This window comes from Tasmannia lanceolata, unplaced genomic scaffold (assembly GCF_043159265.1).
Source record: "Tasmannia lanceolata isolate RefF3 unplaced genomic scaffold, GAP_Taslan_0.1 ptg000007l, whole genome shotgun sequence".
Classification (NCBI taxonomy): Eukaryota; Viridiplantae; Streptophyta; class Magnoliopsida; order Canellales; family Winteraceae; genus Tasmannia; species Tasmannia lanceolata.
Window position 1 is genome coordinate 10,934,040 of NW_027518684.1, and position 252,920 is coordinate 11,186,959.

Here is a 252,920-nt window from a genome sequence, read left to right on the forward strand (position 1 = left end):
ACCAGATAATCGCAAATTTTATTCTAAGAATAAATCAAGTGCTAAGCAAAGAAGAATATACAATCTAATAGCAATCATAAAATGATAAATAACATTAATTAGTCCAGACCAGCCGCTGGATAGCCTAATAAAGTAAAAACAATATCAAAACACTTCAAAACCAACCACAAACCCCAATACGGGGACTCCAATGAAATCAGATGATGCCAAAGTAATCATCCGATATCATATACACATGATAATATTTATAATCCCGCCTTGAGATCAGACAGTACTCATGTCGATGATATCGAATAGAGTAGTCATCTGATCTCCTCCTTCCTATTAACAATTCATTTAAATAATAAGGAATGAATATAATAAGCTTTGAGATAATCTCACCTGAACAACCCATTTATTACCGTCTTCGAACCCTAACTCAAAGTTTAGTATGAAAGAGAAGTAATAAATTTCCAACAGATTATAGAAACACATTAAATGATATTTTCAATTTGTACAAATTTTAATACATAACAGGGCATCAACTTGTGCAGATTCAAATGTAAAAACTGTGAGAGTGAAATTTAAGCAGATTTGTGCAAATAGTGGGGCCGATGAGACAAAGCCTATCTCCAAAAGGGGTTTGATTTTTCTGAGACACAGCTTGTCTCCTAAGAGAAGGCTCTAGATGACTCTTTCATTGCCCTTGCAATGAAAGGACAAATTCTAAAGGTTTCTAAAGACTATGTAAGTCTATAGAGAGTGAAGAAGAAAGAAGGGGGGACTACCATGACCAGGTAAATCCATCTAAAGATGGGCTTAGGCTAGCGCCTTCATCGCCCTTTCAAATGACGAAGGGATTTTATGATTCAAGGTTTATGTATAAAATACTAGAGAAGACTTCTAACGAAAGAGGGGAGTGCTACTAGACTCCAACTAGTGCCATCATAATAGCAATTCAGCTACAGTTCAATCATCTGGTTATCTATTCATGGCATTATAGCATTAAAAAGATATGAAACAATGCATGCATTCTTGTGTTCTCATTAATGTTCTCTATTTTTCCATTCCAGACAATTAGAATATGTATTTCCATAATACTTGTTAAAACATAGACTTTTCTAGCTTCAATACTTTGCACAAATTTCATTCAAGTTTTCTCAAAAATAAACTCAGAGTAACCTCAACTGACATGTATAACAATCAAATTTTTAGCAATAATGCAATTGCTTTCCTCAAATCATTATTTGATCTTTATTTTTAAATCACAAACAATAAAGCACAACCATCACACTACACTATTAACATAAAATTCAGGTTGAAATATAGAACAGGGGGTAAAAGGCTTACATAAATTGGAGGAGATAGCTGCCAATACAAGGCCATAGGGGTTACCATTACAAGGCCATAAGGGCTGAACTAGAGTTGGCGGAAATTCCAGCAAAAATGGCTGAATTCGTGTTGAATCTGTGCTTGTTTGCAAGGTCACCGGATTATCACATTCCAAAGAGATGTCCAGAAGGTAAATGGTTATATAATTCGAGCTCAAGTAATGGCTCCCAAATTGACAGAAATCACGCCAGCTGAGCTCTTTGTCTTGGTGAATCTGAGAATTTTCAACAGAATCGACGATGGAGGTTGCTCTGATTTGGTGGAATATCTGGATTCCGGCGGAATTTCTGCCGGAGAAGACAACTGCTAGGAGAAATTCCCTTCAGCAAAATTGTTGAAGGAAGAAACCGAAACTCTCTTTCTCTCTCTCGTTATTCTCTCTGCAACTCCCTTTAACAGGAAAATGAAGGCTGAGCCTCCCTTTGCTCATCTCAAAAACAGATCTGAGGGTTTACAGTGAGTAGGAATGGTAGTAATGGACTGAATCTTGTAAGGAATAGTCAAACCTTGACAAAACTCGCCGGATTTCATGGAAGGTGGTCGGATTCTGGCAAACATTCCGAGAAAAATGAAGAGTTAGGGTTTGGTTTAGGGTTCTAGTTTATGGATCTATGGTTTTGAGGAATGTAAAGGTCGGCAAAGGAGAAGGAAAACAAGATGAAACAAAGCTTTGCCGGAAAACTGGAGCTGGCCGGCCGGAGATCTACCGGAAAAACATGATCGGAGAAGAACAGCAAGAAGCTTAGGGTTTGAATAGTATCAAAATGCAGAAATTAGCAAAGGTGAATAGAGGATCGCTAGAAGAAGATGAACCGACTGTAATTTGACCGGATTCCATGGGGTTTTGCCGGATTCCGACGAGCATCACAGAGAAGATAAAAATAAAAATAAAAAAAGTTTCTAGAGTTTTAGATCTAGGGAAACAAGTTCTAATGGAGATTGAATATAAAGCAAGAGAGTAGGAAGACCTCGATCAGATTATGATCGGAATCTTGTGGAATTTAAGCCGGAGAAGAAGATGAGAGAGGAAGATTATGGTTAGGGTTCGGATGAGATTTGCTCTCCCTCTCTCTCTCTCTCTCTAATTTTCTCGATCCCCTTTTCTGGAAAATGAAATCCCCTCTCTTCGGAATGAGGCTTGTATTTGGTTTTTATAGGTAAAATTCGATGGGATTTCGATACTACTAAAATGATGGGCGCATGGTTAGATGATAAGGCGCGCGCGCAATTCGTGCCTTAATCTTATTTAAATTCGCCCCCCTACCAGATAAAATCACCCCCCTCTTCTGAACTTGACCTACGACCTTGCTCGACTCGTTCGCTAGGCAAACGAACTCGGATTTTGACGAGATTTTGCAGGGACCTTGCTGGGACCCTAACCTAGCTAAGGGTGAAGTTTGGGATCCTATCTGATTGATTTGGTGGGGTTATTCATTTTCACATAGAGGTTTAGGGTACGGTCAAAATGGGGTGTCTACAGCACCGCACAAGGACGCATGCTTTCTTTGATGTAATATTTCTTCAACAACTCCATGACTTGTTTATTCAACTCTTCATGCTCTGTAGGACTCATACGGTAGTGAGCCTTATTGGGAAGATTAGAACCAGGAATCAAATCAATTTGATGTTGAATGTCTCTTAAAGGAGAGAGTCCATTGGGCAACTCATCGGGTATGACATCCTTAAATTCCTCCAAGAGGGGTTCTAACTCACTAGGCACATTAAAGGACATTCCCAAATCTTTCGGCACTAGCATGTAAATGACACCACTACTCTCACTTTCTCTTGCAAACATTGATGAAGTGAGAAAATTACTACCCTCCTCTTGTAAAGATTTGGGTGTCTTTTTCTCCTTACTAGGCAAAAGAACAATCTCCACTTTTCCCATTCGAAAGGTATATGTATTTTTACGACCATCATGGGTAACATTTCTATCATATTGCCATGGCCTTCCTAAGAGTATGTGACACACATCCATATGGACAACATCACACCAAACTTGATCATGATAATTCCTACCCATAGAAAATGAAACTAAACATCGTTTAGTAACTTTTACCTCATTACCCTTCTTAAACCATGCAATCCGATAGGGCTTTGGATGTGGTTCGGTTTTGAGCTTGAGCTTGTTCACCATGTCATGAGATACGATGTTCTCACAACTCCCACCATCGATCACAATGGTGCAAACCTTGTCATGAGATTTGCATCGAGTCTTGAAAATATTGGAATTGAGCCAATCATCATCGGATTCAACCTTTGGTGTAGCAAGTACTCTTTTGATCACCAAGCTTTCTCCTTCTTCGGGTTCGATTTCTTCATGTTGTATGTCATCTTCCTCATCATATATGGGCTGATTTGAATCATCAACAAAATTATCATCATTTTCTTCATCACCGAAGGCCACTACTTGCCTCTTTGGACAATCTTTGAAACGATGGCCAACTTGACCACACTTGAAACATGCATTTGAATTGTTGGGGCGATTGGGCTGATTTCCAACTTGATGTGTAGGGGCTGATTTTGTAGAATTTTTGTTGAAATATTCGGACCTTGACTTTGTACCTCCACCATGTGAAGATTCACCTTTAGAAGAAGGATAGAGACTACGAACATCCACATACTTTTTAGCACCACGACGAGAAAGCTTACTAGTTGATAAGCATCATTGACGCTCAATGATCGGTGCATTTCCACCTCATCACGAATGGAAAACTTCAAACCATCAACATACCTTGCCACAAGTTGATCTTCACCCTCTTGAATATCATTACGAGCCATGAGTTTGTAGAATTCTTCGGTGTAGTCCAACACACTCTTGGATTCTTGGCGTAGGTTGTTAAATTGAGAAAAGATAATTTGGGAAAAATCCAACGAAAGAAATTTCTCCTTAAGCCTTGACTTCATTTTCTCCCAAGAAGAGATCTTACGCTTTCCTTAGCGGATTCTCATCTCTTGAACCTTATCCCACCATGTTGAAGCATAGCCACGAAGCCATGTAGCCACAAGCTTCACACGTTGGCTTTCGGGTGCCTCCTTGTAATCAAAGAACTTCTCAATGGCACTAAGCCATTCAAGAAACTCTTCGGGTTGTAGACGACCATGGAACTCCGGCAAGTCAATTTTTACGGTGTTGAAATCACGATAGAACCTTCCAAACCTAGCCTCTTCACGAGTATTGGCGAAGGGATTCACATCGGATTCATCACTAGAACCTCCACGGCTTTATCTACCACGCTCACTATGGGCCTCTTGGCGTTCAAGTCGCATGGTAAGTTGCTCAACTTGTCTTCGAAGTGCTTGAAGTTCATCATCTCTTTCATCTCTCAAATCTTCCATCATTTGGTTACCATGCCTTCCTCTACCTCTTCGTGCCGCCATGAAAATCAAATCGAAGCTAGCCCAAGAGAGTAACGTTGGATCTGATACCAGATAATGCGGGTGCTTAAGAGGGAAGAAGAAGAAAAATAGAAATCAAGAACATAACAAGAGAAGAAGAAGAAAATGGGAGCAAAGCTCAATCCAATTAATATTCTATCAATTACATAAGTTTATCAACATCCAAAATCCTCTCTCAAGATAGTTTCTAACTCTTTAAATAAAAGAAAACTAAAGCAAATTCGTTCAAGCTCCTCCACTAGCTAGCTTAGGGACTAACATAACATTAATTGCATCGGAACTCATTAACTTTGACTGTTTTGGGAACCCACAGACATAGTCCACAAAAACTGCCATAACTTTCTACCCTCCTGTCCAATTTTCAAGCACAAATACTTGTTGGAAAGATCTCAAAGAGACCTACAACTTTGTAGTCTACCACTTTCCATAATTCTAGCATTTAGAGGTCCAAAAAAGATATTCAAAAACGGGCCAGCAAAATTACTGCAGGATTACACCTTGGAACTCCACCAAAAACACCTAGGCTTGACATGGCTGCCATGTTGGCACTACATCACCAACCCAACCCGAGGAGCTCAACCTCCAACCCTAACCTAGCCCAACCCGACCTGACTTTCAACTCGGGATGGCTAACCCAACCCAACCCATATTGGCTTTTCCCTAATCCAAACCCAACCCAACCCAACCCGAATTCCCAAGTTGGGTCGGGTTTAGACATTTCAGATGAGATATTTAGTAAGGGAAATGGCACCCAAGTTCAAAACCAAATGAAAAAACAGTAAAACACTACTAGAACACATGCACATATTAAATAACTGCAAATGATGCGAGGAAAACATGACAATCACATGCACAAGGATATGCGAGTGTTTAGTCTAGAAAAAAGAAGGTTGAGATCATCCAATCAATCGATTTTTGCATGCTTCAATCTTGCGGTTGAGATCTCTTCTAGGTTACGGTTTTTACTTTAGTGACTTTAGCCCTCTACTTTTTATTTTTGATAAGTATCTATATGGGTTGAAATGGGTTCAGGTTCAACCCAACTTGGGTCGGGTTGAACCCGAACCCGACGGGTTGAACCTGATTTTTGGGCGGGTTGGGTTGACCAAATTCGGGTCCGGGTTGGGATTTAGCAACCCGACCAAAATTCGGGTTGGGTTGGGTTGGGTTGGGTATCAGGCAACCCGACCCGACCCGACCTGTAACCCGACAAAGAGTAATACACGTTTTTTACTTTTTGTACTTTGTAGTTTCTGACGTTTTGTTGTTTCTTTCTATCATTTGCAAACGGCCAATTATAAGTTTTGAATCAAGGCTGTGGAAATATCAGTTATATATTAGCCTTTTTTCTTTTTGGATTGGTACGTTATATATTAGCCTTCGTGGTTCATACCATGCAAGGGTGTAAAAAAAAGGACTCCCACCCCATCAGAACATGTGTAAAATGGTGGGTCCGGCCCCCATCATATGGATGGGCTCGGGTGGAGATCGTGGGAGCAACCCATCATGAAAAGAGGCAAAATGGTGCGCCCCACATGCATGGGTTGGTGTGTTACCCACCATATCAAAACAGAAAACTGAGCATCATGGGTATTTTGGTCTTTTTATATAAAAAAACAATCAAGCGTGGGTGTTTTGAACTCTATCTGCCAATAGTCAAACTAGTGTGCTCGCTCTGCAAATGAACTCTATCTGCCAATAGTCAAACTAGTGTGCTCGCTCTGCAAAAGACAAAGGAAAGAGAAGACTTCTTTAGGAAGTAACTAAACCAAACCACACCACACTACACCACATTAAAATTCCCCTGTTTCTGAGCGTCTGAAAAATATAAGAAACCCGTAGTCCCATCTCTCTTTCATCTCCCAATTTTCCAATCCTCATGCATTTTTCGGAAAGGGTTGTTGTATCTAGAAGAAAGAGGGGGTGGGTGAGACGGGAAAGTATGAGTTTTTTTATTCATCTACTTTTGGATATCGGTAGAAGGCTTCGAGTCATTAGGACAACTGGATCTTCTGAATGCTCTGTTGCCCGAAATTTCGCCGAGGATCAAGGTGGATCAAAGATATATGAAGCAAGTGAGTTATTTTTGTTTTGTTTTTTCTTGCAACTCGGGTCGGGTTCGGGCTATTTTCGGGTTAGGGTTAGGGTTGGGCAAATGATGTCTAAGGGCTGACAAATCCAAGCAGGATGCATGTGTTTTTTTTTTTGGTGGGAGGGGGGAGTGATACCTACATAACCATGTTTTAATAATTGAACAAACTCAGATTGTCTTTTCTTTTTGGGTTTTGCTATTAGGGCACTCGTTAGGGTGCACTGGAAAAGAAAAAAATACACATTTTTTATAATAAAATCTGAAAACATGTGTAAAATGATTGTATTTTTTATTTTCGAATGCACCTCAGGGCACTCGTTAGCAAAGCAAACCCCTTTCTGTTTTTAGTTGGCATGTGAGAGCTCTTTGAGGTAGTGCAATTATTAAAACGTGTCTGTGCTGATATCATTTCCTTTTTTTTAATGGCATTCTTTTATATGCATGATATGAAACTGAATGACCGGCGATTTCATTAAATATTCAAAGCAGTTATCTTATTAGCATTGTTTTTTTAAAATAATCCTTAGTGCTTAATATCTTCCATTTTTTTCCCTTTATTTATATTTTTCTTGTTGATTTTCCATGAAAATTGGTATGACTGCTTTGGGTCAGCCCTACACGAACCCCACCCAGTTTGCGTTTTGGCTGAGAAAATGGTTCCTTTGGTTGGGTTGGAACTCCGGTCCGGTATGGGTTGAATGGTTCCTCGGGTTGGGTTGAACCGGACCCGAGTTGCACCTCTAAATAGATAGATTGTGTTAAAAAAAAAAAATCTATTTCTTAGGGTAAGTTTGAATTCAACCCTAAACTGCAATTTCTGTACAGTTTGGATTTGTTACATTCCATATAAGAGAGATCTAATTAAGCTGTTCCAAACTGTCAAAAACAATACACAATACCCAACAATATGTTTCTGGACTTTTTTTATTAGTATATATATATAGTAGACAGATGTGTGGTAGATTCACCCTCTTCAATCCAATTCCCTTATTCCTCTCTTATTTTTTTACAGAAACAGAAACAGAACCAAGTAAGAAAATGGAACTTATTGGCAAACCTCATGAGGTGGACTGCATTACCGAGGAAATGGCTCCAAGAACTTCCCTTTTGGACCTTCCACCGGATGTTCTGGCTTTGATTGGGTCACATCTTTCTCGACTTGATCTTCTCCACCTATCTCCTCTCTGTAATATATGGCAAAATATGGCCCATTCCCCAGTACTCATCTTCCACTCAAGAAAAACCATATGCGGCTTCTTCGATCCCATCCTCAAGATATCTCACCCTATACAAAAGATACCAGACATGGAAGATGTTACTGTGCATTGTTCCAAAGATGGTTGGTTGTTGATGTCTCAAAACAAAACCCGCATATTCTCCAAATTCTTCTTCTTTAATCCCTTCACAAAGGCAATAATCCAATTCCCAGTTTTGTGTAATCATTTCCCCCTTCACGGAGTAGCCTTGTCATCTTCTCCCTCTTCTTCAGACTGCAAAGTTTTTGCCATTGCCAATGTGACGCCTTTCGGTCTTGCTCTATACACATGTTCTCATGGGGATAACACTTGGACTCGTGATGGCTTTAAAAACCATCGACGGTTTTCTCTGTCTCAATGTAACCCGGTTTTCTATGACGGGGTTTTCTATATTTTAGGAATGAATGGAAGTTTGGGTTGTTTTGATCCCATGAAGAATGCTTGGTCTGTTCTTACAATGGCCGATTCAAAGAAAGATGTTGCAGAAAACACATGGAAAAGCTTGATTGTTCAAGATTTCTTGGTGGAGTCTGGCGGAAAGCTGGTGCGTGTGTCTGTTTACAAGGGAGGGACAATTCGTATTTTCTGCTTGAATCATCCTAAGAAGAGCTGGGGAAATATTTTCTGTTTCAATCATCCTAAGATGGAATGGGAAGAAATCTACATTTTGGATGATCAAACATTGTTTCTTAGTCGTCACACATCTATTTCGACAACCATGCCGGTGATAGGAATGCAAAATAAAATTATTTTCCGTCAAATTTGCTGCAAAAATCAGTGTGTAGTCTTCTCTCTTAAGGAAAGTAGCTTCTATCTGGATGAGGATTTCTCCAATTATACAGGGTGTGATTATAACACTTGGCTTGAACCCAGATGGTACCCAAGATGAAGAGCTCTACTTGTGGTTGGTTTGATAAATACTCTATTAGTTCATGTTTATATTGACTCTGGTTTTTTTATTTTTTATTTTAATTCGTTGTCATTATTTGAATTGAATCAGATTTTGTTAGAGAAGGGTGCATTTGTGATGACTCTGATTCCGTTTCTTGATTTGATATCGATTTTTTTTTTGTTTTTTATTCGAGTCTAATTCTAAAAATCAGAATCACGTTTGTTAATTGACAAAAATTTTTTTTTTTTTTTGCTTTTAGAACAGAATCGCTCTTGGCTGATGAAATTGATTATTTTCTACATACAATAGAGAATCAGTAATATTACTTGCATGATAAGAAGGATGTAATAAATGAAGTCAGACTAACAATTTATTAATAATAATAAAGAGTAATGCACGCATCAATAGCATCAATTAATCAGTTATTATTAATAAAAATTTAAGTAAACATCAATTCAATATTATGCATAAAAATATCATAAATATCTAAACCCTCGGTATCCCTTCGGATCTAGCCTATCATAGAGAGGTCCACAACCTCCGGACTGCAATTTTTTTAATAGAATGCAGCTCCATTGGACCACAACACTGATTCTTAAGAAATCGGTTCAAACCCTTTTATGGTAATCCACAACACAGCGAGCTCTTAAGCTAAGACTTTGAAACAGATAACTCAAATGGAGGCATTCAAGTTGAGGCAGCATCAACAACTAGATAGGCCATGACATTTTACAACCACTCTCGAACGTGGTAAAATAGTGTGAAGTCAGTTTTCTTACCAAATTTTTACTCTGTTATCCCAATTGCTGGACTGTCTAAATCAATTTCATTCATTCCTGCATCTTCTTCCTCTTCCGATCCTTCATCATCACTGACCTCTGCCGGTCTAGGCTCGATTAGCTTATCATCCCGTTCTCTCACAGCTATAGGTGCCTCCTTCATTGTTAAAGTACAAATGATTAAATAACGCCATCTTCAACAGCTTAAGCTTTTGGATTAAGTGGCTGTTTTGACATGGTATCCAAGCAAAGGTCCTCTGCCGGTGTAGGCTCAATTAGTTTATCATCCCGTTCACTCACAGCTATAGGTGCCTCCTTCGCTGTTAAAGTATAAAAGATTAAATAACGCCGAGTAAGTGGCTGTTTTGACTTTTGACACTCAGTTCAAAACTCCTTGGTATTAAAAATCTACATGTAAATGGCCAACCCAAAGACGGGCCACATGTACCACGTGTAAACCAACCCTAAAAAGAGGGAACACACTTGAGGGGGAGTGTTAAAAGTATAAATGATTAAATAACGCAAACGATAAATGAATTCAACTCTGTCCAAATTGGTAGCACTTACGCCAATGTTGATGTGCCAAGCATAACAAAGTTCAGGCAGACCAAGAACCTCAGCAGCAACACTATGAACTATTCTAGTTCTGTCACAAGATAGAGGTCTCCAACGAATTTGGCGACTAACATCGGTTGAAACACAGCATAGATCTCCAAAAGAAAATAATTTTCAATACTACAGTTTCTTGACTTGTCTTTAATCAAATTCCTGAAGAGAAAATGGCCACACAGCCCAGATTCTATACAAACCGGGAGGTGAAACTCTACATTTAATTCTCGCACGGGTGTGGAAATGATTAGAAGCAAATTGAGTGTTACATTACCTAAGCACTTGGGATTTGGATTCAAAATTTAGGTATAAATGTTCCATTGCTCGGCTAAGGTTAAAATCCTACATGTGTAGTGGAGCTCTACTATAAAAGAGAGAAGAGTAGACCTCAGTTCCTTCATGGCCATTACACATTTTTTGTAGAATGTTTCAGACAAGGAAAGCACTCAAAGAATTATCAGAAGTTAGTATGGAACTTAAATCCTCTCATTCAACTGAGGGTGATGAACAGCAACTTGAACTAATTCAGCTTGTTGTTGTACTTTTTGGAACTTTGCTGTGGGATTTTCAAAGCTTGTAGAAACCTAGGCCTAAGAGGAGTAAATTCTGAAATTTATTTGTCATCAAATCTGTGCATTGTCAGCTACTGAAGTTAGAGACAAGTTACTTCCGGGGAGCTTGCTTCGTACATCAGCACTTTAAGTTTGGCGTCTCCTACCCATTTCCAGGGCCTTTTCGGGTTCTTCTGATCGAGAAATTCTTCGATTCTGACTCGGGTTTTGAGAATCGAGGAACCCTAGAGTTCTGGGTTTTTATTTTGTGTGTGTGTGTGTGTGTGGGTGTGAGTTAAAAGCTTTGGAAGCCTAGACAGTCCCTCCCTCCCTCCCTCGTACAACATGAGCATGAAAGATGATTGATGTATTTTGTATCCAAAACTCTAATCCAAATCCAAATACAAAAAAAAAGAGGTATTCAAACGTGGCCTAAAGTTCTATTTAATATTTACTAACCGTTCTTCATAACTCTTCTTTTGCCTTTTTTATCAAGGTAGGCCCCACCCATCATTATTCTCACAACAGTATTCTCTCTCCGTCTTTTCTCTTTGAACAAGGCCCAGTAATGAATGGTTTAAATCTTTGACGAACGCAAACACCATAAAAATTTATTTAAAAAAAAATCACCCGGGCTTACTTTGTTCGAAGATCCAAACCGTTCTTTGTTGGAACCAACATAAATAGGCCTTGCCCCAAAAACATCTTCCTAGCATGATCCTAAATCTTTGATCCGTGGAGATTCATATATGCTCTGTTGGGTTGCTGGTAGATGTTGGAAGGATTTGGAGAAGAAGAAGTCAAAGGAAGATTAAAAGCAAATAAAAAGGAAATCAGTCAACGGAGAGATTGAGAGCAAATCTAAAAGATGTTATTTGGTTTGGCCAAGATTTGCTGAAGATCTGCCACTTCCTAATAAAACTCAAAAGATAAGATTTGCCTGAGAATTTCTCCCCTTTTTTCTTCGATTTGGAGAAATTCATCGAGCGAATTTTGAGGGTTCCACGTCAGCCGACAAGCGCCCGACATCCCCGGTGGTCAAACTCCCAAATTTCACTAAATTCCCTACCAAACACCCTTCAGTGAATCAGTATAATTACATTCCCCGCTATTTTTCTCAAAAAAAAGGCAACCAAACAGAGCAATATGGTGTTATCATATTAGACAGGAGGGTTACGATCATGTTTGGATCTTCTAACTAGACGGCCTTGTGAATTTTCTGAAAAAAAATATATGTGTTATATGATGTATGCACGCATGTATTTCGAAAAATATTGTGAAGCCAACCTTGTTCGAAGATCCAAACCATTCGGTTGCTGGGTTTTAATGTTATTAGACTATGCCCAAAAATTAGCTCCATTGGATGATCCTGACTCTCTATTCTATAGATAAACTACCCCATATAGAAATCTCTATTGATTGAAGAGGTAGGATCATCCAATGAAGATGATTTTCATTAGGGCTGCAACTCGGGTCAGGCTGGTTGGGTTTTGAAGAACCCAACCCTACCCGAGAAATATCATGGGTCGGGTCGGGTTGGGTTTTTTTTTTTTTTCTGGAAAATCCACGATTCCCAAACCCGCCCCTACCCATGATAAATCTCAGGTCGGGTCGGGTCATGTTTTTTTACGTTGACACAATTTTTTGAGGAAAACTCTTGTTTGGCAAGGCAACTCAACTCATAGAAGTAGAAAAACTCAAGCATGGCAAACTCTTTAGTGCATTAACTAATAACTAGTCCAAAGAGAATAAATTGATGCATTACCAAATGAAAATGATTATACTCATATGAGATAAATCATTAACTATTTAGTTGAAACTTGAAACCCTAGAGCTAAAGGGGGGAAACGAACAGAAGATTGAAAGAGTCCATGTGATTGCTTGCGTGCTTGAGTTTTGCTTTTAAGTTTTCACTTTTAAAGTAACAGAGTTTTAGAAGAAAAAATACATACGATAACTTAAGTAACTCGGGTCGCGGGCCCCTTCAAACCCGGCTCGACCCAAAACCCGAGAAACATGAACCCAACCCAAGCTATTTTCAGGTTGGGTCAATGCGGGTCGGGTTTTCCCGACCCAAGTTGCAGCCCTAATTTTCATGGTATCGATGTATTTACATTGGGTCTACCAACTGAATGGCTTAGATCTTCAAACAAGGTGGGCCCCACTCTATTTTAAAAAAAAAATACACACGCCTCCGAATATACAACATGTTGCATATTTATTAGAAAATTCATTGCAACCTTTATTCCAATATCCAAGCTGTTGATTTGATGGGCCCGATGTAGATAGGCCTTTCCCCAAAAATCATCTCCATTTGATGATAGTAACGCTCTACAGAGCAGAGGCTGATGAAAGGGTTTGGATCATCCAATCTCTCCAGTATCTTGTGGGACGTTAGGAAAGTTGAGCATGGGGCCCAACACATTCATAGGGGTTCTCATGGGCCCCATCCAAATGCCAACCAAACATGTGGGTGACGGGTCCAATGATCCAAACCGTCCATCTTAGCAACCTAGTTACCAAACATATGATGGATCAACCTGGCACTAAAATACCAAGAGAAAACATGGGTCTTGTATTAGCTCGTTTTTCAGGTTGAAAACCCCGACTCAATCGGTGTGACATCATTCATGTCACACATTCTCAAGGTAAAACGAGTGCATGTGGGAAAATCCGACCCAACCTAAGAGACTAATTTGGGTTGATTTGTGTTTATGAATCGGAGATTACCCATAAAAACTCAATCTGATCGGAGGATTGGCCATGACCTCAACAACTTATTTGTTGGGCCCCCATCGTGATTTTAGCCATGCCAAAATGTACTTTACTATTGGTTAGAAGATCTTTGAACCACCACATCTTGAATATGGACCCTTGATCCGCTTTGTTTTATCACTTCCGTCGATCTGATGGTCAGGATCATCCCTTATAAAGGACCTTGTGCAAGATACTTTATAACTGTAATTATGAAGCACCGATTGGGCCTTTTCAATCAAAGTTTCCTTAAAACCCACTGATTTCACTAAAAAGACTTGTCAAAAGAGAGAGAGAGGAGACGTGAAGGCGAAGCAAAGAGATTAAGATTCCAGGTTTATGTCTTTCGTATTCTTACTCTAATTCTTCAATTTGATGATCATTTTTAGGGTTTCTACGTAATCGGAAAATCATTTGCTCTCTCTAGATAACGTTGAATTTTTCCTTGTTGAGTTACCCTTTTTAAGATCTGAGGATTGATGGCATTAGATCAAATGCATCTGCTAGGGTTTCGGAATGTTCTTTCTTTTGCAGGATCTCGATTTCTAAAATCTCTGAAAGTGGATGCGTATGAGATGTTCGTGTTGTTCTTTAATTTCTCACTCGTCTGGTATTTTGCTAGTTAGGGTTTTGTTTCTTCAATTCAAGATTTCTAGCTTAAGAACTTGTTTGTTCATGTAGCCTGTGATTACTAGGTTAGGCGATTGCTTGAATTTTAGACTGTTGTGAATTTGGGGATGAAAATGGTTTAATATTTAGCTTGTAGACTTGCTCGTAACTTGCATGATTTGATTAATTTGGTTTATATTGGGGTGGGGGGGGATGGAAAATTAGGTCTGATGTTGCACTAGCCTGCGCCAATTTGGCCATTTTGGCTTGATTTTGTGTGCAGTGACAGATTATCTCAATTTGAGATATGAAATTGCTTATCATTTATGTCATTCTGCATCAAATTACTCATTGGGGTTTAGGTTATCAGATTGATGTGCTGATATCTTTATTGTTTCTTACAATATAATGGTTTCTTGAGTACTGGATCACTTGAATTCGATACCTTTGGTTGGAAGCTGCTTATTCTGAAGTCTTTTTTTTTTTTTTTGGAATGGTAAAGAATGAAATTAATAATAATCAAGAAAGGAACAAGAACCGGGGCTGCCCCCGACAATCAAGATGACCAACAACACTACAAGATCAAGAAGAAAAAAGAACTCCCTTAGATGAACACTTCAGGGGGGAGAAAGTCGAAGACTTCCAACTTCGCCATCGCACAGTCGTCCCTAGCTAGCCTATCGACCTTCGAATTGGCCGATCGCCTTACATGATGGTACAAGATAGATGTCTCCTCTACCCGATCAGAAATTTCATCAATCCATTGAGCAAACCACCAAGGAGGAGCGGCCTTACATGCTAGCCACTTGTTCACATTCAAGAAATCTCCCTCCACGATGACCTCGTCAAGAATATCTTTCACCATTAACTTTATTCCTTGGTGCACCGCCCTAACCTCCGTCTCATTGGAATCGGGAATCCCTATTGTCAGGTGGGTCCCAAGCCTGAGCGATCGTTGTTTGTGCTTCTCTACTAATGCAAACCTCTAACCAAGGAAGCAGGATTCGTTTCCTGGACTGGGGAATCGCGATTCCCCAGTACGCGGATCTGATTCGGAATTGGTTCGAATCCCCGAAAATTGAGAATCGGGGTTCGGATTCGTTGGAACCCCGTTTCCCAATTTTGGAAACCCCGATTCCCACGTTTTAGAACCGTGATTCCCAGGCGATTCCCCTGCTAATCCCCAACGAATCCCCGGCGAATCCCAACTCCTCAGCGACTCTCGGCGAATCCCCGGTGACTCTCCGGCAAACCCACGATTCCCGCTCCCAACCATCCCCAAAGCCTTTGATTCCCGCTTTTGATTCCCGCCCTGGCAACCTTGCCTCTAACCCACACCCCCAAATCATCTGCTGACACAAATCGAAAGCTTGACAAGGCACTAACCCATGCTATTATTAATGCAATTGTCTTAATGTAGAGGAAATGAGGGGTCTTTACTAAACCTCTGAACTCTCTCGCATTTTTCTCTCTCCATAAGACCCAGATTACCGCAACTACTGACAGATTCCACGTGATCTTTCCTTTCATCTGCCATGGAACTGAGGACAATCCACCCAAGAGTTCTGTAAATGTAGATGGAAACACCCACTATATTCTTAACCTGCTTAGAATCTTGGTCCATACATACCTAGCGGTCTTTAGTTAATAGTGGCAATTTTCTCTGTATATCTTTTTCTCGGATAAATTTCTTTTTTGTGTAATTTTCTCAATTGAGGCTCATATCCTTTTGAAACCGTTTCACATGCGTCGCAACGCACGAAAATGGGTTCGTCGCTCAATGTACAGCGTACGATCACGTTGACGGTCTGGATTTAAAGGTGTTTAAATCGGGTTGTATAGGTAAAGCGGTAAACCATTTCCCTTGTTTGTTTCCTATTCTTTCGGGCAGAGATAATGACAAAAAAATACAATCTCTTCTTCCCGAAAAAAGGCCAGTAGTTTGTATCTTTCATTTTCTGGTCATCTTATTTGTTTTTTCAACGGCTGATCAAAACGGCAAAAGTTTCCTCCCTTATGCATCCAAGAGATTGTAATTTCAGCAATCATCTGTTAAGTCCAATACTCAGTTTTGGACTCACAATCGGTTCTCAAAATTAAAAACAAACAGTGCCTTAACACATTATTAATCCAGTCTCCTTCCTTGACTCATATTTACACATAAAAAGAAAACTGTAATTCAACTCTCAACCCTAACCCTAAGTAACCCTGATTCTTGACCCAAATAGAAAAAACCGGTAAACCCAAATTCACTAGTATTTTGACAAGAAATGGCTTCCATAATCTCATTAGGTTGAAGCACAAAGCATTGTCCAATTCAGCTATTGACTCAACTATACAGTGAATTTCACCGAAATATTTGTGGCACATCTGAATGGTTGGTTTTTATGGAATGGGAAGCATTGCTTCCCAAAATGCTACAGAGGAGAGTTTCTCCTAATGTTAAAAAGAGGAGATGGGGATGAGCAGAAATTGAGATGAAGAGGATTGTAGGTGAAATGGATTCTAGCTCTTGTTTTTTATCAAAAGGGAGAAAGAGGGATAAGCAGGATCGTCAAATGGCAATGTTTTTCGTTGGGACGAAGAGGGTGAGTAGGGCGTGATTTTCTCGTCAAATGGGAATGTTTTTCGTCAGGACGAAGAGGGTGAGCAGGGCATGATTTTCTCCCCACAAAATCGGAAAAGAGAAGAAAAATGGTTACCTGCTACCTTTTCTATCGGTTTTTCAGAACTTTTAATCTGCACCATTAGGGGTGTAAACGAGCCGAGCCGAGCTTGGCCAGGCTCGGCTCGGCTCGTTAAGCTCAAAAGCTCGGCTCGGGCTCGAACCAGGCTCGGCTCGGCTCGGCTCGGCCAGGGTCGTGAGCCTTACCGAGCTTGGGTTATATTAAGTTCACACCCCCCTTCTTCCCTGGACAGCCCTATCTAGTGTAATTTGACTACTTTTTTTACACTATGGGGGGTGGTCCAAGTAACAAATGGGGTTCCAAAAATGAAGTGACATATTGCATCCCCTTTTCACTCCCTGGACAACCCTTTTAGTGTATATATTAATATATAATATATCTATTTAAATATATTAAATTCTTAACGAGCCTTGACGAGCCGAGCTGAGCCTGGCCTAAATCGGGCTCGGCTCGTTAAGCTTAACGAGCCTGGCGAGCCGGCTCGGCTTGGCTCGTTAAGGATTCGAGCCGAGCTCAAGCGAGCTTCCGAGCCCGAGCCAAAATTGACACCCTTATGCACCATTCATTTGATCGGACGGCTTAGACCTAAGCGACGAAGCGTTTTCTGCTGCGTCGCGCTTTGTCGCGACGCAGGTGAAAAGGCCTCTATCTTTTTACCATTCAAAATAAAGCTCCTATCTTTATGGACGAATGCTTCAGTTGGGCCAACCATAGTTCCAAAACTCCCCCTTGTCATTGTGGACTCCCCCAAGTCCGACTACCTTTTACCTTGGCCGGGTTCTTGCCCGAGTCCACATTTAGGCATTTAAAATCAATCAAAACTCCTTTGACTCTAACAAATTATGACCGCGTCAACTGAGTTTTCAACCGCATCATGCCGAATTGACTATGATTTGCTTTGGCCACGTTTTGAAACACTGGGACCAACCTCATTGTAATACAATGTTGCATGCCACAACGAGCACAATGGGTCCTGATGAGGGAAAAAATAGCAGCCCAATAGGTAGCTACCACTTGGTATAAGGATACCCAGGTAATTTTCTTGAAAGGAAGAAGGACCTAAAGATGACCACATCCAATCAGATGTTGCCACAAGGAGTAATACGGTAATGTCACTACATATAAAATTACCATTAGCCCCCTGCCTAACCTTCCACTATAAATAGCAGGTAATGGCTCAAAGGTACAGGACACAATTCCCAAAATTTACTATTCTCAGTGAGATTTCCTTATCCGTTGCTGTCACTGACTTAAGCATCAGAGGACCTTCCTGGAGAACCATCTCCAGGTCGGTCTTCTAACCTTTTGTCTGTGTACGCAGGCCGAAAACAAGCTCGGTAGCTCTCTCTTTGCCTCCAGCTCTGTACCAGCCAAAGTTTGACCGCAACAGGTCCTACCCTTGGTTAATCTGAACTGTCCACATGATTTGGATCTCTATGGTCTGAAAATTCCGGCAATCATATAATCGTAGCATATAATAACATGTATTTTGGGGTTGGGCCTGTAGCTCAATGGTTGAGGCTTTGTTTATCAACCTTGAGGTCGCAGGTTCGATCCCAGCTTACCAACCAAAAAAAAATGTATTTTTTCTGTTGAACATGGATGTCCAGAAACTACATACAAGCACCAAACAGTTCACATTCATTGACATAAAGTACATATTAGTAGATGTTAGGATTGCATGATTAATGTGGTTTTGGGGCCATCGTAGACAAAAGTGAGGCCTGTTAAATGGGTGGTTCAGATCAATCAAAGTTGGAACCCACTATGCCTTAGCAGTCATGCCACATTGTACATTTTCTTACAATGAAATTGTGCTTTACTGAACCATCCCTCTATCTTTATGATTTTGTTGAATTTAAAAATTATAGATATATGATTAATCTTACTTGTATGTACATATTGGGTGTCTGTGGATTCATGCACTTGCTATTAGTTTGAATTTGAACTTGTTTAATGTGAAATGTTTACAGTTCTGTGTAGGTATATTCCATAGTTCTTGGGTCTTGGATTGCTCCTGATACATTTAAGGTTCATACAAAAGCCATGAGTCAGCAGGGATTGATATATAGTTTTGTCGCGAGGGGCACAGTTGTGCTTGCAGAGCATACATCATTTTCTGGGAACTTCAGTACTATTGCCATTCAATGCTTACAGAAGCTGCCTTCAAATAGCATCAAGTCCACCTATTCGTGTGATGGTCATACATTTAACTTTCTTGTGGACAATGGATTTGGTATGGGTTTTTGTTTTGAAAATCTGCGCATGCTTTTAGTTTGTTTTGTAGCTACTTTCTTGTTTGATTAGCTATTCCTTGCTTGTGTAGTTTTCCTTGTTGTTGCTGTTGAAGCAGCTGGGAGGAGTTTGCCTTTTCTTTTTCTAGAACGAGTGAAGGATGATTTCATGAAGCGTTATGGAGCAAGCATTGCTACTGGGGGTCCTCACCCCCTTGCGGATGAAGAAGACGATGATTTATTTGAAGATAGATTTAGTATTGCATACAATCTTGATAGGGAATTCGGGTATGTATAATACTTGCCATATAGGGGCAAAATTGTTTACTCTAATTCATTGCCTTTATTGATATATTGAGACTTTGATACGTGGGCTTGGTTGAAACTTGAGACAGGCCTAAGCTTAAGGAGCACATGCAATACTGTATGAACCACCCAGAAGAGATGAGTAAGCTATCCAAATTGAGGGCTCAGATAACAGAGGTCAAAGGAATAATGATGGACAACATTGAGAAGGTACATGAATTCTTTTCTTCATGTACAAGAATATTTGTATTGTTCATCTAGTTAATATTGACAACATATGTGCATTATTTATTCAGATAAATATTCTTTAAAACTTTTTCTGATTTTAGATATGGATAGCTATTTTCCATCTTGATGTGTGTCCGATTAGGGTGTTGGTCACTTCCTACATGTTAGAAAAGTACCATCTGAGTCCGTTGGTTTTTGGTATGAAGCCCTTTGTACTTATATATATTCAAAACAAGTATCTATTATCTCAAAATATCTCTTTGGGAAATTCTCAATTAGTATCTATTATCTCAAAATATCTCTTTGGGATCTTATCTCTTCTTTTGTCAGGATGTACCCTTTTATGGGGATCTCAGTTTACATTCTTGAATCTTGACTAAAAACTCATTTAGACTTATGGACGATTTCAGAAATTATATGAAATAGAGATGCTTTGAGTTCAATTGGTGGCTATGGTTTGCAGTCTAATTGCTCATGAAAGGGATACTTTGGTATCCAACACCAAGATAGTAGTGCGATATATTATTAAGAATTCTTTATTGAAAAACATGTGAATCTTTGGATAATAGCGGGGCCTCTTGCTGGGCCTCACTTCCATTTTTGTTCATGGATTCCATATTATTGTTGCCTTTGCTTGAGCATATACATTATTTATTCAGGGATCCTATTTATACATGCATGCATGCATGCATGGATAGATGTATCATTGATGCTTGCATGCATGGGCCTCACTTCCATTTTTGTTCATGGATTCCATATTATTGTTGCCTTTGCTTGAGCATATACATTATTTATTCAGGGATCCTATTTATACATGCATGCATGCATGCATGGATAGATGTATCATTGATGCTTGCATGCATGGGCCTCACTTCCATTTTTGTTCATGGATTCCATATTATTGTTGCCTTTGCTTGAGCATATACATTATTTATTCAGGGATCCTATTTATACATGCATGCAGCATGCATGTATGCATGGATAGATGTATCATTGATGTTCTACCTTTAGAATGCTTGGAAGACTAATAGTCGATAGGAAAAATTTTTAACTTCATTCCAACTTCCAAGAGTAGCTAGAAAGTGAACAAGCATTTCAGAATAATATGGTGAAAACTTTTCTGGGTTTTATATGCATGCTATTCTTTTTCTTTGATGATTGTGACCTCAATGTCAAGGTACTCCCTCAGATATGGATAGACATTTATTGTTCCACAAGCCATCTTTTGATGTCATATGGTTACATTTATTTGTAGTTAGTGAGGCTCTGATTTCCATTTTTTGGCTTGAAAAGGGTTAATTGATATTCAACTTCCTAACTTTGGCAATGTTTTTTGACTCCCATATAGTGTTGATGTGTGTGTGTGTGTGTGTGTTGATATTTTTGCATCTACACGCACATAAAACATGGAGTTGATATTGGCACAACTATTTTGTGATGGATTGGCCCCTTTTACATTTTTCATGAAATGCTATTGTTGTATTAAAAACAATGAAAGTACCCTTGCTATGGTCAATAACGGAACGCACACCGCTGGAGCCTTTAGGGCCTCTTTGGCTCTTTGGATACTACTAGAATTGGTCCTTAATTGCAGATAAGATTATTTTAATTTTATTTGCAAATAGAAGCCATAAATTTATCTTTTCTAAAGCTACTTTGACCATTATTTGCAAATTATCATATTCAACTTAAAACCCAGTGCATATGATATAATATTATATGAAACTAATTTTAACGTGTCCAAAGTGGCCCTTGATCTTTGGGTCTGTACCAGTGTATCAAAAACCAGAAAACAGCTTAGGGGATAAGCTGATTTCTAAGGTTGAAAGATCTTCAGAAATAGCCTATCATTTCGTTTTTTCTCTTCATAGCCAACCAGAAAACAGCTGCCAACTCTGGAGCCATTTAATCCATCTTCTCTGTTTCCAACAAAGGCCATCTCCAAAAGCGTTGCAAAACCAGCTTTTGTGATAGCCCAAAGTCCCAACATTGAAAGACATACATGATCAGTATTCTGATTACAGCTTGATTTTTCTTAGGTTCTGGACCGAGGTGAGAGGATTGAACTTCTAGTGGATAAAACAGAAAACTTACAGTTCCAGGTAAATTCCAGCAAATTCTTGTTCTTTTTTTCAAATTGGGTTTGAGAAATTCTGGAAGTGATCTGCATTGTGTAACTGTTTGTTTCAGGCAGATAGCTTCCAAAGGCAGGGAAGGCAACTACGGCGAAAGATGTGGCTCCAGAACCTCAGGTTTAAGATGATGGTAGCAGGGACTGCACTTGCCCTTCTAATCATACTATGGCTGGTCGTTTGCAGGGGGTTCAAGTGTCGATAGAAGGAAGTAGTATCTTGTTCTTTGTATAAAAGGAAGTAGTACATTGTTCTTTGTATAATTCCTTGTGTATATGGAGATTAATAGGTTATAGTAATCCCATCACCATGCATCAGAACTACTGAAATGTCTGCTTATGCGTCTTATAGCAAAGGAGATAAAAGACATCCTGGCAATTTCTGTTAAATGATCATTTGAGTATTATGTAAAATAGTAGGTAAGCTGGCTTCGACTCTGTCCTCCTGGTTGCAACATGAAGTTCGGGTTCCTTCCAACTGAGATATGGGTTCAAGCCCAAGCAGTTAGGACAGTGCCTTGTGTATATTAATTAGGATTATATTACCCAACTTCTTATGTGGTGTCTGCACATAGATCGGCCCACATGGTTCGATGATCAAAACCATTCATCTTGGCCCCATTATTTCTTTAAAAAAATACTTGCACCAACCTGCCAATGCCAATACCACGTGCAAGTATTAAAAAAATTACTTGGTGCCCATATCATTTGGTGATTCAAAGCATTCATTTATTAGGCCCCACTTTAATAGGTTGTTTTCCAAAAACCACCTCGATAGTATGATCCTAACGCTCCCATCTGTACAGTGTTCCAGACTATCATCCCTCTACAGTTTGGAATTTCAATTTGGCATAGCGGTTTGAGGCACAATTTTAAAGCAGTGCTATCAAATCAACTTGAGTCCTCTTAAAAAACCCCAACGAGGGCTTTTCCGATTGTAGAGTCTGGATCATGATCCATTTTGAATCTGGGTCCTACTTACATTATGCCATGCCCAGTTCGGGGGGAGGAAGATGGAAGAAACTCAAGCGAGAAGGGAATCAGCATTGAACCAGATAGCAGAAAAATGAAATGCTGTTCCCCATTTCAAGTAATTTTTTAAATATTATGAAATACCTTTCAAAAATAGATATAGAGACCAAATGTATGAAGAGTATTTCGATACGTTGGACCTTGTGAAATTTGAGATTTTATGTGGTGCCTGACCGTCAAGTCCCGAGCTGTTGGTACCGGCCTTGATTTTTGATCCAACAGCAGTTCACTTTTTAAGAGGCTGCTGTTGGATCAAACATCAAGGGTGGTACTTCTATCGTACCACCCACATCTACACCCACATGGGACTTTGACGGCGGTGTACCATATAATTTTGAGTAATGCCGGGGGAACCGAGAGCATGGTTTTAAATTTCGATTGCCGAAATTTCGGGTTTCAGTCGGGACTGACACCGAAACGTACCATACCCGAAACGGTATTTTATTTCAATCCGAAATTTCACCCAAAAACCTGTTTTTTTTTTAATTAATTAGATATTTTACCGAAATTTGGTATTGAATAAAATAATGTTTTCATCGTTTCGCCGGATTTCAGCCGAAAGACTGAAATTTTGATTTCGGTGGGGTCCGAAACCGGTACCGAAACCGAAATTTAAAACCAATACTGAGAGTAGGATCTAAAAGAGTATCAGTCAAATTGATTCTGGCCACACCATGCCAAGTGACGTGAGCAAGCCCTTAGATTTAGGAAAATAAGAAAAAGTACTCTTTTTTTTTTGGGTGGCATTTTCTCATTGCAGGTCCCATGGTCAGTACTACTCTCGGTCTCCGTATCAGTTTCCGATAATTTCTCATGAAATTTTATGGCCATTTCTACGTCACGATCCGATATAATTTGGAACTTTAGAATTTGGATCCTGTAGACCCGGTTCGCACCCAACTGCTATGCCTAATTCCTGTCCATTAACATTCTGACCCGTCGGATCCATCAGAGAATCTAGGTCCATTGATACCCTTAATTAGACCTAGCAAACGGGTGGGTTTGGCCGGGTTTCACCCAACCTGTATAGGTCTGGGTGGTATGGGCCGGGTCACAAATGACCCGGAATTTTACGGGTCACAATTTTGTGAACCCAGACCCACCCATAAGGCTGGGTGGACCCACTAGTGATCCAGTTCTTTTTTAATAAACTTTTGCTCCTAAATGGGGAGATGGTGAGTGAGGATGATGTTATTAATATTAATTTTTACAGGCACTATTGATTTTTTTTTGTGCCTGAATGAAGAGATGGTGTTATTATTATTAATTTGTTTTGGCTCTACTAATTATTAAGAACTTTTTTGACTTTTAATTCATTTGGGTTTTTATGGGCAACCGAGGGTTTATCCAGCCAGGCCCAGTTTTGAAGGGTCGGGCTGGGAATGAGTTTAGTCTTTATGACTTCTTCCGTCTCCCAAAACAAGGTCCCGTCATTTCCGGCGCATTTTAGTCGCTTCACATTATCGTTGGGTATATATAAGGTAGTGAAGGCAACGGTGTTGTGCGGTTAGCGAGAAGAGGTTTTGGTTGAAAGGAAATGGAGGGAAAGAGGGTTGTCACCATATCCGCCTTACAGTTCGCATGCTCCGATGAAATCTCCACTAATGTCGACACAGCAGAAAGGTCTCTCTCTCTCTCTCTCTCTCTCTCTCTCTCTCTCTCTCTCTCTCTCTCATAGGGTTTTGTTAAGATCTTCTCCGTCTTTTTGTCAAGGTTGGAATTGATTTAGGGTTTAGCGTTTACGTACTACATGTGTAATAGGGTCTTTACCTTTTTCATGTTTTTGCCAATGTTTGAGTGTATTTACTATTTACAGAACTCAACTCATCTCAACTAAACCTTTGTCCCAAACTAGTTGGGGCCGGCTAATTAATCCTTTATAAAAATTTCATGAAGAAGGTCAAAGGATCTACCTAGCTCAAATTGACTAAGTCTAATCCTGACACTAGTTGGGTTCGTCTACACGGATCAATTTCTTCCATTCTATCTTATCCGGTCATGTTTTCTGCTATATTCCTAGCCATCAGGTCTTTCCTCACAGTTCCCAAGTTGTTTTCGGTCTGCCCCTACCTCTTTTTACTCCATCTACTTCGCACGAGTCACTTTTCACCGGAGCATCCAAAGCCTACGTTGGATATGCCCAAACCATCTTAAGTGGTGCTCTCTCATCTTCTCCTCAATTGATGCCACCCCCACCTTTTTACGGATGCCTTTATTTTTAATTCAATCTAGCCTTATGTGGCCGCTCATCCATCTAAGCATTCGGATCTCCACTACACTCATTTATGCACATGCTGCTTCGTGGTGGCCCAACATTCTGAGCCGTACAGCATGGCTGGCCTCACAGCTGTCTTATAAAACTTTCCTTTTAACTTGGTAGGTATTTTACGATCGCACAGAACTCCTGAATAATGCTTCCACTTCAACTAACCTGCTCTTATTCTGTGGTTAACATCCTCTTCAATCTCTCCTTCCTTATATAGGATTGAACCAACATAGCGAAGGATATCCCTCTTAGGTACCTCCTGTCCAGTCATATTTACTACATCCTCGTCCTGCCTTCTTAGATTAATAAAGTTGCACTCCATATACTCTTTCTTAGTCCTGCACAGTCTAAAACCTTTGGATTCCAAAGTAGTTCTCCATAACTCTAACTTAGCATTAACTCCTGCTTTGGTTTTGTCAATTAATACTATGTCATCTGCAAATAACATACACCACGGCTCCTCGTCCTGGATACCCTCCGTAAGTTCATCCATAACTAGAGTAAAAAGATAAGGGCTTAGAGCTGATCCTTGGTGAAGTTCTATTGTAATTGGAAACTCACTAGACGTGACATCCGTAGTTCACACTAGGAACTGCTCACCTTAATCATATCAACATATTTAGTAGGTACTTTTTTTCCTTTCAAGGACTCACGACATAACACTCCTAGGAACCCTATCATACACTTTCTTCAAGTCAATGAAAACCATATGAAGATCCTTTTTATTTTCTCTAAATCTCTCCATTAACCGCCTAATCAAGAAGATAGCTTCCATAATCGATCGTCGGGGCATAAAGCCAAACTGATTTTCTGACACCTTAGTCTATTTTCTTAGTCTATGTTCAATTACCATCTTCCAAAGCTTCATGGTATAACTCATTAGCTTAATTTCTCGGTAATTGGTGCAACTCTGGATATCCCCTTTATTCTTATAAATAGATACTAATATACTCTTCCTCCACTCATCAGGCATCTTCTTAGTCTTCAAAATATTGTTAAATAATCTAGTTAACCAAATCAAACCCACATTTTAATCTTTGGGAGAAAAAATCAGTCAGAAAGGATATTGTCAAAATAGTTTAGCAGTCAGAGAGGAGAAAAAATCATTTTAATCTTTTAGCTTCTAAATGTTGATTTTCCCTTCATTTATGCATTCGCAATCTCTATTGATGAATTTGAAGATTTGTGTTACTGAGGCCTTTAGGGTGTTTTCATGCGATCAGTATCCTATTTTCACAAATTTTGTGGTACATGGTATAGATTTTAGGGTTTATATTCTATATGGGTAAGAGGGTTTATATTCTATATGGGTACCTCCTTGGTCACAGGGCAATTCCTCTTTTTCGTTATTAGTATAATTCTTTACCATTCAAAAAAAAAATCTAAAATGAGAAGTCTGTTGAAAACAAGAGATTTAGGATAAGGTGGGAATAAAGCTAAATTGCTTTAACCCATTTTAAAATTTTCTAATCTGTCAATTGCTAATGTTGAAGTTGGAAAATTAAGTTCTATTTCTACCCATGATATAAGGCATTATTTTTCCAAGTTTCTTCATGAACTGACAGATCCATTCTACTCGAATATTTAAAGATTGGATTTGCTTGTTTGTAAAGAATATAATGATTGAGAATCATGAGACTTTCTTCTGCACCTTACTCATGATTTCTTTAAAACTTGACGCATTTCCATGAAACTATATGTTGTGATTCCTGTGAACCTTAGAAAACTTCCTCCCTTTAACATGTTAAGAATATCAGTGCTAGTTCTTTAATGGTCTAACCTTTTAGTTATCTCATGCTCTAAATTTTCTAGTTAAACATCTATTGTATTGCTTCATGTTAGCCATACATAAACATTCTCCAAAAAGTCGCTAATCAATTAAAACTCAGTTGAGCCTCAACTTGGTCTGGGGCTCTGGGCAAACTCTAAGTACGTAGTCCAAACTCCAATTTTATAAGAAAGCAGCTGAGTGGATCATGCACCATCCAATTTTGAATGGAATAAGTGTGTTTTTTGTTCACCCGACCAAATCAAACACGGTAAGTAATTTCCTAGTCAAGTACAAAGTGTTGATAATTTTTCACAACTTTCTATGCATTTAGCTTGTATCCTTCTGATTTGTTGAAGTTCATGTTCTGTTAAGTTGGTTGTAATGACTCCATTCTGTGCAGATTGGTTAGAAATGCTCAAAAGAAGGGTGCGAACATTGTTCTCATTCAGGTATAACCCGAGGAAACTTAAAATATCCCTTTCAATCAGTTTTGATATCATTTTTGTAATAAATGCTGCTATGAATATTTAAACGTCTGTAACTTTGCTTTGGCTTTTGAAAGTATCACTTTTTTTTTCTTTTATCCTTTTTTGGGTAATTAACGATGTACAGTCGATTTTTTCGGATGTTTTCCAGTTTTGTGTGCCTCTGGTTATTCTTGAATTATATAGAATCCCTCGCTATTCATGCTAAAAACATGTTCTTACAGTATTTTCTTTGTACGCTGAAGATTATGTGTCAACAGTTTGACCCACAAAAGGGCAGGATTATGAATAATTTTGTTTGGCTAAACATGAACTGTCTAAGTCATCACGTTAAATTATTAAATTATTACATGAATTTCCTGTTGGTAGTCTTACCTATTGTTCAATTTCTCATTCTAATATCACATGATTTTGTGTGGTTATGTATATCCTAGGTAATGTTGCTAACTTATCGATAGTAAAAATGTAGAGTTTAAAGAGGGTTTCCTGCACAAAAGTATTTAAAAAATTGTACTTGAATAAGAACTGGTCCAAGGTAAAACCAAGTTGACTCGAGTGAGTTGATGATTAATGTGGAGTGGTATATTGACGAACAAGTCAAATAATTTGTTGATTGACTTGGAGAGTTTTAAGCAGTGCTTCATACTTTTCTGTTTATCATATTCTTAGCACCGAATTCTTTTTCTAACATAATCACAAGAAAGCATTTTTGCTGAGGCTGATGACCTCATTAACAGGAAGTTTGAAGCTCCAATGAAATCAGATAATTTTTCCTTGCACAAATGGTTATGTTGGTAAAATAAAACTTAAACATAGAGGTTACCTTTTGGTGTATATCCGCAACAGTCATAACTGCCATATAAACTTGATAACCTTCCAGGGAAACAAAGATGTAAGAGTGTAATACTTTGAACCATCTTCTTGTCAGAGCTCAGACTATCAAAAAGAAGAGGTTAAGTAGAACAGGCAAGTACACCTAGATGAATTCTTCCTGTGCATAGGTTGCAGAAGGTCCTATAACCGATACTAAATATGTCCTTGGGCAATTAATGATCCAGTCGGTCTATTCTTTGTCAAACGTTTATGCACTCATTGTCACTTTGTGAAATGGGCAGTGTGATATTCTCTTGAGGATATCTTTCATGCAGTGGCAAGTACATCAAGATTGCATGTATCCTTCAAAGAGCCCGTTTGAACTAAAAATGGAAAAGGTTGTGACTCTTATACTTCATTTCTGATATCATGCCAATTCAATTTCTTGCTTTTTGTTGGATGTATTTAGGAACTATTCGAGGGATATTATTTCTGCCAAGCTCAAAGGGAGGATTTCTTTCAACGAGCAAAGCCATATAAAGGACACCCTACAATTCTAAGGTAGAAACAGCTTTCTTAAAACAGCTCCTCAGCCTTTGTGCATTGCAAGTTGCCGTGTTACCAAAACAACTGAACTTTTCACAAGTGAACTTTTTAACCAAAAAAAAAAGTTTTTACTAGTTAAAACTCTCAAACTTTACAATTGTTCATGCAGGATGCAGAAACTTGCAAAAGAGTTGGGTGTTGTGATACCTGTCAGTTTCTTTGAAGAAGCAAATAATGCTCATTACAATTCAATAGCCATAATTGATGCTGATGGGACCGATCTTGGACTGTACAGGAAGTCGCATATTCCAGATGGACCAGGCAAGTATGTAAGGCGTGATTTCTTATTGCTTGGATCTCTTTTTTATTCTATTTGATTAAAATTGTATTTTGCTATTCAGGTTACGAGGAAAAGTTCTATTTCAATCCAGGTGACACCGGCTTCAAGGTGGAGTATGGTGTTTTATGCCATAATGATCCAATTTTACACCTCTATAAAAAGCATTGATTTAGCCTTTTTTGGATTTAGTAATGGAACTAATGGTCAACCTTGATATTCTGGTCAAACAGGTCTTTGATACTAAGTTTGCCAAAATTGGAGTTGGTAAGAACTGGACCTGAAAAATACTAATATGTCTACTATTTGTTTCCCTTGTGATTTGAATATATTAGGTTGAGATAAAATGCTAGAAGCATCTGCCGCAGATTGCCCGTGATTTAGGAACTGTGCTTTTACCTTCTCTTTTTCTATGGCAGCCATATGTTGGGACCAATGGTTTCCAGAGGTGGCAAGAGCAATGGTTCTTCAAGGCGCAGAAATATTGTTCTACCCTACTGCCATAGGATCAGAACCACAAGATCAAGGACTTGATTCCCGAGATCATTGGAAGCGAGTTATGCAAGGGCATGCTGGGGCTAATTTGGTAAGTTTCTATCTTCATGATCATAATATTTTCCTCTTTTGAATTTGTAAAGGGCTTTCAATGGGTCATTTCTGAGTGGCACTTGTTGGCCCTAGGTCTAGATTCTAGTTAGTAGCATATTTTTTTATCAGTGTTATTATATTTAGTGAAGTGATTTCAATGGGCTTGGTAGCCCAGTAGGTTTGCTTTCGGGTGGCACTTGAAGTCCCTAAGTCATCCTTGGGACATCAAAAGGAAGGCCTAGATTGCCATTTGTAGCATAGTTTTTAACTTTTTATTAGTGAGCTTCTAACATGTAACAAGTGCAGCTCATGTTAGTAACATGACAATGTGTGTTATGTGAATATTACTGACTATTTCGGCAAAAAATGTGCTTTTAAGTTGTTGTTTTTTTCATTATAACTCAGCTCTCTTTAAATTACAAATATGCTATTCATATTGATACCCAAATTGCCCTTCTTTTAAAAGCCCAAAATCTACAATCAAACTCTCTTCCCTTTCCCATCATTTCTCTTTTTGTCCCTATTCATCCACTCCCTGCAAATCACTAGATGGTTGACGAATTTTTGTTCGCATGCATTCCCACTGTCTGCACGAATGCCACATCGTAATGGCCCAGCCTATACCCGACCGACATGTCCAAGTCTATTGAGGATCTTGGAAACTAAATAAAGACATTGTTGGGAGTTTGGTTTCTGGTTTTGGATTTCAAAACCCAAAATGGAACCTCATTGGTTTGAAGATCTTGGAAAGAAGATAAAAGGGAGCTGAGATCTGGTTTCTCTGTTCCTTTTTGTGGTTTTGGATCTTAAAACCCTAGAAGGGTTCAAATTTATGAAATACATATGGTTTGGATGTTAACTATGCCCACCTGTTTACCTCCATTGCTAGAGCCAGTGAGAGACCCATTGCATGGGCTGGAAACAGCAAAGAATGGAAAGGTGGCGGTGGAGAAGCGTAAACTGGCTGAGACGGCAAATGGTATTCATACTAACTAGACATCCTTAACTCTGGCATCCTGGTGATCAAGTAAAATGCACGCCAAGGAGAAGAAGAAAAAATATAATCCATGGCATTCCTTGAGCAACTCCCATTGTGGCAAAAAACCAGAAGGCATCCCCTGGAAAAAAAAAAATTAGTATTTGCTAGCACCTAAACGAGAAAATCTTCCTTTGCTGCAATCTTACGAATAGCCGTCTTCATTTCCATGTGAAATGAAATCTCTCTTCGTCTTCGCTATATATCTATTAGGAGAGCAATAACAAGACTGCAGACAGGAAAGAAGTGTAGACAGACAGGTAATCTCACAATCATTTAGGTTTCGCCTCAATCTAAGATACCAGACCACAGTCCCATTGCCCCCCTATCCATGTAATCACAAAACAGTCTCTCGTAACCAATATCTACCCAACACTTTGTCCCTTCTTCCTTTCCCACTCTAAACCTCTGTAATGGCCCTTTTCTTCAAAAGGAATGGTGAGCCATCACCCACCTAAAAAGGAACATTACAAATGCCGTTGCTCAAACCTGCATGCCAATTGTTTGTGTTGTACACTGTGAGACATCAAAGGAGTTTGCACAACTATTGCTTGTTAGCATTTTGTGGCGCATCAAGCATTGGCCGTTGAAGTGGTGATTGTGTGGCCTGGATACTTCAAACATGGGTGTTGTATAGGAGCTGCTACAAGGAGGTATCAAGGTCTTTCGCTATGCACACCAAATGTTTGTCGTGTGGTCCATGAGGGGACTACATAGTTGATTTGGGACTGCACACCAACCATGTGTCCGGTGGCCTGTAATGCAGCTTGAGAAATTAAAAGGACCGCATTCTTCATAGGTGGACAGATTTGCAGAGTCCCCATGGAGTCCACACAGAGAAGGCCTATGAAAAATGATGCAGAGGAGAGGTTGGTAGCACGCTTTGCTTATGCTATTGACACCCGCTTTGCCCGCCTTGAGCGCACCTTAGTCGAGGCTATAGAGTGCTTGACAACTCGCTCAAACAAGGGTAACAATTTTAGGGTGGTGACTATGCCCCCTGATTTGGAGAGCGCCTCTACATCCCTTACCATAGACATGCCAACCCTTCATCCATGCCGACCAATAGTTTATGAGGATATTATGACATCATTTGAGAGCGAAGTTAGTGCCCTAGTGACTTGCACTCCTACCCCAACACCACCCCTGCTGACTTGCACGCCTACACCACCACTACCTCCGCCCACACCGCAGATGCCAGCACATATTGATACCATTGGTGCTAAATCAGAGGCCGAGTGTGAAGAGGTTGTTGATGATCACAGTGATAGTAGGGATGGCACTTTCGGTGGGGGACCAAGCCTTCAGATGCAGATCATCAATGTGGCTCCATATGAGGTGGAGACAATCAAGGTGCTTTGTTTACCACTCCAGTCCATGTCCCATGATGAGGATATGGATTTGGATGCCCCTATCTTGATGACCCTCTTGCTGGGAGGGGCACCTATGGACATGATGCATGGAGGAGCTCTGCTAGTAATTATTCCCAATTTCGAGGAACCAACGCAGTACCCTTGGAACTCCAACATTGATCGACAATGTTGTTGTCAGTATTTGCTCGATGCTCATGGACTTCATCAAGCGCATCATCCCGATGTACCACGCAGATTCCCATTTGACCGCGGACGACACAATGACAGTGTAGTATCATTTCTCTTCCAATTGCTTGGGGGCAAGCAATTCGGGAAGGGGAGATTTGTAATGTTCCTTTTTAGGAACATTGATCGAGGACTGTGCTCCATCATGTTCAAGGGCCACCCTTTTGATCATTCTCAAGAAGGCACCCCTTATAGTGCTAATGTGGGCATAAGCCAAGGGCCATCTTCGTGTGGGACCACTCAGTGGGCCGAAGATCAGATGAAGTTGCAAGGTTTGAGCGGTGTGGGGCCCCTTTTTATGTGTTTGGGCATCATCCGTGGGGCCGGACCGAGTGATGGTGGCCCAATTGTGGGACCATTGGAGTGGAAGTCCCTCTTTAGTGCATTGGCCAAGGAGCCATCTGGTGTCCAAATGGCCCATAAGATGTCCTTATTTTGTACTAATCCTCTTTGGCAAAAATGATACAAGCACCACTCTTTTTGAATATAAGTGCTTGACTTGGAATGAGGGTGGTATGCAATCAAGACATTCAAAAAACTTATCTCCTATGCTAGTGAAGCAACTAACTTAGAAGGCAGTGCAGTGAGCACCCCATCCATCCTCCATCCTCCATCCTCCTTGCAGCAGTGTGCCCTTGGAGATCACCCATATTCCACAACCATTGAAGAGAGCATCCCCTCCATCCAGCCAAGCTTCCCCATCTTGGACGTCCATCCCAAGCTTCCACGAATGTTATGTTTTTATTCTCTACTTGGTCATTGTTGATTTGGTAGCTTCCCAATCATCTCTTTATGAGAGCTATAGCTCTATTCTCTTATGTAAAGCCATTTTTGGTGGGTGGAATGACATAGAAGTGCAAAACAATCCCTATAAATTGATGCAATTGAACTGTGGATGAAGGGTTGGTATGTCTATGGTAAGGGATGTAGAGGCGCTCTCCAAATCAGGGGGCATAGTCACCACCCTAAAATTGTTACCCTTGTTTGAGCGAGTTGTCAAGCACTCTATAGCCTCGACTAAGGTGCGCTCAAGGCGGGCAAAGCGGGTGTCAATAGCATAAGCAAAGCGTGCTACCAACCTCTCATCTGCATCATTTTTCATAGGCCTTCTCTGTGTAGACTCCATGGGGACTCTGCAAATCTGTCCACCTATGGAGAATGCGGTCATTTTAATTTCTCAAGCTGTATTACAGGCCACCGGACACATGGTTGGTGTGCAGTCCCAAATCAACTATGTAGTCCCCTCATGGACCACACGACAAACCTTTGGTGTGCATAGCGAAAGACCTTGATACCTCCTTGTAGCAGCTCCTATACAACACCCATGTTTGAAGTATCCAGGCCACACAATCACCACTTCAACGGCCAATGCTTGATGCGCCACAAAATGCTAACAAGCAATAGTTGTGCAAACTCCTTTGATGTCTCACAGTGTACAACACAAACAATTGGCATGCAGGTTTGAGCAACGGCAAATTTGAGCCACCCCCCTTTGAAATATGGGTTCTTGTAGTCCTTCCTCAAAAACCTAGGGGGCGCCACAGCTTGATCATCAACAGTTAGCAAGTCTCATTGCAGCATTGGAGCATTTCATCGAATATCTAGGGGTGTCCGTGCCTTGGCATTTCAGCAGCCCAAAACTGGCCAGAGCTATGCACTTCTCTTCAGCTTTTCTACAAACAGTTGGTGTGCAGTCCCATTTTGGATGTGCAGTCCCTCATAGACAACTCGACGAATTGTTGGTGTGCCTACCAAAATACCTTGATACCTTGTTGTAGTAGCTCTTATACAACACTTGTGTTTGTAATTTCTGTCCACGCAATCACCGCTTCAAGGAGCGATGCTTGAAGTCTCACAAACTTCCCAACAATAATGGTTGTGCAAACTCCTTTGATGTCTCACAGAGCACCCAACAAACAATTAGCATGCAAGCTTTATAGATTGGGGTGTGCTGTTTTGAGTTATGCCCCTTCCTATACGGTTTGCATAGCCCTTTCTTCAAGCAGTCGGGGTACACCACGGGTGATAGTTGTCCCTTTGTAGAATGGTTCTTGTAGGACTTTCTTCAAACACCTAGGGGGCGCCAATGGAGGAATGTCACAACAACTCAAAATTTGCTAGTCTCACTTGAGCAATTCGTCGAACACCTAGGAGGTGTCAGTAGCTAGGCTTTTTTTTTCAGCCCAAACACCGACCAGAAAACGTTTTTGCTCTTGGGCCTTTTCTCAAACAGTTGGTGGGCGTTGTTGCAAGTGTATTTCTGCAGTTCTAAACTGCCCAGAACTGTTACCTTCACTTGGGAATTTCCTCAAACACCTAGGGGGCGTAGTGGATGGAGCAATCAAGCCACTAAAAGCTGTCCAAACGTGGACCAATTTTCTCGCAGCGCATTTCTGAGTTCCCTTGGGCACCAAGGCTGGCAGGATGATGCTTTGATACCACTTGTAATGGCCCTTTTCTTCAAAAGGAATGGTGAGCCATCACCCACCTTTTTAACTACAAAAAGAATGGCCGTTCACATAGACATTTCATCAAACAGTTCAATTGCATCAATTTATAGGGATTGTTTTGTGTCATTCCACCCACCAAAAATGGCTTCACATAAGAGAATAGAGCTATAGCTCTCATAAAGAGATGATTGGGAAGCTACCAAATCAACAATGACCAAGTAGAGAATAAAAACATAACATTCGTGGAAGCTTGGGATGGACGTCCAAGATGGGGAAGCTTGGCTGGATGGAGGGGATGCTCTCTTCAATGGTTGTGGAATATGGGTGATCTCCAAGGGCACACTGCTGCAAGGAGGATGGAGGATGGAGGATGGATGGGGTGCTCACTGCACCGTCCAATTAGAAAACCCACTGCCTTCTAAGTTGGTTGCTTCACTAGCATAGGAGATAAGTTTTTTGAATGTCTTGATTGCATACCACCCTCATTCCAAGTCAAGCACTTAGAGTGGTGCTCGTATCATTTTTGCCAAGGAGGATTAGTACAAAATAAGGTCATCTTATGGGCCATTTGGACACCAGATGGCTCCTTGGCCAATGCACTAAAGAGGGACTTCCACTCCAATGGTCCCACAATTGGGCCACCATCACTCGGTCTGGCCCCACGGATGATGCCCAAACACTTAAAAAGGGGCCCCACACCGCTCAAACCTTGCAACTTCATCTGATCTTCGGCCCACTGAGTGGTCCCACACGAAGATGGCCCTTGGCTTATGCCCACATTAGCACTATAAGGGGTGCCTTCTTGAGAATGATCAAAAGGGTGGCCCTTGAACATGATGGAGCACAGTCCTCGATCAATGTTCCTAAAAAGGAACATTACAACCTCGCCCCGAGCCTTTTTCCTAATTTAGGGTCTCTACCCTCCCAATCTCCCCACCCCTTCCCATATTTGTCCCCAATTACTTGATGCCACAAGGAGTTTTTCTCTTCCCCAAATCTCCAAAACCACTTCCCCAAAAAAACAGTCTTATTCCTCAACTTCAGGTTTCCAATACTAGGCCACCATCCATACAATGCGAAATCTATCAACAAAAGTCTAGAAAACTTCCTTTCAGCAAAAATTCTTACTTTTACCTCCCGAGTCTTTGTAGCTTCCATGGAACCATTCAAAACCTTCTACACAACTTCACCAATTCATGAACTTTCATTTCGTATGGTCTGTAATCTGTATACCAACATTCATTATCACGTTAAACCCTATTGCGGCCTCCAATCTCTTTTTCCATAGAGAAAATGGACAATAGAAACTCTCCAGCGACCTGGATCTTACCAAGGTGGCTAAAGCAGCAGAGAAGGCTGAACTGATCATCTGCAAATCCAGTTTAATAGAAGAAATGAGGTTGGATTCTTATATAGGTTTTGGTTGGAATTATTGATCGTGTATCTCCTGTAATCCTTCTTGGGTCGCCTTGTCCCATTCAAGGTTATGATGCAATCATGTTGTATGTACTGTTCTTAGCAACAAAATCTCTTGTCTTTCAAAAAAAAGGTGGGCCCAGTATTAGGCTGGTATATAATCCTGGTCTTCCTGTTCAGAACAATTTGTGACATTGCAGGTTCCCCTAGTAGCTTCGAACCGGATTGGAAAGGAGATAATCAAGACAGAACATGGAAACAGTGAAATCACATTTTATGGCAATTCGTTTATAGCAGGTATGCCTTTTTCTTGGTGTGTATTTTCAGAATCACGTTTAATTTCTTGTTAATGTGTGGGTGCACGTGTGGATGGTTGGTTGGGTTGATTTGTTACATAGTACTGACCATGAGAAGAACAGGGCCAACTGGAGAAATAGTAGCGGCTGCCAATAACAAAGATGAAGACATTCTGATCTCGGAATTCGACCTGGTTGCAATCAAGTCCAAGAGGCACAGTTGGGGGGTGTTTCGGGATCGACGTCCAGACCTATACAAAGTGCTTCTAACACTAGATGGCAGCAAACCTTCTCAATAATTTCAATCCAGCACCAGTTATTTCCATGTTGTTCAGGTAATTAGCCAACATGCATAATCTTAAGAATACAAAAATGTACAATCAACTTATCTTCCCTGTCCAATATCATTATGAGTTTTAAGATATCATGTTACTGATGGTCTAATCCCCATATATATAACTGCCAAGAACCTTTTTTCTTTTAACTGTGAATGAGTTTGCAGTCCTCCTTTGAATTTTGATTCCAAATTTTCAATGGAAGGGCTTCTTTACAGTATCAATCTATAGGAGACTAGAAAAGTGATGTTGGGTACTTGGGTTGGAGGCCCAAGCTCAAGTTGGATGGGACTGTATGTTACAACCATGAATTGATGGGTTCAATTCCAGTACACTTCTCAATCCCAATTAGTGCTCTGTCGTCCAGTCAGAAGAATACTGTTCTGAGGCAGCAGGGTCTTGGAGTCAGGTTTCTCAAAGAGCAGCAGCCAAGGTTCTGTTGCCATTAACTCGGGTTATAGTTAGCAAAACTTTGTTTTAAACGCCCTTTTTTAAAGGGTTTTGTTAACTAGTGCCCCCGGTGCATTGGGAACATGTTTTCACTTTTATTTCCAGCCAAAGAGTCTTAAAACTGTTATGAAAATCTCAAAAACATTCTCGTAACGTGAGTAAAAACATGTTCCCAATGCACCTTAACGAGTGCCGGGGGCACTCATTAACAAACCCTTTTTTTAAAAGAATGCATTTTGTAGGTTCTCCATTTGATACTTCATTAAAAACACATTTTAAACGTGTTTTAATTCATTTTTTACCAACTTTCCAAATTTTACGCTCGTTGTATTTTGTGGATAACAAATTTCTCTGGTCCTTTGGTTTTTTTTTTTTTTTTGGCCGTATCGCATTTTGCTAGCTATGGCCTGGGGAAAAGATAGCCCTCGATTACCGGAGTTGGCAATCCTCCCTAATTTTTTGGGCAAGGGGAACCGGTCATCTGTTGGGCCTGATTGTGGATGAGCCAGTGCGCATATATTGCAATAATTGGATAATCCTAACCATCCAATAAATGGATGTTTCACATTGAATGTTAATTTTTTGTATTTCTCTTTTTGGGAAATGATAGGAAATTATTTGGAAAAAAAAAACATAAAGTATGTTGGAAACAATCTCAAAAGAATTCGTCTCACGCCCTTTTTTTTTTTTTTTTTTTTTTAAATGGTGGACATGGTTCCGTTCGGTTCCGGGGAATACCCAGAACCGAACCGTATGCAATCGGTTGCCAAAATTTGGAACTAGAACCGAACCATATATCTTTGGAACCGAACCGAACCATATAACTTGATTGGTTCGGTTCTGGGTTTATTCGACCTTTATTTTATAATTTTTTTTCCGCATAACGATTGGGATTTTATTAGTTTTTAATAACTTACTGTTAAAACTTTAAAAGGCAAAGCAAAACGTTAAAGCGGGGGTGAATTTATTGTCAAGCAGAACCGGAACCGTGTTGGTGGTGAGGGGACCCAGAACGAACCACATTCTCACGGTTCCAGGAACCCAGAACCGGAACCGAACAAAGAACCACCAAATCCTAGAACCGAACTGAACCAAATAGGCAGGTTCGGTTTGGTTCTTCAGGTTGAACCTGAACCATGTCCACTCCTAATGGTTAGGCCCTGTTTGGATTGTAGGAATTTATGGGAAAAGTTTGGAAAAGTACCTTTTTCCTAAAGGGCAATGATAAATTCACACCTCCTGTAGGATAATTCGCACAGCTTTAAAGGAGGATAAGTGGCCTACTTTAACTTTTTTTTTAACGTCAAAGCGGTGCGAATTTATCATCGCCTTTCCTAAATTTCATGCTTTTTTTTTTTTTTTTTTTTTTGACCGAGTCAAAGATACCAGTTTTATTAAATAAGAAAGGATTACGAGTGCATTTTACTGGTAAACATCGCCCCAAGTAAAATGAGGCACTAGAAGCTCGTGATTTGGAAAACAACTATCAATGCAATCGTATTTAACTCTACTTTGATACCAGTTGTATCATAAGCCACACTTATAGCTCGTAACTTCTTCCAAAACTTCTATATTGCTTGACTACATATGAAAAAAGTGGCTTGACGACCGCAATTCAAGTTTTATTTTTAGGGACCTTTAATTTATAATGATTATCACTTCCCTCCAAATGGTAGAAACAAAAAGGTTCTCTTTTGGGAAAAAAATTCTCCAAGAAATGTTTTCCTGCAATCCAAACAGGACCTTAACATAGGGTATGTTTGGCAACCATGAAAACAAATTCATGGAATCTTATTTCTATGGGGGCATGAGAGAGATGGGGAAAAAATTCTCCAAGAAATGTTTTCCTGCAATCCAAACAGGACCTTAATATATGGTATGTTTGGCAGCCACGAAAACAAATTCATGGAATCTTATTTCTATGGGGGCATGAGAGAGAGAGAGAGAGCTGATTCACCTAGGAGGTCTGAGGAAACTTCCTATAGAATCTATTTTGACTAAAAGATAATTCTTCCTAAGCTTTGGTCTATTAAAATTTCTACTATTGAGGCTTAGATTAGACTTGATGAAGAATCTGATGTGCTTTTTCACTTTGTGTGGTTGGCTGGTAGGTTGTTGCTTTGTAATGATGCAAGCGGGAGGCATGTGATATTAGACTGAAGACTTAGAAAGTTGTTTGCTCTTGCTCTTGCTCTTGAGGAGGACTGCCTCTTGAACATGAATTGCTAATATACAGTTCACAAAACAGTGTCTATCTTTTTAGGATAACAGGTGGGTATCCAAGTGGGTCCCAAATCTATCTTTCATAAAGACGTAAATCTGTCTAGCTAGCTCAAAATTAGATGCTGATTTTGAGATTTGATTTCATCCCAACACTTGGGCCATGTTTGGCAACCTTGAAAAAAATATTCCGTGGAATATTTGTGGGGTCGATTGTGAGAGATGGGCAGAAGAGGAAGAAACTTGAGCTGGTGCCAAAACTCAAGTCTCTCTCCCTTTCCCCCGCCCCTCTAAAAAATTGGGCCCACGAATATTCCATAGATCAATTTTTCATTGATGCCTAGGCCATACATGGCGTTGCTTGCTTTTGTTTTTAATGAAATTGCTCCTCTTTCTTATCTTGGGTTGTATGCTTTTGTTTCTTTATGCTTTTGTTTTCTTAAATGAAATTGTTCATCTTTCTTATGTTGGGACGTATGCTTTTGTTTTCTTAATTGAAATTGCTCATCTTTCATTGGGACCTCTTTTCACAAGGTGATTTGAACGTCATTCCTTTGAAATCTTTGTGAGTGTGGCCTTCTTTTGGGTTGGATCCACACTGTTGAGATGGAGACATGGTGTAGATGTGCTCAAAGACGAGGACCCTCAAATGATTGCCATAACCTAAAGGCCCTGGTTTGGATTTTGGGAACCGATTGTCAGTCCAAAACTGATCATTGGACTCAAATTTACACTTAATTTTGAGTCCAATAATGGACTCATAATCGGTTCTCAAAGTCCAAAATTCCAATAATCAGTCTTAGACTCACAATGGGCTCTCAAAATCCAAAACAAACGGTGCCTAAATGTTGCTTTCATTAGCTCATCGTTTAACTTTGACGTAGACTGATTTTTTAATAGTCTATGGCATCTTTACAGTTGCAACTACACTTGTTAAATGCTATATACAATGAAGAATAGTGAGGTTTTTCCTACTCTAGACTTTGCTTTGGTCTTTCATTACTTGGGAACCTACGCTGAGGTTTAGCTCTCTTCACCGTCCGATCTTCATAGCACATGATGTCAAATGGGCAACAATCAATCAGTGATAAAATTCAATTCCGCTACGGCTGTTCCACACCAATTCATATTTTCCTTCTTCAGAAATCATCTCATATGAAAAAGAGAATCACATGAAAAGATCGTTTGGTTGGATTCAATCTTCATCAGAGAGTGATGGGAAATGAGGTCCAACAGAGTCACAAAAGTCGGCAATTTTTTAAGAACTTACAAATAGGATCAGATAAATAAAATAAAATAAAAAACACGATGTTTTGATAAATTCAGTTTTTCAAGAATTTGTTAATTTTGTGAATGAAATGCAAGTTTCTTACAAATTTGCAAATAATTCTTTTAATTTCTTTTGATTTGTAAATATTACAAGAATTCAAAACCTACAATATATATATATATATATATATATATATATATATATATATATATATATATATATATATATATATATATATATATATATATGAGAAAACGGTTCCTACACATATGTGTAGAGAGTTCTCTACACACTAGCTTAAAATACAGTGGGGTCCACATTGTTTGGGTGATCCAAGCCATCCATTTTAAAGACCTTCACATAGATAAGGTGTCTACAAAAAATCAGATCCAATGATCATCCCAACCCTACGATTTGTGGAGGTAAAATGGATGTCTTTAAAACCTTCACAAATTAGTCCATTTTTTGCCTCCACAGTTCGAATGGTTAGGATGATCCTATGGATCTGACTTTTTGTGGACACCCTATCTATGTGAGGGCCTTAAAAATGAATGGTTTGGATCACCCAAATAATGTGGCCCCCACTGTATTTTAAGCTAGTGTGTAGATAACTTATCTACACATGTGTAGGAACCGTTTTCTCTCTCTCTCTCTCTCTCTCTCTCTCTCTCTCTCTCTCTCTCTCTCTCTCTCTCTCTCTCTCTATATATATATATATATATATATATATATATATATATATATATATATATATATATAGAGAGAGAGAGAGAGAGGAAAGTGTTGGTGAGCTTAAGCGCCTAATCACATGGGTTCCACATTTTCTGTGGTGATCCAAACCATTCATTTGCAAGGCCCTATCATAGATACGGTGTGTACCAAAAATCAGCTCCATAGGATCATCCTAACCCATCCATTTGTGGAGGTCAAAATAGACAGACATTATTTGTCCACAAATCTGCCCATTTTTGTCCTCCACAAATGGAGGGGTTAGGATGATCCTATGGAGCTGATTTTTTGTACACACCCTATCTATGATAGGGCCTTGCAAATGAATGGTTTGGATCACCACAGAAAATGTGGGACCCATGTGATTGGGGCGCTTAGCTTAAGCTCACCAACACTTTCCTCATATATATATATATATATATATATATATATATATATATATATATATATATATATATATATATATATATATAGAGAGAGAGAGAGAGAGAGAGAGGAAATGGTTCCTGCGCTCGAGCGCAGATAGCTTATCTGCGTTCGAGTGCTGGAAACAGGGGTAGAGCCACATTGGGGGGGTGTTCCTAAGCATTCATTTGACAGGCCCCATCATGGATGGAGGGTGCACCAAAAATCAGCTCCATTGGACCCTCTTAGGGTGTCCGTTTGTGGGGGAGAAAATGGACAGATACTATTTGTCAAAAAATTTGTCCATTTTTCACCCCACAAATGGACACCCTATGGTGATCCAATGGAGCTGATTTTTAGTGGACACCCTATCCATGAAAGGACCCGGCAAATGAATGCTATAGTCTCCCCCATCTCCACCCCCACCCCAATGTGGCTCACCCCTGTTTCTGTGCTCGAACGCAAGAACCTGTTATAACGCCTCCCATTTGTTTTAACGTCTCTCTCTCTCTCTCTCTCTCTCTCTCTCTCTCTATATATATATATATATATATATATATATATATAGATTGTGCGGTCGACCACACCTAAGCTTAGGTGCGGTCGAGGGCCCAAACACATGGGTCCCACATTTTTTGTGCGGATCAAAACTATTCATTTGCAAGGCCGCATCATAGATAGGGTGTGTACAAAAAAGCAGGTCCATTGGATCATCCTAACCCCTCCAAAAATGGAGGGCAAGAATGGGCAGATTTGTGGCAAACGGTGTCTGTCCATTTTGACCTCCACAAATGGATGGTTAGGATGATCCTAAGGAGCTGATTTTTTGTACATACCCCATCTATGTAAGGGCCTTTCAAATGAATACTTTGGGTCATCCTAACAAAGTGGGCCCGCATGAGTTTGGGGCCCTCGACCGCACCTAAGCTTGGTGCGGTCGACCGCACAATACAGTGGGGGCCCACATTGTTTGGGTGATCCAAGCCATCCATTTTAAAGGCCCTCACATAGATAAGGTGTCTACAAAAAATCAGATCCATAGGATCATCCCAACCCTACGATTTGTGCAGGTAAAATGGATGTCTTTAAACCTTCACAAATTAGTCCATTTTTTGCCTCCACAGTTCGAATGGTTAGGATGATCCTATGGATCTGATTTTTTGTGGACGCCCTATCTAAGTAAGGGCCTTAAAAATGAATGGTTTGGATCACCCAAATAATGTGGCCCCCACTGTATTTTAAGCTAGTGTGTAGATAACTTATCTACACATATGTGTAAGAACCGTTCTCTCTCTCTATATATATATATATATATATATATATTTTGAATGTGCATGTTTTAAATAGAAAAACACATCTATCTTTCTCAAAAAAATTCAATTTTTTTGGGATTTTTTTGTCTCACCAAATTATTCCCCAATCAGAACTGTGTAACCATGATGTAATTCATTAACAAACTATCTTTACGGTCATTGTTCACTTCCCAATGAACTCTCAATTAAACAGAAAGCTAATCCTTTATTACTTGTTTTCTAAAAATATTTATGCAATCTGCTCTCAAATCGTGCTGCCCATATTTAGATCGGTGAGGCCCACATATGATATAGAGGTAGATGTAGAGCCTGGTCATTGGATCATTCCTCTATTGATACTGAGAAAATCAGAAAATCATTATTTTAAATATTAACGTCTAGTAAATAGGTGTGCAAAATGGGCTGGGCTCAAACAGATCCGATTTTGGCTAAGGTTGGATTGGCTTAATGTTGGGAAAAGCCAACCCGATTTAATTTAGGGTTGGGTTAAGGTTGAATCCTTGGCAACCTGACCTAACCTGAACCTGGCTCGTATCCCGAACCCAGCCAGACGTTAGACGGGTCGGGTTAGGGTTGAGAGACATAGGCTGGTCGGGTTAGGGTTGACCCTCAACCTGAGGCTTGGGTTGGGTCGGATTAGGGGGGTTGGGCTAGGGTTGACCTCAACCAGACCCAACCCACCTAACTCCCAACTAATAAACTAGTCTAGCCTTAAGAAATTCATGACTCTCTAATCCTTGATCCATGAATATGGCAACTTTTTCCTTCCTTTATAGAACTGCTATATTCACTTTTACTTCTAATCTTCCATCTGCATCAAAACAACAAAACCAGGTTAAAAAGAGAGAAGCAAGGAGAGGATTTTCCTCTTCTACACATGGAATTCATTATGGTTTCATAAAGTAGTTTTTTAGTATCTCCAAATAAGTTGGTACTCTTTACATAATCTCCAGTTTGGTACAGGCTTCCATGTGTTTTGTGCATGTTTATCCCGTAATCGAAGTCCTCCCAATTTGTTGGAATTGCAATTCAACCACATGATTTGACTGGAATCAGATCGAAGTTTGCCTAAGTTTGCAACAAATTGCTAATGATAAATTGATCTAAATCGGATCAAGGATTTCCCATAATTAAAACAAATGGTCAATTATCAATTCCCTGTTGAAATTCAGAAATGGCATGACAGAGGTAGAATTAAATTGAATTTTGCAGGATCGGAGGACGGAGTTCATGGAAGAACAAGAAATTATGACATTATGATTTGTTAAGGGCTTGTCTTAACAGATCAAAAAGGTAACTAAATGCAAGGATTCCATTGCATTACACATTAATGTTGCCTTGTGTTTATGGATTTTTCTCAGATAAGTTTTATCTCCTAATAATATAAGCCTTTTGAGTTCCATCAACAAAATTTCACATTGAAGAGCTGAATCACCATCATCTCTCACTCTCCTCTAGAAGGAAGAAGACCAAAAACTCTAATTATCTCTTAGAATTGCTTCAAAACAGCAAGAACAAAAACCAACCATGACTTGCAAGGTCTTTAATCTCTGATTACTGCTTTATCTCCATAGATAGAAGAAAAACAGAACATGAAATTGCATGTAATTGGCATTTAGGACCAGTAAAACTAGGAAATTTCATTACCCATTAGCGAATGTTATTACCCATTAGCGAATGTTATTATTCCCTCTCTTCTCCATCTTTTTCTTTTTCTTCTTCTTCTTCATCATCTTCATCGCATTGTTCTTCAGCGTCATCTTCATCTTCTTTCTCTTGGGTGATTTCTTTGTCAGGCTGAACAAAGTGAAGCTTCAGACGTCCATCTTCTCTGGAAGCGTGTAAAAGTTCCTGAGTGGGGATTCTGATCTCTCTAAGAACAAACCTCCCATCATGTCTATAAGATCTAAAGTAAACCCATGGTTTTCCAGTCCTCCCTATGCAAGAAATCGGTGGTGGGAAACTGCCATTTGTCTTTGATCTCGTAAAACTTCCACCACCCGCGGAGTTTAAAAGATTTCTTGAATTCAAATGTTGATTCTCCGACGAAGGCTTCGAATCACTATCCTTCTCTTTCTCATGATTGCCCCAGTCGTCCCCGCTCTTGGTCTTCAAGTCCTCGACCTCCCCTGAGCTCTCGAATCCAAGTCCTTCTGTACAAAGCTGCAGACTTTCCAAATTCTTCGATGAGAAGCAATTACTGTTCTTGGAGCTATATTGATTTTTGCGCGAAGAATCCAAAGATGGGTTCTTCTCTGTGATGTTGTTTCTATCTAGATTTTCGATTTTGGGTGGTGGGTTTTGATCCATTAAGGATGGTGATGAAGAAGAAGGCGATGCGAGCGATTCGGGTTTCTCCTTGAAATGAAGTTCGCCGAAGATCTCCGTAAAAGAGGAGAGCTCAATTGGTTTCATGGATTTCATTTGTTTCCATGAGGCCAAGGATTCAAGGAGTGTTGGGTTTTCAGGCATTGGATTCTCAAAGAAGTGCTGAAGGCTACCACAGGTAGCCATGGTTGTGAATTTAAAACAGAGAGAGACAAAGATAGAGAGAAATATGAGAAGGTAAATGGTCTGTGAAGAGGTGAAGAGAGGAGAAAGATATATATGGAGAAGAGAAAAAGAAGGGATGGATATGGTAGAGCCACGGGCTAGGAAATGAGGTGGTGGGGAGATGCTATAATTGGTGATGCTGTTTGGATTCCAGTTAGAGGGAAATAAGGATTGGTGATGACGTGTGGATTTTACACCACACCTTTTGACTTGTATGTAATATCTGTCATTTCTTTTCTATACTTGGTTAAAAATGCTAAACAAGGAGTGCTTCAAATATACCTCAGATATCTACAATTTCCTTGCGTCTTTTGTTGGCTCCTCAGGGATTTATAGGGTTCTGTTTAGTGATTTTGTTGTAGCCTTTTTCTGGCGTGTCATTCCCATGTTCAGATTTAGCTAAGATGATGCATCTGTGGCCTGTATGTACATGCGGACAGCAACCCGCCAACCCATATCTTAGGCCCTGTTTGGATTGGAAGAATTTTGTGGAAAAATTTGGAAAGGAATTTTTTTTTCCAGAATTTCTTGATTACACATGAAAAAACATAAAATTTTATTTGGGTTTTAAATTATTATGGAAAATCTGGTTAAATTTTATCTAATAGTAAAAAAATATAATCCCCATCATGTGAATATGCTTTTCAGGAATCTGGATATGAAGCAAGCGATTGGTTGTATGATGATGGCCAATGAGGCAATGCCAGTTGATATAGAGGAGATAAGATTCATCACATTTATATTGAAAGTCCACCACTAAACCCATTTTAAGATAAAGGAATGCAGATCAACAAAATGCCAACCCAACAGATCAACTGCAGGAGAAGATAATCTCTACATTCAATGAATGATATTGAAAAAATCACCCTCGATCATTAACAGAAGAATTTGTCTCAAAGATTAAGGGCACTTCAGTTGAAGGCAAATCCCTCAAAGGCACATATGCCTGAGAGTCTGTTGGTCACTCCATGGTATACTGATAAGAAAAGCAAAAAGAGATGCAAGCCGCACTTATACACCATTCAATTCATCTGGTTGTGCTTGGGAAGTAGCACTTTTTTTTGGTGGGCAAGCTTGGGAAGTAGCACCTGATTTCAGTGAAATGTGAAATAATGGAGGCTATGAGAAAATAAAAACTACAAAGCAAAACAATGTTTCAGTACTCACAATTCACAAGTACAAAGGGGTTATTGGAAGGCAAAAACAGGTAGCATGGAATAACATGGCAATGTCTTACATGAAGGTTAAGAACTTTAACTAGAAACACAATCAAACAAACATTTACAATCTCTCAGCTTCCCAAAATAGTGCCAAGGACAGATCAGACAGAATTACAATGCCAAAACTAGTCAAGCTCCCACAAAAACCACCCATTTTAACCCAAGCTTCTACTTGCTCAACCCTTGCCATTGAATTACAGTTGTTTTCAACCACCAGATTCATAAACTGGTCAAACCCATGAAGGCTGCTAACCACAACCCGGTTCACATTCAGCTTAACTGCAGCATGGAGTTTCAATTTTGACTACTATGTTAATAATGACTAGCAATTGCAACTTTGGGTTTTAGTTTGAGTACACCAAGTTACGTATAATAATGACCAGCAGCCAAGATATATGATGAAAAATGAAATTTTTTACTACAAACCAAATAAGAGGCAAACCAAGACCCCCATGTAAGACCAAAATGTCTCTATTGGGCTTTAATTTGGTTCTAAAATTACATCTGCTCAACAAAACTTTGAAACTCAACGGAGTTGGAACTTTGAACAAAAAGATGAAACTGAAATTAGATCTAACGACAAAAATAGGTTGCTGTAATTAACTAAGCAACAAAGAGAGCCTCCAGGGCAGATTGGAGCAATCAAATTAATTTGGTTTCCTCTTGTAAAAATTGGAAAATTCCTTGATTTTCTCAAATAATACTTCAGCAGTAGCAATGCTAATCGTCAATGTATCATTCCAAACTCATCACATGTAAAATTTCCTTAATTTTTGAAATAAAGGGTATGAAAATCATACTGAATCCAGAAGACAAAGAATAACCACCTAGATGAATCTTCAGAACAGAGATGATTACTTCCAATTGACAAAAGGTCAAGCTAATAAGTACAAAGCAAGACACGGTGCCTGGAGGGTCCACACCACAGGTTTCTGGATGGGGAGAACCCATATCATTGAGTTCCCTAAATAAAGCACTTTGGAATCAATTATTTTCTGTGAGATCTATAGCCCGTTGGAAATCCCAAAGAGCTGCAACAAATACAGCCTACTGTGAAGCCCGTCTTGAGGCCTTTGAATCCATCTAATAAGCTCTTAGATCCTTGATACCAAGCTCGTTTGTTTTGAAATTGCGTGAGAGGCATCCAGCAGGAAAGAGCTCTGATATCAACTTGGTAGAACACTGAAGAAGAAGATTGATAGAACGAAAGAACAAGGAAGAAGACAATTCGAGGAAAGTCGCCAATGTGCTAATCGCACTAAATGTGATTATTCCTTGCTGAATAGCCATACGGCATCTAGGGGTGGACATGGTTCGGTTCGGTTCGGTTTTGGGGTATACCCAGAACCGAACCATATATAATCGGTTCCCTGAAATTGGAACCGAACCAGAACCATATAAGTTTGGAACCGAACCGAACCAGAACCATATATAATCGGTTCGGTTCGGTTCGGTTCTGGGTTTACCCGATCTTCATCAAATCAACGGAATTTCTTCACAATAGTTGTTTGAATGTTTGGTTTTCTTTTCTTGAGATAGAATAATTTTTTGTTTCCAGCTTGTCATCATCATTATGGGAAAAGCAGAGCACAAAAGTCTCTAATGAAATGATGAATATGACTTTGTGGGGGCGTTATACAAACTACTCTCATAATATTTTACTATTTTTAAAAGCCTTTCACTTTCTTCTTACACTTACAAAAACTTTCAAGTTAATATTAAAAACAAAAAGGATTCCCACATCTTCTTTCCTGCCATTAAAATATTAAGGCTTGTTTGGTGAGATTAAAAATATTTGGGCAAGTGCTGAGATTAAAAAACTTGTTTTCCAGTCTGACTAAGGGTTTTAAGGTGGGTCGGTTCTTGGTTCGGTTCTCGGTTCCGGGATCCAAACCCAGAACCGAACCGAATTTCCATCGGTTCCAGGTTATTAGAACCGGAACCGAACCATATAACTATGGAACCGAACCGAACCGAACCATATGTGCCGGTTCGGTTCGGTTCCTCGGTTCGAACCGGAACCATGTCCACCCCTAACGGCATCTACACAATATAGATATTGGAGAAAGTAAAATAGGAAACATAAATCAGCAAAAAGGAAATTAAGGAGACATGCTAGAATACGTAAATAACATAAATAAGGAAAAGCAAACTATATAAGGAAAACTGGTTCTAAGACAAACCCCACTTACCACTATTCTCCGAGTTAATTCCGGGAAAATCCAATGTTTGTCTCTTCATTGTTGACTACTTATTCCACTACTCTATGAGTCTATTCCGCGCATCCAAACAAACCCTAAACTATATGTATAGAAAACAACACATGGGGATGAGAAAGAATAAATGAAAGACAAAAAGGGAAATATACGCATATGACAGTGAAATGTAGGTACTTTGGCATCAAAAATTTTCTTTGGAGTTGGAACCCTCCCCAAGCGGCAATTCGGGCTTAAGGATGTGTGTGTGTGTGGGGGGGGGGGGGTGGGGGGGGGGGTTGGTGGGGGGGTGTGTGTGTGTGGGTGTCGGGGAGGGAGGATCTTGAAGGTAATTTATGAACCAATAAGGAAGATATTTCTTGATCTGGTTCATTAGTCAGTCGTAGTCTGGAAAGTGTCGGAAAATTGATCTTGGTAATAGTGTTTGTGGAATAACTTTGGTGAGATAACCATGCTTAATTAGGTCCCATTGGATCAACGATTCTAATAAAACAGAGATTTCAGCACTCTTCAAGGGTCTTCGAAGTTTTAATGACAATCTTGAAGGTAATTTATGAACCAGTAAGGAAGATATTTCTTGATCTTGTTCATTAGTCAGTCGTAGTCTGGAGAGCGTCGGAAAATTGATCTTGGTAATGGTGTTTGTGGATGTGAGGAAAAATCCGTCGGACCAAAAATACGATCAAATAACACAATCAAAGTCAAACTGAAAGTAACTATAATAATCACAAGAGAGTGACACACATAGAACACACGAATTTGCATGGTTCAGCACAATGGCCTACATCCATGCGTGAGATCACTTCTTCCACTATTAGAGAAAAGATAACAAGATTTTTTTTTGAAATGGTGAAAAGATAACAAGATTACAACCATTAACCTGTATCCCTTCCTATTCTCTTCTGTGGATACACTTCTCTCTCTCTCTCAAACCCTTTCTTTATGCAAGAAAGACAACCCCCCTTTTTACATTACAAAAGGAAACCACAAGAGAGAAAACTAAGAATACCTCAACGTCTTCTTCTTCCCCACACTAGATGAAAAAATACCAAGAGAAAAAACTCTCACCCTCTCTCTAATCTCCTTAAAAAGAAAAACTCAACATTAAAGTTCTCTTTTCCCTTTGTCCAACCCTGTGAATAACCATTCTCTATTTTTTATTTGAAATCTAATCTTCAAGCCTCATTTCCACGCAATACAGTTTTAAAACTGTCTAACTGCTTTGGAAACAATCCACACATAGCAACAATGGACATCGTAATTGAGGAAGACTGTGATTTATTTTTGAATGGCAGAGGAAAACCATGATTAATCACACATATAGGATTTATGGAAATGAATGTAAATGTTTTTCCTTATATAGCCTATTGATTCCTAGCCAAATATACTTTTTCTGTAGATGATATATGAACCCCTTGTTTCGACATTGGCACTCATTTTAAACTTCCTGTGACTATCTTGTTGGGAACTGTATCAACCAATAAGATTAGTGTAAAATAAAGGAAGCAGTTCCAACATCAATACAAGGGACTGTGGATATCCGCTCCTTTTTTCAGTCTTAATTTAGTCAATCAGATATTGCCAGGAATTTCTTTTTGAATCTGCATATGCTGCTATTTCATTCTAAGAAATCATCCAGATTAAAATTTTGAATAACCACCATCCGTTGCTCCAGCATTACCCTCTTCTTCTTAAACAATGGAATCTTCATATCCTATCCATAGTTCTATTCCATTTTGTGGGATGTGAGTATTATTTCGATTCATTATACCAACTTTGTTATGGGCTCTTAAAATATCAAGAATATTTTTGGATCTGGATATGAAACTTTTCAATAGATTCTCAAATGTTATCAACTGTAAGGTGGAAGCCATGCGACATGAACAAATGAAAGTAACGTTATAAATTTGAACACATGTAGGATATGGTTTCTTGGTGTGGCTTCTTAATTGCAGTTTTCTTATTGTAGGTCATCTATATTGGCTTCAGTTTACATAAAATGGTTGTCATCCTGCAGTAAACTTTTTAGGGAAATCACAAGAGGAGCAGTAATTCATTGTCCGGCAAACTCTAAAGCACAGACTCGCATGCTCATTCACTTGTAGCAGCAGATGAACTAATGCCATCACCACTGGGGAAAAACTAAATACAAAAGATGGAATTAAATTTACTTCAATTAAGTTCATGAACCGAATTTTTAATTGTACATTTGTACTTGATTTTGTTTGCTTTTTGTTTCATTTTTAATAGATTCAAAGACTCTAAAAGAAGAAAAGAGGGAGGAATTATTTGAGAATTTAAAGGCTGACGAGTCTATTGGATGGGCTGTTGATATTATTGATCCAAAGGAGCTCTCAGCTAAGATGCTGAAAAAGTTAGTATATGATGACCAATGTCCACATTTAACCTCCCATGTACTTTACTTGCTTGATCCATATTAACATGAGATTCCTTTTTATTCTTGTTTTGACAAGACAAAAATAAACCTGAATGATATATCACATGATTCAGCTATTGGCCTTGTCACTAGGGTTCTGGACATGGGAGTTCTACTAACTGAGGTAAACTACTCTTTCAGCTAATATTGAATTATTCTCTCTTCATTTCCCTTCTAAATGCTGAGATATTAACATTCAATTTTTACCTGCAATTCCTGGAGGTCTATGCGGATACTGTTGGAGATGCAGAGAAGTACAGAATAAAACTGTCTGAACGATTTCCTGGTGTCAAATTTGTGGTTGCAAAAAAGGCTGATAGTCTCTACCCAGTTGTTAGTGGAGCAAGCATAGTCGCTAAGGTATTTGGTCCCCTTCTTTGGAAGCTCGTCATTGAAGCTCTCATGGGAAATTGTCTTCCTTCCATCTTGACAATATCTTGGTTATATAGGTGACCAGGGACAGAGCCTTGCGTGACTGGGTGCTTGATGAAACAGCAGAGAATATGCATAGGAACTTCGGATCTGGATATCCTAGAGGTAACCAGTAAGGGGGGAACTTGGACCGGGTTGGGTTGAGCTTTTGCTAAAAATGAAATGGAATCAAATCAAACCGAACCCGACCTTAATTTATTGTAAAAGCTCAACCAAATTTCCCAAAATCGACCCGAGTTGCTCCCTAGGAACCAGTAACTAAAACTGTGCATTCGTTTTATCTCTGCCTCTTCAAATCAGTGTATTTCTGATTACTTTGTTTGGTAAGTTGTTCTCAGATACTGAAACTAAAGCCTGGTTGAAGAATCACACCCATCCAGTGTTTGGAACTTTGGATTCCCCACATTGGTTCGCTTCAGTTGGGGTACCTGCACTCCCTACTTTGAGAACATTATTGAGGTTGTAAAGTGAGTCTAAACCATATCAGATTGTTTAATACTTTTTAAGTCCATCTTTAACTTGTTGCTAGCTTATTTTTGTTGGGGAATTGTCTATCTTTATATCCAATTAATGCTTTCCTTTAGCTTCTGTACTATTCCTGATGTTTGATACGATGAGGTTGTTTAGGGAGTCTGATAAGCTGGATGAAGATGGTTCTGATGAAAGGAGTGGCAAGCGTCAACGGAAATTGGGTAGTGTCGGTTTCACTGGATATAAGAGGAAGACTGAGGAAATTGAGTCAAGCGGTGAAGGTCGCTGTAAGTTTTTCAAATGACCCGCAAACTTGAGCAAATCACTCATTTCAAATGACGTGATCTTTTCCTGCTCCATGGCCACTGGATCTTCTCCCTCCCCGTGTTAATCTGGATTCCATTTACTAGATCTAGATGTGATCAGAATTTGTCGAAGAGAAGTCTTGTTAATGTAGAGTAAATTATTAGCTCCTGGCAAAACTTTTTTATTTTTCTTGAGCATGGATAGTATAAGTGGATTGATAAGTTTCCAGTGCAAGTAATTGCCTTCATCTCACCAATAATCTTTTCTAGAACAGAACCCATTTATAAAATGATGAAAAACATGATGCAATCTCTAACGATCAATTCTCTGTCAAAAACCTTGAATACAAACTTTGTCACAGTTTGGCAGTCACTGCACACCCTTATGCTGTTCACTACTTGGATTACAGTATCTCTTTGGTGGGAAGAGTTCATTTAGTTACTACGTGAAATGTGTTTTCACCATGAGGATCATATAACCAATTTGTCCTCCAGAAATGCCTGATATAGTATAGAGGAATAAAGAGTCAAATTTTTCTGCTATATCCCTATCTATATATTTGTTGTTCCCACATGTTCTGATCTTTCGAACCATCCCGGTTGATCTTTGAATTGGGTTTTGGGAACATAGATTATAATTCCTGAAATGTATTTGTGTACCATTAACAGCTCGACCAAATTGTTGTGCTGATTTTACAGATGAAATATAGATACAAAGCAATTGTGAACATTTTTTTCCGGAGGTCCCATTCCTTTCGTATTAAAATGGGTGCAAAACAAATTTTACCCACATTTTTAACTTAAAACTAGGTGTAAAATTATTATTTTTACGTCCATTTTATGTAGATAGAAACAGAGCAATATAGAATCAAAGTCGCGTGGAATTTTACTGATAGATCAGATTCATGTAGATAGGATTTGGGTTATCTACATCTTTTTATATGAGGTCTATTTTGTAACGTTCTGTTTTCTGTCCTTGAGGAATTGTCGATGGCGTACGATGGAGAAGGCTTATGTGGTAAGAGTTCCGATTGTAAATACCAAATAAAAGTTTAGGTAAACCATTTTGGAGGAATCTAATTCCCTGTTTGAGGGTAAATACCAGACGGTAACCTGTTTGAGGGTAAACCATTTTGGAGGAATCTAATTCCCTTGCATTGGTTTACCCTTAAACCAATTTATGTTGTTCTACTAGCATAGTAAATTAAGAGGGGTTTTTTTATTTCCAATGTTCCAATAATCACATGTTGTAAGGTTAATTGTATAACATTTTCTAAGCCATCCATTTTACAAAAGACAGATTGGTGAGCTAGGATCCTTGTCTCGAGAATATTTTTTAGTTACGGTCAATCTACAGCCTGGACCACTGATGAACGGTTTCGATAAAACAAGCAGGCCTCACTACATAATACATTCCTAACCACAAGACTCTGAAGAGAAAGGATGTGGGGAATTTAACCGGTTAGAACTCACCCCTAAAAGCTAGCCGTTAAAGGGAGGGTGCACATTCCTTTATAACCCATTCACATCCCATTTACTTATCCGATGTGGGCAAGGTTTCAAATTTCGGTTTCGGAATGCATTTCGGTCCTCACCGAAACTGAAATTTTGGCAGAAATTCCAAATTTTAGTATTTTTTCTCCTATTTTATTTTGAAAATTTTGGTAATTTCTGCTGAAATTTCGGGATAATATTAAATAATTATCAAAAATCCATATTTTTTGGTGAAATCCCTAAACTTTCAGACGAAATTTCGGCTGAAAAAAACTATTCTTTCGTGTATGACCGATTTCGGTTTCGCTATCGACCGAAACCTGAAATTTTGGATTTCGGTCGAAATTTGAAACCTTAAATGTGGGACTATTTGCTTTTGTGTGGAACCCCAATAATCTCCCCCTCCACGCGGAAGCAACGTAGACATTCTCGTCCCTCCACGCGGCGGCAACATAGGAACCACGAGATACTACACCGGGGTTTCTGAGATCTTCCCCGAGGGACATTCCCACCCTCGGAGGCAAACCGAGGTTACCACGCCTGAGCTCTGATACCAATTGTAGGGAATTTAACAGGGTAGAATTCACCCCTAAAAGCTAGCCGTTAGAGAGAGGGTGCCCATTTCCTTATAACTCATCCACACCCCCATTTACTTATCCGATGCAGGGCTATTTGCTTTTGTGTGGAACCCCAACAAAGGACTTGAAGAGAGAGAGAGAGAGAGAGAGAGAGAGAGAGAGAGAGAGATTTTCAAAATAAAAGTGTTTTTTGAAAATGACTTTTAAAATAAAATGGTTTCATTTTGGCAAAATGGGTGTTTTGAAAAAGAAGAAAGAGGCTTTTTGGGAGCCTTCTGACGCACTTGTGATCCGAGCCGCTGATTTGTGATTGGTCACAATCTAATGGTTATGGGGTTTTTAAATAAGCCAAGAGTCACTCCGTAAGTGATCTAGACCATTGAAACGCGATATGGTATGATTTAAAGGTGAAATAAGCCCCCCATAGTGATAAGGTGCTATGAAAGGCTGTGTTTCTATGTGAAAAGTCACCAGAAGGTCAATAAATAGACCATAATTCACCATTCGTGTGGATAACCGAGATTCCATTGTGGGAAAATGATCTGTTTGGTTGCTGGGTTTATTTTTTTCCTAGGATTTATGTGGGAGAATATTTAGTGGTCACATCAACTTTTTCTTGCTGACATCAGCAAAATCTTGTCTTGAAAATGGTGGTCTCTCTTTCTCTCTCTACCCTCTCTCTCTACTCATCATAATATCTTTCTCTAATTAATGCTTGTCCCCTCTTTTGTCTCCTACCTTTACCCACATAAATCCCAAGAAAAGAAAAAAACCCGGCAACCAAACCGATTCTTGTCATTTTCTTCTCCTTCTTATAGTTTTTTAAATACTCTTTGTTTTCCCTTTTAGTTGATTTATATCTAGTTATATGTTTTTTCGTGAAAACATAAACTAGTTTCTCAAAGACTTGCAAAATCCAAGGGTATTTTGAGTTTGTTTCCGCTTAGTGCCAAGCGCCAACAAACAATTGGTGTAGAAAACATCGGGCTTCATTGTGTCTTGGAGGCAAATTCGTGTTCCCCTTTGCACGCTATAGTGGGGGCGAATATCGTCTTAATGAAAGCAAAATCTCAGTGCGCCTTGAAGCATCATTTTCTTCCACATCTCCACCGTCGAAAATCTCCAACAGTGTGTGTGCGTGTGTGAGAATATGCGGCTTACTCAGTTTCAATGACTGTCTCCAAGGGGGTGTGAGAGTTACCCTATTTTGGGGCAAATGGCTTGTGAGGGCGTAAGTCACATACCCCTCACGATAAGTGAGCCATACAACTTATTGCCATTGGGCTTACCACCGCTTTTTTCTCTTGGAGTAACTAATATTTTACCTCCTATTTACCCCCAACGAGAACAACCCATTTGGGATAAAAGGGGTGAATATCATACAATTTCTTTAGAATAAATATTGTTACAAACCCTCTAGAGAAATTCTTGAAGTACTGGGGTTTCTAGCCCTCAACAGTTTTAGAAACGGTTGACGGTTGCTTGACTAAATATTGCAGTTTGCTTCTGTCTATACTCGTTGGGGATAAAATAGGGAATCCCCCCAAGACCTTGGCAAAAGTGTGCCTTTGTATCCCCATGTCTCCCGCTCCCTTGACATGCGCCAACTTTCCATACGGCGTAATGCCATAATCACCCCTCCACCAGCGAGACCACGACACGTGGTACTCACACCAAATTACAGTGTAGGAGCTCCTCTACCTATAAGAACCCCCACGCTCAAAGGTACCAATGAAATACCCCAAAACGTGAAAACATTTTTGGAGGGTATTTCGGTCTTTTATTTAATTTAACTAAAATAAGGATTTTCATCCATAATTAATTGAGATTAATACGCCTCCTAGTTGGAATAAATTAGGGTTTCCAAAATGTACTAATTTGGAATTCTTAATAAGAGTTTGTAGATATACACTTAAGCCACAAAATTCACAAATTAACCCTAAAAAGAGAAAACCGTTGGGAGGCTTGAAGGAGAAAGCGTGTGGGAGGCTTGTAGAAGAAATTCGCCTTCCAAAAAATATGTGATCGAATTAAAATCTAAATTCTACGAGTTTAGTTATTGATTTCTCCATATCTTGTGTTAGTCATTCATAAGAGATTGGGTTTTGATGGATTTGATCTAGGGTTTGTGATTGGGTTAGATAAATTCCCATCCAAAGGACCTTGTCAAAGATTGGATGGAAGATTTATGGTTAAGATCACAAACAAGAGATCAAACCTTAGGTTTTCCATAAGAAGACTAGGGTCGTGCGAAGAAAACTTCAATTGATAAAGATTAGGGTTAAAGAGTAGGAGAATTTCCTCGTTTCCTAATTTTGAAAAAGTTTCGGTGAGATTTCGGCGAGGTTGTTGACCTCTTGGGAAGCTCCTCGTTCCAAGCTCTCCAACAGCGCCCAAATCCGATATAAAACGTGTAAGTTAGAGCCAATCTAGTGTGAAAACGGGCTTAAATCGGACGTTCGACGACGCAGTTTTTCCCACAAGCAGAAAAACTTTAGAAATTCATAACTTATTCGTTTTTTATCTGTTTTCGACGCTCTTGTACTCCACAGAGATGCTGGAAATACATTCGTTGCGTTAAAAATAGTTTCAAAGGTGTTTGGGGACTATTTAAATATGCTAATTTCAAAATATTAAGAAATACCCTAGAGTGACTTATCATTTTCTTTCCGATTAGGTAGGTAGAGTCTTTTAACCACTTAATAGTGATTGGTTGAACCCTAATATTGAATGATATGAATGCTAGGTGACTTCTATTGAAGGTTGGAACATTCCAGTTACAGGGTTTGGTGTGTCGGATAATCTACAGTGAGTAGACATGTTTCATTATACGTTATTTCATCTTCTTGATGATTCTACTATGCAAGGATGTGCACGTATCTAGTTATTGAAACAGTTGTTGATGTGTCAGTGTACACACAGATTGACCCATATTTTTGTGCGATTCCAAGTACGGATCTACAATTGCATGTTATATGGAAGTTAGACTTGCATTGGGACATAGTGTTGTCCGAGTGAGGATGCTACAATTATAGTCCTTTGAGGCGAAGTTAAATTATTTCGTTGCTAGTGTGTAAGACTTTTCTAGACCATCGAAGGAGGTCACAGTTCTAGTCACAGTTTTTGCTCTACGCAGTACCTTCGAGAGCATGATCCTTTGCAGTACTTTCGAATGTGAAATCTTCCACGAGAATGATGGGGATTCAACTTCCCACAAATTAGTGGGTAGGTTCTGTTGACTACATAGTTTAGCAATACTAGTCTCACCACACTAGACACTGGTTTTCAATTGCAGTTGCATATGTTTTGCATGCTAATGCTAGTTATCTTATTATGCCAGATTTTGCTACCTAGATTGTTATGCCAGTTTACAGTGCTTATACATAGAATGCAGGTTAAACCGTTTACTTGAATTCTTATGATATTCTTGCTATTATTATTAGCGTAGGACTTGTCTATTTCACCGAGTTTTGGCTTATTCCACTTATTCTATGTTACAGGTGAAGAAAAGTAGGATGCGTTGATGCGCAGGCTTTTGACAGTGAGCAAGGGCGCAAGTTTAGGAGATTTTCTATTATTCAGTTCATTTGAGACAGTAGCTTTAGCAGAAATAAACTTCAGATGATTTAGTTAATTAATTTGATGTAGCCCATTGGGCAAGAGATTTAGTTTCCGCATTATCACTCTGATAGTTGATTATCATCTATGGTTCAATTATTTTAGTTGCTCTGTTTTATCGCATGGTTCTTTGCATGCCTTACATATTCATGGTTTATGAGAATGTGGCGCCGTTATAAGACTAAACCGAGTGACAAATGTTAGGTATCATACTAATAAGCCAAAAGCTCCATGGAACGTATTAGGCGAGGCCCTTTAAACCTATCCCATACCAGGATGGGTCCCACTCAGGACCACAGCAAATCACCTCTTGTGATACGAGCAATCCAACAAGTGGAATATTTATGAGGGGAACCTACACATGCCGAGAAAAGAATATAGTGGGCCCAATAAATTGGATGATCTAAGCCATTAATTTGTTGGGCCACCTAGATAGCACGTGATCCAAAAATCCGATCTAATTTTTGGGACACGGCTTATTTAAGTTGGTGCCAACAAATGAATGGTCTAGATCACCCAAATACAATGGCCCCACTGTAATTTTTTCCCCAACATCCTCATGTGACATGTCCGCGAATTCGCCAAATGGTCACTGTGTCATCTGTCACGCTTGTATTGTAAATTTGTAATACGAAAAGCGCGATAGGGGTATTCTCGTCCAAATGGGAGCGAATTTATCCATCTCCGCAATCTGACCGTCAGATCTTCTTTCTCTCACGTGGACCGTTTAGAAATCTTTTCGTCAAAGCGGGTATTGAAAAATTTCAAATATCAGATCCATCCCGCTCCCACTATCTTCAAACGAAGAGGAGAAAAAAACAAAAGAGAAAAACACATTTCTCGATTCAGAAAAACAGATTTCTCGATTCGACCCTTTCCAAATCACCGACGCCATTAAACGAGCTCGGAGGTCTCTGCAACTCTTCCTCTCGAAATGTCCGGTCGCCACGAGAAAGAAAAAGGCGTCAATGTTCAAGTCCTCCTACGTTGCAGGTATGCAGAAAAAAAGGAAAAAAACATCTCCTTCTAGGGTTAGGGTTTTGCATTTCCTAGGAAAAAGTATTTCCTTCTAGGGTTAGGCTTTTGCATTTCTTTTATCTGTAATTTTTTTATTAAAGGTCTAGGGTTAGGGATTTTCTGTAAAATTCCGATCTAGGTGTTAGGGTTTCGTTTCCGATCTTCGTATCGGACGATAATTTTATGATGAAAAAGGAAAAGTATCTCCTTTTAGGGTTAGGGTTATGCATTTCTTTTATCTGTAATTTTTTTTATTAAAGGTCTCTAGGGTTAGGAATTTTCTGTAAAATTCCGATCTAGGTGTTAGGGTTTCGTTTCCTATGCATGTATTGGAAGATAATTTTCTGTAAAATTCCGATCTAGGTGTTAGGGTTTAGGTTCTAATCATGTATCGGAAGATTGATTTTTATTTTTATTTACGATTTTGATTTTTTATATATATTTCTAAACTAGTTTGGGACAAAGGCTTAGTTGAGTTGAGTATTTTTTTTCCAGACCATTTAGCGAGGACGAGTTGCGGAACAATGCGCCACAAGTCGTGACCTGCAATGACTATCAGAGAGAGGTTAGTGTCTCCCAGAGCATTGCAGGGAAGCAGATCGACCGGGTTTTCACATTTGATAAGGTATTTTCTTTCATTCTTTCCTTCCTTCATACTATTAGATTTTTAGGGCAACTTGTTTGCACTTTTTTGTATAAAGTCTCTTTTTGATCCTGGAACAATATTGTCTGTTCTTTTTAATTGTAGCAGTTTTTATTGTAAGTTTTATGTAGGTACAATAAATTGCCTATCATTTTGAAAAAAAAAAGTTTTATGTAGGTAGTTTGATTCATGTGGATCTTTAATTGATCAAAGTCTTGTTTGAGCAAGTCCTAATTCGTTATTTTGAAACATTTTTATTGAAAAAAACTGCAAATTTTTCTATGGTCTACCTTCTTCGGGGACATCTTGTCCCCTGTTTCTGTCTTTTTTCTTTTGGGAATAAAACTTTCGTTATCTTAAAAAAAAAAACTGCAAATTTCGTTATGTTGAAACATCATTCAGCAATAAATTTTTTTTGTAAGGGTGATGTCAATTTGATCTGGAGTTCCATTGTGACAGACATTTATTGTTTTATGTCTGACACTTTTCAGTCCATATCGAAATGTTTTCAGTTTGATCCTTACAATTTGATTCCTATATATGATTTTCGATTGATATTACAAACTGGATGGCGGTCTGTCATGTTAGGAGATTGGCAAATAGGGAGGTAGATAGGCTAGCAAGGAAGGGAGCGTCCAGAGTGGCATTGGAGGTGTTCAGTTTTATCCCTCCTTGATATGGTTTGTCTTGTACTTTTTCTTTTGTCTTGCCCTCTCAGATTGCAGTCTGATCATCTCGATCCCCGGGCTGATCCCGCAGTTCTTATTCTTTCTAATGCAATTCTTTAACGTTCCAAAAAAAAATAAAAAAAATAAAAAATTACATACTGGATGATGGTCTGATACTCTAACCATACATATCCTCTTTGCTAGTTTAGTGAATTCAAAACAACCCAATTGTGTTTCCTCCAACATTTGGGGATTCAAAAATGTGTAATCAACCTAATGCAAACCATGGGTAAATATGCACCTTAAGTGATTAAAGTGTATGGGTTGTTAGTATACAGCAGGGAATGCATTTTGACTTTTCTTTTTGTGGAATTTGTATCCTACCCGTCTGTTCTTTAGTGCATTGTGAGCTTCTATAAAAGAAACGTGATTTACTCATTTGATGGAGGATCCATAAGATTTTAATATCTGATAAGATTTATTCCTTGCACTGGCATTCTTTTTCATCATTTCACTTGTGCTAGTTTGGCATTTTTTTATAATAAGTTTTAGATCATGGTGCACTGTACATGGTGGTTTAGAGATTGGGTGTTTGACTCTTGTCTGCAGTCCCTTTGATTTGTTCACGCTTCACAATGTATTTGACCCACTTCACTTATTACTTTTAGCTTCCATCAGTTTATATCATCGTTTCCAGTTGATGGTGGAACCATGTTTAAAATTTTGTGGATTCATATGTAAACTTTACCCTATCAATGACAAGCTCAATAGCAGAGCATACGTCACTTGTGACATTATGTTGGTAAATAAGGACAGTTCTGTGACATACTTTATTGTGTCCTTGGATGGGCTAAGATGCATGTTTCTGGGGCTAGTCTTGAACCAGTTTACTTGATCATTGGAATTTAGAATGGGTTATATCCATTTGGGTAAAAGTGAGATATTGAAGTTGTCAGGGTAAAAGCAAAATGTGAAACAACCCGATGTCCATTATCTGTTAGTAACCCCAGTCGCATTAACTGGTTCCTCAATTTCTTAATTTGCTCTTTGTTTCTTACAAGAAATATGAATTATTTATAGTTGGCAGCTCTTACTCGAAAAATGTTGAGACTTTGCTTCAGAGATCGACATCTTACGTACTCTGTATGGATGGTCTGTGCAGGTGTTTGGCCCATCAGCTCAGCAAAAAGATTTATATCAACAAGCTGTAGTTCCCATTGTAAATGAAGTGTTGGAAGGATTCAATTGTACCATTTTTGCATATGGTCAAACTGGTACAGGGAAAACTTACACAATGGAAGGTGAATGCAAAAAGGCAAAGGTGAATGTTCATTATGTCTAATTGTCTCCATTCTTTGGGAACACTGGAATCCTTTTATCTTATACCGTAATTGTATATATTCCTACAGTATTATATACATTATTAGATGCCATTGAACTTGATTGCAGACTGGACCTAAGGGTCAGTTGCCTCCAGATGCTGGCGTGATACCCAGAGCTGTTAAACAAATATTTGACACATTGGAAAGTCAAAACGCAGAGTATAGTGTTAAAGTTACTTTCTTAGAATTATATAATGAGGAAATTACTGATTTGCTGGCTCCTGAAGAAATATCAAAGATTGTGTTGGAGGAGAAGCTAAAAAAACCATTGCTTCTCATGGAGGACGGGAAAGGTGGAGTGCTCGTAAGAGGTCTAGAGGAAGAAATTGTAACAAGCGCAAGCGAAATTTTTACTCTACTAGAAAGGGGGTCTGCAAAACGACGTACTGCAGAGACCCTATTGAACAAACAATCAAGGTCATACTCTGTTTTCTTACTCTTCCTCTTTTATCAAGATTGAGTTTACTTGCTTCTGCTTTTAAACGCTCTCTGTTTTCTTACTCAAGAGTTTTTTTTTTTTTTTAATTTTAAATCAAGATTGACTTGCTTGTGCTCTAAAACTCTTGTTTTGTATTTACAGTCGTTCACATTCTCTATTTACTATTACTATTCACATCAAAGAATCCACCCCGGAGGGTGAGGAACTTATCAAATGTGGGAAGCTAAATTTGGTCGACCTTGCTGGATCTGAAAATATTTCCCGCTCGGGTGCTAGAGAGGTATGATGCATTAGAATTATCTTCTCACTGGGCCAACGATCATGAGTTACAATCCTACTCTCTGTTAGCTGTTGTTAACTTTGTATGATTGAATGCAAAAGCCAGTTAATAAAGGTCTATGATGTCATCCATTATGATACTTTTCGTTGTAATTTGGTCAGTCTTGATAGAGGATAATACGATATAATACTTGAATAAAGATGAGGGCTAAACTTTTTTTTTTTGAATGGTAAGATTAGGGCTAAGCTTGATTTTAATGGTTTTGATTGAGTTGGGGATCTGGCTCATTCCTTTGGGAAATGTTGCTAGGTTCATGACATGCTTTGGCTGATCTGATTCTAGGTTTTGAACTATTCTACACTGCGATCCTTTCGATATTACTCTATTTTCTGCAAATTACAGTTATTTTGGACCAGGCTGAATTTCCCTCTAAAACAGTTGTTTTAAACCTTGAATTAAACTGCTTTGTTTATTGCTTGTTGATGCTTTTGGACCACGCTGAATTTCCCTCTAAAACAGCTATTTTAAACATTGAATTAAAATGTATTGTTTATTGCTGGTTGCTGCTCTATCATGACACTTGCTATTTGTGTGAATTGTTATAAAGGTTAGTTGATGGTATTTTTCATTCTAGTAACACCTGAAATTCATCAGGGCCGTGCAAGAGAAGCTGGGGAAATTAACAAAAGCTTACTTACATTGGGCCGTGTTATAACTGCTCTCGTGGAACATCTGGGACACATTCCTTACAGGTTTGAATTTTGTGCCTTGCAATTTGTCTCATGCTTGTATTTTGTTGTTTGTACCAAGAAATTTCTATCTACCTATTCGTCTATTTATTTATCTTGTTGAATTTGGTTCATTAAAATGCAGGGACAGCAAGCTCACGCGGTTACTCCGTGATTCTCTGGGTGGAAGGACTAAGACATGCATAATCGCCACTGTTTCTCCATCTGTTCACTGTCTTGAGGAGACCCTCAGTACACTGGATTATGCGCACAGGGCAAAGAACATAAAAAATAGGCCCGAGGTTTGCTATCTTGTTTTATACTATGGACTTATTGACTTAATAGCCAAAATTCATTGTTTAAGTCGAAAATTTATTCTGGATTTTTTTTGCTTTTAGTTCACTAAGCAAATTTCTGGTTCAAATGCTTTATGGGTGAATGCCTTTGTTACTTCCATAGTGCTTGCCTTTTTTGTCAAGGAAAACCTCAAGTTATTTTTTTTGGTCATTGGTCCTAAGTTTTTGATAGCATCCTTATCAATTGTCATCCAATCGGATCCAATTTTCCTTCATTTGTGAGGTTTGATCGAGTTATAATTTATCTAAGCCGAGTTAATCCTTGTTGTCTTAGTTTTGGCTTTCTTTACCTCTTCTGTGACCTTGAATGCAGTCTGTCATGCCCTGTGCATGAGAATTATTGATCTGAACGAATATTTATGGGGGTTTAAAAAATTGAAACTCAACTTTGGAGTCCATGGTGGCTCTCGTTCAAATTGAGTGAAATTTTGTTGAGCTTTTAGAGCTCTATTGATTATGTTTGTTGTCTCGTTTTGGAGTTCTCTAAGTATTCTGACTAGCTCATCAGAGTACTCGCTTGGAATTTCTGTCACCTGTCGAGTTTCTGAAGTTATAGATTTCTGAGTCTTTGATTACTTGCTCTATTTTCTTGTGTTTTACCAAATTGTACCTTCCACCCAACTTGTGTCTGAATTGAGTATGAACATTTCTAGCTTTAGATTTAGCTTTTACTTTTAGATGTTGCTAGTAACTTGTAGTCCTAAGCTGCAACTTTTTTTTTACAAGTTACTGCCATTAATAATGTGGATTTCTTTGTAACGGCCATAGTATGATTTGCTTATGAAAATTAAACAGAAAAGAACTATTTTAGTTGTTCACCGGGGACTCTGCCGCAGAAGAATTAAATTTAACTTTTGTGCCAAATCTTTTACTAATTTTGATCATAATAAGTGGACCAATACCATGGTTTCGATTTATGGTCTGGGCAATTAGAGACATGGAATAACAATGGCAAAAAATATGAACACGTAGGGTACTTTACTTAGCTACCCCCAGTTTTGTGGGAAAAATATGATGTGTCATCATCCTCTTATTTTTACAATCATATGTTCTTAATAGGTTGCTCGCTAAGATATTAATGTTTTAAGCTCAAATGCTTAGAGTACATGCCTTGTAAATTTGAAAAGGAGCCAGATTGTTGGTTGGCCTTAACAGATAATTGATTCATGATTGGGCTGGCTCGGGTTTAGCCACTATTTATTGTCTATGTGTCATCCTCCTCCTATTTTTGAAATCATATGTTCTTAATAGGTCGTTTGCCAAGATATTAGTGTTCTAAGCTCAAATGCTTAGTTTGCATGCCTTGGAAATTTGAAAGGGAGCCAGATTGTTGGTTGGCCTTAACAGATAATTGATTCATGATTGGGCTGGCTGGGGTTTAGCCACTACTTATTGTCTAGTTTGGTCACTTGTCTGGTTTTCATACCATTTAATGGAATTGCGTTGATTACAATTTGTTACTACAATCATACCTCATATTATTCTTTGGTGCCTTTTCTATTCTTTTAATCATTGCAAAATTATTATGGTCTTTTCTAGGTTAACCAAAAGATGATGAAAACAACTCTGATCAAAGATCTCTATGGAGAAATTGATAGGCTTAAAGCAGGTATTGTGTGCTTGTTCAATGATTCATTTCTAGTGCGGAGGCTTATCTTTTGGAAGAATTTGTTTTGTTTGGCACCCTTTTTCTTTGCCTTCATCCACAGAACTTTAAGCAACTTCAATTTGTCCAGAGGTTTATGCTGCTCGTGAGAAAAATGGAGTTTACATACCAAAGGAGCGATACTATCAAGAAGAGAGTGAAAGGAAGGTATTGGTCTTAAACTGATTATATCATTCTATGAATTGTTTGTTGTTTTACAAGTTGGCACATATTAGCCCTGGTTAACTAATAACAACCACTCCATAATCATTTGGTGCATTTATCCTAATTTACTCAACTCAACTCAACTCAACTAAGCCTTCGTCCCAAACTAGTTGGGGTCGGCTAATGAATCCTCTAGAAAATTTTCATGAAGAAGGTGAAATAATCTACCCGGCTCAAATTGACTAAGTCTAATCATGACACTAGTTGGGTTTGTACGTGGATCATTTTCTTCCATTCTCTCTTATGCAGGGTCATGTTCCTAGCCATCAAGTCTTTCCTCACTGTTTCTACCCAAGTTGTTTTCGGTCTGCCCCTACCTTGTTTAATACCCAACTTGGCACGAGTCACTTCTTCTCACTGGAGCATACAAAGGCCTACGTTGGATATGCCCAAACCATCTTAAGCGGTGCTCTCTCATCTTCTCCTCAATTGGTGCCACCCGCAATTGAAGAGAAGATTTTCTTCACTTATTTTGATAGTTATTTTCTTCACTTATTGTACTGATTCATGTAAGTAAAAGCATAGTTTTAAAAATCCCCTAATCATTGTGGAATCCCCAAGTCGACTCCCTTTTCCCTTGGCCGCGCTCCGCATTTTGCCCTACAGAGGTCATAAAAATTCTGTTGACTCTCTCGAGTTATGACCATGTAAACCGAGTACTCAACCACGTCAACCGAGTACTCAGCCACGTCGTGGCGAGTTGACTACGATTTTCTTCGACCGCATTTTGAAACAGTGGTAAAAGGCACAAGAATCTCAGTCTCAAAGGCCATTTTGTGTTTTCATTTATTTTTTAATTTTTAAAAAATGGAAGTTATAATTGTATTTTCTCATGGTAAGATGCACTTAATTCAGGAAAGGATAATTATTGGTATTGGCTTACATATTTTCCATCCCCAAAACTGATACATCTTGTCGTATTCAGTACGATGCGAAACCTTTTTATAAAAAAAAAAAAGTTAATATAAACTTGAAAAGGTGTACCAGATAGAAATAAAGTAATAGACACTCTGTTTATAACATTATGATAGAACATATAATATCCCGTAAATTAACATATGGTACAATATTTTCATATGTTATTATAGACAATTGGTTGAGGAAGATTTTCTTTATTGTGTCCGTCTGTTTTCTAAATTATATTTTTAAGTTTATCTGTTTCATCTTTTAGCATATGATTTTACTTAAATTATTATGTTTGGTTTCGTTAAGGCAATGTCGGAACAGATCGAGCAGATGGGAGTTATATTGGAAACCAATCAGAAGGTGTGCTATATTTTGGGCTGACCTGTTACATATTTTATGTATTTGAAGTTTTTTTTTTTAAAATTCTCGGTTCGGTGTTTAATAACCAGCAACTTGAGGATTTGCAAGAGAAATATGATGCTCAGGTTCTGCAATCCTCAGATTTAAGCAATAAACTTGACTCCACACAGGTGAGCTCATTTGGTGTGTTATCAAATACTGTTTTGGAGTTCATAGTATATAATTGCGTTGAGTCTTGCATGCTATGCAGCAAAGTTTGGAATACACCAGTAAGTTACTGGCTGCAACTGAGGAGACCCTTAGAAAATCTCAGTATGCTCTGAAGGAGAGGGATTTTATCATATCTGAACAGAGGAAAGCAGGTTTGTATAAATTAATTCTTGCTAGGATTTTTTATGGTATCTTGTTGTTCTGATCTTTTAAATTTGTGAAACAGAAAATGCTTTGGCTCACCAGGCCTGTGTTTTGCAATCTGACTTGGAGAAGTCTATCCAGGACAATGCCTCATTATTTTTGAAAATAGGTAGCCTACTATATTTACCCTGTGGGACTGGATCCACTGTTTCCCTACGGTTTTTTTGCTAATTTAGTTTTTTGTGATACACTGCAGCCAGGGAAGATAATTTGAATGCTACAAACAGGTCAGTGGTGGACAATTTCCAGTCAGAGCTTGCAAAGCATATTGGTGTTCTTTGCGGTACTGTCGCGACATCAGTGGCTCGACAAAATGAGCACCTTCAGTGTGTTGAGAAACTCTGCGGCTCTTGTCTTGATTTCCATGATAAGGTATTGCGGTTCTTGTTGCTGTCTGGGAGATTTGTCACCTTTTCTTTTATAATATTTGAGTTTGATGACATGTCTACTAATGTTTACAAGTTATTTTTTTAGCGTTGTCAACGATTTTAAAATTGAGATTGGGGTGCATATTGGCTGGAGGCCAACTGGCCAATGCAGTTCCAATATTGGCTGATACACGTGAAGACCCCTTATTGATTTAAAAATTCCTTCAGTTCACCATTAATGCACGGTGCACTATTAATGCAGACGATAAACCAACAATTTGATATAACATTCTTTATCAACTGAATATAAGAATTCCCAAATCCAAATTTTACGACAATCCCATTTCATACGATCATAAGCTTTTGCCATGCCAAGCTTGAATATCACATTTCCACCATGTACCGTCCTATCAATATCCTGGGCCATTTCTTGCTTGATAGAAATGTTATTTATGATGTTTCGACCTTTGGATGAAGGCATTTTGGTCTGGAGAGATAAGTTTTTGAAGAATAGTAGCTAGACGGTTAGTGATTACCTTAGACATAATTTTTTGTTGGTTGGTCCCTTAGATTTAATTTTATGGCTAAAATTGTAAGGACTTATAGGGAGGTAATCAGACATACCTCCAAGGTTGCTCCTTCTTGGGAATGATAGTGATAAAAGTTGATGTGTATGATTTAAGAAGGTAGTGTCCAGAAAAAAACTCCTTAACAGCTTCCACCACATTATTTTTAATAATCTCCCAGCAGGAGGTGAAGAAGGTGTGAAAGTTTGATTTATTCCTTAGTAGGCTTCATCATAAGCATTTCATGCTAAGTGTTTCAATACCTATTTGAATCCCGGAAAGGCACTTCACTTTAGCATTCTTTTGTGTCCTTGATTTTTTGCAAGATTGGTTTAGGAGCCGATAGGAGGTTCGACTTATGCTCCTTGGTCCGCTTGGGGCTTGTGTGTCCTGACCGTTCCTTGGTCGATATGGCAAGAGTGAAAACAGAAGGTGTTTGATTGAAAGAGAAAACAATGATATATGCAATGGATGTTTTGGGTTTGTCATTTAGTGGACTGTGAGGGATAAGCTTTTGCAAGTGTCTCTAGTCCACTTATCATTGGCGGCATCGTTAAGGATCATATCAGACCACTTCCACTGATTCTTGGGTCCCATTGACCATAAGGACTTGAACGAGGATGAGGTGATTGCGCTTAGAGGGTGCATCAAGATTTGGTCTGAGGTTAAGATCACCCCCTGATCGTGGAGGTTGAATAGAGGAATGTCATCAAATGGATGCAATCCAAGGAGGAGGTTCCTTGGAAGTTTGCTCATGCAATTTAAGAATCCCTGATTCACATCAAAGGCAACAAGGTTTTTTTTTCAGCATGATAGGAGGCCAGCCAATGAAACTGCAGACAATCTTTCTCGGGAGGGGTGTTGCTATTCAATTCCTTTGCCCAGGATGCTCACTTTGTTTGTTTGTATGTTTTTTTTTTTTCTGAATAAAGTTCATCATTCAGAAAACTAAAATAAAATATAAGATTATTTCATTAATTTCAAGGTTTGTTTACTAGTAATGCATTCATTTTATAACCCTTAAACTTCAAAGATCATGTATTTGATCATATTGGCCTCTATGTTATTGACCTTCGTCCGCATTATGAATGTTTGCCTGCAGTCAGTGGTGGAACTGAAAAACAAAGTGTCAGCTTCAAGGGGTTTGTATGTTTCTCACATAGAAGCCTTGCAAAATGTGGTGCGCTTGCATAAAGCTAACACTAATGCCAGCTTAGAAGAAATGTCATCTCTGGCTTCTTCCAGTTCTTGGTCCCTTGAGCAAGTGAGTATCCGTGTTAAGCTGAAATTGAGTACTGGGCTATCTGGATCTAGAAAAAAAGTTTCCATGGGAAAAGAAATTCCAGGGTCAAGCAAGACTGAAATTGTCAAAGAGATCAGGGAAATTTTTTGAATTCTGGATTTTTGAAACATTAGTCAAATGTTTGAAAAGTCAATTTCCATGCTAAAATTTACCAATAATTCTTTTTCTTAGATTCAAACGGCCCCTAAAGGCTTTGTATTTCAGGCTTCCAGTTCCCTTTCATGTATCTGATTGCTACAAATCTGTCTTGCATTGTGCATCAGTTACTAGCTGATGAAGCTACAGAAGCAAATAATATCTTTGATAATCTTCAATGTACACTATCGAGTCACCAAGGAGAGATTGCCCTCTTTGCTCAGGAATTGCGTGAGGTTTGTTCCTTTACTTTGTTAAAATCACTTCTTTTATACTCCTCGCCTCCTTATGGAATTGTTCTCTTATTTCAAAAGACTTATCATTGCTGATTTCTTCAGAGATTCCATGTGAATCAAGAGCATTACAGGCAGATCTCTGAGTTCATTGTCGGACTTCTTGATACGCTTGGGGAAGAATCTCAGAAGCTTGAATGCCATGCTAGTAGGGTGCATGAAGTTCAGACTAAAAGCATTGATGATTTTCAGAAGGCATATGAGGTATCATTTCAGAACGTTTTACACACATAGTGATTCTTATTTGAGCAGTTCTAAACTGAAGGGAGCCCTTGCAAAAAAGGGATGAAAGGGCGCCCCCATTTGTTATAAATCACCAAAGTGCATTTAGTGTTCTTTGACTTTTCATATCATTTAATGCACTTCGGTGATTTACAACCATTCGGGATGCCCTTTCATCCCTTTTTGCAAGGGCACCCTTCATTTTAGAACTCCTCTTCTTATTTACATTTATCTGAACGTTGAGCATAATAAGCAGGAGCGGTCTAGGGATGAAACTGAGAAGCTATTAGCTGATATGACGAGTTTGGTTTCCAACCACATGCTTCGACAGAAAGAAATGGTCTGTTTGAGCCTATTACTATTGAGTTCTGCTTTGGGTTTCTGGAAAGATGGGTTTACAGTTCCATATGCAGGTGGATCGGAGGCTTGTTGGTTTGAGAGATACTGTTGTCGAGAATAAAACATTTCTCGATAATCATGCATCAGCAATGGAGGGTGTTACTTGTGATTCTAAAAGAAAGTGGCACACATTGTCCATGGAAGGAGAAAACAATGCCAAGGAGGGTGCTGATTTGTCTGCAACCAAGCATTGTCGCATGGAACAGCTCCTTCAACAATGGTTAGTCTTCTCCTATAGATTTTAAAGAAAAATGATGCATCTTTCTTTAACTGAGAATTAAGCTTGTTACAATTTAAATAATGCACATAATTTTAATTCTTCTCTATTTCTTATCATTTCCAGTATCAACACCGTCGACTCTGCTTCTAAGCACTGGAAGAAGACTCATGAATCTGTTAATGAAATGGGTGCTAAACATGCTATGGAGGTGAAATCACTTGTCAGGTAAGTTGTCCTTTTTTTTTATTATCAAACTGTCATACACTTTCCAAAAGACAAAGTGAACTCTTAATAAAGTTAGCCCATTTTCTATTTCTCAATAAGCCACCTCCTTAACCATGAATAGAAATGTTTGGGATTTGTAGCAGAGGCAAGTACTTGTTCTTTTTGAATTATGTCTTAATTATGATAATGATTTTTGCACCGTGAACTCCTTAAAAGGGTTTTGTTTCATTACCTTCTATTATTGATTAATTATGATAATAATTGATGCACCTAAATGAAATGCCCACTTGACTTCATGTTGGGAAAGATTTTTCTTACTTTTGATGGCAATACCACTTGACTGAAGGTTACCTTCAATTTACAATAACGGTGCTAAAAACTAAAAAAGCATGACGCCTCACTCCCACTCTTAAGTCTCTTCCTCACTGCCCATCTCTCATGACTGGCTCCTAGTATTTTTTTTTGATAAAGGTAATAATTTATTAAAAAAATAAGAATGGATTACAAGTGCATTTCAGGGGTAAAGTTTGCCCCATATACAAGTGGCTCCACTAATATTCTATGTAATATTTTTTAATGGTTGCCAAACATGTCCTTAGTCTTCTAGAAGTTCATAGACAATTCTAGAGTAGCTTATACGCTGTATAAGAATCTGAACCTAAATTCAATAAAACTTGGTGATTATTTGCACAAACAGAGGTTGCTTATCTAGTGCTTTGTTAATAATGGGGAGGGATCCAGAAAGAGATTGGATCTGGGAATTAGTTATATTCTATTCTCATCTTTCTTTTCAATCATTGTATCCTATCAACTAGTTTTGCGCTATGATTTGGCCGATACTTTGAATTTATTGCCGACGCATCCGACATGAAACCTGTGTCGACACAACTTTAGATACTTTTAAATGTACTGTTAGAAGTGTCAGTAACTTGATATGTATGTATGTGTATGAGTGTGATAGTATTTCGAGATTATTAGGGGTTCACATGTCAGATATTCCGTATCCTTGTCGTAACTCGGCAAACGGATCCGTGTCCACAAATCATGATTATGTTTACTGTGGACCTTGATATGAGAATGCTGGGATGAATCCCCTCATCCTCGATCATTCACACGATAGAGAGCTCCTGCCCAGGCTCTCTCGAAATAAAGCGCCGTCACAACATGAGTCATGGTAATATATGAGATACCTCTTGATTCAAAGACAAAGCCCAGAGTCAAAATGTACCTGAAACAAAGAAGAGTCGCCATCCAGATAAGTCGGCCCTTGAACCCATAAGATATTATGTCGCAACGGATAACCAGAGATACAAAGGTCCGTACCTAATTACGAGTTGGGAAGGTGTTAAGCATCCAACTCGCTCGAGCGCACTCAGTCTCTTATGCCATCTTTATTAACTTTGAAAAATTTTAGGTGAGAATCATGTGAAATGGGAACAGGCATCTCCGAGAAAACGTCTACCTAATCATGCATGACCTGATGATGGAAATAATAAGCACACACAAAATAAATGAAAGAAGTGTCACCTAAGCGTAGCTAGGCCATAAGTGTCATGCCTAATTGGTGTTTAAGTTCTGGTGGGCAAACACATGCATGTTACAATTAAATGTATAAGGCCTGTACATGAAAGTAAGAAAACACAATAAAACACACAACACGACTCGACACCACACACGATACGACACGACAAACCCTAGATTCTAATGTAAAGTTTGACTAGGACCAGGATGGCTATCCCGGCTGCTCTACGTATCCCGGCCTTGGAAAGAATCAGAGTCAACGTAGTTCGGTGGCCTATCCTAAGCTACGATGCCTAAATGTGCCTAGATCACACTAGACTCGACACGACATGACTCGACTCAAGCTTAAGTTGTTTAAGTATTTTAGACACACCTATATGGTCCTAAACTAATGCAAGTCAACCTAGTCTAATGCAGATGGACCCTCTCTACATTCTATGTGCAACTAGGCTAAGACTCTAGAAAGTGGGCTAACTAAGTGCATCATAATTTAACCATCGGCTCGACTAAGTGTCTAACTGACCACGACTCGGGGTTTCCTAACTCTAGGGACACTCACGACAAGACACCGCAAACAAGACCAAACAAGACTCTAGACAATCTAAACCCCCTCTCACACTATCCTAGAATCTAAAGGGAAGAGTTTTTCGAAAACATTTGATTTTTTAAGAGTTTTTCACTTTTCTTAGGGTTTTGAATTTATTAAGGCCTTTTGGTTTATTTATTTACAAAATGGTGAGAAATATTTACAAAATTGTGACTCGATCTGAGGTGACGACCTCAAGCTGCCTACGTACCCTGTGGAAGGGGATCAAGTCAACGTAGTTCGGTTCGAACTATCCATGTCTGCTCAAACCGAAATCTAGGGCTACCCTAAGAGATCCCTCTGAATGGGGAGAAACACATCAAGTTTATTTGGCATCTTTTATTTTCAGTCTTTTAACTTCCTAAAGCGGAAGAGGACATGCCAAAGAAGACTCGACATGACATAATCGGACTCACATCTAAGAGATCTCGACAAATGGATATCCCTTAAGGAAGAGATCTCGACACCCGACCATGCAAGGCATGGTGGTTCCCTCATAGAGGGACGGAAGACTCAACATGACATAATCGGACTCACATCTAAGAGAAGAGTCAAAGCAAACATGTGAATACATGCATATCCCAAGAAGTGGGAAGGAATCACCAAACATGTACGAACAGGTAGGCTCCCTCACGGAGGGGAAACACTCTAGACAAAGAATCCTAATGGGAATGATCAAACCAGCTCTAAGAAGATAAAATCATGACCAACCAAATGAAAAAAAGAATCAAAGTGATCGATAAAGAAAATCCGACAAGCCAAGTCAACATGTGTGAAGAAATTCTCCTTAAAGATATCAACTTTGGTAGCTAAAGAAGAATGGATATACTCTTATAGAGTAGAATGAAATCAAAGAAGAGAGAAATGATGTCTCAAAGGAAGAAGAGACATGGTTTGTCTCGGGGCCGGAAACTCATCTAGATGTGATTTGGTTTTATTAAGCTTAAGACCCTATGTGATCATGAGATCTAAGTTATCTAAGCTCATTTTCAAGTCTCTATTGTAACCTTCTAACATCTTTTAGTTAATCAATTCCATATTTTTAATTTCAGTTTTGATTTCCACTTGCTTGCATTTAACATTTTTGCATTACAAGCATTACACTAAGCATGGAATTCAAGACACGAAAACGGAGCAAGACTCAAAACAATTAACTTAAGCATGAGTGAAAGTATATAACATGTATAATATCAGAAACTAAACTCAAAACCATGGTTTTAAATTTTGGCCGAAATGTTTCGTTTCGGCCGAAATATTTCGGTTTCGGTGGAAACCGAAACGAAATTCACTGTGAGTCGGAAAAGTATCAAACTTCGCCGAAACGTTTCGGAAATTTCGGCGGAAACGTTTCATTTCGGTAAAATTTCGGTGAAACGTTTCGAAAATTTCCGAAATTTCGAAATTTCGGTGAAATTTTTACAAGATTTCGTCCGAAATTTCGTACCGAAACCGAAACGTTTCGGTTTCGGTGATGACCGAAACCGAAACCGAGATTTAAAACCTTGCTCAAAACATTCAAAGCATGTCATTTCATCCATCATAAACTAGGCTAAGCATGAATCAAGCATCAAAAGCATGCATTTGCATTCTACATAGAAGCTGAAAATTTGTATCGAAAATTACACTATCCAAATGGCAAAACTAGGAAAACTGATACACATCAAAGTTGTAGGGGAAAAATCGGGAACATTTGCTTAATTATGCACTTCGGCCGGTTCTCACTGGAAGTGTCCGGAAAACGGCCATTTTTGGGCTGATTACAGATTTCATTTGTGTAGTTTTGTTTTGAAAAGTTCCAATTTTGTTTTGCAAAATAGAGAAACCAACACATTTTTAGGAAAAATGTTCAACACCAAAGTTTCATGAAATTTATTGAGGAAAACTTTCCGAGTTGATAACTCCGGCTGAATTTAGCCGGAAGTGGCCGAATAACAGCCATCTCTGGTCAAACCGCAAGTTGGAAATATGGTATTTTTGGCTGAAATCTTAAAAATGTCATAACTTTTTCATTCCTTGGCCATATTAGGGCCATAATATGTCAAATTAAAGTCTTGGAGTGCTCTACAACCCTATGTGGTCTATTCCTTTCAGACCTGACCAAAAATTGCGAAAAATGGTGAAAAACAAATCTGGCAAAATGTAATTTTGAGGTTTTTCAAGACATCTCAAAGCCAAAATTCACATATAAGAAGTCTCGCTCTAAACCTTTGCATTACATATGTTTCCAGACTTGAATTAGTGAATATTAGGCTCAAATTTCAAGCTTAAGATGATAGAAATGAGAAAAATCAAGGAGATTTTCCATTTGAGCTTTTGAAAATGGCTGAAATAGTAAAATCCCTGCTACATTTTCATTTCTAACCTGATTTTAGCTTAAAATATGTTAAATCGAAAGTCATGAAAAGCTCTACAACTTACATGTATCACTTTTGCAAATTCTAACAAGAATTTAGCGAAAAAGCAAAAATACAATTCTAGACAACATGTATTTTAACATTTTCAACATCTTACAAGAGCATTTCACGTCAAAACCCTAGATCTATCATGGATTTCACTAGATATTCACATCACACTCATATTAACACATATTTTTGAATTTCAAAGCCTAATACATCAGATCTAAAGATTTTCACAATAATCATCCAAGAATTCACCATTTTAACTCAAATTTTCAGCTGAAATCTTAAAACTGGCATAACCTTTTCGTTTCTTTACCAATTTTGGGTCATAATATGTTAAATCGAAGATCTCAGAATTCTCTACGACCCAAGCGTGAGATTTCACACAGATCTGGCCGAAAATTAATGAAAATGGGCAAAAAGTATACCGGACAACATGTAATTTCGTCATTTTTGTATAAAAACTCAACCAAAACTCAAAATCCGTGGAGAATTCTCTCATATCTTGTTATTAGACATGATTTTAGACATATTTTAATGAATTTTAGCCTTAGATTGTTAGATCTAACTATTTTCATGCATATTTAGCATAGATTTGTCATTTTTTGTCCAATTTTCAAGAGAAAACTTAAAAAACTCAAAATCTACCAACCTTGTGTGAGAAATTTCAAATTCCAGCAGCTTTTGAGTAGCTTTAAACATCTTCTCTTAGACTCTTCTCTTGGATCTCTCTATGAAAGCTTCTTCTCATCCTTCTTTCTCTCTGTAGATCTCCTTCTTTCTCTTTCTAAAACTCTCATTCTAGTATTCTCTCTCTCTCCCTCTTAGAATGTTTAGAAAATCCCTCAGTAGCTAAAAATGAGAGATTAGCTCTCTATTTATAGGAAAAACCTCTAATTTTTGGACCCCTTAGTTGTAATGTGACATTCCCTTTTAGTAATATCTTAGTGTTAAATAAGGTGGTCTAAGAGGAAAAACTAACAAATAATTTTTGGAGATAAATCAACCCTCTTTTAGAGGTAGCTTAAGATCTAAGCTAAGGTGCATTTCATTTCTGGCTGAACTCACCCCTCCTTTCCCCTAGTGTAAAAGTTAAGTAGGTTATTTGGCTAATACACCCCATATTTACACTATGATTCTTATTACACTTGTCTTATTAGGCAAACATTGACGGATTTGGACGAAATTTTACGGGGACCTAACTGGGACCCTAACCTACCCTAGGGCAAAAGTTGAGACTCTAGATCACTTATTTGAAGGAAATTTATTCATATGTACTTGTTTTAGGGTTCGGTCAAAATGAGATGTCTAAAAATGCCCTTTTAGGCAGAGCGTGCTTGTCGCGTGAATGCCAAAGCTGAACAGACCACATTTTGACCGACTTGAAATTCCGGGTGAAACGAAAATTTATAGTGACAATAGTTCAAAGAAAAGGGTTACGGATGGCTCTATTCCAGCATTTAATTGAAAAACTTTGGAGGGACATTGCTCTGGCATCCCTTGCAATAAATCAAAGGGTTGATTTGGCTGCGAGCGGGTCAAGGTTGAAAGGTTAGTTTGGCTGCAAGTGAGTCGAAGAGTCATGAATGAGTCGGTTGCGAATTAACTATAAGACCAGAAAAATACCTTGGTTGCGAATGAATCAGAAAGTCAGGAATTTGATTTTCACTGTGAATGAGCTAAGAATCAAAGGATTGACTTCACTGCGAATAAGCGAATGTCGAAGATTGAATTTGTTGCGAAGGAACTAGATCTTATAATGGAGTTGACTGTGAATGAGTCGGAAAGTCAAAAATTTGCTTTTTTGCGAATGAACCGAAAAGCAAAGGATTGACTTAACTGCGAAGGAGCTAGAGTCAGGGATATTAGCCTAGTTGCGAATGAACTATGAGACCAGAATAATGACTTGGTTGCGAATGAACCGGAAAGTAAGTGCGAATGAGCTAAGAATCTAATGATTGACTTGACTGTGAATGAGTCGAAGTCAGAGAGATTAACTTGATTGCGAATGGACTTGATTGTCAAAGGATTGACTTGATTATCAAGCCCAGTATCCGATCTTCTAGGTCATTCGTAACAAATCCAATTTCTGACATTTGTACAGACACGAGCGCGCACTCGTGTCCGTGTCGACATGCGACACTCGTGTCCTTGTCCACAAATCATAGGTTTCGCGTGTACACCATGCAACTCTCGGCATTCATTTCCAACATTTGTACACACATGAGCGCGCACACACACAAACATACAGGGCTACATTTCCTGACCTTTTCTAGTTTCTGTGGCTTGTTATTGCTTTTATAATCATCATCATCACCTTTTTTAATATCGGGTTGTGGGTAGGGGTGGCAATGGTTTGGTTTCGGTTCGGTTCGAGTCCCAAACCAAACCGAAATTTGAATCGGTTTGGTTTTACCAAATCGAAACCGAACCGTAACCGAATTTTTAGTTCGGTTCTGCCAATTTTGCCACCCCTTACTCATAATCTTTGGAAATATTCGGTTTCGGTTCGGTTTGACCCGCAAACCGAACCGAACCGAAATTTGAATCGGTTTGGATTAACCAAACTGAAACTGAATTTTCGGTTCGGTTTTGGCTCGGTTCCGGTTCGGCCAATTTTGCCACCCCTAGTTGTGTGCTAGATGTTGGTGGAAGCATGATCTCTAATACTAGTGAATTATGACAACTGACCTGGATGCACATGCTCAATTAATCACTATTTTATTTTTTGGGTGCAGCAATGCGACCGAGAATAATGAACTACATGATCAAGAGATAAGTTCAGCACGGGATGCAGCAGAGATGGACTTGGCCAAGAATAGTGAAGACTTAATTTGCCACTTTGAGAGTAAGTTGCCCTCCCTACTATATTTAAATTTTTTTATGCTTTTTGTATGAGCTTTGGAAAAAGAGGCATACAATAGAAGAGCAATTGTGTAAACTTCTTTACGGTTGGTCAACTCAATGTAACCTGGGACGCGGGAAGCCCTTCCTGCTCATGTTATCAGAGTGGGAAAGCGGTCTGCTATTTCCTTAGTAGGTGCTCTGACAGAGGAAATGAACCTCACCTTCCTGTTATTTTCAGAAGAGAAACCAAAACAAATAGGCACTAGGACGGGAACTTACACTGTGTCAAGTGTATCATTTATTCAAAGGAGTTGTGTATTTCGTTTTAAAGATCTTGGACATTTCAATTATGCATTATCTTTTTTTCTAGTGCATTTGCTTTAACCTTTTGTTCCTCTAGTTTATGAAGAATAAGTTTACTTTGAAATGATACACTGACACTCACAGAAAGTTACCCAAAGTCCTGCCTGACTACCAGAAAGAGTATTGGTGAGATCGTCATTGTGATTTTATTCTAAGGTCAACCAATTAGAAAGAGTAAATGTTATCTACAGTCTCTAGACATTATCCTTCCTCATTTAAGTATAGCATGGATACTGTGCTCCTTTTAGAGAGCATGCCTGTTGTTTCTAGTTGGATTTGGTTACATAAATTTTAAAATTTGTGACAGGGATATTGGAACACGAGAAAGAATCAGCATCTGGAATAATGGAAGCCGTTGGAGCTCACACGGGGACGCTTCAAACGCTGCAGGAAGACCATCAGGCGCGGGTCTCAGAGATCGAACAGCAAACACAAAACACATTCCAACAAAGATACATGGTAAGCAGACTCACCCTCACCTGTTTCACCATCTCCTTCAATTTTCATGGGCTAATTGCCTGTGCAACTTTTTTGAGTTTTCTAGGAAAATGAAACCATCTTTCTGACCATGATGAATATAGGAGGTGAGGAATGACCAAAAAGAAGGTTTTATAGTAGTACTCAGACAACCAAAGTTGGCTCAAAATATTTGCTGGGTCTTGCTTTGGATGGGCCATTGGATTATTGGATTTTAGTCTTTTGCAAGTGAACTAGCAGGCATTTTTTTCATACCCGTTCTTATTGCCTGCAACTAAGAATCATCTGTGATGAATGAGAGATATTTGGAGACTGGGCTTAATCATAGAAGGCCCCAATAGAATGATTGGTCTAGTTAATGCTGCTTTAGGTACTTCCAGCTTTTAGCAAAATTTAGTAGGGTTCTGTTCGGAAAACTGTTAAACAGCTTTACGTACTTCCACCTTTTACCAATCCTAACCTTCTGTTGCTCAGTGCAAATTTCCTGTTGATGATGGATAAGAGTAGGTTTGGATCATCGTGAAGTAGAATATTTCTGGGTTGATTACTAGTATTGAAAATAAACCATGTTTCATCTGTCTTTTATCAGCCCGATATGTTACATTGAGTGTAATGTGCAGGAGTACGAGCCAAGCGGCACAACGCCAACGAGGAACGAGGGAGAGGTGCCGAGCAAGGGTACGATAGAATCGCTACGGGCCATGCCCATGGAAGCCCTCGTCGAAGAATATCGGGAAAACAATCCCTACGTATCGGCCTCAAAGGAGCCCAAACCCACTCTCATTCCGCGCTCGCCCCTCATCCAACTCAACTGATGTCCTTCTCTTTCTCCGTGTTGGCTTTGAAATCTCATGTACCGTTATTATATTGTTGAAGCATATAAAGAAGCATTGTCTGAAGCTGTTTGATTTAGATTAATTAATCCCATCTAAGGATCAACAACACTCTGTTGTTAATGGGCATTTTTCTCACGTTTGCCGCCTGTTGAACACATAGCTGTAAAGTCTTGGTTCCTTTGTCTTAATGTAATAACAAAAAGGGGAAACTCAAGAATAAGAAGAGCCTTTCTGTTCTTGTGTTGAACAATTTTTGCATTACAACTAACCAAAATAAGCAAAGTTCACTTTTACATTCTATAGAGAGAGAGAGAGTCAAGCAAGGAAGAGTTGGATCAAGCAACGAAGAGTTCGAGCTCAGACCTGTTTTCTTGATCGATGACATCGAGGAAGAGTGGATCAACGATGATGTGGCTTTCCACGTGGACTCTGAACCGATGGGCCCACCACAACACTTTGGCCGTGCCTTCAATGTCTACCTCTGCGTCCAGAGCCATCTCCCTCCGTGCCAAGTCAGCAACGAGCCTTGACGCGTGGTGGGCCAGCCCGATCCCGTCAAGCCGAGCCGGTATCCGGATGAGCCGGCAGGACTTAGCCGGCTGGGAGTCGGCTTCGATGGGAGCCGAGCCCAGGAGGCAGCCGTCGTAGAAGATGTACATGGTGGAGGCGGAGTACTGGATGGGGACGATGTTTGGATTCGTGACGTGTATGGTCAGGATTAGCTCGATGTCAAGAACAGGGAAATGGAACTTGAAGGTGGAGAGGGTGATGGAGGTGAGATGGAAGGTTGGATCTCTTGGCTTCCCCAGGATGATCGCAGCCGTTGCTGTTGCTGTCGCGGCACCTATTAGTGCCGGAGTCCAGATCCCCATGAAAAATTGGTGGGGAAAACAGAGGAAAGAAATGGGTCTTACAAGAAAAATTTAAATCTAAGGGAAATGAAGGATGAATTTTAGGAAAGGTAGGGTAGGAAGGGGATGCTGAGAAAAAAAATTGGTTGGGTTTTTTTTTTTTTTTTTGTTGTTGTGGAGAAGAAGATAAAGTATGGGTTCCTGATCGTGAAAAGAGGATACGGCACAAGTGTGTTTTGAGACAAGGAGGCTTGTTTTTCCCGTGTCAACAACCGTTTGACTAGTTTTTCCACCCTCTTTACTAGTGTACGTGAGAGTTGTATAATACAGAGAAATTATTTCATCTGTGGCCGTATAAACTAGGTTTTTTCACCATAGGATGATCCAAGCCGTCCATTTGATGAGCCAAATGTAAATAGGTTATGTCCTAAGATCCTAACCCTCCTATCTATACAAGTTTCCATCAGAAACATAGATGCCCAAAACACCCTCCAATCTATACAGGTTTCGATGTGATAATATTTTCTCTTTGGCTGTCCCCCTTTTCTTGTCCCATGAGCTACATGTAAGGGGATAGTTCGGAGCTTACATAAGGTGACTTCGAAGCTACAGAAGGTGCTAGGGAAGCATGGTTGTCTTAGCTTTCTCTCTTTACTATGAGAAAGGCTCTAACATGGTTGCGGAAACTCGTGCACTCTTAGATGGGCTCCGCTGTTGCAAGGCCTTTAATATGAGCAAGTTAATCGTGGAATCAGATAGCAAAGTTCTGATCGATCTCATCGACGGGAAAGGGCAAATCCCTTGGGCAATCCAATATCTCTGGAAGGAGATTCAACTACTTCTTTGCATTTTGTCTCCCACTTGCAAACACCAATTCAGAGAGGGAAACTCAGTTGCAGATGCCCTTGCAAACTTCGGCTGCTCATCAAGATCCAATTTGTTCTATCCCTCCTGGGCCTCCATGCCTCGCCTGGTAAGAGGGGCAGCAAGATGTGATGCACTTGGCCTTCCCAACATCAGAAGCAAGATCAACTAAGGGCACTCTCCCTTATAAGCATTGATTGTTGTCTTTTTCCTATGGCTTTAGCTTGCTATTTTGTCGAGTTAGAGGCTTCCCCTCCTCCTTACTCTCTTTCTAGGGCTACGGCTTCCTGTATTGATGGCTAGGAGGTTTTCCCTCCTCTTGTATGGTCCCAACTTTTTATATATAAATTTGCCGATCCGCCCCGGGGTCGTTATCTTTCCGAGTTAAAAAAAAAAAAAAAAGGTGCTAGGGAAGCATCTCTTGTGGGCACACTACCACCACCATTCCCACCAAAAATTCCATTGGGTCCTCTAGATCTGTTCCCCAACCTTTTGATAAGATGAGAGAGTGAAGAAAAACTTCTCCAGATTAAACTGATCGTCAGCTCAAAATGTTAGGGTAGCCAACATGCGTCCGAAGGGCTATGCGGGTGTGGTTGCAGGTGCTACCAAACTTCTTCACCCAAGAAAAGAATCTGTTCATATACCAACTAATGCAGTCCAAAAAATCCGGACGATCCTCGTTGGGCCGCAGCGGAGACAATAATATAGCACGCTGACGTCTCGCCATGATAGCTCTATGTGATCTTTCGTAGTTGTCAAAGTGTGGTTGTTCATCTAGAATACCGTTCCGGCCAAATCGTCAAGTTGGGCAACTAGTTTCGCTTACCAACAATTCGGGCACTCTGTTGCTATGTGGCTGAAACACGAAGCACTTAGGTCTTAGGTGCACCACCACCTTTGGCTTCTTGGAAATGTTAGAGCTTTGACCAAAATTGGTCGTCTTTCTAGTTGATATACTCTCTGGCTCAAAAATTAATGAAGGAGGAGTTCGATTTGATCTTTCCCAAAGCATCTTGAAATCTTACAAATAAGAAAAAATGGTTATCATCGCATACTAAACTCGAGCCAGTGGGTAACTATTAATTGTGAGGGTGAAGAGGGATCATGAGCATAGTTGCGGTGGGCATCACACGCTAAAGGTTCCTACTTCCTAGCCATCCAGTTTATTGGCAAAATTTTGACTAAGCAAACGATGAAAAAGGTTAGGTTGGCTGTTTGGTACTACAATTTTAAAGGAAACCAGACAAAAAAAGAAAGTAAAACAGATCTGAGTATGGTACGACTCTAATTTGTGGTAAGATGATAACTCTTTCCTAATACAGGAAATCATTTACTAGAAATATCTCCATATGAGCTACATGTTGATCTTTTCCCATCAATTCGTCTCTATCCTTTTGCCATCATTTAGTCTCTATTTAAACCCGGGCAGGCCGGCCTTGTAACAATTTCTTTCTAACCCGTTTCTCTTTTTTTCCTAAACATTTTTATGTTTTCTCCATGATGGCAATGTCAAAGCTTGTATTCCCTGTAATATGGGTATTGTTTCTCTGCTATTGGTTTTCTCTGCTTGGTTGTGAGAATGGTGTGGAAGCTTCACACGTGCTGTACCCACACCTCAAATCTGTTGAAGCTTCGATTGTGGACAAGCGTTACAGAACTGGTTATCACTTCCAACCCCCTAAGAATTGGATTAACGGTATACTCTCTCTCTCTCTCTCTCTCTCTCTCTCTCATGTTCTCCTGAGCTTGATTTTTCCTGTTTTTTGGCCTTTTCCGTGGAATATCTGAGAAGCCTATCCATTAACCCGAAATAGCATAGTAGGCAGGCCGCTAACATGCGCAGACATGTTTGATTTTTACAACTTTTCAAAAAGTATTGTACGGATCACATCATAAGGTGATCCAAACCGTCCATGTGATGGAACACGATGTAAATAGGTTGTTACCCAAAAATCATTGCCATAGGATGATTCTATCCCTCCGATCTATAGCGGTTTCCATAATATGCAGTTCTTCCTATAGATTGGAGGGTTATGATCATCCTCTAGAAATGATTTTTTCGACACAACCTATTTACGTTTTGGTCCATCACATGGACGGTTTGGATCATTCCTATTTGTGGTCCGTACAGTACTTTTTGAAAAATACGGGACTAAATGGGCTTACAACTAGAGATTCTCGGCGCATGGTGCATGTTAGCAATCAGCTTATGGTTCTGCTAAAGTGTTGTTAGGGGAAGCTTTTTACACCCTTGCTCGGCCAGAAGGCGCATTCTAGAAGGGATCCGTGACATGGGATAGATGAATATACTAAGCTAAAGTAATGAAGTATATTCCATTAGGCATGCCACACGTGTACATGATCTATACCGTTTGTTTTGTAGGAGGCATCGCCATTGATGGATGACCTGTCTTATAGCTTGTGAATGTGCTTGGGAGACCCATCCATCTGCATTTCAGAAACCCTTTCAATTTGATGGTTAGGATGATCCGACATGGCAATGTTTACCCTGAATCGTTGTGATGGGTCCCACAAGGCGAACGGTTTGGATTATATCGTAATATAAAAATCGGGGAAGAAAAGGGAAAATACCGTAATCGTAATCGTAAACATAATTTAATTTATAAGGTATATAACAGCTACCAAGAAATTTACATTTATAAGATATTCAGTAGCTAAATGGAAAATAACATTTATCAGCTTTTAATTAAAGTAGGTTTCCCATTATATTTCATAGATTTTTTTCTTTTTTGGGGTTTATCACGGGTTTTAATTTCTCTTTTGTTTCCATGAATGCGAATTCATTCAAATGCAATGCTGGGGCGCAATTGAACCGGTAGATCCAAATGGTAAGTTCCCTGTATCATGTGTAAAATGACCCGTGTATAAGTGCATACATCAATTATTCTGTATATGTGCTCTACTTCGTTGGGTGCATAGTTAGCAAAACTCCATTTTAAAACGTGTTTTATTTGTTTGCTGTTTAAAACTCCGTTTAAAACTTTTACAATGAAATTTTAGCAGAATATGTTTTGAACGTATTAAACATGTTTTTTTGGCCAACTTTCCGACTTTATCCTCACTATATTTTGTAAATGACAAAATTTTAAATGCATTTTGTGATGTTTCGGTTGTGTTTTTTACTAGGGTTTTTTTTTTTTTTTTTGAACCAATACCATATTAAACTCGAATTTTTTCTTCTAATCACTTTGTTATGAGCACATACACTGAAAGGATTGGTGTGTCACTAAAAAAGATCATTGTCCCTTTCTAGTTTCAAATTTCTTTCTAATTTTCATGTCATGTGTCTTATTCAATTTCTTGCAACTATTCCAAAAATTGAATCTTACAACCAGGCCCAATGTACTACAATGGAGTCTACCACTTGTTCTACCAATACAACCCCAAAGGTGCAAGATGGGGCAACATTGTGTGGGCCCACTCCGTATCGATGGACATGATCAATTGGATGCCACTCAAGCCTGCAATCTACCCGTCAAAGCTGTTCGATATCAAGGGCTGTTGGTCTGGGTCCGCCACAATCCTACCTGGCAACCTGCCTGCGATCCTCTATACCGGAATCGACCCAGAGGATCGGCAAGTCCAAAACATTGCATTCCCAAAAAATCTATCGGACCCTTACCTTATTGAATGGGATAAACCTGATTACAATCCGATAATTGAGCCAATTGATGGTATCAATTCTAGTTCATTCAGAGACCCAACAACAGCATGGAGAGGGTCCGATGGGTGGTGGCGGGTTTTGGTAGGGAGCAAGACAAGAAAAAGAGGAGAAGCTATCTTGTATAGAAGTAGAGACTTTAAAAATTGGGTGAAAGCTCCTCATCCATTGCATTCTTCTCAAGGGACTGGTATGTGGGAATGTCCTGATTTCTATCCAGTTTCAACGAAAGGGGAACATGGTTTGAACACTACTTATAATGGGGATGATGTTAAGCATGTTCTGAAGGTCAGCTTGGATGATAAGAAATTTGAGTATTACACAATTGGTCAGTATATGCACGAGATGGACCTATATGTGCCGGACAGGACCTTGGCCGATAATTCGAGTGGGCTTAGATATGACTATGGCAAGTACTATGCTTCTAAGACATTCTTTGATGATGGGAAGAATCGGAGGATCTTGTGGGGGTGGGTGAATGAATCGGACAGTGTGACGGACAGTGAAACCAAAGGATGGGCTGGTGTTCAGGTAAGCAATCAAGACTCAATTATGTTATTTTGCAAGAATTGCGACAACCAATTACTCCAAAAGCTTAAGCTGTTAGAGTTTGTGTTATTTAACCATTTATAATTCAACACTCCCCTTCACGTGTGGCTTGCCACTCTTCTCTTGGTTGGCCAAGGGGTTGTTGAGTTTTGAACCCAAGACCTTCCGTGAAGCAATAGCTCTCATACCATGTGAAACAACCAATTGCTCCAAAAGCTTAAGCTGTTAGACTTGGTGTTCTTTTATCATTTATACTTCAATATGAATATGGGTTTGATTGTCGTCTTACGCAGGCATGGAGTGTTCGATTCGGCTCATCTTAGGAAAAAGGATTTGTAGATTAACTAATATATTTTTAATCAATTCCAATTTTATTTCTTTTATATAATAACATGGTTATAATATGTAATGTATCGAGAATTTTTGTATGTTAAGTAAATATAATGTTTTATTTTCATAAAAAGTGTACTATTTAAAGAGATAAATTAGATACAAAATATAGGATATATAATTGTAAATTTGTTGTAATAGGATTTAGAAAAAAAATTGATACAAGATATCTACAAGTGTCGCAATGAATATTTAAGTTGTGAAATCAGATCCGTGTTGGTTCTTTAGTTATCTTTTATTTTTGGTTCTTAAGTTATCTTTTTTTTTTTTTTTGGGGGGGGGGGGGGGGGTTCTTAAGTTAACTATTTTAAATATTATTAGAAAATCAATTAATCCATTTACATATCACTAGTAGATAGTCCTTTATTGTGATTTTGTACCTTTTTTTCAGACAATTCCAAGGGTAGTGAGGCTCGACAAGAATGGAAAACAACTCGTGCAATGGCCAATAGCTGAAGTCAAAACTCTAAGACGAAAGCCAGTACATTTGCATCACAAAAAGCTTATGAAGGGAGAACTTTTTCATGTTAAAGGAATAATTGCGCCACAGGTCAGTTTATAATGTTTTCAACACACAGATAATCAGTGTATAACCTAGAATTCTATGTGGTTTTTGGTTTTATAGATCTTGGATGTCAAGCTTGTAAATCACTCGTATGGGTGTTGTGCTTCTTTTCTATAGGCTGATGTAGAAGTGGAATTCCGCTTGCCAAGCTTCGATAAAGCTGAGATCTTTGATCCTTCATGGGTTGATCCCCAAATCCTCTGCAGTCAAAAGGGAGTTCAAGTTGAAGGTTCTATTGGACCATTTGGACTGTTTGTTTTGGCTTCGGAGAGCTTAGATGAGTACACAGCTGTCTTCTTTAGGATCTTCAAAGCTAAAGACAAACATGTGGTTCTCATGTGTTCTGATCAAAGCAGGTTTGCCTTCCTCTAAATTTGTCCTCTTGTGTTAGCAAGAGACAGAATAATATAGTGTGTTAGGCTAAGGACTTTTTCTCCATCTAAAGCGACCCAAGAAGTGGAAGATAAGGATATGAAATATTAGCGTCAAACTTGGGTCGGTCCCAACCCGAACCCGATTTAGGCAAGGGTTGAGTTGGCCTTACCTGATTTAATAGGGGGCTGGGTTAGGGTTGAGGGCTTGGACAATCTGACCCGACCTGGACCTGAACCCGATCATGATTTTATTGTGACCCTGACCTGACCCGACCTTGAACCCAATATCCATTTTATCTGTTTTTGCCCAGGGCTACCCAAACCCAAACCTTCCCGATTTGGAGAATCAAGTAACACGGGTTAGGTTAGGGTTGACCCTCCTCAACCCGAGGTTTGAATTGGTTTTGGTTAGGGTTATGTTAGGGTTGGCCTCAAGTGGACCCATCCCGGCTCGAGGTGCACCCCTATGAAATGTACCCTATAGGGTGGATTTTCCATGGGTTTGTGAGTTTATCTCTATGCACCAATATTCAGTGTATATATATGTGTGTGTTGTGTGCACCCAAATACTACTAATGCTTCTGTCTTTGGTACGAAAACAGATCCACATTAAGAACAGAAGTAGATAAAACAACATATGGAGCATTTGTAGATGTCGATCTGAAGCATGGGAAGCTTTCTCTCAGAAGTTTGGTAAGTATGTTAATGTTGTTTTTTCTTATATCAGGCTCCATTTCCTTCCACGTAAATTGGGCGTAAAACAAAATTTACACCCATTTTTCCACTGGGTGTAAAATTTGTTTAACACCCATTTTAGGCCTAAAGAAACAAAGCCAAAATTATGTTTGAAGGATTAGAATTAAGTGATTTTTTTTTTCTTTTTCTACATGGCAGATTGACCGTTCAATCGTGGAGAGTTTCGGCGGTGAAGGAAGAGCATGCATAACAGCCAGGGTGTATCCAACTAAAGCAGTAGGAAGCCAGGCTCGCTTATACGCATTCAACTACGGATCTGAGCCAGTAAGGATTTTGAAGCTGAAAGCTTGGACCATGCTATACGCTCGGACGCTAAATGATCTACGCTCTACGCATACAGAAATTCAATTGGAACAGGGGGAATGAAAACAAGGGCTAGGATTTGTTCTGCTTTTTGTATTTACTTGGGCGTAATAAGTTGTAAGGCATCATTTGAGATGGGTGACTACTGTTACTTTCTTTCATCTATACTTACGGTGTGTTTGGCGTACCGTTTGAATTAGCTTTTAAAACGCCGTTTTGGTTCAAAACGGCATTTTCATGTTTGGTTGGCCAGATCGAAACGACGTTTTAAACGGCAAACAGATGTATTATGTGTTTGGTTGCAAATGCCCCAAAACGGAGTTTTAGTGGTAAAATGACCAAAAAGGGCATTGTTTGGTTGGCCTCAATGTAACTCAACTACTCTCTCATTAGGCCCAATATTAAAAGGTCATTAGGATCTCATTCAAACACTATTAAAATTAATGGCCGGATTGGGGGTTCTTCACCTTCTTAATGGCCGGATTTGACGGACGAGTAGAGGCGTTGAGGTAGTGAGGCGTGAGAAGGTTTGCAACTTTGCAAAGTAGATGAAGAAAGTAAGAAACTAGGATTTCTTTTAATTCTTTTGTCTTTAAAAAATCAAAATTAAGAGATTATATAATGATATCAGCAGCCTCTTGTTTTGAATTAAATATTAACAATTTAACAAATTTGTGTCCTCAAGAATGATATTAACACCCCCACTTTTTTGGTATTTGATGTAATGCATAAAATCGCACGCATATACGTAAAAATGGGTTTTGGTGATGGCAAACACGTAAAAACCCACAGCCCAAAAACTCCGTTCAAAATGGCGTTTTGCAAACGGACCTCCCCCCCCTCCGTTTGCAAAACGTCGTTTTGAGGGTTCAAAACAGTGTTTCAAACGGTGGCTACACACCCAAACACTCCCAAACGGCCGTTTGGCCCCAAAACGGTGTTTCAAACACCAAACGGTGTTTTAAACGGTATGCCAAACAGGCACTTAGTGATGTAAACGTTATTGTTTCTGCATGGGTGGATCCCACTTCATTCGGGAGTACTTTAATATATAAGCACACTACTTTTTTCTCGACAAATTTATCTATTGTAGTTCCTTTCATAATGGGTTTGGAAATCGAAAATTTTGAGCACTCGGATTAGCACTTTTTATAATCACTGAAGACACTTCTCATCCATCGAGGAAGGCACTTTTTTAAGTCATCTAATTGATATTAGGATGTCTCCTTCAATCCACATTATGGGGACCTGAACTTTCAGAATAAGGCTTAAACCAATTGCATCCTGAAGCAACCAAGTAGTACGAAAAACTCTCTCTCTCTCTCTCTCGATCGAGAGAGAGAGAGAGAGAGGTTGCTTGGATCTGAGAGTTGTAATTTTGTTTTTGTTTTTCTTTAAATGGTTGAATTTTATGAAGAGCAGAAAAGGACCCACGACTGAGAAGGTCGAGCAAGCAAAGAGAATACAAAGAAATTCAAAATTGAAACTTAAAGAACAACCACAATCAAAGAGATTAAAAAGTCAGATCTCAAGCGATTGGCGAGACCCTTAAACGAGCAAAGACGATCTGTCTCTCTATTAGGCAACCTCCGAATATGTGGGAAACTGAACCAAGCGGCCTGCCACACTATCAAAGATCTCACATATCATCTATTAGAATCTCCAAGGGTGAGTGTGCCTTCCCATTAACCATATGGCTACGTTGAGGGAGTCCCCGTCCACAATAATGTTACCCAAATCTCTTCTATCCATCAATCTACTAATAATGCTCTGAAGAACAACCCTCACTTCTACCTTGTTAGAGTCTTTGATTCCAATAGGACCTGGGAACACCCATTGTTAAATTTTAAAGTGTATTTTTTGGGTAACTTTATTTTATTTTTATTTTGAGTGTTGTAGTGAGGGCAAATATGTACTTTTGTGTCCATGGGCATGTTGGTCTTTTTGCCTAGCTTGCACATGTGTGAGCCACACATGTTTGCTCCATCTTTTCCCACTACCTACCTATTTCAAATTCAAACCTTTACTTGGAACTCCAAACCCACTACTTCCCTAAGCATTTAAGACACCACTTTCCCATACCTACTACCACTTACCTAAGCTATCTTCTCTTTACTTTTCTTGACTAAGCCAAATTCTCATTTACTTCACTTTTGTAGAGATTCTCCACTACCTAGACCTCCATTGAAGCTCTCTTGTGTGCAAGCTTTCCTCCTGAAGCTTTCTTCTTTTTGTGTTCTTTATCTTGTATGTTTTGTTGTTCTCTCATATATTGAAGCACATCTTTTTTTTTTGGCATTGTTATTCTTCTACTTTGGTTGTTGTTCTTCGGCTAGTGTAAACTTTGGTTTCACTATTTGAGAAGAGGATTTTCCGCTGTTGTGAAATCCGTCTTTCTCTATACCCATACGGCTAGAGCAGAGTTATCACTAAGAAGACCTCCAATGCTAGCCGGACCAGGATTGCCAAAGCTAAAACTATCGAAGCTTAGCTTCAAGCAACAAGGGTCAGGGAGTCCATCTAAAGGCTAGGACCACCTCTCAATCCTCACTTGCACAAATCTCCCTTCAACAACGTGTGATATTTGTAGTTGAATACATTTTGAAGAAAGGGAGAAGGCTCCTAGCCCAAGAAATTGCTAGGTGAGTAGAAGAGTTTACTACCACTTCTTTGGGCCTCCCTCTTAGAGTTAGTCGCCCTAAGAAAAGAGTGGAGGGAAGATTGTCTATGTGGAAGAGAAATCTAAGTATCTCTTGGGGGTAGAATCACTTTAATCAAGGGGGTGTTGGCCAACATCCTAATCAATCACATCTCTCTGTTTAGATGCTCAATTAGTGTGATTAAGAGAATTGAACAAATTCAAAGGAACTTGTGCAGTTAACTTGATTCATTATTTATCATCTTTGGACCGGTGACGTGTATGGTCAGGATTAGCTCGATGTCGAGTACAGGGAAGTGGAGCTCGAAGGATGAGAGGGTGATGGACGTGAGATGGAAGATCGGATCTCTCGGTTTGCCCAGGATGATCACAGCAGTTGCTGTTGCACATATTAGTGCCGGAGCCAAGATACCCATGAAAAATCAGAAAATAGAGGAGAGAGAAAAAGCTCGGAAAACAGAGACTAAGTTTAGTTTCCGGTAGAGAAAAGAAGATGGTGGGACAACATGGGCTTTTAGTTGGAACGAAACTTTCCTCAGACCCCTTGCTAATAGTGTAATAGCAAGGGGTGTGGAAATATCAATTACTTCTGAAAGTAAAAAGTAAGCATGCAATTGATATTTCCACACCCCCAAACCTTTTGCTATTTTTGGGAAACTTTCCTCAGACCCCTACCTGAGCCAAGTTTTGTTCGGTTAGTTGATACTTGATAGTAGGTTGGGGTGGATTTTTTTACTGAAATGGCCAGTAAGAAAATCAATACAATAATAAGCTTCTTTTTACGTGCTATCTCCACCCCACCACAGGTTTTTGTTTCGAGACTGACTGCATGTTGCCTGTGTCAACCACCGTTTGACTGGTTTTTCCACCGTCTTTCTAATGTACGCAAGAATAGGGCTCTGTTCACTTATTTTCTCGCTGCAGGAAAAGAAAAGAAAGGAAAGGAATCTAACCTGGCAGAATGTAAAAGAAAGGAAAAGAAACTCTGACGGAAAACCTGTTTTCTCGTTGTTCACTTGCCCAGATTAAATGTAAAAGAAAGGAAAAGGTAGGAAAATCATTTTCTTATCAAATCGTTAGAAAAATAGTTGAGGAAAAGAAAAAGAAAGCAAAATTTCCACATAATATTTTTGGTTTTCCACATCAGTACATTTACTTTCCGAGAAAGGAAGAGAACAACGGAATTTGTGCTTTCTCGGGAAAAAATTAGCGATTTTCCTTTCATTTCTAGCGTCGAGAAGACAAGTGAACAAAGAATACATAGAAATAATTTGATGTGTGGCCGTATATACTCGTATTTTAAAAATAGTATGTATGGCCCACACCATAGGATGATCCAAACCGTCGGTTTGATGGGCCAAGTGTAAATTAGGTCAGTAATCCAAACCGTTACAACAATTATAACACTCAACGCCTATTTGCAATCTAAGGAATAGTGGTTTAAATGCATAAAGGACACTAAAAACAAAAAGAGATAACACTCGACGCCTATTTTCACATCATAAAACGTTACAACAATGATAACAAGGGCTCTCGTTAAAGAGTAAATGCTCTAGGAAACATAAATTCACACATGGTTTGAGGACTTTAATGAAAAATTTGAGATTCTTTTACAAAAAAAAGTGTAACATGATGCATCCAGTAGCATTTAAATGCACCTTGACGAGAGCCAAGAACCCCAAAATGTATCCATTTCATATCACTCTCTTTGCCATCACCACTTGATAAGATGAGAGAGTGAAGAAAATTTCACCCAATTAAACTGATCTTCACCTCAAAATGTTAGGGACATTGAGGCCAGCATGGTAGCCACAAGTAACGCAAAGGGAACACGGCAATTGGTGGCAGCTGCTTTGTGGTTGTGGTTGTGGTTGTTGGCGGCAGCAGCCCCAGCAGCAGCCCCAACACCAGCTGCTCCGATCAAGGGGATATTTCCAGAGCCTCGATAAGGTGACCTCGAACCTCCAACTGTTCCACCACGTCCTCCACCACCACCACCAAAAGATCCACCACGGGCTCCCCCGCCACCAAATGATCCACCACGTGCTAACTTCATGCTTGTCTCCTGCCTAACTCTTTCCTGCACATATGCTGAAACAGTATGGGATTAGTATTACTATATAACTACTACTACATCAAGGGAAGTCATATATCTGCCCCCTTTTTTAAGTTGGGACAGCCAGCTCCAGTGTATCTATGTGGAGATGGGGGCTGATGTACTTCGCGTGGGAAGGATTCAATGGGCCTGATTGCCATGGGCCTGATTGCCGTGTACACGGCAGCTGGCTGTCCCATGTAAAGAAAAGAGGTGAAATTATCATTTCCCCTTCAAAAAATGCTAAAATGACTGTGGCTATTGTGCCATGTCAGTGCGTAGGATCTGTTGATTCGGCAGGGAACCATAAGTCTGGCCAAATGCCATTGAAAAAACATTGATGGGATGATCTAGGCCCTTGATTCATCAGTAGAAGGAAAGGAAAATCAAACACTATCAAACGGCTTGCTTTTGGAAAATTTGCAGTCAACTAGGACTGCCATGTGAATGGTAAATGACAACCAAACCATGCTTTAAGAGGGCTTTTATCTTTAGTTGGAAGCTTCATTATTTATGGATGAGTTAGTGCTCTTTCTCTACAAGAAAAGAGTGTCTCTCCAAGGTTTTTTTTTTCCCTTGTCTTGCAAGAGATTAGATCAAAGGTTATTTGGGTTTCTTCTATGGTGTTAACCGGGTTGTGAAGACATTGTGAAGAGATAATTGGGTTTTTGGTTAAGTTGCAAGAAGAGTGTTGGTAATTTTTTTTCACTATTGTTAGAGAGGTGTTTTTTCAGTATTGTTAGAGACGTAAGGGTTTTCATCCTTGTTAATGAATTTTTACTTGGCGGATTGCCCATTGATGTAGGCCGAGTGCCGAACCAAGTAAATATTTTGAGTCTCTTGATTTCTTGTTGTCTTTCTATATTTCACAACGAACTTGATTTGTTGCACACACACTCGTTTGAGTCAATTCCGTGACTTATCTGTGGCTATTTGTTATTGTCTGTGTAGAGAAAATCCGCTTTGCAAATCCAATCCTATGGCTCACAAATTAACGGAAAGGTAAAAATAAACAAGCCACAAGATGAGCATCAAGATTTTACGTGGTTCGGCCAAGATGCCAACATCCACAGGCGAAAACACGATCTTCCACTATGAGGAAACAATATACAAGGATTACAATTGATTAATCCAAACCCACAAACCTGCAAAACTTTGCTTGCCCTCTCAACCAAGATTGTACCTGAGAGTAACTCCGGAGAACCCCAAGAAATTCCCAAGAGGAAAACCCGAGAAGAAGCTATCTTCTCTTTGCCCTCCACCTTGACTTGTTTCCTAGCCATTTGAAGATTATTCGTTGATGTATTCATCGTTCTGCTATCACCTTGAAACCACCATTGGCCTTCCAAAGTATCAGCTACACACCATTGAATCATCCTGGTTCTGTTTCCTCTCAATTCGATCAACATGACCAATGCACATGTGTAGCTATCAACTCGTTAACTCACCCAGCCAACCCTGGAGGGGGATCTCGATCCATCCTCCCCAACACATGTACTACCACATTCTCACCATCGTTTGCAACCTAGAAATCCAATTGTGTGCACCAACTGCAAAATAAACACTACGCGTACACGTTCTACCATTCCGTTTCCAACTAGCTATTGAGATCTTAGGAACATTAGCCATCGTGTCCCCTGCTAGGCAATATAATCAGATACACTCGGTATCCATCATCTTCTATGACTTCCCATTTTCCCCTTCAACGCCTTACCAAGATCCGTTTGAACAAGGATGTCCTTTGCCCTTGAACAAGAATTTCTCGGATAATCTTTTCATCACCAATGCTCTAACCATGAGATCCAACCATGACACCCATGATCGCTCCAACTATGATACAACGATGATCGTTACCACTTGTTGAGAAAATCCGCAAGGCAAATCCGATCCTATTGTGCACAAATTAACGAAAAAGAAAAAATAAACACAAGCCAAAAGATAAACACCGAGATTTTACGTGGTTTGGCCTAGATGCCTACATCCATGGGCGAGAATACAATTTTCCACTATGAGAAAACAAAATATAAGGATTACAATGGGATCAAATGCGGAACCCTTTCCTTGCTTTTTTTTTTTTTTTGACTGGTAAAATATCATTAAAGGGATGGAGACCGAGATGGTCCTCCCAAAAGAAGTACGGAAGAGAAGAACAATACAATAGGAACATAAGAGAAAATACAAATAGAAAAGAATCCATTATGGAGGCAAGAAGTCAAACATCTCTAGATCCGATCTTACAACCCCGTCTCGTGTTAGTTTATCGGCTTCGCTATTAGTGGATCTTCTAACATGGTTAAAGATGATGGAAGATCCATCAGTCCGATCCTGAATCTCGTCAAAGAGGCGCGCAAATCTCCTTAGAGGCACAACCGTCCCTCTAAGCCAGCGAATCGCATTCACAGAGTCTCCCTCTAGAATCGTGGAGTTCATTAAGGATCGGTCTAGAATTTTTATGCCTTGATAAATTGTTCTAACTTCTGCTTCACTTGCATCTGAGTGTCGTATAGGACCTGAGAACGCCCAGATGACTCTACCACAAGAGTCCCCCAAAAGACCTCCATTACCTGGAGGGCCAGGGTTGTCTACACTAGAGCCATCAAAATCAAGTTTGACCAAACCTTCCGGAGGACTCTTCCACATTTGGTTAATCTTGCCTACACCCTTTCCTTGCTTCTCACCCAAAACCGTTCCAAAGAGAACCCAGAGAAGAAAACCTCCCTCTCATTTGCCTCCTCTTTGCTGCCTACAGACACTGTGCCAAGAGAAAACCATCTCTTGAATGTTTTATACGTTAGGTTTTACTAAAATCTAAAAACATACTTGTTTCTAATCTTGCTTCCCACTGTAACTGTGGGAAACAAGGCAACCTTCCCAACCATTTGCTCAATGGCGGAGCCAGGATTTATACATAAGGGGGGCAGTCTTAATCATAAAAGGGGGCAAGCTTCAAATTTTAAAGGGAGCTAGGCCCAATTGAGTTGGGCCTATTAAGGAAATTGCCCAACTCACCAGGAGCCCCTTATGCTACATGTGGCTCCGCCCCTGCTTTGAGTAGTTTCTGGTAACCGGATTTCTAGTAGCGGCACCGGATTCCTGCTGCGGTAGCCAAAGGAAATTGCAATATCAAACAATCCTGACCATTGGATTAGTGGCCTTCAGTCAGAATGACTGAAATGACCAAAATCTGAGAAGGGTCTCACATTTCAACTTTGCAACTAGTCCCACCCACCGACCCACGCCTACCCATCTCTCACTTTCTGCTTTCTATTATCCATCCTTTATTTTTTAAAGTCCAACAGAGAAATGAGTGGTTCTTGGCATTATCAAATGAAAAAGATGACAGAAATATCAAGATCGATTTTCATGAAATATGGTATAAATTTCGAAGATGAAAGAAAAAAGCTGATGTGGGTTTTAATGAGGTGGAATAAAAATGGTTGAATGTTAAGCAAAACAGATGAAAATGATATTCTTGAGATGGGGCTTTCTTTTGGTGCATAGAAATAACTGAAAAACAGAGTTATTGTTGATGGGTTTCATGGAAATAACTAAGTAATGATTCTTCTTCTTATTTCTTTTCCCAATGTTCTAAGCTATCAGAAGAAAAAGGGTTTCACAGATTTACAGAGCAGATGCCTATGTTTCTCCATACCCATTTCATGTTAGATCTTTAATCTTTCTTTCCTGTCTATCTATCTATCTTTCTATCCTTGCTTGATAAGTATAAGGAGTTTTGCGGGATAAAAAAGAGGAGAAAAGAAAAAGAAATACCTGAAACCATGGCGTTATCTATGAGAGATTCATAGAGATGGAAGTAGAAAAAGAATACAACAAGGAGAGCCGCTAATTTCTTGATCTCCATATCTTTCTCAGACTTAGAACAGAGATGCAACGTAAAAACAACCGAAAGGAGGTATTAATAATTGAAGTCGGTTTCTAATCTGAGCCCTTCGCTTCACAAAAAGGTAAAGGTTTAGGGCCTTCACAAAAAGGTTAAGGTTTAGGGGAGTGATATCCCCCACCCCCGCTCGACCCCCTAACAGAAATCGTTAACTTTTACGCTTTTCGAGTTAACGGTTGCTTCTTCACCCCTCCAATAAAGTTAACGATTACCCGATGCGCATGGTTTCCGGGGGTAATTGCGCGCATCCGCAGGGAAATAATCCTACGCCCGAAGGGAGTGGGGACACCCTTCGTTGAAAAAAAAATAAAAAAATAAAAAAAGAAGGCAAAATCTCAAACGTGGCAGGAGTCCAAGAGAAAGAGAAAAGCCACACCAAAAACTTTGTGCGGAGAATGTGTCGATCACTTTGGTTAATATACGGGCAGATTATTATTTTGCCAAGTGTTAAGTTGTATAAAAGAACTATTAATACATGCGTAATTACGAACTACTAAAACCTCCTAAAATAAAAACTTATCTACAAAAATCACGCCAAAATTTCTTAATTACCAATCAGGCCATAAATAGCTTTTGATTTTGCCCTTTTACCCATTTTATCCTCATATCACCCTTGCAAATCCCCAAAATCTCGCCATCCATTAATCATTTGAACTCTCTCCATCCGTCAATCGGTCTGCCTCTTAACCCATTGGTCTCTCTCACACTCGCACCACACCTCGTATAGATGTCCTCGTTTTTTTGGTAACTCTCTCTCTCTCTCTCTGCTAGATGGCTGTGCACAGACCCCCATTAATTTGGTGATCCAAACCATTCATTTGTTGCTCTGTGACATGGATAGGATGTGCCCAGAAAATCCCCTCCATGAGATGATCATAACCCTCCATTCCCCATTTTAAACCTAAACAAATCCGAGGGTTAGGATCATCCTGCGGAGGAGATTTTTTGGGCACTTCCTCTCCACTTCAGGGACCGACAAATGAATAACTTGAATCACCATAATAATGTGGGCCCACTGTATTTTTGGGTTGCACGTGCATGCACAACCTTCCACCTTGAAATTTCTCAAGTGAGAGAGAGAGAGAGAGAGAGAGAGAGTTAAAATGATACTTATTGATGGAGGGACAGATGACAGAGACACAGAGAGAGATGAAACGATCAATGGATGGAGAGATTTTAGGGATTTGTAAGGGTGAAATAAGAGGGTAAAATGGGTAAAAGGCAAAATTAAAAGAATGGGGCGATTGGTAATTAAATTTTTTTTCTTCGGGGGAATCGTGTAGATACCTTTTTAACCTGGGGGTTTCTAGCAGTTTTCCTTTAATTAAGTCTCCAGTTTAGTTTCAACACTTAGCATCGGGTACATATAGTTCAAAAGTTTACTTATCCCCTCACCTTCTCATGCTCTAAAATTTTCTATTTTAGAAGAAGGTAAAAAAGAAGAATGGGGAAAAAAAATGTATAGTGAAACATGGGGTCGACCTTAAATTTTTCCGACTTGCCATGTCAATGCAAATTTAGCGATTCCGCCTCATCTTTCGTTAAGTCGACCCCATCTTTAACAAGTCAAACCCATCTTTTATGAAGTCAACCCAAATTTATCAATTCCACCCCGTCTTTCATTAGGGGTGCAACTCGGGTTGGGTTGTGGCAAAAAAAGGGAAGAGGAGGAAGAGGAAGAAGAAGAAGGAAAAAAGAATTGACCCCATAATATTGGCAAAATAGAGGAAGAAGAAAGAAAAAAGAAGCAGCGGTGTCTGAAAGAATGAAAAACATTGGAAAGAATGAAATAAAAAAGAGGAAGAAGAAGAAGAAGAAGAAGGGAGATTTGGGGTTGTGTCGGTGAGATTTCATGTTGACTAGGTGAGACGGAAAAAAGAAGAATCGACATTGGAAAAAATAAAAAATACCGGAAAGAATGGAAAAAAGAGAACGAAGAAGAAGGGAGATTTGGGCAGTGTTGGTGAGATTTCATGTCGACTTGGTGCAATTTCTTCCATTTCTTTCGATTCGTTTTCTTCTTCATATTCTTCTTGCCCTTCCTTTTTCTTCTTCTGCCTCCTCTTCCACTTCTTCCTCCAAATTTAGAGTTTCATGTCGCCGGGTAGGGGTGTAAATGGATATTCGGAAATTCGATTACCGTCCGCATCTGAATCCGTTTAAAGTGAATATTATCCGAATCCGTTTCAAGCGGATATTATTCGAATCCGTTTATGAGATATCCGGCTCTTAGCGGATGCGAATCTGGTACATGATATATCCGATCCGTTTAACATCCGAATCCGAGAAGTAAATCCTTTTTATTTATTATTAATAATATCATTAATATTTATTTTTAGTAATGACACACTATCTTTTGTTTCTATAAGAAAAGTGAATATTCTTTTTAGAAAAATAAAAATAAAAGCAAAAATAGCCCAAACCCATTCCATCATATACGAAAAAAAAGGAAAAACCCAAAGACCACTACCAACACTATCATCCATCCACATCGCCTCTCTCTCTCTCTCTGCCTTTGTTTTAAAAGGAAGAAGATGATCTCATATATTTTAGGGTTTGAGAGTTAATTTTGTGAAGAGAATGTAGAGGTCTAGTTTTAGGGTTTGGAAAATTCATTCGAGTAAGTAGGAGAAAAAAGATAAAGTGCTGCAATAAAATCTTCGAATTTACCGGATATACGGATACGGATAATATCCGAATTCGAACAATATCCGACGGATACGAATTCGTTAATAGATATTAAATATCCGTCAAATCCGAATCCGAATTCGGATAGTGTATACTGTAATCGAATTCAGATATAGCCATATCCACTCCGAATTCGATCCGTTTACACCCCTATAGCCGGGAGTGAATGTTGGAGATGAAAAGCCATAAAAAAATTAGTGAAGAAGAAAATAGGTTATTTTATTCTTTTTATTGTATAGCATTGGGCGGACATGAAATCGAAACAAAAGTTAGTCACGTGTCATTTCAGTAACACATCACAACCTTCGAGGAACTTTTCCTGGCTTTTAATTGTTTATTACCAAATTTATCCTTAATTTTAGGTAAAGTTATTTTAGTTAGACGAGCCAAAATAGCAATACACAAAATTTTAAAATCTTTCCCGTCTCTTACATGTTTTTTTTTTTTCTATGAAAAATATGTTTAGTATGTATAACATATACTAAAATGTTTCTTTTCTTTGTCATTCGTTTTCTTTTCACGGAAAATGTTTATTATATAACCTTTTCGTGGAAAATTTGCTAGAATTTTTTCAGTAATGAATCTTTTACACGTATATATATGCATAGCATGGTAGGGACTAGGGTCCATCATTTTAGAACACATGCTTTGATAAGGTGAGGCCCATCATTTTACAGATATGCATAGCATGGGTGGGGCCTATCATTTTAAACCATGTTTGATGGGGTGTGTCCATCAACTTTGCTCAAACTCATGCATCATGTGAGGTCCACCATTTTACTTCATGCCTTGATGTAGTGGGTCCGATAATCGCCGCTCAAGTTCATACATAGGATGAGGCCCACCATTTTAGTACACCTCATGTTTTGACGTAGGGTCCCATGATCTCCACCCAAGTCCATTCATAGGGTGGGGCCCACCATTTTCCACCTCATGTTTTGATGGGGTGGGGCCAGCGATCTGCACCAAACTTATGAATAGGGAGTCCGCCTAGTATGAAAACCCTCAAGGACAGACACTAGGGATTAGTCTATTTTTTTCTTGAATCTTTTAATCCAAAGTAAAATTCATCTATAAGTAATGGTAAAATTGGCAAAGAAATTTTTTAAAGTTATTTTAGGCATTCGACGATAGCATAAGTCGGATGGGGATTGCTAGCGTCCATCACAAAAGGCATTTCGCGGCCGGTCTGTCGCATGTCAGACCAGCCACCTCGTGAAGGAAAAGACCTAGCAAATCCCTTATTGGATACCTTCAGTAGTTCTCCCTAATAAGAACACTTATTTTTTCGCTTGAGTAATGTGGTTTCTTTGTAAGCAAATATAGAACTTTTAAAAGGTATACAAAGATGCCCAAAAACCAATAATTCGTTGATAAATCCAATAAAGACATGGATATTTTTTAAATGGAGAAGAATTTTATTAAAGGGAAAAAAGAAACACGGGAAATCCCCGACGATCGATGCAATACTAAGAACAAATCACAAGATCCCTCCAAGAAAATGCATCAAGGGGGAAGACAATATACTATAAAAACCAAGAGAATTGGGTGCTATTATTCATTGAAATGAATTAAAAAACTACTTCAAAAGAACTTATTGATGACTTAGTATAACATAAAAGGATTCAAGTCTAGGCCTATGGTGCAAGACCAGCCTTGATCTTCTGAATAGTGGCAATATCAGTTTTGAAAGACTTGGCCAGAATTCCATTGTCGATGCTGGTATTAAAGACGGCGAGGGGGACGGAGACAGTTCCAGCACTAGCACTACCAAAGGCAGAGACAGCCACAGAGCTCTCTTTAGCATCACTACTATATTGATAGTGTACAAGTCCCTTGGGGAACACAAACATGTCTCCAGCTTGAAGGGTCTGAGTGTAGAGCTTGTTAGTAGTGTCCACAAATCCCACTTCGAGAGTACCGCGGAGAAGGAACAGAAGCTCGGCTGAGCGTGGGTGGGTATGTGGGGGATTTACAGTGCCTATAGGGAATAGAAGTATGGCGTAAGAGACGCTTTGGCCGTTTAGGGCGGGGAATTGTGCCATGGTTGCTTTGATGACTTGGAAGGTGTCTGGTTCATAGGCATTGAGTGACTTGGCAAATGGGGTGTAGGTGAAGAAGCTACCGTCCACACTGATAACACCCTCCGGCAGGATGAAGTCTGAAATAATGTCTGGGTCACCGGCATTGGCTATGTGGGAAGTGGATAGGACAATTAGTAGAAAGAAGAAGGCATGTTTGAGAGAGTTGAAGGCCATGGTTGATAACTTTTGATGTATCCTAAGAGGAGTTCTTTATTTGTGTTGGGAAACAGTTCTGGCTGCCAAATATTTATAGGGTTGAGAAATTGGGAGGGTTGAGCTTTGTTTCTTATGGGCCAAATTGATGATATGGTGAGTAGATGGATTTTGACATTTACAAGGCAATTTTTGTGTTTCTTCCATTTGGGTCCATGTGAATGTATAATTAAACAAGATATCTGTTGTCCATGTACTATTTCATAACTATCTTTTCTGTCTCTACTCTTGTTCTACCAACTTTCAAAAGGTAAGAAACTAGTATATTCCAAGAGCCTGCTTTGTCCTCCTAAGCTCTAACGAAACCAGAAACAAGATAAGGAACTTCGTAATTCCCATCTGCCTCTTGAGCTCTCTTTCGCCGGCATGCCTTTGTAAATACTTCTTGGGATTTACTAGGGACCATCAGAGAAGGCATTTCGCGGGCCGGCTGTCGCATGAGAGAGCAGCCACCTCAGATGAATTACATGAATAAGACAAAATCTGTTGAAAACTCATTCCCCTTGCTTTTCTCTCACCTGTTAGCATCCTCCCTAGGAATTCTCAATCCGCACCTTTCCTTGTTTCTAATATCCTCCTATTAAAACATGAAAACAAATACTTCGTGGTTTCCAACACCGGCCTCTCATACCCCTCGATCGTATATAAAATATCATTGCTCACTACCATATCACACAATCAACCCAACCCAATATCATTTTCTTCAAATCACATCCTAAAACATCAAATTCAAGTTATCAACCATGACTTTCGACATTATTACCAAACATGCCTTCTTCTTCCTACTATCCACCTTAGCCATCATCTCTCCCATCGTCCAAGCCGGCGATCCAGACATTATCTCCGACTTCGTCCTCCCACCAAACGCCACCGAGGTCAACGGAACCTTCTTCACCTACACCACCCTCCGTTCAATAGTTAGCAATCCTCAACCCGCCACATCTCTCACTGTCATCAAAACCACCATGGCCGAATTCCCAGCCCTAAATGGCCAAAGTGTCTCTTACGCCGTCCTCCTCTACCCTCCGGGTGACGTTAACCCCCCTCACACTCACCCCCGCTCCGCCGAGCTCCTCTTCCTCCTCGGTGGGGGTCTTGAGGTTGGGTTTGTTGACACAACTAACAAACTCTACACTCAAACACTCAAAGCTGGTGACATGTTTGTTTTCCCTAAGGGCCTTTCACACTACCAATACAACCCAGATTCTAATAACTCTGCAGTTGCTGTCTCTGCTTTTGGTAGTGCAAGTGCTGGGACTGTATCGATTCCTATGGCTGTATTTGCTACTGGCATTGATGACGGAATTCTAGCAGAATCTTTCAAGACTGATGTTGCTACTGTTCAAAAGATCAAGGCTGGGCTAACACCACCACCCCCCAAGCCTTAGAATTGTTTCACTAATCAATAATGGAGCGGAAGAGGAATGATTGGATCGATAGTATTATGTTATCAATTGTAGAATAAAGAAGAACCGGATTTATATGTCTTATGTTAGTGTTGTCTTCGATCCTTACAAAAGATCAAGCATTTATAATATGGTGCTCTTTTTAATATGGAATTATGGATAAAGTGGTTATACGCTCTCAAACAAACAGTAAAGGTTGGGGTTCACCATTTTAGAACTCATGTTTTGATGGAGTGGGGCTCACCATCTCCACCCAAATGCAATTAGGATGGGGCCCACTATTTTACACCTCATGTTTTGATGGGATTGCGCCCACCAGGGGCGCAGCCAGGAATTTACACTTGCCATGGGGGGACACTAAACTACCTAAGCATGTATGTACTTCCATGCACCTTTAAAAGGATTTTGCAGGTCAATTGGGGGGGGGGGGGGGGGGGGGGGAATATGTTTTGATGGGTAGGGCTACCGTTTTGCTTATCATGTTTGGATGGGGTAGTGAGGCCCACCATTTTACACCTCATGTTTTGATGGGGAGGGTACATTATTTTGCAAAGAGGCATTATATGTGTGTAAAATGGTGGCCTCAACCCATCAAAATGGGTGTAAAATGTTGGATTAATTCCATCCACCAACATTTGTGTAAAATGGAGGGTCGGATAGTCCCGATCCGATTCCACCATGTGAGGAGATCAGCAAATGGAGAGGCGTATATGTTAGCTTGGTCGGGTGTGTCTGATCTGCTTTAGAGATTTTTTTTTATTTCTTCCCCCAAGTCCAGTTCTTAATTATGTCCGTGCTCTTCCTGCCTTTTTCTCTCTTCCCATCTTTTTCTCTCATACTCTTGGTCGCCTCGACTTGCACAAGGCTCCCGCCATTGCGGGATCTGGGGAGGGGAGGGCTAGATGTATGCAGCCTTATCCCTGCTTTGCAGAGAGGCTGTTCCGTGACTCGAACCTGTGACCACCAGGTCACAACGGAGCAGCTTTACCATTGCACCAAGGCTCTCACCAGTTGCATGTTTTAATAATATCCCACCATTAAAAGAAGGGAAACGATATTTACGCCCCTTTTGATCACTAGGGACAACTAGCGCCAATGTACAAGGCAATCAAACCCGCTGGATTTTTCTGACATCAAGTACATTAGCCCCCACATTGGCTCTGGGTGTCCCTAGTGATAAAAGAGGCATAAATATCACTGCCCTAAAACAAACATGATTATAAAATTGTGAGTTCCAACATATGCATGAGTTTGAGTGGAGATGATGATGGTGTATGAAGATATCCACCAAAACGCGAGGCATAAAATGGTGGGCCCCATCTCATCAAAATATGGGGTGTAAAATATGCATAGGTTTGGGTCCAGATTTATGATGGTGCGGCAAAGTAGCCTTTTACGCTATGCTATTCATGCGTTCGGGACTCAAAAGTAGCCTTTTACCATAAATCGTGAAAGTGGCTTCCCAACTAATCCAAAGGGGCGGATATATCACTTCTCTTTATCCTGTAGATTGCGCTGCACCAAAACATGCCAAAAAAAAAAGCCTAGTAGGGCCCACAATAGAATATATGGCATGGACCCAACTCATCCCTTGCATGTGCTTCGCTCATTATGATCGGATTTTATTTTTGGCTTCTAGTGGATGGTGAAATTTAGTGGGGCCCATCTGTGCTGCTGGGTCAACACTACAGTGGTACTTTGGTAATTATAATCACCATTTTTGGCATTTAACTGTTATTATTCCTGGTTATGACATAATAATAATAAAGGAAGCATTGATTAAGAAGGAGATCGATTTAATCTTTCCCGGGATATCCGCGTGTCTTTAATACAGATAAGAAAAAACTGTTATTATCACATACTAAACTCGACCCACAAGGTTTACTAACTTACTATGAATAGTGAGAGTGTAGACTGATCAGGACCATCATTTCGGACGGGGCATCACACGCTAAACGATCCTAGCCATCCAATTAAATGCCGGTAAAATTCTGACCAATGAAAAAATAAAACGTTGAACAAAAATTAGGTTGTTTAGTACTAAAGGTCTAAAAAACAAAAGGTCAGTAAAACAGATCTTGAAAATGCACTATCGAAACGGTCATTTATTTCGGCTGAAATTTCGGAATTTCGGTCGAAATTTTGATTTTACCGAAATTTAACCCAAAAAATCTGTTATTTTTAATATTAATTTAATATTTCACCGAAATTTTGACCGAGATTACCGAAATTTTATATTGATTAAAATATTGGTTTCGGGTTTTGTACCAGATTTCGATCGATATTTCAAATTTTCAGGGTCCGAAACCGGTAAGGAAACCGAAATTTTAAACCTTGGTACTTACTATGAGTTTGTGAGAAGATAACAAAGCACTTAATTTACCAGAAGTCTCGCCACATTAATGACAAGTTTTATCTTTTCATATAAACTCGTCGAACTCTATTTAAACCTGTGCACGCCTTTCTTGTAACAAAATACTTCTAACTCGTTTCTCTATTTTCCTCATCTCCTTTGTTCTCTTTTTTATTTTTTTTCCCTCTCTCTATGATGGTAATCTCAAAGCTTCTTTTCCCTGTTATATGGGTTTTGTTTCTCTTCTATTCTTCTTCACTGCTTGGTGAGAATAGTGTAGAAGCTTCACACGTGCACTACCCCAACCTCAAATCTGTTGAACCTTCGATCGTGGATAAGCGTTACAGAACTGGTTATCACTTCCAACCTCCTAAGAATTGGATTAACGGTATGCTCTCTCTCTCTCTCTCTCTCTCTCTCACACACACACACACACACACACACACATATATATATATATTATCGTGTGCCATGGATGCTCACCTTCTTAATTACCTGTACCCTCTTGGCCTTTCCGTGGGATTTCTTCTCCATTAACCAGAGATAGAGCGTTGTGGAGGGGAGGGGAGGGGAGGGGAGGGGAGGCGCATTTTAGCCAGCGAGCTAACATGCGCGTTTGGCAGACGTGTTTGATTTTTATGACCTTTCGGTCTCCGATTAAGATTCTATTGCAATGTCCGCCATGCTATGGTGCATGTTAGCAATCCGCTTATGGTTGGTCTAAAGTGTGCATATTGAAGGGAGCAGTGACATGCAGAGACAGATAAATGAATAAAGTAAGAGATAGAGTATAGTAAAAGCCGTGCCGTTTCAGTCATCGGTTAGGCATGCCACACGTGTAGATGATCTAGACCGTTTAGTTTGCAGGCACCGTCATTGATGGATGACCTACGTCGTTTACCTTTTGAATGGGCTGCGGCGAACCATCGATTATTAGCATTTTAGAATTCCGATTAAAAAAAGGGGATTGGGTCGTGTAGTTCATTATTGGCAGAGGCTTTGTTTCTCAACCTTGAGGTCGCATATTCGATCCCATCTTACCTACCAAAAAATAAAATATGATGGTTGGTTGGGATTTGCAATTTTATTGCGATGGGTCCCACAAGGTGAACAGTCTGGATCATATCTTAATATAAAAATCGGATAAGAAAAAATAGTTGATTATCCACCGACTTTTCTTCCCTTGGCCACCTCCTTTAGTGTATTTATAACTACTTTTTTACACTAGAAGGGGATGGCCCAGGCAAGAAAAAGGGGCGCATATAAAATAACTTGGGAACTACCAAATCCAAACAGCTATAATTTGATATTCACACCCCTGATTTTGTTGCCGTGATTCGGGTTCGCTCGGAGAATAATATGCAGATTTGCTTATTAATTGACATCAGCTGCTTTGGTTGGTAGGCAATTTCGCGGAAAGTGGATCACATTTTAGCAGATTTTGTGTTATTGTGGTGCTCTCTCCTGCAAAAGTAAGCCTCAAAGTGGCTTTCCGCAAAATTGACTAGCAAATACCAAGTGGGGGGGGGGGGGGGGGGGCTAATGAGAACTTTTGAAAATTTTGAGAATCTACTTTCCTTGCAACTTGAAGTCATCCACACCCTAGAAAAGTGCTTTTATAATGGAACCAACTCACTTGTTTTCGACGGTTTTCCACATGAATTCCCAACTCTTATTAGGTGTTTTTTATTATGTGATGTATTTATTAAGGGTGATGATAAAATGGTACCCTGTAGGATAATCCGCACCCCTAACACACTATTAAAGGGGTGCGAATTATCCGGGGTTGCTAATATATCATTACCCTTTATTAATCATAAACATAATTTAATGAGGAACAACAGAATGAAGGACGCCCTTGCAAAAATCAGCTACAAGGGCGCTCCTATTGGTTGGGTTTAGCAAAGTGCATTCATAGATGCGCTTTGTTGAAACTGACCAAGAGGAGCGCCCTTGTAGCTGTTTTCTGCAAGGGCGCCCTTCATTCTATCATTCGTCTTAATTTAATTTATAAGGTAAAGTTATATAATAGCTACGGGGAGGTTTACATTTGTAAGATATATAATAACTAAATGGAAATTAACTTGTATAAGGTTTTAAATAAAGTTGGAAACACTTTTCCCATTCATATCATAGATTTGTTTCTTCTGTTTATCAAGGATTCTAACTTCTCTTTTGTTCCATGAATGCCATTTCATTCAAATGCTGGCGCACAATCAAACGGACAGATCCAAATGGTAAGTTCCTGCATCATGTGGAAAATGATACGGTGCAGAAGTGCATACACCAATTATTCTTTATATGTGATCCCCTGTTCATTCTAATCAAGGGTGGGGCTGACATGTTGGACCATCTTGGATGGTCCCCACTGCCCCCACATTCTAATCACCATGTTATGAGCACATACACTGAAAGAATTGATGTGTACACTGCACAATATCATTTTTCTATTCAATTTTTGAATTTCTTTCAGATTTTCATTTCATGAGTCTCATTCAATTTCCTGTAACTGACCCAAAAATTCAATCCTACAACAACCAGGTCCAATGTACTACAATGGAGTCTACCACTTGTTCTACCAATACAACCCCAAAGGCGCAACATGGGGCAACATTTTGTGGGCCCACTCCGTATCAATGGACATGATCAATTGGATGCCACTCGAGCCTGCAATCTACCCGTCAAAGCCATTCGACATCAAGGGGTGTTGGTCCGGGTCTGCCACAATCCTACCCGGCAACAAGCCCGCGATCCTTTACACAGGAATTAACCCACAAGATTGGCAAGTCCAAAACATTGCCTTCCCAAAGAACCTATCGGACCCTTACCTTACCGAATGGGAGAAGCCCGATTACAATCCGATAATGGAGCCAATTGGTGGTATCAATTCTAGTTCATTCAGAGACCCAACAACAGCATGGAGAGGGTCCGATGGGTTGTGGCGGGTTTTGGTAGGGAACAAGTCAAGGAAGAGAGGAAAAGCTATCTTGTATAGAAGTAGAGACTTTAAAAATTGGGTAAAAGCTCCTCATCCTTTGCATTCTTCTCAAGGGACTGGTATGTGGGAGTGTCCTGATTTTTATCCAGTCTCAAAGAAAGGGGAACATGGTTTGGACACTTCTTACAATGGAAATAATGTTAAGCATGTTTTGAAGGTCAGTTTGGATGATAAAAAATTTGAGTATTACACAATTGGTCAGTATATGCATGAGAAGGACCAATATGTGCCGGACAAGACCTCAGCCGATAATTCGACTGGGCTTAGATATGATTATGGCAAGTATTATGCTTCTAAGACATTCTTTGATGCTGGGAAGAATCGGAGGATATTGTGGGGATGGGTGAATGAGTCCGACAGTGTGTCTGACGATATATTGAAAGGATGGTCTGGTGTTCAGGTAAACAACCAAAACTCAATTAGGCTATTTTTTTTTCTTCTGTAAGGTTTCAAATACACTATGTTGTGTTGCATGAATACGGGTCTGAGTGACATATTTTGGCTAACCTTAGAAAAAAGGATTCGTAGATTAACCAATATATTAATGATCTATACAGATCACGATTAGATAGTCCTTAATTTATTGTGAATTTGCATTTTTCAGACGATTCCAAGGGTTGTTAGGCTCGACAAGAATGGAAAACAACTTCTGCAATGGCCAATAGCCGAAGTCGAGTCCCTAAGACGAAAACAAATACATTTGCATCGCAAAAAGCTTGAGAAGGGAGAACTTTATCATTTTAAAAGAATAATAGCTCCACAGGTCAGTTTCTTATGTTTACAATACACTGATAATCATGTGTACAGCCTTGAATTCTAAGTGGGTGTTGGTAATTTCTAGGTTTTGTTTGGATGTCAAGCGTGTAAATCACTCATTTGGGTGCTGTTTTTGTTTTCTACAGTCTGACGTAGAAGTGGTGTTCCACTTGCCAAGCTTAGAAAAAGCTGAGATCTTTGATCCTTCATGGGTTGATCCCCAAATCCTATGCAGTCAAAAGGGAGCTCAAGTTGAAGGTTCTATTGGACCATTTGGACTGTTTGTTTTGGCTTCAGAGAACTTAGATGAATACACAGCTGTCTTTTTCCGGATCTTCAACGCTAAAGACAAAAATGTGGTTCTCATGTGCTCTGATCAAAGCAGGTTTGCCTTCTCTAAATTTGCCCTATCTTGTGTTAGTAGGACGCAGAATAATAAATCTCTAAATTTGTCATCTCTTGTGTTAGCAGGAAACAGAATAATATAGTTAGGGTGGTAGGCTGAGGGCCTTGTCTGCTTCTAGTGCCACCCAAAAAGTGAAAGATAAGGATATGAAATAGTGTGGGTGCAACTTGTGTCGGGCCTAACCTGAACACGGGTTTAACCCGATTTGGGCTAGCCTTGGGTTGGGAAAAGCTAATCTAATTTATTTGTGGGTCTTGTTAGGGTTGGGGCCCTGACCTGACCTGAACCTGACCCGACCTGAACCTGACCCATCATAATTTTATTGTGACCTGGACCTGACTCGACCCTAAACCCAATATCCATTTAATCTGTTTTTGCCCCGGGCCACTCGAACCCAATCCAACCCGAATAGGAAAATTGAGTAAGACATGTTAGGTCAGGGTTGAGAGATTTAAGGGCTGCTTGGGTTAGGGTTGACCCTCTTCAACTCGAGGTTTGCATTGGGTTGGGTTAGGGTTGAGGTAATGCTACCTCGGGTTGGGTTAGGGTTGGCCTCAACTAGACCCAACCCAGCCCGAGTGTCACCCCTAAGAAATATACTATCTTCGCTGGATTTTCCATGGGTTTCTTTTCTCATCTGTATACACCAATACTCAGTGTATATAACTGTGTTATCTCAAACTAAACACTGACTAATTCTTTTGTCTTTGGTACAAAAACAGATCCACACTAAGACCAGAAGTAGATAAAACAACATATGGAGCATTTGTAGATATCGATCTGAAGCATGGGAAGCTTCCTCTCAGGAGTTTGGTATGTTGATTAATGTTTTTTTTCCTTTTATTAGGCTACATTTCTTTCCACATAAATTGGGGTTAAAACAAATTATACACCTATTTTCCACTTAAAAATGGACTTAAAATTTGTTATAGTAAAACAAAGCCGAAATTATGATTGAAGGACTTGAATTAAGTGATTTTTTTTGGCTTTTTTCTACATGGCAGATTGATCGTTCGATCGTGGAGAGTTTTGGTGGAGGAGGAAGAGCATGTATTACAGCTAGGGTGTATCCAGTTAAAGCAGTAGGAAGCCAGGCTAACTTATACGCATTTAACTATGGATCTGAGCCAGTAAGGATTTTGAAGATGAAAGCTTGGACCATGCAATACTCTCAGACCCTAAATGATCTACCCTCTACGGATACAGAAATTCAATTGGAACAGGGGAATGAAATCAAGGGCTAGGATTGTTTTGCCCTTTTGTATTTACTTGCGAGTAATAAGTTTTAGGGCATCCATTTAAAAAAAAAATAAGTTGTAAGGCATCATTTGATACAGTGACGTTAATTTCTTACATCTTGGTAATTGGAAACTCTCCTTTGAAGTGATCCAAGATACTCTGTAGCTATCATAAATCTATGCAAATTTTGCTACCAAACTTCTTCCCCCAAGGAAGGAATCAGATGCACTCCCAAAAACCCAGACCTGGATGGAGCCTCTTTGGACAGCAGTGGAAGCAAAAACATAGCACACCGAATAAGTAACGCCGCCTCGTCATGATCACTCCACGTGATCTCGTTGCCCTCATTATCATTGTAGTCGTCAAATTGTGGTTGTTCTCATCTAGAACACCCGTTTTGGCCAACTCGTTAAGTTCTTTGACTAAGTTCATGTGGCACTGTTGCTATATGGCCGAAACCTAAGCACTTGAAGTACTTGGGCGCACCACCGGTCTATGGCTTGTTGTTAGTGTTAGAGCTTTGACCAAAATTGATTGCCTTTCGAGTTGATACTGGTTTCGACTCGTACTCTCGGGCTCAAAAATTAATGAAGGAGTGATTTGATTTGTCCCCCCAAATCTCATGGATAAGAAAAAAATGGCTCTTAACACATGCTAAACTCGAGCCACAGACACGTATCTTTGCTTTACGGGTGCATGAGTGCATCCATAGGGAAAGTCCCACTCTAAAAATTTGCCTAAAATATTGGAAACGGGCTTTCCGGATCAGAAATACCGAACTAGATTTTTTCGATTCTTAAAAAAGTGCCGGAATCCATTATCAAAATGGTTGTCCAACACGCCCTAAATTGGCTGTTTGGTACTACAATTCTAAAGCAAACCAAACAGAAAAAGAGAGTAAAATAAATCCTATAATTTGTGGTAAGATGATAAGTCTTTCCACATAGGAAATCAGTTACCAGAAATATTCCCACACACATTAACGACATGTTTATCTTTTTCCCATCAATTCGTCTCTATATTTAGCCATCAATTCGTATCTATTTAAACCCCGGCACGCCTTTCTTGTAACAATATCTTTCTTACTCATTTCTCTATTTTCCTAATCTCCTTTCTTCTTCTTCTTTCTCTGTCATGGCAATCTCAAAGCTAGTATTCACTGTTATAATGGTTTTGTTTCTCTTCTATAGTTCTTCTCTGCTTGGTGAGAATGGCGTTGAATCTTCACACGTGCTGTACCCACACCTCAAATCTGTTAAAACTTCGATTGTGGACAAGCGTTACAGAACTGGTTATCACTTTCAACCTCCTAAGCATTGGATTAACGGTATGCTCTCTCTCTCTCTCTCTCTCTCTCTCTCTCTCTCTCTCACACACACACACACATATATATATATATATATATATATATATATATATATATATATCTTATACTGCGCCATGGATGCTCAACCTCTTAACCTGTACCTCATTTGTTTAATTTTTCCTGATCTTTTGGCCTTTTCCGTGGAATTTCTGAGATGCCTATCTATCCATTAACCCGAGATAGAGCGTTGTGGAGGGGGAGGTGCATATTAGGCAGGCCGCTAACATGCGCGGGCGTGTTTTATTTTTACGAGTTTTTTGTTTCCTATTTAAGACGGGAAATGATATTCCCTCATCTGACGGGTAAAATCCATCCCCCCTTTAACATTATTCCTTTGGCACGTTTGGATCACTGATATCGGGAAAAAGAATGGGTATTTGATTCTTTCACCGTTGACACTAGTGTTTGGCTAGGCCGAGGGAATTATGGGTGAAATCTCGGGCGGAGTATGATAACGCCCGAGGTAGTTAGTAAGCACAAAATAGTGAAGGAGAAAATTTCTATCCGTTTTTAAAGGAGAAACTCTCTCTCTCAAGAATGTGGATAAACTAGAGAAAATTTCTTTCCCTTGATTTGAGGAAGAAAAGATCTCTCTCTACCAGCTGTTTTCACCAAAGAAGCCTCTTTCCTGTTTGCTTTTCCCTTTTTTATTTCTAAGCCTATATAATACTTTTATTAATTTGAGGGTCACTATGTATGCTCTTCAGTCTCATCAGAATGATCCTAACCGTTGATTAAATATTCGATTAATGGATCTTTTTAGTACTGACCATCAGAATGATCCTAACCGATCAAAAATTCAATTAAAGGGTTTTTTTTAGTACTAACAATCAATTTGCAATCCATGATTCACCATAAGGGCTCGTTTGGATACCCCTTGGATTTGGATTTGGATTTGGATTTGGATTTGGAGGTGAATTTGGATTTTTAAATCCAACTTCGGCGTTTGGCAAGCCTTTATGACATCTGAATTTGGATTTGAGTGAAATCCACAAGATTTACAAATTCCTCATGTTAGTGTAATTTTTTGGATTTATAAATCCTTTCCGCGAGAGGTTATTTATAAATCTAAATCTGACCCGTAAGGGGTTAAAATGACAAAAATATACCAAAAAAGTGTTAAATGACTTAAGTATCCACATGACATTAAAAAATGATCAAAATACATCGTATAATGTAAAATGACTAGAAAACCCCAAGTCAGGCAAAATGACCGAAATACCCCTATACCAAGTAAAAATGACAAAATACCCCATGTCGTGCAAAATGACTAAAACACCCTTATGACATAAAAATGATCAAAATAACCTCATACAGGGAAAAATGACTAGAATACCCCGATATCATGGAAAATTACTAAAATACCCCTAGATCAAGTAGAAATGACCCATGGCTCATAAAAATTGACTAAAATGACTTAAAATACCATCATGAGATAAAAATACGTCATATTAGGTAAAATGAATAGAAATACCCCTATACCAGGTAAAAATGACAAAATATCCCCGAGTCGTGCAAAATGACTAAAATACCCTTATGACATAAAAATGATCAAAATAATCTCATATAGGGTAAATTGACTATAATACCCTAAGATCAAGAAAAATTATCGAAATACCCCTATATCAAGTAAAATGGATCTATGGCTCATGAAAATTAACTAAAATGACTAAAAATATCCTCATGAGATAAAGATACGCTATATTAGGTAAAATGACTAGAATACCCTAGAGTCATGCAAAATGACCGAAATACACCTATATATACTGGGTGAAAATGACCAAATACCCTGAGTCATGGAAAATGACTAAAACTAGGGCTGCAACTCGAGCCGGGTTTTACCCGACCCGAAAATAGCCTAGGTCGGGTTCAGGTTTCATGGGTTTCGGGTCGAGCCGGGTTTGAAGGGGCCCAACCCGACCCAACCCGACCCGAGTTACATAAGTCATAGTATGTACATTTTTTTCTATTGTTAGTTAAAAGTTAAAGGGATAATTACATTTACACGCCCTCTAATTTCTGACACATCCACTTCCACCCCTATAGTTTAAAACGTGACAAATACACCCTTGTAGTTTCAATTTGTTTAAGGTAGGCCCCCTCAGCTGAAGGTTCGTCCATAGATTGAAGAGTTAGGATGATCCGATGGAGCTGATTTTTTGGGCACACCCTATCTATGTCAGGACCCATCAAATGAACGCTTTGGATCATCCAAACAATGTGAGCCCACATTATTTGGATGATTTTTTGGTAGTGTCTGGATTCGGGTAGGGGCCCACATTATTTGGATGATCCAAAGCGTTCATTTGATGGGTCCTGACATAGATATGGTGTGCCCAAAAAATCAGCTCCATCGGATCATCCTAACCCTTCAATCGATGGACGAACCTTCAGCTGAGGGGGCAAACCTTTAAACAAATTGAAACTATAGGGGTGTATTTGTCACGTTTTAAACTATAGGGGTGGAAGTGGATGTGTCAGAAACTAGAGGGGGTGTAAATGTAATTATCCCAAAGTTAAAAGTGAAAACCCACGCACCCACTGTTACTGTATGTGAGTGTAATTTCTACTTCTATGAGTTGAGTTGATTCAAGTGTTTGATTCAGCATTGTTTGATTGTAATTACAACATTGTTTTGATTACAACATTGTTTGATTCAAGTGTGATGTGAGTGTAATTACATCATTGCTTGATTCAAGTGTAATGTGAGTGTAATTTCTGCTTCTATGAGTTGAGTTGCCTTGCCAAACAAGAATTTTCCTTAAAAATTTGCGTCAACGTGAAAAAACCCGACCCGACCCAAACCGACCCGAGATTTATCATGGGTAGGGCCGAGTTTGGAAATCGTGGGTTTTCCGAAAAAAAAAACCCGACCCGACCCGAGATATTTCTCGGGTAGGGTTGGGTTCTCCAAAACCCGACTCGCCCGACCCGAGTTGCAGCCCTAACTAAAACAACCTTATGACATTAAAAATGATCAAAATACCCCCATATAGGGTAAAATGACTAGAATACCCCTGGATCATGGAAAATGGCTGAAATGCCCTATATCAAGTATTTTAGGGCTTTTTGGTTTTGTTAGATTTCAAATTCAAATCCAAAGATTATCCAAACAAAATAAAAAATTAATTTAGATTTGAAATCCAAATCTATACGTGGTCATCAAAAGAACATTATTTATAAATTTGTGAATTTTAAAATTCTTGATTTCAAATCCATGGATTTTGGAAATCCAAATTCACCTCCAAATCCAAATCCAAAGGGTATCCAAACGGGCCCTAAATATATTTTGGTCAACTAGATCAATGGCTATTATCATCTCTCTCTCTCTACGCCACCTTCCGAGTGCAAAAGAACTCAAATTGGTGCAAAACTCATAAAACCTCTCTTTCTAAACTTTCGGAGGTCAAAGATGTAAATACGGATTCCTAATTCTATTGTGTACCCAAACACTAGTATAGGAATTGACATTCCCTTTACCGAGGGAATTGGAATTGGAATTGGAATTGGAATGGAATTTGATGTCAATACCGATTCCTAATTCCTGATTCCTGATTCTTGTAATCCAAACGTACAAAGAACCGTTGTGAAGTTTTGAAGGCAAAGAAGGCAGAGAAAAATGTTAAAGGGGGTGAATTTATCCTCAAGCGAACCTTTCTCACAGAAATCGTTAAAAGGGGGGATTTTTTCCGTTGGGGGTATCATCTCAACGAGATTCTCGACGCACGGTACATGTTAGCAATCCGCGTAGAGTTCTGCTACTTGTTACGCCCGTGCTTGCCGACCAGGCGCATTCTAGAAGGGACCCGTGACATGCAGAAACAGACAAATGAATAAAGCGAGCTAAAATAATAAAGTATACAACCATAAGCCGGGCTGTTCTAGTCATCCATTAGGCATGCCACACGTGTAAATGATCTATACCGTTGGTTTTGTATGCACCGTCATTGATGGATGACCTGTCTTTTAGCTTGTGTGCTTAGGAGAAGCATCCATTTGCATTTTAGAAACCTTTCAATTTGATGGTTAGGGGGTCGACATTATGATGTTTACCTTGAATCATTGTGATGGGTCCCACAAGGTGAATGGTCTAGATCATATCGTGATATAAAAATGGGGCAAGACATTGTGATGGGTCCCTCTTTTCTTACCTCGGCCATTAATGCAGTAGCTTTCAGCACAAGTGTAAACTTAAAAAATCACAAGAACAAGAAATCATATTCCTTCAATAGCAAAATATAGAGAAAAAAGAAGAAAACTCTAAGAATGGACGTATCTCTTCAATTCATTAATTTGCTGCCATTGTTAAAGGCAATCAAGACCTTAACTAGCTAGGCATGAAATGAACATATTCCTTATTTGGATATGCATGAAAATAGAAATAAATTTGACACGCAGGAAAGTGGAAATAAATCTATCCTAATTTGGTATGCATGAGAATTGAAAGGAAAAACTCAATAGGTAGGTATAGAAATAATGCCATAATTGGCATGCATGGAAATGGAAAGTGATCAAATGAAGGATATGCACGGAGATGGTCAACTAATCAACGGCCATTGTGAAAGAACGTAAACATGCAATCTATGGCTGCCGTGAAAGTTGTGGACGCCCTTGGGCCACATTTACCGTGAAAATGGTAAATAATAGGTTTTATTTTTGGAAAAGCTCTATTATAAGTGCATTTGGGAAAGGAATAGGTGATACTTTAGTAATACCAAAACGAAAGTCGCTTCAACTAAGGGGCAAAAATTCGATTTTGTAAAAGTGGCAAATTAATACCTGCCAGTCAAACCAATTTTGGAAAGGAACATCTTTTCTGAGAAAAACTTTTTCTGAAAAAAGACGAATGACAACGGAAAGAAACATGTCAAGGAAAACGGTTTCATTTTCCTTGGAAAGCCTCTTTCCGATATATTTAATCGGAAACCAAATCTCAAGTAACAGGGAAAAAGTCAATTTTCATGTCATTTTTAACTTTTAAATAAGAAATTCCACATCTGCTAATATTTTTCCCTGAAAAAGAAGTGAATATAGAAATTCTCTCTTGACACAAGGTCTTGTCAGGGAAAAAAAGACTGTTTTCCAGGGAAAACATCACCACCAGGGAAAAGAAGTGAACAGAGCCAAGGTTTTACCCTTTTAAGCTGGAAAAGTCCATGTCTTAGGAAAGCTCTAAAAATAACGGTTGACAATTGAGGCAAACTATATAATATGACCAAAAGCCCGCTCGGAGAATATATAATATGCAGATTTGCATATTTTTGAGGCAAACTACATGACATCAGCTGCTTCGTTTGCTTCTTGCCTTTTTTGTATCCTTCGTCTCTTTATAAAAAGGAGATTTGGCAGGCAATTTTGTAGAAAGCCATTTTGAGCTGACTTTTGCAGAGAGATCAGCCAGAGGCTTACTTTTCAGTAGATTTTGTCTTATTAAATTATTCATCTGAGGTGGCTGTTCAATATCTATCCTGCAAAAGTCAGCCGCGAGATGGATTTCTGTGAAATATCCTAACAAATTTCTAATAAAAGGGGGCGCGTCTAAAAGAGCAACCCTTATATCAAAGGAGGTGGCATTATCAAATCAGGGACTTCGGAAGAAGGTGTCATTATCGAAACAAGGGGGCTTGTTGGAACTTGGAAATTTCACTCAGAAAGGTGTTTTTTCTATCCACATGAGCTTGGGGACCAATAAAAACTTTGAAATTTTTTAGAATCTACTTTCCTGCAGCTTGATGTCATCGCAATATTATTATTATTTTGGTTCATCACGGTTTCTAACTTCTCTTTTGTTTCCATGAATGCCATTTTATTCAAATGCTGGCCCACAATTGAACGGGCAGACCCAAATGGTAAGTTCCTTGTATCATGTGTAAAATGATCCCATCTATAAGTGCATACATCAATTATTCTGTATATGTACTTTACTTGGTTGGGTCGACAAGTAGGACCCTCTTGGATGGGTCCCACTGCCCCTCCTCCATTCTAATCACTGTTTTTTTACTCATAAGCACATACATTTCCCTTTCCAGTTTTCGAATTTCTTTCAGATTTTCATGTCATGTCTCTTATTCCATTTCCTGCAACTAATCCAAAAATTCAATCTTAAAACCAGGCCCAATGTACTACAATGGAGTCTACCACTTGTTCTACCAATACAATCCCAAAGGCGCAAAATGGGGCAACATTGTGTGGGCCCACTCCGTATCGACGGACATGATCAATTGGATGCCACTCAAGCCTGCAATCTACCCGTCAAAGCTGTTCGACATCAATGGTTGTTGGTCGGGGTCTGCCACAATCCTACCTGGCAACCTGCCTGCGATCCTCTATACCGGAATCGACCCAGAGGAACGGCAAGTCCAAAACATTGCATTCCCAAAAAATCTATCGGACCCTCACCTTACCGAATGGGATAAACCCGATTACAATCCGATAGTGGAGCCAATTGATGGTATCAATTCTAGTTCATTCAGAGACCCAACAACAGCATGGAGAGGGTCCGATGGGTGGTGGCGGGTTTTGGTAGGGAGCAAGACAAGAAAAAGAGGACAAGCTATTTTGTATAGAAGTAGAGACTTTAAAAATTGGCTGAAAGCTCCTCGTCCCTTGCATTCTTCTCTAGGGACTGGTATGTGGGAATGTCCTGATTTCTATCCAGTTTCAACGAAAGGGGAACATGGTTTGAACACTTCTTATAATGGGGATGATGTTAAGCATGTTTTGAAGGTCAGCTTGGATGATAAGAAATTTGAGTATTACACAATTGGTAAGTATATGCACGAGATGGACCTATATGTGCCGGACAAGACCTTGGCCGATAATTCGAGTGGGCTTAGATATGACTATGGCAAGTATTATGCTTCTAAGACATTCTTTGATGATGCGAAGAATCGGAGGATCCTGTGGGGGTGGGTGAATGAGTCGGACAGTGTGACGGACGATGTAACCAAAGGATGGGCTGGTGTTCAGGTAAGCAATCAAGACTCAATTAGGTTATGTTGCGAAAACAATTACTCCAAAAATTTAAGATGTTAGCACACGTAGATCCTTAGTATTAAGGAGTTGTTGGGTTTTGAACCTAAGGCCTGCTGTGAGTCAATGCTGTGAGTCAATAGCTTTGATACCATGTGAAAGAACCATTACTTAAGCTGTAGAGTTAGTGTTATTGAATCATTTATACTTCAACATGAATACAGCTATGATTGCTGGAATCTGACACAACTCAGGCATCAAGTGTTAGATTCGGCTAATCTTAGAAAAAAGGATTTGTGGATTAACTAATATATTTTAAATCAATTCTAATTTTATTTCTTTTATATGATCGATAACATGGTTATAATATTTAATATATCAAGACTTTTTTGTATGTTAAGAAAAAAATATTTTATTTTCATTAATAAGCATACCGTTAAAATAGATAAATTACATACAAAATATGTGTAAATTTGATATAATAGTATTAAAAAAAAAAAGATACAAGAGATCTAGAAGTGTCGCAATGAATATTAAAGCGCGGAAATGAGACACGTGTTGGTTTTTAATTTATCTATTTCAAATATTATTAGAAGATCAATAAATCCATTAACCTCGAATCGCGGCTGATAAGCACGCTGCAAAGCCAGTTCTGCACTTCCAATCTAATTAAGATTGGAAGTGCAGTGCAAACAAAAATACAAATCTAAAAACAGAGTTTATTTTTTAATATATTTATATTTACAAATTACTATTCGATAGTCCTTATTGTGAATTTGTACTTTTTTTCAGACAATTCCAAGGGTTGTGAGGCTCGACAAGAATGGAAAACAACTTGTGCAATGGCCAATAGCTGAAGTCGAAACACTAAGACGAAAGCCACTACATTTGCATCACAAAAAGCTTAAGAAGGGAGAACTTTTTCGTATTAAAGGAATAATTGCTCCACAGGTCAGTTTCTTATGTTTTCGATAATCAGTGTACTCGACTCAACTCAACTCAACTAAGCCTTTGTCCCAAACTAGTTGGGGTCGGCTAATGAATCCTTTAGAAAAAATTTATTAAGAACAGATAATCAGTATATAGCCTTGAATTCTATGTGGGTTTTGGTTTTATAGATCTTGGATGTCAAGCTTATAAATCACTCATATGGGTGTTGTGTTTCTTTTCTATAGGCTGATGTAGAAGTGGAGTTCCACTTGCCAAGCTTAGAGAAAGCTGAGATCTTTGATCCTTCATGGGTTGATCCCCAAATCCTCTGCAGTCAAAAGGGAGCTAAAGTTGAAGGTTCTATTGGACCATTTGGACTGTTTGTTCTAGCTTCAGAGAGCTTAGATGAATACACAGCTGTCTTCTTTAGAATCTTCAAAGCTAAAGACAAACATGTGGTTCTCATGTGTTCTGATCAAAGCAGGTTTGATCTCCTCTATATTTGTCTTCTCTCGTGTTAGCATGAGAGAGAAAAATAAAGTTAGTGTGGTAGGCTAAGGACCTTATCTCCATGTAAAGCCACCCAAAAAGTGGAAGGTAAGGATATGAAATATTAGGGGTCAAACTTGGGTCGGGCCCAACCCGAACCCGATTTCAGCTTGGGTTCGGTTGGCCTTACCTTGAGATGGCTTGGGGAAAGTAAGCCAACCCGATTTAATAGCGGGTTGGGTTGTGGTTGAGGCCTTGGACAATCTGACCCGACCTCAACCTGATCATGATTTTATTGTGGCCCGACCTGAACCCAATATCCATTTAATCTATTTTCATAACCAAACGGAACCAAACCAAATAGGCCGGTTCGGATCGGTTCTTTGGGTTGGACCAGAACAATGTCCACCCCGACCCCAGTTTATCCGAACCCAACCCGTAGAATCGAGTAACACAGGTTAGGTCGGGGTTGACCCTCCTCAACCCAAGGTTGGAATTGGGTTTGGTTAGGGTTGTGTTAGGGTTGGCCACAAGCAGACCCATTCCGGCTTTAGGTGACCCCTATGAAATGTACCCTATTGGGTGGATTCTCCATGGGTTTCTGTGTTAATCTGTATACACCAATATTCAGTGTATATATGTGTGTTGTGTGTAACTAAACACTGACTAATGCTTCTATCTTTGGTACAAAAATAGATCCACATTAAGAACAGAAGTAGATAAAACAACATATGGAGCATTTGTAGATGTCGATCTGAGGCATGGGAAGCTTTCTCTCAGGAGTTTGGTAAGTTTATTAATGTTTTTTTTTCCTTATATAAGGCTCCATTTCCTTCCAAGTAAATTGGGCGTAAAACAAATTTTACACCCAATTTCCCACTGGTTGTAAAATTTGTTTCACACCCATTTTACGCCTAAACAAACAAAGCCCAAATTATTTTTGAAGGATTTGAATTAAGTGATTTTTTTTGCTTTTTCTACATGGAAGATTGACCGTTCGATCGTGGAGAGTTTCGGCGAAGGAGGAAAAGCATGCATTACAGCTAGGGTGTATCCAACTAAAGCAGTAGGAAGGCACGCTCACTTATACGCATTCAACTATGGATCTGAGCCACTAAAGATTTTGAAGCTGAAAGCTTGGACCATGATATACGCGCGGACCCTAAATGATCTACCCACTGAGGGTACAGAAATTCAATTGGAACAGGGGAATGAAGTCAAGGGCTAGGATTTTTTTTTGTTTTTCTATTTACATGGGAGTAATAAGCTTCAAGATATAGATTTGGATTTAGTTGATATTTCGAACTGGATCAGATCGTCAGATTTCCAAATCAGCTACGACAGTGCAAAAAAATCCGATTTTCAAATCTGTTCTGCGAGACATTATTTGAAAATCAATATTTGTGGCAAATTCCTTCACCGTCGCTGCTCCTCGACGTTGCTCTGGCAGCAGCGAGACATCCCTCCCTCCCTCCCTCCCTCCCTCTCTCACTCTCATAAAACATGATCATGAAGATGATTGATGTGTTTTGTATCCAAAATTCAAATCCAAATCAAAATACAAATGCATGAGGTATCCAAACGGGCCTCAGTTTATTTCATCTATACTTCATTCAGTAGATGATCCCGGCCATCAAATTAGAGTACTTGAATTTATAAGCATTGCTTTTTACTTGGCAAATTTATCTATTGTAGTTCCTTTCATAAGGGGTATGGAGAGAGAATTTTGAGCACTCGGATTAGCAGTTTTTACCATCAGTGAAGACACTTCTCATCCACCGAGGAAGGCACTTTTTAAAGCCATCTAATTGATATTGAGGTGTCGCCTTTAATCCAAATTATGGAGACCTGAACTTTCCGAATCGCACCGTGAAGCAACCGAGAGGTAGGAAAAGGACCCATGACCGAGGTCAAACAAGCAAAGTGAATGCAAAGAAACTCAAAATTAAAACTGAAAGAACAACCACAATCAAGGAAATTAAAAGGTCAGATCTCAAGTGAATGGCGATCGACCCTGAAACAAGCAAGACGATCCGTCTCTACATTGACCGAATTCTAATATGCTGGAACCGAACCAGGTGACTCCACACGATCCAAGATTTTGTGTATCATCTCTGAGAATCTCCAAGGGTGAGCATGCCTTCCGTCTAACAATCTCACTACAGTAAGGGAGACACCCTACACAATAATGATTTCCAAATCTCCTCTATCCATCAATCTAATAATTCTCTGAAGAACAACCCTCACTTCTGCCTCATTAGAGTTCTTTGATTCCAATAGGGCCAGAGAAAGCTTATATGGCTAGACTAAGTCATCTCTGAAAAGACCTCCAATGTCAGTTGGACCGGGGTTGCCGAAGCAGAACCATCGAAGTTTAGCTCCAGCCAACTAGGGTCAGTCCATCTAAGCGCCATGACTACCTCTGGATCCCCACTCGAGTAAATCTCCCTTCAAGGGCATGTGATATCTGTAGTTGAATACATTTTGAAGAGAGAGAGTCCTAGCCCAAGAAATTGGTAGAGTTAAACGCCTGGAAAAAGTAGAATTATAACTTTTGACTACATTCTTAAAAGGGCGAGTGTTCCTCTCTTACCATAAAGCCCAGATAGTGGCCAACAAGAGTAACTTCGAAGAAGTCCCACATAAACACAAGTTTTCAAGAGACGCTTTCTAAATCTCTTATGAAACAATCCTAGACAGAATATGAGAACACTGAAAAAATATGAGAACCTGTCCATCATAGGCATATCTGAGCACTATTTGTCAACCTAGATAGAACTCTATTGCCTGAACTCTATTCCACGAGTAACCTCTGAATTTGATGCTTCTATGAATTTGCGCTTCTATCTCAATATATCCCTCCAAATCGTCAAGGCTCCAAATCTATATTTATCATCAGATATTCAATTACCCAAACAAGTATAGTACTTACATTCAATTATTTTGACAAAGGGCTTATGCGGAAGGAAAGGAACGATCATTTTATTTTTCAAAGGCAAAATAAATTGCTTTGGCACTGTAATGAATAAGATAATTGTTGAAGTGTCCAAACTTGCGCTTAAGTTAGACATTTAACTGATATTCTTCTCTCAAAAATAATAAAAGTTTGGATTTCCATATGAGAATTTCTCCCCTTCTTTTACACCCCCTCCACATGATAATTTGTTAAAATGGTTGGTCGCGGAGATTTTACGAGGAATATGAGAAATTTGTACAGTTCGAACGCTTAAGTTTAAGGTTCGTCTATCCCAAGTTTTGGGTCTTCCTCTCTCATGAGTTCCGAGTTAGGGATGGTGTCTTGTGGCCATGAATGTAGGATATTTCTCTTTACCTAATCAACCGGTAGGGGTCCCTGCCAAAACCCAGCTTACATATAAAAAAATGATTAAATTCAGGGAGGATATTTCCCCTTTGAAACTAAAATGCAATTAGGTAATTCACAAACATTTCTTTTAGATTAATGATTTGCACTTAAAAAGCTACTGTGCATTTATTTTTGTTGTTAATCAATCATTCAATCTTAACTTACTATATAATGTGTATTCTGTGGCTAAAAGATGATTTTCTAGGTTACACGAACCAAGGCCTGCCTGATGGACGGTTGCGATCCAATAGCAGTGAGATCCACTATCCGCATAACTATTTTTATGAAAATCAGTACTCTTATAACTAGTTTTTATGTGGAAAAATTAGAACTACAGCTATGGATGCGCAGAGATTTCTCTAAGCCCTTGTTTAGATTGCAGGAAACATTACCAGAATTTCAGGCTCAATGGTGTTTGATTAACCGCACTGCAGTTATTTAGAGACATTCAATTTATAATAGCATCCCTGTAAAAAAGCAATGACCAAATTCTTCCTATCTAAATGTTGGAAAAAATCCCTATTAAAATCAAAAGAAGCAGAATGAAGAGACAAGCACTATTTATCAACATTATAAAGGTAACTTATTGCTAACCTTTTTGGCAAAAATAGAGTCAGAGCTTTACTTATGCTGTTAATATATGAACATGAGGTACCTCATTACTATTTTTTTTTTGGTAAAAACAATGCCAAAGCTTATTTGTGGTATGTAATTGCGGTGATGATTTTTTTGGGAGGTAAGTTGGGATTGAACCTCAACCTGAAGGTTGAAGAACATAATCTTTACCAGAAACAGTGATTCAGATTTTGATTCTTGAAGTCCTTTTTTGCAGTGGGGTTTTGAGAACTTTCTCGGATTGCTATCCCAAAACACCAAAACCAATATGCAACTGCATCTACTCTTTGGGTTTTAACTTGATAATGGCACCTGAGTGTAGTAATATCAACTATCGAATTTGAAAGTAATAACCATTTGAAAAAGAGTCACTTCTATGAATTTTCTTCAAAGCTTCTCACTCTCCGGAAGACTCCACTCCGTGATTATGGTGAAATTATCACCATGAAAATAAAAGATTTCATTTACATACCGCGACAGAAATAAAGATATAAAACAGCTAAACTGAAAGAAATTCCAAAAGAAAAACAACCCACGGGTAGACGAAACAACCAAAATTCAACCCAGAATGCAACTACAAAAATTCGATGAAAAAGTAAAAGCAGTACATAGTCTCAACAGTTTAACTTCATCTCAGGTCCAGAGAAATTAAAAACCAAAGAACTAGCTATCATTTTACTAAAACGATTAAAATGAAGAGATATCAACCTGCAAGACTGCGATCATCCATATAAGTAAAGCTCTCTCTGAAATGAAATATACCTGGAGATATCCTCACGCAGTGGTTGCTGTTGCCGCAAGGCGCTTCCTTGCCTCTTCGATGATTGTTAGCTTGATCCCCTTGCCCTTTGGTAGAGACACCCAAGGTTTAGTCCCCTTGCCAATGGTGAACACATTGCCCAGACGAGTTGCAAATTCATGACCAGTAGCATCCTGGACATGAATGGTCTCGAAAGTGCCCTTATGCTTCTCCCTGTTCTTGATAACACCAACACGTCCTCTGTTCCTCCCGCCCGTTACCATGACAACATTTCCAACATCAAACTTGATAAAGTCAATGATCTTGTTGGACTCAAGGTCGATCTTGATGGTATCGTTGGCTTTGATAAGTGGGTCTGGATAGCGTATGGTACGACCATCATTGGTGTTGATGTAAGGAATGCCTTTCTTTCCAAACTGCACAGTTCGCACCTTGCAAAGCTTGGACTGTGGGGTGGAAAAAAGTTTGATAATTTCATATCAGAAACTTGTCAACAATTTAAAAACAGAAAGTCTTCTTCACAGACACGAGTGTGTGGGTTCATTTTGTGTATGAATATCAGAGTGCATTCTTGCGGACTGTCATCCTGGTTTCCAGTTGCTGTAAAATGAGGGAATTCTAATGATGCCAGAGTTACAAGTATAGTGACCGCTTAAAAAATTGAAGTAAAACACATTAGTAATTTAAGAAAAAAACTCAATTAAAAAACTAAATTAAATATGCCATGAGAACAAATACAGACACTATATTCATCAATAAGGATTATTGATTTTTTTTAATGGTAACAAATGTAGAAATTGAATATGACAGAATGTTCATACTTCATATAACCAGCTACCTTGGATGTCCATATTCCCAGCCCATTTTTTTCTCTTGTCTCCTTTTTAAATACTACATAATGTTCATATAGTGAACTACCTTCGGTTCTTCAAAAAATTATTGATGCACTTCAAAATAGAATCTTTAATCAACCAGACATCACCATTTAGAATTTTATATTTTTTGAAGAATCCAAGGGCTCACAATAAACATTCTGTACTATTTAAAAAGGAAGGTATCATTGGCATCCCAGAAAGATTATCCGGATAGTGCATACTAAATCACATTTCAGAGAACATTAATATATTTTCTCATATTAAAGTTGATGATAATGCAATAACTCATGGGCATTCAGCAATCATTAAAAAAAACGCATGGAAAAGTCCCACTCACAGACCTTTGCCTCCTCATCCTTGATCGCGTGGAGGCGGAACCGACCCTTGGTATCATAAAGGAGACGGAAGTTCTCATTTGTTTTAGGAATTGAGACAACATCTGCCAAACCCAGGAAATAAGCCAATAGTTACGTCAAGTGGATGAGAAAAATAAAAGAACGTTTTGATGTTATTGACTCATTTAATGGTATCAACATCATACAAAAAAAAATGAAAACTTGGTGAGAGGAATGAGATGTGCATACCCATGAAACCTGCAGGATATGTCTTGTCAGTTCTGACTTTGCCGTCAACCATAACATGCCGTTGCATCAAGATTGAAATGACTTCACGGTACGTGAGAGCATATTTCAACTTGTTTCGCAGAATAAGAATTAAAGGCAAGCATTCCCTAGCTTTGTGAGGGCCAGATGATGGCTTGGGAGCCTACAGAAGAAAAAAAACATCCACTCATGCAAATGAAACATATCGATGTGGCTAGGTAATAGTCACAATATTATGCACTTTATACTTACGAATGCACCACCAAGTTTGTCGAGCATCCAATGCTTCGGGGCATTGAGTCTCTTCAAATGTTTCTTCAAACCTCTGGCCTGAAGTGTACAGAAAAGATATGAGGAAAAAAAGCTCAGCAACCACGGTAAAGCTAACATTAAAAATGAACCCAATTACTTATCATGGGAACATCCATAATAATCGGTACTATTGTTTTTCTAAAAAAGATCAATGTGCTTAAAACATTCTGACATGGGAAACCAAAAGCAATTAAATAACAAGAAACATTCAATTTCCATAAACCAGTAACAAACAACCCAACATGTAGAAATGGATATTATTTTTAAAGTCCAATGTACACAATTGTGCAAATTGTACCGGTTTTACAAGGTCATTCAGATTTTAAATCACTGGCCGTTGGATAATGGAAATCCCATGTGCCCATTTGTACAGTTTGTTATGAATGGCCACTCTCATAAAGAAAAACTGATTTGGCGATGTTGAAGGGGCCCAAGAAACAATAGAAGATACGCTGCAGGGGCCTAAGTTGCTCCTCACATTACTTAATTCACCTTATTAGTTTTCAAGCCTAATGAGAGATTTTTCATACAGTGGGATGTTCCCCATGGTGATAGCAAACCGGGGTTAATTTTGTCATTTCAAAAGAAAGGGCACCATACTATACAATTATGGTATGTTATGGGGGTGACAGTGGGGTACATTTCTGGACCTGCAGCATGGTACTTAAACTGGGGTAATAGGGTTGATTCCATGCAAATGCGAAGTACAAACATGCAACATATTTTAAGTGAAAAAATGAACAGTTAAACCTTGATTTATTTAGATAAAATCATCTACCAACATCGTCCTAGGAAATAAAAACCAACAAATTCTACAAATATTGGCCAATCAACCATTAATTTTTGATTTTAACATAAAAGAGACCAACATGGTTTTAAATTCAGTAGCAGAGTTGCCAAAGTGGGATTCAACAGGATCCGGGCCATTGCAACCAATACCATTAGTTTCACATGGTTGATTGCTTTCATCATCCTTCGTCGAAATATGGGCACAATACGTTAATTTAGAGTGACCGCCTAGAAGTGGACCTAGGACTCTATAGGCACCAGCTGACATTCCGATGTGGGTTCATAACCTGCTTATGGGACCGAAAGGTGTTAGTGACCGGTCCCACTCGGTTGAAAATCGGTCTCTACACGAGTGTGTGGGTTCATTTTGTGTTGAAGTCATGTCTGGTATGACTATGATCGTGTGAATCCTAAGGGTTGAAGGAGCAATCATTTTTGTTCACCGTTGGGTATTCAGAGTCATAAAAGTCACTCCAGACATGAGTTTAACATAAAATGAACCCAGTGCGCTAGAAAAAAAAAATTCTCCTTCAACCCTGAGGATTCACACAGTCATATAAAGTCAATCCAGACATGAATTCAACATAAAAAGAACCCACACAGTGGAGAACAATTTCTCCTACATCCCTGAGGATTCACATGGTCATAAAGTCACTCCAGACATGACTTCAACATAAAATGAACCCACACAGTGCACTAGAGAACAATTTCTCCTTCACCCCTGAGGATTCACACTGTCAAAAAGTCACTCCAGACATGACTTCAACATAAAATGAACCCACACAGTGCACTAGAGAACAATTTTCAACCGAGTGTGATCAATAACTAGCACCTTCCGGTCCTATAACCATGCCACAAACCCACATGGTAATGTCAATTGGTTGCTACAGAGACATCTAAGGGTCCTAAGTATTGACTGTAATCGATTTTTGAGAAATTGAGGTATTTCGCCTCTATTTCAACAAAAGATGGCAAAAGAATTTAAACATCTGAACCAAGAGCATTAAATGCAATGCGCCCGAATTTTGGCGAGGCCTGCAACAAGTAGTAACTTCTGAACTGAGGGTCCTAATCATATTGAAATAAAATAAAAAGACATAAGGAAAATAAAAAAAATTGATGAGAGCGCATGCAAAACATGAGAGACAATCAAACTCAGACGTCATTGATAGAGCTAGGAATACATATTCTGGGCAGATATACAACTGTATCCATGGTATTAGCAAAAGCAAAGAACATCATATGGCATAATACATGCTTATTGCTAATACGGCAGTTATTAGTAATAATAGCCAAGCAAGGTGGCAATAACAAATGCAAAGTGAATCTTAAGATGAAAACTTTTGAACCATACTTTTTTTTACACCTAAGTTTATCTCGTGTACAATTTTTTTTTCTGAAATGGTTGTTTATCTCATGTTCATAACTTCTAAAGAACCTTCTTATATTCGAGTAAAACAATGCACGTGTAATTGTAATGAAGCATACTGCATTTGTTTTCCAACCACCATCACTCTTATCCATGTAAAGCTCACTAGCAAGCCCACTCAATTTTCCAAAAAAATTATCATAGATAAAGCTTACTAGCAGACCCACTCAAGTTTCCAACTTCAAAATATTATCACAGATAAGAAGCTCAATAGCAAGCCCACTCAAGTTTCCAATCAAAATATTATCATTGATAAAAAGCTCACCAGCAAACCCACTCAAGTTTCCAACTTCATAATATTACGATAGACACCATGATAACACTAATACTCAGATTCTAAAATATATTTTTTAATGGCTCAGACTCTAAAATATTATTTTAATCTAAATCGTTGAAATGATATTGGGAAATATAATCATCGAATTACTTTATTTAAATTTCAATTTATAACAACCATACAATGGTTAAAATTTTCTATTAATAATCAGGATTTGTATCTTCTTTCCCCATCATCACTTTTATCCATGTAAAGCTCATTACCAATAAACTCAATACTATCATAAGCATCAACCGAGTACCCGACCACATCATGCCGAGTTGACTAGGATTTTCTTGGACGGCGTTTTGACCAGCATCCGCATTTTGAAACACTAATTCAGACGTTTCCATTCAGCATGCACATGTGCCATACTTTCACTAGGCAAGAGTAAGACCACTATTAAAGACTCCAAGGACCACTACTAGCATCAACAAAAATCCTGTCTTTCATTTTGACACTTTATTTATAATATTTGATTTTGAAATATTTATGCAGAGGCACAAGCATTTTGAGATAGGCAAAGATAAGAAGGGGAAGGTGGCTATTTTTTCTACTAGTTTTTTTATTCTGTCTTTGTCTGTGTTGTCTAACTTTTGATTCAATAAATTGTATGATTCTTCCTAAGTTTTCTGTGGCCTTTTGTTTCTGAAAAGACGATCTGACTTACTATTTCATGAAATTACTCAAGTAAAACATCCATTTTATCTTCTTATAAGAAGGGGAAGAGAACCCTACTATTAACGCCAACCCTAAGGGGCCGTTTGAATACATGGCTTTTATAATCAAGGATTGTAAAATCCTGAATTTTACAAGCTAAAATCTGGATTTTATAAGCTAAAACCTAGATTTAAAATGCTAAAACCTGGATTTTAAATGCGTAAATAAGGTGTGTTACAACTCAATCTCGTAAAATCTAGTCTTTGGCTCATAAAATCCAGCTTTTAGCTTGTAAAATCCAAAATCTGAGATTTTACAATCCTATATTATAAAATCCATCTATCCAAACCCCAATGATAAAAGCATGCCTCTCATTAAACTAAAGAGTCCGACAGATCTACAGAAATAAATTAAAAATCGAAAGACAAATAACCTAAGAACACAAACTAGTTGCAGCGATGAGAACTACTGAAAATATTTAGAGAGATCAAAGATCCATAGAGAAACAAAGATCAAATATATATAGGGAAAAAAAAAAAGCAGACGAATATAGCAAAAAAAAAACTGTGGAGAACATGAGATCGACAAGAACAGAAACAAATAGAAGTTCTGAAAACTGAAGAATCGTACCATTTTTAGGGATTTGAAGAAGAACGCCTATGAGATCGACTCTTCTGCAAATGCAAATCGCTGGCCCAAAACCCTAAGGCCCTTCTACAAGGCAAAACGGAGTATTTATACACATATGAGCAACCCTAATGCTTATTGAGATTACGATAATGACCCGGCGGAAAATAGTGAAATGCTAAGGACTTTCGTGCTAATAAGATTTGTGTATGTGCGAGTGCAAACTCAATTCCGTTGAGATTACGATAATGCCCCCGATGTAAAATATGGACATACTGATGCTACGGAATAGAATATTTGGATGAGCAAAATGCTCCCATCAAAAAGAGTGAAATGCTAACGTCGTGTGACTAAGATTTATGTAACATTTCACGGGACCCGCCTTAAAACTGGGGTGGGGAACTTGGGCCGGGCTCAACCCGAACCAAACGGGTTCAACCCAGTTTTGGCTTGGGTTGGGTTGCCATTTTCTAGGCGTGGGTTGGGTTGGGTTGGGTTGGGTTAGGTTGGATAAAGCCAACCCGATTTAATTTCAAGTTGGGATAGGGTTGAGGCCTTGGCAACCCAACTTGACTTGAACCCGACTCCGTCACCTATTTTTTTCTATGATTTTCTTATGGTTATGTTTTCTTCTTTTTTTTAATTTTTCTGTTTGGCCCTAGATGAACCTGAACCCAACCGGACCCAATTTGGAGGCGAGTTGGGTTAGGGTTGACCATCCTCAACCCAAGGCTTAGGTTGGTTCGGGTTAGGGTTGCCATCTCGGGTTGGGTTAGGGTTGGCCTCAACCCATCCCGAGTTGCACCCTACTTAAAATGAAACTTATTTAATAACTACAAAGAAAGGCTACTGATATTGGCACTACCATATTGTAATAATTGCACTAACTCATTAAGTCCTTTCTTATTTATTTAAACAGTTATGAAAGAATATTTACAGCTCCAAAAAACTCTCATAGGCCCGTTAAAAAAGAAAATGACAAGTTGAGTTTGTGCAATTATCAAAACATGGTAATGCCAATATCAGCAGCCAATAGAAATTAACATATATAAGTTGTTTGATATGTATAGAGAAATCAACGCATATATATGATATTTAATAGCAATAAAGAAAGAGAAAACGGTTCCTACACATATGTGTAGAGAGTTCTCTACACACTAGCTTAAAATACAGTGGGGGCCCACATTGTTTGGGTGATCTAAGCCATCCATTTTAAAGGCCCTCATATAGATAGGGTGTCTACAAAAAATCAGATCCATAGGATCATCCCAACCCTACGATTTGTGGAGGTAAAATGGATGTCTTTAAACCTTCACAAATTAGTCCATTTTTTGCCTCTACAGTTCGAATGGTTAGGATGATCCTATGGATCTGATTTTTTTGTGGACACCCTATCTATGTGAGAGCCTTAAAAATGAATGGTTTGGATCACCCAAATAATGTGGCCCCCGCTGTATTTTAAGCTAGTGTGTAGATAACTTATCTACACGTGTGTAGGAACCGTTTTCTCATAAAGAAATTTATATATTAAGATATTTGATAGCCATGACGAAGATTACAAGTACAAGATATTTATTGAAGGGATTTGCTAGGGACCATCGCAGAGGCCATTTCATGGGTGAGCTGTTGCATGAGAGCGCAGCCACCTCATATGAATTGAATGCATAAGACAAAATGTGTGCCTATGTGGCTGCTCTCTCATGCAACAGCCCGCCCTCGAAATGCCTTCTGCGATGGTCCCTAGCAAATCCTTTTATTTAATGGATATAGAGAACTTTACATTTATACGGTATTTGATAGTTAACAAACTTTACACATATGGGTCATGTTTGGCCACCATAACTTTTTTTTCCCGTGATAAATTTAGTTTCTCAGGTGATGAGAGGTGTAGGGCGATTGGGAGAAGGAGTGATTTCAGAGGGCACTACTGAGTAGAGGGCGAGAAAAACATGAAAAACGAGGAAACCAAAAAACTCCATTCAAATATATGAAACAAAAAACTCCACTCAAATATACGATTGATTTTTTTAGTTCTCACTCTCTACTCATCTGTGCCCTCTCAAATCCATCCTCCTACCCGCCCTAGGCCACTCACCACTTGAGAAACAAAATTTATCATGAAAAAAAAATATCTTGGTTACACAACACATGGCCTACATAAGGTTTGTGTGCCAACTTGTAGCTATATAGAAGTGCTCTACCCTATAGACTATAGGGGCGGAGGCACATATAGCATGAGGGGGGCATGTCCCCCAATAACTAGAAAAATCTCTTTTATAGTACATGGCATTCACATGCATGCTTGGATTGTTTAATGGCCATGCCCCCACCTCCCGCCCCGACCAATGCAAGCCGGTGTAAATTAGTCCAGCCCCCAAGTGTAAATTCCTGGCACCCCTGCCTATAGTGAACAGTCACAAGTGGAACCTAGTGTATCATACTAGGCCCACTATATTGTGTTACAACAAGGCGGCCCTATGCAGCATTCCAATGTAAATACATAACCATTTGGCTATGTGAGGGAATTATGCATGAAATTTTAGTTTATGTAGTGGTGGGAGAGGGAGAGAATTGAAAGGGCACGAGTGATGAGAAGGTGAGAAGTGGCTAAAAAACAGGAAAAGAAAAGCTTTAATCAAAATAGAATTTTTATTTTCCTTATTTTTCAGCCACTTGGGACCATCTCGTCGCTCATGCTGTCTCACACTATCACTACCTCTCTTTCTATCGCACCACTAGGTAAACTAATATTCCATGAAAAAAAAAATTCATGGTTGCCAAAACATTTGCAGTGGGAACATTGTAAGACCCTGCTCGGTACACAGCAACCAAAGGTGTTGGAGCGGTTTAACTTTCTGCCTTGCTAATGTGGAGCCTCGCTTGTATTTTTATTTTTTTTCTGTTTCTTTGTTTATCTTTAATCTGCTTGTATAGTTGTATCTTTTGGGTTGACATTCTCTATGCCCCTATGGTCATCAATATTTCTTGCTACTATTCAAAAAAAGGGTCACTCTTGTTGATTGAATGGCATCTCATCTGTTATGTCTAACTCAGGGCTCAGCCAAGTGAATCTAAAGCATTGGATTTTATAAGTTTTAATTGTACTGGGGGATGAGACACACCTCATTTTGCCCACTAGTTATAGAATACATATACGCCCCCCAACTTGGGAAGTAAAGGCCTTGATTGTTTTGAGAAGCTATTGACTCCAAAACTGATTATTGTACTCAAATTTACATTTAGTTTTGAGTTAAATAACCAGTTTTGGACTCACAATTGGTACAAGAGAACCGATTACTAAATTCAACATATTAGTTTTAAAGCTTAAAGAGTGACTTTTCTAGGTTGTTCTCCATGAGAATAGCAAGCTAGGGATTATTTTATCCTTGGATAAACATGTTTTCCCCGTTTCAGCAGATAGGGTATCATACTATACAATTATGATGAGGTACATTATACAAGGAACACAGGTTCTGGCAACTTGTAATCCCAACATGGAAAGGGTATATCAAGAAAACATCAAAAAGAGAACAGGCTAATTAAATGAAAGAATTCATGACATGAAAGTTCAAAACCATGCAACAAAAAATTCGGTCCGCAACAAAGAACACATTAAACAAGAATCATCCCAACAAACGAATTCATTGCAGTAAAAAACCCATCAATTTTATCCTCAGTAAAAGGAGAATTCTCTCATTAGTTGACAGAGTTTTGGAGTAAAAAAAAAAGATCAGAACAGCACAATGTCTAGAGTTTTGGAGTAAGGGCAACAGCAGTTTACTTGTGTTCTCTCCATTCATCTGTTTCCTCTTCTCACTAGACATTTTCGTGGGGCGGGGAAGGGGGATAATTGGTACCAATCCCTGTGGGAATTGAACACGAGACCTTAGTCCTGGTTCATGGACCCTTACCACAAAATGCAGAAACAATCAGCATATAATACAATTTATCTAAAATCAGAGTGATGAGATGACTCCGAAACAAAATGCATAAACAAGCAGAAGGAAAACTGCCATCACCAATTTCTATCACCTTACAAATAAAGAAAAAGGACAAAAAAGTAGTAATGATCTGCCACTGAGGATTAAAACTCAACACAACAACAACACAACATCGGTTGTAAGTTGTAACAACAAAAGTGGGAAGTCAGGAATAATGTATGGCTCAAGAATTAAGTTCATGAGGGAAATTATCCTCTCACACATCTAATCGAATCATCATTCTTGCCACCTTTAAGCTTTGGAAAAAGAAAACCACAAGATAAAACAAATCAATGGTTTCACAGATTACAAAATGAAATTAAAGAAAAACAAAATTCGCCAACTCAAAATCACATAACATTTGGAAATATTTTGGATTAAAAAGAAAGTTGGAACACATTTAAGCAAAATATCACCTAGCTTGTTGGGTGAAACAATTCACACCACATTGGTAACAAAATTCGATTGTTAGATCAGAATAACAATTTAGTGATATTTGAAAGGATAAGACAGTTTATAAATCAACAACTAGGGCATTTCACAGACAGGCTGTTGGGTGAGAGGAGCAGCTAAGTCAGATGAATTAAATGAATAAGACAATCTGTTGAAAAGTGAGCCTATGTGGCTGCTCTCTCACGCAACCCAACCGGTCTGTGAAAGGCCTTCTGCGATGGTCCCTAGCAAATCCCGTAGTACAATTATTCGCACTTCAGTTACTCAGTCTTAGCTCGAAGGAGCCCAACAGTCTTTAAATCGTCATTTGCTTTTTTATCTCGCTTCTTGCATGGATTAAAACTTGCTTTGATCTAATTGGTTCTTTGAATCTCTTTCCAATTCAAACAATGCAAAGTGGGAACATTAAACACTTGAAAACATTTTGTCAATCAACCACCTGTGAATATTTGTAAAAGCATAAAACGGTTAGTTTCTGTCGTACAAACTCTACAACTGGTCGTGCAATTTATCCGGGTGTTCAAGTAGCTCATTGAAAACTTTCTTTCTGTAGAACAATACTTTAGATGAAACTAGGGTTATTGGTTAGTACATAAGGGAGAGCCGGACTTCCCCCAAAATAATGTGGTTGTCATTGGAGACATAATCTAGAATTTTCAAAAGCTTAGGTCTGATTCATCTTCTCAAAGAAATCAAACTCACTGGGATAATGCACATCAAGCTGAACATTGTACAGGTGCTTTCTAAGTAGAGTGGATCGTACCCAAGAACAAAGTAAAACAGGCAATTTATCTTCTTCGAAGTTAGAATGACCTGCTTAACCCCACAAAAAAATTAGAAAACAAAACCCCTAATCAAAGAAACTAAAATCTTTCCACTAATCTCTATTTTGACAAAATCCCCTAGTACAGAAGCCCTGAGCTTTGGCTGTGTTGAAGAACTCTGAAAAAAGCCACCTCCTAATGGGATGCTAAAATTGAACTTTGATGGTGCTTGTTTTGGAATCCGGATCCGGCCAGGGTGAGAGGCTTATGTCGGGAAGATAGTGGCAATGTGCTTTGGGCCTTTTACGGTCCGATTAGAGAGTGTGATGCTACGGAGGCGAAAGTTAAAGCGGCTTTTCAAGGACTAAAAAAGATTAGGATGGATAGTTTGAAGAACTTAATTGTTGAAGGGGATTCTCTAAATGTGATCTGATGGTTGAAGGGTGACGTAGTTCCTCCTTGGAGATTCTTGGCTCTTTTTAATGAAATGGAGGAAATAATCGCGGACGCAAATATTGATTGAACCATGTTTGGAGGTCCACAAATGAGAAGGCGGATTTGTTGGCTAGGAGAGGGGTGGGGAGCGATTTTTTGAGATGGTTTGATCATCTTCCTCCTTGAGGTGTCCTCTGAGTTGTGCTCTTTTTTCTGTTTCTTTTTTCTTTTTGTATTCTTAGAATTTCCCTTCTTGGGGCCTCCCTTTTATTCAATATTATTCGCCATTTCAAAAAAAAAAAGAAAAAAAAAAGAAGAAAAGAAACGAGTTAGCATTTAAGAGGATGAGCTGAAACAATACACCCAAAAACAGAACACATGATGGAAATGAGAGAAAGACAAAAAAAAAATTTGAATGATAGCCAATTTTTATTAAAAAGGAGAGCAGGATGATCAAGATACAAAATACAAGAAAACCATAAGATAGAGATACAAAGGAACACAAATAAATAAGTGAGAGAGTCAAAGACGGCCAAAGATTCTTTCGACACCCCCAATTTAGCCCATCTATCTGCAACCTCGTATGCGGAGGGAGATGCTTGAAGCATAGATCAAAAGATCTAATACAATATGAAATATCATCAAAGTATCAAATCTCCAAGAATTCCTTTGGATCCCACTTAATGACGTTCAAGGAGTCCCCATTAACCACCACCTCGTCAACGCCCATTTAATGCCAAGAGTTTGATGCCCTCTTGATGGACTGCACAAACCTCTTCTTTCGAAGCATCCGCTATCCCTGATGGAACTGCAAAGCCAGGATTGTTTGGGCTTACACAGCCCCACTAGGGATAGCAAAGCATCGCAAATTCCACACCGTACTTGAAAAAAAAAACCCTGATATTAGAATTGCATTGGCCAAGGTCGAGGGTGTTTATTTAAGGGCGTTTGGATACACGGATTTTAGATTCAGGATTTCTTCAAAATTGCAGCTAAGAGACGAGAAGAAGTGGACCGGCCGTTATTTTTTACTCATCTTTTACTTTTTGCCCTTCTTTCCAGCAGCAGATCCTCCCATATTTTCAGGTTTTAGAAATTTTAGAATGCACGAGAAATTTTTAAAACCTGAATCACTTAAAATCCAAAAAACACAGTCCGGACAGCATACAACAGCTTGATCGTGAAGACATGAACCCTCTTTTACACTGTTTCCGAACTAAAAACCTGGATTCTAAAATCCGCGTATCCAAACGGGCCCTTAGAGCTTGTTTGGATTGAAGGAATTTTCTGGAAAAGTTTGGAAAGGAAAATCTTTTTAATACTTCTCACTGTTATTTACTTACTTAAAAAGATAACTTGAGCCAACCCGAATCATATTTTACTTAGAGGGACCTTCATTTTATGATAATATATCTCTAAATTAACCATAATCATATCATTTCCCTCTAAATCTTGGGAAGAAAAAAAATTTCCTAAGAAAAGATTTTCCATTAGAAATATTTTTCTTGCAATCCAAACAAGGCCCAGGGTATTTTCGGATTCCAAGTAGTATATAAGAATCTTAAAGTTGTATAGCATAGCACTGTCTGGAAATCTGAAAGCAAAAAGAAGTGCGCTAGATAGAAGGTATAAAAAACTAAATAAAACTGAATTTTCTCAGAAAATGCTTGAATTACCCGGGCAAGCTGATTTTGTTTTAGAAAATTACATACTAATAAAAAGACAAGATTAGAACAAAAAACAGAGAGAAAAAGAGAGAAAGAGGAAGAGAAGGAAAGAAAGAGTAAACGGTTGAGGAACTCAGCCTTGATCTTATAGACAATCATCACGCCTTAAAAATAGAAGCAGAGATAATCAAAGGAAAACTAAGGAAAAGGTGGAAAGAAGATCAAATCTCCATCCTCTATATTTGATGTTTACCCATGAGAATTCGTGAGAGGTATAGGAACCATCTGATATAATTTACCTAAAATCAGAGTGAGGACATGACCCAATTAGAAAAAGGAAAACTGCTATCACAGATTTTTATAACCTTGTAATTTCTCAATTAGAAAAAGGAAAAAAAATAGTAATAATCTCCGATCAATAAGATATAGTGAAAAAAAAAAAAAAAAACTAAGATCAAAATTTCCTAAAAACTGAAAATTTCTTGTAACAACAAAAGTGGCAAGTCAGGAATAATGTATGCCTCAAGAATTTAAGTTCATAAGGGAAATTTGCCTTTCACACATCTAATTGATTCATCACTCTTGCCACGGATTACAAAATGAAATCAGAGAAAAACCCAATTTAGCTATTCAAAATCACATAAAAATACAGGGAAAAAGAAAAAAAAAAGAAAAATTCGTATTGGGAAGAATCTCAAGGCAGAAGAAAACCCAGGAAAAAAAAACTCAAAACTACAAAAAAAAAAAACAGATTAAAATCAAATTTGAGAGGAAACCCATATTAAGAGAGTGGAAAAGATATACATCACACAGAATGTAGATGAACAATAAAAAGAAAATCAGACAACCAATCTACAGAAAACCAGAACTAAACAAAGAAAAACAAAAGAGAGAAGAAAGGGGTGCGAAGAAAACCTAGACCAACGTCTGCTATTTATAGAGGTAGGTGTGTGATAGGAAACCCTAGATTGGGAAATAATGCATAAAAGACCTTTTCATCTCTAAAAATTACATAATTATGAGTTACTCTGTTAGACGCTTGTCAGTGGGACCACCGCCTTGATATAATAAACATAATCTAAACCGTTCATCTGTAGCTTCCTACCATGGAAATTGCATGGCCAATACATCTCCAACGACCGAATTGACATTGACATGATCTGAACAGTTCAACCAGAGGTCCATATTTAATACAAACTTTTGTCTAACGGTGGTCTACTCCATGGATATTGTTAGCCATTACAAATATGAACTATTGCACTTAATTAGCCTCACTCTAATCATATGATCATAGAAATTTGTTTTCGAATGCTATATCTCCTGAATGAATGTCCTCAAAATATAAATGAGGCATTATTCACTTAACAAAAATATGCTTATAGAATAAGCTAGCATAAAGAATAATCAGAGTACTAGTAGGAAGAGCAACAAATTTAGGGCTTAGGTGTTAATCCAGCCTTGATGTTTTAACAGTGGCGACGTCGTCGGTCTTGAAAGACTTGGCGAGGATTCCGTCATCGATACCAGCCGTAAAGACAGTGCTAGGAATCGATACAGTCCCCGCACTTACACTACCGAAAGCCGAGATGGCGATTGCCGATAACCGCTTAGGATCATTGTTATATTGAAAGTGTACAACACCCTTAGGAAAAACAAACATGTCCCCAGATTGGAGTATTTTGTGTGTAGAGCTTGTTGGTAGTGTCTATGAAACCGACCTCTAGATTGAGTGCCACCTAGGACGAACAAGAGCTCGGCTGAGCGAGGGTGAGTATGGAGAGGGTTGAAGGAATTTGGAGGGTAGAGTAGTACGGCGTAAGAGACACTCTGGCCGTCGAGGGCTGGGAATTCGGCCTTGGTCGCTTTTATGGCCTTGAAAGTTAAGGGTGGGCCCGCATTGACCACTGTGCGCATGCCGGTGAAGGTGAAGAAGTTGCCGTCCACGGTGGTGACATTTAGGGGGAGGATGAAGTCTGAGATAATGTCTGGATCGCTTGCGTGGGCCATATGAGATGTAGACAATGCAAGTAGGAGGAGGAGGATGGCATGTTTGTTATAAATGTTGAGGCCATGGATAATGCACCTTCATCGGTCTCTACTTGTATCAAGTATGCTCAAAACAGTGCTAAAATGGGAAAAAGAGAGGTACTGAAATTTTTATTAAGAACGGAAAAAAAATACTTGGAACTTACTACAAGATGCCTTGAATCCTTAGCATTGTTTCAGTTGAGATCATCCTAGCCTCACCATTGAATGAAGCTATAGTCTCTACACCCTTACGTGACTTACACGTAAAATAAGAGTGCATTCTACGCCCTTACGTGACTAGACAAATTAAGATTAAATTTTTCCATGAAAGCTTGTCTATTTGGAATTCACATGCTTGTGAATATCGTCTGATCTTTCACTCAGATTTTTCTCCATTTGACTCTCGAATTTGGAGTAACTTTTACATGATTCACAAGGTTCTACAAGTAATCGATATTTCACCATCAAAGGTTCACTTCTGCTTCGTTCATCAATGCCAGGTGACTAGGCCCCATTGCTCTTTGGGGTCTAGCATGATTCTTCATTGTGTGTGGGCCCTCCAATGATGCCAATTTATCTTAGTATAGTCATAAACATGATTTTAAACTTCGGTTTCGGTACCAGTTTCAGACACCACCAAAATTGAAATTTCGGACCGAAATTGCAGGAAACCGAAATTTCCACCGAATTTCTCGAAATTTCTTTTAAAACATTATCAGCTACTTTATAACACAACATAATCTTTTAACTCCAGAAGAATTGATGAATGTAAAAATCAATATGGCTATCATTACTGACACATTAAAATTTCCCTGTTCGTGTTGAAAAGGAATTGAAGTTCATTTCAAGAAAACAAGAAGACCTTTCAGAGAGGATATTTCTTCTGTTATTCTCTCCTTTTTTGTTCCGATAATGATATCTGTTTCTTACCATTGTGAGGCTTACATGCAAGCTATTATGTTAATGTGGACATGCAAATGGGGTATATACATATTTCCACCGCCCAATTACCAATCATCCTCGAGGCTAACGTTATGAAAACACAGAACTGTGCAGACAAGAATAAAGAAGGAAGTGAACTCAATAAACATGGCGCCAGTCTCAATCAAATGTGCGTGCCTCAGAATTGCAGGAATGGCAATGCTCCCCACAGCAGATGCCCCAGTCAAGAACTTTGCCGCTTCTATCCAGCTGAAATATGAAGAGGGGCTATTAGATTACTTCTATTGGTCAAAACAAGCTATAATTTGAATACTCTGTACTGTATACTTCTTGAATACTTCTGTTGGTCATTGGTTGGAAGAGTTTCAAATGTTTGCTTCCATTAGAACTTTGTTTGTGATAGTAAATGTTCCGTTCCATTAGGACATTGTTTGGCTTTTTTGGTCATCTAGAGGAATATGTAAAATCTGTGTTTCTGGTTAACTAATCTGAGAGGATTAATGAAGTCCAAGTCTAGTCTAAGTCTTCAGACATTCTTAGGGTAGCATTAAGACAAAAAAGATATTGAATTTTTTATAAAGACAAACTCACCTCCCACCATCCCTGCTAGTTAAGAAATGAGTGGAACCACCTCCAAAGAACAAACAGGGCATTGGAACCAGCACATACATGAGAGCTGTGGAAGCATTAGAAATCATGTCAACAAATTATATATTATAGAATTTTCTAACAGTGCAACAAAATAGAAACCCACTAAGAATAGATTTCTGTGATCATAACTCACCTGATAACATTGGCCACCAGTTGCTGTATAAAGCACAGGCCTGCCATAAATAGGATGTGTCAATGAATGTAAAACTAATAAAATTAACTGCATCTAAAGTAAATTTATGATTTTTTAATCCCCCAGAAAATAAATTTATGATCGTTTGTTGCAAGGTCTACACTTATGGAGCAATGCTAGGTACTACTCAGATTAATCAAGGTAACTTCTGCCCGATTTGCACTTCTGTAGTTTTTTGGAAATTGAAACACCGTTTAACAGCTACCCAGAGAACTACAAAATATAGGGAGTTCATATTTCCAGCCCTCTTTTGTAGCCATTCCAACCTCCATCCCTTTGCCTTTTCAGTGATTTTTTCAAAATGCCAAAAGCATCCTTTACTCTTCTTTTCCCTTAAGAGATGTTTTCCTGATTTTGGGACGGCATCCCCTTTCCTGCCTGCTACTCCGTAGGAATTACTCAACTCAAGAAAGCCTTTGTCCCAAAGTAGTTGGGGTCGGCTAAATGAATCCTTCAGAAAAATTACAGCAAGCAAAAGAAACAAAAATTCATACAACTGAATCTGATTCCCCAAACTCAATAGGAGAGAGGAGCTTAAGCACGCCCAATCCCATCCCCCCCAAACACAAAAATCATCTACCTCAAATAGTAGACAGAAACCATGAGATAGGAAAAGAAAAAATAAATTCCAAGGCCAATCCCATCAATGAAATGACACAAAAAAATCATCTACGCCAAATAGTAGACAGACACCAGCCATTCAAAAAATTGAAAAAAAGTAGATAGACACCATGAAATAGCAAGAAGAAAAAAAATTCCAAACCCAAACCCAGGGGTGGAGCCACATATAGCGTTAGGGTGCCCCCCCCCTCCCCCCACACTTGCAAAATCCCTTTTATGAGTACAAAAACAAAAGGGTTTTACCGGTGTTCACGAACGCCGCTAAAAGGAAAGATATATTTACATGCATTCCTGAACGCCGGTAATGGTAAGCCCCCGCCCCCCCCCCCCCAAAAAAAAAAAAAATCCGCAAGGCCTTCAATGAGGCTGCAGCTATTGTGGTCGATTGAGTCCCTTCTCTTGTAGCCTGAGAGTCTGTGGCTAGTGACATTATCCATCTCTTCTTCTCCAAGCTAGCCACCGCATCAATCCATCTTATTTCACAGGACTTTAAGGTACTCAGGCATGTAGATAGATGTCGCAGGGATTTGAGATTCCTCCCACTTTGCAGGAACCCATCTCTTCACTCACTTTTCCTGCTTACCCAAGAATTGCCAGACTCTTTAGACCAACATAGCTGGTGAAGGACCAGGTCACCGAATCGTTCATCTTGCCAAAGACTGGACACTTGATCAAATGAGAGGGAAAGAAGGATGGTGGCACTCTTGGTGAGATCCAAGTCTCCTTTCCAGAGCCAAAACAGTAAGAATGGAGAGAGATGAAGCAGTGATATATGACATAATATGAGAGAGAGAGAGAGAGAGAGAGAGAGATCTTGCATCTTGCAACCATTTGCTCAAAGAATTGCCTCATGGGATTTTCTGCCCTTTTTTTTTTTTAATTTTAGTGAAGAGTATAAAATATGACGGGCATTCCGGTCATTTCATTTCATAATCATGAAAAGGCAAGGAGCCTTTTTATTCCGGGCATTCCGGCCTTTTTATTTTTTGCAACTTGCAAGGAGCCTTTTTTTTCTATAGGTAAGTTGGGATTGAACCCCCCCCCCCCCCCCCCAACCTCTAGGTCAAAGAACAAAGCCTTGACCATTAAGCTAGAGGCTCAATCCCAACTTATCTTGTCTTTTAGTATTTAAACAGTTGTCAAAGGTTATTACAGTTCCCAAACAGCTCTCAAAAGTGAATCAAAAAAAGAAAGATATGGTAGTGCTAATACCAGTACCCTATCCAAAATCATAACAAATTTATAAATCAAAAGATATTAGAATTTTAAAAACAATACCAGAATTTGCAATAGAATGCTAGCAGAAAACATAAAAGCAAGTCCAGCGAGCCTGCATATCAAGACAACTGCATTAGAAAGTTCCAAATGAAGCTGTAATTTGAAGTCCACGACCACGTATTCAAACATTTCAACTTACACTGTAGTGTGTAGACAGAGAATCACCGCAAAGAATCAACCAGAATCCCACGATATTAAAGCATCAAAACAAACATAAACAGTTAAAACAAAGTATCATAGAGTATAAACAGTAAAAATTAAACAGTCCATAGAGATATACACCATAACATAAAATTCAAATAATGAGCAAATTGCATAACAAAACAGGTCTAATCAAAATGCATTTTCAATCTTTGAATCTCTCATTATATAACATTATAACTCTTCTACAAGTCTGGACAAAATATTCAGTACATTTAAAATGGATTTTCGAAAACCTACAAACCCAAACTAGGATAGTGGTGAGTGGTTTATGAGTACTAACAATGTAGCTTCTGATTTAACCACTTAAACTATCCCAAATGATACTGGAAAATATTGCTTTCAACTTGAGAAAGATGAAGTCCCATTCATATCTCATCTCCAAAGTTCGCATCCATCGTCTCAATTAAAGAAAATCACAATATACAAAATCAACATTGAGGATGATCTCGTTCAGAATATTCTGAATGGAGAGATTTCTAAAACTTCATACTATTACAAGTTCTTATCCTTTATCTCTTATTGAGGACGACCTCTTACGGAATATTTTGAAAAGATGTCAAATTAAAATGAATTTTCAATCTTAGAATCTCCCATTATGTAGTAACAGTATAACTCTTCTTCTTCTTTTTTGAATGACAGCATTCTAACTCTTCTGGAAATTAAAATGAATTTTTGACAACCTAGAAAACCCAAAATAGCATACTGGTGACTGGTTTACAAGAACTAACAAAGTATTCTTCTGATTTAACCATTTAAACTATCTCAAATGTTATTGGAAAAAATATTGCTTTCAACTAGAAAAAAATGAAGTTCCACGTCTCATATTTTTGGCAACCTAGAAAACCCAAAATAGGATACTGGTGACTGGTTCACATGTACTAACAAAGTATTCTTCTGATTTAACCATTTAAACTATCTCAAATGGTATTGGGAAAATATTGCTTTCAACTAGAGAAAAATGAAGTTCCCCGTCTCATATTTTTGGCAACTTAGAAAACCCAAAATAGGATACTGATGACTGGTTCACATGCACTAACAAAGTATTCTTCTTCTCTTTTGAAAGATTATTTTTTTTCTTAAATCTCAGACATCCAAAGTATTCTTATTTTTTTGAAATTTTTTTTTTTTTTTTTTTTTGAAAATATTCTTCTGATTTAACCATTTAAACTATCTCAAATGGTATTGGAAAAATATTGCTTTCAACTAGAGAAAAATGAAGTTCCGTGTCTCATCACCAATGCGTACACAACATGATCATCGTCGTGGAAGCCTCTCTGATGTAGAGAGATTGGTGTCCTTTTCTCAATCACTAATGAAGTTTTCAATCATCGTATCCCAATATGCAAAAACAACATTGACAATGAACGATTTCAGAATATTTTGAATAGAGAAATTTCTAATTCTTCTTAGTATAAGTTCTTACCCTTTATTTTCAAAATTCTTCCTTCAGAATGCCTCCAAAACCCTTTGTTTTCACATGATAAAAGCATGTCTGAGAATTAAGAAGCATTACTTAATTATTTCCACTTGAGGTTTTTACATTCAATGTCTCTAAAGCTTCGGAACTGTCGTGTGGAATGAAAAGAACTTATAGGATCAAAGCAAAGTGCCCCGCATTTGTTCCGTAATCAACAAAACAAGCTTCATTCTCCTCATCAAAACACTCTTCATAGATGTGATTGTCAGAATTTTCTAAGAGAGACCCACTTTGTAAGAACAATCACCATACACAGGATCTTTGCCAAATTATGATTCATATGATCCATCTTCTAGCCATCCACCGTGTGCCTGATGATCAAAGCCTTCAGGAAAATCCTTACAACTTTATTCAGGTCCACCATCAAGAGCTCAAAGGGGGGTCTCTTTACTACTATCTCCTAAGAGAAAGTGGTTTCTTCTTCTTCCTCGAAGGTTTCCTCTTCTACTACTCCAAGATGATTCCCAAGCCAACCTTCTGATTGGATACTTGATTCTAACGATTGGATACTTGATTCTAAAGCCCAACCTTCTCATCGGATATTGGGATGCACACCTCTCTCCAAACACACCAAGCGAAGATTAACATCATCTTCCTACCCCTCTCCTACTCATTTGGCTAAACCACGGCCCTTGTTATGCTAATGGTAATCCTTAATTCCTTATGTATCTTTTCAGTAAAAAATGCCAAGTCCTGCCGCACATGCATCCACTATCTCACATTTTGAAGCTTCAGAGAAAATGCCAAGCTCTTATTACACATGTTCAGACCATAGTTGCCAGAGTGGGAAGCGAGTGAAGCGAGTGCAAGGAGCGAAGCAAGAAGCGAGGGGCATAGAAAGAGAATGTGGGAAGCAAAAAGTTCTAAATAAAGTACAAAGGAAACATGTGAGAAAGTTTATTGAAAGTCAACATGAAGCATGAAATAAGCCTTATTGCCAGCAAAGAGTAGGTTATAGTACGTTAGGGAAGAAGGTTTAATGTCGATAAGAATTACAAATAGTAAAGAAGACCAAGTTTTAATGATTTACAATTTCACATTTTTTATCCATATGGATTTATTTATTTATTTTTGAATGGTAAATATTTTATTAAAATAAGAGATGGTCAGTACAATCAAACAACAATCACATAATAGGAAAGTGACAAAATATACAAAAGATTGAAAGAGAAACCCCTCATGGTGGCAGGAAGTCGAAAATATCCAATCTCTCCCTTTGGGCTCCTGTTCTAGCAAGATTATCCGCCTCGCTATTTGCCAATCTTTTGACGTGAAAAGATACATCAAAATCTTCCAGGATTTCCTCTATGAATTGTGCTAATCTCCACGGATGAGGGTGGCTAGCATCCACTCATCTTATGACATTGAGAGTCACCTTCCACAATTAACCTGTTCAAATCTCTAGTATCAATCAACGTGAGACCATGAAGAGGCGCCCTCACCTCGGCCTCATTAGAGTTGGTATTCCTTATTGAGTCCAAGAAAGACCATCTAGTGAACCCCTTCTCCTCCCTCAACAGTCCTCCTACACCTGCCAAACCTAGGTTCCCTAAGCTGGACCCATCAAAGTTGAGTTTTAACTGCCCACGGCTAGGAGGGCTCCATCTAGGTATTTGCATCTCATTCTGTTCCCTAGCGCTACATACCAATTTCCAGCTTCTCCAAAGATCACTGTAGGAGGTAAAACTAAAACATGGAAGTACTTTCACCCATGATATGGTTAATGAGATTACCTTGGTGTACAAGAAAACCAAGCCTTTTGGCATACTTCTGAAGATCCTTTTCTTTTTGGCACATACTTTTGAAAATCATAGCATATCTTTCCTTCCATATCACCCAAATTGTGTCTAGTAGAACTCCTCTCCATAAAATACTTCCTTTTTCCTGTCAAGGGTCGAAATGCCATCACTTTAGAAGGTCCTCGATGTTTGACACGGGAAGACCCATGATATTCCAAATCTCATGAGAATACGACTCCAGATATCTCTCGTCGTCCTACAATGGATAAATAAGTAATCCATTGTCCCCCTGCTTCCGAGTGCGCAAAGATCCACTATTAGTATTTTGCAGCTTCATAAGTGGTTCACTTGAAGATCTTATCAAGAAAGACCGTCCATCCGAACGGGCAGACTCTGGGAGGAGCTTGGATACTCCACACCAAGCTATATTTGAGACAATGAGGCAAGGAACAACTTGGTTATAGACCGAGTTGATGCTGATGACCAAAGTGGAACACCATATCCAACCCTTTTATCGTTTCCGGTCCTCTTGATGAAGCATGCTTCGAAAGTCTCCATTGGACTCACCCTATCAATCTCCATATCGAAGAAGTTACGTTTGAAGATGTTTGTCCAAGAAACTCGCCCTCCTATCCTTTCGAAAAAGTCTTTTATGAAATCCTCTTTGTTTAGCGCAGCAGCATACAAGTCCCGGAATGCCACCCTAAATGGTAGCTCATGACACCACTTATCCTGCAAGAATTTGATCATGTCACCTTTATATGTTCTATATCTTACTCCCTCATTAAATTCGTTTTTGCCTTAGTATGTCCCACCAATACGTCAACTCATTTGATCTATATCTGTCATCAGAAATCCAATCACCAGGAAGTACTCCATACTTGCTGTCAATAACCTTTGCCCATAGGTGATCATTCTCCTCTGCATACCCCCATAGCCACTTGCCAAGTAAAGCCTTATTAACTCCTTCTAATCTCCTTAGACCAAGAACTTCTTTGATAGGCCTGCACACTTCTCCCATCTTACTAACAGGATCTTCTTCTTATCATCCGACCCAGCCCTCCTCTGTCTTTGTTCGATGTGTTCAATTACACTTACGGAAAATTTAAAGATGGAGAGATGGTATATTGGAATATGTGGTGCCAATACTGCTTTTATGGGAGTAATTCTGCCACCCAACAAAACCAAATTTCATTTCCACGTCTAGCCTATTTTCCACTCTCTCAACTATCGGATCCCATAATCTCTTTCGACGTCTTCCCTTACAGAGGAGACCAAGGTATGTCGTTGGAAGGTGGTCTACTGAACATCCAAGTACTAATGCAACCGAGTATTCTCCTCTTCTACTGTGTTTACCCCAATCAATCTTGATTTGCAGAAGTTTGACCTTTGCCCAGTCACTATTTCACAGCATTTAAGGATCGCCTTTAGATTCAAAACTTTATTATCTTCCACCTCACAAATACTAGGGTGTCATCCGCAAACTGAAGGTGAGTAACCGCAACCACATGTATCCTAATCTTGAACCTATCTATTGACCCATGCCTTCTTCCTTTTTCCACCATTCTACTAAGTGTTTCAGCTAATATGAGAAAGAGAAAAGGGGATAACAAGTCCCCCTGTCTCAGCCCTCTAGTTGATTTGAAAAAACCCCTTTGGAGATTCATTAATGAGAATAAAGAACCATGCTGAAGAGAAACATCTCATAATCCACGCTCTCCACCTTCCGCCAAACCCCATTCATCCCATTAAATAGTCCAAACAGTCCTCATTCCACCTGTTGTACGCTTTCTCCACGTCTAGCTTACATAAAATGTCTTTTATCTCATTTTTCAAATAAAAACCAACTGTTTCATTTGCTATTAGTACACCAACAGAGGAGCGGTGCGTCAATTGGACATTTTAGCACCAGCAGGGGCATAATTCACTTGGTTAAATAACTAGGATGACACCATCCACTGTCACTTGAAACAGGTCTCATATAGGACATGATTGGCTCCCTCATTTCTCAGGGCTGTTCTACATCACAAGGAATAGACTAATGATGAATCACTAGCCAATTAATTTAAATAGGAGACAAAGGTCATGTGTTAAACTCTTCCATGTGCAAGCTCATGTGGCTTGAAAAAACGGATTTACCACTCAAAGTGGGTGAATGACGGGCTGAAGTTGAGCCCAGTGAATCGAACAAGCATTGCAAATATTGAAAAAGAGACCCGTTAAATCCAAAATAATAGTGGAAGTACAAAAAATTTGGAGAGATTAAAGCTAAGAAAGTCTAGTTGGTATTGGAGATAGCAGAAATAGACAGAAAGAGCCGAGTGTTTTACTGTATAAAGAAGAAGCCAACTCAAGGAGGAATACAAAAGGCTTAGGAGAAAGTCTGCCGAGTCCTCATCTATATGGAACCTCCTAACCAGGCAATTGCCCAACCTAAAAAAAACATATCCTCTTCTTTGAAACTACCTCGCAAAAACACACCCTTCCAGAAAAAATCCAAATGAAGCTTTTAATTTCCAAACATTCTTATGGGTTTTTATCCAACACATAATCCCACTAATTGGGCTGATCGCACCACTCAGATAAGTTATAACTCCTCACGAAACCTTCTCCCATAAGAGAAGGATTTTCATTCAAGACTCATCAGCAAACCTATGCCTTACATTTCTCATTTTTCACTTCTATAAACATCTCAGAAAGGAAAAAAAAAACGCAACTCTAATATTCACAACCAGAAACCCTAAGACCCAAATTATGAGAAATTACCAGAAAAATTAAGCACAAGAATATGCACTACAAATTCCTATGCTCACACAAGTTTCAAGCATTCAAAAGCAAGGAAACTACAAAGTTGGAATACAAAGAGGGAAACTTTACCCTTTCCGAATATCCGAAATCAAGGCATATGATATAAGCATGAAATTCAGTAGAAAAAATAAGCGCGAAAATAAAATAAAAGATAGAATATAAAACCCTAGTATTCTAGGGTTTCAATATTTACTAAATAAAAGGAAAATACCTTCGATTGTCATCGCCATTTCTGAAGAAGACAGAGAATGAACTCACGCTCTTCGTATCAATCCTTTTAATGGAGCACTGAGTCAATCAATGACAATAATGCCCAGCATTTTTTTATTAAATAACCAAAGAACCATGGCAATTGCATGACGAGGTGGGCCCTACGAATGTATTGCGCTCTGCGTAGGGGTGTCAATGGACCGGGTCCGATGGATAGTCCGAATCCGAACCTTATTAGACAGGATCCATGGACATATTTTGGATCCTCTTCTTAAGATCCGAAAATTTTCGGGTCATGATCAAGACATGGCAAAAAAATCCGATGGGCAGTCATGATCCGAAGTCCTTTTACTAAAATAACCTCAAAATATTTCTTATATTATGTTTTAACAAAGGGGTATTTTCATAAAAATGAAGTAAATATTGGTGTGCTTACGACTTCCCACTTCCCCCATTTTCCAGACATCTTTTTTCTCTTACTTTTCTCAATAGGTTTTTCTTTCTCTAAACTTGCCACTCACCCTTAACAATGACTAGTTACTATAAAGTTTTATCGTCACGCACCCTCAAACATTAGAGTTCTTTTCAACAATAAAATCCTATTCTTCCTCAAAATTATGGGTTGTTAACTTGTTATTAGATATAGTGACTAATTCTTTTATGAATTGGGGAAGTTTTGGAGTTCATTTAAGGTAAAGAAAGCTGAGAATTTTTGTTGTTTTGTAATTAGGACATTCCGATTTGAAACGGATTGTGACCGGGACACAAGAAGTAGGATCCGAAGAACACTCCGAATCCAATCTAAACGATAACGAATTTGAATGGATAGTGACTAAGACTTAGGTGGATCCGATCCGAAGTGGATCCGTCGACACCCCTAGCTCTACATGGTATACAGAACCTAAAAACTAAAAATGTGTAAAATTTGGAAAATAGGGAAATGTTATCAGCACTACTGTATTTTGATGAGGGTACTCCTCACTTTATTAAAACTACGGTACAACCAACAACACCATTGGATGATCCAAACCGTCCATTAGATGGGCCACAGCCTAAATAGGTTGTGCCCCAAAAATCATTTTCATAGGTTGATCCTAACCCTCGGATCTGAATGTTAGAGGGTTGATCATAACCCTCTATAGATCGGAGGGTTAGGATCAACCTATGGAAATGAGTTTTGGGAGGAGGAATTAATGCAAATAAATTTGAAATAAGTACCTAAAATATGCACTTACAACAAGAAAAGCGCATCTGGTGTAGTGGTATCATAGTACCCTCCCACGGTACTGACCAGGGTTCGATTCCCTGGATGCGCACTCTGTTTTTTAATAGAATTGAATTTTTTCCTGTACCTTTTCATAATAATTTTACTTTTTCTTGGTTCAAATTAGATGCGGTATACCGTATAACGGTATAAGGCGCTCGGAACGAGCGTAACAGCCACCGTGTTTTTAGCATTTCCCAAATTCTTTGGCTGTTTGAATGTAGGCAATGTTTGAATTGCAAGAAAAACGTTTCCCATGGAAAACTTTTTCTTGATTTTTTTTTCTCTTAACAAATCAGAGGTAAACGATATGATTTTAATTAAATTAAAGGGATATTATCATAAATTAAGGTCTAAGTGAAAATTGAATAGGTTTGGTTCAAGTGAGCGTTTTTTATGTGTAGACAAAGTAAGAAAATTTAAAATCATTTTTCTCCAAACTTTTTCAAAAAATTCCTGCAATCCAAACAGTACTAATGCAATTCCTTTTTGAAGGAAATTTTAGGTAATTTTTTTTTTCTTTTCTTTAATGGAAAATGAATTTTCCAGTGTTATGTTTACTTACGGCGTGTTCGGTGAGACTTCTCATTCTTGCCTATCTAATCGGGTAGAAGCCGATTTACGAGAATCTTTGGAAGAGAGTCGGAGTAGGATCCCAAGTGCCCGGATCAATCGAGAGTTCGATTCTATCTGAACTACTCATTTTCAAATGATATCCACATTGTTCACAAATATTCAATTTTGACCTAAAAAATTTCCCATCGAGAAATGCCCTGCCCCCCCTGCCAAGTCAAATCAAAAGAAAGAAGTCGCTCCACAGAATCTCCCATATTACGTGTGCAAAAATGAGAATTTTTTGAAATGAACTATTGCAAAAAGAACAAGATTCTTTGATTTTTTTTTAGCCATTCCCGCACCTAGAAAATAGGTATAATCCATTCTTAAGAGGGAATTGCTAGCGTCCATCGCAAGAGGCATTTCACGGCTGGTCTGTTGCACGTTAGACCAGCCACCTCGTGCATGTAGACAAAAGCTATATTGTCTTCATTCACGAGGTGGCTCGTCCGACATGCAACAAACCAACCGCAAAATGCCTTCTGTGATGGACCCTAGCAAATCCCTTCTTAAGTTCTTAAGATGTTTGCCAAACATGCACTTATTTTACATGGATTTCTTTTTTGGGTCAAAATCTAAATTTTTCTTGTTTTCAAGCAAAACTTCAAAACAAGGGAATTTTATTTTCTATAAGATGTTTTCATGAAAAAAATTATTTTCTATAAGGGAGGGGGATGGATTATAAGGGCATGGGCACCCTTGCTCTAATAGCGAGCTTTTAGGAGTGAGTTCTACCCTATTAAATTCCCTACAAATGGTATCATAGCTCAGGGCGTGGTAACCCCAGTTTGCCTCCGAGGGCGGGGATGCCCCTCGGGGAAGATCTCGAAAACCCCGATGTAGTATCTCGTGGTTCCCACGTTGCCACCACGTGGAGGGGCGAGATGGTCCACGTTGCTTCCGAGTGGAGGGGCAGATTGTTGGGGTTCCATGCAAAAGCAAATAGTCCCACCACATCGGTAAGGTGATGGGGATGGGGATGGGTTATAAAGGAATGGGCACCCTCCCTCTAATAGCTAGCTTTTAGGGTGAGTTCTACGCGGTTAAATTCCCAACAGTCCCTTTCAACTTAGAGATATAAGTGGGAAAAAAAAATGGGACGGACAGTTTCTTTTGGTACGAAACCTGGAACCTCGAAGGTGTCCTATTACTTTTATTTGGCAACCAGGCACATTGACATGTGCCCAGAAAACATTGGCATTCCCAAATAAGGCCTCTTTTCAAGTCCTAACTGTATTATTTCTAAGGGGAAATGCTAAACTTTTGGTTAATAAATAGATAAGAATATAACTATTAGGGCAAAGGCATTTTGGCAGTAAATTGTATAAATAAAGTTGCCAATTTGTTGTTGATTGTTGGGAACATTTTGTGATGATATACATTGCCTTGACCTCTTTGAATACCATGCTTTTTCCTTATCATTTGAAGTTCTAGTAAAAAGGAATAGTAATTCAACCCATATAATTAGGAACCTACTTAGTTTCGTGGTACTACAATCATTATTTGTAAGTAGGAATGTATAATCTAAGTTTTAGAGGCATTCAAAGAGGCTCTAGAGTTGTGCTTCTACTGTTGGTCCGAGCCACAGCAGAGCCTACAATCCCCCACTTTACACGAGGCATGGCCGCATGGGTATGGTGATAGGGGACCGTTGATTGGCCGACATGGACACAACTCAACTCAACTAAGCATTTGTCCCAAACTAGTTGGGGTCGGCTAGCTGACCTGACCATGGACAATAGTCCTAAATTCAGCCTGATCAATGGCCCGGATAGGTGTCATTCAAGTGGGACCCAAAATGACCAAATTTGTAGCATTCTGTAATTGGCCATAAAAGTGGGAAACACTAGAGTCACCATTGTCAAATTCTATGATTGGCCCATTCATGTGGGACGCACTACGGCTCATCGAAATCTCCCTTTCAACTGATTTTCGATTTCATGAACAACCTTTTACAATTCAAAACATGGTATTCGACTATTTGTCACTTCGGATCAAATAAATTATAATGCAAAATTGTTGACTAACTCGATCATTGGGCTTCACCCCTTTCATTAATAAAATTTCACCATTCAAAAAATCTATAAGGCGAGGTTATCGCCTTTTCTCACGAAAACTGTTGAGGTCCTGCGGATTGGGTATAAATTACTATAATGACAGTCTGTTATCAAGACTGCCAATCTATAACACTTTGGTCCCATTCACTAAATCTATGGCATTCCCTACAGCTTTAGCTAGTACCTCTGCTGCTCCAATATAGGAATGGGGAGTCAACTTCAAAAGATTTTCCTTGGCTTCCTCGGGCAATTCCAAGCCTTCAATAAACTCTCTAAGTCTCTCCCTGGTGACTGTTCTTCCTCTGGTCAGCTCCTTCAGCTTCTCGTATGGCTCAGGAACATCATACCTTCGCATCACCTGAAAGCAATCAATACAAGTTAGGAAACTCCAAAATTACATGTGGTCACAAGAACTTGTGCTTTAGCCGCTCCGTTGTTCTGGGTTGAATCTAAGTGCGTGCTTGGATTAGGTCCCTTTTTTCTTTTTAAAGTTCTATTTATTCCGAGGTGGAATAAAATCCTAACAGGATAAAGTGAAACTGGATTTTCATTAAGTTACCCATCTCGGTTCATCCATCGTACAAACCTACACATCTTATCAGTGACTTCGAAAAGATGGTTGAAAACTAAATGACAAATGGTCCACATTCATACAGTAAGATGCCATTGAGAATGGCTAGGATCATCCAATATTTTTGTACTTTGGGCCACCCATGGTAGGACAAACTGTACGGAAGGCCTGGATCATTCTATTATAGTGCCACGTGCACCCTGGAAAAATGCAATGAACACATCTAGGCTCATTGGGATGCATCAGAAATGACCCATCTTATGTGCAAAATGTAGAATAATCAGGATAGCAATGTTAATATACTTCACCAAAATTCAGAGGGATGACATCACTAAAGAAAAGTATTAGAAGCTTACAGTCTGTATTGGTTCTGCAAGAACCTCCCATGACTGCTCCAAATCTTCAGTAAGACGAGCTTCATTTACCTGTAACAACCCAAAACAAAAATAAGATCTAAGCTGACTCAATTCACGAGTATCAGAAACCCAGAACTATTCAGCAAATGCATAAAATATGCAGCAAGACTTCAATTAACCATGTAAATCGTTATATCTGTATCAAGTTCTGCACATGAGTGACAATGAAAAGATTTTTTTTTTTTTTTTTTACTATCATAGTAATCAAATGGAGCCTCTAAGAAAATTAGGGATGAGAGTAATCAGTGACAAAAACCACTAAAAACTACATATCCAGTCCAGACAACCACTAAAAAGTAAAAACTAAATGCCCATATGAGACTGTCTTCAAAAATTCCCAAATAAAAAGAAAGAAACTGCTAATAGGCAACAATAATGACTGTAAACACAAGCAACCATTTTAACCTATCCCCCTAACCACGTTCCTTGGTGCACTTCTGCACTCGAAATACATTCGAAGATGAAGTTAATCCACTTTTTTATATAGGTTAATGAGTCTGAACTATCATATATGTTACTGGAAAAGAAGCACTCTGCAGGAGAAAACACCATAACCAGTAATTTACTGCTTACCTGAAGCTTCCCGACACCCTGCAACGCACTTTTATAGGCAAGGAGAGAATATCCTAATCCCACACCCATATTCCTCAAAACTGTGGAATCAGTCAGGTCTCTCTGTCAATAACAGCATGCAGTTAGGCATCAATGCCACTGTTTCTCCTGGTTTTAAACTTTTAGTAAACAAAATTGAGGTGCATTACATTTTTGGAACCTTTAGTTACTGACTAACTGTTGTAGTCCATGTCACAAATATCGTTCTAGGGAATTTCTCGGCAAGGGAAAATCTCGAGATATATTTTCATTTAAAAAAATAAAATTTCGGGTTTATATAGGGAAAAATGATAAAAAAAAATTTATTTTAAAATATATAAAATATTAAATTTAAGAAAAATAAAAAATAAAATTATTGTAAAAATACTGGGATAATATCATGATGGGAGATGACCCCCCCCCCCCCCCCCCCCTTGCCCCCTATAGGATTATGCGCCCCCCTTTTAACGTGATCTGACATAAAAAAGCGTTAAAGTTTGCCACAATTCATGTTGGAAGGGGGGCACATAATCCTCAGGGGAGGGGATCATCTCCCTGTCATTATATATCACGATATTATCTAATAAAAAATGAAAATAACGCTATGTTTTTAAAATCTCGGGATTATTTCAGGATTTTGTCGTTTTATCAAAATGTCGCAATAAAAATGCGATATTTTGAAAATATCGGAGATATTTGTGACATAGGTTATAGTAACTGAAAATCCATTTATAATGCTTGCTCAGAAAAATAAAACTAGGAGGCTTTTGATAATTAAAACCAATAACCAGAACATAGGCAAGGAACTAGAGAAGGAAAAGAGAAACAAAACAAACATTAATTATTACCTGCCACCGTGAAATGGGTAACTTCACGCTTAGATGGTGCAAAGTTTCATTAGCCATACCCAGATTGCCCTCACTGTTTTCAAAATCAATGGGATTGACTTTGTGAGGCATGGTTGAAGACCCAATCTCACCAGCCTTGGTTATCTGTGCAACATATTTTCATCATGGACAATATTCTCATTTTTTGACATAAAAAAAAACCAATGCCAAAACAATAGTTCATTTTTCCTCCCTAGAAAGAACTCACCTGCTTAAAGTAGCCTAAAGATATATATCCCCATACGTCTCTGTTGAAATCCAACAAGACATTGTTGAATCGGATGACTGCATGGAAAAGCTCTGCCATATAGTCATGGGGCTCAATCTGCATAAAAAAAAACTCAGAGGTAACAGTGAAGAATTGAAAGCAATGATTGTGCTCTACAAGATAATGCATGGACCATATGTAAATGTATAATTTTTGAACACGCATGTATACTTCCATTTACTCTAATCAATGTCTAGATTTAAGGGTCCCATAATCATCGTATTCTAATACAAGTAGCTGCACCGGGAACTCTTTATAGTAAAGATGTGGCAGCCTAGTTCAAGAATATATATTTTTTCAAATGTAACGAGTTAAAAAAAAAAATGTACCCAAAAGCCTTAATAGTGACAATCCGTCTTTCATCACAACAAATGATAGCACATGAGGCTGCTTTGTGGATGCAACACTTACTGGAAGTAGAAGCCTAAATGGGGCATATCTACTTGGATGCAGCGCTCAGTTACAAATACGCAATGATGTGTCGAAAACTGATGTACAGATACAAAGAGAAGCTAGTTAAAAATTTAAAATAAAACAGCAGGTTGATCGGGATATATGAATTTGTTCAATAAAGATAGGATAGTGATATGGCCAACATTCATGGAACCACACCCATCCTCTCTGTTCAACCAAAAATAAAGACAAAGTGCTGCAAAATGAGCCGCGAGGCCACGCCTTGAGCTTAAAATTTTGGGAGTCGTCACCTGATTTATCAAGATTTTAGTAATTTTTATTTGAATTTAAAGCTATGCTATGTTTAAGTTTGTTCTTAAGTGGGATCTGTCTTGAAAAGGGGATAGCATCTAACTTATTTTTTTTGACATGGATTGAAATTAGGACATTAGGAGAATATATATGGTCCACGTCCAGAAGTAGGAAGTTGGAGTTTTATAATATATGGAATTTAAGGAGTTTAGAAGAAGTGAGCTGGCTTCTCGAACAAGTATTTCAATGGGTCCATCCGTGAGAGTAGAAGAACCCTATTCGATAACAAATAATGCCTCAGCTTCTGAGTAGCCCAAACCAGTGCTAGACAAGTCTTCTCAAGAAGGGTATATTTCTGCTCGTACTCCAACATTTTCTTGCTGATGTAGTAAATGGCTCTTTCTCGCTTTGACTCTGGGTCTTGCTGCGCTAACATACACCCCATCGCTATGTCAGTAACAGACAAGTACAGCAACATCAGTTGTCCTGGTATGATTGGTGACAAAAGTGGTGGTAAAGCCATACACTGCTTGATTTTCACGAAAGCTTCTTGACACTCTTCGTTCCATTTCTTTGAAGCATTCTTCTTTAAGAGCTTGAAAATCGGTTCACAAGTCATTGTTAACTGTGCAATGAACCTTCTCAAGTACTGGACCTTTCCTAAGAACCCACGGATTTGTTTCTCAATGTTTGGCAGAGCCATTTCTTGGATAGCTTTGATTTTCTGCGGATCTACTTCAATCCCTCTCTGGCTGACCAAGAATCACAGCAGCTTTCCTAATGTAACCCCGAATACACACTTACTCGGGTTGAAATGGAGCTTGAACTTTTGGATTCGCTGGAAGAATTTTCTCAATGCCCCTGCATTCTCTTCCCTGGTCTTCGCTTTAACGATCATGTCATCAACATATACTTCGACCTCTTTGTGTATCATGTCATGCAGTAAAGTGGTAGCAGCTCTCTGATATGTTGCTCCAGCATTTTTGAGTCCAAATGGCATAACTCTGTAACAATATGTCCCCCATTGAGTGATGAAGGCCGCTTGATCATGTCTTCAGGAGCCATCTTGATCTGGTTGTATCCTGAGAATCCATCCATAAATGAAAGGAGAGCTTGGCCCGCTGTGTTGTCCACCAAGATGTCAATGTGTGGCAAAGGAAAATCATCTTTCGGACTTGCTTTGTTCAGATCTCTGAAATCCACACACATCCTGACTTTTCCGTCCTTCTTGGGCACCGGTACTATGTTGGCTAGCCATTCAGGGTATTCAACAACGTGTATGAAGCCAACATCCAATTGTTTCTGAACTTCATCTCTGACTAGCAAGTCCCACTCTGGTTTCATTTTTCGGAGTTTTTGCTTTTTCGGCCTGACACCTGGGATTTGGGAAAGTCTATGTTGAACAATGTCTTCATTTAATCCCGGCATGTCATCATAGGACCAAGCGAAAACGTCTTTGAATTCCTTTAATAGGGCAATTAATTCCGCACGCTCTTCGGGAGTTAATGTTTTGCCAATTCGAATTTCCCAAATTAGGGTTTCATCACTGTAGACACCCCATTTTGACCGAGACCTAATCCCTCCCTTGTTTGAGCAAAACCTGATCAAACCAATGCTTTAGGACCCCAAATTTCGTCCCAAGGTAGGTTAGGGTCCCAGCTAGGTCCCCATAAAATTTCGTTGAAATTTGAGCGCGTTTGTCTAGCGAACGAGCCGGGAGAGTGTGCGCAGTGTAAACATTAAAGGGGAGTGGATTATCCGAAAGGTGGTTTTCCAAATAAGAAAAGAGGTCGAATTTATCATGCTCTTATAAAAGGAATCCGTCGGTCAATGGCAAAGGAGAGAGCTCATTTTCCAGATGTAAGCCCAATGGTTTTTACCTTGGCATTCCCATCTTGTTTTGATGATTCCAATACACAAGTGATCATTTATCACTAATGTGTTTGTTTGTCTAAGTTGTAGATCTTGATAAAGTAAGATCAAGGATGCTTGGATTGAAGGCCAAGAAGCCCACATTGGACCACTAATTGGAAGGCCAAAGTCATCAAGCAAGAAGTCATGAAGACTTGAAGACATGAAGAAATTAATATTGAAGACCATTTTTTAATGTAATTGATCCAAACCTATATTAGGTTTTTAGAGGCATAATTAAAGTAATCTCACACACCCTAAATAAACAAGTGATTGTATTCAATTTCGACCGAAATTTCGGTTTCGCTAGGGTCCAAAATGGGTTCCGAAACCGAAATTTAAAACCTTGGTTGAAGCTACCTTCTAAATACCATTGTGAGAGGGCGAGCCTTGGTGCAACGGTAAGGTTGCTCCATTGTGACCTAGTGACCTGGTGGTCACGGCGGAAACAGCCTCTCTGCAAAGCAGGGGTAAGGCTTCGTACATCTAGCCCTCCCCAGACCCCGCAATGGCGGGAGCCTCGTGCACTAGGCCGCCTTTTTTTCATTTTTTTTACCTTCTAAAAACCATGGTTTTAAATTTCGGCTGAAACATTTTGTTTTGGCCAAAATATTTTAATTTTGGCTACTACCAAAACGAAATCCACTTGGTTTCGGAAAAATACAAGATTTCACCTGAAATTTCGGGGTATCATCGGAAACATGTAATTTTTCAGATAAAAAAAGCAAAGTTTCGGTTGAAATGTCGACAGCTTGATAGACCATGTCAAAAATCAACTCTACCAGCAGAAAAGAGAAGAACAACAGTTTCGGTTGAAATGTCGACAGTTCGATAGACCATGTCAAAAATCAACTCCACTAGAAGAAAAGAGAAGAACAACATGATTCCTTTAAGTTATTTCTAAAAATCGTCAAAAAAAAAAAAAAAAAAAAACAATGTTGAAGAATCTTTACCTAGATTTCGGCTGGGATTTTATATCGAAATGTTCCCATAATTTTAAAAGATTTCGGCTGAAATTTTGTACCAAAACCAAAAATTTTCCGTTTTGCTGATGGCTGGAATCTAAATTTAAAACCTTGCTAAAAACCTGTGTTTTTTTACAAGAAGCTGAGTTAGCTAAAATAGAACTAGAAAGTTATTAACTAACCAAGTGTGTTTAGATCTGAGAATAGAAAGTGTTGTAGCTTTGTTTGGTGTGTTAAACCTTGTAATAGTACGAATCAGGAAACAATTGGGAATTACTTTGGAGTTGATAAGAGATGTAATGGACCTTTTTTTTATATGGAAAGATGTAATGGACCTTTATGATTATAATTTTTGACGAATTTTAGCTTTGAGCTACTGTTTTCCTGTGCATTCACAATGAAAATCAGTACCTTACACTGTTTTTCTCTCCTTTTTGTTTATTTAATATGGGGATTGCTATTATTCTGTGTGGCATGCAGGAATTTTTCTCCACCAGATAATATAGGTATTGCAAAATTGGGAAGCACAAACAAAAGGAACAAAATCATTATGCAGATAAATGCAAGAAGGAAAGCAACTGGAAGAGAACCTAACAAAAGAAGATAAGGTGGTACAAATAAAAACATCGTCCACTACGTGTATTGTAATAACATAGTTCATAAAATGAATGACATTAGTTACGTAGGGTAAAACACACCTGTGTCACATAGGGATTGAAACCTATTCCCAAAGATCTTACAAATTCTTCAGCAACACTTGGCCAGTTAACATCAGGATATGCGACGAGATGAGCATTGTAATTTCCAACTGCACCAGCAAATTTCCCCAGCAACTCAACTTGGGAAATTATCTGCCTTTGTCTGCTAAGTCTGAAAGCAAAAATTGCCATTTCCTTTCCCAAAGTAGTTGGTGAAGCCGTCTACAAGGTGACCAAAGAAAAATATACCAGAATACTTATTACAAACCAGCTTTAACCAGAAAGCAGAAGTTTCCCAAAGCCATGTAAAAAAACAATTGAAAATTACCACTGAGCAATGAGGAGGTATCGTGGGAGTTGACTGAATAAAACCGAAATTATGGAAATACAATGCAGTTGCTTAGGTTAAATAACAGCAGATACATGTTTTATGTCCATGAACCTTAATATAAAAACTTAATACTGCATTGCCATTTCAAAAAATAAAATAAAAAAAATACTGCATTAACACCATCACATAAGGTTGTGGTAGGGGAAAATGGGTGTCATGCAAAACATCGAAAGTTTTGTCAAAAATCTGCACTCCCCATTCGACAAAGGAGATCTGTATACCTAATGAAATAAAAGGTTGGAACATAGAACTGTTGCTCAACTTGTGAACATCTGTTTGGAATCTAAGTTTTGTTTATGTCCATCAATGCTGCACCTATACCATCTATAGAGCTGCCTGGATGCATAGGGATGTCAGGAAAAAACATACAAAGGTTTCTCAAAGATTTATGCAGTTCAAAAACCATAACATAAAATTTTGGTTCAACGCTGAGAACACTTGTTAGAAATGCAATTGTGTTATAGATACTATTCCCCAATTAATCACATGTTAGCAATGCAATTGTGTTTTATGATACTATTCCCCATTTATCCACATAACTATACAAGTGGTTGAAATTCCAACTTTGGTGCACTGACTCTTAATAATTACCAAGGTTAGGATTAAATATTAGGTGCCAAGATAGGGAAGAGGTAGCTTCATTATTTTCATGCTATTAAATAATTGAAAATAATAAACCATGCAACTAATTATGAAATTTACTCATAAGGAAAAACTATTCATTTGCATAGAAATAGCAGAGAGAGAGAGAGAGAGAGAGAGAGAGAGAGAGAGAGAGAGAGAGAGAGAGAGAGAGAGAGAGAGAGAGAGAGAGAGATCTAGTACCTGCCCATGAGTGCGAGAAAGCATGGGAATATGGGCATTCTCCTTTGCCATGTTACATATCACGTCAAGCATTTTATCCATGACGGGCAAAATGACTATGTGGAGCGCTTCTTTTAGCATCAACGCATGGGCCAAATTGTTAATATCCTCGGATGTGCAAGCAAAGTGGAAAAATTCAAGTACCTGGAACAAAAGGGCAACAATTTGGTGATTAGAGATCTGCAAAGAACAGATACTATGAGCGTATATCTAGGCATCAGATAGCGTATCAGGTCAGCAAATAACACAGATCATATCTTTTGATGAATCAGTATAACAAATGATGCAACTAAGTCAATTGGATAGGAGAAGGAAATTATGTCTTAAAAAGCAAATCCTAACCTTTGCAACGTCTGGATGGGATTGGCATTTCTGTTTCAAGAAGTATTCCACTGCCTTGACATCGTGGTTAGTCACTTTCTCAATGTTTTTCACCTCTAAGGCATCGCTCAGACTAAAATCATGAATCAGGCTTTCCAAATAAGACTGAGCATCCTCGCTAAAGTTTGGGACCTCTGTGAGTCCAGGAATTTGTGAAAGCTTTAGTAACCACTTGACCTACAGGAGACAAATCCCATGCCAAGTTGAAAAAAGCAGCTGCCGGTACAATCAAAGAATACAAATATCATAACATGAAAACACACTAGTTTAGCACGATTCATATTCCAGTGCGAACTAATTTACAGCTACAAGAATAATGGGATGTCCTGCGATTTGGTTGCTTTGTTGTTATGTCAGAGCAAGGTTTAAAATTTTAGATTTGATTAAACCTTAATGAGGGTCTGAGCCGGATCAATACTCAATCAAGTCAACCAATTTCCTGCTAAAAAATTACTCATATAAATCTAACCATTTTATCAATAATACGTTCATTATAAATAAAAAATAAGTAGTTGTGTGCTTCAGACGAACTAAAACAGGCAAAAAAAGAACACTTTAACATAGAATATCCTTGAAATGTAAAAGCATACCATAAATTAATCACTTTCAGTTTAACAAGATCTAGGGATTTGTGGGAGAAACACGGCAAAAGATAGGGTCGGCAATGGTGTTAGACTCAAGTCCAGCCCATACCAACCTTTAAAAATTTTAAAAGTTCAACAGAAGTTATATTTTTCGTTTTCAGCTTCTGCAAAAGATTTTAGCAGAAGAATTACAAACATAAGTGGTTGAGTTGATAAAGACTAGAGTTTTCTTGAGCACATGAACAATGCCTCATTTCAGGTTTCTGAAATGAGGACAAGCAGGTGGTCAGTCACTGCTCAGGATCCATGCTAACGATCAATTGTTGTGTCCCACAAGGGAACATATATGTGCAATCGAGACCGTTGGTCTCGTAGAACAACATGCGGTGACCGACGTTCTTGGTCCCATGCCCAAGTTGTAACCAAAACTTTTTTCTTTTAACATGTTGGGTTTAGGTTTGAAAGAGAACTTGTCGATTTAGTAAAGCACTCGCTTGAGTTTCTAAAAAATGAACCATAACCAACCGTAACCTCAACGATAAGACTTTCAGAATATGGAGGATTTGCCCAAGTCAATGATAACCATTGGTCTCAGCTTGTAAACCAATTGCGGAATATGGATAAAAAAAAACTCAAAGCCTTTTGCATATAGCAAAAACTCAAACTTGTTTTCCTTTATTTAGTCACGTAAAATACAAAGTCCAGTTCAAATTATACCTCAACAAGAACACGGAAGCGAATTAGACCAAACTCGCTCAAAAAGAAGCGCAACTCCTTGACTTTCTCCCCATAACGACCATCCAAAGGTGTTAAAGCCGTTAAACCAGACAGGTCAATGTCACTAAGCTGTTCGGTGTAAATCCTCTTCATCTGAAAAATGAAAAATCCAGAATAATCAGATTTTTCTTCTGCAAGTCATTTTGTCAATAATAGATGAAAATATATGAAAACTTAACTAAGCACACCAGTATCCTTCCACAATATGGGAATTTTAAAAATATAAAAGGGAAAAAAAAGAAAGATATTGCATTATGAAAGGAAAGAACCCATTAGTCAATATGAATAACAATTCATGTGGTAAATACAAAAAACTAAAAAATGATTTAATTTGATGAGCAAGAGGCAACAACTCACTGAGTAACCTACCAATCACCGATGTTACTAGAAATTGCAAAAGGCAACAACAACAACTCACTAAGTTTTAGTTAGAATAGAAGGTACTTTGGCCTACTGTTCAAAACAGAAAACCCTAATTGGTGATAATTCGAAAGTCTTTCCACGAAAAGAAGTAGAATCGGATTAAATTAGCAAATTTCTTGCTCAAACTTGCAAAATATTAGACCTAACCGAACATGTTCCGGTTACAGGATTTTTATAAAAATGAAAAAGAAAAGAAATAAAAGAAATATAAAAAAAATTAAGTACCTCAGTTGTTGAAGCTCCAACATCTTTCAGGAACGCTCTACAAGTGCAATCTTTTTGGAGAGAGGTGTTGAATATCGGAAACAAAGCATTAGGTCGATGAGAGGGTAATATATGCTTCGATCTGCAATGACTTGTTTTCTCTCTGAAACTCGAAGGAGGGATACTGGTTGAAACCCTCAAAGAAGCTCCAAAGCCCATTGGTTGAAGAAGAAGGTCTGAGAAATGGCCACAACCCGAGAGAGAGAGTGTGTGAGTTCGCTAAAAGATACGCTGAGATCTATGGCATATTTTGGGCAGAGATTTGCTAGGAAAACGGTATCCCGTTTTGTGAATAAGAACGGGCGTGCGTCCACCATTAGAAAAACATATGGGTGGGGCCTACAATTGGGCCTTAATATTACTGTAGGGCGCACACACCATGTCACCGTAGGATGATCCGAATCATCCACGTTGTAAATAGGTTAAGCCCCAAAAATCATTTCCATAGGATGATCGATCTATAGAGGTTTCCATAATACGTACAGAGGGCTAGGATCAGCATATGGAAATGATATTTTGGGACGAAACACATAGTCAAATAGATTGTGGCCCATCAAATGGACGGTTCGGATCATCCCGTGGTGTGGGCTGTTCATTTTGAAAATATGGGTGGGGCCTACCTTATTTAAAGATTTCAACAAATTAATTGTTGAGCCCATGTTGGTGAGAGAGAGAGAGAGAGAGAGAGAGTTGGAGTAGTTGTAGCCTAGGAGGAATATTTCATATTTGATTTTGTGATGAAAGAACTTTTGAGCGGGGGTAGTGAAGTAAGTAGTAAGTAGTATATACACTGACTATTTTGTGTATACTCTATTACACTGACTATTTTGTGTATACTCTATTACACTGAATTATGTTCTCCATTTGGAGCTGGGTATGTGATGGAAGCCTTTACCACGTCTCCCGATAAACATCACGTCTCCGCCCCGCCTCTTTTTGTCCAAACAACATTCATTCCCCTCGCTTCATTCCCCACCTTCTTTCTTATTCTTCATTTTCTATGCATTTTTTAAATCTCATCGAGACTCTCACTTATATAAGATCTCACTCACCAAAGGGGAGAAGAAAATAGCATTTTATCAGCCATGGCAATTCAATTTCAGCCTCGGAATCTTATCTCCTCGAGGTACCCATCTCTCTCTCTCTCTCTCTCTTTTTTTGCTATGATTTTCACGGTAGTTAGGGTTATGGCTAGATACTTTTGCGGTAGGGATTTCTGTCAATTTCTCTGAGAATTTTTCTAATCGTGATTATTTATGCTATGAGGATGGAAATCGGTGTCATTTTTTTTCTTAATTTGATTTTTTGTGGTTTGAATTATCTGTCGACCCTCATTTTGTGGAATTAATGTGCTTATGGTGGCATTCGAGTGGATAAATTAATGTGCCTAGACTGCTACTACCTATTAGTAATGTATAATTGCAAGGTGAATTAGTTTTTAGATTGTTATAGTGTAGTATATTCATCATTCACAGTTGAACCTTGTGCCCTAGTGATTTTTAGTTAATGATAGGTATGACGAGGTCAAAATTTTGATACCACCTTACTCTTTCCTGATAAAAGATTTGTATTAATCAAGTGGATGTTGATCCTGTTGGTTAGATTCCGTGAAGTAGGCTGTGCCGTAGGTACCTAGTTCAGTCTGCAGTGCTATCAACTGTCAACTGATTTTGTCGTCAAACTGGTCTTACAAACTAAGTAGCCAGTCCTAGCTCTTTCTTTCATGATTTTTTGTTTGTTTGTTTGTTTGTGTGTGTGTGTGTGTGTGTGGTGGGGTGGGGGTGGGAATTGAGATGTGGATAGTATGGTTGGTTAAACAAATTAAGCCAAATAGAGTTCTATTGTGGGTGGAATTTTAGGAGGTATTTTCTATAAATAAGGGATTGGTCTCTACTGTCATCTAAGCTGACCAAAGGAGATCTTACCTATTAGAGATCAGACAGACTAGAGAGGTAGTAGAAGATCCAACCCAGCTGATCACCGCCGTGGCCGACCAAGATAAGTTCTTAATCTTTATTTGTATTTTAGTTTATTTGCATGGTTAAGATCTGTAACATTATTGTAAAGTTATTTTGACTAAATCTATTGTATTTGTTATCATGGCATATTGAATGTCCTGATCCTAATTTTACGTGCCGTACCCCCTGTAACTAGTGACATCTATGCATCTTCCTCTGGTGTGATACATTTCTTAGTTGGATGGTCCCTCGTATGGGAAACCACGAGGTTGTGGGTTGAAACTCGCTTACTTACAAAAAGGGAAGAAAAATTAAATCATTTGTTTCCCTATCTGCTAAAAAGATGAAAACTTTAGATGTTTCATTGCTATAGTCTGTAATAAATGAACGGATACACTTTAAATTTCTTTAATGGTCCATTCCATAAACAGTAAGTCTGTCAAAGCTGCTAGGAGTTGGGCCAGTTGTCTCATTGATTGCATCGATATATCTTCAAATTAAAGCACATAAACCTGGTTGGCTTTCTCCTCTTAAAAGAGATGTAAACTAGGTAACTGTGCACCTTGTGATGACGAGGGCCTTTGTGCTTTTTAGAGTTTCCTGTTTAACTTTGTAATGTTTACCCATCCAACCTAATTTCAAAGATAGCCAGACATGCAATATTGCATAAATATCTATGTTACGTGGGCAGGAATATGGTATAATTTACTGAGAAAATGCGTCACCTGTGTTACGAATGATAAAAAGAAAATCTTGTTCTTTTTCTTACTTTAGATTGGTATCCATCATTAACTTCTGTGTTTTTCCTGATACATCTACTATGGAAAATTTCCCTTGAGTTTTCTTGCAGCTCATTCTTGAAATTGCTTATGCAGCACTTCAAATCCATATCTGCGGCAAAGATATATTGGACTTCATTATTTATGCAAGGAAGTGGTTGACCTAAACTATCTTTTAAGTTATCGCGGTAATTCAAAGCAGTGGTGCTGTTTGAGGCATTCATTTTCAGAGTATAATAAACATAGTCTTAGCTGCAGGAGGGTGGAATTTAGAAAACCCCTCTTTAATTCCAGAAGGATAATGTATCTCTCCCCATTAGCTTCTCCTGATGATGGTATAACTATCAATGGAATCCCTCAAACAAGTTCTAATGACATGGAGGAAATGAGGGCCAAGCTTAATGAGTCTTTGCAAGGTGAAGATATTAGCAATGGACTTGCCCTGTCCTTACATGACGCGGCAAGGGTTTTTGAGTTAGCCATTAGAGAGCATAGCACATTATCAAAAATCTCTTGGTTTTCGAAGGCATGGCTTGGTGTTGACAAAAATGCTTGGGTGAAGACACTTTCTTTTCAGGTTGATCCTATTATTTCCACTGGAAGTTATCATATTTCACGCATGCTACTAATATGTTTCAAACCATTTGATTTAGGCCATGTTCACAACATCTCACCTCTTGGTTGGAGTTTCACAAATTGCTTTTTCAGGCTGCTGTGTGTTCTTTACTGCAAGCAGTGATTGAGATTTCCTCACGAGGAGATAGAAGAGACAGAGACATTAATGTTTTTGTGCAACGGAGGTTGGTTATCATTCTTATGCAACTTTATATTTTAAGATTTTATGCATACATTTGTCTAATTTTACCTGAAATTGTTCATGCAATTTGTATCTTCCAATTTGAAGTATATTTTAGTTCAATGTTAATTATTTACTGCCTACCATTTCCCCATCATCTTGCTCGGAATTTAATCAAGTACTTGTTGGTGCAATAATGTGTTGTATAAATGCAGTTTATTGCGGCAATCTGCTCCTTTGGAGAGTTTAATTAGGGATGAGTTATCTGCCAAGCAACCTGAAGCTTACGAATGGTTTTGGTCCCAGCAACACCCGATGATTGTGACGACATTCGTTAATTATTTTGAAAAGGATCCTCGCTTTACAGCTGCTTCTACAGTGTATGTAGTAAACTTTATGTCATTTTATGGTGCAAGGTTTTAAATTTCGGGACAAAAAATGAATTACATATTTATTTCGAAATTTCGGCGCCAAAATTACCAAACTTTTGGAAAATTAGTAAAATTTTGAAAAAAAAAAATCATTTTTCTGAAATTTCCGAAATATTCCAAATTTGGCCGACGGTTTCGATCCCAGCCAAAATCCGAGATTTCAGCTGAAATTTTGGTATTTCAGCCTAAATTTCAAACCATAGTATGGTGAGGGTCTATATTTCAATGCATGATACACGGGCAAGAAATTTCTGTGTAACGAGGCTTTTACTATTAGATGCGGGAAAGGAGCACCAGTAGGCCCGGGCAATGCAAGTGATGTGTCACTCCTTATGCTTGCATTGAGCTGCATCGCTGCAATCACAAAGCTGGGACCCGCCAAAGTATCGTGCTCACAGTTCTTCTCCATGGTCTCAGATATTACTGGTAGATTGATGGACAAGCTTGTTGATTCTATCCCTATACGCCAAGCTTATTATTCCATGAAGGACATTGGCCTACGCAGAGAATTTCTAGTCCATTTTGGTCCTCGTGCAGCAGCCTCTAGAGTTAAAAAAGATCGAGATGTTGACGAAATAGCTTTCTGGGTGGATCTTGTACAGCAGCAGCTGCACCGAGCCATCGACAGGGAGAAGATATGGTTGAGGCTTACAACATGTGAAAGTATTGAGGTTAGTGTGGAACAACCAATTACTCCAAAAGCTTAAGCTGTTGGAGAAGGCATTATTTAATCTTTTAGACTTAACACTCCCCCTCACGTGTGGCCCTTCTTTTTAGGGTTGGCCTACATGTGGCACATGTGGCCTCTCTTTTGGGTTTCACCATTGCATGCGGATTTTTACTATGAAGGAGTTTTGAACTAAGGACCTTTGGCTCTGATACCATGCGAAACAACTAATTAGTCCAGAAGCTTAAACTGTTGGAGAAGGCATTATTTAATCTTTTATACTAACAGTTAGAAATAAAAGACTCCCTACCATTAAAAAGAAAAGAAAAGGACTTCCTAATGCAAACATTTACTATGATTACTTCATATTCTATTTTGAGATTCAAATTTTATTTTCCACTATAGTTATCTGTATTCTTGAGTCAAAGTATATTATTGGTGGAAATGACATCATCTGTTTCTGCATAAGGTATTTCTATATTTATGGATCTCTGTATTTTATTCATTGATAGGGTTTTTTCTCTATATTTATAAGCAAGTTTATTTTCTAGCAGAACTTTAGGTTATGAGCAGCAAACAGAAGACCCATCGAGTGATCCTTATAAAGAGTCATTGGTGTATCCCAGGGAAAATGACATTGATGAACTTCCATTTATATGTGAATCATAAATCAAAGCACGATGAAGAAGAAAAAATTGTATAATTAAGAACATTACTTTTGTATTTTCAAAGAGACATGCATCATCAGAGTTAGAACATTACTTTTTTTGTATTTTCAAATTTAGTTGTAGACAACCAAATATTGCAGTACAAATATGCAGAAGCAGATAATTTGGTCTATGCTGTTTCACTGCAGGTATTGGAAAAGGATTTGGCAATATTTGGGTTTTTCATTGCATTGGGAAGAAGCGCACAGTCGTTTTTATCGAAAAATGACTTGATTGTCATAGATGATCCTATTAAAAGTTTCATAAGGTGTGGCTTATGCTACTTGATTTCCTTTTTGCTTTTAATTGGGAAGTCTTGTGCCTCTCTGATTTGCAGTGTTGTTTTGTCTATTTTTTAGCTGGCTCTACTGGCTTACTGTTTTTTTTTTTTCAGGTACCTTATTGGGGGCAGTGTTTTATATTATCCTCAGCTTGCATCCATTAGTTCTTATCAGCTATATGTGGAGGTCAGCGTGTAAATAATTGTTTCCAACTTGGTAATGGTTTAGAATAAAATTTTCATTTTTCATTCCCAAGATTTGATTGTTTTTTTTCTCTTTTTTTGTGTGTGTTTCATAGGTAGTCTGTGAAGAGTTAGACTGGCTTCCTTTCTATCCCCATAATTTGGATACATTGAATCAATCCCATGACGGCAAGGGTAAACAACATTTGAATCCAGATGCTATTGCCCAAGTATTAGGTGTTTGCTCTTATTGGATGCAAAGCTTTATTAAGTACAGTCCATGGCTTGAGAATCCGTCTAATATCAAAGCAGCAAGATTCCTTTCTAGAGGGTAAATGAATTTCTGGTTGTTGAATGTCAAAGTATTTTTGTATTTTTTTCATTTTTTCATTTTTCTGTACATTGGAATATTAACGATCATATAAGTATTTTGTTTGATGCTTACCGTGTATATTTTAGACACAACAAGCTAGAGGAATGCATGCAAGAATTAGGGGTACTAAAGTAAGTTCTTAGAGTTCATGCCACTTTTCTTTGCTCTTGATATTTTTTATTTTTTGTTTGATTGTATATGATGCGACTCCATCAGATATGCATATTCATTTGTTTTTTCTCTTACAGATCATTAACAGATGTCTACAAAATTTTCCAAAATGGGTTGCAGGTATCAAATGAAGGAAGATATGGTGCAGTATCCAGGTGACGGAACTAAATCTGGAACTTATTCACCAGCTGAGGGAGAACTAGATTCTTTTGATAAGGTGTCTTTCATCCCTTGCAAATTGCAATTTGAATTTTAGTTGAATCAACCTTTTTATTCCTTTTTTGTGAGATGTACTAAAAGTGATAACTGATAACAAAACGTACTATTATTTGTGTTGATTATCCCAACAAATAATACTAACGCTAGAAATAATACTAAGGCTTATTATTTGAATGCAAGTAAATCTAGAAATTAATCTATTCGTCTTGGAAAATTATTTGATATTGTTTTAGCTGGATATCTTTTCTGTGTAGGTGTTTAAATGGGGCAATAAGTGCTCTCAAGCGAAAGCTAATACTTGTTTTTTAGATTGATCAAGGAAAACTATGTTGGATATTGCACATCTTTTTTTAGATTGATGAAGGATGCATAGAGTTGGGTGTATTGGAAAACTATGTTGGAGATTGCACATCTTTTTAGATTGATTAAGGATGCATATATTGGTTTTTCTGCTCATGTGTAATTGGTTGTTAAATCTTCATTTAATGGATAGACTGGTCAAGTCTTCTTCAAAATAGCTTAATGGTGGTTGACTAGTCACTTTGTCATTTTTTTATATTAGAACTAGATACCTATTTTTTATTAATTCTATGGATATCTGGTTACAGGCATTGGAGAGTGTTGAAGAGGCTCTTAAGAAATTAGAAGGATTGCTTCAAGAGGTACATGTTTCCAGTTCCAATCCCGGAAAGGAGCATTTAAAAGCTGCTTGTTCTGATCTTGAGAGGATAAGGAAACTTAAGAAAGAGGCAGAATTTCTTGAGGCATCTTTCAGAGCAAAGGCTGCTTCACTTCAGCAGGTAGTTTTTTCTTCCTAATTTTTTTTGAATGATAATTTTTTTTCTTAAATTGGTTCTTATTTTATGAGATAATAACATGAATGGTGGAGTTGTTAGTAAAAAATCATGAATTTTGGAACATCTTTAGTTACATTGCATTCTAGACTTCTGGCATGGCTTGTTTTTCGTCTTTGAGTTCTGGGACTACTTGTGTTTATTGAAAAGGAAATATTACTTGCAAGTCCTTCAACTGCTGATTTTGCTTTTACTGGATATGACTCATCCTCAACTCAAAAATCATCTCCAAACAGTCATAACCTCATCAAAGTTATCTCCCTAGAGGTGACTCCTTTAATCAGCATTCACATTGATCTCATCCATTTAACCTAAAATACAAGGTAAAGTAACACTAATTTGATGCCTCATCTTGCCATTTGCTTTATTAGAACATATTTGTGGAGATTTGTTATGATGCAAATATTGGATAAGATCAAATATTTCTTCATTCAGGCCCAAGAATGTGTGCAACCCACCTTTCGCCATGTGTAACTGGGACTGGGTATCCATGTGGGACACATGATTACTCCTCTCGGAACTTTCTCGAGATCTATGATATCTAGGCCAATATAATGCATTTGCTTGATAGAAAGTTTGAACGATGCCAATTATGCCTAAGAATGAGATTTTTAGTTTCTAGCATAATTGCCATCATTTTGCTTGTCTTAATGGTCTATTTGAATCTAGGGAAAAAATTACCATGGAAGAAATATTCTGTGGTAAAAAGAATAATTTTTCTAGAAAACATGTTAAATTTTCAATTTTGGAGAATGAGTTAACGAAATGAAGGAAAACTCCATGGATAAATTTTTTCCTGCATCCAAACTGCTTCCAACGGTAGTTCTGTTTTAAGAAATTTTAGTAGTTTCAGATTATGTGGCTTTAAAAGGTTGATTTCTAATCAGATCAGGAATTAAGGTATCATAACTAAGCATTGGGGATTCAATTATTTAAAATAAAATTAGGTTGGTTTTGCAACTTTTTGAAGGGAATTGTCGCAGGAGTTTTGTGGTGTTTCCTCCATTATGCCGTCAGAGGATATTGAATTATTGGAGCCGCAAGATACGGCCAAAAAGCAGGCTGAAAAAGGAGCTAACAACCTTTAGCGTTGCGGGAAATTAGGTTTTCGTCAGGCTTTCTTCTTCTTCTCTCTCTCTCTCTATGTTGTCCTCATTTTACTTTCTTTTGATTTACAATGGAAAGCAAACCAATTCGATGGCTGAAGTGTTGGTCTCCTATGTTATCTGATAATCACTCCTCCAACTGACCCCATTTCATTATGTTTGGGTGGAGTTAGATTCTGGCTTCCCTGTTGATACACTTAAACGACACCGAATATCACTAGCATAATAGAAACATAAGAAAAAAAATTTCCTGTGAAAAGGCTCCTACCTTTGGCAGGAAGGCAACCTTATGGGAGGTTCACCCCAAACTTGGGATCCTTTTTGGATCCTTCATAATTTCCATTCTTGCTAGTGGAGGTTCAATCTGAATGTGCATATATTATTAGTTACATTGTATTTGGTCCTAAAGGGAATGTTTGCGACTTCCTTATAGTTTATTTTGTAACTTAATTTGATAGTAGATCATGCTTTCTGCATTTAAGTTCTCTGGTTCTTTATTTAACCTTCGGTCTTGATGCAAGAATTTTGTGCTGGGCTTTCTGTGCTGATAAACTAGGGAGATGATGATGGTCATTCCGAGTCTTCTATTAGTAAGCAGAGTCTATACTCAGAGAGAAAAAGTGAAAAAAATTCTAATGGAGGTGGAATCCCTACAGATAGGTTTGATGCTTTACAACTTGGTTGAATCCTCTTTTTTCTTGATTTCTTCATATATCACTTAATTTAACCACAGTGCATCAAATCTATTCTTCATATTTTACTTGATTTAACCACGGTGCATCAAAACTATGATTTGTTTACTGTCAGCTGCATGGAACAAATGAGATAACATTTCGTTTATTGGTTTTATTAACTATGGTTTATTTACTGTCAGCTGACCAAATGAGATAACATTTCGTTTATTGGTTTTAGTATCTTTGATGAAGGGATTTTTTTTCAGAGTGGTCAGTAATCCTCTTGGTTTGTGGCGTTTCTTGGTGCTTAATTCCACAAGAAAAATGAAATCAGAGTCATCGACTGCGGACCAAACTGTATGGCCTATGTTTACTATAGATCAGTGTTTTCTACCACCTGCTTACCTATTCTCTTTGAGCATCTGTTTTAGGTGCCCAACATGTTCAGTAGGGTGATCAAGGAATATTCATATTTATATTATAGTTTATTTGAATCTCCTGCTGAAAGACTGTCTCATAAACTCTGGTTATATTTTCTTAATTCTGTTAGCGTGCATCCAGTTCACCATGCTAGGCTCCAGGTATCATGAAAATGTGCTCATAAAAACGTTCTTACTTTGGGTGTGTAGTCTTTGGGATATTGCTGCCATTAGATTAATTCTGAAAACAACTTACGTTCTGGGTTTGAACGAACTTGTCCCATTTTGGACCAGCATCCTCTAAAGGAGAGCAGCCTATGCTCTTTACATAAATACTACTTTATTTTTCTTTTTGATAGGTAAGTTTTAATCCTGAAAACAACATAAACACTTGAGGCCATCACTTCAGCAAGGTCTGAACTTCAGAAATGATAGCCATCTAGTCGTCTGTTTGCACCGTCATATTATTTTCACCTAAATTCCTGGTTTACTTTGTTGGAATTTAGACTGGTATCGATCCCTTTCATTTTACTTAGGGTTATATTGCATATGCACAAAAAAAAAGTTTTAACATCTTCGTAAATATGTGTCTTGAGAGTGGAAATAAATACTGTACAAATTCATGTCCTAACAAATTCTTTTCTGACAAAACACTTGAACAAATGCAGTATTATGGAAATGCCAGAAACAAATAACTGTAAACAAATAATTAACTAAATCTCAACTCTGACAAATGTTTCTCAACATATACAACATGTGGGGAGATGCTTAGAACAATATGATGACCATTAAAACACTTTTTCACGAAAGTGCTAAATACGTAAGGTAAATCCCTTAGGAGTTAATCCTAACCTCAATAATATTGTTAGAAAAGAGGGGGAATATCTATAATATCAAGAGGCTTAAGTGCAATCAAGGGCCATGGGGCTTCTAAAATGTTTTTTTCCTCTTTCAAACAAGCATATACTTTAATTTATGATTTATCCGACATGTTGAATTTATTGCTGACACACATGTCGTGTCATGTCCACACGTATCGACACTTTTAATCGTACTGTTAGAAGTGTCAGATTTAATGTGGGCGTCTCGACACGTTTTTGTACCGTCTCAAGTGTGACATCCTCTTTTATTATTGAATATTTTGTTTACCTCTTCTATTATTCTCTTCTTTTGACTTTTCTTTAACTAATATTTGTTGTTATATCCCCTCCCCTAAACAAACTCTTATCCCACTATTATATTCATTGTATCCTATTGGTCTCCCTTTCTCATTGCATATTGGAGACTGAAGAGAACTAGATTAAATTGATGAATATGTTGTTATTTGATTATCTCATATTTGTTTTAAATTATAGTTCGTTAATCCTAAAATTTATTAGTTTGTTAAATAAATACCGTATTTATATTGTTGCAAATTATGATAGTAATCAATAATTTCGTATGTAGGTCTATGTATGGGCGTGTTACCGTTTCTAGATTTTTAGGGGTTGCCATGTTAGACACCTCGTATCTGTGTTGAAACTCGGCAAACGAATCTGTGTCCACAAATCATGATCATAAATAGTTTCTGTTTTAACCGTGTCTTCGTTTCTAAATTTTGGTGGTTTGCTGTATCGGGCTCTCCGTGTCCATGTCAAAAAATCATAGGTATATATTATAAAAGATTACATATACAACAAAACCTCAAACCGGAAGTAAAAATATATACTAACAATGAAATAAAAACAAAATAGGATCCGGCCCAAAGTCTGCCTACAACTCCCCAAACAAATAAGAGGTTGGGGATTAGGTATTTGGGTTTGGATGGATTGGGGATTTTACTTTTACGGCAAAGAGAATGGAGGGTTATGGAAAAGGATTTGCACATAAATTGAGAGAGAGAGAGAGAGAGAGAGAGAGAGAGAGAGAGAGAGAGAGAGAGAGAGAGAGAGAGAGAGACTCTTCTTCCTTCCTTCTATCCTTGTTTTGAGGATCAAACCTGAAGCTCTGATACCATGTTAGAAATGCAGATAAGGTAAGACAAGAAGAGGAATGGAGAGGATGGAGAGTCTCCACTAAGAAGTCCTCCCATGAATATGATGTATATATAGGCCCAAAGTAGGGCAATATGGTACAATGACTACAATACCCCTCAACATACAAGTAATGACTAAACTACCCTTACACACTCTTCAATACGATGAAATGTGAAGGCCAAATTTTGACATCCATGACATAGTCTTAACTCTTAACTCAATACTTTTGTCCTGTATAACCTAGCAATGCACTTTGATCCAATTAGATTGAATATGTTCTCTGGTTTCCCACCCGCCCAAGGAGTTTCCGGCAACTATGGTCTTAACTCAATACTCTTGTCCTGTATAACCTAGCAATGCACTTTGATCCAATTAGATTGAATATGTTCTTTTTAATGGTATTAGATTGAATATGTTATCAATCTATTATAGGTTGTTGATGATTGATTGTAGTGTTGATATGGGCTTTTAGACTCTATATGCTCTTGTGAGATATTAATTTTCAACAAATGTGTCTTTTCTTTATTGGTGCAGGATGATGAACCTGGTGAACAGGGTACCTGCACTAGTATGGATGATGCAAACTCAGAGTCAAACGAATTTCACCGCTTTGAACTTCTAAGAACTGAACTAATCGAACTTGAAAAAAGAGTTCAAAGAAATACTAATGGAACTCAACAGGAGGAGGTTTTTCCTAAACATTTTTATGCTTCCTTATTCTTCGCACATGTACACAAAGGCATAGGTGCTAGCCAATTCACATGCTAACTTAATATTTTATCATGCTTTGAAGTTCGAACTATATTTTCCTTCTATAATGTAGAAATGTACTCTTAGAGCATGCTTAACTACACTGAAAAGTTTTTCTTTAAAACATGAATTTTCTAGCTCTGGGCAACCCCATTTAGAGGTAAATTTTCATTCTGAAAAAAATTCATCAAAAAACCTTGAATGAAAATCCTGTCTATTATTGTTTTCTTCTCTCCCAAGAAATGTTTTCTCTCACGCTCCACTCTTTTTTCTTTATGCATCTCTCTCTTTCTTGCTCATCTCTCTCCATCTCTCTCTTTGTCTATATCTTGCCCTTTGCATAGTTGTTGCTAGTGTTTGGGTGGAAGCTTGTGGCCAACGTCAAAGCATCCCTCTGCACTCCCAGATTGCTTTTCATCATCTGCACATTACTGATTTCTCGAAGCTGTCACTGCCTAATGGATCTCTCGCTCATGAAGCCCATCAAGGTCAAGGCCATTCAATCCGGAGTAGTCCTATCACTTAGTTGTCAATATTGTTCTATTTTGGTTGGAATTTTTCGAAAATAGTATTCCGGAATGGATTCTTGAACATAAACCCATACAAAACTTTTCAGTCTGAATATTGGAAATTCTGGTGTGTTCTGACCTGATTCTAGTGTTTCAAAAAATTTTGTCGGAATACCCCGTTCTGACTGGAATCAGCCCAAAAAAAAGGGCGGCCCAGTGCACGAGGGTTTTGGTAATATCTCATTTGCTCCTCAAATGTGATTGTGTTGATGGCTTTTAATGTAATTTACCTTTCTCAATTGATTGGGAGGGTTAAAACAAAGAACCGACAAATAAACAAAAATCTTATGTGCTACGAAAGCTAGGGATTCCAAAGAAATCACATGTCACAGTGCCTTTAGCCAATGTAGGAAGATCTCTCAAATGCCAGTAAACATTATCTTTCTTACACTTGTGAGCATAGTTAGCAAGGTGATCCGCAGCCTGGTTACCCTTTCTAAACTGCCGCATCATTTTAGGCTTCAAATCAAGGATAAGAAAGTGAAGCTCATGCCAATAGTATTTAATTGACCAAGGAGGATCCTTATTAGAAACGATCTTGTCAATTAAGAACTTGCTATCTGATTCCACCCAAACATTCAAGAATCCAAAGGCTTTACAATATCTAAGGCCATCAAGAATGCTTCTAGCTTCCGCTTAGATATTGCTTCCCATACCATAATAATGAGAGAACTCAAAGATAATCCTGCCGGTATGATTTCTAACAATCCTAGTCTCTTTCTCCCTATCTCATATCTCTCTTCTTCTCCCCCCCCCCCCCCCCCCCCGAACTTCTCTGTTCTCTCATTCTTGCCCCTCTTTTCTTTCCCTCGTCACTCTCCCTCTCTTATCTCTTTTCTCTCCCTCTCACTATTGGATCTGACCCCAGATAAGCCACGATTATCCTTGATATCCCATCAATATTCAATTTTAGCTCACCTACATTTCTCTTTGTGAATAAATCTGTTTGTTTTTATGAAAGTTGACTGGCTTCAATTTGATAGACCGCCTTTTTAAAAACATGGCATTAAGAGGAGTCACAAACTGAAGTTAATCAAATACCTTCTTTTATTGGTGTTTGTCAAATAAATGTAATTTGTATGAAAAGATTTTAATATTTGGATATCTGGTAAAAGTTGTGCTTTGAGAATCAACAAGGATGGGTAAGTAACCTATTGGATGTTGTTATTGCACCTCGTCAATCTTTGAATGCACCTGTTTTATTATAGTCATAAAAAACAAGCTCCGCGTCATAAAAAACAAGTTCTTCGTAATATAATAGTAGAGTTTAATTTTTAATGATTAAGTGGTTATTAATTTTTTCAGTGTTTAGTATGATTTTGATGTTTTGGAAGCTTAACATGCGAACTACTTTACATGTACATTTAGTTTTAGCTTCATGTTTTAATAGGTTGGATTGAGTAATGAACTGATGAGTTGTTTATTATCTGATTCAATTGCAAACAGCTGTATACTTGCTAAAAAAACTGCAAACTGTTGTATGCTACTCATTTTGCTTTGGTGTGGTAATTTTTGTTACAGGTGGTTTTTTTTTTTGTTTTTGTTGAAATGGTTAGTTTTTGTTGCCGTTAGTACTTAATACACTTGCTCTATGTGTGAAATCTTCTTCGTGAAAGCTGACTCGTACTTCTCTCTGGTTTGTTTCATTAGACTACTATTTCCTTTTCAGACTAAGCTATGTTCATTTTCTTTCAGGAAAATAATTTTACTCCAGCAGGACAAATACTAGTTCAGATGCAGAAAAAAGAAAGTATCATTGGAAAATCCATCGAAAAACTAAAAGAAACTAGCACGGTATGAGTATTTCCCACTTTTTATTTATGTATCATTTGAACTGCAATACCCAAGCAATGTGGTCCTAAATTGGTCTGTAGGATGAGTAAAAGTGTAAAAATCGTGCCTACTGCCTTTGCATGCACTTATTGAACTTAATCAATTTTAACCTGAATTCCTTTACCATTGGCTGTATTCAAGCCTATGAATTGTTACAGCTCAAGAATTATTTTTTTCATTTTATGTTTTAATAGACAAAGCAGACTCCAACTAGTTTGGGACAAAGGTTTTGTTGAGTTGAGTTGGGTATGTTTTAATAGACAATACACTTTCAGAAATGATCATCTTGGCTTATGCGTAAGCAGGATGTATTGCAAGGAACTCAGCTCTTAGCCATTGATATAGCGGCAGCATTGGGTTTGCTCAGAAGGGCACTCACAGGAGATGAGATTACAGAGAAAGAAAAGAAAGCTCTTCGTAGAACTTTAACTGACTTGGCATCAGTAGTTCCTATCGGCATTCTCATGCTTCTTCCTGTGAGTATACTTATCCTGTTTTGATTGATATTTTTTCCTGGCATAGTTTTAGTTGTTCACTGGCATTTCTAATACTAAATGTATAACTAACATTTTCTTTCCATGCTGAATCTACTCTTCTATTTCAAATTTCAATCCCCCCTCAGATTTGTGCAACCAAATATTTGTTAGGTTTCTGTTCCTTTGTTTGTTTTCTAATGTATAATTACTGATCCACCACATGTCTATGTTACTAAAATGAATTTCAAACATCCCTCCACTCTTAATGCAAGTGGAGTTTAATGAATCTCAAAAGACAAAAATGTTACTAAAATGAATTTTGAATATCCCTCCACTCTGAATGCAAGTGGAGTTTAAAATTCTAAGGGATTTTTGCAGGAATAAAAAAATTACACATGATTGATTGAAGATTCTATGAATGCATGATGAAATCATAAATGACTTATACTTTTATTTATATTGACACCGTGTATGCAATTTCCAGGAACTCGTAGATGTAGAGTAGTAATGTTACCTCACTAAATATTTTACCTGAATCTATATCCAATGAAAACTATGGTTCCAGCACTGTAGACGTGGCTAATATTCTTTTCATCACAAACATTTCCGTGTATATCCACCTGTGCCTTTGTATTATGCCTTCTTCAAGCACTTGAACTGGGCTTATCATCACCTAATCTTATAGCTTACCAACTGTTAATCTAAATCTACAGGTTACCGCAGTTGGACATGCAGCCATTTTGGCCGCTATCCAAAGATATGTCCCTGCTCTGGTATGTCATTACATTTCCAAACCTTGGTAATCACCCCCTTGAAGCATCTAATCTGTATTAATTAGACTCTTTGACTGTTTGCATAAACGGCGTTCTTTGCTTTTGACAGATTCCATCCACTTATGCGCCAGAGAGGTTAGATCTCTTGAGGCAGCTTGAGAAAGTGAAGGAGATGGAGATCTGCGAGATGAATCCTGATGAAAACACGGGCTAATAGCTTGGAAAGTAATTTTTCCTCGACCCATCGTTCAATTCAACATTTTCTCATTGGCATTTACTAGTTGTCTCATTCAGCACACTATCTGAATTATGTTCTATGTTACCCTGTATTTACTTCTCATTTTTTCTTTTTTGGTGGTGTATCCCTCCGACAATAGATAGGCATAGAGAAGCTCATTCCACGTGTCAGGGACTCCAGGAAGGCACCAATGGCTACAGTCTTGAATGATAGGAACTGGTGTGCCTGGCTCCCGATGAATTGACGGGTGACCGTCTTTCCTGAACTTTGTTAGATATGTTATGTTCAGGATCTGAACTCTTCTCTTTGCACCCTTGATCTGTTCAATTGTTTCGGAAATAATTGGGTTATACCACGGCTCTGCTTCCAGTTCTGCATAATTTGTTTCTGGATTAGTACTAGTTTTACACTCACCACGATCCCTCCACGTTCCTCCCCTGCAATTTTATTGTTCATGTCATGATTATGCATCTAATTACAAGTTTAGAGTCACAATAAAGGAATCACTTGCAAACTAAGTCACAAATATTGTTCTCAGGAATTTCTCAGCAAGGAAAGATCTCGGGATATATTAAAATATATTAAATTTGTTTTATTTATCAGGTTTATATTGGGAAAAAACGATAAAAATGAAACTATTTAAAAATATATAAATTTAATATATATATATATATATATATATATATAATAATAATAATAAAATATCGTTAAATACCATAAAAATATCGTGATATTATTGCGATATTATCATGGTAAATGAAAATATCACTATTTTTTAAATTCTCGGGATTATTTCGGGATTTTGTTGTTTTATTAAAATGTCATGATCGCTATATTTTGAAAATATCGGAGATATTTGTGACATAGCTTGCAAAGAAGTTACTACTCTTTGCTTGCCTGTAATGTACTGGAGAATAGCTTCGAAAGAAGACATGGCTCCTTTCTAGGTCTAAATTTTCAACAACCCATTGTTTCCATGTCTGTAAAGACCGTCTGAATGCTTCCTCCACACCCATACTCATGTTTACAGCTTCACCTTCCTGAAAATAGCGACCCCTGAAACAGAAAACAGAAACCCCTGCTGAGAATACCTGTAGGCTATTTCCTCACAAAATTCCGCAAGAGAACAAATGAAAATGGAGGAAAAAACAGAGTTGTGGAGGAGATTTGAGCATACATGTCTATGGTTTTATCCTGATTCCAAAAATGACCAGCATTGAAAATCAGAGTTTCTGCTCCGACCAATTTTTCGAAGTGCCAATGCAGCTTGTCAACCCGAATAACACCTTGGATTTCTTGAGAGGAATTCTTTGGCGGGTGATCTACAATTACCAGAAAAGGGAGCTTGTAGTATTCGAGTGTGAAGTTGTAAGTGTTGAATCTGATAGAGAGATAACCATCATGTTTGGTTATGGGATTTCCATTTTGTTCATAGATGCTAGAGTGGTTTGGAACTGCCTTTGCAAGCATGCATACCAGAGATTCCCATTGATTCCTCCCAAGTGAATCTCCCACAAAAACAATTCTCCCACCTCTGCTCCTTTCTAGCATTTCACTCGCATTAAATCTGTGATCAGAAGAAATCTTAGCAAACAGAAAAAGCAACAATGGCAATTGAAATACATGTAGGAAGCCAATATAGGCAGTTACATGTTTATGAGAAGCAATTCCTATTAAAAAAAAAAAAAAGTTTACGAGAAGCAATTATCCTTCTATGGATTGGCACTCAATTTCATAAGAATTCAATCTCTTTTGGAAACATTGAAGTTTTCAACCAGGTGTTGCTTAGCAGATGTGACATTTATTTGTTAAAATCTTTCTAACGATCAAATATTTGATGATGTGTGCTTTACAAAATTTTCAATTGTCACTCAGTCTTTACTTTGCTGGAGTTGATTCTTGAGAGGTTCATCCATCTTTCTATTTAAAACTTCTTCAGAACTGTTGCAGTGGATGAAAGAAATTTAAAATAGATGGGGGAATCTATCAAAGCAAGAGTCTTGGGATATCAGTTAATTTTTTTTCAGTAAATGAAAATTATTTTGGCGGTTACTAGGAAAAATCTCTATGAAAGGTTATAGATTCTATCAAATTTCGTGGTAAATTCACTGTGTTTTTGTATCCACTAACATATCTAATGATTGATCTCATTTTCAACATCAGTAGTCGATCTTCTAAGTTCTGAGTCTTACAGAATCAAGGAAAATGTGACTTGTTTTATAGGAATTAAGCCAATGGTAGGCTTATTTTCTCATACAATCAGACCGAGTTGACTCGGTAAGTTCTGAGGCGATTAGTGAGTTTATGAACATCGGCGTCTGCATGTGCGTTGGTGTTAGGCCATCGTCATATAGGCCAAACTATGTATTAAATCCTTACCTTGGAAGATCACAGCCGTCAGGCTGCCATCGCCATTTGAGATAATCTCTATCCGACCGTCCGTTTCGATGGCACTGAAAGCCGATGTCGAGAAATGGGCAGTCCTCGGTGTAGGACCGGTTAGGATAACTTTCATCCCAAACCCATCTGCCATTGGAATAATCATAAGCTTTTGAAGCTGGGTTTTTGTTGTAGGGTAGAATTTCAGACAGGAAACCAATGCGGGCGAGATCTTGAGGTTGGAAGGACTCTATGATATCAAAGATAACAAGAAAAGAGAGTAGGAGAAAGAGAAAGGAGAGAGCATAGGCTATCTCTTTTTTGAAAGTTTTGAAGGAGAACAATGTGTTTTGATCCATGAGAAGAATATGGTTTGCTTTGTCGATGGCCTTGAAGGACAGAATAAAAGAGAGAGGAGAGAGCATAGGCTATCTCGTTTTTTGAAAGTTTTGAAGGAGAACAATGTGTTTTGATCCATGAGAAGAATATGGTTTGCTTTGTCGATGGCCTTGAAGGAGAGAATAGAGGAAATACAATGAAATGCATGTGGCTGTGTTTCCAAGAAACCGTTTTGTGAGTTTCGCTGTGTTTAGGTGTCTAGGGGACGGTTTATACAAGGGCTTTGAATTCTTCAAATTCCTGAATATCCGTTTGTTGATTTTGGGTCCACGAATGGGGAGTTCAGTCAAATTGTTCTCAAAATAAAATCGGAGAAAATCTTGGGTTTTGCTAGTTTAGTCTAGAGTTTGACTACGATGACAATCGAACCCATGGATCAAGATTGTACCCCACATGGGGACGTGTGCATCATTTGGGACCCTTGATCTGGGCGAACAAAAGGGTACTGTACTTTGTAAAAAGATACGTTCAAGTATGTGCGGACACCTTATAATATATCTTGATGAGTTTCTATATGATGAAAGTGTTGGTGCGCTCGACTCGAGCGCTCCAAGCTTATGGTGCGCTCGAGTGTCCAATCACATGGGTCCCATATTTTTTGTGGTGATCCAAACCATTCTTTTGCAAGGCATTATCATAGATAGGATGTGTACCAAAAATCAGGTCCATTGAATCATCCTAACTCCTCCAAAAGTGGAGGGAAAAAATGGGCAGATTTGTGGACAAACTGTGTCTGTCCATTTTGACCTCCACAAATGGATGGCTTAGGATGATCCTATGGAGCTGATTTTTGGTACACACCTCATCTATGTAAGGGCCTTTCAAATGAATGCTTTGGATCATCCTCATAAAGTGGGCCCACGTGTGATTGGGCACTCACGCGCACCATAAGCTCGGTGCGCTCGAGTGCACCGACACATATTACGCCTGCACGTATACGTGAGTATAAAAAAAAAATGTAGTGGGCTCACATTCTAAGAAGATTCAGACTGGTTATTTGTTGGGCTGCCAACTTTAATAGGTCGTGCCCCAAAAATCATCTCGATAGGATGATCCTAACCATCTGATATGTAGAGGGTTAAATCATCCTACTGAGAAATGTTTTAGTGTGTATCCTAGGTATATCCGGGCCCAACAAATGAACGGTTTGAATCATCCAATAATATGACCCAATTGCATTTTTTCCATGTACCTGGTGAGGATGCCATAAAAAAAACTTCCCCTTTTCACATATCCTTTAAAAAAAATCAGACAGGCTTACAGAAACAGAGTTCCTAGCATTTTTTTTCGTCCTAGAAAGGGAACACGTAAGATAAAAGATATCAGCGGCTCTACTTATATTGACAGCATCCTAAACGAGGCTTGATGGATCAAGGGCCTAGATCATCCGATCAAGCTGCTCTCAACTTCATTTGGCTGGCCTTATAGTTTATATTCAGATCAACGGATCCGATCATGTAAACTAGGCAGAAGTGGGCCCAGTGTCTTTAGGAAGGAGCTGACTTTCTAGTAGCCTTTTTTTAGGATAATGGGTAATCATTCTTTCGCCCCCACTGTAGGATAATGCGCCCCACATAAACATGAATTGTGGGCAGACTTTAATGCCTTTTAACGTCAAATCATGTTAAAAGTGGGGCGCATTATCCTACGAGTCGTAGGGGGTGCAACTTGGGTTGGGCCAGGGTGCCCAACCTGGGCCAACCCGAACCTGACTGGTTAACGCTTTTTAACGTCAAATCACGTTATAAGTGGGGCGCATTATCCTACAAGAGTAGGGGTGCAACTTGGGTTGGGCCCAACCCGAACCTGACAGGTTTAACCCGATTTTGGATCGGGTTGGCTTGGCATTTCCTTGGGTTGGGTTAGGTTAAGATTGGAAAATGCCAACCTGATTTAATTTTGGGTTGGGTTAGGGTTGAGACCTTGGCAACCCGAACCCGACCCGAACCCGACGCCCGTCCTCTAATTTTATCTTGATTTTCTTTGGGTTATTTTATATTTTCTGGCCAAAGGTGAACACGACTCCACCCGAAAACCTGATCGGATTTCGCGTTAGATGGGTTGAGTTAGGGTTGAGAGATTTAGAGGTGGGTTAGGGTAGGGTTGAGCATCTCAACCCGAGGCTCGGGTTAGGTCGGGTTGGGTTAGGGTTGAGTTAGGGTTGTCCTCAACCCGATCCAACCCGACCCGAGTTGCACACATACTACAAGTGGGTGGGGGGGAGGGGGAGGGAAATCATCTTCCTAATACGATTACACGTGAATAGTTTCTAGTAGTATAAAAAATGGTATGGAACGAAAGTCTATTGTATCTGAAACCCTAGGGCCTCTCTCAATGCGCTCCCACGTTACGCCAGAAGCGGGTATTTATTTTAGGTCATTCTTCATTTTTTTTTTATCAATGCTCTCTTCGTTTTTATTTTGGGTTTTGGGTTTTGGTTTTTTCTGAAGAAACGATCGTATCTGTTTCGGGAAAAAATTCAATGAGAAGAAAAGAGAGAACGCTAATGGCTGTCTCTTTCCAAGTATTTTATTTTGCCTTTCTCTTGTTTTCAGTAGCTGCAGTTTGGATGTTTGATGAATTGCTTCAAAGGCATGTTTCACAATTTGTACATTCCAGTCTCTTTTATGTGACTTTATCTTTAAGTTATGCGTCTATATTGCTCTGCTTGTAATTTTGTAGTCCGAATGTTTGATGAAATGATTGAAAGAGAATTCTTACGTTTTCTGAGTTCTTAAAATTTAGGACTTGAGAGTGGGGTGAAACGATTAATTACTCTTAAAGATATTATACTATTTATGTTCATTTCCCAGAATATTCCAGTAATAAAAAATGTGAATTGAATAATCAAAACCTCACCAATTATGATGAAAATAGTAAATTCTTTTCTCAAATTTCTACAAAGTTACCTTCAGTCCTTACCCTCTTTTTATGTGCCATTATTCTTTTTAAAGTCCAATGAATCCTTTTAACCAATAAACACTCGATAACCAACAGATAACCAGCATTTCCTCCTCTTCTCTTTGCTTTATTTTCTTCATAAATCCTTTATCTTGTTGTTTATTTTCTTCTGTTCATTAAAATTATGATACATTAATGGTTTTTTAGATGTCCGATTATGTTTTTGAATTATCTCTCAGTTCTTGTGTAATAGGTTTGTGTCGAAAGGACTTACCGAGTAGAATGAAGTTGAGGGTAGTGCGGAGAAAAGTGTCTGATTATGTCCACTTTGATTTGAAGGAGATTGCCTTTCCTTCATCGTTGCCGGATCCTCCTCATATCAAAAAGAGAAGAAAATTGACTTGTAAAGAATGCTTTTTTGTAAGTCCGCAGTTTCCTATTTATCATAGTTGCTTTCTTTGCAAAATCTTGTGTTTTGAATTATATTGCCATATTAGATCTATTAAGATGCCACTGGTGTTGCAGACTTTTGGCATGCCCACAGCGATGTCATGCTCTTTAGGTGCTTGTACAAATGGAGTTTCTAGGGATTTGAAAATTTCAAAATCACAACATAGAAAACTTTTCCAAAAAAATTTGGTTTTATATGCTAGTAGTTTTATCTATTTCTTCCATAGGTATTGAAGAAGGCGTCTAGGCTTTATGCAGCGAGTTGGATATGGGATATTGGTCCTGAGCTTAGGCCAATTGATTATAGGAAATGTGAAGAGAGTGTAAATAAGCCTGATGAAACAAATGCAGCAGCCAACAGAAAGGAACCATCAACGTTGGAGGATCTTGGTTGGCAACTATCTTCTGTTCACTTTTTGTTATTATGAATATTTTCATTGTTGCCCTAGAATTGAATGACACCAAAAATGTCCTTCCAATATGTGATTACCAACTTTCTGTTACACCCAACAGCAAGTTTAACCTTGCTTCAATTTCCTGTTTCAGAGGTTTTCTCTAAGTGATCTCTAATACCTAGTGCCATCATGCCCCTTTATTGTTGGCATATTTACTATTCAGATTGTCATGCGAAATCTTTTTAATTACGGAGCATCTTTCGTTCCCCTTTTAACCTATTATCCGGTAATAATTCTAATGTTAGTTCTAAATTTTACATGTGCGGAAAATTAACAGCAGTGGCAGCAAGAGGGGGAATGTAAACCCTAAAGCCTGCTTTACAATGAAGTATACATAACAAGGGCATCCGCTTATAGAGATGCACTCAAAAGTTTTATAGAAGGGTACGAAGAAGGGATACAACAAGTCCTGGCAGGGAACGAAGATCCTAATCTCAACATAAAGATGGCATCACTACAAAATCAATTTGATCTTCTTTTGGCGAATGAAAGTTTTGTAATTTATTCTCAAAACAAGGAGTCAGCCTTAAGTGCACATATACCATACATATTGTATAGTTCAAGTGTCATCCGACAAAGCTCTGTTGTTTACTAAAGAAATCTGTAAAAAGTTGTTTTGCATAGAGTACCTCAAGGAAAATGCTAAGAAGTATTTCTCAAGGTGTGTTTCTCTTGCAAAACCAAGCCATAAAAACTTCACTTTTCATATACTGGAAGGTCTCGTGTTACATTACTTACTCTTCGAGGGGCTTATCTGCCATTTATGGTGTTGAGTCTGGGACAGCTAAGTTACGAACTCTTACAAGGGCTGGTATCTATGGTAACGAAATATCAGATCTGCGGGATATCTTGCTAGAATGTGCTCGAAAAAAGTCAATAGCAGAGGGGAAGAGCTGCCATGCACTATTTATTCAAGCCGGACTACACAGAGACACATTGATATCAAACATTCTAATCAATCTTTACTCTAAATGTGGATTTGTTGACATTGCACGCAATGTTTTTGATAGAATGCCATGGAGAAGCATAGTTTCTTGGAACACCATGATTGGTGCACATACTCAACATGGAGAGGAACAAGAGGCTCTTAAACTTTTTATTCAGATGCAGAGAGAAGGTACACCACCAAGTGAATTCACTCTCTCAAGCACTCTCTGTGCTTGTGCCACAAAATTGGCTGTTGTCGAATGCAAACAGTTACATGCTTTTGGGCTTAAATCCGCACTGGATTCCAATGTATTTGTTGGAACGGCAATTCTTGATGTCTATGCAAAATGTAATTTAATTAAAGATGCTTCCCTGATTTTTGATGGAATGACAGAAAAAACTGAGGTTACATGGAGTTCAATGGTAGCGGGGTATGTCCAGAATGATCTCTATGAGGAGGCTTTATTGTTGTTCCACAGAGCCCAAAAAACAAGCTTGGAACAGACCCAGTTCACACTTTCAGCTACCCTCAGTGCTTGCGCAAGTTTAGCCGCTCTGATTGAAGGGAACCAGGTTCATGCGATCTTAGTTAGGACAGGTTTTGACTCAAATCTCTTTGTGGCTACCTCTCTCATACACATGTATGCAAAGTGTGGTGGCATAGAGGAAGCTTACCTTGTATTTTCAAGCATGAAAGAAAAAAATGTTGTCATATGGAATGCAATGATTGCAGGCTTTGCTAAACATGCTTGTTCCAGTGAGGCCATGATTTTATTTGAGAAGATGCAGCAAGTGGGTTTATACCCAAATGAAATAACTTATATTTGTGTTCTTTCTGCTTGTAGTCACGTGGGTTTAGTTGAAAAGGGGAGGCATTATTTTGATCTGATGATTAGAGATAACAATATAGAACCCAATGTTCATCATTATTCATGCATGGTTGATCTACTTGGTCGTGCTGGGCTGGTCCATGAAGCTCATGAGTTGATTAAGAGAATGCCCTTTGAGGCTACTGCGTCTATGTGGGGTTCGTTGTTGGGTTCATGTAGGGTCCACAGGAATCTCAAATTGGCTGAAATCGCAGCCGAACATCTATTCAAGATAGAACCAAATAATGCTGGAAACCATGTTTTACTTTCAAATATATATGCAGCAAATAAAAGATGGGAGGATGTCGCGAAGTCAAGGAAGTTTCTAAAGGACAGCGGGGCAAAGAAGGAGATAGGAAAGAGTTGGATTGAAGTTAAATGCACAGTTCACATATTTACTGTCGGAGAGGGAAACCATCCGAGAATTGCTGAGATTTATGCTAAATTGGAGGATTTGGCAAAAGAGATGAGGAAATTGGCTTATAAAACTGAGATTGAATATGACTTGCATGATGTGGGGGAGGTTCAGAAGGAGGAGCTGCTGAGGCACCACAGTGAGAAGCTGGCTCTTGCTTTTGGGCTCATTAGCTTACCTTCAGGTGCACCAATAAGGATCAAGAAAAATCTTCGTGTCTGTGGGGATTGCCATTCTGTTATGAAGTTTGTGTCAAGGATCACAGGGAGGGTAATCATTGTCAGGGATACAAATAGGTTTCACCATTTTAGGGAGGGCTTGTGTTCCTGTGGAGACTTCTGGTGATAGTAAAAAGACTAAAAACCTTGATGATTTCTTTCAATTTCCGGAAACTTCTATTTTGTTATTCTCCCTGCTCCTGATTTTGTGGCACTACCATCTAAGGGAATAATTTTTATCTTTACCATACAGCTTTGACCATGTTGGTGGGTTGTATGACTTCTAGTTGACATGGCCCATTATGGTTTCTAGTCTTCTCAAACCAGTGTTTCAAAACTCGTATGCTGGTCGATACGCGGCCAAAGCAAACTAGATCTGCCTTTACGATATTTACTATATTTTGTACGTTTCGGATATAACACGTCTCTGATTTTTTTGACTATATGAGATCCGCACTTTGAAACCTGAGATAACCTAGTCAAATCGGCACGACGAGGTTGAGTACTTGGTTGACGCAGCCATAAATCAAGAGAGTCAAAGGAGTTTTGGTTGACTTTGTAGGGAAAAATGCAGACTTGGACAAGAACGCGGCCAAGGCAAAAGGGGTCGAAAGGAGTTTTGGTTGACTTTGTACGGAAAAATGCAGACTTGGATAAGAATGCAGTCAAGGCAAAAGGAGTCGACTCGAGGGAGTCAATGATGACTCGGGAGAGTTTTGAAACTATGTCTCAAACATAAAGATTTTGGTCTCTATAACCAGCATTGCAAGCTTCATATCCTATCGGATAGAGATGGGCCCTACTCTTGAGGGGATTGGCTCACAAATGATTGATACAAATATCCATGAACACAGGTTGCTGAGCCGATGAAGAAACGGCTTATGCATATTCTTGTATTCTGGTTGTGGATATCTTTTGAAGGTGATTTTACAATTAGTTGGGTTTCAGACTTTTGGGTTTGAAGCGATTTTCTCAAGAATGATAGAATGAACAGATGGCTATGCGCAAGAAAATGATGAAGAATCTGATGAAGAAAGGTTGTCTTACGTGCCAACTATTGTGAAAGAAAAGAATGGAAATTATGGACCAGTGATTTGTTGTATTTCAGCGTCTTTATGGTTAGCTATTCGCCTATTCAAAGGAAAAAGTATATGAAATTATGTTACTTTACGTTATAACTAACCAAGATAGCCATTGAAAATGAAGAGTTTCTAAGTACCTCTGGGAAGTACAAAGCCGGAAGATTATCTCTTCATTTGGGGTTCTCTTTCTGAGCTTATTACTGTGGTTATTTCGAAGTGTTATCCATCACAAGGGTAATGCTCAAGCTCTCATCTATTATAATTTTACTTTTCCAATTTCATATCACTGAATTTCTGATATTTTCTGTTGGATCTTATGTACTCAAATTACTTAAAGACATGTTCTGAACCTCATTCAATGTTGCGTCTCTTTGGATAATTTTGGAAGCCCAAAGACTTTAGATCAACTTTTCTCAAATTTAAGACATCTGTTCTGAACCTCATTCAATTTTGTATGTCTCTTTGGACAATTTTAGAAGCTCAGGACCTCACTAGATCAAATTTTGATTGTGGGAGTCGGTTCACATGAAACATACTTCAATTTTACCGTCCGGATTGGAGGTGATTTGCACAAGTCTCTCCGACCGGGTTACATGTAAGTACCATTCACCAAGACTTTTAAATTGTACACTTGAAAGCCATTTCTTGGGATGCAAATAGGAGAAAGATATTACCGTGGGTATGCCGGAAAGGAGAAGACTTGAACACTGGATCCACTGGACCCAAGAAAGTAGCAGCACTGAGATTCTATGATCAATGGGATTATCTCCCTGATGGGTCGTCTTCAATTTTTCTGTAGCATGATTTTACAAACAGGGACAAGGTTATTCTAAGATATTGTAGTGTTCTTTGGTCCATGTGCTGTGGAGGCATATCTTACCCATGGTTTCTGTCACAGCCTATATCTCCGTTTATATCAGTATCTGGCCGCAACATTATACAGGGTAGGTGTTCATGTCGGTTGATATAGACCGAAAACCCGATGATCTGGTTGATAAATGTTGGGTTTTATCCGCCATATAGGCCAATGAAAATTGAAGCATTGATATGAAGTAATCTCAAGCTATCAGATTTTCACTCAGAATTTTCCATAAAAAATAAAATAAATTAAAACACTAATATCTGATGCCCATGTTACCCAACATTATCCGATTTATCAGGATAATCAATTTATATTGGGGCTGCTGATTTGGCACTACCATGTTTTAATATTTGCACAAACACAGCTCGTCTTTTAGTCTTTAATTGCGAGCTTCCGCCATCTGGTTTTCTTAAGTTAAATTTTGATGGCACGAGTATGACCAGCCGGAATTGTAGGGGGGGGGGGGTTGTTTTTAAGAAATGATCAATGGGAAATAGTGTGGGGTCCTATTGGGGTGGCGGATGTTACGGAGGCCGGGGTTCTTGCAGCTTCTCAGGGCATTAAATTCTTGGCATCAAATAGTGTGGATAATATGATGGTTGAAGGGGACTCCATAAATGTCATCAAGTGGCTCAAAGGGGACACAAAACATCCTTGGAAGTTCGATAGATTTTTCGATGTGATTTCCGATCACATAAGAATTTTGTCATTAACCTTTCAGCATGTTCGTCGATCGGCAAATGAGGTGGCCGATAGCTTGGCTAGATTAGGGGTGTCGAAAGAGTCTTTGTCCTTATTTGTCCCTCTACCCCGTGATTTTATATTGTAGTTCTTATCGTATCTTGTTTCTTTCCCCTTTGTATTTTGACCATCTCAATCTTTTTTCAATAAAATTGGTGATCGTTCAATAAAAAAATTAAAAAAATGAACACCTATCCTGAGTAGCACCACGACTTTCCAATGAGTCTATGAACACACCATGTACGGGAACGGGACTAACATCTCTTGCTTCTCTCATCAGTTAGTGAAATGGATCAGGGCTAACTGCTTAAACTTCTCCCTGTATTATAAGCAATAGATAGCTTAACAAGGCCAACCCCAACTAGTTTGGGACAAAGGGTTTGTCGAGTTGAGAGTGAGAAAAGCATCCATTTCCATTGTAAAAGCAATCACCAATGAAAGCTTATATTTTGTAGATTACTCGTCCAAATTTATTTACTAGATGAATAAATAATTACAATGCTGTAAGTCACCAGGGAATAAACCAAAAGGGGAATTTCGACAAGACAACTGAAACCAATAAAACAGAGAAAGCATTTAGGAAATCTGTAACACAAGACTGAGTTTTTTACTACTACTGAGAGCCATCAGTGTTGGCAGCAGCTGTGAATGAAACCGGATGCAGGGGTCGGTCCATCACCGTCAGTTTAAGAACCTCAGGCCTTGCATAGTGTCCAACTACGTCAAAACCAAATTTTGCTCTTGCAATTTCTCCAAGATCTACACATCAGAAAAAGCTACATTACATCAGTACGGGTAGGAGTGTCTGAATCTGAATATGACTCAAGTATTGAGTGTTTGGTTTGACAAACCTCGTAGAGAAAGATTTGAAGATCCGCTAAACTATTTAAATCAAGTATCAAATTTTAATTTTTTAACATAATAATAAGGTTATAACAAGTAATATATTGAAAATTTGGGAATTGCTAGAATCCATCGCAAAAGGCATTTCGTGGCTGGTCTGTCGCATGTCAGACCAGCCGCTTCCTGAATGGAGACAAAAGCTGTTGTCTTCATATAATGTTATCTGATAAGTACATATAATGTTTTATTTCTATATATACAACTTAATATTAGAATGGCTTAAACTCAAAATATTATGCTCGTGTATCCGGGTAGATGAGAATCTGTAGAAACGACTAATAGTCGCTCCGTGGAATCCCGGCTTTAAGACGTGCAAAACGCAATAATAGTAGAAATGGACTCTCCGGGTCGGAGATACCAAACGAGATTTTCTAGATTCTCCACACTTCTCATTCACGTCACCTAAAAAATTGGCGAAAACCATTATCTAAATGGTTGCCGAAAACGCCATAAGGCAACAAGAATGAATTCACCTAAATGATTTAAATGTAATTCCTTGAAGAATAGAAATGAATATGATACGTAGTAGGAACGAATGAACACATTTCAATAGAAAATATATTTTTTCTTCCACATTAATTCCATTTTTTTCTTAGAACGTGACAAACAAAACTCTTGGTTTTTTCGAACAAAACATCAATCTGAATGCCAATTAGAGTTTTGATTCAATAGAGTAGGCCTATATGCAAAATGATGGAGGAATACGAACATACCTAGATCAGCAGTGATGAGGGCCTCTCCTTCATAGTTGGGTCCTGCCAAGACTTGCCCTGATGGCGAGATAATGACACTGCCTCCACCACTTACAACTGAATCTGGTTTTAGTTTATCTTCTGCCGCAAAAACATATTCTGGGGCCGGTGGGAAGTCCTTTCTTCGGCCGAACTGGCATGCTCCCAGAACAAAGCATCCGCCCTCAAGAGCAATGTGGATCATCGATGCCTGCCATTCAGGGCTGTAATCAGCCGTAGGCGCGCAATATATTTCAACGCCTGAAGACATAAAAGTTATTAGAGAGGCACAAGATCAGCCAATAAATTTTCAGACTATGAAGATGTACAACGACATCGACACTCACATGGAGAATTGTGTATAACCAAAACTATTGATGTGATCTAGCTTTGAGCACCTGCTATTTTTGGATAGTTGCTATTCTAAGATAGTTTTCACCGACTATTGATCTGGGAGACTGACCATCATGAGGCAACCCAAATGATCCCAGTCCCATGTCTAACGGGCATCCCATACATAAGATTTGTCTTAAAAATCATTAGTTTAGCTTCTCTTTGGAAGAGTCCTAAAGGATGCCTGATAGATCAAAGGGTTATGATCACATCTTGATAGATGATCAGCCTAACAGCCATGTGTTCTTATAACATTTTTATATATAAAAAAAAGTATCACGCGGAAGGAAAAATAAAAAACATCTTGATAGGTCGGAGGGTTAGGATCATCCTATGTAGATGATTTTAGAGGTACAGCCTATTTAAGTTGTGGCCCAACAAATGAACGGTTAGGATCATCCTCTGAAGTGGGACCCCAAAGAACATCTTGAAAAATAGTGAACTTGACGTGCAGCGTATAAAATCTCCAATAAAACTTGGATGAGAAAAACAGATTAAGATTAAAAGGAATGGTAACATGGGAAATCAAAATACTAGTTGTGAATGGTTTACCTTTAGCATACATGGCTGTTCTGGCAAGGGGCATTCTATTCTCCCAACAAACGAGAGCACCAATCTTTCCAACTTGAGTATCAAAAACTTGAATAGTTGATCCATCTCCAAACCCCCAATACAATCGTTCCATTGCTGTTGGCATCAGTTTGCGGTGTTTCCCTAAGTACTGTCCTTGAGAATCGAAAAACAAAACACAACAGTAGAGTGTGTATCTTTTCTTCTCTATAACTCCCATTACTACATTCACTTTATATTTTCCAGCCATTGCAGCTAACCGAGCAACTTCAGGACCTGTACTTACAAATGAAAAAAATATTCCAAAAGATGACATTTTCTCCTAAACTAAGAAAAATATTCATACTACTTTTAACTTCTCTAACACAAATAATTTCAGTGTTTGAAGGGACTAATGTTTCTATTAAATAACATTAGAAAGGTGATCCTTGAAAGTATCATTTTATTGAAGAAATAGAAAGAGGAAAAAGAAAAAGGTTTCGGGCCCACGTGCGCAGGGCGGTGCACATGTGTGGTATAGCCAAGCCCACCGGTTCAACTCAGCGGTTGATGCGCGTAGGACCTCCTTTCCTCTTTCTTATTCACAAGACAATGAGAGTGGAAATATATATAAATTAAAGTCCTATAAATCGAATGGTTAGGATTATGATATGGAGATGGTTTCTTAGGAACACCTTATCTATGTGAGGTCCGATAGAATGAATGGGTAGGATGAGTGAAACAACATGTAGGTGGTGTGTTATAGAGGGCTACTCACCCTGAGCGATACCTCATAACCCATAACCCAAACCCTAACCATAACCATAACCCAAATAATTAGTAGCCATCCATTTGAAAACCTCCACTAATTATAACCATAACCATAAACCATAACCCTAACCCTAACCATAACCATAATCCTACCTATAACCTACGAAACTAATGGGGTGGATGAGTCAACCAACTATGGGAGATAGGGTATTTAGAGGGCTACTCAGGGTGAGCGATACCTCAGAAACCTTTTCCCTATATATATATATATATATATATATATATATATATATATATATATATGAGAAAACGGTTTCTACACATGTGTAGATAAGTTATCTACACACTAGCTTAAAATACAGTGGAGGGCATATTGTTTGGGTGATCCAAACCATTCATTTGATTGGCCCTCACATAGATAGGGTGTCCATAAAAAATCAGCTACATAGGATCATCCCAACCCTACGATTTGTGGAGGTAAAATGGACGTGTATAAACCTTCACAAATCTGTCCATTTTTTGCCTCCACGGTTCAAAGGGTTAGGATGATCCTATGGAGCTGATTTTTTGTGGACACCCGGGCCAATCAAATGAATGGTTTGGATCACCCAAACAATGTGGGCCTCCACTATATATATATATATATATATATATATATATATATATATATATATATATATATATGAGGAAAGTGTCTCTAGTCTCTCCCCTAGATAAGCTTATCTACTCCTCCCTTTAAAAAAACACAGTGGGCCCACGCTGTTTGGATGATCCAAAGCATTCATTTGATAGGTCCTAACATAGATAGGGTGTGCCCAAAAAATCAGCACCAAAGGGTCATCATAGAACTTCGTTTTGTGGGGCCTTGTGGTACCCAGAATGGACACATATAAACGTTTATATGATTCCATTTTGGACACGGTGTGCCTCACAAAACGAAGTTCTAGGATGACCCTTTGGTGCTGATTTTTTGGGCACACCCTATCTATGTTAGGACCTATCGAATGAATGCTTTGGATCATCCAAACAGCGTGGGCCCACTGTGTTTTTTTAAAGGGAGGAGTAGATAAGCTTATCTAGGGGAGAGATTAGAGACACTTTCCTCTCTCTCTCTCTCTCTCTCTCTCTCTCTCTATATATATATATATATATATATATATATATATATATATATATATATATATAGAGAGAGAGAGAGAGAGAGAGAACGGTTTCTACACACTAGCTTAAAATACAGTGGAGGCCCACATTGTTAGGATGATCCAAAGCATTCATTTGAAAGGCCCTTACAAAGATAGGGTGTATACAAATAATCAGCTCCATAGGATCATCCTAACCCATCCAAAAGTGGAGGGCAAATTGGACAGACACCGTTTGCCACAAATCTGCCCATTTTTGCCCTCTGCTTTTGGAGGGATTAGGATGATCCAATGGAGCTCATTTTTTGTACACACCCTATCTATGGTGGGGCCTTGCAAATGAATGGTTTGGACCACCACAAAAAATGTGGGACCCATGTGTTTGGGCCCTCAAGCTCATATAAGCTTATGAGCTTCAAGCTCACAATCATTTTCCTTCCTCTCTCTCTCTCTCTCTCTCTCTCTCTCCATATATATATATATATATATATATATATATATGAGGAAAATGATTGTACGCTCGAGTGTACCTAACCTTAGGTACGCTCGAGTGCCAAATCACATGGGTCCCACATTTTTTTTGGTCATCTAAATCATTCATTTGCACGGTCTCATCATAGATAGGGTGTGTACCAAAAATTAGCACCATTGAATCATCCTGACCCCTCCAAAACTGGAGGGCAAAATGGGCGGATTTGTGGACAAACAGTGTCTATCCATTTTGACCTCCACAAATGGATGGGTTAGGATGATCCTATGGAGCTGAGTTTTGGTATGCACCCTATCTATGATGGGGCCTTGCAAATGAATGGTTTAGATGACCAAAAAAAATGTAGGACCCATGTGATTTGACACTCGAGCGTACCTAAGGTTAGGTACACTCGAGCGTACAATCCTTTTCCTCTATATATATATACTTCCCATCTTGGACTAAAGATTCACACATGACCTTAGCCCTTTTGGAGGGAAGTTCAAACTTTGGTAGAGACTTTCAAAAGCATAAAGTAAGTCCTAAAGGACAAACACATAAAAGACTCAAATGACCCCATTGCTATGTTGCATGGATTCAGATTCGGGTGTCGGAATCCGACACGGATTTGAGGTGTCGGATTCGGCTAACCTAAAAATCAAGGATTCGGATTCGGCATTTTTATTAAATTAATTAAAAAATAAATATTTAAAAATGAAACGTATGAAAAAAGTACCAGATTTTGGTAATTCCTCCGGAGTATGAAGCATATGAAAAACTACCTCTCTCTCATGGTGGAATTACCAAAATCCTACCCACTAGTAAATGAGAATATTCTGTGGAATTTGTGGCCGTAAAGCCCATGTCTGTCAAGTAGTACAGTGGGCCCACTGAATAAGATGATCCAAATTGCTAATTTATTGGGCTACAACGTAACTAGGTTATCTCTCTCAAAAAAGAACAGTGGGTCCGCTTAATAGGATGATCCAAACTGCTCCTTTGTTGGGCCAGAATATAACTCCGATCTATTGAGGTTTCCACAATGTATGGATCCTCTACACACACATGAAAATGATTGTCAGGCTACAACCTCTTTATGTAGTGGCCGAACAAATGAACCGTTTGGATCATCTTATGAAGTGGGCCCCAATACTTTTTGATAAATACTGGACTTTACAATGACACACCATATAAATTGTATTTGTCCCTTTTTTTTTTTTACTTCGGACAGCCCTCTGTTGTGTATTTAAGACTAGTCTTTTATACTACAGTGGGCTGTCCAAGGTTAAAAAACAGGACGAATATATCATTTTCCCATGTAGAATGCATTAAATGCACCATACAATCTCAGCACGTTGCCCTCTCTATGGAATAGTCAAATATCTAGGGATTTTTTTCCCAAGAATCCTTTTTGGTGTTTATCTTGGGGAAAAAATCGCAAAACATATAATATCTAGGGATTCGTATTCATAAGTGTCGGATTCGCATTAAATTCAAAGTTCACAGTGGAGAGACGGTTTCGACACGGATCTTGCCGAATCCAACGGGTATCCGAGTCCGAATCCGTGTTGAGGAGAAGAATCCGTGCAACACAACCCCATTGCCATGTCAACCTTGGTGCTTCAAGGGACTACTGTTTCTATTAAATAATAACATTAGAAAGGTGATCCTTGGAAGTATCATTTTATAGAAGAATGGTCATCTTATATGTCAAAAGATCAGTCTTCAAAACTAAAATTAAGCATCTATAAAAAGAAAAGAGATTCACCAGGCACTTCAATTGCTGAAGCATGATACTTGCGGAAGTCCTCTTTTCCCTTGGCTGAATTGACACCCTCTATGGTAGCACCAAGGCCAAAGGTTGCACCACGAGGATAACCACCAATAAATCCTTCTGGGAAAACAACTACTTGTGCCCCAGATGCCGCTGCCTCTGCGATCAGCCTCTCTGCCTTATCTGTTATTTCAACAAACATGTAAGGCAAATACCAAATTCAATGGTAAGACATAATGTATGAAGACTTAAAATAGCCAATTGAGTGTGGGTTTCTTCCATAATTCGAAAAAAAAAAGAAGCTTCACCCTTTAAGCTAGTCATGAAGTCTCTATGTTGTAACATGAAATTTTTAATTGATTTGTACAATGTTACATTTAGAAACAGAGGAATTGAACTAATAATTCAATACAGAAGCCATTATTTCACTTGCCGCATCCCTCGAGCATCTCATCCACATGAATGAGTTGAAAAATCATACTGATACTAATAAAAAAAGGTCAGACGGACAACTTGAATAGCCCAATAAATCCCCAAATGGATTAGTCGTTATGGGCTCGTAAGAAAATTTCTTTAGGAATGAGCAAGTGGAAGCAGTAATTCTGTTATTTCAATAACCCAATGAATGAGCCAAAACCAAAAGGAAAGAAAGTTCAGTTTCTATGACATCCCACCAGAGACTCTCGAAGCAAGGAGTGTCAATGGACACATACGGTCCGATGGATCCAAAGGATCCGAATGCTAGTGGACAGGATCTGGGCACAACAGCTAGATCCAAACGTATCCATTGGATCCTTATCGATAAAGACTCGCTAATCTTATGGATGAACTAAAAGATATGTTTGTTTGGTTTTTACTCTTTTTCTCTTATTCCTACAAGTGCCGCTGATCGCTTAGCCAAATTTTTGGAGCTTCTAGCTAATCATTTTATATGGGGCAATCCTTACCCCTGAAGTGCACATGTAATCCATTATAACTTAATAAAATTATTGTCTTCATAAATAAAATAGCAGTGCATCACGACTTTGGATCATCACAATTTCCCTCTCATAGAAGCTTTTGAAATACACTACACTCTTCTGAGTTCTGACATTAGAAAAAAAAAACTACAATTACTACAACCTGATAAGAAAAAAAAATGCAAAATTCAACTTTTGAAACCCAGAAGGCTTGCCTCCGCAAATAAGAAAGAAGTTATAAAGGAAGATGAAGTAGGAAAAAAAGGATACCAAGAGTAGCAGGAGTGTCATAGAAGATGGTGCAGGCTTGTACAATGGTGGCTCGGACCGTAGTTGGGCCGGAGTCCGAGCCCATGTCGACTTCGGTCACGACTGGTGAGTCAATGGGGGCGGGATGCAGAGGTGCCATTGTGTAGTTGCAGAGAAAAGGAGACTTTGCTTCTGATTGCTTATTATGTCATAGAACTGAAACGTATACAACTATGATAGAGCCTAGTTGCGGAATGGAGACTTATACAGCCCAGTTCATGTTGGCTGTGAAGACAAGGTGGCAGCCATGTTGGAACTCAACATAGGCTGCCACACGCATGCCTTATCAAATGTCAAAGAAGATGGCTAACAGCCCCCTCCCCTGTCAAATGTGACAGCCAGCTTCCTCATTTGTCAAGATTGGTGAACCACCAACCATGGGTGGGGCCCACCACCTACGCCTATAAATAGGCCTCTCCTCCACCTCGTATTAAACACACAGCTCAAGCAGAGCAAACACTCCAGAAGCAGAAACACAAGCAGTGTTGAGAGAGAGAGAGAGAGAGAGAGAGAGAGAGAGAGAGAGAGAGAGAGAGAGAAAGAGAGAGAGATAGGCTAACTGCTTCAGTTTCTCCTTGTAATATAAGCAATTGACAGTTTAACAAGCACCCATTTTTCATTGTAAACGCATTCACAAATCAAAACATACATTTGGTAGATTACTGATGCAAGTTTATTTGCTTCATGACTATACAATGCTGCGGCCATGGATAAACTAAAAGAGTTTCATCAAGACAAGCGAAACCAATAACACAGATAAAAGCCTAACTAAGCAGTTTGATGTAGGAACCCTGCCAACACAAGACTCAGTTTTTTTACTACTCCTGAGACCCATTGGTTTTGGCAGCAGCTGTGAATGAAACCGGATGCAGGGGGCGGTCCATCACCGTCAGTTTAAGAACCTCAGGCCTTGCATAGTGTCCAACTACGTCAAAATCAAACTTTGCTCGTGCAATTTCTCCAAGATCTACACATCATACAAAGCTATATTGCATCAGTGCAAGTGTAAGAATCCAACATGGGTATCGAATGTTTGATTTGACAGACTTATGAAAGAAAGATTCCTAGATTCGCTAAAATTTTTAAATCAATTATCAAATTTTAATTTTTTCTAACATAAAATATGATTATAACAAGTAACATATTGAAAAAATTTATCGGATAAGTAAAGGGAAATGATTTCAGCGCTCCAATGTTTTGATAAACATGCGCTCTCATGTTTGCCGTGTAGTATTTAAAGGAATATTATGGTTCTAAAAAAGCTCTTAAAGCCCTTTAAACACTACACGACAAACATGGGAGTGCATGTTTATCAAAACATTGAAGCCAGGGGCGGAGGCACATATAGCATGTGGGGGGCGATGGCCCACCCAATGAATTGCAAAATCCTTTTTATGGTTTATGGCCTTACATGCATGCTTAGCTAGTTTAGTGGCTCTACATGCATGCTTAGTGGCCATGCCCCCCCCCAAAGTGTAAATTCCTGGCTCCGCCCCTGATTGAAGTGCCGAAGCCATTTCCCTAAGTAAATATAATGTTTTTTTATATATAAACATCCCTTTGTCAGGATGGATAAAACTCTAATTGTGGTAGTAAATTCAGAGAAAAAAACAAATAAAAGAGATCTACAGGTACACACGTGTCCAACACAGGTACGTCGCCATTCAGAAGAATCCATTTAACATGGATAAAAAGCATCATGGAGACCTTTAAATATAATTTTTTTAGTAAACACTTTTCGATAAAAAAATATTTTTTTCGGCCCCATTAATTCCATTTTTTCCTAGAACATGGCAAACAAAACTCTCAGTTTTCTGAAAAAAACTTCAATCTGAGTTTGAATTTCAATTAGAGTTTTGATTCAATCATGGTTTTAAATTTCGACCGAAATCCAAAATTTCCCGAAATTTCGAGAAAATGGCATTTAAAAAAAAAAAAAATTGTTACCAAATTTCGGCAAAAATTTCGGTCCCAAATTTCAAAGCTTATTCGGATTTCTGTGGGGTCCAAAATAGGTACTGAAACCGAAATTTAAAACCTTGGATTCAATAGAGTAGGCCTATATGCAAAATGAAAGCGGAATACAAACATACCTATATCAGCTGTGATGAGGGCCTCTCCTTCATAGTTGGGTCCTGCCAAGACTTGCCCTGATGGCGAGATAATGACACTGCCTCCACCACTCACAACTGAATCTGGTTTTAGTTTATCTTCTGCCGCAAAAACATATTCTGGGGCCGGTGGGAAGTCCTTTCTTTGGCCGAACTGGCATGCTCCCAGAACAAAGCATCCGCCCTCAAGAGCAATGTGGATCATCGATGCCTGCCATTCAGGGCTGTAATCAGCTGTAGGTGCGCAGTATATTTCAACGCCTGAAGACATAAACATCATTAGAGAGACACAAGATCAATCAGTAGATTTTTAGCATTGTAAAAAGAGTCTAAGAAGATGTACAACGACATCGATACTTAAAAGGAGAATTGTGTATAACCAAAACTAATGGTGTGATCCAGCTTTGAGCACCTGCTATTTTTGGATAGTTACTATTCTATCATAGTTTGCATCATTGTGACCTCGTGGTCACTAGTTCGAGTCACGGAAGCAGCCTCTCTGCAAAGCAGGGGTAAGGCTGCGTACATCTAGCCCTCCTCAGACCCTGCAATGGCGGGAGCCTCGTGCACTGGCCCGCACTTACTATTCTATCATAGTTTGCACCGACCCTTGATCTGGGAGACTAATCATCATGAAGCGACCCAAATGATCCCAGTCCCATGTCTAACGGGCATCCCATACATAAGATTTGTCCTAAAAATCATTATTTTAGCTTCTCTTGGAAGAGTCCTAAAGGATGCCTGATATATCAAAGGGCTATGATCATCCAATCAAAGGGTTATGATCACATCTTGATAGATGATCAGCCTAACAGCCATGTGTTCTTATAGCATTTTTATTGTAAATAAAAGCGTTATCAAGCGGAAGGAAAAATAAAAAAACATCTTGATAGGTCGGAGGGTTAGGATCATCCTATGGAGATGATTTTAGAGGTACGGCCTATTTACGTTGTGGCCCAACAAATGAACGGTTTGGATCATCCTCTGACGTGGACCCCACAGTACATTTTGAAAAATAGTGAACTTGACGCGCAGCATATAAAATCTCCAATAAAACTTAGATGACAAAAACAGAGTAAGATTAAAAGGAATGATAACATGGGAAACAAAAATACTAGTTGTGAATGGTTTACCTTTAGAATACATGGCTGTTCTTGCAAGTGGCATTCTATCCTCCCAACAAACGAGAGCACCAATCTTTCCAACTTTAGTATCAAAAACTTGAATAGTTGATCCATCTCCAAACCCCCAATACAATCTTTCCACTGCTGTTGGCATCAGTTTGCGGTGTTTCCCTAAGTACTGCCCTTGAGAATCGAAGAACAAAACACAACAGTAGAGTGTGTATCCTTTCTTCTCTATAACTCCCATTACTAGATTCACTTTATACTTTCCAGCCATTGCAGTTAACCGAGCAACTTCAGGACCTTTTCATTAAAAAAAAATCCAAAAGATGACATCTTCTCCTAAACCAAGTAAAATATTCAAACTACTTTTAACTTGTATCATTTTATAGAAGAATGGTCATCATATATGTCAAAAGGTTTGTCTTCAAAAGTAATAGTAAGCTTCTATAAAAAGAAAAGAGATTCACCAGGCACTTCAATTGCTGAAGCATGATACTTGCGAAAGTCCTCTTTTCCCTTGGCTGAATTGACACCCTCTATGGTAGCACCAAGGCCAAAGGTTGCACCACGAGGATAACCACCAATAAATCCTTCTGGGAAAACAACTACTTGTGCCCCAGATGCCGCAGCCTCTGCGATCAGCCTCTCTGCCTTATCTGTTATTTCAAAAAACATACAGAGGAAAATACCAAATCCAATGGTAAGACATAATGAATGAAGACTTAATATAGCAAATTGGGTGTGGCTTTCTTCCATAAGTCAAAAATAAATTATAAAGTCTCTATGTTGTAAGTTGTAACATGAAAATTTTAATTGATCTGTACAATGTTACATTTAGAAACAGAGGAAATGGACTAATAATTCAATACAAAACCCATTATTTCTCTTGCTGCTTTCCTCAATCATCTCTTCTCCATGAATGAATTGAAAATTCATACTGTTACTTAAAAAATAGTTCAGACGGACAACTTGAATAGCCCTCTAAGCCCCCAAAAAAGAATAGTCATTTTGGGCTGATAAGAAGCTAGGGATGTCAATGGACCCATACGGTCCGATGGATCAGAGGATCCAAATGCTAGTGGACAGGATCTGGGCACAACAGCTACATCCAAACGTGTCAATTGGATCCAAATGATTTTTTCTATCGAGGAAGAATCCCTCTGTTCTCTTCAAAAATAAGGAGAGCAAAGAGAGATGGAAGATAACAGTGCATCACAATCTCCCTCTCTGAAAAACTTTGAACTCTTGTGACATTAGGAAAAAAAGTAAAACCCATCGAATCTAAACTACAATTACTCCAAATAATTCCCATCCAGAGCTTGCCATTCGACTTAAATACGCCATAGGATATTGTAAGTGGCAGAGAGTGCAGGATCAACTGAGATTCAGCCCTATGTTGCATCGGTTTGCGAAAGCAATAACTTTAAAAACCATTCAGAAAGCTGTACTCTGGATATAAGTGAGAGAAAGATGAAGTAGTACTGAAAAGATACCAAGAGTAGCAGGAGTGTCGTAAAAGACGGTACAGGCTTGTACAATGGTGGCTCGGACCGTGGTTGGGCCGGTGTCCGAGCCCATGTCGACTTCGGTCACAACTGGTGAGTCAACGGGGGCGGGATGAAGAGGCGCCATTGTGTAGCTGCAGAGAAAGGGAGACTTTTCTTTTGATTTCTTACTATGTGATAGAACTCATTTTTCCAATATTTTTATAGAGCACTTTGATGACAGACATAGAAATGTAGATAACTATGATACAGCCTAGCTGCCTGATGGAGACAGCTAATCAGCCCATTTCCCCCATATCTATGGAGGTTACCACATATAAGTATATAACCCAATTGCTTAATCTACCACTGAGAAGATCTAACGGTCAGATAAAAAACCCAAAGACTATCCTAATACAACCCAGTTCCCACATCTATTGAGGTTACCACATATGAAATAATTGCTTAATCTACCACTTTAATAATCTAACGGTCAGATCTAAACTCAATCCAACGGTGAGATTTCTTGTATTCTAACATAAAAATTACAATCATGCAACATCTTGGAACTTTTTTTTTTTATGACATAGGGTATCCCTACCCCAATTTTTAGGAACATCCTTTAACTTTTACAACGTTAAAGAAGTGCTCCTTTCGAAAAAAAAAAAAAAAAGAGTGGAAAAGCTTTTGGTATTTTCGTCTGCCACCCACTCCAAGATTTATAGGAAGCCCTGTTTGTTTTGAATCGTGGTTAATTTGAGTCCAATAATCCATGGAGTTCTGAAAATCCAAACATCACAGAGATAGATATAGAGGTAGGAATTTGTTGAACGAATCGTACTCCTTTGTACACGTCAGGAGTCCATTGATGTAAAGGGGCTGGGGAAAGCTTGAATCCAATTCCAATTTTGGATTCACAATCACTTCTCAAAATCCAAAACGAATAATTATCTTCCACACAAAAAAAAATCCACATCAATTGAAGTTATGTAAGGGCCCGTTTGGATACCTCGTGCATTTGTATTTTGATTTGGATTTGAGTTTTGGATACAAAACACCTCAATCATCTTCATGATCATGTTTTAAGAGAGAGAGAGAGAGAGAGAGAGAGAGAGAGAGAGAGAGAGAGAGGGATGTGTCGCTGTTGCCGGAGCAACGTCTAGAAGCAGCGATGGTGACGGAAGTTGCCATAAACGTTGATTTCCAAATAATGTCTTGCAGAAAAGATTTGAAAATCGAAAATTTTTGCACTGTTATAACTGATTTGGAAATTCTAAGGATCTGATATAGTTCAAAATATCAACTAAATCCAAATCTAAATCTTGCTGGTATCCAAACGTGGCCTAAGTGATTTTTCAAGCATGGCAAAATGAAAGCAAGGACTACCAAATGGACGCTTCAGATCAGTGAGATGTTGGACCATCATGCTGTAAGCCTGTAACAGATGCATCTCATTAAATGATCTTAGCCCCTTCGTCAAGGGGTGACGAAATATCTCATTTTAATATCTCCAAATCATTGATTGTTTGGATGTCTCAATCTTGTGATTTAGATCTCAAATTTGGCACGAGACTTAGACCCCTTGATCACTTTATTGTCGTCCAATGCCACTCACCACTCAAATCGATGGTCTTGATCACCAAACACCCATGCCACATCCATAATACCTTTGGTTGTTTCAATTAAAATAGCTGATATCCGCAATACTATATTTTGATGATGGCACTACCACTTTGTTTTACATTTCTTTTACTTTACAGACAGTTACAAGCTAAATTAAATATGTAAAATAAAGTATGTGGTGCCAAAATATGGTAGGTCAGATGTTAGTCCCCAGTTATTTTATAGCTAAGTAGGGGCATGATCAAAATAAAGTAAGTTTAGAAGAGGCAAAGACGAAAATAGGATGAGGTTTTAACAGATGAGATTGTTTTCAAGAAATAAGAGGGAGAATCTAAAGGTCATGAGAGCAGGACACATTGGGAAACTCTGCAGAAGATGGTTGACGAAATTTCCAGGTCTAGGCTTTTAGAATAGTAAGGATTATAGATGTGGATTGTTAGAGACAAATGATCTGATTGAATGACAACAAAAAAATTAACTAGAGACAAAATCAAAATTATTCAAAGCCCATTTTTTAGTAACGAAAGTTTCTTGTTCATGTGTATAAAAAAAAGTGTCTTTGACTGCAGCCTCCCCACCATAAGCAAGAACATGCTTCTCTCTTTTTTCTTTCTTTCCTTCTTTTGTCGCCCTCTCAATAATAACGAGTGACGACGAACATTGGAAGGCGGCATCCCTAAAATACTTCTCTCCTTTTTCTTTCTTTCCTTCTTCTGTCGCCCTCTCAGTGATAACGAGGGACAACGAACATTGGAAGGCCATAAAACGGCATCCCTAAAATGCCTCTCTCCAATAATGGGATTATGTGACATAAGTTATCCTGTTTTTCTAGCTTTGCGAGGAAAATTAACAGCCTATGATGATTGTGATTTGAACAGTAAGCGGCAACCAACTGTAGGAAAAGGAAAATATGTCCTTTTACTTTGATTTTGCCAATTTTTTATGCAACCAAACAAGCACTTGGAGAGCATGATTTTAGCTGTATAAAGATTAAAGAATATAAAAGAAAAGCCCCATGATTTTGTAATAAATAGATCAAAGAAAAAATGAATAAAGTATACGTAAAGTCATGCCAACCGAGCTTGACCAACATCGGAAGACTAGAATATATACATAGAGAAAGAAAAATGTTATATGAAAACGGACTTGACCAAAAGTTCAGGGCGATGATTTTTCCGCTCCCATTGCCTGAGTATGCCCACTAGGGGTGCAAGTTTGGCCCTGTCAGCCCTGAGCCCGAACAGGGTCAGGGCTGGATTTTCTAACCTTGAGGGCGGGTCAGGTTTCATTTTTTTAGACCCTGACTCAGGTTGAGCGGGTTTTGGATTAATGCCTCGGGTACCCTGACCCTGCCCAACCCTGAGTTTTCTATTATAGAATTGAACCATCTGTGCATGTTTCTTTTGCTAATATTTTCTATTATCTTGGATTGATGTTTCTTTAGATTATTATTATTAATTGTCTCTGTTGCCCGTCATGTTGTAGAATTCATATTGTCTTATTTTGTTCTCTTTCTCTGTTTATTGATCATTTTGTTCCATATGATAAGTGGTTGCTTTATTTTTGGCACTCTTAGCAGGTAATAGCACTATGGTCAATTAGGGCCGGCCCTGCCCAATCAGGGCCAATCAGGGCGGGCCAGGGCCAGCACAATACCCTGTAGGGCGGGTAATGGGTTGAGGTTTTCCGGCCTTGACTCAGGGTCAGGGCGGGTCAGGGCCGAGATAATGGGATCCAGGGGTTGGGCTAGGGTTTTGAAAAACCCGACCCAACCCGACCCTGTTGCAGCCCTAATGCCCACAATTCACTTTAAAGGGGGCGCATAATCCTGCAAGGCGAAAAAAATCATCTCCCAATTTATTTCTAAAACATCAATCGTAGAGGCTCAGACCGTTGTTGGGCACAGTTCGAGCCCATGTCCACTTCGGCAATGACTGGGGCATCAGTTGGGGTGGAACCTAGTTGGAGAGAAAAATAGGACTTGCTTAGGAACTCTTTGTTGGGACTTTGGGAGCATGTTTCCATTACCTAAAATTTTGGAAATCTAGACATTTTATGAAGTTGGTATTTAGGCTAATTAAAGATAACTCTTTAGAGAGTGCAAGTGTATTAGTACAAGTGGAAAACTAACACATTCTCTAAAGCTAAATAAAGGTGTTGCTTAATGAGTTCCATTGAGAAACTAAGGGTTACGGGTTTTTCTCTCTGAATGGTCCCCAATCTACGAAGAGCAACCGGTGATTCCATTGATCTAAACATAATACACAGATAGATTTGAAGGCTACATCAAAACCAGAATTGAGTTCGTCGTGTTCGTCGAGAAGCTTCTTCAGTGGTCGGAGCACATGCATCATCAGGAGCTTCAATCTGACCATCATGGCGAAGGTAACGATCTTTTTTCTGCTAATATTCTTTTATCATATCTAAAGAATTGATCTTCCCCTATCTAGAGTACTTTAGATGACAAACATAGAATAAAATATACATATATAACTATGTAAAAATTTTAGATAATTATGAAAGGAGATTATCCTGATATAACCTGGTTGTCTAATGTATCTAGTTTACCACATACAACCTACTTGCTTAATCAACCATCGAGATGATCTAACGGAGATATCCTCAACCCAATCCAACGGTGAGATCTCACATATTCTCACACAAAAGATCTCAACCCAATCCAATGGTGAGACCTCATATATTCTAACACAAAAATTACAATCATGCAATCCTTGCACGTCTTTCATAACATTAAAAAGTGTTTTTCCGCCTTTTTTTTTTTGCTGAAGGAATGAGAGAAAATGATTTTGCTATTTCGCTCTACTTCAAGAATCATAGGGGGTTTGTGCATGTTCGGTAGCAATTCTCGTTCTCCCACTTGGAAGTGATATATCCGCCCTTTTTTGGTACTTGGGACAGCCAGCCGCAGTGTATTTTGATTGCTACGTACACTGTAGGTGGCTGTAGTGGCGGAGTCAGGATTTATGACACGAGGGGGGCAGGTTATACATAAGGCCGGGCCCAATTGAGTTGAGCCTATTAAGGAGTTTGGCCCAACTCAACAAGGGCAGCTGCCCCCCATTATGCTCCATGTAGCTCCACCCCTGGGTGACTGTCCCATGAAAAGAAAAGGGGCGCATTTATCACTCCCCTTAATTATGTGTTTTTGCCGTTGTGGACCACTGCTTATATAAGCCCGTGTTGTTTTGGATCTTGATATCCGATTGTAAGTAAGTCCAAAACGGATTATTGGTTTTGAATTCAGAATCAGCTCTCAAAATCCAAAACAAACATGGGCATAACCGCATGATCTATCTTGACAAAAAATACACATCATTTGAAGTTATTTACATGATTAGCGCGATTTTAAAGGCACGGCAGAATAAAAGGTGCAAGAGACATTAGGAGCAAGTTAAAAGGTGCAAATAGATCAAGTGGTGTCATTATCAAAACATGGAAGATAAAAATACCCATTTGTTTGGATTTTATGCGGTTTTTAGTGTACACATTATCAAAACATGAAAGATAAAAGATAGGAGAAATTTAGATCGTCCAAACAAAATCCACTCTGTAAAAGTCGAGATTTTATATGGGGAAATGTTATCACCACTACTGTATTTTGCCGAGGGCACTCAGCACTTTATTAAAAGTACGGTATGGCCCTCACCATAAGATGATCCAAACCGTCCATTAGATGGGCCACAGCCTAAATAGGTTGTTCCCCAAAAATTATTTTCATAGGTTCCTCTTTAGATCAACCCTCTAACATTCAGATTGGATTAGATCGGAGGGTTAGGATCAACCTATGGAAATGATTTTTGGGGCAGAACCTATTTAGGTTGTTGCCCATCTAATGGACGGTTTAGATCATCCTATGTGCGAGCCATACCGTACTTCTAATAAAGTGAGGAGTCCCCTCATCAAAATACAGTAGTGCTGATAACATTTCCCTTTATACGGTGTAAGCCCTTATAATCCTGTACTTTTCTAAAAGTACTGTACCTAGCCTGCACCTTTGGATGATCCAAACTGTCCATTTGATGGGCCACAAAGTACTGTACCGCCCTTACGGTCCCTTTTACAGTGCTAACTAATAACGATACAAGCAATGACATGTCTGCTTTCGCCCTATGAGCTTTATCCGCCGCTCTTGTTCTCTTCCCTCGTCCGATACGTTACCGAAAAGAAGACACCCCGATACGCTCCCTTCCCTCTCGACCCTCTTCAAATCCTGCAAAAACATCCAAAATCTCAAACAAATCCACGCCCAAATCATCCAAAAGGGGCTTGAACAAGATAACTTCCTCATCAACCAGTTCGTCTGCCTCTGCAACTCATTTTCCAAAATCCGATACGCTACCACCGTTTTCAACCGTGTCGCTCGACCCAATATCTTTCTCTGGAATTCCATCATCAAAGGGTATTGCAAAAAATCCCTTCTTATAAATACTATCTATCTTTTCAAGCGTATGAAGCTTTCTGATTCCTCGCCTGACAATTTCACATTCCCGTCTTTGCTCAAAGCATACTCTAATGAATCAGCGTTGAGAGAAGGTTCTGCAATTCACTGTGCTATTGTTAGACTCGGATTGGAAAAGGATATTTTTGTTCGGACGGGTTTGATTGATTTTTATGGAAAATGTCGAGAGATTGATTCGGCTCGCAAACTGTTCGATGAAATGCCTGAGAGAAATGTGGTTTCTTGGACTGCCATGATTGCGGGTTATGTGAATTTTGGCGATTTAAGAGCTGCCCGGAAGTTGTTTGATGAAATGCCGAAGAGAAATATTGCGTCGTGGAATGCTATGATCCATGGGTATGCGCAAGTAGGGGATTTGATAAATGCTCGACAACTGTTTGATGAAATGCCTGAAAGGGATATTGTTTCTTTTACGTCTTTGATAGATGGATATGCAAAAGGCGGTGACATGGCATCGGCCAAATTTCTCTTTGACCAATGTAGGTGGAGGGATATAGTGTCGTGGTCGGCGTTGATTTCGGGTTATGTACAGAATGGGCAACCTAATGAGGCAGTGAAGATTTTCCATGAAATGTGTGCAGAACATGTCAAACCTGATGAATTTATAATGGTGAGCTTGATGGCCGCGTGCTCGCAAGTGGGTCATTTGGAATTGGCCAATTGGGTTGATTCCTTTGCTGAGCGAAGTGCGATGGATCTCAACCGAGGTCATGTCATTACGGCTCGTATAGACATGAATGCAAAATGCGGTAATTTGAGAAGGGCAATGCATCTGTTTGAGAAAATGCCTAATAGAGATTTGATTTCTTATTGTTCGGTAATACATGGCATGTCAATTCATGGTTATGGAGCTAAGGCCGTAGGTCTCTTCTCACGGATGCTAGAGGAAGGATTGAGTCCCGACAGCGTGGCCTTTACTGTCGTTCTAGCGGCCTGTAGTCGTGCGGGTCTGGTCGAAGAGGGATGCCGGTATTTCGATTCTATGAAAAATAATTACCACATAGTTCCTTCCTCAGATCATTATGCTTGTATGGTTGATCTTCTTGGACGAGCAGGTCACTTGAAAACAGCTTTTGAACTTATAAAATTGATGCCCGTGGGGCCACATGCTGGGGCCTGGGGTGCATTGCTCGGGGCTTGTAGGCTACATGGTGATATTGAGCTCGGTGAGATTGTTGCAGGCCATCTTTTTAACATTGAGCCGCACAATCCGGGTAATTACGTGCTTTTATCAAACATTTATGCTGATGCAAATAGGTGGTCAAATGTTTCGGACGTGAGAAACAAGATGAGAGAAAGAGGTATTAGAAAGGTACCTGGCTGCACTTGGATTTAGTCTTTGAGGTGAGCATTTCTGGCTTCCTCCATCAGCAGAAACATACTAAGCTCAAATTTATGATATTAGCTTCGAGTTGAGCTATTTTCGCTCAAATTTATGATGTTAGCTTCGAGTTGAGCTATTTTTGAAGTAAATTTTGAGAGCTTTTGGTTGCTCTTCCAAGCTTTATACAGCCGGGTTCAAAAGATTTGAACCCCTTGACATGGAAATTCCAGCACAGCAATCTCACCGGGGTAGCGAAACTTCTCTTGGTATGTGTATCACAAACTAATCTGTTGGCGGACAATTTGAGCCACAACTCAATATCAGCTCCTCTCTAAACAGTGTTGGATTGTTGTAATTTATGCGGATCGAATTTTGATGATGTGAAAGGTCTACTCAGCTATTTTAACCATGACTCAATTCCAGTTCTGAACACCTAGAAGCGGTTGCTCGTTTATATTGAAGGTGAGAACTTTGATTACTTCATTTAACATGTAGAAAATTGATGCAACCATTGCAAATCTTTCTATTGCCCAGGAATTACTTTTACTGGTTGGGATATAAATTATTCTTTCTCATTTGCAAACCCAATGGTGGTCACAAATAAAGGATAGATGCAATAGAAATATGACTAGTTTGCATTGTAAACTGAAAATGCTACTAAAAAGCTTCTTTAACCAACCTTCATTGCTCAAACTATTGCAGAACAGAGCATGAACTAAACAGATATATGAATTGCTTGGGTTGAGAGACACTACCCTCAACGATTTCTTCAATGTTACTGAAAGTCCCTCCAATTTTTTAAGTTTTGCTATTGTCAGAGCTCACCTTCTGTGGTCACTGCTCTGTGTATTGACGGCTGTAGTGTTGTAATTGCTTCGTGTACTGACGACTGTAGGGTCGAACGATGGATCCTTAAGCTGAGTTCACTGTCTTTTTGTTCTTCTATTGTTCGGTTTGGGTTCTAATCCCTCCAGGAAATGGTTTAGAATCTGGTCGATGACTATCCTCCCTAAGTTGCAATGTTTTGGGTGGATATGGTGGCTCATGGCAAAATCAGTACTCGTGAGATTCTCAAGTTCAAGAGATGTTTCATGCCAAATAGATGGTATCCTTTGGTAAGCTGAGGAGGAGAATTTCAATCACCTTTTCATGCATTGTAAGGTGGCTAGAGCTCTTTGGAGCCACATCTGGTTTGGCACAGCATGGGGTTCATTCTTTTGGGGGGTTAGTATTGAGGGTTGGCATTGCAAACATCTCAGGGAGAAAGGTAGAATCCTGGATATTATCTTTTTAGCGAAAATGTGAAACAACCAGTTTACTCCAAAAGCTTTTTGGAGGTGGTGTTATTTAATCTTTTCTACTTCTAGCACTCCCCCTCACGTGTGGCCCCTCTTTTTTAGGTTTGGCCTACACTTGGCACATGTGGCCCCACTTGTGGGTTGGCCATTGCATGTGGAAATTTTTAATATCAGGGAGGTTTGAACTCAGGACCTTTGCTTTTTATTTGGAGCAATCTCTCCCTCTTGTAATTTTCTTTTTTCTATAAAAATCATTCTTTTATGATGCCAAAAATTGGTGTAAAATATATGAAACATGTTCCACGTGCGTGCAACCCAAAAATCATAGCAGGGCAATTAAGACTTCCATCTTGTAGAACATCTTGGGCATGTTCTTCAAACCTTCTTGGCAGTAAGTTGTGGGTTATACCCCGCCGAGCATGTTATAGACCAGGATACCGCATTCCAAAGCTTTTGGCATCTGGATTAAGTACCCAACGTTTGGTACAAGTGCCAAGACTATATCTTGCGTTTTGAGTCATACAAGGGGCGACCTAGGAAAAGGGTTGCCCGAAACAACTCTAGTGAAAACCATTACAGAGTAGGCCACTGGCCAATAGGCACAACCTATGAAAATGGCTACTAAGAGCAACAAGAGCTAAAGTGATCATAGAGCCATCACAAAGTGGACCGCCGATGGAAGGAGCAGCCAGTGAAAAGAACTACTTGTAACAACCGTGGTGAAAGCCACCATAAAGTGAGTGGGTCATACGGACGTCGGCTATGAACCATGGTAGAATGTTAGGATACTAAATTGGGTGTTTAAGGGCCTAGCATGACGTGTTAGGTCCTAACACAACGCTTTCCATCAGTCGTGACTTTTGGCTAATTAGATGCCTAACAAAGTAGCAATCCATGTGATTGCATTCTTTAATATGAACGGCAACCATAAGTCCTAAGGGTGCACCTGAACCCGACCTGAGGGACCATGTACTCAACCCGAACCAGACCCAAGTTCATCCCAACACTTCCCTGAGCGTTTAAGATTACAAAAAAACATAAAAAAAATAAAAAGGAAGTTATATATCCTCCCCATTTGATCTCTTGGGACACCCAGCAAAAGGGGCGGATGTAACAATTCCCCCAAAAAAAAATTTGATAAAAAATGTCGGGTTTCGCTCAGGTCGGGTCTCCCAAGCCCGCCCTCAACCCAAACCCGACCTGAACTCAACCCGAACCCTAACCTAACACGTCCCGAATTTATTGGGGTTGAACCCTACCCGAGTTGTGTCCATTTTGGACAGATCGGATGGTCCGTAGGAAACAAAAAATGTTCTTTTACCGTTTGGTCATAAAAGTCTCTCTCTCTCTCTCTCTCTCTCTCTAAAGAAAGACTCGCGAATTTGCGATTCGTCTATCACCGCCAATTCAGGCTCTACAGCTAAAAGTGTAAAACCACTATAAAAATAGATCAATTTCTTTCCTGCTTTCCTTATAAACGAATCCCAAGTCAATCCCTCCACCAAAGTGACCACATTTCACAAACGAGAGACAATTCAAAATCAAGAAAAAGTAGCTCCTCCTGGCCTGAATCCTCTCAAACAAAGGCATTGATTTGCCCTAGATTAGGGGAAAGGTGACCAGTTGAAGGGATGCTGGTCGTATCGACCTTCGATCTGTGAGTTTCCTATTTCAATTTATATCTTTCTACCCATAGGTTTTCGCTATTCTAGTAATTGTAACATTTTAGGGTTTTCAGGTACAAGCGTTTGGCTTCCAGTAGGCAGTAGCTTTATCTCCTATGCAAAATTTAGGGTTACATGTTAGTAGAATTTCGATTCTCAAGCCGAGAAAAGCCCCTTTTGTTTTTTATTTAGCAACATGGAGCCAGATTTGACCTAATGATTCTGAAACGAGTAGCCAAAACAACAGGCAAAGCTGGAAACCGTTATTTCAACATCCATATGAACATATAAAATGAGGGAACCTATTTAGATTGAGGCATAACTCGGAACCCAATTGCTGCCTTTTGGGAAATTAAGGAATTTTTTGTCCTACACTGATTCAATGGTTGCTTTTACTGACCATATTGTGATTTTTTTCTATTTCCATTTCAAGTGACTTTTGGAATTAGAAGAATCTCTGCATTTTGATGATTATAAATTGAAATTCTTTGTTGATTATACTCATACACAATCTTTTAACAGGTTTGGTGAAAACTGCTTTTTATGATGTCGAGACCCATGGTGCTTGTTTTTCTGCTAATGATACTCATAATCACATCCCAATTTGAATGGAAACAACAACTGGTGAATGAAATGGATTCGAGTCCAAGCATTTCTCAGAAACAGCAACTTATTTTAAAGAAAGAAGAAGGTGTCAAAGAAAAAGTAAGTATTTCATATATGACCTTCTTTGCCACTTCCATAGACTCATTCTTATCTTATGTGATGCACTCACTCTTTAGGGTGCATTTGGGTGCACACCCAAATTGCAATTTTGTCTCTACATCCAAATGCATCAATAACTATTTACTTAAGTTGTTTATGCGAATGCAAGGAGATATCACATATGGGCATACATGTTCTCCCACTTGCATTCATAGTTCGCATAATACGTATGTATATGTATCATGACATCACATTTTACTAGATGGCTGGGAATAAAAGCTCAAAATTTCATGACTGCGATGATTTATGTTGCACACACCAATGAGGCCATATGAATACATCTGATTGGTATGGAACTCTCTCTACTTTGCTGCATACACATGCATCTTTATGAGACAATTCAATGATTTATGCTGCATTCATGCATAAATATAGCTATGCTTTCATAGTTCTAATCAGTCTGGGAGTCAAAATCAAACCTTTCAGTGATCTTGGCATAGTTATCTATCCTCTATTCTCAAATGAAATGTGGAGTCTAATATTTGCTCACCTCAGAGGGCATGAAAGGGGATGAGATTTTATCTCTAATATCTGGTCAGCTCCATCTTGGGGCTGGTATAAGTTTTACTGGATTTTGGATGGCTTTGTTAAAATGGATACTTGGGTTCACTATTTTAATGGCTTGATGGTTTTATGATTTTCTTCTTCTCTTATTTCAAGGCTTCAATTGTAGTTGAGAAAAGGGACATATTCTTTAGGCTTCACTCATTGAGTATTACGATCCTGTGCCCATCGTTTAAAAACTCCCCGTGCTATATGTGGCTCCGCCCTGTGTATCCTTGATCGTTTTCAAGCATATCCGAAGATCCGCCTTGGAGATTCGCGCCGTTTTTCGATGAGATTCAGGATATTGTGGGTGGATCCTTGATCCTCTTCAAGCATATCCGACAATCCGCCAACTCCATGGCAGATAAATTAGCTAGGGAGGGTGTTAATAAGCCGAGTCTCATGATGTTCGATTATCTTCCGCCTTAGTTGTATCTTCTTTGTCTTTGTTCTTGTTTTCTTTGTATGTCACCTTTTGTACTTATCTTGGTCTGACCACCTTGGTCTTTCCTTTATTTTAATGAAATGTGTCACTGTTAAAAAAAATATGAAGGAAACATTCATGTCTATTTAATGGTAAGTTTTATTGGAAAAATATCTGCATAATTTTAATTTGAAACTTAAGATGAGTTTTCAAGTTTTAAGTGCATTTTTTTTATTAAATATGCTCCTTCAATTCTATCGAAAAGAGAAAAAGATTATTTTAGGAATAAATAATCACCTAAATAGGACACATACTGCTAATTAAGATGAAACACATATGAAGTGTTTGGGAAGCATGCTCCCCCTAATACTGCTAATTGAGATCAAGGTAGTTTGAGGGAGGGAGAGTTTGTCTCTCAACAGCAATAGCCATTGTAGAATAACTATAAGGGATCTCCTTCCACATTCGATGCAAGTCACCTACGGGAAAGCCCATAACTCTTTTTCTAGAGAAAGCCCCTGTATAATCCAAACCTTGATGTCCTTAGCCAAGATTCGAGGAGGTTTTAGAGTTGTAAGCTCGTGACCATCAAGCTCTGGGAGCCTAGGCTTCCTTCTAAGAATAGATTCGACAATAACCTCAAAAATGTTCATGTGTGATCTTTTGGCGTGGGCCCTTGATTCCTATTTCTCTTCTCCCTCTTTATTGCATGCTTTAGAACGATATTGGCTTGTGTGGGGTGGCTATAGAAGGCCCATTAGGAATCCCCTATTTCTTTCATGCCATACCCCTTAGAGCATCACATCAAGAGTAATCCGCCAAAAGGATCTTTGAACGGATCTCTGCCCATCCTCCAAGAACATCCAGCAAATCCCAAATCAATTGAGACCAAAATCAAGGCTACAGCCCTACTATGGATGAAGAAATGAGTCATTGTTTCCTCCACCTCTACACACAAAAACACATTTGCAAGTATAAAACTCGTCCTTTTAGAGATGTGGATGGGTTATAAGGACTTGGGCACCCTCCCCTTAACAGCTAGCTTTAGATCCCACATCAAAAGTCGTCCTTTTTAATGTTTCACAAGTATTTAAGCTATTTGGCCCCACCATTCATAGAAACATTTTGACATGAGGAGGTCTCATGGAAAGAGTGGGAGTGGACGCCTTGACAAAAGAACAACTTAATAAAAAAAAAAAGAACCCCCTTACTATCTAACGTAGATCGAGGTTGAAAGGAGAACGCTCTGATACCAAAAAATGACGCAAAAATGACGTAGGGCTGGTTCCGCAGAAGTGATCCTTTCAATAGGAGGTTGTGTTTGCCTTGGTAGCACTAGGGCAATATTCCTCAAGAGCATGCACTTAGGATCTAGCACATAGAATTAGACTTCTTAATTATCTATCTCTTACCATAGTTTTAAAATACTGAGAGCACGTCTGGTTCAGACCTTTATGCGAACTAATAGCAAGCAGCACCTCCAGCTCTTTAAAATGCCATAGAGAACTCGGACCTTCGAAACCCAGAGGCAATCAGATGATAGAAAACTGAACAGATAGTTTGGGTCTTTGGTCTACTTCATGATTTCTTGAGTTTCAGCCCAAGATTTAATGCATGTGTGGTGGGATCAAGGAGGGTAGAGATGAGCATATAGACAATTGGTTATATAGTGGAATTAGGGCCAAATTCAGATGTCCACCAATCCTTGCTCGTGCCATGCAACTACAGCCAAGTCAATTCTAAACCATGGAGTTAGTGTTCAGATCACTCCCAGGTCGCTGTTCTGCTTTAGGTCTGATGGCTGATCATCTCAGGAGCATTTTGAAAAACGCCCACAGTTCTATTTCAGAAGTGAGTGCTATTTTTAAGACCAACGACACAGAATTTGTCTGAGTGACACACTATAAATACCATCAGCTGAAGCTCAATCTGAGAGCTGAACAATTAACACCATCATCACCAAACTCATTTGAGTTTTATTCAATTAACTCCAACAACAGAGAATTCATCCGCATGCTACTCAATTAACACCAATAACAGAAACTCATCCGATTCCACATAACCTCACTACCATTGCTTATCGAGAACGAAATTTACAGCACCAGACTCCAATTTTGTTCCTAGATTACAGAGCATTTCCTAAATGAATTCCAACATGCCACAGCAGATCTGGAGTTCTTCCTACACTTCTGAGGTTGCAGCTGCATGGACATAAGAGAATTCCAATCACGTTGGATCATCCATTTCTCATTAAATATAGATTTCACACATTCTACCACAATGAACAGAAAGTTGTTCAATCCATTAACAATGAACAACTATGTAATGTAATTGGAATTCAAATATTATTCCTACTGAGGAGACAAAAATTTTGCAGAGGGTAAAAATTTCCCTCCAAAATGATGATAATTTGCTAGATCCAATCTTGCTACAAACTCAAATTCAAATTCCAAAATTCAAAATCAAAGTTTAATTACAATTTGGTGGAAAATGATCCTTTTATAGAAAAGTGGATCTAGCAAAAAGGACATAGAAAAGTGCCATGAAACGGCACAAATGACCCAACTAACGACTAGAATGCCATGAACCACTATTAAATAACCAAACTATAAATACTAAAGAGAAATTACATAAAAGGACATAGAAAAGTGGTAAAATGATTGGGCTGCCTACTAATATTCACTATTACTAGTAAAGCCATAAACTAGGAACAAAGATGACCTGCACTAATGGAGCAACGTCGGATGCCGATGGGATAAGGGTTGCTCCTGCATCAGGGGTCCTTAAAGATGATCAATGTCATGCTAAGTGAGAGTTTTCTGGCCCAATTGGAATGGACTCCAAAGAGGCGGCTGTGATGGTCATCTTGCAGGGTATCAGACTCTTAGCAGGTGATGAGAGAGATAATCTGATTGTGGAAGGAGACTCCAAGAATACGATTGGCTGGCTAGATTGCAGGAGTGCACACCTTTGGAGATTTTCGAATGCTATTGAAGAAATCTGCGACTGATTGAGAGGGCATGAAATCATCTTTCAACATGGCAAGAGATTAGCCAACTGTGATGCTGATTGGTTAGCTTGTGCAGGAATCGTCATAAACCAATTGGAGCTGTTTGATTTTCTTCCGTTTTGACTCCTGTATTTGGATTCTTGTATCTTCTTGTGTTTTGTCTTTGTTATCTTGTATTTGATCATATCGGTCTTGGGGCTTCCCTCTCTTTCAATAAATTCCTTCACCGTTATTAAAAAAAAAAAAGAATCTTCTATTCCAAACTATAGCTTATGAATACTTCACATCCCCACTGTTTGAAAATAATCACCAAGTGCCAAGCTTCTCCCTTTCAGCATTCAACTGTTCCTGTTTGCCTCTTGCTTCCACCTTTGAGCCTTTAACCAAATAGAGAGAAACAAGCATTTTACTGGTTGTTCCATTCTCTCTGTAAATTCCCTGCTCTCCTATCGTTTTCTCCTTCTCTTTTGGTTTGGAAGGTTTTTTTTTTTTTCACTTCCTTGAAATCTTGGAAGAGATTCTAAGGAGAGACTAAGGGCGTGTTCGGGAAGGCTTCTCATTCTCGCCATACAAAACAGGGTAGAAACGGATTGATGAGATCTGTGCAGCGACTCCGCAAAATTTCATCGAATAATCAGTCCAGAATCTGTTTTAGGCCATGTTAAATTTGAGTCCTATAATCAGTTTTGGCCTCACAGTTGGTTCTCAAAATCCAAAACAAAGTGGGCCTTATTGTTGCTGGCAAATGTGAAAATTTTAGCAAAAACTTTTCCTGGAGGTCGGTTGCATATGTCAAATATCCATTGTGATGTGGCTCATTCTCATTGCTTTTTTATGCTTAATGTCGAGTAGGAAATGCAATCTCATGAGAGTTCAACTCTGGCAAAACCAACAATGGACTATCTTCCCATCATTTTGGTTCTGTTCATTTGATTAGGAAATTTTTTTTCTTTTCTGCTGCAGATAATCTTGTCTCAAGAAAAGAACATTCAGAGACTCAATGAACTCGTGCTGAATCTTCAGGAACAGTTGCTACAATGCAGAGGCAGTAACAATACACTAAATGGCACCGAAAGGTCTCCTACAGCAAATGTAATCGAGCTCGAGCGTCAGCAGATTTTGGAAGATTAATCTCTCTATATCTTTACAGACGGTTTGGTAGTCTGATGTTCCTCAAGCTCATATTGCAATGGTCTAATGTGAAGTGATTACTGTCATCTTGAACCAATTATCAACACTGTGAGGTTCCTTTACATGTAAGTTCAATGCTATTCAAAGGGTCTTTAAAAAAGTGCTCCAAAATATAAATTTCTTTGGTTGGTGAATTCAGTAGTTTTCTTATCGTCGTTTGTTGCATGTGCCATAATCTATGTACAAAAATCTTACCATGAAAAAAAAAACCAGGAAAGTTGTTTCCTAAATTTTAGAAATCTCTGTTTGGATTGTAAGAAAAATATTTCTGACAGAAATGTTTTCCTTACATGATTTAGAAGAAAATAGTATGATTTTGTGAATTTAGAGGGATATTATCACAAACCGAAGGTCCCTCTAAGTAAAAAAATTGAATAGAGTTAAGTTATCTTCTTTCATGTATAAGTAAGAAATTTTATAAATGTTTTTTTCCCAACTTTGTTAGAAAATTCTTGCTATCCAATCGGGCCTAGTTGATGCTTTCATCCAAATATTTCCATTGGTTTTAAAAGTAGGATTTAAGACTAAGGCCTTGTTTGGATGGCAGGAAAAAGATTTCTTATTAAAACTTTTTTGGATTGCAGGAAAAGCATTTCATTTCCAAAAATTTAGAGAAAAATGATACGGGCTAAGGCTTATTTAGAGGGTTATCATTATAAATTAAAGGTCCCTGTAAATAAAAATTGAACTGTGGTGGGTCAAATTACTTATTTTCATGTATGGTCAGTGGAAAAGCCAAATCTTTTTGAAAAGTTTTTCTTTTCCATAAAATTCCAGCAATCCTACTTCCAGTACCCGTCTCCGCTTTTCCACTTCTGCTAGCTATGGTTTAGAATGCAAGATTTTTCTAAAAATGTTTGGAAAGGAATAACTTTTCCAGAATTTCTTGTTTTTCATTGTTTGATTACACTTGAGGAAAAAAAAAAACTTGAACTAGTATTGTTCAAGTTTTATTTAGAGGGACTTTCAATTTATAATGATTTCCCTCTAAATCATGGAAAGAAAAACTAATTTCCATAAAAGATTTTTTATTTTTTATTTTTGCCAAAAATGTTTTCCCTAAAATCCATATTCTTTTCTTTTAGAATAATTTTTTTATTTTTTTGTTGCCTCTATTTTTATTTTTCACAACTAATAAATCCCATCTTATTTAATTTGAAGGAGGCCATTTAATTCCCAACTGATTTTATTAATTAGCCGTGCAAATGGCCTCTTCTTATAAAGATCTCTTTTGTAGTTGGCCTTCTAGAAGGTTAATGTGGATGATACCCATAAAACTGTATTTACATGGTTGAAACCTTTATTTATTGTATGAGGAATGATAGATGCAAGGGCCTTCTTTATGCAGCGGCCAAAGAAGGGCCATTGAATAGATCCACATCATTTTTAAAGTCGGCTGAGAAACTGAATTCGGTTGCGCTTAACGACGGGATCTACTCAGGGGCCCTTCTTTAGCCCTTGCGCCCTAGGGATTATTTAAAATCATATAAATGTAAAATTTAAAAAATTCTTTAACTATTTCTTAATTGCTATTAAATATCTCAGACACTCTCAATAGCTATATAGACGTAAATTTTAAATATCTATTGAATACCTTATATTGTTAATGCTCGACCTCTAAATACCTTATATTGTCGTGTTCAGCACCTGTCTGCATATTTGAAACTCTTTTTGTTGGTTATATGAAATGTCATTGAGAGTTGTGACGACCAATAGAAATTAAGTTTTAAAAACAAAAGGGTGTGTATCTATCAAAACAAAGGGGAATAAAGAAGTGCAACATGGTGATAAAGCTTGCATATGATGCCACTGCAGGATTTCCAAATTATTGTTCTATGTAGAAATTTTATATGCCGTGTACGCATGAAGTCCAGAATTTTTCAAAAAGTACTGTGGGCCCACTTCATAGGATGATCCAAACCGTTCATTTGTTGGCACACAACGTCAGTTGATTGTACCCCATAAATCATCTCCATAAGATGATCCTAACCCTCCGATTTGGATTGGACATGATAGAAACCTCTATAGATCGGAGGGTTAGGATCGTCATATGGAGATGATTTACGGAGTACAGCCTATTGATGTTGTGGCCCCCAAAAATTGAACAGTTTCGCTCATCCTATGAAGTGGGCTCCATAGTACTTTTGGAAAAATACTAGACTTCATGTGTACAACATATAAAATCTCATTACCATTAAAAAATATATATATATATATTAAAATCTCGTTCTATGTATGTCTGATTATCCATTTTTACAAAGGTTCTGCTTCTTTCCATGTAAAATTACGCCCATTTTACGTGGAAAGAAACAGAGCCAGACTGAAAATTCTTGTGGTATGGAACTTTTTGGCTATCACTACGTTGAGTGTGAATTTAGACAACCAATATTCATATATAACATACCCCCAATGTCAGTACTCAGAAATAGATTGCGTATGATCTTCTAGCAAGAACTTAATTAAGGGAGGAAACAAATCACTTTCAATCCTCTTCCCAGAAGTTGATATAATTCATGACTGTCTTAACCTTTTCTATATTACCTCTCCTTTCAAACTGGAGACTGGTCATACCGTTTAAATGAAAGCAACTACCCTCTTTCTCTAAGCATTCCTAAATCGTTGTCAGCAGTTTAATGATGCAGGTGTTCCAAAATTTGCATTAAAATGCTGCATGATCATGCTTTACATACGTCGCTTTCCTTAAGACGATATTCGCCCCCGCCAATTGCGCGCACATGGTAACTGGCCACAAATTCACCTCCAAGATACAATGAAGCCCGGTGAATATCCACCTATATTTGTTAACGTATTGCAGAAACAACAACAAACCCGAACCACCCTTGGATTTATCAAGTATATATGTGAGCTGCTAGTGTTTGTTTCTAAAGAGTAAAGTATGCTGGAGAGAAAAGATCAGAAGAGGCCAAAAAGCAAACTTCGAAAGACTTGAGGAAGATGATAATTGCTTTGGAATTTCTAAATTCAGACTCCCCACTTGGATATTTGTATTCTTCTTAAAATGGTGATTTTTTGGTTATTTTATAGACTTTCTAATGACTTTTCACATTGAAATGCAGTTTTTGGCAGCACCTGATCATGATGGGCTACTTATTTAACAGTTGGATCACTCTAGATTGTGATTCTATTGCCCAAATCGGCTCCGGAGTGACTGTTGGTCTTAGTAAAACCTTCATCCTCATCCAATAGACGTTAAATCACGATCAATCTCCAATCCATGTCTCGGATTGTACCCAATTTCGGTCAATTTCGGCAAAATTTGGAAAAATATTAATTTTTTATTCCTTTCCCAAATTTCAGCCGAAATTACCAAAATTTCCGTTGAAATTTCGGCCCAAGAAATCGACATTTGGAGTCTCTTTACCGAATTTCGGCCGAAATTTCAAGATTTCAGCTAAAATTTCAGTTTCAGCCAGATCCAAAATTTATGCTGACACCGAAATTTCAAACCATGGTCCTCACACAGTCCCTCTCGTATCTACATCTATCGCTCTCCTACCTTCCCTGACCATTGGGTAAGCTAATATTCCATGGAAAAAAAATCATGATAGCCAAACGTACGTTCCCTCAGTCACGTCAACCAAACTCTCGGATTATGGCGGTCCAAGTCGACTAGGATTTTCTTTGGTCTGTGTTTTAGGCTGCATCTGTATTTTGAAACATTGTTTTAGATCCATCGGTCCATTAACACCCCGGCCTACACATATATTATAACTAGGGCTCCTTGGGTACTTGCAGCAAATTGAAGTAAGTGTATCGTTTTTTGGAGTTGGAGTTAATGAACATTGAAGATTTTACGGATGCAAGTATAGAGGATGCCTTCTTTTAGTTGCTGTAGCTTTAAAACCACCATTTAAGATCTCTGATTTGGGTTTCTTTTGCGTACATGCATTTAAATAAAACAATAAAAGAACCCATGAATGTTCTTAATAGCTAAGTTGGTCGATTTCAATTTCCATGAAGTCGTGCTGGCTGGAGCTTGGTTGGCATAAGACATCAATCTCTACGTAAATGGTGCATCAATGCTCTCTCTCTCTCTCTCTCTCTCTCTCTCTCTCTCTCTCTCTCTCTCTCTCTCTCTCTCTCTCTCTCTCTCTCATAGTGCTTGACCCAAATCTAATTAATGTGTTTTGATGATAGCTTCACTCCATCACCTAATACAGTTGCATGTTCTTTGAGGAGGATTTCATTGATACTCACTTTCTCTCCCTCATAGTAATTGGTTTTAGATTGCTTGATTCAAAGCTAATTGATGGCCTTGGATGATAACTCCACTCCCATCACCTAATACAGTTGCATCGACCTTGATGAGGGTTTCATTGGAACTCTCTGTCTCTCTCGCTCTCATATTAGATGGGTTTAGAGTGTTTGATCCAAATCTAATTGATGGGTTTGAATGATAACTCCACCCCATTACCTAATGCAGTTGCATGTACTTTGACGAGGGGTTCATTGAAACTCCATGACGTGAGCATAACAAGGACAACTCAACTTTAGATTTTACCTATCTTTTCCGTTGCCTCTACCAATGATTTCTAGGCAAAAAAGTACACTTCATGATATATAGAGTATGGCAACTTGGCAACTATATATAAGAAAGATCATATAAATGGATTTAAAATGGGAGATAAAGGAAGTTGCACTAATGCATTTCTTTTGGGAAGGGGAGACTAGCAACTTATTCAGATAATGATATATTCTAATTTATTTCAATCAATTAACTTGGTGACTCATAAGGATTTGGTAAACAAATCTCAAGAGAAGGTGTCTCACATGATATGTTTTCATTTAAAACACATGAGGGGGCTTCCTCATTATTTTTCCAATTCCAAGCTTTTTTTTATTAAAAATAACATCACGACTTATGATTAATTTTTTGGAAATAGAATCATAAAGCCGATACCCTTCTGTCTCCACACTATAGCCAATAAAAATACACTTTCTACTTTTATCATCTAACTTTTGTCTTTTTTCAGATGGAACAAAAGCATAGGTTATAGAACCAAAATTTTTAAAATGACTCGCATTGGTTTTCTTCCACTCCAAGCCTCATATGGAGTTTTTCCTTGAACTGCTTTTGTAGGAGCGCGATTGCATAGGTATACTGTTGTTGCCACTGCTTCAGCCCAATAGTCATTAGGCAACCCTTTGTCTTTTAGCATGCTCATTGCCGCCTCAACAAATGTTCTATTTTTTCACTCTGCGACTTCATTCTGTTGTGTGGGGTATAGCTCGCTGTCAACTGTCTTTTGATTCCACCTTTTTTACAGAAATCCTGAAATTCTTTGAAAATAAATTCACCACCACGGTCAGTACGAAGAGTAACAATAGAAAGACCACTTTGGTTTTCGACAAGTACTTTGAACTGTTTGAAGATAGAGAAAGCCTTATCTTTTTGTTTCAGAAAATATACCCATGTCATCCTTGAGTAATCATCAACAAATAGAATGAAATATTTATTCTTACTCAAAGATAAAGTTTGCATAAGGCCACAAATATCGACATGTATAAGCATCAAAGACTTATATGCCCTCAAGACTTACCTCTTGGAAATTGCTCACGGTGATGTTTTACCAAAACGCAAGCCTCACACACATTTCCATCATATTTCAAAGAAAGAATACCAATAATCATTTTCAATTTTTGCAATAAGGGCAATCCACCAAAATTCAAATGTTTATATCTTCTATGCCATAACATAAAGTCATCATTATATGCACTAAAAGCATTGAATACTAGTTTTGAAAATACTACTGAAAACATCTTATTTTCTGTCATCTTAATAGAAAATACTAGCTTCATACTCTTCTTATCATAAAGTTGACATTCACCTTCATAAAAAATAGCATGATACCCTTTTTTTTATCAATTGGCCCAAACTTAGCAAATTTTGAGCCAACCCTGGAACATACATGACATCTTGAATTTGTTTCTTGCCAACCATTGTAGAAACCATGATGGGACCAATTCCATGGGCATTAAAATGATTGTTATCACCCATCCTTACTCGTGGTTTGACAGTTTCATATATTTCAAGAAAATAATCCTTGTTCCCAGTCATATGGTTACTACAACCACTATCTAAATATCATATGGTTACTACAACCACTATCTAAATATCATATGTCATCATTCAATTCAACATTGAAAGTTAGACATGACAAAAATATGTTATCTTCTTTTTCAACTTTTTCATAACTTTTCTCTTCATGATAATTTGCTTGTTCCCTAACCTTTTGATGATAGTTTTTTTTTTCAATATGACCATACTTTTTGCAATAAAAACATTGTGATGAATTTCTATTTTGATTTCCACTATCCTTATACCAACAATCCCTATCACTATGATTTGATCTTGTGCAAATAGAACAAAATAAAGAAGTGGATTCATGGTTACCTTCACTTTGATTTCCTTGATAACCACCGAATTGGCCTCTACCTCTTCCTTTGCCACGGAATCCACCACGTCCGCGACCTCTTTCTTCTCAGAAACTTTTATTTGAATCATTAGTTCTTTTCTTCGAATCCACTTTTGATTGAAACGCTTGTTCCAGTGGATTTTCTGTAGTCCTATTCAATCTCTGCTCATGTGCTTGCAAAAACCCATTAATTCATTCATAAAATATTTAGTTAAATTTTTAGACTCTTCTATGGCAGCAACTACATGATCAAATTTATTTGGAAGACTCCTTAACACTTTTTCAACAAGTTTTTTATCATCTAATTTTTCTCCATAAGCTCTAATTTGATTTGCAATAGAACTCACTCTAGAGAAAAAAACTTGAATTGATTCAAAATTTTTCATAATCAAATTCTCAAAATCACAACGAAGGGTTTGTAACTTAACAGAAATCACATTCGAAGTACCTTGGTATTCTTCTTGAAGCCCGTGCTTCTTTTGATGTAGTTGCAACTATGATCCTTGTAAATATTGGTTCATTCATGGCTTGTTGGATGAGGAAAAGAGCCATTGCATCTTTCTTTTTACTCTCCTTCAATTCGTTCTTTTGTGCCGTAGGCAATCTTTCCACTTCTGCAAAATTTTCATACCCATTCTCCACCAATTCCCACAATTCATAAGGCATAAATAACGTCTTCATCTTAATAGACCAAAATTAAAAATTTTCACCTTTAAATAAATGAACACTTTGCTGAAAATTTGAAGAATTGTTGTTACCTGCCATGTTGCGAATTTACCGAACCCTTGCCGGTCTTTTCTTGAATTTTTCTGCTCAATGAAAATCCTAAGACCTTCTGCTCTGATACCACTTTGTAGAATTTTTTAGAGCACAAAAACAAACACACAAAGAATATATGAATCAGAATAATATAACAAGCCTTTTTATTCAAGAAGAAACGTTGCTGCTATTTTGGAATTTTTATTTTTTGCACTCACTCAAGTCAACAACAGTAGATACAAATATTTATAGTTTTCTTTGACCGAGTATCACCACACATCTGGACTATTTTAATCCTAGTTAACCATTGACTCTTGAGTAGACAAAACTCTCACCCTATACAAACATCTACCGACTTTCTAAGAAATATTAACAAGAGATGAAGATAATAGAATCTAAAGACCTACTTGCATCCTAACTCTTGAGAACCGACTCACAACTTCTAGAATAATAAAGAATAAAATCAACTTGGGCTGGTGGACCCCACTAGATGCCAATTCATTTGTTTGAGTTAGTATTCCAACAACTCAGCACTCGTCAGGTTTTATGTTGGAAAACTCGACCAGTGGCATGATACAAGTGGCATGCTACCATCCCTCTCTAATAGTTATTATTGGAAACTAATTAAAAGATAGAGGTACCAAACCTTAGTGTAGATGTGGAAAAAGATTGAAATGCTCTTTCTACTTTTCTTCCGGTCCTAAAAAATTATGCAAGAAGAAGAAGAAGAAGAAGAAGAAGAAGAAGGAGGAGGAGGGAAGGAAAAAGAAAAAGAAGCAAGATAATAAAAAGGAAAAGCATAAAACACTACTAAAATCAAGGAAGAAGAACGAACATAAAATAGACCCTACAAAATGGGCATTAAGGAAACATGCACTTCAAAACATATGCTACTCGATCTGATTGTAAACATGCACCGCCTGGAATCTAAATATCCACTTTTAAGGAATGCGTGTCTCAGGGTAGTGCATGTTGAAAGTGCATGTTTACATATTACAACTAGAGTACTGGATAGTGTATGTTTCCTAACAAGATGCTACTCACTTTTAGTCCTTTTTGTTTGTTTTTAGAGTAGTTCATGTCTCAGGGTACCCTCTTAGGGTGGTGTATGCTTACAATCAGAGTAGCAGCACATGTTTAATTTCAAGATAATGCATGCTACCTTACCTAATAAGATAATGCTCCGTTTTAGGGTTTATTTTTATTTTCTACTTTTTCTATTTTTCTTCTTCTTCCCCATTTTTGAGGGGTTTTCTATTTTTTCTTCTTCTTCCTTTTCTCCTACTTCTCCTCCTCCTTTGGCCAATTTTTAGAAGATGTAAATAGAAAAAATGGAAAATAACCGTAAGAATTGGGCTAAAATAAGATGCTAAAAAATAGAGAAGATAAAATACCTTTAAAAAGTAGGTAAGAAGAATGTAAAAGAAGAATAGAAGGTAAGGTTAAAATAAGCCCTAAAACTGAGCATTATCTCACTAAAAAAACTTGTGTTACCCTGAGAGTAAATATGTGCACATTGGTAGTATACAAGCACTACCGAGGAAAATATGAATTTAAATATGCACTACCCTGGTAGTATACTAGTATGCATGCATAATCCAGGATAGTACAAGTTTACTCCCAATTTAATGAATGTATTAATGAACCTCGTCTGAATTTTTTGTTTTCTCCTTTTTTTTTCCATATTCTTCGTCAATTTTTCGGGTTTTTTCATTATTTTTCTGTTTTTCTTCTTCTTCTTCGCTTTTCTTTTTCCTTCTTGTATGTTTTCCTTTTTTTCCATTTTTCTTCTTGTTCTCCGTATTCTTTTTCTTCTTATTGTTATCTGATTTTTAGGATTATTTTCCTTTTTTTTCTTTTCTTATTCTTTCTCCTTCTCTGCTTCTCAGAGAATAAGAAAGAAAGAAGGAAGAAGAAGAGGAAAGGGTATTTTAGTCTTTAAGAGAGGAGAGGAAAGAGTATTTTAGTTTTTCTTAATCATAAAAAATATGGGTAGTGTGAGTTTCTAAATAAATACAAAAAAATTGTAGTTTTTTCAAAGTTACCTGGAAACCTGGCCATGTAGGCTGCGTGCGTGTCTGGCATGGTAGAGCAACCACACAGGCTCACTTTTCAGCAGTTTTTGTCTTATTCACTTAATTCATCAAGGTGGCTGGCTACTCTCTCATGCAACAGCTAGCTGCAAAATGCCTTTACGGAGAAGTCCCTAGCAAATCCCATGTTATAGTACTGCTGAGAAAATCGGCAAGTTTCCTAACATATACATATAGATAGGGCTGCAAATGAACCGAGCCGCTCGCAAACATGTTTGGGTTCGGCTAGTTAAAAGCTTGGCTCGGGCTCGTTCGTTTACTAAACGAGCCGAACCCGAGCCCAAAAATTAAGCTCGTCAGATAAACGAGCCGAACTTGTGCTTTGTATAGTTCGGCTCAGAAAAGCTTGTGAGCTTTTTAGGCACGGTTCATAAAGCCGAGACGAGCTTTATATTATGTTTGTCTTTCAATGATAAAATAAAAGAATGTGGGCTATTTACTGGAAATGAAAGGTTGGCCAAGTGATTAAGGCATTGGATTTAGAAGGCTTGGGTTCAAAGCCCGAACACCCCAAAGCTCGGCTCATTTGCAGCCATACATATAGATAAATGTTTATCAGCTAGATGTTGACTCTTTTTCGCTTAGGACTTGGAAATTTTATTTTTCTAGTTCTTGGGATCGATGCAATTGGAATCATCGGTAGAAACAAATTAGATTTTTTGTAAGAAAAAATAAATTCGTATAAATTATAAAAATTTACTGTACTCATATTTCATCGAAGGCCTCAAGCTGATTTTTTTTTTTTTTTTTTTTTTTTTAAAGAGCTAAATGGTGTTATTTTAATTTTTTCAAAATTTAAAGTTCAATGAAAAAGAATTTATTGACAAGTTTTTGAAATAAAAAAACAAAGATTAAAACAGTTTTTTTCACCAAAAAAAAAAAAAAAAAAAAACCTCCAAGTTTTGTTAAAAAGTTGGGGATTTTAACAGCCATTTATATTGGCCTTTTGTTTTATGTCGACTTGCTAGTCCAAAAAGATTGGGAAACCTTTATTGAACACCCCTTAAAATAGGTACATTTTAGCACCCTCTTCTTTTAAACAAGCAACACTCATGAAATTTTGCTTAAAATCCTATGAAAATACATATCAATATCCAATCCTAATCTTCCAATCAGATCCCTCAAATCTACACATGGGCCCACACTCTCCTCTTTCTCTTACCAAAAGGAAATGATATATTCACCCCTTCTGCTTCGTCGGGCCAGCAGCTTGTAATGTAAAAGCGTAGTCAGAAATACACTAGAGGGAGATGGCCCAGGGGAAAAAGGGGGGCGATTATATCACTTCCCCAATACAAATTAAAAGTATCCTCGTCAACTCTTCCTCCCTAGTAGAATTACGTGTAGGAAACCAATTCCTATTAGAAACAATCAAATGTTCTAATTTTTAAAGTCATGGCTCATTATTAATATGAAAATAGACGATGCTGTTTAGTAGCCATCATGACATTTATTAGTAGCTTCATTCAACCGACAAAGTTAGGCAAAAAGCTAGGCAATGCTTCTTAATTTTGACCAAGAGCTCTCTCTCTCTCTCTCTCTCTCTCTCTCTCTCTCTCTCTCTCTCACACACACACACACATTCAACTGAAATTAAAATCATGCATTATTTTTCAGTTGAATCTTCCTTTCTCTATATTGCGTTACTTCACTTGAGTGGGAAAGTGCATTGATAAGATGGGGCAAACGAACGGAATAACTTGGGTAAATGGAAAGTAAAAAATATGAGATTTAATTGGAAAATGATGCGACAAAGGAGAATGACAAAGTTCTCATCTGACTTCTCTAGAAAGTGAGGCAACTCAACAAGGACTAAGTGTGTGCGTCCGCGCGCGTGTGAGAGAGAGAGAGAGAGAGAGAGAGAGGTCCAATTGTAGGGGTGCAACTTGGGTCAAGTCAGGTTGAGCTTTTGCTAAAAAAAAATGAATAGGAATCAACTATACCCGACCCGATTTTATGGTAAAAGCTCAACCCGAATTCCCAAAAAATCGACCCAAGTTGTACCCCATGTCCAACCCATGGCCTCAGGCTGTGTTCTGCATGGTATATAAGCCAATGGCTACAAAGTCCCATGCCACGTGTCACCACTTGAAAGCATGAGAAAGTAACATATGTTGCCCCTTAGTATGTGCCAAATGGCATCACGTGACTTGGAAGGGGTCGCTATACAAAAGAGAGCATACCCATATAAACTGAACATGATGCTACCATTCTTGGGTGGAAGGATTTATGGATAGACTATAAAAGGCAGACCTAGAAAATATTGAATGTTCCTCCCCTTGAGGAGCATGGTGAATTTAGGGGGGTTAGACTCCCCACCAACACTTGGTTATTGAACATTGAATGTTCATGTCACTTCAATTCAATGACCAAGGCGAATAGTCACTATTATACTTCATATACTCATCCTAATCCAATATTTTTCTTTCAATTTTAATGAACTTTTTCCGGTAAGTTTTGTGAAGAGTTCGCAGTTTCAAATTTCTATAAGAGGTCACTCATTTCAGTACCACTCTAAGCTCGTAAGTATTCTTGTCCTAGCACGTTTAACTAAGGAGTTATGATGAAACCCAATTCCGCCGTGCCATTGGAATGACAGTCTTTCTAATAAAACTTCATTATTCAACAAATTGAAGTACTTGCAAGATGGAGTTGTAGTGTTGACTACTTGACTGTTGACATCTTTGATTCAAGTTATAAGGGATTGAGCCCTATCCTGATCGAGCTAATTCGGCATGTATGAGGTGGTGTTTTACCCATGCACAATCATACATGTATATTATATGGGATTTGCTAGGGACTTTGGCGGAAAGGCACATCACAGATGACTTTTGCATGAAAGAATAGCCATGCAAGCTCACTTTTCGGCAAACTCTTTTTCATTTAATTCATCTGAGGTGGCTGTTCTCTCATGCAACAGCCGGCCGCGAAATGCCTTTCTGCGATGGTTCTTAGCCTGTGTGGCTATTTCTCATGCAAAAGTCATTTGTGAACTTTTCAGAATGTGGCAAAAAGTGCCTCTATTTCTTTCCAAAAGATCATCCCCTTAGTAATTTCTTGGGCCCAATCTCTTCCTAAATTCTCTCTTTACTTTGCATCAGACATAAGAAGATGTTGGAATGAGATATGTAAAAGCACGGAAAGTGAAGAAGTAGTGACTCCTACTTCTTGGGCTAAAGTGAAGAAGTAATTTCTTAGGCTAAAGTTGAATTTTGATGGTTCAAGCTTAGGAGGGCCCTTGGGCATAAGCGGTGTTTTTTTTTTTTTTTTTTAAATTGACAATTTATTAATCTTGAAATAAACAGGAGGGCACAAGTTGTCCCTTCCCAATTACAAGAAGAGGATCAGAGACCCATGGTAAGCCAAAAGCGTATAGGAATTACAAAGAGGATAAAACCAACATTTCATTTCTAAGAACACCCGCCTTTGGCAGATTATATGCCGCCACATTTGCCAACCGCCTCCGGTGCTCAATCTTGGGATCCAGAGCTCTTACTAAATCCAAGAATTCTGCTAAGGGCCCGTTTGTATGCAGAGAAGATTTTGATTTGGATTTCTCACATTTGCATTCTAATTTGGATCAGGATCAAAATCTTGGATTTCCAATTTAGCAACTGACAGTAAAAAAATCAGATTTCCAAATATGCTAAATATTTTGTGCAAATAAGAAATTGGAAATCCACAGATCTGGTAGTTTCCTTCACCCTCTTTGCTCCTCAACCTCTCCCCTCCACTAGGAAGTACTCTCTCTCTCTCTCTCTCTCTCTCTCTCTCTCTCTCTCTCTCTCTCTCTCTCTCTCTCTCAACATGAGCTGCTGGATCTATTCATTTTGTATTCAAAACTCAATTCCAAATCCAATTACAAAATATGAGGTACCCGTTTGGATACCTCATGTTTTCATATTTGGATTTAGATTTGAGTTTTGTATACAAAATACATCGATCATCCTCATGCTAATGTTGTACGAGAGAAAGAGAGAGGGAGAGAGGGACGGACGGACGGACGTCTAGCTGCTACATAAGCAAGGTCGAGGAGCAGTGAGGGTAAAGGTAATTGACACAAATATTGATTTCCAAATAATGTCTTGCATAACAGATTTGAAAATCGGATTTTTTTTCCACTATTGTAGCTGATTTGAAAGTCTAAGGATCTGATCTGGTTCCAAATCTCAACTGCAAATGTGAGAAATCCAAATCTAAATCTTGTGGGTATTCAAACGTGGCCTAATAGTTTTTGGAATTTCCACGGGCCATTTGAATGCCCGGATGCCTTAAAGATGAGAATAGCACGACAAAGTGGGCTTTCTGAGGCCGTTAGGAGTTACGAACTCAAATGAAACAGATCCCATATATGTACGAAAATGGGGCGAACTCCCCTTGTTTAAATGATGGGTGATGAGTTTAAATTTTTAGTTAATCATGAACAAAGTAATAAAGGGTGTGTTACGTGCCTAATCGGCCGTAACACAAATAAATAAAATAAAAAGGAAGAATAGGAAAGAGGATGGTTGGTTCGAGGCAACCGGGACCTCCTAACGATTCAAATCGAGAGGAACCATAACTCTTTTAGAAATATAGTTTCTATTTTACTGTAAATTCTCTTCCCTTTATTAATGATAAACATGCCATTTAAATAGAAGGGCTACATCCCATGTAATAGCATGACCCAAAAGATAACTAACAAAACAAAAAATTAGGAAAAGTGATAACATCCACAATTCCATATAACAAACACAACTCTAAAGGACTCAAATAAAATATTTAAAAGCCTAAAACTTAGGAGATTTATTTGGAGAAGATTTCTAGCCATTTTTTGGAGAATCCGTATGTGGCACGTATCATTCCTCCCCCCTTACAAGCGGCCTTGTCCTCAAGGTCGAACACGTTAATCCGCCAGGATCCCAAATCATAACCGAAATGATTTTGTTGAGCAGCATAAGTAAAATTGGACTTCCATCTTCAAAAGTAACAGTTGTGATCTTGGTAACTCCACTTTCAAAATCCGTCGTGATAAAGCTCGAAAAGAAATATGACTCTTCATCTTTTTTTGCATCAATTCTCGCAGTTTTCTCTACACAAACATCAACTTCCTCAAGTTTCAACTGTTTATCTTCTTTGCGCATTTCCTTCATCTCCATTCTGATTTTCTTCAAGCATTCTGCAAATCGTCAGTGTTCTTCCATCATTTTCAAAGCCAGTGCATTAATCTCTTGCAAATCTTCACGTATCGATTCCCAAAACTCCAAAGACCCAGTCATTGCGCAAGATCGACGGCTCTGATACCACTTTGTTATGTGCCAATCGGCCGTAACACAAATAAATAAAATAAAAATAAAAAATAGAAAAGATGATGGTTGGTTCGAGACAACGGGACCTCCTAACAGTTCAAATCGAGAGGAACCATAACTCTCTTAGAAACATAGTTTCTATTTTACTATAAATTCTCTTCCCTTTATTAATGATAAACATGCCCTTTAAATAGATGGGCTACATCCCACGTAATAGCATGACCCAAAAGATAACTGATAACATCCACGATTCCTTATAACAAACACAACTCTAAATGACTCAAATAAAATATTTAAAAGCCTAAAACTTAGGAGATTTATTCGGAGAAGATTTCCAGCCTTTTTTGGAGAATCCGTATTTGGCACGTATCAGGGTGACATTAATGAAGCAAGGGTAAATGAACTAGCTACTTGCCTACTTCCCATCAAGTAGCTTGATATTTTGCATTTGTTTTTAATGTTGTGATTAATGTTAAATTTTTATTATATTTTGTGAGATTTCTCTCAAGAGGTGTGAAGGAGAGTTGGTAGGGAGAGTTACGTATCATTAGAGTTATTAAATAGTATTTAATTTTGATGCGCAACAGATGGTGGAAGTATTAAAATCCTATTATTTTTACAGCTCGAACATTGCTGATTTTTAATTAATTAAGTTAGATTCTCTCTAAAGAAGAAGTGAAAAAATAAAAACAGAGGCCACATGAAAGGCGAAAAATTAAGAGACTTTAATTGTGTACTTTCTCATTAAGTGATGAAATGAAAATGCAACTCTATCAAATCATCCATAGAATGACGAAAATGGCCCTACAAATAACTTATAAGGACGATGATATCCACCTCCTACTTTATTACGTTGATCTTTGACGATTAAAATAAAATAAAAAAATCCCTCCGAAAAGTCAGATGTCAACTTGTCATTGTTTAGTCAAATATCAGTTTTTCGGAAATATCTCGGGATTTTTTCATCTCGGATGAAATTGAATGCGCGCTGATATTTCTCCACCCCCCCCCCCCCCCCGGCGCCCGCCCTTGACGGCTGGCCAACGTTAAACGTTAGGATTTAACGTATATGTCACTTTCCCACCATTTGACCTCTCTCTCACTGTCTGTCCTCACACAACAGGAACCGTTGGTGGGCCCAACAGAAACCGTTGGTGGAATGGTGGGCCCATCTTTGAACAACATAAGCCCCGCCCATACCATACCGTAGGATAATCCAAACCGTCCATTTGATGGGCCATAAACGTAAATAGGTTGCATCCCAAAATATCATTTCCATAGGCTGATCCTAGCCCTCCGATCTAAATAGAAACTACATCTTATGCAACCTCTATAGATTGTAGGGTTGTGATCATCCTATGGAAATGATTTTGTGGCCCATCAAATGAATGGTTTGGATCATTCTATGGAGTTGGTCGTAAAGTAACATTAAGGCCCGTCCACAACATAGGACGATCCAAGCCGTCCATGATTTGGATAATCCTATGGAGTTGGTCGTACAGTAACATTAAGGCCCAATCGTAGGCCCCACTGATATTTTTTCAAATTGAAGCGTACCACCCACAACATAGGATGATCCAAGCCGTCCATGGTTTGGATCATCCTATGGTGTGGTTCGTACAATAACATTAAAGCCCAATTTAGGCCCCACCCATATTTTTCAAAATGAAGTGTAGCCGCCCATTTGATGGGCCATAACGTAAATGGGTTGTGCCCCAAAAGGGTTGGCCCATCAAATGAATGGTTCGGATCATCCTATGGAGTTGGTCGTAAAGTAACATTAGCGCCAGTCCACAACATAGGATGATCCAAGCCGTCCATGGTTTGGATAATCCTATGGAGTTGGTCGTTCACTAACATTAAGGCCCAATCGTAGGCCCCACCGATATTTTTCAAATTGAAGCGTACCGTCCACAACATAGGATGATCCAAGCCGTCCATGGTTTGGATCATCCTATGGTGTGGTTCATACCAATTTAGGCCCACCCATATTTTTTAAAATGAAGTGTATTGTCCATACCATAGGATGATCTAAGCCGTCCATTTGATGGGCCACAATGTAAATAGGTTGTGCCCCAAAAATCATTTCCGTAGGATGATCACAACTCTATAATCTATAGAGGTTGCATAAGATGTAGTTTCTATTTAGATCGGAGGGCTAGGATCAGCCTATGGAAATAATATTTTGGGACGCAACCTATTTATGTTTACGGCCCACCAAATGGACAGTTTGGATTATCCTATGGTGTGGTATGGGCGGGGCCTACGTTGTTCAAAGATGGGCCCACCATTCCACCAATGGTTTCTGTTGGGCCCACCAACTGTTCTTGTTGTGTGTGTGTGGAAAGAGAGAGAGAGAGAGAGAGAGAGAGAGAGAGAGAGAGAGATTAACTATTTCTCAGGAGAATAAATGAAAAACTGGAAATGCTGATTTTTTTTTCGTCAGTACTCTTTATTTATTTTTATTTTTAATTTTTTATGGTTTTTAATTTTCATATAGAGGAAAAATGCTTTTAAATGAATGATAATAGGAGATGCACCTGTAATGAGACAATAGTGAGTATCGGTGACACTGACATGATCTAAGCCGTTCATCTGGTGGGTACCATTGTGTACCACCATGGACATGACATGGCCCGAAAATCACTCATAAGGAGATTTTGAAACTATTTCATCAAAGGTATTGAATGTGGGGATTGAGCCTGAATATGAATGCTCAACGCTTTGGTCCTCAATCTTGAGGTCGGAGGTTCGATCCAAGCTATACCTACCAAAAAAATAAAAAATTAAAAGGTATTGAATGTGGGTTTGTCTATAGGACGGGACATTTATTCTAGGGATAGGATCACCTGATGAGTGCGAATTTTAGATAAACAGATTAGTGGTCCACATCAAGCTAATTAATGACTAATATTGTGTGTGTGAGTGCTTCGCGAGTGTACTTGTGGCTGGCTCATGGTGCGTTCTTTAATCATTTTCCAGATTTTCGTTCTAAAAATTAGAAATAATTTTTATTTTTTTAGAGTCCTTCTCAATCAGAATTGTGTTTTTCAACTTTCTCTAAAAATTCTCTATTTTATGCTCCGTTTAACGCAGAAATCATGGTTTTACACTAAAAATTTGGAGAGTGGACATGTTTCACGCTGAAAAGTTGAGAGTGGAGAGAGGGGAAGATCGTGAGAGGATGCCCGATTCCCTGGAGGAAGAAACTCTCTCTAGAAAATAATGCGTAAAAATTAGGATGAATCCTTAGAAGAGTTGTTGAAATCGCCAGAGAACACAATTCTTTTTTTTTTTAGGCTAAAAAAAGGGGAAATCAGCCTTAAATAGGTTAAAGGCATGGTTTAAAATTTCGGTTTCGGTAACCGTTTCGGACAGTCGGGAAACCAAAATTTTGGTTGAAATTTGGTACTCCGGTTCGAAATTCGGAATTTCGAACCGAAATTTTGAAATTTCGGATTGAAATTTTGAAATTTCGGATTGAAATTTCTGCCGAAATTTTGTAACGTTTTTTTTTTAAAAATAAAAAATGCATTTTCTTGAAATTTCGGACCAAAATTACCGAAATTCCGAATGGTGAAATATTTAATTTCGCCAAATACCGGTTTCCGTCCCCACCGAAATCCGAAATTTCAGTCGAAATTTTAAACCATGGTTAAAGGACACACCCTCAATTGTCGCTCTATGCCATCCCCCCTGAGGGCCCCATCTTAGATTGCCTATGGTACAAAATAGCTATAATCGAACAATGCTAACCATTTGATCAACAGGCATTTGGCCATTGAACGTTTTGATTTGCCTATATTGTTTGTGTTCACGATTTTCAAAGTTCTTGATCAAATGCGTAGGGCATTTTTATCAGAAATCACTCAAACAGGGGCTCACGTCTCACTAGCTAGTTGGTGAGGCAATAACTTACTAAGGAGATGATCAGTAGGTGGTCCGAAAGGATTATTAGTCCCATTGGGACTGAGATATGGCCCAAACTCCTCCAACAGGAAGAAAAAAAAAAGTACTTACTATACTTCTAATATCTAATCAGGACCAACAAGGACATAATGCCTATACTCGTTTTGGACTATATCTTATTTGTTAATCACAGGAATGATTCAAGAGGTTTTATATGAGGGATGCACATGGCAAATACCAATGCTCAATGTATAAGAGTCCATATATATATATATATATCTTTTGTTATAGATGCGTGTTCATTGATGACTTGGACAATGTCTCAAATTTCAGCTTATTTACATCAAATACAAGGTTTGGATCAACATTCATATGCACTTGTCCAAAACTAGAGATGGTATATACACCGAGTTTCAGTATCACTCCTCTCTAATGTGAGAAGTTCAGGTCAACCTGTTGCTTCTCTAAAAACCCCATTTTTTTTCCTTTTAAGCTTACCATTTCAGTCTAGTGACTTTAGTCAAAGCCCAAGACTACAGAAAACAGAAGAAACACTCTTCATACCGTTTAGTTAGGTTGTTGAGCTATTCATTTACCAAATTACCCTTTACTCCTCGACTAATTATCAATAACACCACTCTCGTGTAGTAAATAGACGTTAATATTCTCATGTACTTGATTCATTTTTCAAAAAAAAAAAAAAAAAAGGGAAAAAGATTTATGAAAAATAATAATAGAGAAGGCGAGGCGTACTTGGACTTTGGTACTTTGGTAGCCTTCATAAAATCACAAATAAATAGCCATTACTTAAAAGAAGTATATATTTAAGACGCATACTAAAATAACCAGAGATTCATTTATTTTTCATTTATCTTTTTTACGGATCTTGATGCCTTATTTAAGACGATGACTCCAGCGGCAGATATTCAAAAGATGAAGAAATAAAACCCAACAAAAAAAAATAAAAAAATGCTACTGATATTTGCACTACCATGTTTTGATAATGAGACAAACTCACCTTGTCTTTTCCTTTCTAATTGGCTGCTGAGAGCTTTTGGGAAATTGTAATAGCTTTTGACAGTAGCTTAAATAATAAAAGACAAGGTGAGTTTGTCTCATTAATTATCAAAACATGGTAGTTCAAATATCAGTAATTTAACACAAAAAAAAAAGAAGAAAAAAGTAGGCTAATACTGTGAGCGGTACTCATCTAAGAGCTTCAATGAGATGCAAAAAAATGGGCTGACCAATTTGACATTAGCCTAATCTGAACCATTGATTTGGAGGGCCCCACTGTGAAGTTACCATAAAGATCACTAATCGGAGGCCTGCTAATGAATGGGGTTATCACATTTTGTATGGTTAATTACGATTTTTCGATAACGGCACTACAATGTTTTGATAATTGTACTAACTCATATTGTCATTTATTATTTAAACAGCTGTCAAAGTTTACTACTGTTCTCAAAAAGCTCTTAGAAGTCAATTAAAACAGAAAAGACAAGCCGATTTTGTGTGATTGTCAGAACAATGAATAAAAAATGACGAGGTAAAAAAGTGTCTTTCATCTCATCATCAATCTCACTAAAACCTTGTATACGACCAAACCCAAAAACTCAAGAGGAAGGAAGACTAGATTTGGAGTCAGGTACTACAAACAGTAGCGTGAAAACGACCGGTAAAACAGTTAAAAGTGTTGAGAAACAGTTTTCTCGTCAATTTATCGTATGATGAGAAATCGAATTATCGGCTCTAAATTTTATCAGTTTTATAGAAGAGGCATTATGAGGCATCCAAGGGTATCTTTGATAGCAACAAAAGTAGAGATAGGGTCCACATCTTTGGTAATCTAGACCTTTCATCGTTTAGCCCCTATGACGGATGGATCATGGATCGAAAATCTCGTGCATCGTGCAATCTTAACTCCGCAACTTATATAGAGATTTTCAATTCATAATCTTCTTCTGAATAGTATGGTTTTTTATATTTTTCTTTTTTTGCCCTAATCCTAGGGGTGCAACTCGGGTTGGGTTCAACCCAAAAAAAAGCCGGGTCGGGTTCGGGTTGAGGGCTTGGCAACCCAACCTGAGTGAAACCCGACATTTTTAATAATTTTTTTATTTTCTAAGCTTAAAATCTCGGGTCAGGTTAGGTCGGGTTGAACTTGGGTCGGGTTCGGGTTGGAAAAAGGGGTTCCTCAGGTATGGTCGGTTCAGGTTCGGGTTGAGTAAATGGCTGTTCGGATCATGTTAGGGTTGAGAGATTTAAAGGTAGATTGGGTTCGGGTTGACCCTCAGGTTGGGTCAGGTTAGTGTTAGTGTAATGCTACCTCCGGATGGGCTAGGGTTGGCGTCAACCTGGACTAACATGGCCTGTGTTGCGCCCATATTTATGAATTTCAAAATGGGTTGTTTTCCACGGGGACAGAAATCCTTGGATAAGATGTTCCTAGTATTTGCTACCCTGCTTGGATAATTTAATCTTGATCGAATTAGCCCGTAAGCTTCACTATGTTGCCTTATTCTTTCTAAAATGAGGCCATAACAAATCTTAGTCTACTCAGCATGACGCAATCAAATACTTAGTTAATGCAGCTCATTACTTGTGAAAAAACCAATTACTCCAAAAGCTTAAGCTGTTAGACTTGGTGTTATTTAATCATTTATATTTTAACTCCCCCCTCACGTGTGGCCCCTCTTTGGTTTGGCCTTACATGTGGATTCTTTAAAATTGAATTCAGGACCTGCTGTGAGGCAATTGCTATGATACCATGTCAAAGAACCAATTAGTCCAAAAGCTTAAGCTGATAGAGTTGGTGTTATTTAATCATTTATGCTTCAACAGTATTCTGTTAATACCATTATAATTCATGAGAGTCAAAGGAGGGTTGATTGACTTTGCACCGCAAAATGCGGACTCAAACAACAACACAGCCAAGGTAAGAGTGAGTCGACTCGAACGAGTGATCAACAATGACACGAGAATTTTGAAACTATGAAGCTGACAAGTAAGGAACCAAAGTTCGTAAAGACGTTGCGAACTGTGAACCCGAATCAAGCAAACCAGTGAACCAAGCGACATAGTCCTTGCTGCTTTATAACATCAACCCATGGAGAACAACTCCAAACGGAAATGATATCCCACTCCTTTTTTAATAATGGCACTCTTCATTTTATTAAACACTTTTCTTATTGGCTATGATGGTTTTAGCTAATCAATATCCAATAATTACTCATTAAAAAGGATATAAAATAAAGAGAAAAGTACTATCATTAAAACAAGGGAGTGAAAATATCATTTCGCCTTCTAAACCATCCATTTTGCATTCAACTATTTGAAGATGTGATTTGCCCACAGTTTTGCCCAACAAATGAATGGTTTAGAGCATAGTACAGGTGTCTTCACCAGCATTTTTGCCTGCCTTTTTTTTTTTTTTTTTTTTTTTAACAATGAGCGCGAAAAAACCATTTAATTTATAATTTCAAATCATAACAAACTTCTGTTTTTGGAAAATAACATTAAATTGTCATGATAAATCTCTATTTGCTAGGATAGAATGAATTGAATATTTTTCTACTTTTCCTTGAATTTAGTCTAAGCTATTCGCCACGTAGAGCTTCGACAGACTACCAATAACACTATATATACAAAACGTAACTGTCCGTATCAATTTCTTATTTCTTTTATTAATTGCAGGATAAGGTTTTTAAATAACGCCAACGGATGAAAATAGCACGAGAATACCCCTAATCATCGTCATAATATCGCGATAAACTTGATCCAAACATATCTCTCATTTGTTTCCTTTTTCTCATTTAACAATTAACTATAATTATTGAATTTAACAACTTACTTATGACTCGATAATTAGCGAGCCAACTCATGGTGACTTAGATGTGCTATGAAACCCTAAACCCTAAACTGTAGACCCTAAAGCCCTGTTCGTTTCAGATTGTGACAACGGATGGTGAGGGCCCCAACCGATCACCATCGGTTGTCACAATATGAAATGAACAGGGCCTGAGGCCATGTTTGTTTTAGATTATGACAACCGGTTTTCAGTCCAAACCCCATTATTTGCCCTACATCCTAAACTCTAAACCCTAAGGCCTTGTTCGTTTTAGATTAGTATAACTAGTTGTCAGTCCAAAACCTATTATTTAAGACTGACAATGGGTTGTCATAATCTAAACAACCAATCCTAAATCTCAAAAACCATGATTTTGGATGAAAATATATTAAGAGGTTTTTTTTTTTTTTTTTCATAAAATAATTATGTGTGGAACAGATTTCCCGCAAAAATCAACCCATCCAAACAGCGTAAAATTTCCTCCAAATCTATTTTTCCCTCAATGGTTTTATCTTCATCCTAACTCCCCAATGCTAATGCAATGATAAATCAACTCAAATGAGCGAACTCGCCCGAGGCTGCCACAAACCTAGCTCGGTTTTTCTCCCATTATTTTTCTTTTAAATTTTTCTATAGTTTTTTTTTGTTGGACCAATTACCAATGGGGGACAAACATTAGGCAGAATTATCAGCTGGACCCAGGCTTTTCAGAAATTACCAATGGGGGACAAAATCTGTCTTGTCAGTAAAAGCTGGACGAAAATACCCTTTGGCATATAAAACATGTTTTGACTTTGAAAGGGGGTTTTCAAGTCTCTACGATTGGGGTTATTAGGTATCAAAATGGGGTTACCAATTTCAGAATGGGCTTATCAAGTCCCTTGAAAACCCCTTTCCAAAACTCTAATGCCCTCTGCCAATTTTTAGGGACTTGATATGCCCATTCGGAAATTGGTAACCCCATTTTGATACTTGATAACCCCAATCCTAGAGATTTGAAAACCCCATGCCAAAACTCCAGTACCCTCGGCCAATTTTCAAGGACTTGATAAGCCCATTCAGAAATTGGTAACCCCATTTTTATACTAGATAACCCCAATCCCAGAGACTTGAAAACCCCCTTCCAAAACTCTAGTATCCTTGGCCAATTTTCAAGGACTTGATCACCCCATTCGGAAATTAGTAACCCCATTTTTTATACTAGATAACCCCATTCCTAAATACTTGAAAACCCTCTTCCAAAACTCCAGAACTCTCAGCCAATTTTCAGGGACTTGATAAGCCCATTCTGAAATTGGTAACCCATTTTGATACCTAATAGCCCCAATCGTAGAGACTTGAAAACCCCCTTTTAAAGTCAAAACGTGTTTTATATGCCAAAGGGTATTTTCGTCCAGCTTTTACTGATAAGACAGATTTTGTCCCCCATTGGTAATTTCTGAAAAGCCTGGGTCCAGTTGATAATTCTGCCTAATGTTTGTCCCCCATTGGTGATTGGTCCTTTTTTGTTTCAAAGTCGTATAAAACGTAAAAATTGGGATATTGAATTGCTCGTCAGCGGGGTCTTTACTTTGCCCACAAACCCCACAACCAGGCCAATTTGTCTCAACTCTATATGTATTCAAATGGAAAATCAACCAAACCACAGAAGAAGGAAGAAGAGAGAAACAATGAAATAGAGATAGAGAAAGAGAGAGGCTGAAATTTTTTGCTTTTCCCATTCATCTTTGTTTGTTTCTAAGCTTACTGTAATTCCTTTTCATCTTTGTTTGTTTAAAAAACACTTGTTTTATTTTTCCTTTCAATTCTTCACCGACTATCAAAGCAATGAATGAAGGCGCACTGCACTTGTAATTGCACTATTTACTCCAATTAATACATTTCCTGTCCTCAATTTACACTCTCCTTCTACCATTCCTTCAATTCCATTAAAACAACAAATAATAAAAACCCATCTCTGTCCCCACCCAAAATTTCTTATATAATGGCATTCCAGCCTCACCAACATCACACTAAAAATGACCCAAAAAAACCCTCCAACCAAGGTCACTTTGGCTTAACCCTAGCCTTCCTCCATCGCACCATACCCTCTTCAGTCCATCTCCTTAACCCTAAAATCGCCTCTCTCACTGTCGACTTAGAAGCCCTTGTTCTTCCCGGCTGGAAAAGGAACCTCCATCTTCCGGTAAAGATTTTTTATAGAAGGGTGTGGAAATATCAAAATCGAATCACTAATATGTCTTCTTTTTTTTTTGGCTTTTTTTTCCAGACGGGTACGATCTATTATACATACAAGATGAGTCGGAACGGGAAGAATCCGAAGCTAGATTTGAAGCTGAACCTGTCACCCCCACGTGGCAGTCGCCGGAGGGCTGAGTCTCCGACTAACAGGTCAGTGTCTTCCACGTCATCATCTCTGTCGTCCACGTCACCGCAGAGCTCATGCGTGTCGACGGAGCTGAACGTTGGGCCTGATAATGAAACGGGTCGGACCTTATCGGACAGTCCGGAAGCCACTTCGATGGTTCTTGCTGGTTGTCCTCGATGTCTCATGTATGTGATGCTGTCCGAAGAGGATCCGAAATGCCCCAAATGCAAGAGCACTGTTTTGCTCGATTTCAACCATGATAACAAGAAGAACTAATTCACGGCTCTTTTCCTATAGGTTTTTCTTTCTGCGTTTTTTTTTTACTTATGCTTTTATTAGCAATATATAGATGGTGTTTGGCTTTTCTTTTGCTTCCTCTTTAGTTGAAGACAATGTAAACGGGCTAACTGTATCAGCCCAAATTTTCTCAAGAAAGAAGTTCACTTCCTGTTATTTTGACCTTTTTCTATAGAAATCTATCATTTACATACCCTTTTCTAGTATCTCCACACCCTTTTGTTTGTCTTTTCCTAAATATAACTGCATTTCCACCCCTCTTTGTTTGCATTTTTAAGAAAAGACAAACAAAAGGGGGGGTCCAAATGTCATTTCCCATAATGTATATGCATGGAATAGATGAAGGGAAATGATATATTCTCCCCTTTTTTTTACTTGGGACAGCCTCCTCTAGTTTAAAAGAGTAGTCAGAAATACACTAGAGGGGGCTGTACCAAGTAGAAAAGGGGACGAATATATCACTTCCCTAAATAAAATATACAGTGCAACTGGGTGTATAAACTATGCCAACTGTCTAATCACTGCAAAATTTGGGCTATGCCAACTGTCTACTCTTGGTGGCTTACCAAGTTCTAGAAAATAGAAGAAAGGGAGAAGGGGAGAGGGAAAGCAATAATGAGATCACTTCAGTCTTCAACTTCTTACTTTTCATTTGCATCATTGCATGTATTTTTTTAAAACTTGGTGGCTTACCAAGTTCTGGAAAATAGAAGAAAGGGGGAAGGGGAGAGGGAAAGCAATAATGAGATTGCTAAGAAGCTTTTAACTCAACTTTTTTAATAGCTAATGGACACTTATTTCAATTAGTAATAAAGATATATACACACAGTGTTGGTGTATGCGCATGTAAATACAATCTTATATGTAATGATTATGGGAAAATTAGCTGGAGAGTTTAAGTTAGAGATAGAGGGAGGTGATTTTTTTTAATGGCAGGGGGGTGAGACTGAGACGTGGATTTGGTAGTTCGAGCATTGAAAAGAAAGGCTATTTTGGATTAAATTTCCATAAAAACAATTTAATGCAAGAGTAATTGAGACGGTTGAGAATAATGAGTGTATTACGTCAGATGATAAATACAAATTTATTTCTTCCCACCTCGCCTCCTCTCTCTCTCTAACCTCTTCTTTTCATACACTGAATAAATGCCAACTCTCTCTCTCTCTCTCTCTCTTCATTGCTTCAAATTTAGGAGTATGGAGACAACAACATGCAACAACACCCAGCCGATTTTCTTGCCTAAAATCAGGAACTTGCCTAGTGTTGGACAGGTTTAAAGGGCCTAGCCTAACACATTCCATCAGCTCCACCAATTACTCCAAAAGCTTAAGATGGAGTTAGTGAATCATTTATACTTTTTAACACTCCCCCTCATGCATGGCCCGTCTATTGGGTTGGCTGTACACGTGGACTTTTAATATCAAGGGGTTGTTGGGTTTTGAACCGAGGACCTCTGATGATGCCAGATGCAATAGCTCCTGATATTATGTGAAACAACCAATTACTCCAAAAGCTTAAGATGTTAGACTTGGTGTTATTTAATCATTTATACTTTAACACCAGTCAATGTGTCGTCCCCGTTTGGATGCATCCCATAAATCTCACCAATAATCCAGAACAGATAGGGGTGTCAACGGACTCACTTCGGAACAGATTAATCTATGTCTTGGTCACGAGCTGTTCGTATGCCTCACCTCGGAGAATAGTTGTAAGTAGTGTGTGGTTGTCAATCTCGTAGAGTAGTGGTAGGGGGTGTCATTATCAATAGAGAGAGAGAGAGCAGTAAGAAATAATTAACACGATTAACTTTCCATCACCACAGGTGACTCAAAGGAGTTTTTGATTGACTTGATACAGCGAGTCAGGCCAGTTTTAACCAGTGGTCCAGTCCGTTGATCATAAGGTGAGGAGTACACCAGGGTTTGGCGTACATAGATACGATGAATTATCCTAGCCCGTAGCTGAACCTTTTTAAGTGTTGCCTTTTTTCCACATTTCCTATTCTCTTTCCGTTTGCAGGCAGATAAGAGTGAAGTAACAGATATAAGAGCTAAAGAAAGAAAATTTAGCAGAGGGGTAAATGTAGATTTGAAGATAGTACAGAAGAGTACAAACATCATCATTATTACATTCATCTTCTGTCAAGCATTCAGGAACTTCTGTCCTCGTATTCTCAGAACTGAGTCAAGCCTTCTTCTCCATTTCTTTTTCTTTTTCAACAGTAAAAGAAAAAACGAAAGTATTGCAAGAAAAGTATTTCTAGTGGAAAATGTTGTTCTAGGAAATTTTGGCTCCATAATTTAGAGGGAAACTATATAGATATGGCTTAGTTAGAGAGATAATCAATACAAATTGAAGGTCCCTCTAAATAAAACTTAAAATGTTGTGGTTCAAGTTACTTCTCATTTGCAATCGATGGAGAAGTAAGAACTTTTGGAAAAAGTTTTCTTTTCCAAACTTTTCCAGAAAAATTCTGCAATCCAAACAGGGCCTTAGTTCAAGGATCTATTAGCCATCTGCAAGCCATAAAATAATTTATCATTCAAAACTTCAAATGCACATAGATTCAATAGATGGGCAAATTGGGCCCCTAAATTGAATAATCCTAACCATCGATTGGATGCACATGCTTTTGATCCACCGGTCAAGGACGATCAATTGGTGAAGTTTTTTTAAAAATTGCGGCTCATCGTAAGGGATGGCCCGCCATGATTTAGATGTTGGGTATGTGCACTGATTGGACCACAGAAATATACACCAAGCTTCAGTGTATAACACCTGTGCATAGGATCACTAGTCAGTCTCATCTCCACCTTTTTTGTTTGCACTCGACTCAATGTTTTAATATTTGAAACATCTATGGACATAGGGAAGTTATATATTCGCACCTTTTTTTAACTTGGAACAGCCCGCTCTATTATATTTATGACTGCTCTTTTACACTAAAGGCCTAAAGCAGGGCTGTCCCAAGTAAAAAAGGGTGAAGATCATAAGAGGTTTATAGGCACGGATATATCAGCCATATCTATATCGGCCGATATATTAATTCCAAAATATTTCGGAATATTTCCCACATATTATCGGCATGTTACACGTTTCCAATTTGTGACACCTGCCCTCCCCTGTTTTGATAATGACACTCCTCTCTTTATATTACATGTTTCCAATTAGTGTCGGGCAAGTTTGGCCACCGTGATAAATAATTCATGAAATTTTGGTTTGTCCGATCAATCGAGGGGCAGGAATTTTGAATTTTCTGTAAAAGTTTGGTAAAGAAAACTTTTTCGGAATTTTGTGATTTTTCATTGTTTGAGTCCACATGAAAAAGTAACTTGAACTACTGCAGTTTAACAATTTTGAGTCTAAATAAGCTCTAAGAACATCAGTTCACTCAAATTTTTTCGGAAAATTTGAAAATACTTTTCCAAAGTTTCATGCGTTTTTGGTGTTTGATTACATATGAAAAAGTGATTTGAACCACCTCAGTTCAAGTTCTATTTACAGGGACCTTTAATTTATAATGATATCACAAAACATTTATCATTTTCCTCCTAATTCAGGAAATAAAAAAAATTTCTTAAAGAAATGTTTTTCCTGCAATCCAAACAGGGAAGTTAAATTCCCAAAAAAGTATCAATAGCCAGTAAAAAGTCGTAGCAGAGTGATGAGTGCCACTAACAAATGGTATAAATGAAATGGGTGGGTGTGTTTCCTTTTTCTTGTAATCGGTAGTGAAGCAGTGAGTAAGTTGATTTCATAGACGAATATGGAACAAAAACTAAAAGGAAGGCAGTAATAACTCTATAAAGATAAATCTGATAAGCTATTTAATAAACAGATAAAATACAGAGTGGGGGGATGAAAAATACCAGTTTGAAGCCATACCTTTCCATACCATTCACGATTCTCCTCAAAATACAGTAGAGAGAAGGAAACGGGTGAGATGGTATTAATAGAGAGGTTATTAACTTATCCAGGGAGGATTTTCCAAAGGTAAATGGGCATTAATGGGTTAATGATTCTTTTAATTAGAAGTATAACAACAGGATAATGACCAAAGCAAAAACTCTTTGCATGGCTAAGTAGCTAAAGAAAGAAGCTCCAAGGAAGGTGACAAAAGGATCCATTCAAAACACCTAGACAGTTCTTTAAGTAGCAATCCTCCTATATATTTTAAGTAAAATTTCTTTTATTAATACATAAAATTCTTTAAGCAACTGGACAGATTCGAAGCATACTTTCCTTCTTAACAGGCCTCTATGCTAATGTTATTTTGTCCCTACATGTTTTGACGCATCTTTCTTTCCAATTCTCATTTTATTAATAACAGAATCCAGCAAAACAAGGGGACAAGATGTCCCCATTCTTCTTTCCAATTCTCCTATTGTGTAGAAAAAAGGAAGAACTTTCCACAGTATACATTATCTAGCACCAAAACTCCCACCCTGTCATCTTCGGAATAAACCCTCTATCCTTGTAAGAAATACCCAACGGAGCGTTTCATCGCCGGGATAGGATTCCTTGAATAAGATGTTCCTAGGATTAGCTTTCCTTCTTGGCCAAGCTTATTTTAAGGAAAATGAAATGAATACCCAGCTTGTAGGATGCCCTGGTAAGAATAGGTTGGCCAACTACATCTAATCCGGTCATGGGACACGCCCAGGTAGGGTTTTGAGATGACAAAGGCCCTCGTGTGTAGGATTAATAAGCCATTGATTGGCTTCAACAGGCCCTAACTAGACGAAGCTCTAAAAACAAGAGAATATAAAAGAAGTGCAGCTAATAATTCATTATTTTTCAAACATAGTCATAGGTACATTCGTTATTGTAGTCTATGTTGATGATTTTTTTTTTGGTAGGTAAGCTGGGGTTGAACCTCTCACCTCTAGGTGGGAAGAACAAAGCCTTCACCATTTAGCTAGAGGCTCAATCCCTATGTTGAAGATTACTATCTTTTCCATGGTAGCAAATATTATGTGAGAGGGCCAGAAAAAACGAAAAAAAAAAAAAAAAAAAAACACTCGCTAACATAGCCAGTCATTCGAGGGAACACTCCCAACACTTGATCAAAACCTAAGCCAACTCAATCAGGTATGCATGTGTCACGGGAAGAATTCTAGATTCTTCTAGACACCTATAGAAATTATCTACATAATTCTAACATCTTTTAGATATCTTTAGA

At 38.5% G+C, this 252,920-nt stretch overlaps 22 protein-coding genes, 3 non-coding genes and 2 pseudogenes across 39 annotated transcripts; 14 read left to right on the top strand and 13 right to left on the bottom strand.

The window, feature by feature from the left end:
* Nucleotides 1–6,507: 6,507 nt before the first annotated feature.
* LOC143880957 (F-box/kelch-repeat protein At1g57790-like) lies at nt 6,508–9,132 on the top strand. The gene is made up of 2 exons (XM_077383932.1): nt 6,508–6,845; nt 7,875–9,132. The coding sequence occupies exons 1-2, from the start codon at nt 6,650–6,652 to the stop codon at nt 9,005–9,007; spliced, it is 1,329 nt and encodes a 442-aa protein (XP_077240047.1). The 5' UTR covers nt 6,508–6,649; the 3' UTR covers nt 9,008–9,132.
* Nucleotides 9,133–13,901: 4,769 nt separating this feature from the next.
* On the top strand, nt 13,902–22,336 carry LOC143881863 (vesicle-associated membrane protein 727-like). Of its 2 annotated transcripts, none has more exons than XM_077385182.1 (6): nt 13,902–14,038; nt 18,973–19,235; nt 19,326–19,521; nt 19,629–19,749; nt 21,807–21,869; nt 21,958–22,336. In XM_077385182.1, exons 2-6 carry the CDS (start codon nt 19,046–19,048, stop codon nt 22,102–22,104), a joined length of 717 nt encoding a protein of 238 aa, XP_077241297.1. In that variant the 5' UTR covers nt 13,902–14,038; nt 18,973–19,045; the 3' UTR covers nt 22,105–22,336. The 2 variants fall into 2 exon arrangements, with proteins under 2 accessions (XP_077241297.1, XP_077241298.1); XM_077385183.1 differs by lacking the exon at nt 13,902–14,038 and adding an exon at nt 14,099–14,313.
* Nucleotides 22,337–24,203: 1,867 nt separating this feature from the next.
* LOC143881864 (N-carbamoylputrescine amidase) lies at nt 24,204–37,016 on the top strand. The gene is made up of 9 exons (XM_077385184.1): nt 24,204–24,553; nt 27,368–27,416; nt 28,735–28,826; nt 28,981–29,132; nt 29,213–29,259; nt 29,382–29,415; nt 29,568–29,734; nt 36,437–36,533; nt 36,656–37,016. The coding sequence occupies exons 1-9, from the start codon at nt 24,468–24,470 to the stop codon at nt 36,829–36,831; spliced, it is 900 nt and encodes a 299-aa protein (XP_077241299.1). The 5' UTR covers nt 24,204–24,467; the 3' UTR covers nt 36,832–37,016.
* Nucleotides 37,017–44,908: 7,892 nt separating this feature from the next.
* On the bottom strand, nt 44,909–45,883 carry LOC143880958 (uncharacterized). Its single transcript, XM_077383933.1, has one exon. The coding sequence runs from the start codon at nt 45,766–45,768 to the stop codon at nt 44,938–44,940; it is 831 nt and encodes a 276-aa protein (XP_077240048.1). The 5' UTR covers nt 45,769–45,883; the 3' UTR covers nt 44,909–44,937.
* A 4,608-nt stretch (nt 45,884–50,491) lies between these two features.
* On the top strand, nt 50,492–52,922 carry LOC143880566 (ribonuclease H2 subunit A-like; annotated as a pseudogene).
* A 6,444-nt stretch (nt 52,923–59,366) lies between these two features.
* Nucleotides 59,367–81,595, top strand: LOC143881865 (P-loop containing nucleoside triphosphate hydrolases superfamily protein). The gene is made up of 23 exons (XM_077385185.1): nt 59,367–59,571; nt 60,091–60,220; nt 62,069–62,227; nt 62,356–62,705; nt 62,869–63,007; nt 63,662–63,759; nt 63,881–64,037; nt 65,631–65,700; nt 65,828–65,904; nt 67,174–67,227; nt 67,317–67,397; nt 67,478–67,589; nt 67,664–67,750; nt 67,838–68,013; nt 69,678–69,839; nt 70,142–70,249; nt 70,352–70,510; nt 70,785–70,868; nt 70,942–71,147; nt 71,271–71,372; nt 78,617–78,726; nt 79,396–79,547; nt 80,186–81,595. Exons 1-23 carry the CDS (start codon nt 59,513–59,515, stop codon nt 80,378–80,380), a joined length of 3,027 nt encoding a protein of 1,008 aa, XP_077241300.1. The 5' UTR covers nt 59,367–59,512; the 3' UTR covers nt 80,381–81,595.
* Nucleotides 80,617–81,526, bottom strand: LOC143881866 (Late embryogenesis abundant (LEA) hydroxyproline-rich glycoprotein family). Its single transcript, XM_077385186.1, has one exon. It carries the CDS (start codon nt 81,271–81,273, stop codon nt 80,737–80,739), a length of 537 nt encoding a protein of 178 aa, XP_077241301.1. The 5' UTR covers nt 81,274–81,526; the 3' UTR covers nt 80,617–80,736.
* A 1,602-nt stretch (nt 81,596–83,197) lies between the features above and the next one.
* On the top strand, nt 83,198–88,925 carry LOC143881867 (beta-fructofuranosidase, cell wall isozyme-like). 3 transcript variants are annotated; one of them, XM_077385189.1, is made up of 8 exons: nt 83,198–83,413; nt 83,635–83,815; nt 84,503–84,968; nt 85,476–86,332; nt 87,132–87,290; nt 87,423–87,661; nt 88,282–88,372; nt 88,574–88,925. In XM_077385189.1, exons 3-8 carry the CDS (start codon nt 84,929–84,931, stop codon nt 88,799–88,801), a joined length of 1,614 nt encoding a protein of 537 aa, XP_077241304.1. In that variant the 5' UTR covers nt 83,198–83,413; nt 83,635–83,815; nt 84,503–84,928; the 3' UTR covers nt 88,802–88,925. The 3 variants fall into 3 exon arrangements, with proteins under 3 accessions (XP_077241304.1, XP_077241302.1, XP_077241303.1); XM_077385187.1 differs by lacking the exon at nt 83,198–83,413 and having other exon boundaries at nt 83,433–83,815; nt 84,960–84,968; XM_077385188.1 differs by lacking the exons at nt 83,198–83,413; nt 84,503–84,968 and having other exon boundaries at nt 83,433–83,815.
* A 3,931-nt stretch (nt 88,926–92,856) lies between these two features.
* On the bottom strand, nt 92,857–97,712 carry LOC143881868 (uncharacterized). The gene is made up of 2 exons (XM_077385190.1): nt 97,264–97,712; nt 92,857–93,488 (listed from the first exon to the last, which is right to left on the bottom strand). Exons 1-2 carry the CDS (start codon nt 97,352–97,354, stop codon nt 93,172–93,174), a joined length of 408 nt encoding a protein of 135 aa, XP_077241305.1. The 5' UTR covers nt 97,355–97,712; the 3' UTR covers nt 92,857–93,171.
* Nucleotides 97,713–101,718: 4,006 nt separating this feature from the next.
* LOC143880959 (germin-like protein 9-3) lies at nt 101,719–102,634 on the bottom strand. The gene has a single exon (XM_077383934.1). It carries the CDS (start codon nt 102,337–102,339, stop codon nt 101,719–101,721), a length of 621 nt encoding a protein of 206 aa, XP_077240049.1. The 5' UTR covers nt 102,340–102,634.
* A 438-nt stretch (nt 102,635–103,072) lies between these two features.
* LOC143880567 (germin-like protein 9-3) lies at nt 103,073–103,766 on the top strand. The gene has a single exon (XM_077383562.1). It carries the CDS (start codon nt 103,122–103,124, stop codon nt 103,764–103,766), a length of 645 nt encoding a protein of 214 aa, XP_077239677.1. The 5' UTR covers nt 103,073–103,121.
* A 2,410-nt stretch (nt 103,767–106,176) lies between these two features.
* Nucleotides 106,177–111,689, top strand: LOC143880960 (beta-fructofuranosidase, insoluble isoenzyme CWINV1-like). Of its 2 annotated transcripts, XM_077383937.1 has the most exons (6): nt 106,177–106,525; nt 108,679–109,535; nt 109,740–109,898; nt 110,038–110,276; nt 111,020–111,110; nt 111,302–111,689. In XM_077383937.1, exons 1-6 carry the CDS (start codon nt 106,330–106,332, stop codon nt 111,539–111,541), a joined length of 1,782 nt encoding a protein of 593 aa, XP_077240052.1. In that variant the 5' UTR covers nt 106,177–106,329; the 3' UTR covers nt 111,542–111,689. The 2 variants fall into 2 exon arrangements, with proteins under 2 accessions (XP_077240052.1, XP_077240051.1); XM_077383936.1 differs by lacking the exon at nt 106,177–106,525 and having other exon boundaries at nt 108,684–109,535.
* Nucleotides 111,690–112,619: 930 nt separating this feature from the next.
* On the top strand, nt 112,620–122,714 carry LOC143881869 (beta-fructofuranosidase, cell wall isozyme-like). The gene is made up of 6 exons (XM_077385191.1): nt 112,620–112,863; nt 119,015–119,871; nt 120,667–120,825; nt 121,050–121,288; nt 121,990–122,080; nt 122,282–122,714. Exons 1-6 carry the CDS (start codon nt 112,671–112,673, stop codon nt 122,519–122,521), a joined length of 1,779 nt encoding a protein of 592 aa, XP_077241306.1. The 5' UTR covers nt 112,620–112,670; the 3' UTR covers nt 122,522–122,714.
* Nucleotides 122,715–125,811: 3,097 nt separating this feature from the next.
* LOC143881870 (small ribosomal subunit protein eS4z-like) lies at nt 125,812–131,777 on the bottom strand. Its single transcript, XM_077385192.1, has 5 exons — nt 131,646–131,777; nt 127,762–127,839; nt 127,492–127,672; nt 127,249–127,346; nt 125,812–126,478 (listed from the first exon to the last, which is right to left on the bottom strand). Exons 1-5 carry the CDS (start codon nt 131,646–131,648, stop codon nt 126,047–126,049), a joined length of 792 nt encoding a protein of 263 aa, XP_077241307.1. The 5' UTR covers nt 131,649–131,777; the 3' UTR covers nt 125,812–126,046.
* A 4,001-nt stretch (nt 131,778–135,778) lies between these two features.
* On the bottom strand, nt 135,779–135,874 carry LOC143882383 (small nucleolar RNA Z266). Its single transcript, XR_013252222.1, has one exon. It is a non-coding gene; the product is annotated as a small nucleolar RNA Z266 (small nucleolar RNA).
* A 3,561-nt stretch (nt 135,875–139,435) lies between these two features.
* Nucleotides 139,436–139,532, bottom strand: LOC143882382 (small nucleolar RNA Z266). The gene has a single exon (XR_013252221.1). It is a non-coding gene; the product is annotated as a small nucleolar RNA Z266 (small nucleolar RNA).
* An 842-nt stretch (nt 139,533–140,374) lies between these two features.
* On the bottom strand, nt 140,375–140,948 carry LOC143880961 (germin-like protein 9-3; annotated as a pseudogene).
* Nucleotides 140,949–141,763: 815 nt separating this feature from the next.
* On the bottom strand, nt 141,764–144,798 carry LOC143881871 (vacuolar protein sorting-associated protein 55 homolog). Its single transcript, XM_077385193.1, has 4 exons — nt 144,655–144,798; nt 142,696–142,735; nt 142,503–142,587; nt 141,764–142,160 (listed from the first exon to the last, which is right to left on the bottom strand). Exons 1-4 carry the CDS (start codon nt 144,781–144,783, stop codon nt 141,977–141,979), a joined length of 438 nt encoding a protein of 145 aa, XP_077241308.1. The 5' UTR covers nt 144,784–144,798; the 3' UTR covers nt 141,764–141,976.
* A 7,539-nt stretch (nt 144,799–152,337) lies between these two features.
* Nucleotides 152,338–152,408, top strand: TRNAG-CCC (transfer RNA glycine (anticodon CCC)). The gene has a single exon. It is a non-coding gene; the product is annotated as a tRNA-Gly (tRNA).
* Nucleotides 152,409–154,987: 2,579 nt separating this feature from the next.
* Nucleotides 154,988–165,967, bottom strand: LOC143881872 (uncharacterized). The gene is made up of 10 exons (XM_077385194.1): nt 165,686–165,967; nt 164,978–165,130; nt 163,638–163,853; nt 163,257–163,439; nt 162,041–162,262; nt 157,702–157,818; nt 157,455–157,598; nt 156,589–156,690; nt 155,956–156,024; nt 154,988–155,386 (listed from the first exon to the last, which is right to left on the bottom strand). Exons 1-10 carry the CDS (start codon nt 165,881–165,883, stop codon nt 155,153–155,155), a joined length of 1,638 nt encoding a protein of 545 aa, XP_077241309.1. The 5' UTR covers nt 165,884–165,967; the 3' UTR covers nt 154,988–155,152.
* Nucleotides 165,968–166,568: 601 nt separating this feature from the next.
* LOC143881873 (uncharacterized) lies at nt 166,569–182,375 on the top strand. 5 transcript variants are annotated; one of them, XM_077385196.1, is made up of 19 exons: nt 166,574–166,850; nt 168,558–169,038; nt 169,170–169,261; nt 169,473–169,637; nt 169,966–170,359; nt 171,212–171,330; nt 171,457–171,529; nt 171,642–171,856; nt 171,985–172,029; nt 172,190–172,286; nt 172,897–173,088; nt 174,805–174,908; nt 175,189–175,279; nt 177,891–178,043; nt 180,371–180,469; nt 180,814–180,984; nt 181,698–181,757; nt 181,867–181,982; nt 182,135–182,375. In XM_077385196.1, exons 1-18 carry the CDS (start codon nt 166,810–166,812, stop codon nt 181,969–181,971), a joined length of 2,697 nt encoding a protein of 898 aa, XP_077241311.1. In that variant the 5' UTR covers nt 166,574–166,809; the 3' UTR covers nt 181,972–181,982; nt 182,135–182,375. The 5 variants fall into 5 exon arrangements, 4 of the variants coding, with proteins under 4 accessions (XP_077241313.1, XP_077241312.1, XP_077241311.1 ...); XM_077385197.1 differs by having other exon boundaries at nt 166,573–166,850; nt 181,698–181,783; nt 181,867–182,375; XM_077385195.1 differs by having other exon boundaries at nt 181,867–182,375.
* LOC143881874 (protein trichome birefringence-like 9) lies at nt 181,356–184,914 on the bottom strand. The gene is made up of 4 exons (XM_077385199.1): nt 184,375–184,914; nt 183,173–183,562; nt 182,893–183,051; nt 181,356–182,432 (listed from the first exon to the last, which is right to left on the bottom strand). Exons 1-4 carry the CDS (start codon nt 184,797–184,799, stop codon nt 182,072–182,074), a joined length of 1,335 nt encoding a protein of 444 aa, XP_077241314.1. The 5' UTR covers nt 184,800–184,914; the 3' UTR covers nt 181,356–182,071.
* A 2,088-nt stretch (nt 184,915–187,002) lies between these two features.
* Nucleotides 187,003–192,137, top strand: LOC143881876 (Pentatricopeptide repeat (PPR) superfamily protein). 5 transcript variants are annotated; one of them, XM_077385203.1, is made up of 4 exons: nt 187,003–187,135; nt 187,914–188,094; nt 188,352–188,514; nt 188,857–192,137. In XM_077385203.1, the coding sequence occupies exon 4, from the start codon at nt 189,219–189,221 to the stop codon at nt 191,133–191,135; it is 1,917 nt and encodes a 638-aa protein (XP_077241318.1). In that variant the 5' UTR covers nt 187,003–187,135; nt 187,914–188,094; nt 188,352–188,514; nt 188,857–189,218; the 3' UTR covers nt 191,136–192,137. The 5 variants fall into 5 exon arrangements, with proteins under 5 accessions (XP_077241318.1, XP_077241315.1, XP_077241316.1 ...); XM_077385200.1 differs by having other exon boundaries at nt 187,928–188,094; XM_077385202.1 differs by having other exon boundaries at nt 187,015–187,148; nt 187,928–188,094.
* Nucleotides 192,138–194,163: 2,026 nt separating this feature from the next.
* Nucleotides 194,164–201,882, bottom strand: LOC143881877 (bifunctional nitrilase/nitrile hydratase NIT4B-like). The gene is made up of 5 exons (XM_077385205.1): nt 201,652–201,882; nt 200,417–200,605; nt 196,273–196,566; nt 195,310–195,588; nt 194,164–194,452 (listed from the first exon to the last, which is right to left on the bottom strand). The coding sequence occupies exons 1-5, from the start codon at nt 201,788–201,790 to the stop codon at nt 194,307–194,309; spliced, it is 1,047 nt and encodes a 348-aa protein (XP_077241320.1). The 5' UTR covers nt 201,791–201,882; the 3' UTR covers nt 194,164–194,306.
* Nucleotides 201,883–202,241: 359 nt separating this feature from the next.
* On the bottom strand, nt 202,242–206,643 carry LOC143881878 (bifunctional nitrilase/nitrile hydratase NIT4B-like). The gene is made up of 5 exons (XM_077385206.1): nt 206,422–206,643; nt 205,396–205,584; nt 204,935–205,228; nt 203,784–204,062; nt 202,242–202,657 (listed from the first exon to the last, which is right to left on the bottom strand). Exons 1-5 carry the CDS (start codon nt 206,558–206,560, stop codon nt 202,509–202,511), a joined length of 1,050 nt encoding a protein of 349 aa, XP_077241321.1. The 5' UTR covers nt 206,561–206,643; the 3' UTR covers nt 202,242–202,508.
* A 5,398-nt stretch (nt 206,644–212,041) lies between these two features.
* LOC143880962 (Pentatricopeptide repeat (PPR-like) superfamily protein) lies at nt 212,042–215,392 on the top strand. Its single transcript, XM_077383938.1, has 2 exons — nt 212,042–214,301; nt 214,542–215,392. Exon 1 carries the CDS (start codon nt 212,166–212,168, stop codon nt 213,849–213,851), a length of 1,686 nt encoding a protein of 561 aa, XP_077240053.1. The 5' UTR covers nt 212,042–212,165; the 3' UTR covers nt 213,852–214,301; nt 214,542–215,392.
* Nucleotides 215,393–216,482: 1,090 nt separating this feature from the next.
* Nucleotides 216,483–225,774, top strand: LOC143881879 (uncharacterized). Of its 3 annotated transcripts, none has more exons than XR_013252034.1 (4): nt 216,483–216,794; nt 217,324–217,506; nt 222,510–222,802; nt 225,367–225,774. XR_013252034.1 is itself a non-coding variant. In XM_077385207.1 (3 exons), exons 2-3 carry the CDS (start codon nt 217,345–217,347, stop codon nt 222,675–222,677), a joined length of 330 nt encoding a protein of 109 aa, XP_077241322.1. In that variant the 5' UTR covers nt 216,483–216,794; nt 217,324–217,344; the 3' UTR covers nt 222,678–222,889. The 3 variants fall into 3 exon arrangements, 1 of the variants encoding a protein (XP_077241322.1); XR_013252035.1 differs by having other exon boundaries at nt 225,380–225,774; XM_077385207.1 differs by lacking the exon at nt 225,367–225,774 and having other exon boundaries at nt 222,510–222,889.
* Nucleotides 225,775–252,920: the final 27,146 nt, after the last annotated feature.

Excerpts from the sequence above, each read along its gene's own strand:
- LOC143880957 (XM_077383932.1), top strand. The coding sequence starts at position 6,650 with ATGCATTTTTCGGAAAGGGTTGTTGTATCTAGAAGAAAGAGGGGGTGG. Across the intron at positions 6,846-7,874 it reads ATCAAAGATATATGAAGCAA|AAACAGAAACAGAACCAAGT; the intron begins GTGAGTTATTTT and ends ATTTTTTTACAG.
- LOC143881863 (XM_077385182.1), top strand. The coding sequence starts at position 19,046 with ATGAGTCAGCAGGGATTGATATATAGTTTTGTCGCGAGGGGCACAGTT. Across the intron at positions 19,522-19,628 it reads AATCTTGATAGGGAATTCGG|GCCTAAGCTTAAGGAGCACA; the intron begins GTATGTATAATA and ends AACTTGAGACAG. Across the intron at positions 21,870-21,957 it reads CAGAAAACTTACAGTTCCAG|GCAGATAGCTTCCAAAGGCA; the intron begins GTAAATTCCAGC and ends TGTTTGTTTCAG.
- LOC143881864 (XM_077385184.1), top strand. The coding sequence starts at position 24,468 with ATGGAGGGAAAGAGGGTTGTCACCATATCCGCCTTACAGTTCGCATGC. Across the intron at positions 29,260-29,381 it reads CAGGTGACACCGGCTTCAAG|GTCTTTGATACTAAGTTTGC; the intron begins GTGGAGTATGGT and ends CTGGTCAAACAG. Across the intron at positions 29,735-36,436 it reads GGCATGCTGGGGCTAATTTG|GTTCCCCTAGTAGCTTCGAA; the intron begins GTAAGTTTCTAT and ends GTGACATTGCAG.
- LOC143880958 (XM_077383933.1), bottom strand. The coding sequence starts at position 45,768 with ATGGCTACCTGTGGTAGCCTTCAGCACTTCTTTGAGAATCCAATGCCT.
- LOC143881865 (XM_077385185.1), top strand. The coding sequence starts at position 59,513 with ATGTCCGGTCGCCACGAGAAAGAAAAAGGCGTCAATGTTCAAGTCCTC. Across the intron at positions 62,228-62,355 it reads GTGAATGCAAAAAGGCAAAG|ACTGGACCTAAGGGTCAGTT; the intron begins GTGAATGTTCAT and ends ACTTGATTGCAG. Across the intron at positions 70,250-70,351 it reads TTGCTCAGGAATTGCGTGAG|AGATTCCATGTGAATCAAGA; the intron begins GTTTGTTCCTTT and ends TGATTTCTTCAG.
- LOC143881866 (XM_077385186.1), bottom strand. The coding sequence starts at position 81,273 with ATGGGGATCTGGACTCCGGCACTAATAGGTGCCGCGACAGCAACAGCA.
- LOC143881867 (XM_077385187.1), top strand. The coding sequence starts at position 83,617 with ATGATGGCAATGTCAAAGCTTGTATTCCCTGTAATATGGGTATTGTTT. Across the intron at positions 86,333-87,131 it reads AAGGATGGGCTGGTGTTCAG|ACAATTCCAAGGGTAGTGAG; the intron begins GTAAGCAATCAA and ends CCTTTTTTTCAG. Across the intron at positions 87,291-87,422 it reads AAGGAATAATTGCGCCACAG|GCTGATGTAGAAGTGGAATT; the intron begins GTCAGTTTATAA and ends TCTTTTCTATAG.
- LOC143881868 (XM_077385190.1), bottom strand. The coding sequence starts at position 97,354 with ATGGAGATCAAGAAATTAGCGGCTCTCCTTGTTGTATTCTTTTTCTAC. Across the intron at positions 93,489-97,263 it reads AGATAACGCCATGGTTTCAG|CATATGTGCAGGAAAGAGTT; the intron begins GTATTTCTTTTT and ends ATACTGTTTCAG.
- LOC143880959 (XM_077383934.1), bottom strand. The coding sequence starts at position 102,339 with ATGGCCTTCAACTCTCTCAAACATGCCTTCTTCTTTCTACTAATTGTC.
- LOC143880567 (XM_077383562.1), top strand. The coding sequence starts at position 103,122 with ATGACTTTCGACATTATTACCAAACATGCCTTCTTCTTCCTACTATCC.
- LOC143880960 (XM_077383937.1), top strand. The coding sequence starts at position 106,330 with ATGATGGTAATCTCAAAGCTTCTTTTCCCTGTTATATGGGTTTTGTTT. Across the intron at positions 110,277-111,019 it reads ATGTGCTCTGATCAAAGCAG|ATCCACACTAAGACCAGAAG; the intron begins GTTTGCCTTCTC and ends GTACAAAAACAG. Across the intron at positions 111,111-111,301 it reads AGCTTCCTCTCAGGAGTTTG|ATTGATCGTTCGATCGTGGA; the intron begins GTATGTTGATTA and ends TCTACATGGCAG.
- LOC143881869 (XM_077385191.1), top strand. The coding sequence starts at position 112,671 with ATGGCAATCTCAAAGCTAGTATTCACTGTTATAATGGTTTTGTTTCTC. Across the intron at positions 119,872-120,666 it reads AAGGATGGGCTGGTGTTCAG|ACAATTCCAAGGGTTGTGAG; the intron begins GTAAGCAATCAA and ends ACTTTTTTTCAG. Across the intron at positions 120,826-121,049 it reads AAGGAATAATTGCTCCACAG|GCTGATGTAGAAGTGGAGTT; the intron begins GTCAGTTTCTTA and ends TCTTTTCTATAG.
- LOC143881870 (XM_077385192.1), bottom strand. Across the intron at positions 127,347-127,491 it reads ATATCCTGCAGGTTTCATGG|ATGTTGTCTCAATTCCTAAA; the intron begins GTATGCACATCT and ends TGGGTTTGGCAG. Across the intron at positions 126,479-127,248 it reads TCAAGGATGAGGAGGCAAAG|TCCAAGCTTTGCAAGGTGCG; the intron begins GTCTGTGAGTGG and ends TCCACCCCACAG.
- LOC143881871 (XM_077385193.1), bottom strand. The coding sequence starts at position 144,783 with ATGTTTGAATACGTGGTCGTGGACTTCAAATTACAGCTTCATTTGGAA. Across the intron at positions 142,736-144,654 it reads GCATTCTATTGCAAATTCTG|GCCTGTGCTTTATACAGCAA; the intron begins GTATTGTTTTTA and ends TATTTATGGCAG. Across the intron at positions 142,588-142,695 it reads CTGGTGGCCAATGTTATCAG|CTCTCATGTATGTGCTGGTT; the intron begins GTGAGTTATGAT and ends ATGCTTCCACAG.
- LOC143881872 (XM_077385194.1), bottom strand. The coding sequence starts at position 165,883 with ATGGGCTTTGGAGCTTCTTTGAGGGTTTCAACCAGTATCCCTCCTTCG. Across the intron at positions 163,854-164,977 it reads GCTTCCGTGTTCTTGTTGAG|GTCAAGTGGTTACTAAAGCT; the intron begins GTATAATTTGAA and ends TGTCTCCTGTAG. Across the intron at positions 162,263-163,256 it reads TTTCTCGCACTCATGGGCAG|ACGGCTTCACCAACTACTTT; the intron begins GTACTAGATCTC and ends GTCACCTTGTAG.
- LOC143881873 (XM_077385195.1), top strand. The coding sequence starts at position 166,810 with ATGGCAATTCAATTTCAGCCTCGGAATCTTATCTCCTCGAG. Across the intron at positions 170,360-171,211 it reads CAACATGTGAAAGTATTGAG|GTATTGGAAAAGGATTTGGC; the intron begins GTTAGTGTGGAA and ends GTTTCACTGCAG. Across the intron at positions 171,530-171,641 it reads CTTATCAGCTATATGTGGAG|GTAGTCTGTGAAGAGTTAGA; the intron begins GTCAGCGTGTAA and ends TGTGTTTCATAG.
- LOC143881874 (XM_077385199.1), bottom strand. The coding sequence starts at position 184,799 with ATGCTCTCTCCTCTCTCTTTTATTCTGTCCTTCAAGGCCATCGACAAA. Across the intron at positions 183,563-184,374 it reads GACGGCTGTGATCTTCCAAG|ATTTAATGCGAGTGAAATGC; the intron begins GTAAGGATTTAA and ends TTCTGATCACAG. Across the intron at positions 183,052-183,172 it reads CAGGATAAAACCATAGACAT|GGGTCGCTATTTTCAGGAAG; the intron begins GTATGCTCAAAT and ends TTTCTGTTTCAG.
- LOC143881876 (XM_077385203.1), top strand. The coding sequence starts at position 189,219 with ATGCTAAGAAGTATTTCTCAAGGTGTGTTTCTCTTGCAAAACCAAGCC.
- LOC143881877 (XM_077385205.1), bottom strand. The coding sequence starts at position 201,790 with ATGGCACCTCTGCATCCCGCCCCCATTGACTCACCAGTCGTGACCGAA. Across the intron at positions 196,567-200,416 it reads TTCAGCAATTGAAGTGCCTG|GTCCTGAAGTTGCTCGGTTA; the intron begins GTGAATCTCTTT and ends TTGTAAGTACAG. Across the intron at positions 194,453-195,309 it reads CCTCATCACTGCTGATCTAG|ATCTTGGAGAAATTGCAAGA; the intron begins GTATGTTCGTAT and ends TCTGATGTGTAG.
- LOC143881878 (XM_077385206.1), bottom strand. The coding sequence starts at position 206,560 with ATGGCGCCTCTTCATCCCGCCCCCGTTGACTCACCAGTTGTGACCGAA. Across the intron at positions 205,585-206,421 it reads CGACACTCCTGCTACTCTTG|ATAAGGCAGAGAGGCTGATC; the intron begins GTATCTTTTCAG and ends TTGAAATAACAG. Across the intron at positions 202,658-203,783 it reads CCTCATCACAGCTGATATAG|ATCTTGGAGAAATTGCACGA; the intron begins GTATGTTTGTAT and ends TATGATGTGTAG.
- LOC143880962 (XM_077383938.1), top strand. The coding sequence starts at position 212,166 with ATGAGCTTTATCCGCCGCTCTTGTTCTCTTCCCTCGTCCGATACGTTA.
- LOC143881879 (XM_077385207.1), top strand. The coding sequence starts at position 217,345 with ATGATGTCGAGACCCATGGTGCTTGTTTTTCTGCTAATGATACTCATA. Across the intron at positions 217,507-222,509 it reads AAGAAGGTGTCAAAGAAAAA|ATAATCTTGTCTCAAGAAAA; the intron begins GTAAGTATTTCA and ends TTTCTGCTGCAG.